Source organism: Sitophilus oryzae, unplaced genomic scaffold (genome assembly GCF_002938485.1).
Source record: "Sitophilus oryzae breed Bouriz unplaced genomic scaffold, Soryzae_2.0 scaffold_1625_pilon_pilon, whole genome shotgun sequence".
Classification (NCBI taxonomy): Eukaryota; Metazoa; Arthropoda; class Insecta; order Coleoptera; family Curculionidae; genus Sitophilus; species Sitophilus oryzae.
Window position 1 is genome coordinate 1,808,545 of NW_022146309.1, and position 288,358 is coordinate 2,096,902.

Consider the following 288,358-nt stretch of genomic DNA (forward strand, 5'->3'; position numbering starts at 1 on the left):
TAATATTATGTACTTTGATATTCTTTTCTTAATTTACTGTAATTTTTTTCCGGTAATGCCAAAATCTTGATAATATGGTGAAGGTTCATTTTTGATCTTATTATATTTATACACAGACCAACTAAAGACTTAAGTTAATTTGTGATTTATATTAGGTAAGATATTTCTTATATTTTTTAGCCGACCATGACCATACCAATAGGTATGGTAGGCTATTAAGATTGGCAAAAAAAAGTTTTTTTAATTTCACTCAAAATGAGTTATTTGGGTCATAAATGACCTAAATATACAAAATATTTTCATGGTGTTTGTCTGTCTGTCCGTCTGTAACACGATAACTCAAAAACCGCTAAACCGATTTTAACCAAATTTGGCACACAAAACATCCCCCTTTAGAACTTGGTCTGTCATGTTAAGAAATGAAAGTAAATAATAAAGCGCCTCTCGTGTTTGTTCGCACTCAAAAAATTTCAATTAATGCCTATTTATATTTTTAATATATTTTTTAAATTTACAGTTTTTTAATTGTAAAGTAATATATTACATTTAAATGGAATATATTACATAACAATTATGTCAATTACAGGATTATAAGCTTGTTTTCTAACCTTTTTTAAATAAAACGAATTATAAAATTTCAATATATGTATATTTGTCGTAGGTATGAAAAAAGTAAAATATAAAATAGACAAACGCTTACTTACATTGCAATAAAACTTCCACTTTTAGTTTTGCAATCCAAACGCAATATTTCTATTTCACAAATAAAAATATCCGACAACACTAAAATCACTAAAACTTCCGCGGCTGACAACGAAAACTGAAAAATATAACGGCACTTTTCGTTTTCGACGTGCATATCAACATTACGGTGTACTATTATGTGTTTGTTGTTGAAATAATATAAAATATCTAATTATAACTTGTAAATTTTAATATTTTAACATTTTAACTACTTTTGACAATAACTAACTTTTTGAAATGAAGATGACATTTTAGACGGCAACTGACATATATGTCATAATATTTGAATCTTAAATATGTATGTAATATAATTTAAATTACTATAATGCAACTTTATACTAAGAAAACATTTATACATTTACAAAATACAACAAAGTCTAATAATATAGTTTGAAAACAATGAATATTGAATTAAAATTGAAAAAGGTAAGCGCGACCCCTTGTGTCAAAATTAGATGATTAACTTTTCGCAATTTTTACACCATTTGATGACCGGTGGCGCCTCTAGTGTTTGTTCGGGCGGTTGGGCTTTAACTCCCGCTTATGGCCATTAAAGAAAAAGTTCTAAAGGGGGATATTTTGTGTTTTGGCACAAAAATACTGTGGCACCTGGGAATCTGGCCATTAGTTTTTGGTGGAGTTGGGGGGTTGGTAAGGGAGTAGTTAAAAACTTGGGTAAATTCCAAAATTACAGTAGCTAGCGAAACGCGGTTTTCAATTTAAGATTAGGAACGATATTTGCAACAAAATTTGTAATAACATCAAAATCAGTCAAAGTCGCAGTTTTTGAGATAAAAAAAATTGGAAAAATTCCTTTACTTTGAAACTAAAAGAACTGCTTACCAACTTTTTGTTAACATTTTTTCTTATGGGCGGCTATACGTGCCTCCCGACGCCATTTTTTTATAAAATAATTAAAAAAACAGAAAAAACACAAAAATAATTCGGATAAGGCGGGTTTTGTTGCAGTATGATGCATATTGGCTATGAAATGAAGAACGCTGTCATTTTATATGTACATTTTTATGGAAAATTAAATTTTTTAAAACATACTATAACCAGTTCTTCATAAACGTCTAACGTACCATAGCCGTGAATCAGCCTGTATTGTTCACATTTTTATTTTTGTAACTTCAGCGTTGTATGCTTACGTATGTAGCGTTGTATAGGAGCATCAATTCTATTTTCTTATTTGACAAATACCGTATGATCGAACAATAACGGCGCCCAGTTGGTTTAAAAATGACAATCGATGACATTCCCCATATAATTTTCCATATAAAATGACAGCGATCTCTTATTTTTTTATAAAATAATTAATAAACAGAAAAAACACAAAAATAATTCGGATAAGGCGGGTTTTATTGCAGTATGATGCATATTGGCTCTGAAATGAAGAACGCTGTCATTTTATATGTACATTTTTATGGAAAATGCTAAGGGAAAATGCACGAAAAATGTCATCGATCATCATTTCCTATTTTTTTTCGATCATACGGTTTTTGCATCCTAACTTGATTTATTAAATATACAAAATTAACAAAATATTTTCCAATTTTTTTTCTTAAAAACTATGCGATGTGGCGTTTTTTTACAAGAGACAAAAAGTGAAGTAAATACTAAGAGGAACATTTTAGGAAAAAATTCAGTCGCTGGTGGAGGTGGCAAATATTTTTTTTTACTACTTTACCTACTTACCGTACTTTTTCTTGATTTTTGTAAATGTCAAATGTTAGAGCCCTTAGCGAAACATAGGTCGCGTTCATCATTACAAGTTGATCAGTGAGCGATAGCGATAGTCAACCGAGAACAATAAACAAAATGCTTTGTTTTCGTTTTCCAAAACATTTTGTGACATTTGGCGTATGTGACGTTTAATCCATCATGCATCGGTAGCGTAGCGTATTTTAAATCTGATTGAAAAAATGGCGACTGATCCCAGAGCGCTCACAACTAATCGGCGCGTTCAGCAGAAAATTAGTGATCGCTGCGGTAGCGCTACGTCCTGATGAACGCGACCATAGGCACCCTCAATCTCATTCAAATCGTAGGGGAATACCTATATCGGTTCTTAAAATATCTTAAAATTTTGTCAAGGTTATTTTAATAACCTTGAAATTTTGTTTATTTTTTAAAGTTTTATGTCCTCTAACGGACAAACGAAGCACTTATTTTGTATAGAGGTAAATTATGCCCAATGAACTAGTTTTGATTCCAAAAATACGCAGTAGTTCTATGTCCAGGGAATGTTGGGACACCCTGTATATCGTTCATCAGGAAGAATCAAAACAACTTTTTTCGGGAAGCGGTTTTAAACATTTTATAATTATTAACATAATAAATAATAATAAGTACCCAAGCAGCATTTGGACGTCGGGACAACGTTGTGTCACGCGACCAAACGTCGCACAGTGCTTCGAACATATGGCTCTAGAGGACAAAATTGCAAAACTTCTCTTTTATTGTAGGCAATTTATTCAAACTAGGTTTATTTGACACAAATGATGAGTACTCTCATTGTACTAAATGATGATGTTCTTAGTCCCACGTTTATGAAAATAAAATCTTATAAATAATAAAAATGTGGGACCTGTGTTCCATCTAAGGAAATAATAATTTATAGTATGAAAACGGTGTAAGTATTGAATAAATCCCTGTGATAAAAAAGAATTGGAATAATATTAGAACATGATTCCTACAATATAAACCAATATAAGATAAAAATGTTTTTCTTTAATGAAAAAGAAACATTAATGCTATATTTAATTAAAAAAAAATTAAGATACTATAAATTTACTTTAGGACAACAAAATGCATAGATCGTAACTACTCTGATTCAGAAGAATCACTGCTGACAGAATCTTCCAAATTTATAGTATCCAAATCACAGGTAGATGAAATATCCTCACATATAAGATATTTCTGTACATCATTTTCTAATATGTTACTTTTTCGCCTTGTTACTGTCCTTTTTGTTTGTATGGGGGGTTCGGATGTTAATAGTTACCTCTTTAATAGACCATATCAATATGTTATTTTTTCGTTTTCTTGGGTATGAGGTTTTATAATGAATTGAAAGATGGAAATTTTTTTATGCGACGTTTCGCTCCAAAATAGTGGGCTTTTTCAGGCACAAATGGTTTCATTTGACAGGAAGGTTCATCAATATCTAATAAAGAACACATTTTTTGAAATACAAATAATTTTGAGTTCTTGTCCTTATGATCAAGCCAAGTATAAACCAGATCGACATTGCTTATCAATTTTACTCCATCTGAAAAGTATTATAAATTAAAGTTCGTCGCAAGCAGACGCAGGTGAATTATACAAAAATTAAAAGTGTATGAATATGACAACAAAAATATTCAATAAATACGATATGTTTTGATATGTTTTTTTTAAATGCCTTTTTGAAGTTTGAAAACGTAAAATTTTTATACCCATTTAAGAATCATCTTAAAAAATAAATAAAAACTAAACAATCACGAACTTGTTTAGAAATAAATTTAAAGTACACACCTTGTTTAACAATATCCATAGTGGCTTTTAATTAAATACGTTCTAACTCGTTTACGTTTAACTCCATATACAGAACTACTATGAATGTTATTCTTTTCATTGATATAAGATAATGATCGCAAAATTTATTTTTAGTGAAAATATTTGCTAACAAAAATGTTTATGAAAAATAATATACAGGATGGTTGAACATTGCTATAAGTATAAAATTACATATTCAGATATTAGTAAATTTTAACTTTTTTTTCGATTTTTGTCCATGGGACAAAGCACTGTGCGTCGGGGCGCAACGTCGGCACAACCTCGTGCCAACCCTAGTCTGCACTAGTTTGGAGAATAATTTTTGGGTCGAAACGACGTTGGATACCGACGTTGGCTAGAAGCCTAATTTAGTACAAATTGTAACGTTGTTTAAAATCCTAATTCACAGAAATACAAAACTAATATGGCGTCTAAGTCGCGTTTTATCCTAAATTGGGATAATTATAGTAAAAATATTATTTTTATGATTTAGTTAGAGACATATGTCAGATGGCAGTGAAAGAAAACAAAAGAAAAGTATTTAAGTGTGGAGGATGTTTGAAGATCATAATTATTGAAACACTTTAACCGACTCTGTAACTCGTTACCCAAGGCAAAAAAGTTAAACGCAAACAACTTTATTGATAAATGTATTGTTTCTACTTTGAAAAATACTAATGGGCCTTAAAATTAAAGAAGTTTTAAAAATTTTCTGGAATTTTTTTTTTAGTAAAATGAGAATAATTTATTCGCAGTCGAAAAAATTGTTTCCGCGTGTTTTTAGGGTCAAATATTTCAAGTTAATGTATTCAAAAAGCAGGAATTGCTATTTTAGGAACGAAACATTTTCTTATTTAACAACATGGCGGCTTTCACTTTGTTGTTTTGGAGATTAAGATGGAGTAGTTCGAGTAGTCGCATACTGGACTAATAAAGTCGCAGTTCGGCCTTAACAGGTAGTATACTAGTCGCAAGATTGCCTAATTTAGTCATCCTAGAGTCTAGCTTGTGCCGCCCTCTATAATCTAAATAAACGAGGGAGTGGATAAACTATCGGTAATATATGTCGATGTATATTTAAATTTAGTTTTATATGTACCTTTCTTATGTCCCATTTTAATTAAGTTTTTATAAAAACAAAAACAGCACTGAACTGTCTGACTGAACAGAACAATGAAGTGAAAATTTAAGATTTAAGGTTATGGTTCAATACAGTTGCAAAAAGGTAGTGACTCGACGTCCTACCAACGTAAGAATAAGGAAATCTAAACAACGTTGGAATTAGTAAAACAGACGACGTTTGCATAACGTTGGAATAGGTCCTGAAACTGACGTCGGAAAACTCTATATTGTCCAACGTTGTAACTACGTTGTCCGAATCACCCTAAAGATCACTTAAGCAAAAAAAGGTTACAAGACAACGTTTATTCGACGTCGCAGAAGCTTCTACTTTGCTGTAGTACTAGTCCAACGTCGGCACAACGTTATAAAAACGTTTAAATTTATTTTAATACCCAAAGTAGGGAGCTAACTATTTTTTGTAACTAATCCAACGTTGTGTTTAGTAAACATGTGGTCGCAAGTCGTGAAAATGCTACTTGGGTATTGTTACAGAAAAACGAGATATTACATACTCTGCTAAAATTATACATATTTTAAGAGAAAAATATCAAAAGTGACATTTTTGAGATGTAACCCTCTTCTTGCAGATGAAGGATATTATCAGAAACCTTACATTTTACTCTTCTCTAAGTGCTTCTCTAATGAAACTCATCTTTTTTTTCCCTAGAATACGTAAATCTATTAATATATAGGGTGTTCCATTAGAAAATAAAAGATATCTACATGTGCTCACAAAGTTTCAATTCAATACAAACTGTCGTTCTCCTTTTATATAGGGTGATTCACGGCGATGGCACCTTAGACGTTTATGGAGAACCGGTGATATTTTTGAAAATTTTGGATTTTTACATAAAGGCACCTGCTCGATCGTTCTAAAATATTTTCAGCATTAAAGTGTTACAACATCTTTTGAAAAGTGGTAACATCTTTCTTATTTTAAATGGAATACCCAGTATATTATTACATTTTTGGAAACTACTTTCATATCTCATAGTTTTTCTATTATACTAACCTTATATCACATTATCTCTAATCTTTTGAGATAAAAAACAAAACATGTGTAAAATTGACAAAAAGACATATTCGCTCTGTCTATACAGGGTGCTACAAATTCGAGGTACGAGCATTGGTATCTCGGAAACCGTAATAGATACGAAGATGCTTAAATTGGGGCAAAGTTGCTCCTTGACATGTTCAAGATGCAATCAAAAAAGTTTTAAAAATTTTAAAGATTGCTGAGTTTTTAGGAAAAAACTGACTTTTTGAAAATCAAATTTATTTTTTCCTGTCGTTACTTTTTAGAAAATCAAAAAACTAATTGCACATTCTCATAACCACTTTATTAGGGTTATATGATGGTATTTTTAGATTTTTAAGTTAGCTGATAATTTGTGAGATACAGAGGCCAACTTATTTTTTTTAATACGAACCTGCATTTTTTATTTCAGGTTTTGAAAGAACTCGCGGTCTCCTGAGTACAATGATATGCCACACTTGATACTTTTTTTGTTTTTGATACCTTAACAGTAACAAAACTATTTAACTGTTATTTAAAATAATTTGAAGTCCGACTCTAGTTTTTTAATTTATTTAATCTAGAGCTAAAATCCAAATTAAGAGCTATTTAAAAATTAATAATTCTATTATTATAGTTTCATTTTGAGAATTTCGTTACCATGATAGTTTTAGAAATTTAGCAAGTAAACTCTAATTAGAATTGATATAGTTTGAATATTTGTCATGGTAACGATTTTCTTAGATCTTAAATCTCTTAATTTCTTAAATCTTTTCTTAAACGAAACAATTATAATATAATAGTAACTTTTAAATGGTTTTACTGAAGAAAACAGAAGGTTTAGGTATAGGAACATAATAATATATCGTTGAAAAGCAATTTTATTTGGGTTTCGGTTTTTTAAATAATAAAAAACTAAAAAATAACAATAATTTGAAGGATTTTTTAACAAATGGAAATAATTATTTTTTTCTGACCCCCCCCTGTTTGATATCCAATCAGTTGATTTAGATAGATCGGATATGTCGACTTTATAAACCAAATTTCAGCTTTCAATATGCCGAATTTATGATTTAACCAATGCATATTCACGATCATGTTTTTGTTAATTTTACACACGTTTTATTTTTAATCTCAAAAACTATTCTATTAGAGATTGGCATAGGTTAGTATCATATAAAAAGTATGACATATAAAAGTAGTTTCGAAAAATGCAAGAATATACCGGGTGTTCCATTTAAAATAACAGACGAGATCGATGACATTCCCCATATAATTTTCCATATAAAATGACAGCGATCTCCATTTAATAGCCATCACTGACGCCTTTTTTTGGATCGTATGGTGTAGATGGTATGTGTATAATAAGAAAAGACATTTGAAAAAAAAGACATTTAATCACTTTAATCTTTGGAAATAACAATTTAGCAAAAAAACAGTGGCGCTATTAGATATGGCTTACTTCCTAAAATTATATTTTGCCGTTTTAACATAAAAATAGGGCAGATTGACTAAAAAAAAACAAAAAGCAATATGCTTTAAAGGTTCATCCTACGATCGCTGTTTTGTCGTGGACAGCTGTTTAAGACTGAAAGAAGATAGTCCTACTCCGAAGCTAGCTAGTAAGAAAGCCGCTGGAAAAACAAATTTATCTGCTTTCCTTCGTGTTACATGGACATTCTACAAAAGAGAAAATTATTGTTAATATTGATCTGAAATAAATAATGCGTTAATAAATGTTTATTTGTTTTTCATTCTGACGTCCAAAATCAATATTATTTAGTTTTTGAAAATTAAAAGTAATGAGATATTGAACTCTCATAATAGTAAATATTTATTTGTAGTAAAATTAATCCAGTATTGCAGTTGTTTGGCTGATTTGATAAGACATTTTTCGACTGCAAAAAAAACTATGAAATATCTATGGACCATAGACTTAAAATAAAATATAGACTACACTATTTACATCTCAACGCGGACAAACAACCTTTTTTGTACACATGTTTACTTCTGGGTACAGTCGACCGAGCCTTCCTCATCCAGCCTATGTTGTCACGTCTTTAATATTATCAATATTTTTTTTCTTGCAATACACATATATTGATGATATTAATACTAGTTGTTTAATAAAGTAGGTTTTAAAATTATTACTCTTCAGAATAGTTAAATACTACTAAATTATAAGTCGGATACTGTTTACTTACAGGTAGAAGTCATATTGACATCGAAATCAAATTTCTCATGTCAAAAAACACCTAGACATCAATTTTCATCCAACCGACTTTAGTTCAGAAATTATTTGAAAAAATCGAAATAAAAATGAAACTTCTACACCCTGTACCTCTGAAACGAAACACCTTACGACATAAATTTATACGTATTTTTATCTGCAGAATATGCTGAAGAATATACTTCCCGAATACAATTTGTACCACCCTGTATACAACTTTTTGGGGACACCATATAGAATAGGCCATAGATTTTAAATAAAGCTACGGACGTGCCCCAAAAAGATATATTCCTACAAAAATTGACGTTCTCTTTGGAGCTTTTATATTGCCGTGTCTCTATCTATAAGAAATGGAAATTCGCGAAATTTTGGCGTTAGTTGCTCTAGTCCAGTAAATAAGGACACGAAAAGACCCAAGTCTCGGCGTAAATCCTCGACCTTGACTTTTTAGGCGGATAATGTACCTTTTGGGGAGTAGTTGTAGGGGGAAAATTTGTAATACCGTGCTCGGCTAGCCTTGGCCGAAAAAATGGCCCCAAATGGTTAGTATTTCGCAAATATCTGCCAAAACATCCAATTTACAAAAAAATTCTTGAATGAAAAATGAAGCGTGGCCTATATATATCACATTTTGGAACTTCCTGGTCCAAAAATTTCGAAATTTTACAAACTTATTCATATTTTCACTAATAATTAATAATAGCTTATTTGTCAAGGTTTTTTTAACATTTGTTCTATTTAAGCAACTCTTTAAGCAAGGCTTTTTCCGCTTTTTAGGATTTCCGAAAAGTGTCGTAAACAAAAGAAAATTGCATAATAACTTTATAAATAACAAACATCAAAGAGGAGTTGTTAAATAATAAATAAATAATAGGTTAGAATGATAAAAGTTCGAAATTACCTGCAATGTCTTGCAACTCTTTCAGAGTATATTGCTCTTGTCTATTTTCCCCGAAATAATAAAGGACTACTTTCACCATTTGGTCTGAAATATCAGCCTCCAAGGTAGACCTGTTCGGTATTGATATTTGAACACCGGTGTTAGGTGTTGATGACCACCGGTGTTTCAGATGGTGTACCGGGATCAATACCGACACCGGTGTTTATCTCAACACCGGTGTTCATTTCATTATCTCAACACCGGTGTTCATTTCAGCACCAGTGTTTATCTCGACACCGGTGTTTATCTACAACACCGGTGTTTATCTCGACACCGGTGTTTATCTCAACACCGGTGTTTATCTCGACACCGGTGTTTATCTCAACACCGGTATCGCGATGAACACCCGTGTCGAGATCAACACCGGTGTCGGTGTCGCGCGATGTCAATTGTACCGTTTTTTTTGTTTTTTTCTGACGCTTCTTTATCTGGCGCTTCCACTTTATTTTAGTGATTTGTCTGGCAAAAAAATTATATTTAAATTTGAAAGCTTTAGTAGTTAAAGTCGGTGCGCTTTAATAAATGATAAAAATAAGCACCGATACGACATTGTTATTATCAGGTTTATTTTGGACTTATTAATTAACATTATTTCTTCTTTTTTTTTCACACCGGTGTCGATATCAAAACCGGTGTCGTAGCCAAAACCGGTATCGAGATGAACACCGGTGTCGGTGTCAACTCCAGTGTCGGTGCCAACACCGGTGTTGGTGTCGACACCGGAACACCGGATAGCCTATATTTGGCCACCGGTGTCAGCCCAACACCGGTGTTTGGAATAGGCCTAATCCAAGGGACGTCCTAGTCCCTTGATGGTCTAGGCTCTAGGGGCTGTGGAGCATGATTTATAAGAATGCTTCACAATGCTTGTAATATCTGGCACCCGCACAAAGAAAATCTTGACAAATAAGCTATTGTTAGTAAAAAAATGAGTAGGTTAGTAAAAATCTGAAATTTCTTGGGTCAAGGAATGGTATGGCCGGTTTTTTTATAATCATAAAACACTTTTCTTAACAAAATAGCAAAGAAAATTGAGACCAGATAGAAGTTTGACATTTGATTATATCCTTCTTTTTCTCTACTCCTATGTAATAAGAGAGACAAAATGTATTCTAGACCCTAATCTAGAAATTTGAAAATTTACAACGCCGTTATGCGTTCTATTTTTTCGGGTGTTTAGGGATTTTAAACAAATTGCCTATTATGAGATCGACAATAATTAAATATACACCTATATCCACAAAATTATAGTGGAAGAGTTTTTGATTGCATTGGTTTTAACTTTTTGTGGAAGAGGTTGAAATCTTTTTTTGAAGTTAATTCAATAATATAACAACAAAAGATTAACACCCTCTGCATGGAAGTTGTAACCAGTGCAACCAAAACTCACTCGTGCAACTATGTCGTGGGTATAAATGAAGTCAGATCTCGTTGGTAAAATAGCAGTTATGGGAAGGAGTCGTTCTTCCGGCGACTGCCTTCGTAATTCCAGATGAGGCGAAAAAACACACGCTAAATTTAGGACAGCATTGGCAACAATTGCTTTAAATGCCAGAAACATTATAAGCTTACTTCGGGTTTCTCTTGTACCTATTCTGAACCGTCCACAGAACTGTGATGTGTATGCGCAGAAGGAAATATGAAGACATTATTTCATTTTCGCATGCGCTGTAGAGTTTCCTGCTTGTAATATCTGGCACCCGCACAAAGAAAATCTTGACAAATAAGCTATTGTTAGTAAAAAAATGAGTAGGTTAGTAAAAATCTGAAATTTCTTGGGTCAAGGAATGGTATGGCCGGTTTTTTTATAATCATAAAATATGACAAAATATAAACAAGTTCCAAAATGGGATAGTTGTTGATTCTACTTTTTAAATGAACTCTGAATCATCAAAAATTATTAAATTTTAGCCAAGTTATTAAACAATTAATTTGTCCGATCAATCAATGATACGCTTATGAAATATATTTCCGGAGCGATAAGACTTGGAGAGAAAATTCGGGGATCTTCGAGGCCCCCGGAATATCTCGAAAACTATTAATTCTACGTAAAAATGATAAGGACCAGTAGATAATTACATAAGCTTCATTTTTTATTCCAAGGAAAATTTTGTAAATTGCATATTTTGGCAGATATTTACGAAAAACTGATTTTTCGGCCATTTTTTCGAGGCCGAGCATGGTGTTATAATTTTTTCCCCTAAAACTACTCCCCAAAAAGTACAATCCGCCTGAAAAGTCCAGTTTGACGAATTTTTGGCTGTGCTTTCAACCTTCATTTACTGGACTACACCATCAATTGGATTTACTAAAGTTTCGAAAACTAGAAAAATATCGCATTCTTTATAAAATTGTTATGATGTTGAGTCCAGGATAAAGCAAACAGCACATATTTTTTAAAAAAGAACATTTATTATAATACTGGAGATTTTCTATAAACCCCTAACTGGAACAACTACATATTTTAATAATTTTATAAAAATATAAAACTAAAATATTAAATATACAACTAACTGTTCCATTTATATTATTTTAGTAATGAGAAAAAACAATTAGCTATTGATTTTGAAAGTGATATTTTAAAACTAACAAACATCTAAAAATACTTTTTCAGTTAACAAAATACTAGAAAACAAAAACAACACGTCATTATATGTGTAGAGGGCAAATAGTGTTTAAAAAATGCAGGTATCTTTTGGCACTTACAAAAAATATTATCGATTACTAACTTTCTGCTTATTATTTATGGCATGGGTTAATTAAATTGGAGCTACATAAGGTGTGAAATTTTTATACATATTTCAGAGGACAATACTACCAAACATCATATATGCTAAAATTAGTAATCAGTATTTTATCCCAATAACACTATATAAACTAAATTTTTTGACTGTTACCAAATTTTACTTGTTTTAAAACAACATTCCGATATCTTTATACAAAAATTATAGAAATATTGTGTAATTATAGAAATAGTGAACAGTAATTTAAAAATCTATATAATTGATTTTATTTCTTATTTGTTATTAAAATTAGGTACAAAATCTAAAGTTTCATACAGTAGCGTTAGTCTAACTGATATGACAAATTAGTTTGATAAAACATCTGGTAATATTTAGTAGTATAAAAGAAATATTTGATGTAAATTATACATATACAGGGTGTTTCAAAACAAATACGAAAAACTTCAGGGGCTGATTCCTTGTTCAAAATAAAGGGTAGTTTGCTTCATAAACGTTGGGTCAAAAGTCAACCATTAGGGAGATATCGCGGTACAAAGATGGCGGAAAAATAATGTTCTTATTTTTTATCTTGAAAACGAAAAGATAGACTAATGAAATTTTATGGAAGCATTACTGTTATGAAAACACACTTTCTAGTAATTTTTTCACTTTTTTAAAATGAGTGGAAGGGGTTGAAATAAACTACCCCTATCATTCTTGTTAACGAAATTTAAAGAAAAATCTTATCAAGCACATGCAAAAAAATTAATTTGGATAGTTTAGTTTGTTTAGAAACTTTTTTATCTCTTGTATTTTTTTTATAAAACTCACCAATTTGAAATTAAAAAATAAAATGTAAAGCATTACATGTCAGGACTAAAAATATTTTTAGATAAAGAATCTAGTGATAATAATGATAATAATAATAATCTAGATAATAACGTATTGCAGTAGGGTAATGTCAAATAAAACAATATTAGAAACATCCTAAAAAAGTGACAGCGGCCGACTAGATTTTTTCAAAAAATTACAGCTGCCCACTAGATTCTTTATCTAAAAATGTTTTTTGTCCTGACATGTAATGCTTTACATTTTATTTTTTAATTTCAAATCGGTGAGTTTGATCAAAAAAACACAAGAGATAAAAAAGTTTCTAAATAAACTAAACTATCAAAATTAATTTTTTTTGCGTGTGTTTGATTTGGAAAAAGATTTTTCTTTGAATTTCATTAACAAGAATGATAGGGGTAGTTTATTTCAACCCCTTCCACTCATTTTAAAAAAGTGAAAAAATTACCAGAAAGTGTGTTTTCATAACAGTAATGCTTCTGTAAAATTTCATTAGTCTATCTCTTTTCGTTTTCAAGATAAAAAATAAAAACATTATTTTTCCGCCATCTTTGTACCGCGATAAAATATCTCCCTAATGGTTGACTTTTGACCCAACGTTTATAAAGCAAACTACCCTTTATTTTGAACAAGGAATCACCCCCTGAAGTTTTTCGCATTTCTTTTGAAACACCCTGTATATTTTGACTATAGCCATAATACATATAAGAAACAAAATGTTTTACTAAGTTTAACTGCCAAACCAATATCTTCTATGAATTTGAAATGTAATAAATAAAAATCAGTTAATGTTAAAAATTTTAGACGCCATGAATCTAACATAAATCAATTATTACAAATACCACACACTACCCCCCTCCCATAACACACCCCCACAAAAAGTATTAATTACACATATTTTCAAAAATTTAGCACATACAAATATTTCTTTCTCAAAATATCTTTGATGGTTGATTATAGGAATGTTTTAACAGGACCCTAAACACTACAAAAAAGTGTTTTCTTAATTTAACAGCAAATTTACTCAAAATGAGAAAAGTATATATTAATCCAGATATACAATTTTCATGAATATAAAAATATAACTAAACAATAACGAATACTCAGATCTTAGAAAATATAAGTGTGTTTTAACAAAAATATTTAATGAGTGATTATCTTGGTGGAGAATCCAACACAGAGAATGTTTGTTTAAGTTTTTTTGCTGGTGGATCATCTACTTCAGTATCATTACATTTATCAAATTTATCTTGTATATTAACATTACTATCAAGAGAATCAATTTTCTCTTTGCTTATTTGATTTTGCATTTCTGCAATTACATCTGACAGTAAATCATTGTTAACATCTTTAGCAGATTCTGTTTTTTTACTTTGAGATAAAGGGGTATTAAGTTGAGAATATTTAAAATCCTCAAATTCTATATATGGTTTTCCTACATTTTGTAGATGTGCCCTAATTTCCAAATATGTACATACAACTTTAATTTGATCATAAGTAATATCTTCTGGACAAACATCCTTTATAGGTTTAAGATAAGACCAATTTCCTCCTATGTCACTTATCGCTTGTACAATAATATTTTTAACATCATCTGACACACCCAATTGGCTCATTTTAATGGGATACCCAAGTTTCATAGCACTTATAAGATGATTAACAACAGTGCTCCTAGCTAACTTCCTGGAATCTACTATTTCATCTATTGATAAACCTTTCTTTAAATGTGAATATGAAACTTCTGCAGTACTATTGAATGTTGAGTTGCCAATTGGATGACTTTCTAAAATATCTTTTATCGGAATATCATTAGATTTACTTGATTGATTATCTGATAGAACCTTCAAGAAATGATCACCAAATTTGTTAATTTGTGTTTCAGTAAAACCTTCAATTTGTAATTCTTTCAAATGTTTTAATGTAAGGGGGTTCTTCTTAGCTATTTCCATTAAAACACTATTTGAAGCTATCATATAAGGCATGATATTTGCTGCTGATGCCAACTCTCTTCTACGATTTAAAAGTTTATTATATTTTTTAAGAATTTCAGCAACATTTTCTGGATTTGTATTTTCATCTTCTTCTGATAAATTACTATTAACATTTATATCATTTTTTATTACTTTATTTAGTGATGTACTTGGGCTTTCTGTATCTATCCATTTAGAAGCCTGTGTTTTTTTCTTTAACAATTTTACTAGATCTGGTGTTGGATAATCAACCAGTTTTCTGCAATCAGAATTTAAAAACTGATTGCCATCCTTGCCCAAACCAATAGTAAAATAACTAAATGTCCCTTTCTTGATACTGTGTTTAATCAAAAACTTTTTAATTTCCAAGTAATTTGCAATAGCTTTCCACCAATCAACCGACTTGTTGCGACCTACTCCATATTTTGGATGTTTTTTGTATTTTTCTTGAATTTTAGAACCTTGGGATCCTTTTAAGAATAATGTATATACTCCAACACCATAGGACTCATCTAAGGCCTTCACAGCAGATAAAAAATTAGTAGCATCATCAGTATAATCGTACATTCCTAGAGAATCTAATCCTTCATAAATAGTACTGTTTGATGTATCGAGTTTCTTTGAACAATTATCGCAACAATTTGCTCTTACAGGTAAATCTAAATTAGAATTATCCTCAAAATATGCTAATATATACTGCCTTCTACACTTCCAAGTTGCTAAATATTCCTTCATAGCATCTATCTTGGTTAATTTTTTACTCGGATCGCCTGATTGTTGTGATAGAAAATCGTGAGTGTGAAAGTCTTGATTGCTATAAAAAGTGACACATTTTGAGAATAACCCATCTCTTCCTGCCCTTCCAACTTCTTGGTAGTAACCTTCAATAGAATTAGAAGCTCCATAATGAATAATATTTCGAATATCAGGTTTGTCAATACCCATACCAAAGGCAATTGTTGCTACTATAACCGATACTTCATCTCTAACAAAACTTGAATGAGCTTCTTTACGTAACTTGAGTGATATTCCGGCATGATATGAAACACAATCTATTTCGTGATTTTTTAGAATCTGACTAATTTCTTCTGTATCTTTTCTTCTAATACAGTAAATAATAGTGGGCCCATTAAATATCCACTGGCCATTTTTTTGAAACATTAAACATTTTAAATCCGAAAATATATTACTGCCTTTTAAATTAACTTCAAAATATAAATTTGGTCTATCAAAGCCAGAATAAAGAATTTGTGGATTTGATAATTTTAATACTTTAATTATGTCACATTTAACTTTTGGAGTTGCAGTAGCAGTGACTGCTAAGATAGGCACATCACAAAATATATCCTTTAAAGTTCCCAATTTTCTGTAAGAAGATCGAAAATCATGACCCCATGAACTTAAACAATGAGCTTCATCTACAGCTACAAGAACAATGTTTAATTTTTTATGCATATCTTTCAGAAGATCAATTCCATAGTCACCAGTACTATATTCTGGTGATAAATATATTAACGAATATTTATGTTCAAATATTTCTCTAATAGTTTGAGTTTGATTTTGTTGAGCTGTACCAAGCAAACATGCCGGAATATTTGAAGTATTTAGAGACAAAACTTGGTCTTCCATTAATGATATTAAAGGTGAAATCACAATTGTAATCCCACCCAGATATACAGAAGGATATTGGAAGCATAAAGACTTGCCATAACCAGTAGCCATAATAGACAAATTATCTCTCTTATGTTTTATAATAGAATTAATTATTTTCCACTGCATTGGTCTAAATGATTTATGTCCAAATTTTTTAAATAAAATTTCTAAATCTTTAGAACTGGGGCTTTCGTTTTCTGCATTATTCTCCATTTCTTGAGGAAAATCAGTTTCTGAAGAACTATTTAATAAGTTTTGCTCATAATTATTAAAACACTCATTAAGTTGATCATCATCTAAAGAGTCCATCATATTTTAATTTTTGGAATAACTAATTCACTCCTAAAATAAATACACTACTTCAGAAAATGAAAATGCCTAATTTCATGTATATATTTTCAATGAAAACCGATAGTTTATAATACATATTACGGTATAATAATTCCATTCTCAGGTCTTAGCTTATAAAATTTATAACTTAAAAACTAACAAAAAGGCTAATTAGAATGTAATGTATCTACTTAGTATGTTTTTTTCGCTCATAGAATTTATGAATATACTTACTTGGGCAACTGTAGATAAACGTAAGGACAGATATCTGGCTGATGAAGGATTCATTATCCACTAATCAGAAGAACCACTAAAAGCACCAAATATTATTAATGCAAAACAGAAAAAATAAAAGAAAAAAGTTCTATATTTTTAATAACACAACAAAATAATACATTTAAATAGAAAGCTTCAAAATTTAAATGTATCATACTGTGGTATCATATTAATATTGTTACATAAATCTTTAATTTTAGTATTTTAACCTGACATAAATTCGTTCTTCAAATATATATTTATCTTCTTCTGACGTAAATATGCGTACTTTGTAATTGAACGAACAAAACAACAAACAAGAATATTATAATGTCTTACCAATTTGTCCAAGAAAACAAATTGCAATCAGTATTTTTTTAAATTCAGATAAAAATAACTTAGCACCAAAGACAAACCAACCATATGAGCCATAGATTAGAAGAAATCAGAGTTTATGAAATCATTACTGACCATAGATTCATAAACACACATTTTATTCAGAACATTGCCCAAGTCTCAGGTCATAGCCATAGCCATTATTATATTTCTCTATGGTCATCATAAATGTCATAACAATTACTATAATTATCTATGGTCATAACTTGTCAAAGTCGTATGAGATCATTGGACTTGGGTGACAAAAAGAAATAAGAAATTGTGGTTTGAATGAATTTATTATTAAAATAAGTATGTATGAAAAATTGTCCAAGCTAAGTGTTTAGATATAATATAAGATTTTTATAAACATTATGGTGATTGTGTAATATACTATTTAAGTGGTAATGCTGTGAGTAAACAATGAACCCTCAAAATCAGAGTTTTGATGACGCCTATTTGCAAAATAAAATAGATAATTTATCTCTTAATGATCCCAAATACGGTAAAATTAACAATATTTCTAAACCAGAATCATCGTCGACAGCGTATCAGCAAAAACAACATTTAAATGACTATTCTTTATATGCTAGACAAAATGTAATTGCAAGTTCAAAGTTTGCTACTCCAAAGTCTTTGGAGATTATTGCAAACGAGAATAAGAACATAGAAGAGAATAATGTCTATGTACAAGTTGCGAAACCTCAAGTTCCTCCCAATTTTACGCAGACTTCAGGAAATTTTCCTCAACATCCTGAAGATTCATTGCCAGGAAACTCTGGGCCAGTATATGAAAATATAGATTATTATCCCAACAGTTCGAGTCATCAATCTACATATTATAATAAGAAAGCTCAGCCTCAAGTACCTATGGGTATTAAAAATAGTGATAATGATATTAGTCTACCCTTGTATGAAAATGTTCAGAGATACCAGAAAACTTCTGGTGCAGAACCTGGTCCACAGGTTCCCTCAAATTATCAATATGAAGAAAATGTTTTACCGGAAAATCAACATTTAATTTATTCAGAAACAAGTCAGTCATATGGAGGAATTAAAAAATTTACCCCACAAATGATTGAGGAAATAAATGGCAGTGATTATGTTTGTATGACAGGAAATGTATCCCATACTTTAAGTACAAACCCACAATTTCAAACATCAACAGCAAAGAATTATGATAGGTAAGATTTAATTTCAAAATAATATCTATCTTTATAAATGAAAAGATACTAATATTATATGTATAATTTATTTATTTATTCATAAATAATCAATGTGTACAATTAACTATAAACATAATAAACTTATAATAGATTTATTTACAAATACTTACGCATCTTAATATAAATAAATATAATAAATTTAAGTATACAGGGTCGGTCAGAAAGTAATGGCATATCAAAGTATCATTTTTTTTTTAAATAGAACCCCTTGTATATTATTACATATTTTAATTCTTCCTTCAATTCTAAGCAAAAAATAGATATAATATAATAAATATAATACACACAATATACCTGAAACCAACAGTTTCCGAGTTATTGACTTTTGAAAATATCACTTAAACAATTTGATTTAATTAATTTCGATGTGTTTGGTTTCATTAAACAATGCCATTCTGCGGAAACTGTGATATTTAATCATATTTGACATTAGTTTTCAAATTAGTATTGTGTATAAAGTGTGTCTTCAAGTTAGCATCAAGTTAGCATAAAATGAGATTTTATCAAGTCTGGTAATTTTCGTTTAACATTTCAAAACCAAAACTCGATATCTCGGAAACGGTTCGATTTAGGTACATTATGTGTATTAACCTAATATAAATATGAAGGGATGAGAAAGCTCTGATCATATGTGTATTGACATTTAGTACTGAATGATGTTTTTCTTGTTTCTTTTTGAATAAAATAACATATCCAAAGTGCAGTTAAGAGGAAATTTGTTTTTTATCTTTTTCAATTTCTATTATTAGAATCTTATGAACTAGGATTAAAACCTTTTGATAGATAGCGTCTCTTTGTGACTTACCATCGTTAAAATTTATATCTATAAAACTGATATGATTAGACAACTAATGAACTCAGGAATTATTATTGTTTCATTTTCAAAAAATCCTTATATTTATTTCAAGTAGTTACTAACTATGAACAGAAACAAGCAATTTAAGGTTAGGAGTTTTATAATATTTAAGTATAAAATCATAAAATTTAAATTTGTGTAATTCAAAAATTATAAACTAAATAATCTAAAAAATAATTTATTTTTTAATATATTTATCAAGTTTAAAAACACTTTGAAAACGCTGCAACTCGGAAATTTCGGTCGCAAATTAGTACATTCAGGCTGAGGGTGCATCCACACTATTGTAAAAACGGCGTATCGGCGTAACGGCGTAACGACCTTGAATCGATTTCCAGTAATTCTATTGGCTGAAATTTTTGACAGATGAATTTGACAGGTAAAATTTCTGACAGATGAATTTTTCAGCCAATAGAATTACTGAAAATCTATTCAAGGTCATTACGCCGTTAGGGTGCATCCACACTATCCTAAAAACGGCGTAACGACTTTGAATCGATTTCCAGCAATTCTATTGGCTAAAAAATTCATCTGTCAAATTCATCTGTCAAAAATTTCAGCCAATAGAATTACTGGAAATCTATTCAAGGTCATTACGCCGTTACTCCGTTTTTAGGATAGTGTGGATGAACCCTGAGAGCGTCGCGTCACGTTTGCGTCGCGTCCGCCCCATTGAACTCGAACCCCGACGCTCAGCGGACGCTAGCACAACGCCAAACGCGACGCTGTCTGCCTAACGGTCTAATTTAAGTTAAGCAAATTGATTCAATTTCGACACGCGGACGCGACGCAAACGCGACGCGGCGCTCGATGCTCTCAGCCTGAATGTACCTTTTATTAAGTTTGAGGTCACGTACAGCTGGTTCCAATAAAATTGAGTACGATTTAAAACATTTTTATTTTATTTCGGGCAGTATATTCTATGATACCAGTCCCCCATTTCTCTACTCATGTCATGCGGACGTTCTGAAAAATGTATTTGCCACTTTGTCAAAAGCAAAGTTGTTTTATACAGAATGTCACAATAACCTTAGCATGTCAAAATACTTAACACATAAATATACACTTAAATATTCCAAAAACATGTGTAAAGAGTCGTATTCATTTTTTTTGGAACCAGATCTGTACATCCGTCATGCTGGTCATGAGGCGTTTTTTATTGATAGTTTTATTGGCTTATTTCAAAAATTAATTATGTATTTTTTAAATTTTATTCATGTGATTTAAATAAAAAAGTAAACTTTATTACTACTTTATAATAAATCGAAAAATAACCGTAAAAGTTATAAAAATGCATCCTCGAAAACTATAAAAAATATTTCTATAACAAATATACTCTATATCTATTCATAAAATAAAATGTTATTTGCTATTGTAACCAGAGCTGCAACAAGTCAGTTTTAAAAATACTTTAGCCACAGAATATCTAGCTACGCAACAGAAAAATACTCGAAATGAAAGAGCTAAAATTGCACAAATAGAATACTAGATGGCGCGACAATATCATAATCAGAATATAATTAGAAATTTTGAACTTTCGGTTTTGGATCGACGGCTCGTCGACTGCCTTGTAGCTGGGCTAAATATGCACAGTTGCCAGATTCAAAAAGACTTGAATTGGCATCCCTTTCTTTTTACTGTGTATAATTAATGCAGTATATGTTTCTTTCTATTCTTCTTTTCTTGTCAGATACACTTATATTAATTACTCCTTTGGCTATTAAAATAGTTTTAAGTATATTATTACAAAACATATACATTTTTAATATACACTAGCTTATAATGTTAACTAAGAAAATAAGACATAGTACCTTTAAAATTAATAATATACAGGGCGATTGATAGTGATATTTATTAATGCTGGAACGTTAGTAATGAAATATAAGTTTAATAATAATGGAAATAATTTATTAAAATGCAGTACAAAAAATGTTAACTGACTAAAAAATACTATAATAACAAATTTCTTCCGTTTGCCACGTTATTTATATAGATCTAGGTAGATTTTAAAAAGTGACACAGGTACAATTAATAATATATTAGTTCGGCATAAAAGTTGCTGTCACGACATCGAACAATAAATTAAAATTCGTAAAATAAATTAAAATTATTAATTAAAGAAATCTTTATAAAGAAACGCAAGTATACCAAATTTGGGCCCAATCGAACTCCAGGAAATTATATCATAATAGTGTACTATATTATGGTACCACTTGATATGCTTTAAGGTACCATAATATTGCAATGTCACAGAAGATCCGTAATATACCAAATTTAAGAACAATCGAACGCCATGAAATGGTATCGTAATATGGTACTATATTAAGGTACCACTTTATATATATCATAGTACAATCATATTACAATGTAACCGAAGATACGTAGTATACCAAGTTTAAGCCCAATCGAACGCCAGGAAATGGTATCGTAATATGGTGCTATATTAAGGTACCGCTTTATATGCATCATAGTACCATCATATTACAATGTCACCGAAAATACGTAGTATAATATAATAATATGAAGTTTAAGCCCAATCGAACGCCATGTACGTAATATAGTACTATATTTGGTACCAGTTGATATGCTTCATGGTACCATAATAATGCAATGTCATCAAAAATACGCAAGTATATATCAAATATGAGCTCAATCGAACGCCAGGAAATGGTATTGAAATATGGTACTATATTAAGGTACCACTTTATATGCATCATAGTACCATCAATTACAATGTAACCGAAGATACGTAGTATAACAAGTTTAAAATCGAACGCTAGGAAATGGTATCGTAATATGGTACTATATTATGGCACCTCTTATTATGCTCCATGGTACCATAATATTACAATATCACCGAAGATACGTAGTATCCCAAATTTAAGCCCAATCGAACGCCATGTACATAATATGGTACTATATTATGGTACCAGATGATATGCATCATAGTACCATCGTATTACAATGTCACCGAAAATACGTAGTATACCAAGTTTAAGCCCTATTGCCGCCATGTACCTAATATTGCTATGTCATCAAATATGGTACTATAGAAGGTACCACTTTATATGCTCCATGGTACCATGATATTACAATGTCACTGAAGATATAGTATACCAAGTTTAAGCCCAATCGAACGCTATGTATCGTAATATAGTACTATATTATGGTATCACTTGATATGCTTCTGAAAAAAAACGGCGTCCAGTTGGCTGGAAAAGGACGATCGATGACATTTCCGTAATAGCAACAATTTTGACCGTCTGCTTTTAAATAAGTAGGCTTTGAACGGCACCGGCTGTAATGCAAAAAATTCTAGCTGTGAACCTCAATTAAAACGAAAATAATATTTGCTATGAGATGCAGAATTTTATAACAATTTAAAATATATTTAACCAACATCAACACATTTAAACTATATAATAACAATAAAAATAAATAGCAACCAAGACATGAGATTTTTGCTACAGGTGTTCGGACATATCGAACTGACACATCGACCGACAATCGTCTTCTTCGTTATGGACAGACGGGGCAGTTTTTTGAAAATTTCTCGTGGAATTCATTAACTGAGATTAGATCCATGGGCTCTAAGTCAGGCGGCCTAGACGGCCAACGGCTGATCTTGGTTAGCTATCCAATTATTCTGAAATTGGCTGCAAAATTTGCTGATAACTTCAGCGTTCAGAGGTGGTGCGTCGTTTTGCTGGAAAATATAAGCTGAATTCCATTAAGGGCATATCATCAATAACCAAAATCTACTAGCTAAAAGTGGCGAAATTTATAAAAATTTGTATTTCGAAGGGGATAACAAAATATCAAGTGTGCTATATTTTTGGAAAGATAATTTTAAATTCTTTCAGTTAATTAAAATATGAGGGTGTCCCAAATAAAATCATTTTTCTGTTGATAACTCTAAATTATTAATTTAAAAAATTATACTTTAAACCATTACCCTACGTAAAAGTTGGTGCTTTGGAAATGTTTTCTCATAGAAATACAAAATTCTCCATAGCAAAAGTTACAGTGATTTGTTAAAATGCACATTTTTGAAAACACTCAACTCCGAAACGGTAACAGATATTGATGTGATGTTTTCACCATCATGTTTTTGATAAAAATTGAGCTCCAGACACCGATATTAGTTTTCGTCTATCTCCTATAGAAAAGGGTGTTTCCATTTAAAAGCGTCGAATTTGACCCACCCTGTACATAATATGGTACTATATTATGGTACCAGATGATATGCATCATAGTACCATCATATTACAATGTCACCGAAAATACGTAGTATACCAAGTTTAAGCCCTATTGCCGCCATGTACCTAATATTGCTATGTCATCAAATATGGTACTATAGAAGGTACCACTTTATATGCTCCATGGTACCATGATATTACAATGTCACTGAAGATATAGTATACCAAGTTTAAGCCCAATCGAACGCCATGTATCGTAATATAGTACTATATTATGGTATCACTTGATATGCTTCTGAAAAAAACGGCGTCCAGTTGGCTGGAAAAGGACGATCGATGACATTTCCCATTTAAATTTACATATAAAATGACAGTGATATTAATTTCATAGCTATCGCTAACGCCGTTTTTTCCCGATTATACAATATGAACTTGGGGTATGAACACAATCGAACGTCAGGAAGTGGTATCATAATGTAGAACATTTTACTATATATTAATGCCGAATTACAATGAAAATTCAGGATTCAATTATACAATCAAACGTCAGGAAGTGATTGTACTTAGTCATAAGATTTTAATTCAACTAACAGGCAAACTGAAAAACAGCTCTTATCTATTTTAATATGTTTAAATGATGTAGCAAATTTGAAGGTAGGCTTTATCAGAAGTATTACGATATGAATTACACATTGGCGCAACACTGCACAAAATTTCAATTTTGTTTGTAGAAAACTGTTTTCTTTAAATTTAATGTTCTATTATGTAGTAGCGAACTAGCACACATCAATATATGTTTGATTGGAGACAGACTTTTAAAGCCTGTCTCCTTTTGCTACCTACAATTTTATACATGTAACGAGGCTTCTGTTGCGTAGCTAAATATTCTGTGCTTTAGCCCACGGCCACGCAGAAAGCGTTTTTCGCTTGATGATGATATCAGTTGAGTATATCGTGGGATTATATAGGAGTGGCGCCACCAAAAACGAGTAGCGTTCGGCGTGTCTCCCAAAAAAACGTAAATGAAAACAAATCAGTTTGTTTTTTGTAGCGTCTTTAGCGATTTCTAAGATGAGACCTCGTCATAGACCGACGTTATATTTAATACAATAAAAATAAATTAAATAGTATGCATTTTTTTCATTTTAGGCTTCTCTTTAGGTCACAGTGGCTGTGGTAATCACTAAATTTGACGTTTAGGCTATACATATTTTTTTGACAGGTAGCTTTTTTTGTCCAAAAACTTTAAATATTTTTTTTCTCAAAAAACGGTTAATGTTAGGTATAGAGTGTTTAACATCAATATTTATAGAATTTTACAGATAATTTAAGTATGCAATAAAAAATGGGGGCACCTATTTAAAATAAGAAAGTTGCTGTCAACTTCCGGTATTTCCGGAAGTGCCGCCATATTGAAAATATTTTTAATCGGTAGATCTCTTTGTCAAACAAAAAAAAAATCAGCCTGGTTCCATCCAGTGTTGGATATAGGCCTCTTCTAGGTTTTTCCATGCTTCGCGATATCTAGCCAATCTTATCCATTGTCTTCCCGCCACTGCCCTGACGTCATCGACCCATCTCTTTTTTGGTCGGCCCACACCTCTTGTTGTTCCCCTAGGTCTCCATGGGATACTTTTTGGGGCCATCGGTCTGAATCGTCTTGCCACATGTCCTATCCATTGCCACCTCCTTAATTTTTTTTTTTTTTTTTTTTTTTTTTTTTTTTTTTTTTTTTTTTTTTTTTTTTTTTTTTTTTTTTTTTTTTTTTTTTTTTTTTTTTTTTTTTTTTTTTTTTTTTTTTTTTTTTTTAATCGACATCTATTAATTTTGTTTTTTGACGAATGTAGGTATTCCGTATTTTTTCCCTAATGGTGACTCCCAACATGATTCTTTCCATGGCTCTTTGTGCTACTCGTAGTTGTTCTGCTGTTCGGGTAATTGCCATAGTCTCTAAGCCATACGTAAGCACAGGTAGAATGCAGCTGTCGTAAGCCTTTTTCTTTAGATTCATTCTTGAAAATATCGCTCATATTTTCAAATGCTACCCATGCCAAATGGATCCTGCATTTGATCTCCGTATTTTGGTTTTCCTTGCCCAGCTTGATTTTATGACCTAAATATATATAATGGTCTACGTTTTCAATAATAACGGTAATGTTATGGATATTGTTGCTCATTATCTTGGTCTTCTTCAAGTTCATTTTAAGGCCAATTTTCTGGGATAGGTCATTTAGCTCATTTAGCATGGTGTTTAGTGCTTGAATGTCGGTGCTCAGCAAGACAATATCGTCTGCGAACCTCAGATGGCTAAGGTGTACCCCATCGATGTTTAGACCTCTATTTTCCCATTCTAATTTCTTGAAGACATTTTCCAGTGCCAGTGTAAATAACTTGGGAGAGATGGTATCTCCTTGTCTCACGCCCTTGCCGAGTGGTATTTTTTCTGTTTTGAGGTCATCATCTAATTTAACTTGGAAGGTTGCACTATTATAGATATTTTTAATAATGGATAATATCTGGAATCAATTCTCGCGTCCTTCATTGCAGCTAGAAATGACCAGGTTTCGATGCTGTCAAAGGCATTTTCGTAGTCTACAAAGGCCAAATGTAGAGGTATATTGTATTCTGTTGTTTTTTCAATGACTGTTTTAATTGTAGATGATCGATGGTACTAAAACCTTTTCGAAAGCCTGCCTGTTCTATAGGCTGATAGGAATTTAGTTTCGTAGACAGTCGGTTGTTGATAATCCTAGTGAAGAGCTTGTATAGATGCGAGAGAAGGCTTATTGGTCTATAATTCTCTATATTTGTAAAATCTCCTTTTTTGTATAATAGCACAACTTCTGCGTTTTTCCATGCGTCCGGGATTCTACCCTCCATCAGACATTTATTTAACAATACTTCCACGGCATCCACTAATGGTTTTCCGGCCAGCATTTCAGGTGTAATACGATCTTCTCCTGGGCTTTTGCCATTTTTTATTTGTTGAAGTGCGTATTTAATTTCTGTGGTTGATATTTCTGGCATATCTTCTGATCCTACATTTGTGATGTGTTTTTGTACTCTATCTTTGTTTGGTATAACAGATTGATAAAGTTGTTCGTAGAATTTGTGAATTTCATTTCTAATTTCATGTTTGTCTGTTGTTATAGTGCCATGTGTGTTTCTTATCTTTATTATATTTTTTTTTGTCAAACAATGATATGCACAAAATCTCCGATCTAGTGGTTCTCTAGAAACTTCTAATGCACGCTCAGCCTGGGACACCCTGTATAACAGTTAAAAATAACAGGTTTCTGATATTTTTTGACTTTATCCTTAAACGTCTAAAAGAGCATACGCATTGCAAAATCATCTTCATATTTATTTCTTAATAAAAAAATAATGTACTTAGAATATTTTAACTTTTAAGTTAAGTAGCTACTAAAGAATATACCAAGAAATAATTCTTTAAATATACTGAGTAATTAATGAGTGTGAGCTAGTGAGTGATATTTACTAATATCACTCACTAGTCGCTAGTCAAGTACAAACAAAACTAATAATACTAATGCTACTTAAATACTAGTTGGCGTCATTGGACTGTGTTCCTAAATTGTGTCGTTATGTACTCGAAAACAGGGATTTAATTTATATTTTGAAAGATGTAGAACGCAAATATATTTGTAGGTCGCCAGCCACTGGAATAGCTCAAACACCGACGAAGATTATTTCACCAAGCAAAGGGGTTAAAAACCTTCCACTTCCGGAGACAATGCCAAAAAGACCATCTCCAGTTCCTAGTCCTACCCCAAGTTTATCTAGTATCACTAGTGGGGGAAAATTGAAAATTAGTGGTAAAAACTTGCTTCCTTATAGTGTCACTCCACCAAAACCTCGAGGACCCACTGAAGCCCAGAAAAAAATAGAAGAAATGACCAGACAAATTGAGGAAGAAATGGAGAGACATGAAGAAGAAGGAGAATATTTTGGTAATTGATTTGTAAATGAAGACTACCTAACTAAACTATTAAATTATTTAATCAATTTTCTTTACTGGGTGACAAGGAATCATTGCACAGGCGTTCATTTTGAAACTTCAAAAAACTAATCAACGTTTATTAAAACTCACATTTTTCGTTAAAAAGCATTTGAATACCACTTGCGATTTTACTGGGAGTGAGCCCAAATAAGTTTTAAATGGTTGTAAATGTTGATGAAGTAGAGTAAGGGCTTTTTAAGGAGCCAGGAGCGTGACGTAACTGCGTCATCAGTGACGTAACTGCATCGCGACACGTTACGTTATCATTATTTGTCAAATACGCGTTTTAGGGCATGTCTGAGATCAGTTCATATTGTTTAGAAAATTTTAAGTACGTTCGGAAATTATTAATTGAGTAAGTTACGTTTTTTAGTGTTCCGTACCCAAAGGGTAAAAACGGGAACCCTATTACTAAGACTTCGCTGTCCGTCCGTCTGTCACAAAGGTCTATCTTATGAACCGTTGTAGCTAGACTCTTGAAATTTTCACAGATAATGTATCTATGTTGCCGCTATAAGAACAAATACTAAAAACAGAATTAAATAAATGTTTATAAATAAAAAAGTACTTTCACTAAACATTGTCCTTTAAGTAAGAATTTTACATAGAATCTTTCATGTCCTCGGTGGCCGCGTGGTTTAAAGCGTTAGGACTCTTCGCTGCTATGACGTTGGAGCCGTAGTAAGACAGGTTCGAATCCGAGCCAAGGCGACTTTTTTAATCGTTTCTTTTTTTTAATTTTTACATATTTATTTTTACTTTTTACCTATTTATTATTGATTAATACAATTTTTAGTTATGTGTTTCTTCATTTTTTTTTAAATTACTTATACGCGCATTCAAAAAAAAGTTAAATCGGAAAAAAAGTTTATAATAATATAGTGTCTAATGTTGTATAGATAATGAATGGTAAGGAACCCTTCGTGCGCGAGTCCGACTCGCACTTTTGTTTTCACATCAATTTTAATAAATTCATCTAGGTATGTTAGGCCTTTATTCGCTTTCGCTTTGATTGTCTTTCATTTTATGATTTTAGGCCCATATACCAGTTTTTCCAGGTAAATTCTACCTATTTTAAAAATAAACTATGAAAAAAATTGAAATTCAATACAATAAACTTTGATACTCTAGAAGTTTAAGATGCCTAAAACAATTAAATATGCTTGTACCTACTTCTTAAACTGTATAAGAAATGCCTATTTTCAAAGCATCAACAACATGATATATTATTGAAAAACGCTGTTAATCTCTGTTTACAAAAGTTACACACATTATAAGACTACACACGTTTGCATTGTAATTACTTCATATACCGCATTGACTGGTAAAAGCGTTTTAGCAGTGTCTCTTTTCTCACGTATAATAAGTAATAAACTTTGCGATGAGAACTTGTTTATTCTCGCTAAAGGTTTATTCTCACTATCTCACTATACGTTCCGTATCCGCTACTGTCCATTTCCTGTCTGTTTGCGTAAAATATTGTATCATGTAAGGAATAGGACAATGCACACTATCCGTTTCCATGGTTACGTTTAATAGTGTGAATCATAGATAAATGCATGGCTGGGAAACTTAAATGGAAATGACAGTTCATTAAAAATAGTTTTTCCTCCAAGATGCAGAGGCGCAAAATATTAAAACTGTCAATCAACAATGCAAATGTCAAAATCTGACAATAATAAAATTTGATTTTTAACTGACACGATACACTCAGAGACGCTTTTGTTCTGATTTTACGGTTTGATCATAGATAAAAGAAAATAATCTTCTATTAAGATAGATATGAAACTTAATAGTAAAATTTTGGGTCAAAGCGCCCCTCCGTGTTCTTAGTAGAGACTACGTTTAACCCAGCGCCTTCGCCTTTTCTGCTGTAAATATTTTTTATGTTTATATTTGATTTCAAAGGATTTAGTTTTAAAGCTACACTGATATATGTATTAATATATGAGAGTAACTTTAATAAAACATAAGAATATACATATTTTAGTTTATTAAATATAAATTTTGACTACAAGGTAGAAAGTAAATCACAATATTTGATAAAACTTATAAGTATACCATTTTTACAGTTAATAAATAATAAAACTATTTCTGACTATGATATTTAACATCTGGATAAATAGAATATTAAAAAACATACCGGTATTTGCAGACGCAGACCCAAATTCAATAAAAACCAAAATTTTTCCTGCGAAAATCGGGCTTTTTTCACAGAAAAGGTATTTTTTGATTTATCAACAATCATTGTCAAGTTGACAATATACAGGGTGTTTTCTAATTAGTCTAAAAAATTGTGGTGTGATTCCATCATGTGTTCTTAAAACAATTTTTATATAACCATTGGGTCTAAAGTACCTACTTCCTTTCTGATCTACAGGGTGTTAAAAATTTTAAAAAAATCGATATTTTGTTTAAAATAAATGGTACACTACTGCCTTTTTAAAGAAAATATATTTTTTTCTTGACTGGTCATCCTTTTTCAACAAAATTGATCTTTTCATCAAACGGTTGCCGAGAAAAAAATAAATATACTTATTAAGAGCCTGCCTTAAGCAGTTTTCTAACGATTTTTTATTTTTTAGATTAATTAGGAAACACCCTGTATATGCATATCACAGGCAACCAAATAAACTAGTAACCTCTAAAAATTATTTTTCCTACCACTAGCGACATACCGTGTTTTTAGTGAGTACTAAATTATTTTATCAAAATTTCATCATATAAGTTTCCAGGCAATAGGTTTGATTTCGTTTTGATTTGTCGAATTATTGTAAAACTAAATTCCTTCAGATTTTTTGGCAGTATTCTGTTTTAGACAATGTTTTTTTTAAAATGGTAGGACAATTTGTGTTTTGTATACTCTTTGTTATATATTTATCATGGAGTTTAATTGTTGTACACCGGGTTTCCAAAGGATACAATGGTAAGTAAATTAAATATATCTACTTACAGTTATAGATTGTTTAAATTAGCACTGCTAATAAATGCTACTTGCTGAGCAGTTATTTATTTTTTACGGTGCATGTAAGGAATTAAGGACGCGCGTTGCGTTATATTACCATGATCAGCAGATGATTAAATCTAATTTAATTTGTTTTTATTATTTCAGGTCTCAAACGGAAACAAACTGGGAATCTTGCCTACACCAAAATTATATAGCCGTTTCCAATTCACTTCAAAGGGAGGAAAATTATGTAAAACTGCCTGCTATTTGATGAAAACCGCCAAAGATTAAATTATAACTGTAACAACTTAATATATACTATTACGTCTTTTTAATATTTTTTTAATTAATATCGGACATATAAGAACACTTTGTATGCTTTTAATTAAGTTGATTTATCGTTTAGAACATGTTCGACCTAATTAAAAGCACACAAAGTGTTCTTACATGTATGTCTAAATTTATTTTAAATTAATTAAAACAACCCCCTTTCCCCGCACCCCTTTCTTCCCTTATTATTTCTTCCTCCGACTACCAGAGGCGCCCTTGTATAATAAAATTGAAATGTATTATAAGGTGCCTATCTATTTAATATTATAAGTCTTTTATCTATGGATAAATGCAACAAGTTTAGATTGGAAAGCCCGTAAAAATTTTAGGTCGCGAAATTATTTTGGGTCGTGACCGTTATACGCGATCTGGCGCTGCTATAGCGGTCGCTAAGAACAACGACAAACAAAAACAGAAATAATTTTCTCTTGTCAAAGTCAGAATCTTCAAAAATCATAATAATCTTTCAAAATCCAAACCGCTCTCATTAAAGAAATTCCGAAAAGTGTTTATAGCGTCCATTTTCAAAGTAATAATTGCTATCTTGTGAGTTTAATTCAAGTTTTATTTACTCTACCGGTGATAATTGTGAAAAGTGGCATTAAAAACTTAAAAAGCTGTGCTGTGAACTGTGAACTGCAAAAAGCATCGTGGATCGTGGCATAACGTCGGTTTCCAATGTTTTATAGGTATTTCATACATGCGTCCTTATATAAAATAAAGTTTCTTGTATGCAACACAATGTCTTTTATTTATAAAATTAAACTAAAATAATAATAAATTTGAATAAACAATATTTGGCGATATAATTCCGGAAAAAGCCGAACCGCTCCGAAATTTTCAAAAGTTTTGGGTCGCGACCGTTGCAAGAATGGCGCCAAATAGTGTTTACATTGTCCTTATGGGCACTTTCCAATCTAAACTTGTTTCATTTATCTATGGTGTGAATACAATCAAATTATATGGAGCGGATATGAGACGGAAACGGAATGTATAGTATAGAATATAGTATAGAATCAACCTTAAATCGGCAACGCATTTTAGTAATAAAAATGGAATTTCAAATTAAAAATCAAAAAGTCAGAATTAAACATTCTGATTTTTTGGTTTTGAAGACATTAATCGATGTCCGTCAACCGTCAATAAAATTATAACCCCAAATCAAATAATAACAATGACAATTACTAAAAATAGTGTGTATGAAGGATCAGAATTAAATTATTCTGGGTGCCGGGCTACAGCGGCATCCAAGGCAATGAAAAAGTCGATGAGATAGCTAGGCAAGGATCATCGGCATTCTATCTTGGTCCAGAGCCAGTACTGGGAATACCCAAATGTATGGCCCATGTAGAATGTAGAATGAGTGAGAGGGGGGGGGTTAATCACTGCGACCTTAAAGCTCTATTGCGCCCCCCTTCCTTGAATCATCACACAGTCTATAACCCATCATACCCCTGTTGTAGAGGGGACAGGGTATTTCCTATCCTCCTCTGACAACAGATGTTCTTCCTCCGAGGGTACACACCCTCCCACGGTTGGAGTTTAGCCCTCCGTGCCCTTCACAGTCGAGGAGCTTGCCTCCAGCTGAGGTACCCGTGAGGTGTAGGCTGGAGGATCTGTCTCCATTTTCTCCACTTCTTTAACTTGGTCTCTCTTTAGACCTGATACCGGTGTTGGCCCGTATCTATAATAGAGGATATGTCCCTCTTTCTCTATTGCCTCCTTGGATTTGAGGTCAATTCCTATTGTGAGGACCTGACCATGACCCTCCTCCCTCGAGTTAATGACTCGCCAACTCGATGTCCTTACATTTAAGTTCTGACCCTGGATAAGGTTCAGCAGGTAGGTGGTGTCTTTCCCCTTGCTCCTCGACAGAAAGACCGTGACGGCCGCCCTTTTAGGGATGTTTTCTCCCTTCACTGCAACCAGTTCCGGCCCTTGCCAATATTTATGCTTAGGTGCGATTTCCACCAACCAATTCGCCGATTCTTGAGACACACAATCTATGAGGATCATGCCCACCCGAAAGTGTATCCCCGCAAAACGTAGCTCACCCACACTTTGTAGATCGTTGTGTTGCGATCCGATCGCCACCACTTCGCCCAGTATAGTCTCTTCTAGAGACGTTTGCTGGTCGGTGGTCAGAGCAACCTCTGGGAAATCCTTTGGCAGCACCGCCATTTTCACTTGTCTAGCAATAGCGGCAAAGCTGGTGATACGTCCCTGCTTGCCTCCCAGTTTTGGAAGGCTTTCTATCCTGGCTTTTTTCTCTCCCTGCCGGAGAAGAGGCGAAAGGTTCTCGCTCCCTCTCTTGCCCTTTGATGGAGATGAGTTTTACTCTCTCCTTTTCGGAGGAGTGTTTTAGCTTTTGCTTCCTCTGGAGCATGTATGGCAGGTATGGCCCTTAGTGCACTAAAACTCTGGATCAGGGAAAAGTAAAATGTCTATTGGAGAAACAGACAGGGGCACAGACAAGAAAGCCTTTATCAGGACCTAGCTCTAAAACCACAAAGGAACTGCTAATGCTTAGCAGGAATAAAATGTGGATTACAACGGGTCTCTTGACAGGACATATGGCTGCCAAGTGTAACCTGAACAAGCTCAACCTGTATCAAGGAAGTGTTTGCTGCAGACTCTGCGATAAAGATCTTGAAACAGCGGAGCGCATAATATGTCACTGCGAGGTTCTGGATCGCAAGCGATACTTTTATTTGGGAAAGCTAAGAACCGGAGGAACTATGCGCACATCCTATCAAGGACCTGCATAAGTTGGTGCAGGATACAGTGATAGGAGAATGGGTGCAGACATAGAAAGGGGACAAACACAATAGGCCTCACAGGTCGCAGTGTTTCCGGCAGAGGACTTGTTATTGACAGCCCCTTGTTATTTAAAAAAAAACAATGTGCGCTAACCTGACCGATCAAACAGGTCACTGTTTGATCGAGCTCGAAATAACAATGTAAAAATTAAAATTTTTAAAAAATCTTTTTGTTTGTGGTTAAAAGAAAAGTAATATCGTTGGATATGTATTTTAATGTTTTATAAAGGAAATGTCCTTGTAGTCCAATGTTATACGATGCTAGTTTTTAAGGCCTTTTTGTGCAAAGGATGTTTTTTTGCTAATTGACTCAGTCAGACTGTTCTGATGATGGGAATAAAATTCTCGAAAGCACTATTAAAATTATTTAATCAATTTTCTTTATTGGGTGACAAGGAATCATTGCACAGGCGTTCATTTTGAAACTTCAAAAAACTAATCAACGTTTATTAAAACTCACATTTTTCGTTAAAAAGCATTTGAATACCACTTGCGATTTTACTGGGAGTGAGCCCAAATAAGTTTTAAATGGTTGTAAATGTTGATGAAGTAGAGTAAGGGCATTTTAAGGAGCCAGGAGCGTGACGTAACTGCGTCATCAGTGACGTAACTGCATCGCGACACGTTACGTTATCATTATTTGTCAAATATGCGTTTTAGGGCATGTCTGAGATCAGTTCATATTGTTTAGAAAATTTTAAGTGCGTTCGGAAATTATTAATTGAGTAAGTTACGTTTTTTAGTGTTCCGTACCCAAAGGGTAAAAACGGGAGCCCTATTACTAAGACTTCGCTGTCCGTCCGTCTGTCACAAAGGTCTATCTTATGAACCGTTCTAGCTATAGACTGTTCAAATTTTCACAGATAATGTATCTATGTAGCCGCTATAAGAACAAATACTAAAAACAGAATTAAATAAATGTTTATAAATAAAAAAGTACTTTCACTAAACATTGTCTTTTAAGTAAGAATTTTACATAGAATCTTTCATGTCCTCGGTGGCCGCGTGGTTTAAAGCGTTAGGACTTTTCGCTGCTATGACGTTGGAGCCGTAGTAAGACAGGTTCGAATCTTAGTCAAGGCGACTTTTTTTAATCGTTTCTTTTTTTTAATTTTTACATATTTATTTTTACTTTTTACCTATTTATTATTGATTAATACAATTTTTAGTTATGTGTTTCTTCATTTTTTTTAAATTACTTATACGCGCATTCAAAAAAAAGCTAAATCGGAAAAAAAGTTTATAATAATATAGTGTCTAATGTTGTATAGATAATGAATGGTAAGGAACCCCTCGTGCGCGAGTCCGACTCGCACTTTTTTTTTCACATCAATTTTAATAAATTCATCTAGGTATGTTAGGCCTTTATTCGCTTTCGCTTTGATTGTCTTTCATTTTATGATTTTAGGCCCATATACCAGTTTTTCCAGGTAAATTCTACCTATTTTAAAAATAAACTATGAAAAAAATTGAAATTCAATACAATAAACTTTGATACTCTAGAAGTTTAAGATGCCTAAAACAATTAAATATGCTGGTACCTACTTCTAAACTGTATAAGAAATGCCTATTTTCAAAGCATCAACAACATGATATATTATTGAAAACGCTGTTAATCTCTGTTTACAAAGTTACACACATTATAAGACTACACACGTTTGCATTGTAATTACTTCATATACCGCATTGACTGGTAAAAGCGTTTTAGCAGTGTCTCTTTTCTCACGTATAATAAGTAATAAACTTTGCGATGAGAACTTGTTTATTCTCGCTAAAGGTTTATTCTCACTATCTCACTATACGTTCCGTATCCGCTACTGTCCATTTCCTGTCTGTTTGCGTAAAATATTGTATCATGTAAGGAATAGGACAATGCACACTATCCGTTTCCATGGTTACGTTTAATCATAAAATAATAAATACAAGAAGAAGTGTCAAGTCAATGTTAAATTATGGAAACAGCGTGGCTGCCTGGGTAACTAATTTTCAGATATGGCGGCTGGGACATTTGACATGACATAGACATGACAATTTCAATTTTATGAAATTTATTTCCGTTTCCGGTTTTTAATGGCGGGCTGTTCGGGAGGTTTAAATGAGGGTTAATATACTTTTTACTCTTTCTAGTAGTAAATAATACAACAAAATTACTCAAAAATATTTATTTGGAATTTAGAACAATGTAAATATGCAAATCAACACAATTAAAGAGCTATAAACCAATAAACTACTGTATCAATATTAAATATTTAAATAATATCAGAGATGCTGTGTTAAAGCGAATTAGTAAAGTAACAGTGCATTGACTTACAGAAACTTGAAGATAAATAAATGTTTTCACAGCTTCACGGATAAATAACTGGAAGCAGGAAAAAGGCAACCGGAACCCACACAAAACCTGGAATCAAAAAAAATATGTAAAAAATATAAATATAGGTACCTACATAAGACTTTTGTGAATTAAATCAAACAGGACTTGAATGAAAATAAAATGAATAAAAAATATGATACATATACATCTAATACCTCATTTGTATTTTAAAAATAATCTACATACATAGATTTATAGCATTATTGCTATGAAAATACATAATAGGTACCTATGTGATATGTAATTACGCATTTCTGTTCATCTTGTAGAAATTTAACGTAGGCTAATAATAGTTCAATAATCATAATTTACCTTGTATAACTTGCTTTCAATTGCTCAAAATCACCGATCAGTCTTTAAAGTAGAGATACGGAAAAATCCTTGAAAGAATATCCCAAGATCCTTGGGTTTAAAGCTAAAAAAATATAAAAACAGTTAATATATTACCTATTTTTACCTATAATATGGCCCATACCTGCTACACGCCGAAACGTCGATTTCATCATTTTCTTCATGTAATTAATATCATATATACTTTATTAAAGTGTTAACAAGGAACTTTATATCAAAAAACATCTTTGTACTTATAAATTTCAGCCGAAATATCAGAAACAAACTTCCAATCAAATCTAAACGGCAAAAATTAAAATGGCGCCCGACCTTGCCAGAGGCCTCCTGGAGCTGACGCTGACACACAGACAAAAGACAAAGAACAGGACGCCGACGTGCATAAAAATGTTCCGTAGCAGAAATTGACAGAAATCATATAGAAATATTCAGATTTTTGTCTAGGACAGTCTAGAAGGCCATGCTTTCTGCCTGGGTAGAACCGCGCCACAACTGTTTCCAATTTTCCGGTTTACTGTCACCCCCCTGCGTTTAATAGTGTGAATCATAGATAAATGCAACAAGTTTAGATTGGAAAGCCCGTAAAAATTTTAGGTCGCGAAATTATTTTGGGTCGTGACCGTTATACGCGATCTGGCGCTGCTATAACGGTCGCTAAGAACAACGACAAACAAAAACAGAAATAATTTTCTCTTGTCAAAGTCAGAATCTTCAAAAATCATAATAATCTTTCAAAATCCAAACCGCTCTCATTTAAGAAATTCCGAAAAGTGTTTATAGCGTCGATTTTCAAAGTGATAATTGCTATCTTGTGAGTTTAATTCAAGTTTTATTTACTCTACCGGTGATAATTGTGAAAAGTGGCATTAAAAACTTAAAAAAGTGTGCTGTGAACTGTGAACTGCAAAAACCATCGTGGATCGTGGCATAACGTCGGTTTCCAATGTTTTATAGGTATTTCATACATGCGTCCTTATATTAAATAAAGTTTCTTGTATGCAACACAATGTCTTTTATTTATAAAATTAAACTAAAATAATAATAAATTTGAATAAACAATTATTTGGCGATATAATTCCGGAAAAAGCCGAACCGCTCCAAAATTTTCAAAAGTTTTGGGTCGCGACCGTTGCAAGAATAGCGCCAAATAGTGTTTACATTGTCCTTATGGGCACTTTCCAATCTAAACTTGTTTCATTTATCTATGGTGTGAATACAATCAAATTATATGAAGCGGATATGAGACGGAAACGGAATGTATAGTAAGAATCAACCTTAAATCGGCAACGCATTTTAGTAATAAAAATGGAATTTCAAATTAAAAATCAAAAAGTCAGAATTAAACATTCTGATTTTTTGGTTTTGAAGACATTAATCGATGTTTTGTCAAAGCAAAAATAAAATAAATTTTAAAAACAAACACAAAAAATAAAGCTACACAATACCAACAGTAAATAATGTAATAGTATATTACGTTACGAGTGTTTTGGAAAAAATAATATTACGCACGAGTGCAGTATTCCATGAGTACGTAACATGGTTTTCCAACACAAATTACGTACACTATAAAATTCAAAGCTGAAACTATTAAATGTCAACAACTTTTGATGTTTAAATGGCATCCTCGGTATTTTTTTTACGTTATTCAATAGAAAATGACACTCTGAGTAGAAAAACATATCATATGTCAACTTTTAACAGGGTTTCACATATGATTTATTTGAAAGTGTAACACGCGGTTTATAACGACAATTTGACTCGAAATACCAAGTGTGTGGCATGAAATTATTTGTAAAAAAATACTTTTTTCAAATATACTAATGAGCCACCCTCTTTCCATTTGAAAAAATTAAGATATGATAAAAAAATACCATTTTTCAATCTTTTAACCAGCCAAGACAAGACATGAAAAACATTAGACGATCAAATATATTTTTCCCAGGACTCCTTGATTAAAAATTATTGTTTTTAAGACAGCCATGACACTCAATATGGAAATTTTAAAAGATTTTTTTAAGCTAGAATGCCAAAAGTTGACATATAATATTGTTACGTTTTTCGTCGGTTCCGTGTGGATAGAAAGTCACAATTTATTTAAACACTATTTATTTAACACTAATTAACAAAAACAATAACGATAAAAGACTTATAGAACTATTTACAAACGATTTATAACTAAGAATTTATTTTGAATTTTAGCGCGTCAACTGCACTGGTATATTTATAACTGCCCTCTCTAGGCCACTGCCGCCGGCTTTTATACCGACAGGTAAAAGAAATCTAGAATAGTCCATAGATCGTTAGGCGCATAGAGAAGGTTTTCGAATGTTCTCGTATGTACTAGTCCATTCTAGTGGGTCTCGATTCTTCTCGAACGAATGAATCACTGCGGTGTCTATGCGATGTTAAGGTCATCCGAGGGCGGCCATATTGTGAGGTTAGGTCGAGTCCACACCGGCTCGCAACAATATGATATGTCATTCTATTCAAGTGTCAAAGTGTCGTTTTTTTATCTGAAAAAATAAAAAAGTTATAGGGGATGAGCCACTTTTGAGACACACCCGGTATATGATTTTTCGTGTAAAAAAATAAAGTGTTTTTGAATAATTCTAATTAGATATTTCAAATAGTTTTTTTCCAGTGGCGAAAAGCTCAATATTGTTTTATAAATTATTTATTAGTTTATTATAAAAAAAGCATAATTATTTTTATTTTTAGAAAAATTAAAAATAATTATGCTTTTTTTTATAATTAACTAAGGCTAATGTGATCAGTAACATTTTGCAATGAAAATTAAATTATCACTTGAAAAATAATTGCGTATGCATGCGAGACCACTCTGTAATAACGCCAAAATCAGAGTAATACGCCGAACGTGAGCCGCCGTGTATGCTGGGTCCAAAGTCCACACACCAGTAATACACTGGGAAACACGTGCGTGAAGCGGCTTTTGATACCTGCCGCCGGCACAAGTGACGGAACTTATATTTTATTCTGTAAACTTTGACCAAACTAACAAACATGAGATATTTTTATTCTAACGCTATAAAATAATATTTGGAATTATTTTGCGCGGCACTGTCTTTACGCTTCGTCCAATGTGGGCGACAACAGCGGGCGATGAGCTCGATGCGCGCGACCTATTTGAATCGCCTTCGATGCCGCTTCAGTCGTGCGTTTGTCCTACCTAGGACAGCTTCGTAAGAAAACGTTGTTTGATAAATACGCGTCGCTCGCACCGCCCGAATCGCGCGCTTTTGTCTCCCACGTATGACGAAGCGTAACCCCGAGGAGACTTTCACCAGCAAAAAGTTGATGACGCTCCTGGCTCCTTCTTAAAATGCGCTCGCTCTATGTATTGTACGAGGCATGTTTTTTAAGTAAGTACCGTTTTGGAATTAAAAAAAAAACGTGCAAAGATATCGCAATAATTTTATTTTTACATGAAAGCCTGTACCTTAATCTACTTTTCTACATAATTTCCGTGAATATTGAGGCACTTGTCTCAATATTCGCGGAAATTGTCTCACGTGGCACCAGTTTTTCCAAACCAAACCAAACCAGTTTTTCAATACCCTCCTCATAAAATTCTGCCGCCTGACTGGTTAACCACTGTATCACAACTGTTTTGACTTCGTTATCGTCTTGAAGACGCTGACCACCCAGGTTTTTCTTCAAGTGCAGGAATAAATGGTAGTCACTGGGCGCCAGATCAGGGCTGTATGGAGGATGATCTAGAGTTTCCCATTTAAAAGATTTGATGAGATCTTTGGTCCGATTAGCCACATGTGGACGGGCATTGTCATGCAGCAAAACAATACCTTTACTCAACTTGCCACGTCTTTTGTTTTGGATTGCACGGCGCAGATTGTTCAATGTCTCACAATAAGATGCTGCATTGATTGTCTCATTACGAGGCAGAAACTCCACTAGCAATACGCCTTTTCTGTCCCAAAAAACTGTGCACATGATTTTCCGAGCAGAAATTGTTTGCTTGAACTTCACTGTTTTGGGTATTGATGAATGTCGCCATTCCATGGACTGTTGTTTCGATTCTGGTGTGACGTAGGCCACCCATGTTTCGTCACCAGTAACAATTTTGTCTAAAAAATCTTCACCTTCATTGTGGTACTGCTCAAGGAAAGTCAATGCACTGCCTAAACGTTGGGTTTTGTGCAAATCCGTCAACATTTTCGGAACCCAACGTGAACACAATTTCCGGTAATTCAAGTTCTCGGTCACAATGCGATACAAAACACTACGAGAACATTGAGGAAAGTAGTCGCACAATGATGAAATTGTAAAGCGTCTGTTTTCTTTCACCTTTTCGTCCACTTTCTGCACCAAATCTTCATTAACGACCGAAGGACGCCCACTCCGTTCTTCATCATGCATATTTGTGCGGCCATCTTTAAATGCTTTCACCCATTTCCTTACCATTCCATCACTCATAATGTTTTGTCCGTAAACTTCACAGATCTCACGATGAATATCGATCGGTTACGCCTTTCACTAAGAAATCGTATGACAGCCCGTACTTCACAATCGGCGGGGCTCACGATTGTCGGAGGCATCTTAAACACTCAATAAACGACGTATACAATGAAGAATCAGACTGTACTGGCGTCTGTGCATAGACAAGAGATGTAGGTAACCAGCGCGCATGCGCGGAACGCCGACCGTAGCGCTGCGGCGGCGGAATCGCAAAACGGTACTTACTTAAAAAACATGCCTCGTACTAAGTTCCAAATTCGATAAAAATAATAAAATTGTGGTCTGTGCAATAATTCCGTTGTCAGCCAGTGAATCAAATTTTATGAAGAATAATTCGCATATTGTTAGATTGAATTGTCCGAAACGGATGCATGTATAAAACTGTTAAGAAAAAACGGTGTTGCAGGAATTTGTCACACTTGCGGAGAGAAAGTAACTGGTGCAGGTCAAGCTTGCCAGGCAATGGGTAATCTTTACCATACAAATTGTTTTATTTGCTGCTCCTGTGGAAGGGCTCTACGAGGAAAAGCTTTTTATAATGTTCATGGACGGGTCTATTGTGAAGAAGATTACCTAGTAAGCCCAAATGACAATGAAGTACACAGTTTTTTATGTTTTACTTTTCTTTTTATCGCGGACATCAACAAAATTTCATATATCAAATGGTTATAATTAAATTAAGAGACATGAATTCAAATATTTAAGATAATTACTTTAGAAAGATTTTATTTATGAGTTGATCATATTTTTAGTTCTATCTGAAATACTCTCCCAAAGATTTTTTGAACGTTCTACACTTGATTTAGTTTGGCTAGGCCTTCACCTTATATATCCATCTGTTTTTATCTGGGATTTTCCAAATCCTACTTTTTACTAAATTTGCAAAGACTATATTAGGCAAATATCTTGTTTCCGCGATACGTCAGGCTTTAAATGTATTGTTTCCGTTTTCTTCTTACGAGAACTATTTAATCTGACGGCATATCCGTCAATGTTTGCAACCCTAGATAAACTACTGTGTTGCTATAATTAACCATGTTGCAACCTGTTTTATTTGTACCATGCGTTGATGTCTTGATGCGTGATGAGTTGTCTTGTAAATCAAAATTGCTATAATTTTATATGTAAAATTTGTAAAATCATTGATAATCGTGATTTCAAAGCCAATTTGGGCTCATTTTTTTCGATCGTGTATTTGAAGGCGGTAGAATTTTTAACGAGTTCAGTTTAATTTGCTAGTCATGGTCCAACCGTCCTTCAGTAGTCATTTTACCTGATATTACATAGGGACATAGGATAGAATGACCTTTATTGCTAATATGCAGATTATATACCGATTTGGTCATCGAAACTGTGCGGTCTGGATTTTAACATGTAAGACAGTGATGTACACAGCTCAATGGAAAACCAAATATATTAAAAAGAGATAAAAATTTGGTCGACACATTTCTTTTTGTAGGTCTTCCTCTTTTCCTTCTGCTTTGGGGACGATACTCCATTGCCCTTTTTGGCCATCTTTCCCCTCCCATTCTTTTTACGTGCTCATACCATAGTAGCTGTCTCGATTCGATGTTGTCGGTGCTGGTATATATTCGCCTTGTTCTTTGCCTGATCTCCTCATTTCTAATGTGTTCCATCCTTGACATGCGACATGCTCTTCTGAGAAAGTCCATCTCCACTGACTCGACCATCTTTCTTTTGCTGTAAATTGCCAGCATTCGGCACCGTATGTTAAAATTGGATCTACGATTGCTTTGTAAATCCTTATCTTTGTTTGGATGGATGTTTTATTTGACCACAGGAGAGGGTTTAAAAGACCGATTACTTTCTTACCTTGTTGAACTCTACTATGTATATATTTCTTGGAGTTCCCTTCTTCAGATATAATACTTCCTAAATATTTATATTCGCTACATCTTTTAATTTCATGTATGTGTAGTTCAGGATCTTCAGTTTGTTCTTCTCCTACTTTCAGGTATTCGGTTTTTATGAGGTTGGTATTGAGTCCCCATCTGTCGTATTCTTCCTCAAGTTTCCTCAACATATAGTCGGCATCCTCCTCACAACCTGCAACAATAACTTGGTCGTCTGCAAAGAACAAGGTCGATAGACAGTGGTTGTCAATCTTTATTCCCATAGCTCTACTCTTCCTTCTCCAGTTTTTCAATGCCTCCTGGATATATATTTTAAATAAGGTAGGTGATAAACTGCACCCCTGTCTAAGTCCTTTAGATGTCAGGAAGGATTCCGATAGGAACTTCCCCTGTCTGATCATACTTTTTGGATTTTTGTACATATTCCAGATTGCATTGATATATGTTTTACTCACATTTGCTTCAACCAAGATTTCAAATAATTTCTTCAAAGGCACCGAGAAAGCCTATGACAGCTTTCTCTAAATCTATAAATACCAGATGCGTGTCCAAATTTCGAGCTCTCCTTTTTTCAATTATTTGTTGTAACACAAATATGTTGTCTGTACAAGAACGCCCAGCGCGGAAACCACCTTGTTCTTCTATTTCTTCAAAGCTCTCTTCTACTCTCTCTTAATATCCTGCCATACAACCTTCCCATTGAGCTTGTCAAACTAATGCCTCTGTAGTTGCTACATCTTTTTTTGTCTCCTTTTTTAAAGATAGAGCTGATGTACGCCAGGTTCCAGTCTTCAGGAATGTTTTCGTTTTTTATCAGGCATCTGTTGAAGATATCAGCTAGTATTTCCAATAATATATCGGGTCCCTGCTTTATTAGCTCAATGAAAATGTTTCCCGGCCCCGCAGCTTTTCCATTTTTTGAGTTCTTCAATGCTTTCTTTATCTCGTTTACACTTATTTCATTTACATCTATATCTTTTGCGTTTTTCAAATCTGGCACTTCTAGTTTGAATTCTGTCCTGTTTTCTGTCAGTAACTGTTTGTAATGGTCTTCCCACTTTTCCATTCTTATAAGTTCTAGTTTACTGTTTTGCTTTTCGTCTCTTCTAAGGTTCCTTATTGTCTTCCATGCTTCTGACACTCTTGTACCTCCCATATATCTTTCGACTCTCTCACATTTGGTTTCCCACATTTTGTTTTTGCTTTTAGCTATTTCGCGTTTAACCATTCTATTTAATCTTGCATATTCTTCTCTGTCGTGGTCGCTGTGGGTATTAAGCCATTCCTACTAGTTACTATCAAAAATTTCCTTGTTCCATCTCATGATTCCGCTAATACTAAAATCGACGCATCGTAACCTTTAAACGTAAATATATGATACTGTATCCATTAGGATAAAAAAAGTACCACTAGTAGTACCCTTTAGTCTAATGGAAAGTACCCTTTTAGGACTGTTACGGATTTTTACACTATCGCCATTGGCTTTGGCTTTAAAATGTGTGTAAGAGTACCAAATTTCAGGAAAAACGGTTTACCAATGTTCTTAAAAATTAACAAAATATGTAATTTTTATTTGGTTTGCGTTGGTATAATCGAATAACTCAAGCGTATCTGATGTTTGTGTCAACAAATAATTATTATAAGTGATCTATTTTTACTATTAATATTAGGGATATAAGTCAGAATTCAGAATCATTTGATAATATTAAATTATTTGTGACAGAATATATTTTGTTGATGCTCGTTGCTATATTCGTTTAGTGCATTGAAAATAGATTATTTTTGAATAAAATAGTCTTGTTTTTCAGTTACATTTTTGAGTTTCTTAATTTTTATTTATTGTTTTGTAGTTCTTTTTTCTTTAAAAATATTTAGAATTTTTTTATAATTCTCTTTCACCCTCAAGAACAGTTAACCTAATAGGACTGCTCATTCAGCCAAAAGTGTCCGCCAGGTGCATGCGAAAACTACTCGCTTTGTGACGTCATTGTAGCCCTTGTCATTGCTATTAGTCCTTATCCGGCAACCAATAATACACACACGTGCATTATTGGTTACCGAATGCAAAACGTTCATTATTTAGTTTATTTATTTAAACACCTTATATGTATGCAGTATAGAAAATTAACTGTATAAATCGTATTAAATACTCGGATAATGCATTTTTAAGAACAGCAGTTCCCAGCATCACCTTTTGCAAGAATTCTTTTTAGAGTACTTCCATATTTTGCTTTAAAATAATTAATAAACAAAATCGTGGGCACTTAGTATGCACTTTGTCACAATCCACAACACAAAATGAACGTATTTATACACTCTATAGCTCTAAAAACTTTAAAGACGCCTTTTCACATTTAAAATTGACAAAATAATTAACTCAAAATTTCTCAGCTGTTATTTTTATAAGTTTACCATAGGCAACTAATAATACACACTATCATGACAAGGCCACGAAGGCTTTGACAAGGGCTACAATGACGTCACAACTGTCAGCTGAAGCGCGGGAAGAGGCGAACGTACGTCTTATGAGGATGAGCAATCCTATTAGTTTACCGTTCTTGTTTCACCCTGGGGATGAGTGCCACTCCTTTTCGGGGGTGAAAAATAGATCACCCATTTTAGTTACAAAAACCAATAAAGGGATGAATTTTAAGCAAAAAAATGTTCTATAACATTTTTTCAGAAAATTAATATTTTTCGAGTTATTTAGGATTGAAAATCTTCATCTAAAAACTGCATATTTTTCTGCAATTTTTTATAAATAACTCATATAAAGCAAAAGTGAAGCTTTTGGAATAACGAATCGATTAATTTTTTGTTGTTTACCATAGATGTAGTAATAGCCGAGTTATCACTCTGTAAACTTGATTCTTTATTTTTCGAAAACTAAATTGCAACCTTTTACAGTGAAAAAATGGCGAAAGAACACATTTTTCGAAGATAATGAATATGACCGTTTTTAAAGTGCTTGATGAAAAGACCTTTTAAATGTCTTTTTTTTAAAGGTCTTTTCAAGTTCGTAGCTCAAAAACTCGCGAAGTTATGATAAAAATAAAATGGTTACCTCATTTTTTCGGAAAAAAATTAACAAAGTCTATGACTAAAATCATAAAAATAAAAACTATCAATTTGTAGGAAATTACACGAGCTAAAAATTAACCTCTATAGTTGAACAGTCTTGAACTCTTCATTTTCACGAGATTTTTGCGTTTTAAGGGCTCAAAGAAGGTTAGGTTAGGTCCTTACATGTAAGTCAAACTAAAAAAACGTAATATCTACGAAATAACGAGATTACAGAAAAATTAAAAGGGAGCAAAAATATTGCAAAAAAAGACCTTCAATTTTCCTCTGTTGCATTTTTTACGTATCTTGCTTAGTTTTTGAGATATGTCAAAAAATTTTTTTAAAAAACAAAAAAAATTTTTATTTCATTATTTTCAACTTTTTTCCAAATTTGGGCATTCTAAATCGCTCGAACTTGGAGTCAATTTCCAGTATCTAAATATAGCCAAATGTACGTGTATTACGCTTAGTTTTTGTTTTTATGATTTTAGTCATTGATTTTGTGGTTAATTTTTTTCCGAAATAATGAGGTGACCACATTATTTTTATCATAACTCCGCGAGTTTTTAAGCTACGAACTTTTTTAAGAAAGCATTTAAAAGGTCTTTTTAAACACTTTAAAAACGGTCATATTCATTTTCTTCGAAAAATGTGCTCTTTCGCCATTATTTTACGGTAAAATGTTGCAATTTAGTTTTCGAAAAATAAAAAATCAAGTTTACATAATGATAACTCGGCTATTATTACACCTATGGTAATCATCAAAAAATGGAACGTTTAGTTATTCCGAATACTTCATTTTTGCTTTATATGAGTTTTGCGATAAAACGCAAGGTTTTCGAGTTACTTATAAAAATTGGCAAAAAATATGCAGTTTTTAGATGAAAAATCAACATTTTCAATCTTAAATAACTAGGAAAATATTAATTTTCTGAAAAAATGTTATAGAACATTTTTTGCTTAGAATTCATCCCTTTATTGATTTTTGTAATTAAAATGGGTGACTTCTTTTTCACCCCCGAGAAGGGGTGGTACTCATCCCCAGGGTGAAAGCACACATCGCTACTATCTAACTTTTTTTTCTTACATATATCTCTATTGACTGTTACAATTTACGTCACTCGGTGCAGGTGTTCAGAATTCGGACCCTAAAACCACAGAATATCCTAGCTACGCAACAGAAAAATACTCGAAATGAAAGAGCTAAAATTGCACAAATAAAATACTAGATGGCGCGACAATATCATAATCAGAATATAATTGGAAATTTTCAACTTTCGGTTTTGGATCGACGTAGATCGACGGCACGTGGACGGCCTTGAAGCTCGGCAAAATATGCACAGTTGCCAGATTCAAACAGACTTTAATTGGCATCCCATTCTTTTTCTGGTGTAAATAATTTCTTTCTATTCTTCGTTTCTTGTCAGATACACTTATATTAATTATTCGTTTGGCTTTTAAAATTAGAATAAATTACCTAATAAAAATAAAAAAATAAATTAGAAAACATATGCTCTCAAAATACATTTTTAATATACACTACTTTTTTATGTTAACTAAGAAAATAACTTTAAATTACCTTTAAAATTAATAATATACAGGGCGATTGATAGTGATATTTATTAATGCTGAAACGTTAGTAATGAAATATACGTTTAATAATAATGGAAATGATTTATTAAAATGCAGTACAAAAAATGTTAATTGACTAAAAAAATACTATAATAACAATTTTTTTCTGTTTGCCATGTTATTTATATAGACCTAGGTAGATTTTAAAAAGTGACACAGGTACAATTATTAATATATTAGTTCGGCATACTAGTTGCTGTCACGACATCCTACAATAAATTAAAATTCGTAAAATAAATTAAAACTATTAATTAAACAAATCTTTATAAAGAAACACAAGTATATCAAATTTGGGTCCAATCGAACGCCAGGAAATGGTATCATAATATGGTACCACATTATGGTACCCCTTGATATGCTTCATGGTACCATAATATTGCAATGTCATCAAAAATACGCAAGTATAATCAAATATGAGCCCAATCGAACGTCAGGAAGTGGTAGCGTAATATGGTACTATATTAAGGTACCACTTTATATATGCATCATAGTAGATGCATCATAGTACCAACATATTACAATGTCACCGAAGATACTTACTATACCAAGTTAAGCCCCCAATCGAACGCCAGGAAATGGTATCGTATATGGTACTATTATGGTACCTCTTGATATGCTTCATGGTACCATAATATTGCAATGTCATCAAAAATATGTATCTTTTATATCAAATATGAGCCCAATAAATAAGCGTCAGGAAGTGGTATCATAATATGGTACTATAGAAGGTACCAATTTATATGCTCCATGGTGTCATCATATTACGATGTTACCGAAAATACGTAGTATATAAAGTTTAAGCTCAATCGAAAGCCAGAAAATGGTATCGTAATATGGTACTACATTATGGTACCCATTGATATGCTTCATGGTACCATAATATTGTAATTTCATCAAAAATACGCAAGTATAGTCAAATATGAGCCCAATCGAACGTCAGGAAGTGGTACCGTAATATGATACTATAGATATAATATATATATAAGAAGATACTTACTATACCAAGTATAAGTCCAATCGCACGCCAGGAAATGGTATCGTATATGGTACTATTATGGTACCTCTTGATATGCTTCATGGTACCATAACATTACAATGTCAATGAAGATACGTAATATACCAAGTTTAAGCCCAATCGAACGTCATGTATCGTAATATGGTACTATATTATTACGGTATCACTTGATATGCTTCATGGTACCATAATATTGCAATGTCATGAAAAATACGCAAGTATATATCAAATACCGTATGATACCAAAAAAAACGGCGTCCAGTTAGTTGGGAGAAGACGATCGATGACATTTCCCATATAAATTTACACATAAAATGGCAGCGATTTTCATTTCATAGCCATCGCTAACGCCGTTTTTTGCTGATCATACGGTATGAACACAATCGAACGTCAGGAAGTGGTGTCAAATAGTAGAACAATACTTATTATATTGTCGCCGAATTACAATCAAAATTTAGGATTCAGTTAGAATCAAAGGTCAGGAAGTGATTTTAATTCAGCTCGTAAGATTTAACTCCACTAACATGGCAAGTTAAATACTTAAACGTTTGAAAAAAGAGCTCTAATCTATTTTAATAAGTTTAAATGATGTAGCAAATTTGAACGTAGGCTTTATCAGGAAGTATTACAATATAAATTACACAATGGCAACACTGCATAAAATTCTTTTAAATTTCCTTTGTAGAAAACTGTTTTCTTTTAAATTTATCGCCCTCTGTTATGTAGTAGTGAAACTACCGCATTAAAATATCTGATTTGGAGACAGGCTTTAAAAGCTTTAAAAGCCTGTCTCCTTTTGAGACCTACGATTTTTTACATGTAACGAGGCTTCTGTTGCGTAGCTAGATATTCTGTGCTAAAACCCTCGCTTACTGGCCTGTAACTATTTTAATCATTGTTGATCGGTCTGTACGTATTACAGCTGAATACTAAATAGTGTATTAATAGAATAAAATTTAATTATTTTTTCATCAAAAATTAAGGAAACGTTACAGATAATATTAATAAATATTTTATAACTGAAAAGTTAAGCCTCATTAAATAAAGTGTTTAATTAGATATTTAATTTTTCAGTATTCAGGATTTCAACAAACCGCAGAAAAATGTGCAATTTGTGGTCATTTAATTATGGAAATGGTAATTAAATGAATTAAAGAAATACCTTCTTTAACTAATAATGTTATACTTTTAGATTTTACAAGCCATGGGTAAATCATATCATCCTGGATGTTTTCGATGTTGTATATGTAATGAATGCCTAGATGGTGTACCTTTTACAGTTGACGTTGATAATAAAATTTATTGTGTTAATGACTATCATAGAATGTTTGCTCCGAAATGCTCCTCATGTGGAAAAGGTTTGTAAATTTATTATATCTAGTGTGTATTATTATTATATCGGTTTTGTAACCGATATGTGAAATCAAATACCGGTTTTTCGATTAATCGGTTAATCAATAAACGCAGTTTTATCTGAAATATACTTTATAAATCTACTATTATTTCAGAAAATATAGACAATCTAATCTACTATTTCAGAAAATATGTATATCTACCGGGTGCGTCTTAAAAGTGGCATACCCCTATAACTTTTTTAGGATTGATTGACGTATTCAATTGCTTTTGGTCAATTCCTGTTTCACCGGAAATGACTACAACTTTTGATTTTTAAATGGCACACTCGGTATATTTCTACTTTATTCGATAGAAAATGACACTCTGAATCGAATGACATATCATATGTCAACTTTTGACTTTGTATTTTAAATTTCAATTTAGAGCGCCATGGCTGTATTAAAAACACTAATTTTTAATCAAGGGGCCTTGGAAAAATAGATTTTATCGTCTAATGTGTTAGTGTATTGTCTTGGCCGATTAAAAAATGCCGAAATCATATCTTAATCATATTTTATAAATTTTAATCATATCTCAATTTTTTCAAATGGAGCGAGCGTGTCTCATTAGCATATTCGGAAAAAACATTTTTTTACGAATAATTGATACCACACACTTGGTATTTCAAGTCAAATTATCGTTATGAACCGCATGTTACAATTTCAAATAAACCATATACGAAAATATCAAAAGTTGACATATGATATGTCATTCTATTCAGAGTGTCATTTTCTATCGAATAAAGTAAAAAAAATACCGAGGGTGCCATTTAAAAATCAAAAGTTCTAGTCATTTCCAGTGACACCGGAAGTGACCGAAAACAATTGAATATGTCAATCAGTATCTAATTTATGTCATATACTAACATACTAAATCTCGTTGTTTTATCTGAAAAAATAAAAAAGTTATAGGGGGTGAGCCACTTTGGACACGCACCCGGTATAATAACCGAGTATACAAACAGAAAAAAATTGTAAAACAACCTAAGCCCACGGCCACACAGAAAGCGTTTTTTGCTTTTTTAGCGTGAAGCGCCGTTTGCGTCTAAAACAAAATAACAGGATTATATAGGAGTGGCCCCAACAAAAGCGTTTAGGGTTCGACGTGTCTCGCAAAAAACGCAAATTAAAACAAATCAATCTCTGTAGAGTAAACGCCACGAATGTTTGGGAGTGATTCATCGCTTGATGAAGTTAGAATCGACACGCGCGCTATCATTTTTACATTAAAAAGGTTAATTTTTACCGCAGACGTAGGTTTTTAGAGGTCTAACCATCTGCCGGTCTAATCATCTGCCTGCGCTCCTCCTACTTATTCTAAAATGTTAGCGTGAGTGACAAAGACGATACTATATCGCGTTTCTTTGATTGATTCGTTTTTGTGCGTCAGTCCATTGGTGTGCTTGCAGTGCGACCAATGGGGCATTCCATTTTATTTTTATAACCAAATATATGTTTTGACAAGACTTTGACAGTTAAAACAACAAATTACAACAGATTATACAGGGTGTCTCAGATTTTAATCGGGAAATTTTAATAGACGATAGAACTTGCAAAAATAAATCAAAAAGTTCATATCAACTTGTAAGATTTAAAGCTTCCTTTTCGAGATACAGGGTGTTAAAGTTACTTAAAAAAGAAAAAAAAATTAAGATATTTGAAAAACTATTTAATCGATTTTGATATAACTTGACCCGTTTATATTACTTACTATGGGACTTAATTTGATGTAATTAGATTTAAGTTTAATGGCCAGGGGCGGCAGTGGGGCATCACTGTCAAATTATTTTAAAGGAAAAAATAGGCACGCCACTGCTTTTTTAGAAGTTTAATATTATTTTTGGATTTAGCAATTAAAAATATTATTTTTTTGTCTCCTGACTTTTTTGTCCATCTTGCTTACTTCTTGCGAAAAAAATTAAATTCTAATTGGTAATTAATATTATAATTAGTATTCTAATGGTACCCTGTATCTCGAAAAGGAAGCTTTAAATCTTACAAGTTGATATGAACTGTTTGTTTTATTTTTGCAAGTTCTATCATCTATTAAATTTTCTCGATTAAAATCTGAGACACCCTGTATATTGATTATTATATGACTTGAAAGACCACGGCACTGGAATTAAGTTTTATGTAACCTTGAACCTTTGAATAAGAAGACTAAGGAAGGAGCATATCAAAAATCTTAGGTACACCGCGATGGGCCTCAAATATGGCCGACTTAAATTCCGGTTTATCAGTGTCGTTCTAATTTTATATAAAAAATGTTAAACTATGATGTAGGGTAGACGTGGGGTAGACTCAATAATTTGTTGTTTTATTTTACGTTGTGAATAAATGTTGGTAGTTATTAAAATTGTTATAAAAATATATAATTCTAATAAAAATAGATAAGTTATAATAAGTATTTATTAACAAAAACATCCGATACGCTACTGAAGCAGGTAAGTCAAATTAACGTATCTAAATTCTTTGACATCTAATCTTTGACAAGTAATAAATAAAAGCTAAAATGCAAGAAAAATATATATAATTTAGTTAATTTAAGTGAATTTCATAAATGATCGGTTTACTACACGTATGTATATTATATAGTCACTTACTAGCGAAAAGTTGTTCCATTATTTCACTCATTTTTTTACCGAAATCTACCGCACGCTACACAACCAACTATTTTAGAGACTTTATCGATAAATCGCGATAGTGTCGCTGTTAATTTAAGTTCTGCCACAATTTCCATCTAGATTTACTACCTTTATACAACTATCAGTAGTAGAATAAATAATAAATAACATAAAATAAGCTCCGTAAAGACTGACAAATCCACAAAATTTCAAATCAAATTCAAATGTGTCAAATGAATCGTCAAACAGAACTGTCAAGGATCCCCACCCTAGAGAGCTTTTATGGTGGCTTTTCCGCCCACCATGCATGAATATATGGATAGCATTATACTCCTTCCTTAGTCTTCTTATTCAAAGCCTTGAACAGATTATTTCACATGGTAGCGACCGATGAATCACTCCCAAACATTCGTGGCGTTTACTTTAGCGTCTTTAGCGTTTTCTATGAGACCCCGTCATAGGCGGACGTAATATTTAATAATATAATAACAACAAATTAAATAGTATCCATTTTTTTTTCATTTTAGAGTATTAGGTATCTAAAAATACTTTTATAGAGAACATATACTGTTTAAGAAGATTCTATTAAATTCAAAAATTTGAAGGAGATGTTTAGAAAAGTGTAGTTTGAAATGTTGAAACAGTAATAAATTAAAGGAATATTTTTTTACGCGTAAAAAATTGTTTTTTATGCGTAAAATGGTTTTTTTACGCGTAACAAATAGTTCTTTACGCGTAACAAATAGTTTTTTACGGGTAACAAAAAATAGTTTTATACGTGTAAAAAATAGTTTTCTAGATACAAAAAATAGATTTTTATGCTTAAATTTTTGTTTACCGGTAGCGAGTAGTCTTGCGACTAAAAAAATAGTTTATGTCCTTACCTCAGCGTCACGACTAGCCTTTCTTCTGGCAAAATGACTTCTCTATAGTTTAACTTATTTTTCTGTATTCTGTCTTTAATTTTATTCAGTATTAAATCAAACGTTTCCACAGTCATTCTGCAGTATTCATAAAACTTGCGAGAGTGCTGACATAATTTGTTAAAAAGCGTTTGATATTCGCCGTTTGTTTCTCTTTCTTCATTTATTTCATGTACCTACAGTATTGGCCATAAGTGGATGAACTTTGTTAATATAATGGGTTTTTCCTAATATGTTTAAAATTAAAATTTGAGCTATATTTACTTGAAGTCTAGTGTCTTTTAAAATGTGCTTTAATAAGGTAGCAGAAAATTTAAATTGAAAAAACTATTGGACAAAAGTAGATGAACAAAATATATATTTAATAAAAAAAAATCTTATGTTAACAAAAACTGAAAAATTAACTTCTAATTTACTAGTACTTAGTGTAATAACCCTTATTCTTAATTACTTTCAGACATCGCTTAGGCATGGATCCCAGAAGATTTTCAATTATAGAAAAATCGATATTTTTCCAAGACTCTTCCAAAGTTGCAAATAATTCTTGCTTATTTTTGTAGAATTTGGTCCTAATGTGTTGATCCAAAATTTCCCATAAATTTTCTATTGGATTCAGGTCTGGGGATTGCGATGGCCATTTGAGAACAGTCACCATTTCATCTTCCAAAAACCTTTTAACCAATTGTGAGGCATGTTTCGGGTCGTTATCATGTTGGAAGTAGTGTACAACTGGCATTTTTTCTCCAAATAAGGCACTAAAAGGTTTTGTAAAAAATGTCTTTGTAGCCAAACCGATCCATTATGCCCTCAATTTTATGGAGAGGCCCCATCCCATACCCAGAAAACACCCCCATACCATGATTGAGCCCCACCATGTTTTTTACAGTGCGTGTCGGGTGTACTTTGGTAGCAATCGTGTGTTGGGAGGTCTTCTTACATGTTGAATTCCATCTGATGACACCAAATTAAACTTTGATTCATCAGTAAAACAAACTTTTTTCCATTGTGCCACAGTCCAGTTTTGATATTCCTTGGCAAATGCTAATCGGGCCTTCAAAGTTTTTTTGATAGCAGTGGTTTCTTGGCGGGTCTTCGGGAAAACAACTTCTGGTCAACTAATTTACGTCGGATCGTCCTGGTACTCACTGGTGGATAGCCCATTTCTTCAAGTTTTGCTTTTATCTTCGTTGACGGCAAAAATGGATCTTGTGAAGAAATTCGTTTTATGGCTTTTATCATATTGGGACCAACTTTTTAGGTCGTCCTGGTTTTCTTTTTATAGAGACATCATCTCTCTCATTATATCTCTTTAAATTATAATGTACCGCTGATTTTCCAAGGCGTAATTGCTTAGCGATTTCCGATTGCTTCAAACCATCCTTAAAAGCATTCACTACTCGCAACTTAAGATCTGCAGGCAAGTTAATTCCACGTGGCATGATATATGACAAGAGCTCAAATGTTTTTAAATCGCAATTGTTCGTAAAAGCAGAACAAATGAAACTAACGATTTTTAAAAATATTTGGTTCATCTACTTTTGTCCAAGACAAAAAAGCAATATTTGCCAATTCTTATCTATAAATGATAAGACTAACAGAAGAATTTATATTTGTTTGTAGTATTTTGGTGAGAATGTATTAAACTTTTAACATACAAAGGTACATAAAATAATTTTGATATTTAACACCTCAAATCTGATTTTCTTCGCAATTATTGGTATTGGTTCATCCACTTTTGGCCAATACTGTAAGGAGAATCACCCATACTGTCGTCAAATTTAAGACTAATATTTTAAGATAATAACAGTCTCTTTGCGACGTTACTAATCGACATCTTGATAGAAACTGCAGACCTTCCGCGTCTTTTGCGTGTTTTTAATGGACACAAATGACAAAAAACGCTTCAAACGGTAACATCGCAAAAAACATTTGAGACGCAAAAAACGCAAAACGGTACAAACGCTTTCTGTGTGGCCGTGGGCTAATACTTTGTATTGCCTCCCCTGGCTGCGCTAACTGCCTGTCGATCTCCGTTTATAGTGTCAATGAGGATGCAATAATGTTTGCATCGCATTTTTTTACGAATAATTTGATACCACACACTTGGCATTTCGAGTCAAATTTTCGTTACGAACCGCAAGTTATAATTTGAAATAAACCATTTTTTTAAGCTAAAATGTCAAAAGTTGACATATGATATGTCATTCTATTCAGAGTGATATTTTCTATCGAATAACGTAAAAAAATATCGAGGGTGCCGGAAACCGGAAGTGATCGAAAACATTTGAACACGTAAATCAATCCTAATTTATGTCATATACTAACATAGCAAATCTTGTTTTTTTAACTGAAAAAATAAAAAAGTTATAGGGGTGAGCCACTTATGAGACGCGCCCGGTGTCTATCTGTTGCGTATCTGAGGGACAAAATTTTACGACCTACCTCGACAATGCTTTGAAATAAACTAAATTAAGCGATCGCGATCGCGCTTGGTTTAAAAAAAACCGTAAAACCGTATTTTTAAATACGAGTGATATTTCGCTCGAGCGATCACTCGATTATTGCAATCGCTTGAAACTCGAGTACTCGATTATTGAAATTAATCGGTTTTTCCCATCACTAGTTATGTCCACGGGTCAACAGTGACGAAAATTGATTTTGACAATTTTGCTATTATAGGGTAGCCAATTTAAACTTAAAATAAAGATAGTAAATTGGTTCCAAATTGCAACATACATTCCTGTTTTACAATTTCCTGTTAAATGTTTTCTTATGATATCAGTAATATACTTTTATTTGGACTTTAAATGGTTTTGCTTTATTCTTTTTTGCATAAATAGGAACTTAATATAAATTAAACCATGTACAGGATGGACCATTTTGGTTGTTTCTATAAGGTATCTAGGAAACCGTGAGAAATATTCAAATTTTGATACTGCAGTCTCGGGTTCTTTTTTTGAAAAAATTAAATTGGCGCAAACAGATCGTGGCTATCTTGATCGGTTTCGAAGCTACAGGGGGATTCTCAAATTTTGTACTTTTTGAAGATGTTCGATAGTTTGTTTATTTCAGCAGCAATGGAAAAATGAATTATACATTCTAAAGGCACTTTTCTGTGTAAAATGCAGTGGCGTAGTCAGACTTTTTTCGAAAAAAATATTTTTTTGGGATATTAACTATACTTATGTTTTTTTAAATAGAACCCCCTGTATATTTTTAAATTTTCTTATTCAGCTTGGCATGGGATTCTTGAAAATATATAACACTCTATATTTATTTTCACTATTAATCTCAACATTTCAAATTTTTCTTAAAATATCCACTTATTGTGTGACCAACGGATCTGTAGCTACGGGGTATCGGCAGGGGAACGCAGTTGTAAACAAAACACGCCCAATTTCATTCATAAAATAGGCATGGGCGTACGGTGTTATATGAAAATAATGTGTATCATAAATATAATACTCAGATTAATAATTTTTTTCAAAAAACTTTATGCTGTTTGAATCGTTACTGTTGAGTTAGCAGATAAACACTAAAAAGCTTTTATTAAAAACTCCCTTAAATATTTTGAATCATTTTATTATTGTGTTGTTAATATAATAGAAGAAATAATTACAGCTGGGGTTGGAACCTTTGGTGTTACACAGCAAAATAAAACAGTACAATACACCAAAACACTTTTAATTTTACACTGGACGCACGTTTTGCTAACTATGTCTGCCTATCAGCAGATGATCAAGACTGAGTCTTGAGGTATATTTATTTATATATCTATACTAACTATATTTTTTTCTATAATACGTAATTTTAGATATAACTATTTCCAGCAAAAAAAAATCTTGAAAATAGTTAACTTTGGAAGCGCAAACAAAACATAATTTTACTCACCAGTAGATCCAATATTGCCTATTACACCAGATATGGTATCGCTCCGCCAGCAGTTTTTAAAGGTTAGGTCATTGTCTACCCATATGTTTGATCCAAATAGATAATACTTGGCTATATTTTCGAATTTCGCGTATATATTTATATCTCTCTCTGCAATATAATGGGCCGCTCCATCATTAACCATTATCAAATTCCTGACCACTTCGAAAAAGTCGTCGAGCTTTTCGACAGCAGTCTCACGTGGTCGTTTCTTTCCAGAGCTGGATATCATTTTATCGGGGTTAGTTTTCAGCCTTTTTTTATCTTCCGTGTGAATTTTTTTATAGCCGATACGCTAACTCCGATATAAAGAAATATCCGCTCAAGTTTACGTCTAAGCGGCAACTTAAGCGAACTCTCTGTAGCTTCTTCATCGCAAACCCTATTATGAACACAAGGAAATAAACCAAATGAGATTTCATCCACGTTATTATTAACTTACCTATATAAATTAGCTATTATTTCTCTTGTCTGACTATGTAGCGTCTTACCCTTAACAAATTTATTCGTTTTAAAACACAAATATACGATCAAACTTGATATTAATAATTAAAAACTACGAACGAAAAACATTATAATAAGATAGATAGATAGATAGATAGATAGATAGATATTTCTTTATTTATTTCCAATGTTTACAATAAAAACACATAAAATAGCCCAAACAGGCATGGAAACATTGTCAAATAAGAATATTTCACACCAAAATAATATAATTACAGTTAAGATAATACTACAATTAAACTAAGATCTTAACTAAGTAAAATAAGCAAATACATAGAAGAAATAAAAAACGATAGAATTAATATATACAAACAACAAATATTACACATTAGATATCAGACTTATAAACACAGCTTTATCGGATCTGTAAAATTCTTCTAACGAATAAAAGGCTTTCTTTGCTAGAAAAGATTTTTAATGTGGCTTTTAACTTGTTTCTTGCCAAACCTCGAACACATTCGGGAAGGAAATTGTACATTTTTATTAATGAGAAATCAACATTTTTTTGTAGGTAGCTAAAATTATATTTATCTCCGACTAAATAGGAGGATAACAAAACAATAAAACACAACTTAACTATCAAATATACGAAAAATATAGGAATAAAGTTTAGGATAACCGGTATAAAATAATGAAATAAAGTAATAATGATCAAAAAAATGACACCGCCACTGGATATTTCAATAGTATTCAATATTCCTACTCTTTTCAGAAGAGACCGTGAAGTTGGGTGGCTAAAGCAAGCGAATAGGAAAGGCGTAAAAAGCCATGGCAACCGCGTGGTAACAAATCCTGTGACGTACGCTCTCGCCAATCATGTTCGATGAATAGGCGGCCATGCGCGGCGATGCCGGTTTGCCAATGATATCGTTGAAAAATCTTCAACTTCATATAACAAGCAGATTATACAGAATGAAAGAAAATAAGTTATTAAATAAAACATATCGAACAATATGAACTACGTTAAAATTCCTTAGTAATATACGTCAGAATATATGCTAAACACATTATATATAATAAAAATATATTAAATTTATAGTTCATGTCTGGCAATTTTGCAATTTTATAGATAAACGTGGCAATATCGATTTTTTTTCTCGCATTCCTTCCGTAGCTTCAGATCCGCTGGTCAAACAGTAGTAGGTAATAGGCCGCGCCGAGTAACAAAGTAAACGGTTGTCATGGTGATCGGGACATACCTTTGATGGATGCGTGACATTTCATTTCAACAAATTGAAGTGTGTGTATTTTAAATAATAAAGAAATGAGTAAATTTGAAAATTTAGAAAACTTCCGGTATTTCCGGAAGTGCCGCCATATTGAACATATTTTTAATCGATAGATCTCGTTGTGAAACCATGATGTGCAAAAAATTTCCGATCTAGATATTGTAGTTCTCTAGAAACTTCTAATGCCCGCCCAGCCTGGGACACCCTGTATATTATTTTTACAGTTTCAATAACTAATATGATATTTTGACTTAACATAAAACACTACCCTACTTTATATTTTAACAGGTTTTAAATAAAAACTGGTAAACCGGAATTTAAGCCAGCAATATTGAACCGGAGCAATATGTAGCGTTAATTTTGTTGATTTGCACCTTCCTTAGTATTTTTATTCAATGAGTATGTATATTATACATCATATTTGACGTTGCTTACAGGGATTACTCCAGTAGAAGGTACCGAAGAGACTGTTAGAGTAGTGTCAATGGATAAAGACTTCCATGTTGATTGTTATGTGTGTGAAGAATGTGGGATGCAACTAACGGATGAACCTGATAAGCGATGCTATCCCCTTGAAGGCCGATTATTATGCCGAACCTGTCACATTCAAAGACTACAACATACACCTCGTCATATGCACCCAGTAGCTGCTACTTATCAGTATGGTGCATAAATTATCATAACAGTTTAGAGCCAAGCAATTTATTTTTATATGTTTTTATTCTGTTGCCTTTATTTTTTTCATTAGTACTTAATTCTATGTACAGTAAGCTTGAGGTAATACTATACTAGAAAATTTAGTTAATAGGAATTCATTGAATAGCCAGTTATTACATATTGTCCATAAGTTAAGTATTTTCTAATAGCTATAGAGATTACGTACCTGAGACCTAATTCTAATTTACTGCATCGTGAAAATCCGATTTTGTTGGACGTCGAAATTGTATTTTTCTATTCCAATATACAGGGGCATCTATAGTTTCAATATGATTATAGAACAAAAATCTTAGGAATTTAGTTTAAATGTTGAACTATACTGTGCACTAGGACGTCTTTCAGGAAAATATGTTCATTTGTACAGGGAGTCATAAACAGATGAGTGGACAATTTTTTTAAACGCTATACCTTGTATATTATTGCATTTTGGCGTTCATTCTTGGATATTATATTAAATTTGTTTTCAAAGTGTGTTTAATTTGAAAAAAAAAACAAGAAAAAATACTTTAATAATTTTATTATTATTTATAACTTAAATTCAATAAATTATTCAATTAAAACAATAACAACTGTATTTTAACAATTATAACATTAAATTTTGAAAATCCCTGTACAATTTACAATTACAATATTTAAAAGAGAGTAAGTACAGACCAGCTGTAGTAAAAATCTAGTATTAATTTCGAAATATTTCTTGTATTTTATTTTTGTTTAAATCTTGTTATGTAAAGAATCAGGAAGGATTATGTAAAGTGATCACGAAGAAGTAAGGAACCCAAAAATACAATAATATAACGGGTGTTTCGTTAAAAAATCACTCTTGCCCACTCATGTTGTAATGAAACATCTTATACAAGTGAAACTGTTTTCCAGAGTTAAGAACTAATAACTAATAAACCCAGTATAGGTGTGCGTTTATACAAAATCCCCAAATTATTTATTATAATTTTTTTAAGTGCTATTGTAGACTAACTTTTACCCGCTACTGGTAATTAACACTATCCAGAAATTACAATGAAAGCCGATCAATACAGCAGCTGAAGTTTTATATGGGACATTCAATTTTAGAATCAAGACATTCAAATTAATTTGGTAAACAGGATATTACGAAAAAAAGGTTGAAAGCAGATCAATTAAAACTAATTTGTGCAACTTTCTCTTATACCAGTAGCGACTAGACGTTTAAACTATTGCAGGACCTGTATTTAGATTGTAAGTGGATACAACCTGAACGACGTCTGCGATAGCTTTGAAATGAAGATCGCTGGCATTTTATATGGGAAATCTCATCGATCTTCATTTCCAAGCCAACTGGACGCCTTTGTTTTCGATCATACGGTATTATGAGAATCAGGCCTCGGAATAATAATCAATTATACTTTGAGCAATATTTTCCTTTTAATATAAAAATATAGTGAGTATAAGAATCAATGACATTTCCTCAACAAATATAGATGTTTTAAATCACTAAATTGTTTTGTTTTAACGAATTAACAACTATAGCCTGACTGGCAATGGGATTTCATCATTAAAAAATGACAGAAGGAACAATATTTTATTTGTGAATAAAATATTGTTCCGTTGTGCACTTGGAATCACTTTCAGCTCCCGATTTAAATTATCAACGTCGGCTTCGGTGATATTTAAATATTGCACCTTAATGTAATTTTTGTAGTTCGAGAAATCAACGCTGATAATTCCAATCGCGAGCTGCAAGTGCAAGGAATTCAAGTGCACATGAGCCAGCTTCGAACAACACTAGGATGTGAACCTCGTAAAGATTACCTCAAAAGGACAGTAACGACAGTGCGACCTTAAAGATCTATTGTGTCCCCCTTCCTTCCATCATACGGTCTATAGAATTTAGAATAAGTGGGAGGGGGTTAATCTCTGCGACCTTAGAGATCTATTGTGTCCCCCTTTCTTGAGTTATAACTCATCATACAGTCCCAGGACTTCCTACGATGACCCGTGTCCCTCACAGTCGAAGAGCTACGACCCAGGCCGGGTAGATGAAACGGTAGCTTGTGTCGCCTGTTGGGTTTAGAGGTAGGAGGTAGGCTCCCGACCCTTGGAGGAGGTGGTAGCTTCTATGCCACTTGCGGAGGGTGGTCTCACACAAGTGTCAGCCATCTCTCCTGTAGTTCTCTTTGGGTTTGGCCCCTTGGAACTTTCATTGTTACTGTTCCCAGTGTCGCTAGGGGGTTTCCCCACAGCTTCACCGGTGATGTTTTTTATTACTATTATTACCAGATCTCATAGTGTTCCTATGAGTCGCTAGGGACAGTCGGTCCACTTCTACAGAGCCCCGCATGTAGAAGTAAGGGGTAAAATACAAGGGGGTGCCCCCCGGTGCCCCAAGGTTGAGGTTGTCCGTAGCCCCGCCCGGAATCGTTATATGTCTTGGTGCAATTCCCTGGCCATGACACTACAGCCAGGGACAAGACGATGAGTGAGATGCTTCTTAGACTAAGCCAAGTGCTAGAGGGGATTCCCCCCAGCACCTGACCCGGAGCTTCCCCACCAACGACAAGGTCTTGCATCTCCTAGGGGAAGATACGGTCTATAACCCATCATACATGTTGTAGGGGGGGCAGGGTATTTCCCATCCTACTCTGACAACAGATGTTCCTCCTCCGAGGGTATATACCCTACCACAGTTCTTTCGATAGCGTAGATTTCTGTCTGAAGGATGCTGCGGTAGGTGCCCATTGGGGTTCAGACTGTCTATCTACTACTATCTCCTATCTCTGTCTCTGCTTTGGTTTTGGAAGCATCAGTATACACCACTTATAGTATGGTTTTTTACATGCTGAGCAAACGTTTCTCCCAATCCTTCTTATTGCTCAATACTACAGTGAGATGTTTCTTAAAGTTGTAAATTCTTGGTATGTCATCAACTGGGAGTTGGAGGAGAGGCATTTTCTTTTTAAGGGTGTTCCAAGCCCCTAACCTGAAAATTCTCCCAGTACTGAATGGTACTGATCCTGTATTATATGATCAGCCAAAACTGAAGGTTATATTTTTCTTCATTATTTCAAATGTAAATAGATTGGTGAATAGAAATAATACAGGGTCTTTTTGATCATAAACAAAATAATTTTTATCTCAAACTTTATGTTTTGTTAAGTAATTTAAGTGGCAAAAATCTATATATCTATTGATCCGCGCCCGCCACAGTTCAGGAGCTTGTCTCCGGCTGAGGTAACTGTGAGGTGGAGGCTGGAGGGTCGGTCTCCATTTTCTCCACTTTTTTAACTTGGTCTCTCCTTAGACCTGATACCGGTGTTATTCCGAACCTATAATAGATGATATATCCCTCTTTCTCTATTGCCTCCTTGGATTTGAGGTCAATTCCTATTGTGAGGATCTGACCATGACCTTCCTCCTCCGAATTGATGACTCGTCAACTGGATGTCTTTGCATTGGAGTTCTGAGCCTGGATAAAGCTCAGCAGGTACGTGGTGTCTTTCCTCTTGCTCCTCGGCAGAAAGACCATGATAGTCGCCCCCTTTTGGGATGTTTTCTCCCTTCACTGCAACAAAGTACAACCTTCAAGTTTAGGTGCCGTTTCCGCCAACGAATCCGCCGATTCTTGAAATGCATAATCTATGAGCAGCATCCCCGCAAAACGCAGCTGAACCACATGTGGACCGTTGTGTTGCAATCCACTCGCTGCCACTTCGTTCAGTATCGTCTCTTCTAGAGCCGTTTGCTGGTTGGTGGTCAGCGCAACCTCTGGGTAATCCTTTGGCAGCACCGCCATTTTCACTTGTCCAGCAACAGCGGCAAAGCTGGTGATACGGTCCTGCTTGCCTTCCGGTGTTAGACGGCTTTCCATCCTGGCTCTTTTCTCTCCTTGCCGGAGCAGAGATGAGAGGTTCTCGCTCCCTCTCTTGCCTCTCTTGGTACCTTTACTCTCACCATTTTCTAGTAGTGATTTCGCTTTTGCTTCCTCTGGAGCAAATCCTTCGTGGAGCAGCCGGAGGTATCTCCGTACTTTTGGTCCACTAAGACCTACTCTCAGCGGATCATTTAGCCCGCCTGGTCGACCTAGTCCGGATAGACGAAACGGTAGCTTGTGTCGCTTGCTGGGTCTAGAGGTAGGCTCCCGACCCTTACTAGCTTGTGTACCACTTGTGGAGAATTGTCTCGCGCAAGTGTCAGCCGCCTCCCCTGAAGTTCCCTTTGGGTTTGGTCCCTTGGAACTTTCATTGTTTGTGTTCCCAGCTTCTCCGGTGGTGTTAATAGGACTAGATCTCATAGTGTTCCCACGAGTCGCTAGGGATAGTCAGTCCACTTCTACAGACTCCCATATGTGAAGTAAAGGGTAAATACAATGGGCTGCCCCAATTTTGACACCAGTAAAGGCTAGTCTTTTATCTAGCCACGCATCCCTTTGATCTGGTTCCGCCATCGGGGTGTTTGGGATTTAGGTTTTTGGTGAGGTCGTCTCCTCTTGGTCTGTTAATGCTGCCTCATGCTGATGAAGAAATGCCACTCAGATGGTTGTTCCAGCAAGACAATGATCCCAAGCCCAAATCTCGGTTTGTTCAAAATTGGTTAAATGAACATAATGTTCCACTAATGGATTGGCCCTCACAGTCTCCGGATCTTAACCCCATAGAAAATTTATGGGACCATTTGGATAGCAAAATTCGAAGCCATTCTATTTCAAATAAAAATGAATTATGGGAAGTGCTAAAAACCGAATGGGCGGCCATTTCCAGTAAAGATTGTACGAGATTGATCGATAGAGAAGTAATTAATTCAAAGGGATATTCCACTAAATATTAGTAATTTTTATATTATCTTGAATTTTAATAAACGTTCTTCTTAAGTTTCCATACTTTTGACGCAAGAAAATATTCATCATTTTTTACATATTTTTTGATAGCTGTAATTTTTTATTTGTATTAGGTTTTGTAGGAAATTATTTGTAGGTCATGATTATATAAGTCGTTTTATTTCATATTTTAATTTCTCAGCATAAATGACAAATTAAAAAAGGTTCCATACTTTTGGCCACCACTGTATGTATACCTATTTATTATACATGTGACACATAACTTAAATTTGACAAAACTAACCAGTTACTATTTTACAAATAATACAAACACCTTTTTTGATAACAACTTTATTTTTTAAATACAGTTAATAAATATTCCTTAAGTTACTTATGTATATGCTCGGTAATATTTTCCAAGAGCGCTGCTGTAAACTTGGATTCAAAACATTATAATCTACTTTTTGTAAATTCTCTAAATAATTCAATATAGGTATAGCTGGTAACAATGCTGGACGACCATTTACTGGAACTTTGTCCATTAAACTTTTAGATTTTATTAAATGTTGATGAGCTCTACTAGCCACTTCATAAACACATTCGGATAATCTTTCACTAGGAGTACCACGAAAAACTTCCTCCTGGCTAACTTGATTTTTTATTAACACTTCTTCAGGTAGAGGTATAAAGTTTAATTTTTTGGCATATGGTATACATCTGAAATTTACTAAACTAGGAACATAATTTACATTTATGCCACAGTTACCTTAACTGTTGAACAATTCCCTGCGATTTTCCTAAGTGTGATGCTGCATGATCAGCATTAACATCTCTTACATTACAACCTTCTAAAATTAAGTACAATGCACTTGACACTGTTTGGTCTGCATACTTTTCGATATCTACTAAGCTTTTAAAGCTATGTGTATTTATATTGTCTTTTCTTGCTGTCACCAAATTCTTTAAGTACCTTTTATTTAAATCAGCTTTCGTTATTGCCTAAAACACCTATTTTAATATATTAAAATTTATATTAATCATCAAGTAACAGGAATAGTCCAACCTTAAATAATTCAATGGCAACAGGATGTTTTGGAACATCTTTAATATTTTTTAAATAACATTTATCTATAGTTTCTTCCCAAAATGTTAACTTCATTAAACCAATTGTTTCTTGAGACATTTGTTCAACAATCCTAGATATTTCAACATTAAAACTACGTACCGCTATAGCAACCGAACGAGGAACAGTTTTTAACAGAATTGTACAAATAAAATTTTCATAGTCGTATTGCCTAAAATTTTAATTTTAATTGATTTTCTGTATTACTAATTTAACTTACTTTATTTGATTAAGACAATATTCAGCAGGAGTCTGCGATTTTATAAACCTCTGCGTATTTGTATGTATAATATTTTTCCTTGAAAATAAACAAGATTTCTTAATATTGTTCATAATTATTCTATTTTTTAAAATCATCCATTGGTGTTTTAAATTTTTAACCTACGGATTTAGGGACTTTAGGGCGTTTGACATATCAGGGTGTCAAAGTGCACAACCTGAATGCCAGGGTTGGAAATTACGTATTTTAATGTCGTTTATCTACGAAGTATAAATATAGTTACTTACGTATAAAACACTACATAATTTACTACACTATTCATAGATATAGAAAACACAATCTATCTTTATTAGGAATGGGCGTGTAATAAATTAAAATGTAAAAAACTAGTTGGGTACTTATAAAAAGTATGAAGATCGTAGTTTTTACGTGGTCTTATTACGTTCTATGAAAGTCTTGAAAAACTAGAGTGAAAAACCTATTAAAACGTGAAAAACTTATCGGTATGATTTGGAGTATTTGTACAAACAGGAAAAAAAATTCCATCCTTGATTTTTTGACTTGAATTTGTCAATTTTTTTTTTGCTGTCAAACTTGTCTAATTCCCAATAGTCATCATTTGTTCACTATCTGTGGTGTTTTTGTATTTGTGATTTGGTATTTTTATTTAAAAAAAATGCCGAGCCAAGAAGTAACAACTAGTAAAGTGGTAGTACACCCCTTAGTTTTATTAAGTGTGGTGGACCATTTTAATCGGATGGGAAAAATTGGTAATCAAAAACGTGTTGTGGGTGTTTTATTAGGCTGTTGGAGAGCTAAAGGTGTTTTGGATGTATCGAATAGCTTTGCAGGTTGGTCATACGATTTTGAAAAGAATTTGTTTAATATAATTAAATATTTTTAGTTCCTTTTGATGAGGACGAAAGAGATAAATCTGTATGGTTCTTAGATCATGACTATCTAGAAAATATGTATGGAATGTTTAAAAAAGTTAATGCTAGAGAAAGAGTGGTTGGGTGGTATCATACAGGACCTAAGCTCCATCAAAATGATATTGCTATCAATGAACTTGTTAGAAGATATTGCCCTAATTCTGTTCTTGTAATAATTGATGCTAAGCCAAAGGACCTTGGGTTACCTACCGAAGCTTATCAGGCTGTGGAAGAAGTCCATGATGATGGATCACCTACTTCAAAAACTTTTGAACATGTGCCAAGTGAAATTGGCGCTGAAGAAGCTGAGGAAGTAGGAGTTGAACATTTATTGAGGGATATTAAGGATACTACAGTCGGTACTTTGTCACAACGAATTACCAATCAACTTTTGGGATTAAAAGGGTTATATTCTCAGTTAAGAGATATACGTGACTATTTAATTCAAGTTAGCGAAGAAAAACTTCCAATTAATCATCAAGTAATTTATCAGTTACAAGATATATTTAATCTCTTACCAGATATAAATCAGATGCAATTCAATAAATCTTTTTATGTAAAAAATAACGATCAAATGTTAGTCGTATACTTAGCAGCTTTAGTTCGGTCTATAGTTGCTTTACACAATCTAATAAATAATAAGTTAACAAACAGAGATGCTGAAGAAGGCAAAAAAGAGGACAAAAAAGATAAAGAAAAGGAAAAGGACAACAAAAAGGAAGAGAAGAAAAAGTAACTTATTTTAATTTTTCATTTATTAATTCATAAACTTAATATACATACTTTTTTGTAACTTAAATCTTAATAAAAGTGATTTTATTTATAAAATTGATTATTATATATAAATATAGAAGTCATAAATATTATGCTAAAAGACCCTACCTATCTGCACAATTATCCCTACTTTTGTTTAATAGTTTAAAAAATGTATTTCTATTGTTAAATATTAACTATAAAGAAAGATTTAAGGTTTTTTAATGTTACAAGTATCACTATAAGTGGTATATTTTTCATTCTAGTAACATGGTTACCACTATTTTTATATGTCCCATGTTTAGTATTGTTATAAGTAGCAAAATACCATGACATGTCATTATGTGTGAGATTATTCTTTAAAGTTGTATATTCGATAGTGTAGTTGGCTGTTTCTTCTTGAAGACTTATAAGAGGCTCATTTACTGTAGCTATAACTGGAGAATGAACTTTTGTAATTGTTGCCATTTTTTTAGGAGGTTGCTGACCTCCTGGTATTAAAAAAGCTGCTTGCGGCACAGAATTTCTTGGTGGCTTATCATTATCTGTTTTGAAAGAATTACTTGATTCTGTGTTTATGGCCAATTCTGGAATTTTTGTATTAATGACTTTTAAAACTGTTGTTTCATCTGCTGGATTTGTAGTTATTTCTTGTAAAAGTTCTGTTGTTGTTGAAACAACTAAGTTAATAGTGTTGTTATATGGATTTAGATTTAAATTATCAGTAGTATTTTGATGGGCTTTCAGTTCTTTGGTTGAAGATATCATTAATGGACTATCAGATCCTTTCTTGCTGAGAGTAGAATTTGAGTCTATTATCGAATTGGTTGTAGGTATATTTGTAGATATTTGATTATGTATTTTCTTTTCAATTCTCTTTTCAGTTGAGGTAGTGCTTAAGTTCAGCCTATTAGATTGTATAGGTGGGGGGTCTTTTAGTCTTATGCCTTCCAAATCCTGATGGCTAAAGATGTTTGTCATTGGGCTAAACCCACCTGTACCTGGTAAAATTGGTATAAAGCCACCTAAAAAATGATAATATTTCTGTAAAAAGTAACTAGTAGCAAGTATTCAGGGTCCGACAATAGCGCGTCGGGCATCTGTAGCTCCTAGAATAAAAAACTTGGAAATTTTGTTTAAGTGCTAACCTAAAGTATGTACTAGGATGTATTTCAGGAAAATATTTTAACTTCTACAGGGTGGCTCAAAAAAGTGTAAGTGGATCGGGATGATTTTTTTTTAATGGAACACCCTCTGTATATTATTGCATTTTTGGCTTCCTTTCAGTTCACTTTACATAATACTATGATATGAGTAGATATATTTCGATAGTTCCAGAGATATTAATATAAGTAAATATAAAAAATATATATTTTTCAGCCATTCTTAAAAAAAAATATTAAAAATACGAGAACTGTCCTGAAATCAAAACTATATTATGTATTTACGTAGATGATCTGTATTTATTTTGCTATAAATATCGTAATCTTAAATCATACGAGATGTTCTACGTCATTAAACTTTCTAAAATATAAAATAAATTTTCTTCGTTTTTTTAAATGGGACACACTGTATATTATTTTTTTAGTAAATGGAGAATTAAAAAAATGAACATTTTTTGTATTTAGAGTATTTCAACATTTTTAGCGGTTTCGCGGCTTTTTATTTCATATGGCATTTTCCATAGTAAACTTTTATCAAAGGACATATAGGACATATCGTCCCATTGCTGCCAAAAGTCACTAACTTACTTTTTATTACTTCCGAGAAAAATGCGTCTAAAGATGAATTGCATTGCATAAAGATGTTATAGTTATAGTAACTATTCGGTATTAAAATAAAACATAAATAGCCAGAAATCGTAGTTAATGACTTTTGCAATCGATTCTCCGCTTCAAAACATAGTTAGTGATTGAATTTGGTTGTTTGGAAAAATGTTAGTTAGTGACTTTTGGCAACAATAGGACGATATGAAATAATAATGTCGCCAGTATCTGCGAAGCCGTTAAAAATTTTGAAACACTCTAAATACAAAACATGTTCATTTTTTAATTCTCAATCTATTCAAAGAATAATATACAGAATGTTCCATTTAAAATAACGAAAAAAAAATATATTTTAGAAAGTTTGGCGTAGAATTTTGAACACCCTGTATGATGTATGTTAAGATTACGATATTTATATAGCAAAGTATGTACAGACCATCTAAATTAAACAGCTAATATAGTTTTGATTTTAGGACAGTTCTTGTATTTTTAATAATAATTATTTTAAAAAAAGTTGAAAAATTTTTTTTTATTTATTTATTCATATCTCTGAAACTATCAAAACTTATTTAAAAATATCTTAAGATTATGTAAAGTGATCAGAAAGGAAGCCAAAAATGTAATAATATACAGGGTGTTCCATATAAGAAAAATTATCTTGATCCACTCACACTTTTTGAGTCACCCTGTAGAGGTTAAATTGTTTTCCTGAAATACATCCTAACACATACTTTAGGTCTGGACTTAAACAAAATTACTAAGTTTTTGATTTTAGACAGATGCCCGCATTATTGCCGTACCTTCTGTATATGGATGTTATACCAAGAGCTACAAATAATTTTTAAGGTGGCGAGACTTCCCGTTATTACGGAAAAATATTTAACCCACCTAGGTTAAATATTTTTTAAAAAAATATTACAATGGCTGATTATACTTCTGATGGAAAATGATAATATTCTACATACAGTTGACTTGTTGACTATACAGGGTGTTTCAAAACAAATGCGAAAAACTTTAGGGGGTGATTCCTTGTTCAAAATAAAGGGTAGTTTGCTTTATAAACGTTGGGTCAAAAGTCAACCATTAGGGAGATATCGCGGTACAAAGATGGCGGAAAAATAATGTTTTTATATTTTATCTTGAAAACGAAAAGAGATAGACTAATGAAATTTTATGGAAGCATTACTGATATGAAAACACACTTTCAGGTAATTTTTTTACTTTTTTAAAATGAGTGGAAGGGGTTGAAATAAACTACCCATATCATTCTTGTTAACGAAATTTAAAGAAAAATTTTATCAAACACATGCAAATGCTTTAATTTGGATAGTTTAGTTTGTTTAGTAACTTTTTTACCTCTTGTGTTTTTTTGATAAAGCTCACCGATTAGAAATTAAAAAATAAAATGTAAAGCATTACATGTCAGGACAAAAAACATTTTTAGATTAAGAATCTAGTGATAATAACGATAATAATAATCATCTAGATAATAACGTATTGCAGTAGAGTAATGTCAAATAAAATAATATTAGGAACATCCTAAAAAGTAACAGAGGCCGACTAGATTTTTTCCTAAAAAAATTACAGCAGCCCATAGATTCTTTATCAGAAAATTTTTTTTGTCCTGACATGTAATGCTTTACATTTTATTTTTTAATTTCAAATCGGTGAGTTTTATCAAAAAAATACCAGAGATAAAAAAGTTTCTAAACAAACTAAACTATCCAAATTAATTTTTTTGCATGTGATTGATAAGATGTTTCTTTAAATTTTGTTAACAAGAATGATAGGGGTAGTTTATTTCAACCCCTTCCGCTCATTTTAAAAAAGTAAAAAAATTACCAGAAAGTGTATTTTCATAACAGTAATGCTTCCATAAAATTTTATTAGTCTATCTCTTTTCGTTTTCAAGATAAAAAATAAAAACATTATTTTTCCGCCATCTTTGTACCGCAATATCTCCCTAATGGTTGACTTTTGACCCAACGTTTATGAAGCAAACTACCCTTTATTTTGAACAAGGAATCACCCCTTGAAGTTTTTCGCATTTGTTTTGAAACACCCTGTATACAGATAAGGATATAAACATAGAAAAGTCGATATAAACACCGCTGACTTTGCCTAACTAATATTAACCGCTGAAAATTTTGCTCAGAGGCTGACCATGACTGTGCATAGTAGTGATGGGCATTACGATTCTTTTTAGTGAACCGAATCACACGATTCAATTTCTCATATTGAATCGACTCCTACGATTCGTTCATTTGCACGAACACAGTTGCACATGCACAATTTGCGTTTCATAAAAACAGTCGTAACTGGCACTACCGGCGATAATTTCATCGGAATATTACTTAAGGGGCCAGGAAAAGAAATATACAGTTCTTTCATTTGTTTTTCAAAATATTGCAAATGTAATAGATAATGCATGTAACAAAATGATGTTGCTTGTGATTTAATTGGGCTTCGAGTTTACAAATTTATTTAATAATATGGAAAAAACGGTGTACGCACATGCCCAAAAATTATGAAAGTAAAAATAAATAAATAAAAAGACAGACGTGTGTAAGTATACAGGGTTGTTCACCACATACGGCACGGAATATTGTAGCTAAACGATTAGATTTTTACAAATTGTAAGTTTTGGGTTCGTTGAAGGACTATTAGAGCTACAATTTAAAAATATTTTTACAAGATACAGAGTGTCCCAAATAAATAAAAAATATCAAAGTTGCATTTTTTTAAATGGAACACCCTGTATATTATTGCATTTTTAGTTTCTATGATTAAAATAAAGGTAAATTTGATTAAGGTTTATTATACTTAAACCCTACCGTTTTTGAAATATTTTTCAATTTTGTAAAAATGCAGTATAATAAATTTAAGGCTTCATTTCTCCGAGGGTATCAAAGTTTTTAATACTAAATATTTACTGAAGTTTATTTATTGATCAGTTATTGTGTTGCAATAATAAAAATTTTACTACCTAATACAGAGTGTCTAAATATTTATTTTAAATAATTATTAGCTTTAAATGGCAATAACTTGTTTAATTTAAACGGAACACTCTGTATATTTTATGAGAATCAGATGCACAATTTAATTGTCTATCAAATTGTATTATACCATTTTTTACCTATCTCTTCAAGCTTCCGTAGAAAATGCATTTTCTTGTAATTTAGAACTCATTTATCAATATATCCATGGAATACTGACATTTTAGATTATTTTTAAAGATGTACCAAATTTTTAAAGAGAACAGATACTAATATTGTCAATAAGTTCGTTTATTTCATTAAAAAAAAAAACTGTGTAAATATTTGTTAAAGAGGACCAATTAATATGATTCCAGTATTCAAACTACATTAATTGACTGTTTGCGTTGGTTAATAATAATTGCTCCAAATACTAAAAAACTGAATCATTTATGTGTTATATTAGACAGTGTGGTAAAAAAAACTAATACCTTAAAAATGATATTTAATTTTTTGACAAATGCTTATTTATAACAGAGACGATCATTTTTATAACTTATTATTATATTGATTTCTGATTCAAATCCACATTTATTTAGAATAATTTATTAACGAACACAATTAAGTATATAATTAATTAGTATTTGGGCGGAAATACTGGTGGTATATTTAATTAATGGTATACTCTTTTATAAAGATTTAAATAGTTTTCTTTTTCATACAAATGGGCTAGTAATATCATCGTTTTACTAAAAACGATAATATTACTAGCCTGTACATTTTGTACATTTGTTGTTTTAAAAACAATCTAAAATGTCAATATTCCATGGGTATATTTATAAATGAGGTCTAAATTTTAAGAAAATGCATTTTCTACGAAAACTTGAAGAGATAGGTAAAAAGTGGAATAATACAATTTGATAGACAATTAAATTGTGCATCTAATTCTCATAAAATATACCGGGTATTCCATTTAAATTAAACAAGTTATTGCCGTTTAAAGCTAGTAATTATTTAAAATACATTTTTAGACACTCTGTATAAGGTAGTATAATTTTTGTTATTGCAACACAATAACTGATCAATAAATAAACTTCAGTAAATATTTAGTATTAAAAACTTTGATACCCTCGGAGAAATGAAGCCTTAAAATTTATACTGCAATTTTACAAAATTCAACTTTTTCAAAAACGCTAAGGTTTAAGTGTATTAAACCTTAATCAAATTTACCTTTATTTTAATCGTAGAAACTAAAAATGCAATAATATACAGGGTGTTCCATTTAAAAAAATACAACTTTGATATTTTTTATTTATTTGGGACACTCTGTATCTTGTAAAAATATTTTTAAATTGTAGCTCTTATAGTCCTTCAACGAACCCAAAACTTACAATTTGTAAAAATCTAATCATTTGGCTACAATACTCCGTGTCGTATGTGGTGAACAACCCTGTATAGTTGTTATTATTGGTATTGTGATTATTTTTTATTTTTTTTTTACATATATCCATATTTGTCAAAATATTTTGTTTATTATTAATTTACATGAGGTATAATTAGTCAAATTTCCAAATTTCTCTGGGGGGTGCCCAGCAGTACCTGGGGTGGCCTCGGCACCCAATCGTCATTAACGCCAATGGCGCTGGTAATAAGCGCTTATAACCAGCTTTCTTTGTATCCGTACTCTTCGCGTGATTTAATTTCGTCGGTGTCGACCGCTGTTCTGTGTGGTGATGCCAAATCTGATTTTCCCTTAGTTTAGAGCAAAAATAATTATATTGATTAATTATTTATTAATTACTCGTATTCTCATTTTATTATTTTGCTAATTTTTGCATGGTAAATAGCTTATTACATACGGCAAGCATACTAGCCCGCAGTGACTAGGGCACTTTGCGCAACTTTTCCTTTCGTGAATAATATGGTTTTTACAACACTTATTACGTAATATAGGTAGTATTATCCCACTATTACCTGTTTCCAAACTAGGTAAATTGGGAGGAGCCTTTTGTAATCTAGCTATTTCACTCATAATATCTTGTTGCCTGTTGACGATGCCAAGTCGATCATTTATTTTAATTGGGGGAATTGGTATTGCATTATCGTTTCTAATGTCTTGTTTAAATAATGGACCAAAATTGGGTAATGGGAGTCCGAAAAACGTAAATCCACTGCTGCTGGGAGAGTTGCTTACTTCTCTGGGAATTTCCTTTTCATTTATAATCTGCTTGGCCTTTGAAGCTTAAACAAAAAATAGGTAAATTAATCATATCTATAATAACGGATGTTTGGGAAAAGTGGCTCACCTCTATAACTTTTTTTTTGGGCATTGTTAGTCTATGGCATAAATCAGGATTGATTATCGTATTCAATTAGTTTCGCTTACCGTTATTTATTGCTCACTTTCCTATTTCACCGTAAATTATTACAATTTTTGATTTTTAATGGTAACGTATTTCTGAAATCAATTGAAAATTGAGACACTTCCACTTGTCCAGACGATGCCGATAATGGCGCCGACAAAGACAGTGCCGAAATGAAGAGCCCAAACCTATTCCAATTGACTTCAGAAAAACTATACCCTGGGTATATTTGTTAATTTCTTTGATAGAGAATGATATTCTCTTTAAAAAATAATATTTTTTTTTGTCTGAAAAATAAAAAATTGGCGCCGGGAGGCGCGTATAGCCGCCCATACTTGATATTTTTTTTATCTCAAAAACTGCGACTTTGACTGATTTTGATGTTATTACAAATTTTGTTGCAAATATTATTCCTAATCTTAAATTGAAAACCGCGTTTCGCTAGCTACTGGAATTTTGGAGTTACGATTTTTTAAAATTTTTAACCCCCTCCCATACCCCCTTACCAACCCCCCACCCCCACCAAAAACTAATGAATCTAAAAAATAGAATAATATACAGGGTGTTCTATTTAAAAAAAATACAACTATAATATTTTTTACCTATTTGGGACACTCTGTATCTTGGTTTTGATATTATCGTTAAATTACAGCTCTAATAGTCAGACAGACACCCCAAAAATTACAATTTGTAATTATAATCATTAATTTATTAAATTACTCATTTAAATAATTAAATTTTTTTTGCCGAATAGCCTCTACCATACCTGTCGGTATGGTCGGCTAAAAAGTTATAGAGGTGAGTCACTTTTGAAAAAAAATTATGGGAAGTGTGAAAACTACCTCCACCCTTACATAAATTTTACTAGAAATGTTTTCCAACTTCACCGACGACCGATTTTTTCCCCTAAAATGGTCCTCCTAGTATTTACTACATTTCTTGTCTCTTGTAAAAAAAACACCACCGCTTATCACATACAAGGCCGGATTTCCGCCTAGGCCTGCAAGGCCCGGGCCTAGGAGCCCAGCCAGCCTAGGGGCCGCATGCAATGAGTGGCGCGCAACTTTTATATATAAGCTCCAAATTGGCTATGACATGGGGGGCCGTAAATGTCAAGTGCCTAGGGGCCCTGGATATCTAAGTCCGGCACTGATCACATATGATCTTTGATAATAAGATTCATTCAATTTTAAATTAATAAACGTTAGGGTTTATTTTCGATTGATGCGCTCTAAACAAAGCACTTTTGTATAGAGGCAAATTGTATGCAATTTCTATCTTCACGGTATATTGGAACTCCCTATATATATTTTGTAAATCCTCTTTGAAAAAAAATATTCTCCAAAAATTGTTTTCTCAAAAAGTGTGTAATGTGGCGTTTTTCTACAAGAGATAAAAAATGTCATAAATAGGTACTAGAAGGATAGTTTTACGAAAAAAAAAAATCAGTTGTCGTTGGAGTTGGGAAATACTTCTCCTAAAATCTATCAAGGGGTAGGGGTAGTTTTCGCCTTTCCCGTACTTTTTTTATGGTAGTCAAATTTTAAAGCGCTTAGCAAAACATAGGCACCTAAAATCTGATTTAAATCGGAATATATCGGTTCTTTAAATATCTTAAAAATGTGTTTATTTTTTCCTAGATTTTTTTAAAGTTTCATGCATGCCCTAGACACTCAATGGTAATTTTATAGAACTCCAAATTTAGTTTCTTCCGCATTGCCAGACGGCGCAAAACACATTAAAGTACAGGTTTCTAATTTATATATGAAGATGACATGACAGTCCCTATGTTGACTATTGTCTGTGGTCTAGTTCTTGTCTTGTTGACATGTTGACAAAATGTTGGTGATCCGTCAAGTTATTTTTAAATCAATATTTTGATCATTATTTAAATAATTATTAATTCAGATATTCCTGATTTATCGGAAAGTTCGGTGATTTCAGTGATTTGTGTTTATAGTTTGTGTTTTTATTAGTTTGTGCATTCTGATATTTAGAGTCGATCATCATTTTCGTGTTAGATACTAAACTTTTTTATTAAAGTCATTTTGACATTTTAGAAATAATAATTTATAAACCAAATAAAAAAATAGTTTAATCATAAATAAGTAAGTACATAGTTGGTAATATATAGTATTTTTAGTAACAGTTAATTAGTAGTCTATAATATTTTTACTATATTATAATTTAGTTGTTAAATCAAAAAAAAATAGGCGATATGTGATCTATTGTTGGTGTTTAAAATGTATGTATTTATAATTTTAATTTTGTTGTAATTATGTTACACTTCTAATGATCTAATAAAACATAAAATGCAGTAAAAAAGTCTATATTTATTATTTTATATTTTACAAGGAATAATTTTGTGCTTGAATAACGTTACCGTTTTAATTAGCGTTAATAAGTAACGGAACGCTAAAATTATGTTATGCCAAAACTCTTCATTAGTTTCTTCCGGATCACTAGGTGGCTCTAAATGACGGACCCATATGTTTTATATCAGTGTCCAATCTATCTCTAGTACGTGACATTAGTCTATGGTTTCATGCCCTCTAACGGACAAACGAAGCGCTTTTGTATAGTGGCAAATTGTCTAATGAACTTACTTTGGTTAAAAATACGTAGATGTTCTATTTGGGCACCCTGTATAATGAATATGTACCATTGCGATAAAAAAAAGTAGTACAAGAATTAGTAGTAGTCCCAGATAGAACTCCTGGTCTATAAGGATATCGAGAAGTGGATATCGTCGAACAATACAATTATGCCACCTAACTTTTTAGGCGTTACTACTTTGAAGGAGCATATCAAAAATCTTAGGTACACCGCGATGGGCCTCAAATATGGCCGACTTAAATTCCGGTTTATCAGTGTCGTTCTAATTTTATTTAAAAAATGTTAAACTATGATGTAGGGTAGACGTGGGGTAGACTCAATAATTTGTTGTTTTATTTTACGTTGTGAATAAATGTTGGTAGTTATTAAAATTGTTATAAAAATATATAATTCTAATAAAAATAGATAAGTTATAATAAGTATTTATTAACACAAACATCCGATACGCTACTGAAGCAGGTAAGTCAAATTAACGTATCTAAAATTTTTTGACATCTAATCTTTGACAAGTAATAAATAAAAGCTAAAATGCAAGAAAAATATATAATTTAGTTAATTTAAGTGAATTTCATAAATGATCGGTTTACTACACGTATGTATATTATATAGTCACTTACTAGCGCAAAGTTGTTCCATTATTTCACTCAATTTTTGCCGAGATCTACCGCACGCTACACAACCAACTATTTTAGAGTCTTTTTCGATAAATTGCGATAGTGTCACTGTTAATTTAAGTTCTGCCACAATTTCCATCTAGATTTACTACCTTTATACAACTATCAGTAGTAGAATAAGTAATAAATAACATAAAATAAGCTCCGTAAAGACTGACAAATCCACAAAATTTCAAATCAAATTCAAATGTGTCAAATGAATCGTCAAACACAACTGTCAAGGATCCCCACCCTAGAGTGCTTTTTCCGCCCACCATGCATGAATACATGGATAGCATTATGCTCCTTCCTTAGTCTTCTTATTCAAAGCGTTACCATGAATTTGGTAATAATTGATAGGTATACGTGGCGAAATAAAAGTATACAAAATTTACCTACCTTTCAAAAATGGGCAATTTTTCAAGTTTTTTTTTTTAATTTTATTATAGACCAGCAGATTAAATCATATTTTGGTGTACTACTGTTTTTTGATAGCAATGGTACTTAAATATAGCGAAACGAAACAAACATGATCAAAGTTACAGGCAAATTTATAAAAAACAGGACTTTAAGATCATTTCCACAACAGCTAGTTTATATATAGGTTGTTAATTTGTTCATTACTCGCGGCAAGAGCTTTATGGTTGAAATATTGCAACCTCGGCCCGCTCGTCGATAGACGACGGCGACGCGACGGGACGAGTCAGCAGAAAACCCTATAAGTGCATGCGTTCTCAATAGGCAGTGTTGCCATTCTGTTCCCCTATAAGTAACTGTCCAGTTAACAACCTGTATAAGATATTGAACTTATTGTGGTGTTTAATAAGTCTCTTAACCTATCTACCAGGTGTTTATACTTACCAACATTTCTCGCCGTATTTGAGTCGACAACATTTGCACCGGTTCCATTATCAGGATAATCAACGTAGTCATCATAAAAGTATTCAGATTCTTCAGGTAATGGTGGGATATTATTTTTATTGCCTGAATTATTGTTATTTCTTAAATTCATCCATTGAGTAGAAACCTGGAATAAAAAATAGATTTGTCATGTGGAGCAATATGGTCATGTTTTTTCATTTCTTTTTTAACAATTGTAAAATCGTATTTTATTTATTGATTGATAATTTTAGAAGTCTTTTATAATACATATATTGTGAAAGAAATATATAGTAAACGCTTCGTCTATAGCGTTGCCAACTGTCAGTGTTAGCGTCCCGCCTAATGTTTAATTAATTTTTTTTTTCACAGTGCAACCTCTTCTAAGCTACATAGGTTAAAACTTTCTTTCAAGGTTCGCAGTTCCAGTGTAATAACTTGAACACATACCTGTAGTACTTTATTTCTTTTTTATATTTTTACAGGTTTTATATACAGGATTGCTGATATGTATGAGAACGATCGATTATTAAGTAAAATATACAAGGTACCGCAAAAAGTTAAACGCAAAAGTTTTTAAATGTTTAGTAGCTAGTAGTAAATTTAAGTATACAGGGTCGGTCATAAAGTTGTGGCACATCAAAATTTAGTTATTTTTTAAATGCAACCCCCCGTATATTATTGCATATTTCAATTCTTCCTCCAATTTTAAGCAATAATAAATCGTAATACACATAATATACCTAAATTCGACCATTTCCGAATTATTAAGCTTTGATTATGAAATGTTAAACGAAAATTTTGTATTTTCCAGACTTGATATAATCTCATTTTATACATCTATAAATGCTAACTTGAAAACTAATGTCAAATAATATTAAGTATCACAAATTCCGCAGAATGGCATCGTTAAATAAAACCGAACACATCGAAATTAATTAAATCTGTGGCGTCCAAGCCATTGCCGCCTCCAACGGTATCAGGCCCGGAGGTTCGACGGCGCAAACAGCTACTCCAACCTCGAGAAGTTTTCTCTTGCCGGTCATGAAGGCCAAGTCTACAGAGAAAAGAAGAACCGAGCGACAGTCCGCGCTGTCATCCGTCAACGAAGCCACTGAAGAGAGTCTCAGTCAGTTAGTCAAGATGGCCGCCGGTTAGTCCGATTGTGCTCCTTCGTTTTTGTTAAATTTCAGTCCAATTTATATTAATGTTAAATAAAAGTTGTTAGAACACGCGCCTCATTTCAATACGACCACGCCTAGTTATCTCCAAATTGGTGACCCCGCGAACCCGCGAGTGCAATGCTACCGCCACTTTATTCCTAAAGTGGTGACCCCGCAAACTCGCGAGTGCAATACTACCGCCACCTTTATTCCTAAAGTGGTGACGCCGCGACTTCGCGAGTGCAGTTTCCGCATCCAGCGAGTGCAAGATTCAGAAAAATTGGTGAGTGCACGTGCGTCGTTTTCCAAGGCCACGCTCATGTCAACAGTGTCAAATGCCAATTCTTCCTCTTTGGTAAACACCACTGGCCCTAGCTACCACAGGTACTAACTGCCATATCCCACCCCTGGCGCCAACTGCCAGAGCCATCCGAACCAAGCAACAGCTGCCACAGGCGTCTGCCGCCACAGTTGTCCGAAACGCATATCAGGCATGGAGAACTCTCCGCCAGATCCTCCGGCCGGACTCGAGGACATCCCAGCTACCACGCAGCCAGCCTCTGTCCCCGGCTCTCCTCAAGAGGTGACCGCAATAGGTCAGTGCAAATTGCCACCCTTTCTGGCGAACAAGCCCGGAACTCTGGTTCTTCCAGGTGGAAAGCCAGTTCCAGGTACACCACGTTCGGAGCGATATTACAAAATATCACCTGGTCGTAGCCACCCTAGACCACGATACTATATCAGACGTCTCTGATATAATCAGAACCCCACCACTTGTTGACAGATACACAGCCCTCAAAGGAGCAATCCTAGCTCGTCTGACTGACTCTCCCGACGCGCAACTCCACAAGCTCCTCACTGGCGTGGAGCTTGGAGACAAAAGACCATCACAACTACTCCGCCACATGCGTTCTTTGGCCGGAACCCGTGTCAGTGACGACGTGTTGAGAGTGAAATGGCTCGACCTCCTGCCACAGCCCACCCGCCGCATGTTACTCTTGATAAAAGGACAAACATTGGAGGAGCTCGCTGCAGTGGCTGACGAAGCTCACGACATGGGACCTTCCGTCATGGCCACATCCCACCGGAACAACAATCCGTCCACAACAGCACCAAGCAACACAGTGCCAGTTCAAACAGAAGACAGGATCGCCCAAGAGCTGTCTGCACTACGCTTAGCTATCAACCAGCTGACCACGCTCACCCGCAACGCTGCACAAGGCTCATCAGAGGACAACCCTCACAGGGGACGGTCCAGCAATCGCCAGCAACAGCAGCACAACAGGGAACGCTCAGCAACACCTGGTCCCAACTCCAACACAGGCCACTGTTGGTACCATACCAAGTTTGGTACTCTCGCCGTGCGGTGCAAGAAGCCTTGCACCTTCGAGGCACAACCTGCATCCGCGCAGGGAAACTGAACGCGCCGGCGTTGCACGCGGCGACAGCCGCCGGCACCATCTCGGAATGCCGCCTCTACGTGATGGACCGAAGCAGTTCCATCCGATTCCTGGTAGATTCTGGTTCTGTTCTTTCCATCATTCCAAAGAAGACCATCGCTAGACCACTTCATAGGCAAAGTTTGGTTCTCCAAGCAGCCAACGGTACGCCTATTCACACGTTCGGAACACAAAGCCTCACGCTGAACCTAGGCCTACGCCGTCCATTCCAATGGTCTTTCATCATCGCAGATGTACAAGTGGCCATCCTCGGAGCCGACGCTCTCAAGCACCACGGCTTGCTAGTCGACCTCCGCAGCCGCCGCTTACTTGACGGTCTCACCAGTCTTTCCACAGTCTGCACATTGGGTCCCACGCCCAACATCCACTCCGTCAATGTGCCCGCAACACCTGCACCATCGTATCCAGAAGGCATTCTCGGTGAAACGTACAAGAATCTCATAGAGAGTTTTTCTCAAACAACAGCTGTCCCTGGAGACATGGCTTTCGTCCCAGACCTACCTGTACACCACCAGATCATCACCAGTAGCACACCAGTCTTTTCACGGCCGCGACGCCTCATCGGGGAACGCCTCGAAGCAGCCAAGCGTGAATTTGACTCCCTGCTGGAACGACGCGTCATCCGTCCATCTTCAAGCCAATGGGCCAGCCCCTTACACATGGTTCCAAAACCTGGAGGAGGTTGGCGCGCCACCGGAGACTACAGACAGCTAAACACCTGTACACTTCCTGATCGATATCCTCTACCGATCATAGAAGACCTACTGCAGGACTCTCCAGGCCAGATTTTCTCGATCATCGACCTCCACCGAGCTTTCTACCAGATACCGGTTGCACCAGAAGACATCAAGAAGACCGCTGTTACCACGCCTTTTGGTCTTTTCGAATTCGTAGGAATGCCACTAGGTCTCAAAAACGCAGCGCAAACGATGCAACGTACCATGAACCACATCCTCAGAAAACTGGACTTCGTTCGTGTGTATCAGGACGACATACTTGTTTTCTCCGACAACCACGATCAACATCAACATCACCTCACTCAACTTCTGACCATCCTGCGTGAAGCCAGGCTTCAACCAAACTGGTCTAAATGTCAAATTGCTTTACCAGAAGTAATTTTCGCAGGCTACTTGGTGTCTAAAGAGGGTTTCCGTCCTCCAGCGCCTAAGACGCAAGCCATCCTAGATTTTCCAAAGCCCGACGACTCCACACAACTCAGAAGATTCCTTGGTATGGTAAACTACTACCGGCGTTGTATCCCGCACGCCGCTGAGTTACAATCACCTTTAACCGAGCTGTTAAAAGGTTCCACTGCCAAGAAATCGACACTCAACTGGACTCCTGAAGCCGACGCCGCTTTCGAGTCTTGCAAGAAGGGAATTGCATCAGCTACGACCTCTGCCTTCCTTTCGCAAACCAAGCCGTTAGCTCTACGCACGGACGCTTCCAGCACAGCTATCGGCGCAGCACTCGACCAACAACGTTCTGATGGATCATGGAACCCCCTAGGATTCTTCTCCAGGAAACTTTCACCAACAGAGCAGCGTTATTCAACATACGACCGCGAACTCCTGGCAGTCTTCGCGGCCATCAAACACTTCCAGCGCATCCTGGAAGGAAGACATTTCACCATCTTCACAGACCATCGTCCACTCACGTTCGCGCTAGCGCAACGATCTGACAAGGCATCACCTCGCCAATGCAGGCAGTTGGATTTTGTTGCGCAGTTCGACACCAAGTTTGAGTACACACCAGGGGACAAGAATGTTGTTGCTGATGCTCTCTCGCGCATAGAAACCATCTCTATGCCAGCCACACTGACCTCCGAGAAAATCAGCACAGAACAAACCTCTGACAGGCAGCTTCCTCATCTTTTAGCCAATCCACGGTTAAACCTACAACGCAGCAACATCGACGGTCACAGCATAGTCTATTGCAGTTCCAATAACACTATCAAACCGTACCTCCCAGTTGCCCTGCGTCAACAAGCCTTTGACAGCTTTCACCAGCTCTCACACCCAAGCGGACGAGCCACAGCCAAGCGCCTGGCGCTGAAGTACTTCTGGCCAAGTCTCCGCAAGGACGTGTATCGCTGGGCCAAGCAGTGCGTTCCTTGTCAGCAATCCAAAGTGAATCGTCACAATCGTGCCGAACTCGGAAACTTCACCACACCAGACGCTCGCTTTGACCACATACACGTGGACCTGATCAAGCTCACACTATCCGAAGGTTTCGAACACTGCCTCACAATCATCGACCGCTACACCCGTTGGCCCGTAGCAGTCCCAGTTCCAGACACCAAAGCTCCCACAATAGCTCGAGCTCTCATTGACAGATGGATAGCTACCTTCGGCACACCACTGACAATCACCTCAGACCAAGGACGTCAGTTCGAAGCTGATCTTTTCGCCCAGCTCAGCCAACTTGTTGGAGCCAAGCACATACACACAACTCCGTATCACCCACAGGCAAACGGCATGGTGGAACGCATGCACCGCACCCTAAAAGCAGCTCTCAAGTGCTCTCCAGAGACACCCTGGACTCGCGCGCTCCCCGCAGCTCTTTTAGGCCTCCGCACAACCTTCAAGGAAGACCTTCAAGCTTCGCCAGCAGAAATGGTTTTCGGATCGTCTCTCCGCATTCCCGGCGAGTTCATCGCACCTCAAAACGTTTCTCACAGCAGCCCAAGCGATTTTGTAAGCGATCTGCGTAGCTTATTCAGAGCTATCCGTCCTGTGCCAGCCGCCAGACACGCCAAACACCACCCGTTCGTTTTCAAGGACCTGAAAACATGTGACCACGTTTTCCGTCGCATAGACGCCGTCAGGAAACCTTTAGAACCTCCTTACACCGGACCTCACCGAGTCATCGAAAGAATCGACGACCGTTCCTACATCATTGACATCAATGGTTCTCCGAAGACTATCTCCACGGATCATCTCAAGCCAGCCTACCTCGCATCGGCAGATGATCACAATGCCCAGACGCAGTCTCAAGCACGCAAACCAGCACCGACTCAGTCTTCGCAATCTCAGCTTCCACCGTCTACCTCAGACGAGCCACCTCAACAAATCCCGACTAGCACGCCGCCTCCGCTGCAGCATCCACCTCAGTCACTGATATTTTCGTGATATTTTCAAAAGTCAATAACTCGGAAACGGTTGGTTTGAGGGACATTGTGCGTATTCTGATTTTTGTTTAGAATGGAAGAAAGAATTGAAACATGCATAATATACAGGGGGTTTCATTTCAAATAATTAAATTTTGATGTGTCACAACTTTCTGACCGACCCTGTGCTTACATTTATTACTCGCTAATAAACATTTAAACACCCTATAACTTTTATATTTAAATTTTTGTTCCCATACATATCAGCGACCCTGTATAAAGTAATGATGTTCTGTTTTATTTTATCTCGAAAGAGAATTTTTAAATAGAGATATTGGCTTTTCTATCGAAAGGGATTTATTTATTTTTAATTATTTCATGTCCTGAGAGATGCTTACAGAATTTTTTTATTCTTTTTAGTAAAAATAAAAGAAAATATTTTTAAACACAAGTTAATTAATAAAACGCAGAATATCAGAGAATTAATTTATTTTAAACTCCTACATTTTTCTTTTAAGTTTGATAAGATAGAATATGTTCTTTCTATTTTTATTTAAAACACAAGAGTTCACTTTTTACAAGTTTACTGAGTTCCATATAAAAATATTTTTTTTTCTACGACTGCTATGTACAACGTTAAAAAACGCACGCTAAAGTCAATCTGAAAGTGACGTTTTTCACACACCGTGCGCAAATTTTGTAGTGTGCAATCTTTGCGCACGCTTACTCTTAGTGCACACAACATGTGTCAATTTTAACATTTTTAACTTCCAATATTTAGCTGAAACGCCAAACGCAACGCAGCCGTCAGAAAAGTGTCATCATTACATCGCAAATTATTCCACAAAACTGACAAAAACTGAGTCAGTCTGCTGCTAATTTGTAGTCGTAGAAAAAATAGCGTAAAAAACTCGTTCGAAAACTTCTTTGTACACTCGTTCGACTTGTGGCTCTTGCCTGCGGCTCGAGCCAACAAACTGTCGAATTCGTGTGCAAAACGCCGTTTTCAAAACTCGTTGTTTAATATACTATTACAAATAGTAGTGGGAACTATCGAATGAATACTATCGAAACATTCGATAGTTGCAATTCATTCGAATAATTCGATAGCTAGTAAAAAAACATTCGTTGAAAACTATTCGAATAAAAATTATGAATAGATGCGTCATCTGCCTTGAAATACTGTATTCTAGTAATTCGGTAGCAAAAACCATTCATTTATAAAATTCATTCATTTATCAAATTCATTTATTCGTCAGGATCGATTATAATAAAATATTAACTGGATTTTAGTTGTCGCCCGGCGACGTAGGTTTCTTTCCGAGAAACCCGACAGCGGTCGGTGGCAATGCTATGAAAGAAGCCGGCATCTTTGATTTTTGCGGAGTCATATAAAGATAAGGACACATTATTTTTTTTTATTGAGGTGCTAGTATTTACACAGAAAATACATTATGAAGGGCGCTGTTGCCATATATTGGTATTAGTTGATATTAGCAAAGAATATTATTGTTTGGCTTTAGTTAGTTAGCGATAGTATGTATAGATATTTTGCATTTTTTTTATTAATATTCTGTTGTTAGGTTAGATAATAAAATATTTTGGATGTAGGAAAATGATTTTTAATGTTTTTAAGCAAAGATTGGTTTAATAAAAATAATAATAACAGTAATAATTTGTTATACCTATAACAACAAAATTTAAAATAATTTAATATAAACATTTTTTTACGTAGTAGCAAAATATAAACAACAAATTAGATGTCAAAATTATTTATATTAGATCCTATTTAAAAATAATATAGTCTTTAAATTTCTTGTGGCAACGTTGGTTTATTAAATAATAATAATTACAGAACTAATTTTTTATATTAACAACAAACTTTAAAATCATGAAATATAATCATTTATTAATTTTCTAAGCATGCAGTGTAATGGAAGGAAAATATATATATAAAATTAGAAATCAAAATTATTTATATTAGGTACTTTATATTACTATTTAAAAATAATATTTACTTTTACTGGCATTTACTTTAAAAAATAAATGAAATATTTCTTCGCAAAAAACTACATGTAAGAGAATTAGCATAAACAAAAAACAAACATTGTAACTTTTTTTTTAAATTGACACGTGTAAAACTTTCAATTTAATTTTCAACCATTTACTTAACCACATTACTTAAATATGATTATTAAGTTCAACTAATTCGTATTATTAAAACATCTAAAATACAAATATGTATTTTTAAAATTAATTCTAAGTTCATCTCATCTCTCTTAAAAATTGCTACTTCTCAAAATTTCCCATTAAAAAATAGACCATATATACCATATAAAATAAAATAATTGAAAGATCGGGCTACGGAAAATCACACAAATTTTCGGAAAAATTTTGACACCTGCACACGCACACAATCGTCAATTAAAAAAAACTACTATTTTAGTATTTTAAATATTTTAATAAACTCAAAAATAGCACAGTATTTATAAGGTGAAGTTATAAAAATTTGGAAGAACTAATAATGCACTGACGTACACAAAAATCAAACGAATACTAAATTTCATTTATCAAAAGCATTCGATAGTCGTGGCTCAACGATAACTATTTAGTCGCACGGCGAGGTTGTCACATATGCTTTAGTATACAAATGAATGAATGATTTTATTCGAATAAAACCATTCGATAGTTGAAATCATTCATTCAGTAACCATTCGATAGTCTAATTCATTCGATAGTTTCCATCGCTAATTACAAACGTTCAAACCTGTCAATACTGTCATGGAATTTTTACTTTTCACTCACTAGTTTTATTATTTACTAGAGAAACTAACTTTTTAACTGTTTAATTATAACTCTTTTCTATCGGGAAAAGCATGCGGTTTTATATCCCAAAATCCCATAAATTTTAGCTACTAATGGTTCGCGCAAAACTCTGCGAATTTTCAATGCAATTTCCTTATAAGGTAATAAGGTTCTATTTGTTATGTTTTCCTTTAAAAACATAACTAAGAGAACTTTATTACCTTCTAAGGAAATAGCATTAAAAATTCGCAGAGTTCTTTGATACCGATCACTTACTCCATCCAATTTATGCGACATCTGAAAGGTGAGATGTCGCGTAAATTAGAGTACGTGACCGGTGTCCATATCTAAAGATTATACACACATCACATGCCATTTAAACATCCATATGTGGTAAACTTAACGAATTGTCTTTTTGAAAACCTGATTCCATTATACGTATATTAGTTTTTTTATATATTTGGCTAAAAAATATATATCCAAAAAAATCCTTTATGGGTTTTTCGCCACTGCACTGCAAGAAAAATCTACAAAATAAAATAGTTATTTTTGGTAAACACTTCTGGCGTTAAACCTGAACGGACGCTGCTTGTCAGAAGTTGTGTTTACAGTTATAAAAATTTGCCTAACAAAGGAAAAATGCTTAACGTTTCGGAAAGTTTTCTCTTTCCGTCGTCGGAAGCAAAAAAATACAAAGAATAAAGATAAAAACTATTTAAAATATTTTTTTTGTTGGCTTTTTGGTTTTACCTTATTAAGTAATTGTTATCAGGTAGTAATTGTTAATATTGAAGTTTAACTTAATATAATGTCATTTTAACAGAACGTCAACGATTTCTTGTAGACGTATCTGTTTTAAAAAGTAAAGTGTTCTCGAATAGTTCAATTTAAATATTTTAAATAGTTTCTTTCTTGATTCTTTATATTTTTTTGCTTCCGACGACGGAAAGAACTTTCCGAAACGTTAAGCATTTTTTTCTTTGTTAGGCAATATTTTATAACTGTAAACACAACTTCTGACAAGCAGCGTCCGTTCAGGTTTAACGCAGAAGTGTTTACCAAAAATAACAATTTTATTTTGTAGATTTTTCTTGCAGTGCAGTGGCGAAAAACCCATAAAGGATTTTTTTGGATAGATGAATCCGCCACATAGGTATAGACATTTTTTACAAAATACATATTTTACAATTTTTGCAATCTTCCTATTAAACTACTCAAAACAATTAATTATCGCATACTTTCTAAAAAAAATATTAATTTGAAAAACAAGATACTTTGAATTCCCAGACTTATGGTTTTAAATAATATGGATACTGTGAAGGGAAATTTGATAGAATATGCCTACGCGCTGATCTGTAATTTTTAGTCGGCCGACTGTTTAGTTGCAAAAATAAAAACAGTACATACTGATGAAGTCGATCGGCCGACTATTTGATTGCATGTGAGCGCGGCTCCATAAGGAAAAATGTATTTATTTTTTCCATAAGGAAAAATTCCGCTGCAAAATAAAACTTAATCACCACAATACACCAAAACACTTTTACTTTTACACTGGACGCGCGTTCGTTAGCATCATCAGCAGATGATTAAAACTAAACTACAAATTGTAGTTGTTCTAAATTGTAGATTGTTTGCGTTTATAAACTTGCTCACAGTAGGCACCGAGTGGGCGTGGCAAGATCTGGCCAACCGAGTCAGAGCCCACCGAACGTAACAGTTAGATTTCCGCCACTGGAGTAGTAGGAACAAAGAACTTGAAGGAATTGGACCGTTGTCTCTCTTCATACTATCTTTACTTTTATTAATTCTGATGCTTTCATATGCATCTAATTGCCTGTAATTTGAGACTTGTTTAATTAATTTTAAATTATTAAGATCTATACAATGTTCTTTATCAACAATATGTTCAGCAACGCAATATTTATCCGGTCTACCAAAGGGTCTACCATATCTTATCTGAGCTAAATGTTCTTTAAATCTAGTTAATATTGATCTTCAAGTTTGTTCAACATATTTCTGATTACAATCTTTACAAGAAATTTCAAAAAAAGCTAAGCTAACCTACCATTGTTCAAATATTTTGTAAGAAAGACTGAAATGAATATCTCAATAGGAAACGTGATAATTAGTTTCTTTTTTGTGAACCTTAGCTAACTTTGCATTTTAATATAGTATAGTCTATTTACCTGAGATATTCCATATAAACCTGGGGCGGAAAGCAATTCTGATTCGCAGCCAGGTGCTACCAGTTCCACATTCCTTTCTTCTTCTGAACATTCTTCTCTTGGTATATCAAGTTCTCTGAGAAGTGGACCGTCGCCACATTTAGGTCCTACCGATCCTGTTTCACGAAGCCATGCTTGTAGCCATAATGTATTACAAGCACATGCTAACGGGTTACCTACAAGATTTTTTTTATTTTTGAATTTATGTTAATTTAATTACTATAATATTAACTACCAATTTGGGAATACCGGGTGCGTCTCAAAAGTGGCTCACTCCTATAACTTTTTTATTTTTTCAGATAAAAAACCGAGATTTAGTATGTTAGTATATGACATAAATTAGGATTGATTTACGTATTCAATTGTTTTTGGTCACTTCCTGTTTAACCGGAAATGACTACAACTTTTGATTTTTAAATGACACCCTCGGTATTTTTTTTTGCTTTATTCGATAGAAAATGACACTCTGAATAGAATGACATATCATATGTCAACTTTTGACATTTTTGCATATGGTTTGTTTGAAATTGTACCATGCGGTTCCTAACGACAATTTGACTCGAAATACCGAGTGTGTGGTACCAAATTGTTCGTAAAAAATGCCTTTTTCAAATATGCTAATGAGCGATCCTTGTTTTTTGCGTATCAAAAAATTATTATTTATTGCGTATTGAAAAAATTGATATATGATTAAAAATGCGATTTGGGCATCTTTTAACTGCCCAGGATAAGACACGAAAAACATTAAACAATCAAAACTATTTTTCCAAGGCTCTTTGATGAAAATTTACTGTTTTTAACACAGCCACTCTAGATTGAAATTTAAAATACTGTTGCGGACCGGTGTGAACTCGACCTAACCTAACAATATGGCCCGCCCTCGGATGACCTTAACATCGCATAGACACCGTAATGATTCATTCGAAGATTCGAGAAGTATCGAGTTCTACTGGAATAGAGTAGTACATACGAGAACAATCGAAACCTTCTCTATGCACCTAACGATCTATGGACTATTCTAGAGTTCTTTACCTGTCGGTATAAAAGCCGGCGGCTGTGGCCTACAGAGGGCAGTTATAAATAGACTAGTGCAGTTGACGCGCTAAAATTCAAAATAAATTCTTAGTTATAAATCGTTTGTAAATAGTTCTATAAGTATTTTATCGTTATTGTTTTTTTTTAATTAGTGTTAAATAAATGGTGTTTAATTAAATTGTGACTTTCTATCCACACGGAACCGACGAAAAACGTAACAATACGATTTATTTTTAAGCGAAAATTTCAAAAGATAGATATGTCATTCTATTCAGAATGTCATTTTCTATCGAATAAAGTAGAAATATACCGAGGGTGCCATTTAAAAATCAAAAGTTGTGGTCATTTCCCGTGAAACAGGAAGTGACCAAAAACAATTGAATACGTCAATCAATTCTAATTTATGTCATATACTAACCTACCAAATCTCGTTTTTTTTATCTGAAAAAATTAAAAAAGTTATAGGGGTGAGCCACTTGTGAGTCACACCTCTATAACATTTTTATTTTTTCGCGCAAAAAAAACGAGCTTTGGTATGTTATTGTAAGAAATAAATCCGGAACGATTGACATATTCAAATATTTTCGGTCCTTCCTGTTTCACCTGAAATGACTACAACTTTGAATTTTTAAATTGTACCGTTGGTATTTTTTACTTTATTTTTATAAAATGATACTTTGAATAGAATGATATAATCATATGTCAGATTTTGAAATGTCTTTAAAACGACAATTTGACCCGAAATACCAAGAATGTGGTATCAAATTAATCGTAAAAATATGCTTTTTTCAAATATTCTAATGAGGCCACCCTGATGTTATTTTACTATTTTTATAAAATGATACTTTGAATAGAATGATATAATCATATGTCAGATTTTGAAATGTCTTTAAAAACGACAATTTGACCCGAAATACCAAGAATGTGGTATCAAATTAATCCGTAAAAATATGCTTTTTCAAATATTCTAATGAGCCACCCTCTTTCAATTTGAAACAAAATTGAGTTATGATTAAATATACGATTTAGGCACCTTTTAACAGGCAAGGAATAGTCAAGAAAAACATATTTTTCAAAGGTTATCTTTGATTATAAATTACTGGTTTTACACAGTCATGGCACTCTAGATTGAAATTTAAAATACTATTTTTCTAAGTGCAACTGTCAAAAGTTGACATGATATGACATTCTACTCAGAATTTTCTATCAAATAAAGTAAAAAAATACTTGGGAAATCTTTTAAAAATCAAAAGTTTAGTCGTTTCCGGTGTAAAAAGAAACGACAGGAACATATTGTGTCAAAATGTCAACATACAAAATGTCGTTTTTTATATGAAAAAATAAAAAAGTTAAGAGGTGAGCCATTTTTGAAAAACACCCGGTATTGATGAATACGAAATTCGAATGGCTGACAATAGAACTGTGAAGAAACGTATAACGTTTAATAGTACAATTACCGTCTATATCCAATACAGCAATGTTACCACGTATTCTTTCAATCACACGTTCAGGAAAAGACATTAGCTGATTATTTTTTAAACTTAGGACTCTTAATCTTGGCATATTATTAAATGGAGAACCGTTGACGCCGCATATTTTGTTATTATCCAATCTAAGTTCCACCTATAAAAAGAAGATATATACATTAATGCATATCATAATATCGTAATATATACAGGGTGTTTCAAAAAAAATGCGAAAAACTTTAGGGGGTGATTCCTTGTTCAAAATAAAGGATAGTTTGCTTTATAAACGTTGGGTCAAAAGTCAACCATTAGGGAGATATCGCGGTACAAAGATGGCGGAAAAATAATGTTTTTATTTTTTATCTTGAAAACGAAAAGAGATAGACTAATGAAATTTTATGGAAGCATTACTGTTATGAAAACACACTTTCAGGTAATTTTTTTACTTTTTTAAAATGAGTGGAAGGGGTTGAAATAAACTACCCCTATCATTCTTGTTACCGAAATTTAAAGAAAAATCTTATCAAACACATGCAAATGCTTTAATTTGGATAGTTTAGTTGGTTTAGAAACTTTTTTACCTCTTGTGTTTTTTCGATAAAACTCACCGATTGGAAATTAAAAAATAAAATGTAAAGCATTACATGTCAGGACAAAAAACATTTTCTGATAAAGAATCTAGTGATAATAACGATAAGAATAATCATCTAGATAATAACGTATTGCAGTAGAGTAATGTCAAATAAAATAATATTAGGAACATCCTAAAAAGTAACAGCGGCCGATTAGATTTTTTCCTAAAAAAATTACAGCAGCCCACTAGATTCTTTATCAGAAAATGTTTTTTGTCCTGACATGTAATGCTTCACATTTTTTTTTAATTTCAAATCGGTGAGTTTTTTCAAAAAAATACAAGAGATAAAAAAGTTTCTAAACAAACTAAACTATCCAAATTAATTTTTTTGCATGTGTTTGATAAGATTTTTCTTTAAATTTCGTTAACAAGAATGATAAGTAGTTTATTTCAACCCCTTCCACTCATTTTAAAAAAGTGAAAAAATTACCAGAAAGTGTGTTTTCATAACAGTAATGCTTCCATAAAATTTTATTAGTCTATCTCTTTTCGTTTTCAAGATAAAAAATAAAAACATTATTTTTCCGCCATCTTTGTACCGCAATATCTCCCTAATGGTTGACTTTTGACCCAACGTTTATGACGCAAACTACCCTTTATTTTGAACAAGGAATCACCCCCTGAAGTTTTTCTCATTTGTTTTGAAACACCCTGTATAACGTTAAACGGATTATGTTGAAATAATAATGTTGAGACTATTCACCATATCTTGAATAATATTTTTAAGGTTTTATGCAAAGTATGCAAAAAAGTGGTTAATGGAATGTGCTAATAATATATGACACAATGCGCTAAATTTGTATAACGTTATTGTCGTACTTGGGATGGGAAATGGGAAGATCATCCTAAGATCAGGACTATCCAAATTCAGATACAAGACTATTCAAACTTTAAACCAGAATAAATAACAGCATTTTATTCCACAACATTTGTTACTATCAATAGAAATATTTTTTAGAACGATTCAAGTTTTATTTACTTCTAAATAGCCCACAAATTTCCCACAATACCGGGAGCGTCTCAAAAGTGGCTCACCTCTATAACTGTTTTATTTTTTTCATATAAAAAATAAAGATTTAGTATGTTAGTATACGACATAAATTAGGATTGATTGGTTTGGTTGCGTATTCAATTGTTTTCGGTCACTTCCCGTTTCACCGAAAATGACTACAACTTTTGGTTTTTAAATGGCACTCTCGGTATTTTGATACTTTATTCGATAAAAAATTAACACTCTGAATAGAATGACATATCATATGTCAACTTTTGATATTTTCGGATATGGTTAATTTGAAATTGCAACATGCGATTCATAACGAAAATTTAACTCGAAATACCGAGTGTGTGGTACCAAATTATTCGTAAAAAAATGCTTTTCCCAAACATGCTAATGAGCCACCCTCGTCCTATTTGAAAAAATTGGCGCCGGGAGGCACGTATAGCCGCCCATACTAAAATATGTTAATAAAAAGTTGGTAGGCAGTTCTTTTAGTTTCAAAGTAAAGGAATTTTTCCAATTTTTTTTACCTCAAAAACTGCGACTTTGACTGATCTTGATGTTATTACAAATTTTGTTTCAAATATTATTCCTAATCTTAAATTGAAAACCGCGTTTCGCTAGCTACTGTAATTTTGGAGTTACGATTATTTTAAATTTTTAACCCCCTCTCATACCCCCTTACCAACCCCCCCACCCTCACCAAAAACTAATGGCCAGATTCTCGGGTGCCACAGTATTTTTGTGCCACATTTGGTTAAAATCGGTTTAGCGGTTTTTGAGTTATCGTGTTACAGACAGACACCATGAAAATATTTTGTATTTAGGTCATTTATGACCCAAATAACTCATTTTGAGTGAAATTAAAAAAACTTTTTTTGCCGATCTTAATAGCCTACCATACCTATTGGTATGGTAGGCTAAAAATTGAAATATGATTAAAAATACGATTTGGGCATTTTTTATCCGGCCTGGACAATACACTAAAAGCATTAGACGATCAAATCTATTTTTCCAAGGCTTCTTGATTAAAAATTAGTGTTTTTAACACAGTCATGGCACTTTAGATTGAAATTTAAAGCACAATTTTGTTTCAAGCGAAAATGTCAAAAGTTGACATATGATATGTCATTCTATTCAGGGTGTCATTTTCTGTCGAATCAAGTAAAAATATACAGAGGGTGCCATTTAAAAACCAAAAGTTGTAGTCATTTCTAGCGAAACAGGAAGTGATCGAAAAGAATTGAATACAACAATCAATTTTAATTTATGTCATATACTAACATAACAAATCTCGTTTTTATATCTGAAAAAATAAAAAAAGTTATAGGATTGAGCCACTTTTGAGACGTACCCGGTATATCCCTAATATATTAATGTGTGCCATATAGTAATAGTGGACTGATGCCAATAACTGCCAGCGACTGCCAAGAGAATTTACATGTAATTCCAACCAATTCCAGCAGTGAGACACTCCTCGGATGAGACATAATTTATATATTTATGAGACACACTTCTTTCTCTTAGTCGTTCTAATTATACGTAAGTGTAATTTTTTGTTTTTTATTCAATTTTTGTCTGTTGTAATCGATTATAAATCGTATAATATTTGTTATAACTAGTTAGTACTGTTAAACCGAGAATATTTCTACATAATTAATATATTTATGATATCCACTTCATTGCTTAACTTTTTAAATATCTGTTCTTCAAAATGTTTATATTTCCGTAATTGCATTCATAATATTCTCTTAGTTCTATTAAGCCGCGTATAAATATGCCGAGGCAAGTACGAGACAAACCCGAAACGAGTATGAAACGAGGCTATAGCAAATTCTTTCCAAAAGGCGTACTAATATGCCGAGACGAGGACGAGACGAGTCAAGCCTCAAGCGGAATTTCGTCATATTATAGCCTCGAGCCGAGCGATTTAGCCTCGAGTAGAGTCCCTGCCCAGTCGAACGGCGTTGTCTCGCGGCTATCCATTTTCAGTGGAGCCTTTGGCGAACCCACAAAATTCTTCATAGGGCTATGCGATACTGAGGCAGTATCGATATTTTGGTATCGGTTGTATTGAATATAAACTATCGATACTTTAAAATATTGATAAATATATTAAAGTATTATTCGATACCATTCAATATTTAAAAAAATTAATTAATAAATTTAAGTATACTGTGTTTTTTAATTGGATTAGGATCGAAAAAAATCAACAGAAGTCCTTTGTTTTAAATTTGTCGACGTTTTTGTCGACGTTAAATTCTTATTCGCATTTAACGAAAAAAGTCGACGATGGTGGCACTGTTTTATACAAAAAAATTCCAGGATCAGAACTAAATCAGTCATCAAACGATCTCAAATTACTAAAAGCACTTGGAAGAAAATGATAAAACACTTAAACTAGGGTTGGCAACTTTGAAAATAAAAAATAGGGGCAAGAGGATAAAAAGGGGCACAGGCGAAACATTTTTGAAACTTCGCTCAAATGTCGAGAGTTTACCAAAAAGTTATATAAACGGTATGCGATAAATATATAAAACAAACAAAAATATTTATACTCAAAACTTATTAAAATAAAGCAAACCATTGTCAACAAAACTTTTTTTCAAGACATAAACTAACAGTAAGTAAACATAAAATTACATAAAAGACACAGATTAACAATTCTTTAAAGCATTGTGGCGATAAACGAATATTTTTTAGATTTTGAAGTTGGTATGCAACAAAGTTTTCAATACGTGAGAAAAGAGGACAATCAGATCAAAAAGAGGACTGTTTCTGGAATAGAGGACGGTTAAGAACCTTATTTTAACACCCTGTAGCTACGAATCAAAAGCAAGAATTGATTGGTTGATATAAAAAATAAATCTTATTTTTTACGTGAGGAACTTCCCCACGAGAGATGGAACATGTTTTTTGAAACACCCTGTATATGTTTGTTTAATTTCAAAATAGGTAAAAAAAAAAAGCTAGATGGAATTCATGATAAATTTAAATTATATTCGGACTGTTTACATTAAAAAAAAACTGGAGAACGCCGACTGAGATACCTGGAGATAACGGCACGGCAGCGGCGGCGGCGGAGCCTTTTGCCAGTGCCGTTTTTTTTGAGTCTTTGATTATTTTATTCAATAATATATTTTGTATGTGGTTTGTATATCTATAAAATGTTTAAATAGAGTAACAGCGCTTTCAGATGGAGCGGACCGTACGCGCAGAGCGTCCGCACAGATGTTTTTTCAAGATAGCTCATCCGGACGGAGCATACGCGACCCAGGTGAAATTGTTCATATAAGCTCATGGTACTTGCTCGAAGTCGCGGACGGTCCGTCGCGGACGCTCCGTTCCATTTGAAAGCGCTGTAAGATAAGACCTAATACGACTTTATTTATTTAAAAAATTTGAAATTTAAGTAATTAAGATTTAAATGCCAATAACTAACCTGGAACATATATTGTAAATAATATATCTGCATTTCTTCATTTCTAAAGTTGTATATTTTTTGAAGGTATTTAATTCGCCACATTATTATTCTATGGCTTTCCATCATTGCAGCACGCTTATTAATTATTTTTAAATTATTAATGTGTATATAATTTTAAATCTAATTCCCAGTTTTTTAAACCTTCGCCGTAATGTGCTTTCTGAACAGGGTTTTTTTAAGCTCGGAGAGTTTTTTTTAATTATTTCTATGGCGGGAACTTTATTATTTTCATATTTGCCATAAATTAAGTTTCTTAGTAGGCTGGATAGTTCAAATTTCTGGATTTTTCTATATCGGATCGTTCCTTTCTTTGTCGATTTCCTTTACTTATGAGAGTACCGTATGGAACTTTTAATAGCATGGCCACCTTTTTCAACAAACTCGATTTGCCTCTCTTATCTTCTATGTATCCTATATGTAAAGAAGCTTGTTTTACATCTTTAATTCCGTTCAGCAGAAATAGCGCATAATCTACGTTTGAGCCGTTAATAACTCGACGAAAAGTTCATTACGTTTATTCATTTTTCATAAAATTTTCATGTTTTTATAAAAGAAATCACTAATAAATCTTTGTATATGAGATTTACCTACTTTGGCTAACTTACCTATACTATTTTAGAGAAGACAAAATTGCATCTTTCTAGTTAGGATGCATTATTAACATTATTACAAATAAAGGAAAGAATATTTATATTTTAAAAATGGGATGTGGAATCCGAGCCCCTTGAGACTAGAGGCACCTGTTCCGCGGAGCCGCGGTGTATACGCCACTGGTTAAATAGACGCCCCAATCCTTTTGATGGTTCGCCAAAGGCTCCCGAAAAAACGGAGACAGCGCCGTCCGGCTGGGCATAGGCTCGGCTCGAAGCTCAGACCATAGGCTCAGACCCCGTCCAAATATGACGAGTCAACCTCAAATCCGCTTGAGGTTGACTCGTCTCGGGTGTCTCTCGCACTCGTCTCGACATATTTATACGCAGCTTTACATGTTCGATTAATTGTATAGAATGTAAATTTTTATTGACTTTAAAACAAAAAATAATAATTCATTCATTCCAATGACTTCCACTCGCGGGTAACTTCAACATTCATCGGTTTTATCAAAATCATAATTCACTAACTCACAACTAGGGATGGGCGATAATGGATTTTACCTATCGATCAGTTATCGCAATTCACGTATCGATATGTCGATAACTATATAGTATATAGATAGGTGTATATAAATCGATAGGAAACGATAAATCAATAGGTAGCGATATATCGATAATTTTGAAGTCAACTATTGGTATTCGATATATCGATAGTTATCGATATATCGGAAATAAATCCCATCCCTATTTACGACTAGGGATGGACGATAATGGATTTTACCTATCGATAAGTTATTGCAATTCACGTATCAATATATTTTAGTTATCGATATGTCGATAACTCCATATACCGGGTGCACCTCAAAAGTGGTTCACCCCTATAACTTTTTAATATTTTCAGATAAAAAAACGAGATTTGGTATGTTAGTATATGACATAAATTAGGATTGATTGACGGTATTCAATTGTTTTTGGTCGCTTCCTGTTTCACCGGAAATGACTACAATTTGATTTTTAAATGCAACTCTCAGTATTTTTTTTCTTTATTCCATAGAAAATATCACTCTGAATAGAATGACATATCATATGCCAACTTTTGATATTTTCACATATGGTTTATTTGAAATTATAACACTCGAAATACCAAGGTGTGGTATCAAATTATTCGTAAAAAATGCTTTTTCCAAACATGCTAATGAGCTGCCCTCGTATAATTTGAAAAAATTAAGATATGAGTAAAAATACGATTTGAGCATTTTCTAACTGGTCAGGACAAGACACTAAAAACATTAGACAATCAAATCTATTTTTTCAAGGCTCCTTGATTAAGAAATAGTGTTTTTAACATAGTCATGGCACTCTAGATTGAATAGTAAAATACGATTTTTTATTAAGCGCAAATGTCAAAAGTTGACATATGATATGTCATTCTATTCAGAGTGTCATTTTCTATCGAATAAAGTAAAAAAATACCGAGGGTGCCATTTAAAAATCAAAACTTGTAGTCATTTCCGGTGAAACAGGAAGTGACCAAAAACAATTGAATACGTAAATCAATCCTAATTTATGTCATATCCTATATACCAAATCTCGTTTTTTATATGAAAAAATAAAAAAGTTATGGGGGTGAGCCACTTTTGAGACGCACCCGGTATATATAACTATCAATAACTTGATATATTGATACGTATCCATAACTTGATATATAAATAACTCAAAAGATCAATAACTATCAAATTACCGATAGCTACCGGTTTATCAATAAATATCGATAGATATCGATATAGCGATAACTTTAAAATCACTTATTCTTATGGTTGCGAACTATCGAGAACTATCGATGATCATAAATGAATCGAAAATATATCCCTAATCGTAAGTATCCAATATAAAAAGCTGTCTTATCGACATATCTATAACTATCTATATATCAGTATACTCGATAGTTATCAGTAACCGATACTTTATAGTATCCTTGTATATGAATTTTTAAAAGAGTAGCTCAACCTAAGACGTTTATGGATGTAAAGCACCAGATGGCGGGGCGTATTTCACGGTCTTTTACTGCAGAAAACATTTTTTGTTACTCTGAAATTTGAGAGCGATAGTAAGAAACGGAGAAAATAAAATCGATAACTTTCGGACTGTTCCAATTGGTTACTAATAAACTAGATCTGAACAAAACCAATTGTAGTAAATGAACAGGATGAATAAACAGTTTTGGTTTATACTAATATACCAAATCTCGTTTTTTTATCTGAAAAAATAAAAAAGTTATGGGGGTGAGCCACTTTTGAGACGCACCCGGTACATATAACTATCAATAACTTGATATATTGATACGTATACATAACTTGATATATCGATAACTCAAAAGATCAATAACTATCAAATTACCGATAGCTACCGGTTTATCAATAAATATCGATAGATATCGATATAGCGATAACTTTAAAATCACTTATTCTTATGGTTGCGAACTAATGAGAACTATCGATAGTCATAAATAGATCGAAAAAAATATCCCTAATCGTAACTATCCAATATAAAAAGCTGTCTTATCGACATATCTATAACTATCTATATATCAGTATATCGATCAATATTATTATCAATAACCGATACTTATATAAATTATATCCTTGTATATGAATTTTTAAAGTAGCTCAACCTAAGACGTTTATGGATGTAAAGCACCAGATAGGCGTATTAGTATTTCACGGTCTTTTACTACAGAAAAACATTTTTTGTTACTCTGAATTTTGAAGCGACCAATAAAAACAGAGAAAATAAAAATCGATAATTTTCGGACTCTGCCAATTGGTTACTAATCGCCCAGATACTTTTTGTCTATTAGATATGGTATAAAACCTGGTAATTATACAATTCGACCATTGTAAATATCCGACAAATTCCGCAAGGCCGACGAGGCCGATGCTTTTCACTGATAAGAAAAAAAATGTTTGTTTAGATAATTTTCGAGATATTTTTTCTTTCTGAATGGCACATTTTTAAAATATTTTATATTCTTTGTCCGCTTGATCTATTATATTGGTCGCACGTATCGAAGTTCTGTTTCTTCTAGTTTTAAAAAATGTTCTTATTTCTTTGTAGTTGTAGTGGTTGTAGTGTAAAATTAGATTAATTTTATTAAGTATAATTATAATGTTTAGTGTAGAATACCAGAAATAGTTTAGTAGTGTTTTTAAAGTTTATTATTTTGTAGTTATAAGTAGTAGGTGAAGGGATAATTTGGTTATTTTTTCTTTTTGTTTGATTAATTAGTAAGTTTGATAATTTTTTCAGTGTAGAATACAAGAAGTAGTTGTGTAGTTTTTTTATAAGAGATTATATTAGTTTATTTTGTAGATGAGTAGTAGGTGAAGGTATTTGGGTATTTTTTCTTTTTGTTTTTCTTCTAATTGTAGTAATTCTATTAAGTATTGTGATAGATACACTATATCTTCCTTCAACTTCGTTGAAAAGTGCGTTATCATATAATTTTGGTTTTCTGGTAGTAGAATCGAAAAAAAATCTGATCAAATTTATTTTAAATTAAATTAATCAAGTCTTATTAATCAAATTAATCTAGTCAAATAATAATAGTTAGTTTCTAAATACTATACAGTGTGAGTTTCCTACGATGTTCTCTGTGGGTATCTCGGAAACTACTGGAGATAGAGAGTCGGTTAAATGGGGAAAGAATTGCAGTTTTATGGGGTCATAAATATTTATGAGCATATGTGCCTTTCGGATTTTTCGGAGAAGTTCAAGGCTTATTAGATATTTCACAAATTTTGGCTATTTTAAAACTTGTCTCTAATTCCATTATAGTCTGCCGTATGATCGAATAAAAACGGCGTCAACGATGGCTATGAAATGAAGATCGTTGTCATTTTATATGTAAAATTATATGGGAAATATCATCGATCGTCATTTCATAGCCATCGCTGACGCCGTTTTTATTCGATCATACGGTATTTCAGACAAAAAGTTTTCAGATAAAAGTTGTAGATAATCACATACCTAATGAGTTTGTGTTTCCTGTTTTTTTTTCTAAAGCCTGTCATTTTTGACATATGACACAAACATTATGTTTTTTTAAACGGTTGTTGATTATATATAGTTGGCCATGACTTCATAAAAAGCGCCATTTTTTTACGCTTTTCAGCGATATAGGTATAATATGTTTTTTTCGAAAAATTACAAGTTATAGCCAATTCTTTTCTTTCTTGACTAATTTCCATACCAATAATACCATGCCAATTAGTTGGCATCAAAAATGTAAAAAGTTTTATGTTTTCAAAAAAAATATCGTAAAATTCGTAAAATACTCAATTTAGAATAAAATAATCTAAGAATGAAATGATTCTTTTATAAACCTGCATTAAATCAAATTAAAATAGGTATGCAACTTTTTTTTAAATATTAGTCAACAGCAATTAGCATTATCATAAATTATTATAAATAATGTACCAACATATCGAAATAATAATTTCTTTGTTAATACGGTTTAGAATTCTAAACCGTATTAAATAACAGGCAAAAATAATTTACAATTTACAATAAAATAAAAGTTTCGTTTAAATTTCTTAATCATCTGATCACTATTAAAGTTTGCAGAAACCCGAGCTATATTATTACATTACTCTGAGGAAAATAACGAAAATAATCGATATTTTTGACTCCGCCCCGAAAGGTTCACGATTTGTCCTCCAGTTGGCAGCACATTTTGTCTAGTCGGTTGAACAACTTTAAGAATATATAAACAAGGATTATATCAATACATTGATAGGTGACGATATATCCGTAGGTATCGATATATCGACAGGATATCGATGATTTTGAAGTCAACTATTGTTATTCGATAAATCGATAACCATCGATAGTTATCAATATCGGAAATAAATCCTATCTCTACTTACGATCACTAGGCATCATTATTTCAAATAAAGTTAATATTTTAATTATAGACGCAAATTTTTACTTACCAACCATTCCATCTTTTCGAGATTCGGACTTACAACTGCTTTAATTCCATTATGACTCAAGTCAAGCATTTCCAAAGATTTTGCACCTTTTAAACCCGCTGCTTCAATGTTTTCTATCTGATTATGGCTAAGATTTAACATTAACAAATGTTGTATACTAACAAAAGCGTTCGGTGCTATTGATTTAATTTGATTTTCTTGTAACTCCAGGATTTGAAGTGATGGAAGATTAACAAAAGCCATTTCTGGTATATTCTAAAAATAAAAATGAAATAGCAAAACAAAACAAAATGTTATCAGCAGGGGCGGATACAGAAATTTATTTTAGGGGGGGCCCAAATAAAAAATAATGCAAAATATGCCTTTTAGGGCGCCATTTTTAACCCAAAAGCCTAATATTTAACCCAATTTACAGATTTTAGAGGGGGCCCGGGCCCCATGGGCCCCCCCTCTGTATCCGCCACTGGTTATGAGCAGATGGTTAAAATCTGTTTCTTTTTACCGGCACAACAAAACATGTATCCAAAAGTATATAAAGTATGTCCAACGAGAGACAGTAATTGATATTGACTGCCATTCCAATTCGCAGGTAAATTGTATTTTCTGTCATTTTTCTACGTTGTCTGTCGAAATCTTTCATGACTCGTTGGACATACTTTATGACTGTTTATTAATGGTTTGGTAAAAGTTTGAATTTTTTAGAACCAATCCATGTTTCAGACATAAAAATTTGGTCACTGTAGAAGCGTGGTCTGGATTTTAACGTACAAGACAGTGATGAAGACAGTTTAATGAAAAATCAAATGTTGTAACATTCTTCTAATGTGGTATTGTGGCCCAAGTAGACGCGTACGAAAAATCTACATACAGGGTTGTTCACCACATACGACACGGAGTATTGTAGCTAAACGATTATATTTTTACAAATTTCAAATTTTGGGTTTGATGAAGGACTATTAGAGGTACAATTTAAAAATAATTTACAAGATACAGAGTGTCCCAAATAAGTAAAAAATATCGAAGTTGTATTTTTTTAAATGGAACACCCTGTATATTATTACATTTTTAGTTTCTACGATTAAAATAAAGGTAAATTTGATTAAGGTTTATTACACTTAAACCTTACCGTTTTTGAAATATTTTCAATTTTGTGAAATTGCAGTAAAAATTTTAAGGCTTCATTTCTCCAAGGGTATCAAAGTTTTTAATACTAAATATTTACTGAAGTTTATTTATTGATCAGTTATTGTGTTGGAAAAATAAAAATAATACTACCTTATACAGAGCGTCTAAAAATTTATTTTAAATAATTTATAGCTTTAAACGCCAATAACTTGTTTAATTTAAATGGAACGCCCTGTATATTTTAGGAGAATCAGATGCACAATTTAACTGTCTATCAAATTGTATTATACCATTTTTACCTATCCCTTCAAGTTTTCGTAGAAAATGCATTTTCTTATAATTTAGACCTCATTCATCAATATACCCATGGAATATTGACATTTTATTACTGACACCCATAGAATATTGACATCATATATTGACATTCTAGTAATATTATCGTTTTGCTAAAAACAATAATGTTGTATGCAAAAAGAAAACTATTTAAATCTTTATAAAAGAGTATACCATTAATTAAATATAGCACCATTATTTCCGCCCATATACTAATTAATTACATACTTAATTGTATTCGTTAATAAATTATTCTAAATAAATGTGGATTTGAGTCAGAAATCAATATAATAATAAGTTATCAAAATTAAAGTCTCTATTGTTATAAATAAGTAATGTTATAATATAATTTCGATCTGTTCGGTTTGATTTAATGACGCCATTCTGCCGAAACTGTGATACTGTTGTAATGGGGTTTTAAATTCCTATTAGCTACTAGTAATTTAAGTATACAGGATCGGTTATAAAGTTGTGTCACATGAAGCTTTATTTTTTTTTAAATGAAACCCCCTGTATATTATTGCATATTTCAATTTCTTCCTTCAATTTTAAGCAACTAAGCAATACACAATGTATAAATTGAAGAATTGAAATGTTAAATGAAAATTTGGTAATTTCCAGACTTGATATACTGTCATTTTATACAGGGTGATTGATAAATAAATTCTAAATTACAAGAAAATGCATATTCTACGAAAATTTAAAGGGATAGGTAAAAAATTAAATTATGCATCTGGTTCTCGTAAAATATACAGGGTGTTCCATTTAAATTAAACAAGTTATTGCCGTTTGAAGCTAATAATTATTTAAAATAAATTTTTAGACACTCTGTATAAGGTAGTATTATTTTTATTGTTGCAATACAATAACTGATCAATAAATAAACTTCAGTAAATATTTAATATTAAAAACTTTGGTACCCTTGGAGGAATGAAGCCTTAAAATTTTTACTGCAATTTCACAAAATTGAAAATATTTCAAAAACGGTAAGGTTTAAGTAAAATAAACCTTAATCAAATTTACCATTATTTTAATCGTAGAAACCAAAAATGTAATAATACACAGGGTCTTTCATTTAAAAAAATGCAACTTTGATATTTTTTATTTATTTGGGACACTCTGTATCTTGTAAAATTATTTTTAAATTGTACCTCTAATAGTCCTTCATCGAACCCAAGACTTACAATTTGTAAAAATCTCATCGTTTAGCTACAATACTCCGTGTCGTATGTGGTGAACAACCCTGTATATAAAATGCTAATGTTTATCTGTGTCGTCTTTACTGAATTAACGACTTGCTCTAGAAAGTTGCTTCGTCGTCGCCGGAAACTGTCGTCGCCGGATTATTTTGTTTTTCATTTAATTTAAAAAAATTTTTTTTTACTTATGTCGTGGCGGATGCGCCAAGCTTCAACTAGTCTCGGGATAAACGCCTATAATCCCGGGATCCCGGAATTGACACTCAGAATGAGAAATCTAACGAAATACTTTATAAAAATGGAGCTGCATATATCAAAAAGAAAATGAGAAAAGAGTTTTATTAGAATATATAAAACTAAGTAACATACATACAGGGTCGGGTTTATGTATGGAATGGTCGATTATTAGGTAAAATATAGGAGATACCGCAAAAAGTTAAATACAAAAGTTATAGGGTTTTTAAATATCTATTAGCGAGTAATAAATTTAAGTATACAGGGTCGGTCATAAAGTCGTGGCACATCAAAGTTTAATTTTTTTAAATAGAACCCCCTGTATATTATTACATATTTCAATTCTTCCTTCAATTCTAAGCAAAAATCGAAATACACACAATGTATATACTTCAAACCAATCGTTTCCGAGTTATTGACTTTTGAAAATATCACTTAAACAATTCAATTTAACTAATTTCGATGTGTTCGGTTTGATTTAATGACGCCATTCTGCCGAAACTGTGATACTGTTGTAATGGGGTTTTAAATTCCTATTAGCTACTAGTAATTTAAGTATACAGGATCGGTCATAAAGTTGTGTCACATGAAGCTTTATTTTTTTTTAAATGAAACCCCCTGTATATTATTGCATATTTCAATTTCTTCCTTCAATTTTAAGCAATAAGCAATACACAATGTACATAAATTGAAGAATTGAAATGTTAAATGAAAATTTTGTAATTTCCAGACTTGATATACTTTCATTTTATACAGGGTGAGTCTTAAATAAGTGCAAATATTTTCAGGGCTGGTAGATATCGACAAAAGAAACATATTTTCTCTTTACAATTTTTCAGATAAGTCCAAAACAACCGAGCTATTTAAGTTTGAAAATTAAAAAAAAATTGATTTTGTTTTAAAAAAAATTGAGAGCCACCGGATTTTTTCTGTAATTGCATCCCTTTTAGTGCCGTAAGCATAGAGTAAAGCCGTAACTAGGGTAATATAGTCTATAAAATGAATAACTTTGAATTTTGACCGTTATTTTTTACCAACATGGCAAATATAAAATCCCTCTGTCAAAAAAGTTACTAATTTTATTTAAAAAATGTAAAACTATGATGTAGGGTAGACGGGGTAGACTCAATAATTTGTTGTTTTATTTTATGTTGTGAATAAATGTTGGTAGTTATTAAAATTTTTATAAAAATATATAATTCTAATAAAAATAGATAAGTTATAATAAGTATTTATTAACACAAACATCCGATACGCTACTGAAGCAGGTAAGTCAAATTAACGTATCTAAATTCTTTGACATCTAATCTTTGACAAGTAATAAATAAAAGCTAAAATGCAAGAAAAATATATAATTTAGTTAATTTAAGTGAATTTCATAAATGATCGGTTTACTACACGTATGTATATTATATAGACACTTACTAGCGAAAAGTTGTTGCATTATTTCACTCAATTTTTGCCGAGATCTACCGCACGCTACACAATCAACTATTTTAGAGTCTTTTTCGATAAATCGCGATAGTTTCACTGTTAATTTAAGTTCTGCCACAATTTCCATCTAGATTTACTACCTTTATACAACTATCAGTAGTAGAATAAATAATAAATAACATAAAATAAGCTCTGTAAAGACTGACAAATCCACAAAATTTCAAATCAAATTCAAATGTGTCAAATGAATCGTCAAACCGAACTGTCAAGGATCCCCACCCTAGAGTGCTTTTATGGTGCTTTTTCCGCCCACCATGCATGAATACATGGATAGCATCCTGCTCCTTCCTTAGTCTTCTTATTCAAAGGCATAGAGTAAAGCCGTAACTACGGTAATATAGTCTATAAAATGAATAACTTTGAATTTTGACCGTTATTTTTTACCAACATGGCAAATATAAAATCCCTCTGTCAAAAAAGTTACTGATATTCTTTAAATTGAGTGCCTGAACGAATCAGATAGGTAACTCTTTTTACTTTCGTGAAATAGAAAAGAAAAATAATAAAACAAGTGACAGTTCTTCCTCTTCTTGCAAAAATCAACACGAAAACAACAAAAAAAAAATTGACAAAAGTAAAATGTCATCAGCTTTTGACATTTCTAAATATTAGACCAATGCCGTCTGTAATACAACAGCCACGGAGCGAGATTTATGACGTCACGCTAGTTAGATACTACGGATTAATAAATATGTTATAGAATACATGGAAAACATAATTATTCCGCGTATTTTTGGTTTGTATTTTAAAAATGATATTGTTTACATGAAATATACATAATATACAGTTAATAAATACAATATAATATATACATATTTATAGTAATAAATACTTTGGCAAATAAACTATGAACCATACAAATGCAGCAAATGTTTTACAATATACAAATAATGAATAGGTGGTACATAAGATAATGGGTAAAATGTAAATTATATTTTACATTCTGGGGTTTGAAAATCGATCTAATTTAACAAAAAACATTCAATATCGATAGTGATGTATAATTTTTTTTATATATTATAATGTTTACTGCAATTAATAAACTAATATAAACTTGTCAAAAGATGACCACATATTTTTTTAAATTATTATTCTTAACACAAAAACTATCTACATTGACTATGGAGTACGATTTCAGCCATATTGTAAAACATTTGTTGCATTTGTATGGTTTATAGTTTATCTGCCTAAGTATTTATTACTATAAATAGGTATTGTATATGTATTATATATATTGTATTTATTAACTGTATATTATGTATATTTCATGTAAACTACATCATTTTTAAAACACAAACCAAAAATACGAGGAATAATTATGTTTTCCATGTACTCTACAACATATTTATTAATCCGTAGTATCTAATTAGCGTGACGTCATAAATCTCGCTCTGAGGCTGTTCTATTAGAGACGACATTGCGTTAGCATGGCCGCAAGTTGATAACCTAATAAAATTAACACTAGAAAAACCCGCGGGAACTGTCAAGTTCGAGTTATTCGGTTTACAGACTATATCACAGATTAAGAAATTATACCGTGGGAAAATTTGCGGTGAACAGGCAGTTCTAAAAAGTTTTCGAAAAATATACAGGATAATTTAAAAGAAAATGCACGATTTTCACCATCTTTTTTTGCGAAAAAAACCTCATAGACGTATTCCTGGGGTCGAAATATACCAGCTCTGAAAATATTTGCATTTATTAAAGACTCACCCTGTATATGCCAACTATGTGAACTATAAATGCTAATTTGAGAACTAATGTCAAATATTATTAAGTATAGTCTGTGAAACGAATAACTTTGAATTTGACAGTTCCCACGGGCTTTTCTAGTGTTAATTTTATTAGGTTAGCAACTTGCGACCATGCTGACGCAATGCCGTCTCTAATAGAACAGCCTCGGAGCGAGATTTATGACGTCACGCTAACATAATTATTCCTTATATGTGACTATGGCTGAAATCGTACTCCATAGTCAATGTAGATAGTTTTAGTGTTAAGAATAATAATTTTAAAAAATATGTGGTCATCTTTTGACAAGTTTATATTAGTTTATTAATTGCAGTAAACATTATGTGGTTTGGTTTGGTGTGAATATTTTATATGCAATTTTTGGATTATATTCGACACTATATTTTTATATGACACAACACTGATGAAGGCTATAATGTTAGCCGAAACGTTTTTTTAAAACCATTATACATATAAAATGACAGCGATCTTTATTTCATAGCTATCCCTGACGCCTTTTTTTCTATGATATTGTATTATTTGCAAATATAATTTGTCGAACATTGATACTTGCAAAATATACATATAAATTTTGTGAAAGCAAATAATAATACATCACTATTAGTAGATATTCAACGTTTTTTGTTAAATTAGATCTATTTTCAAACCCCAAAATTTAAAATATATTTTACATTTTACCCATTATCTTATGTACCTATTCATTATTTGTATATTGTAAAACATTTGCTGCATTTGTATGGTTCATAGTTTATTTGCCAAAGTATTTATTACTATAAATAGGTATATATTATATTTATTAACTGTATATTATGTATATTTCATGTAAACTATATCATTTTTAAAATACAAACCAAAAATACGAGGAATAATTATGTTTTCCATGTATTCTACAACATATTTATTAATCCGTATCTAATTAGCGTGACGTCATAAATCTCGCTCCGAGGCTGTTCTATTACAGACGGAATTGGTCTGATATTTAGAAATGTCAAAAGCTGATGACATTTTACTTTTGACAATTATGCCATTTCGTGTTGATTTTTGCAAGAAGAGGAAGAACTGTCACTTGTTTTATTATTTTCCTTTTCTATTTCACGTAAGTAAAAAGAGTTACCTATCTGATTCGTTCAGGCACTCAATTTAAAGAATACTTAAAGAATATCAGTAACTTTTTTGATAGAGGGATTTTATATTTGCCATGTTGGTAAAAAATAACGGTCAAAATTCAAAGTTATTCATTTTATAGACTATATCACACTTTCGGCAGAATGGCATCGTTAAATGATACTGAAAATATCGAAATTAATTAAATGAAATTGCTCAACTGATATTTTTGAAAGTCAATAACTGGTCAATAACTCGGAAACGGTTGGTTTGAGGTACATTGTGTGTTTCGATTTATGCTTAGAATTGAAGGAAGAACCAAAATATGCAATAATATACAGGGTTCCATTTAAAAAAATTAAACTTTGATGTGCCACGACTTTATGACCGACCCTGTATACTTAAATTTATTACCCGCTAACAGATATTTTATGAACCCTATAGCTTTTGTATTTAACTTGGTACCTCCTATATTTATACTATATAATAATCGACTGTTTCCATACATAACAGCGACCCTGTATTTCGTAAATAAAAAAAAAACAATTCTTGTTGGAAACAAAAAAAAATACAGCAAACACGGAAATACAGTCCGAACTGTATTCCGGAAACTTCGGTAGCATATTCTGCAGATAAAAATAAGTAAAAAAGTTCGTATAAATGTATGTCCTAAAATGTTTAGTTTCGGAGATACAGGGTGTAGAAGTTTCATTTTTATTTCCGTTTTTTCCAAATCATTTCTGAAGTAACGTCAATATTTGGATGAAAATGGGTAATCTGGAAGTTTTTTGACATGCGAAATTTGATTTTAATTTCAATATGACTCCTACTTGTAGAGGGCACCACCTACATATTTTTTATCTGGTTTGAAGAATAATAACTTTTCGTCCGTACCTGTATAAAACTACTGAGGGCTCAAGTTGCGTTTAATCGAAATCAGTTACATAGGGTATCGGTTTATAGGATGATTCTATACAAGAAAACTAGCACTACATAATTTGATTTTTGACGCGGAAATTCTTTGTTTTTGAGAAAACTCGAATTTTTAATTTTTCTATTATTAACTAAAATTTAAAATTTTATGGTGTTTTTAATAGTTTTTTCATTATTAGAATGACGTAAAAACGTTTAATATAACGATGTAAACTAATTTTTATTCGAAAATATATTTTTATCACAATAATTTTCATTGATTTTCCGGGTTTAGAAGTGCCGAAATGTGATAGGAAAATAAAAACTACATATTTTTTTTGATTAATAATTTGCTGTAACTTTTCTATATTACTTTTTCCGCGGAAATTTATCATAAGGGCGGTGTAATGGAAAATCTTGAATATTTCGAAGTATTCCATAGTATTCTCAACTTTTTTACATACTTTCGGCTTGGTTTTAGTTGGTTTAGTTGTTTTTATTGGGTTTGGTTGTAGTTGGTTTGATTATAGTGGGTTTGGTTATAGTTGGTTTGATTATAGTGGGTTTAGTAGGTTTGGTTTGGTTGTTTTTTAGGGTTCGGTTTGGTTTAGTTGTCGTTTTTATGCTTTATTGACAATTTTTTTTTAAATTTTCGCATTTATTGACCATAGCGATATTAAGTTGATAAGAATAGATATTATTCATTGATCTGTGTCAAAGGTCGGGAAGAAGATCACTGCATCGTGGTGTAACAACGCATTTTCGCGGATTTTCATTTTTGTATCGGTGCTTAAAAATAAGTCTAGAATGTAAAATAATATTAATTTTTTATATATCTCATTTCGTTACTTCTAAACCGTATTCAAAAAATGGCAACAGCGCATTTCCGCGGAATTTCATTTTCGTATTAGTAGTTACAAAGACGTCTAAAATATGAAATAACATTATTTTTTCATGTATGTCATTTCGTTACTTTCAAACTGCATTCATAAAATGGTGAAAATAATTAATAAAAATAAAATTTTTTCAGTAATATACTCCTTGAGGTGCCAAAATGACAAAAAAATTTTTTTTTTTCATTTTTATCAGATTTCGGCTAAATGAAACTTGACCCCTACTGAGTAAAAAAATATACATTTACGACATTTTTTTACGTAAGAAAGGTATCTTGGTAAAAATCGCTACGAGCAACCGTTCTCAAGATATTTAGATTGAAAGTAGTCAATATTTGTCATTATTGACAAAAAATAAACATATGTTGAGTAGATCGTTTTTTGACTGAAATGATTAATTTGGGAACTTTCTATTTTTTGAATTACTTAATCATAAACTTTTCTTCGAAAAATGATGATAAAACAGTTTCTGTTGAACTTTTGGCACAAAAACATTTTAAATTTATCATTTCGGTCTAGTAACTATTTAGTCAACATGTTTAATTTATCTCAATGATGACAGGTATTGATAATTTAGATTCCAAATATCTCGGGAACCATTACTAGTAGCGATTTTTACCAGGAGACTTTTTTATATGTAGGTGGCGCCCTCTACAAGTAGGAGTCATATTGACATCAAAATCAAATTTCTCATGTTAAAAAACTTCCAGGCACCAATTGTCATCCAAATATTGAATTTAATTCATAAATTATTTGGACGGAAACAAAAATGAAACTTCTACACTCTGTATCTCCGAAACTAAGCATTTTAGGACATATTTTATTCCATATTTATACAGGGTGTTTCAAAACAAATGCGAAAAACTTCAGGGGGTGATTCCTTGTTCAAAATAAAGGGTAGTTTGCTTCATAAACGTTGGGTCAAAAGTCAACCATTAGGGAGATATCGCGGTACAAAGATGGCGGAAAAATAATGTTTTTATTTTTTATCTTGAAAACGAAAAGAGATAGACAATGAAATTTTATGGAAGCATTACTGTTATGAAAACACCCTTTCCGGTAATTTTTTCATTTTTTTAAAATGAGTGGAAGGGGTTGAAATAAACTACCCCTATCATTCTTGTTAACGAAATTTAAAGAAAAATCTTATCAAACACATGCAAAAAAGTTAATTTGGATAGTTTAGTTTGTTTAGAAACTTTTTTATTTCTTGTATTTTTTTCATAAAACTCACCGATTTGAAATTAAAAAATAAAACGTAAAGCATTACATGTCAGGGCAAAAAACATTTTCTGATAAAGAATCTAGTGGGCTGCTGTAATTTTTTTAGGAAAAAATCTAGTCGGCCGCTGTTACTTTTTAGGATGTTTCTAATATTATTTTATTTGGCATTACTCGACCGCAATACGTTATTATCTAGATGATTATTATTATCGTTATTTTCTTTCTAAGATTGTTAATCTAAAAATGTGTTTTGTCCTGACATGTAAAGATTTACATTTTATTTTTTAATTTCAAATCGGTGAGTTTTATCAAAAAAACACAAGAGATAAAAAAGTTTCTAAACAAACTAAACTATCCAAATTAATTTTTTTGCATGTGTTTGATAAGATTTTTCTTTAAATTTCGTTAACAAGAATGATAGGGGTTTGGTTTGGTTGTGATTTTTAAATTTTAAATTTCGTTAACAAGTATAATAGGGGTAGTTTATTTCAACCCCTTCCACTCATTTTAAAAAAGTGAAAAAATTACCAGAAAGTGTGTTTTCATAACAGTAATGCTTCCATAAAATTTCATTAGTCTATCTCTTTTCGTTTTCAAGATAAAAAATAAAAACATTATTTTTCCACCATCTTTGTACCGCGATATCTCCCTAATGATTGACTTTTGACCCAACGTTTATAAAGCAAACTCCCCTTTATTTTGAACAAGGAATCACCCCCTGAAGTTTTTCGCATTTGTTTTGAAACACCCTATATATTATAAAAGAGATATTTTATTCCAAGTTGTCAAGCAACATTGTTAATTAACATTATAAAATAACAGAGATATTATCTTCATTTATTATGTTATTTCACTTATGAACCGCCGCTTTTTATTCTGTCTCTCTGTTTGTTTACTGGTTGTATACTATATTTATCAATTTGTATTGACTAAGAGTGGGTCCCAGGTGGAACACTCCACTGCGGCCGCGAGGGCCTATTGCGGCTATATATTTATCTATGTCGGATGCATTAAAAGACAGACCACGGAAATAAAGTGACCAGTATGGTATGTTATATCCAAGAAAATAGGCCTTTAAATACGAAGTTTCCGTAAAATCTTGAATTTTTGATATAAGGTACTTTGAAAGATCTAAAGAGAAGGGGTGAAATAAATAAAATTATTTTTTCGAAATTTTGGACAAACGGTAAGAACTAGAGAAAAAAGTTTAAACAAAAGTTGTGGAGCGTTAAATTTTACATAGAAATGATCTCTATACTTTTTTTGCTCAGATCAAAATTAACCGAGATAGTGTGGCTAGAAGCTAGGGGATGATAGTACAAATTTAAAAAAAATTACAAGTCGCTGAAAAATTCAAATATTTAACATTTTTCTTCAATTTGTTTGGAAAATTATAAATTTCAATTAAGATCTTTTTAAATTTATCCCGATAAGGGTTCGCCCCCAAATATAACTAAAGTGTTTTTTTTTCTCCAAATTTCAGAGAAACGGTAAGGAAACAAATGTTTTAAAAAAAGCTGTCCTCTAGCTTCTAGCATAGTTTAAGGAAAATAGTAGTTGTACTCTCGCAAATATTTTCTGCCAGTTTTTGCAATCTGTCGAATATCGGCAGATTGCAAAGCGTGTTAGTTGAATTCCATCCGTCGAGCTGCGAGGCTCGAGCGTTGCGTCCCAGCACAGAGACGGAGTGACAAAAAATGAGTGCCTTACTGTGTGCTGCTATTAATTGTAGTAATAATCCAAAAAATTGTTCTTTGAGTTTTTTTTAGATTTCCATCGGATGTAAATCGGCAAGCTGATAGTAATTATCAATAAACATTTAATTATATTTGTTTATTTTAGAAGCTAATATATTATGTAATTAATTAAATGCTATTTTTTAGCATGTGGGCAGATTTTAAAAATAGATTTTTAGATATACAGGTTGTCTCAAATATGCGCGTGAAAATATTTTTTGGTCAGGGGATTTGCCATAAAATTTTCATTGCAATAATAATTTACGAGATAATTTATATAGATTGGTTTTTGAAACAATTTTAGAGTAAATATTTTGTACATCTAAAGTCTCCGCAAATTATTCATATTTTTTAATTGAAAGAATAATTTTATAATAGCATAATCTCTTATAAATTTAGTGGACTGCATTTTTTTATGTTTTTTTTTTATTTTAATTATTTTTTATTATATGTGGTCGTTAATATAACAATATTCAAAATATTATAGACAAAATATTGAGTTTATATTTGAGGGAAGAAAAGTGCCATACCTAGCTTTAAACCACCGTAAATATACAGGGTGGCCCATTAGTGCAAGAAAGTCCAATATTGTCGCCGCTGTCGAAGATGTGAAAAAAGTTTTATTCATATGTTTGAAGGTTTATAAAGGAGCGTATCCTAAAATATTTTGTTATATACACTGTGTCACAAAAAAGTTATGGTAAAGTTAGTTTTTTTTAACTGCCTAACCAACTGTACCCCCCCTCCATTTTTCTCTAGATAATCGGATTTGGCATAAAATTCTGCAAATAGTACACTATTTTTATTTGAATCATTCTCCAGTGACATTATATCCGAAAAGTTGTAAAAAAACTAGAGTGAATATAACTTTATTAACACTTGGCTTTATTATAGCCAAGTGTTAATAAAGAAAATAGAAAATATAGCCAAGTGTTAGGCTATATTTTCCTAAACATGGATAACAAATCCGCGTAGAAAAAATTTCATTATTCTATATAGGGTATTTTTTATGGCGTCACCAAAATCGGAATATTTAAATTTCTGTATATTATTTTTCTGTCAGATGCAGAATTAAAAAGTGAACATTTTTTTATTTAAAGTGTTTCTAAATGTTTAACGGTTTCGCAGATATTCGCAGTATTATATTACATATAGCTCTTTCAACAGTAAATGTTTATCAAAGCCACCTAATATGATCTTTGTCTGATATTTTATCGTTGAAAATCCCATATGTAATGAAATACAGAAAATATTTGCAAAACGGCTAAAAATTTAAGAACACTTTAAACTTTAAATACAAAAAGTGTTTACCTTTTAATTCTACATCTGAAAGAAAAATAATATACAAGGTGTTGCATTTAAAAAAAATGAGATACAACATTTTAAATATTACGATTTTGGTGACGCCATAAAAAATACCCTGTATATGATAAAGTAAATTTTTCTACACGAATTTATTCTGGTATCCTTCATGTTTAAGAAAACATAGCTAAGTATTAATAAAGTTATATTCACTCTAGTTTTTTACCACTTTTCGTATATAATGTTTTTAACGAAAATTTTACTAAATAAGAAATAGAATGGTAACAGAAAGTTATCTACAGAAAATTAAACTTGTTTTAAATCAAAAAAAGTTCTGGAAAATCTCTGAAATATATAATATTATAAAAATATGTCATATATATTTTTTCCGCATTTCTTCCCATCAGAAGATTTTCAGATACAGAAGAATTGTTACTTACACGAAATGTGAAAATATTCTGTTTTCAGCCAAGTTTTTACTCGATGATCATTTTTTTTATTTTATTTGATTGTGAACTCATATTTTCCTAAATACATATCTGTTAAACTATGGCGAGTGCCACGACTATACTTTGCCTAGTTAATAGACGACGACTATACAGCTACGTCAGTGGTCACGGGAGGCGAGAACAAGGTCATATAAAGTGGTAGAAAAAGAACAAAGGATTTGACAAGGAGTAAAGCTACTAATGCATCTAGTCTCCTATCCCGGTTAATTTTGATTTAAGCAAAAAAATTATAGAGACCATTTTTATGTAAAATTGGACGCTTTACAAGTCTTATTTAATTTTTTTTTAGTCTTATGGTTTCTATAATTTTATTTATTTATTTCACCCCTTCTGGAGGGTGAATTTAAAAAAAAAATACAATTCGTTTTTAGATCTTTTAAAGTAACTAATATCAAAAATTCAAGTTTTTACCAAAACTTCGTATTTGAGGGCATATTTCTTGGACTATCAGGATTCTTGCTAAAAAATAAGTAATTTTACCTTAATTTTATTCTTACACAACTTTATTTGTTTCAGAACTGGAAGATTCTTAACAAAATTAGATTCGATATATTCCAATTCATTTTCTTCTAAATCGATATTGGAGAGATGCTGTAATTTATGGAAAACGTGTTCCTTAAGTTCTTTTATAAAGTTATGGGCCAACTTCAAGGCCCTTAACGATGGCAAACTTCCTAAAATTTCCGGATCGATCGAGTTCAGCCTGTTATAATTTATATTTAATATTCTCAGGTTCTTTAACCCCATGAAAGCCGAAGGTAATCTTACAAGCTTGTTAGATGATACATCGATCATTTGTAGTTCATTGTTTTTATCCATTGTTCCGGGTAAAATTTCATTGATAAGATTTTGTGTTAAATTTAATCTTTTTAAATGTGTTATGGAATGAAACAGTTCAGGATTTATTAGCTCTAATCTGTTATTTCCTAAATTTAAATCTCTTAGGTCACTAGTGTCCCTAAAGACATACGTTCCTAAATGAATTAGTCCATTTTCCATTAAGTCCAATGCCTCTAATTTACTTAATCCTCTCAGTGTACCATCCTCTAATTTCTTTAAGAAATTTTTACCCAGATATAGCTTTCGCAGTTGAGGCAACCTTGTAAACAATCCTTTAGGTATAAATTCTATTCTATTTTTGGTTAAATCTAGGATCTTTAAAGCTGGCAAATCCAGATTGAGTGGCATTACGATAATTTTATTTTTTTGAAGATGAAGATACTCTATAGCGTGTGGTAGGCCAGGAATAAACTCGGTTATGGCATTATTCGAAATATCTAATTCATACAGATTCATGAGATGCTTGAATGTTGAAGGATGTATATTCGCTAAAGCATTGTTTGATATGTTGACAAATTCCAAAGCAGGTGTAGCCGCAAAAGATGCAGGATCTATAAATGTTAATTCGTTTCTACTGAAGTCCAGTTTTCTTAAAGATGGCAAGTCTGATAAAAAGTTGTGTTCAAGACGTCTACAATCAAAATATAATCTATAGATTGACTAAAATCATTATGTATCTACTGAATTTAATATTTAGATAACTTTTAATATAATATAAAGGGTGTCCCAATATTCCGTAGATATAGAACTATGTAGTGTATTATGATTCCTTTTGCAATCATATTCATTGCAAGTTCATTGGACACAACAATGACTAAAGAATACAAGGACATGTAACGCCCATATACGGACTGCAGCAGGCAGCAGAATTTGTGACCTTAGACGCCATTTTTTTGGATATAACGAATGAGTCATCAGCTGGCCATCAGCCAGTGGCGTAGCAACTGCTGTATCAGCTGTAGATATGCCCACTAACCTGAGGGGCCCACCGAGCAGTAAAAAAAAATATGATATTAGTATCAACATTTTTCGTAATTATGCAAACTTTGCTCATATTTTAATGAAACCCCGTATCAACTACAGCCAGAGCACGCGGCCATCACGCATTCGCCTGTCCTCGTATACATCAAACGGTTGCCAAAAATAAAAAGTAAAATTGTTATATACCTAATAATTATTGTTACCCTTCTTGATTTTAGTTTCATAATATTTTCTTGATTTTATTTTTATGTTTGTTTGTTGTTGGTTGTTGGAACGAATATTTATTGTATTTCTGTAGGTATAATTTTACCAAAGACCATGCGTTCCTTGTTTTGATATTTATGTTTATTGTTGGAAAGAATGTTTATTTTATTCCTGTAAGTAAAAGTTATTAATAAATAATAAGCTATTCTGATCAAACGGTAAGTTTTTTATTTTATTTAACCCCCCCCCTCCCACGGTTGTGTCTCAGAAGCCCTCTGCGAAATTCGTGATACAGGGCCCTTTCAATGCTCGCTACGCCACATCAGCAACAATTTTAGCGATTTTTAATAGTTGGTTGTGTGTAGTGAACTTTGTATAAACTGTATTACAATGGTAATTTGTTCAGTTTTCAAGTGTAAAAGGCGCAATGATAAGAAAGAGCCAGCCCAAGTAACATTCTTCGGAGCCTAAAGTTTCATTAAAAGGTAACGGATATTTATAAGAGGTCTATAAGGAACCTTAACATTTATAAGAGTGTTTAAAGTCTTATAAGAACACTATTGGTGTTAAAAGTTTTGTAACATCTCGAAAAAATACCAAAATACTTGAAGTTTTATAATATTGCATCCAAAATGTTTTCGTTACCTGATTTATAAAACCTTTGGTATTGGTTACTTAAGGTTTTTTAAAAGGGTTTTATAGCGTTCTTAAGAACCTTATTATAAAACTTTTACTCTTGGAGTTTTATAGCTTACTTCGTAAAACCCTTATAAATCCTAAGGCACCTAATAAACATTCTACAGCTACTACAAAACCTAAAGAATTTTATAAAACTTATAGGCTCAGTAGCAACTCCTTTCATGTGTAGAATAGGGGGCGCTATATTTTTAGGGTTAGGTTATGTTTTATGTTCCTGTTTTGCTTTTGTAAATCAAAGATGGAAGTAGAAAGAAAAATTGTAAAAAATTAAATACATTAGCAGTTTTTATAGAAAGTGCGTTAAAACCCGCGAAAATATTTTGGGAAGCACACCACCCACAACTACTAAAAATTACCAAAACTTAGACATTTCTCAAGAAGATATATTGCCAAATACTTCGACTGAATCGACTGCCACCGATGAAGGAAGGGGCAAAGGACCTTTGGAAGAATGTATAGATATCAGGGAAATTTGGTTAAAGACGGTGTTGATTTTCCATCTTCTGTGGTTTGGACAATTTTGAAGTGTATTGAAAGGCTTTGTTTTAATTATTTTGATTAAAAAATTGTTTTGCAAAAGCCAAAGCGCCCGAAACAAAAAGTGGGGTTATAGTCAATGGTCAAGTTTCTATAGAAATATTTTTGGTAGCTTATAAAACTATTAAGTATCACAAAAGCACCTCAGGTTTTATTGGAAGAGCAAAATTCCCATGACACCTAGGGAAGTGTTATAAGAGTTTTTAAAGTGTTGATGATTATTTAAAGGCCCATATAAAACTAGAGGTTTTTAAAAGGCGAAATGGCGAACATGGCGTCCTTTTATAAGGCAGCCATTTTATGTTTGTGTTGTACTTACACAAAAAAGGAGAATATTGCATTTTAAGCAATATTACCGAAGCTTTAAGACGTATTTTTTTCAAAAGCATGGGGTTAAGAAATGTTGCGCAGTTTATTTGCAAAAAAAAACAAATCATGAGACTTAAATTTAATTTTTGGTTTTTACAAAATAAATTATATTTGAGTTCTAAACGGGGGCGCTTTAGTTTTAAGAAGGGTAAAATGTTAATATTACTCGATAAATTTTCCGTGCCAATAAAATTTAGTCCTCATAGAATTCTTACAGAGTATTTAAGTTGTTATGATAATTATTATAACACGCCATTTTCATCAAAGTGAAAATCCGAGTAACGTTTTATAGGGAAATAAACAGTCCACTACACCTTTTTAGCGTTTTTTATCGAATTGGATGAACGGAATCGAACAACCGGGGGCTCGTTTAATAGAGAGTTTCTTATTCTATATTACAGCGTATAAACAATAATAATAAGTTTTTGCATGTAGACGCTAGGGGACGCTGTCTTACAATTTAACAAACATTGCGCGTTTTTCCAAAAAAATTAAATGCCATAGTATATGTAATTTTATCTGATAGTAAAGAGTAATAAAAACTTAAAATGCCAGCAAAAACCGCATCTTGATATCTTTTTTCAAACCAAAGTTATTAGCAAAATTATAATAAATACGAAAAAATAAGTCCTTAATTATCTTATTTTTCTAACACGGTATTACTAGCGCTCTTGATTATGAAAATTCTGACAAAAAATAAGATGGAAATGATTAGATTATTCTAAAATCGACAATATACCAGAATACCATAATACCAGATCTATGAATATCTAATAATAAAGATATCAATTTCAGTTACTAAGAAACGACGCCTCAGTGAAGTCCTGGAAGGCTTTGGAAAAAAGTTGCTTTTGACATAATAGTATAAGCGTCAAAGTGTTATTAGATCAACATTTGATTTGGTTTGATAGTCTTAGCAGCGTTTTTTCTCTATTGAAGAAAGGTATTTTTAGAAAAGCAATCAAAAGATAAAAAACGCTGCTGAGACTATCAAAATGTTGATATAATAATATTTTGATGTTTAAACTATCCCTCAGAAGCAACTTTTTTCCAAAGCTTACCATGAATTCACTGAGGCGTCGTTTCTTGTTCACTGTCATTGACATCTTAATTATTAGATATTAAGACACCTAGTATTCTGGTTCATTGACGATTTTTTGAATAAAACAATCTTTTTTATCTTTTTTTTAGAATGGTCATAATCAAGAGGGCTAGTGATACCGTGTTAGAAAAATAAGGTAATTCAGGGCCTATATATTTTAGTATTTATTATAATTTCGCTAATAACTTTGGTTTGAAAAAAAATATCAAGATGCGGCTTTAGCAGATTTATTAAGCTTTTATTACTCTTTAGTATCAGCTAAAATTACATATTCTATCGCATTTAATTTTTTTGAAAAAAACGCGTAATGTTTGTTAAGTTGTAAAAGAGCGCCCCCTAGCGTCTGCGTTCAAAAGGTTATTTTATTGTTTATGCAGTATAATACAGAGTAAGAAACGCTCTTTTAAACGAGATCTCATCTGTTGGATTCCGATCATCCAGTCCGGAGTTATTAACATTTAAATAAAAACAGATCTAACCTTCCCCCACCACTGTATTTTAGTAGATAGGGGAAAATGGTTCTAACAAAAAAGATCCAAAATTTACTGAAGATTATGAAGCTAGTATTTATAGTATATGTATTTATAGTATACCAAACCAAACCAAACCAAACCAAACCAAACCACCCCTCGCGACGGCCCTTGGTCCGTTATAGCATACTACGTTTAGATTACGGTGTGTTTGAAGTCCGAATCAAGTCCGAAGTGAGCTTTTCAGTAGTTTTTGATTTTGTTTAACATACTTTTGAATCTGCGAATTTTCAATATGGTAGGACAGTGTTAAATGTGTGGAAAAATAAGCTCAAATTACCCGAATTTGTCTTTTCACAGGTAGGTATTGTTTCCGCCGTAATCGTACATAGGCGTCCCACAAGGGAGCCTCTCACAATTAAAATAATTTCTAATTATATTTGTTGAATTTTGATCTATTAAAACAAGAACATAGTAGCCGGTAATTGAATTATAATTCGTCTCAATTACTACCTAACTGTTGTAGATCATAACAAATTTGAATATAAACGTTGCATATATTTGAAACTTTATTATATGCCAGAAAGTGACATTATTTTTTTTAAATTGCGTCATATTTTGGTCATTATATACGATATTCTAAAGGATTTTGCTCAACAAATAAACAAAGGTGTTTATCCGTCCTTTTTTACATTTTATTGCTTTATTATATCTTATATCTGCCCCTTCGGTCTTGTTTAGACAAGTTTTTACCACCGTACAATACAAATACCTCTTCCTTATTTGTACGGTGTGTTTACCTTTTTTAGAATGGGACGAACTGTAAATAATTCTTAGGCTACTAGTTTTATACATACCTATATACAGAGTAACCCAGGCCTTCAAAAAAGCTTTTTACCTATTACGTTTTTGGTTTGTGATTTTTATTTCAATCTTTACATAAGATCGGGGCCTTTGTAACGCACATTTTCAAAATATTTTTGTCCACATACAGGGTGATTCAAACCGCAATACATATGCTTAATGCAGTTCATGAAGATTGGGACGTTTAACTAAAATTCGATTGTCTGATTAAGCTACCTAAGTAATGGATTTGTAAATAAACGTAATATTCATTATTATGCGATAGAAATCCCATACTGTAGCACACAGATTTGATACTAAAACCTAAACTATCATTTGAGATTAAATGGGAAGTTCTAAATAATGTTGCCTATTCTAAACAAGAAAATTTTATTTATAAGTTTTATAACACCTCTAATTAAATTTGGACGAAAAGAATATTTCTGTTTGCTGTAGGTAATTTTCTCAGAGATTAAACGGGAAGTTCTAAGTTCTCTTCTTCTCCCAGGGAAAATACGTAAATAAAAATTACTTTTTAAGTCAAAAAATGTCAAAAGGACAAGTTATTCCAAAAAAGGACTGTCCTTTTCAAAAAAGGACAGGTGGCAACCCTAGGTATCTCTGGAATAGAAATTTAATGGCAAATCTACAACTTTAGTTTGAAAATATGTTTCGGCCACCTATGATTACAAAAATGTCTAAAATGTGCTTTACCATTGCCTCCATATTCTAAAAAAATTGAAAGAAAAGTCACCAACCACAAACCTAATATAGAACTGTTTCGGAAGCCTGAGTCACCCTGTAAATATTCAAAAGTAACTGAAAGTTTATATAGAAGTAACTGAAAGTTTAAATTGAATATCGACGTTGGATCGATTTTCGAAAACTACCTACTAACGTTTCAACATAAGTATATGTGGGATATTAATTATATTATTAATTATATTATTATATTAGACCTTATAACAAAACTCATCTAACGAAAAAGTGTTAATGTAGTGTATTAATATGGAGTAAAAATTTTACTAATTACTTTACTTTTACTTTACTAATTAAATTCGTTCTAAAAAACGATACGCTACTGGCCATTAGAACAATCCAAATGCGCCTAGTTGCCGGCTCGGTTGCCGGGGTCGGAAATTTTAGACTTCTCTGTCTCTTCTGTCTTTGTTTGACACATTGGAATGTTTGATACACTACCAACGAGTATTTATGAATGAGATGTTCGGTCTATCTTTATAATGTCTTTGGTCTCTTTAGTTATAAATATTTTTTTCCACAAGCTCTATGACTAATACTTTCCGAGATACAGCCGAGAGCTATTCTTAGTGGGACACCCTGTACTTGATATGTGCTATACGTCGATCTAGTTATGTACTTTTTGTTAACATTTTAATACGTTTTTTTCGTAATTAATTAGTATGATACCACCAGCTACACCATAGGCGTAGTGAAAACATTGATCAAAAATATAAATCTCGCTTCAAGCGGCTATGTTAAGAAAAATATGTGCCACGGCACTGTTTGGGTAAATGGTCACAGTTTGGTCTCGGGTGCTAATTGTCCTTGTATTCTTTATTCATTGGGACACAATTTACCTCTATAGAAAAGTCTCGAGAATAGTATATCCGTTAGAGGGCATCAAACTTTGGAAAAATAAACACATATTTTAAGAACCGTTATTCCGATTTGAATGAGGTTTGGGGTGCCTATGGTCAAATGTTAAACGCTTTAACATCCCAAGTAGCAGACGTTATCTAACGTCGGGTATACGTCGCGTTCAATAAACCCGACGTCGGGTACCAACGTCGGTTCGACCGCCTGACGACCCTTATTTGCACCTAAATGGGGAATACAGATTCGGGAATACATAAAAATCTAACCAAACTACCTAATTACAAATGGATTCATAATCACTCCTCGAATATAACTATAAGTGCCTATCTAATTTCATATTATAATAATTCTGAATCATTAATCCAGACATCAGTTTTGTCAACGGAAGTCACTTTTTTGATATACCTGATTAAAATACTCCGGAAAACAACGAGCGCCTTCAAAATTAGGTAGATTTATGTAATAAAAATATCTATAAAAAAGTTACTCGCAAAATATTTTTTTAATTTTCTAGCTGGTTTAATCATAAAACTGTACTGTGGTTCCCCCCAAACTCAACCTTATCAATATTATTCTACTAGAAATCGAAATGAGAATATAAATTTTAAAAACAAAAAACGATTTTAATATGGCTGACAATCGGATACGTGTTAAGAATGGCGGATTTCTGTGTCCGACTTAATATGAACTACCAATATGCCAATTCCGGCCGGGTCTCCAACATTAAGGATGATTCACGGTACACCGGACCGTACCCGAGCCGGGCACGTTTCGTGAAGTAGACACCGAGCCACGTCCGGTCCTTCTGTTTATGCTACACCGAGTTGATAACGGGGCTCGTATTAGTTCTGAGTATATTATAAAACACAGCCCCATAGACACACGAAGATTTAATACGAACAATGCCAAAGTTCTCGCAAGTGGAATTGGTGCCAATTACAGTTGATGAAAAAAGAACAACACCTGCTCAAAGGGCAAGATGAAGGACCTATCTTTTTCATTACATCCTTTCATTGTCCAGTTTTATGCATTCCCTCTCATTAAATACTGCTGTAAGATTCACTACCTACTACAGACATGATAAAAAGTGTACTTTGTTTATACCATAACTGCAGATTGCAGTCAGGGGCACCAGGAAAAGTACATTCATGCTTTCCGCAACGTGGCGGGAACGGAGCGGATCCGAGAAAAAAATGTACGCCGACATTTCTGGGACGGGGCACGGACGAGTTCCGGCGAAGCTCGGATCGTGCTCGGCCTGGCATGAATGTATATGTGTAAAGAACACTTGACAATGTTTGGCCGTGTCTTCACCGACGCACGGCTCGGACCCGTTACGGTGTAGCGTGAAGCATCCTTTAGTCGTCTCACACGACCGAAGTCATCAAACCGGACGACCGGCAATCGTATTATGACGTATATAATTATTATAATTCCAACGTACGCCACGTAACCTCACTTTGCGTATCAGTGATTTGTGGATTTGTGCAACTATATTTTAGTTTTTGTTTTCTCCTTAAAAAAATGGGCAGCCACTTTTTTAAGCCTAACCTCACATGTGGGAGGAGGATGGGGTCTGCTGGTTTCCTAAGCTAAAAAATAAAATTAAGATGCACCAGTGTAATGCAGCATCTCTTCCGGGTAAAAATCATTTATGGGTGGAGGCAAGACGTCACTACAACTATTATTATTTTGCAAAAGCCTCGACCTCTTTCTGTAAAATGTAGATGAATGTCTAAATGCCTTTTTAGTGTTTTTTTAGGCATAAGTTTACAAAATTTTACAAAAACTTTTTATTAGGTTATGTTCATGATGTTCATTAGGTCGCAAATGCTACTTAATGGGTTGTATTTACGGACGTAAATAGAGATACGTAAATTAGGTTATAAATATGAACATAAAATACAACAAAATATAATTGGACGTTACTTTAGAGATTATCAGTGAGACGTATCCTATTCGGACAACGGGTAGACGTCGGGCTAGTTCAAGTATATATACGTCGTGCAATCCAACGTGGGAACGACGTTGGGAAATTAATAAAAATGGTACGTTGTTATTTTGTACGTCGACAGATCGTTGGATTTACCGACTGAGATCCAACGACGTCGCTTTTAATAGGAAAGCGACGTCACAGGTCGTATCACCAGCACCCGACCTAAATTTGCACAAAATCTGACGTCGCTTCAGGTCAGATTTAGTTCGAAGTCAGATAGATGCTACTTGGGATTTGAGTTTCACCAAAATCAAGAAATAGTACGGGGAGGGTGTAAACTACCCTTACATAAATTTTAATAGAAATATTTTCCGACGACCGATTTTTCCACCGACGCGCGACGATCGATTTTTTTTCCTAAAATAATCCTTATAGTATACAGGGTGGTGACAATTTCGATGCTCAACATTAGCATCTCAGAAACTACGAGAGATACGAATTCGGTTATATGGGACAAAAGTTGTGTAATTAGAAGTTTGAAAAACACCTATGAAGAAAACCCCGGTATCTTGATTAGTTTCGGATTTATGTCAAAAAATTGAAAATAATCCGTTTATTTTAAATGACAATATCTTCAGAACTGTTGTATCTATATGGTGGTATCCTCTGGTGGTATCTAATCAAATTCACTAAAAAAATAGATTTTTTCAAAATTTGCCGAAGATCAAGTCTGCCTTGGAAATGCAATTGGCACTTTACCTGTTAGCAAGTTAATTTTGTTTTATTCTGTTAAGTGTCAAATTTGGATGCACAAAAATTGTGTAGAAGAGTTCAATACAGGTCAATACAGAACCGAAAATTTTATTGTCAAGAATGCCAGCGCAGACGTTCAAAGAATATCTTATTTGTGGTTGTGGTCTGGTTTCTCTAATTAAATGAGGATTTTTTTTTGCATAATAATGTGAATTTTTTTCTGTTAAATGTACCAGAATTCGTAAATAAAGATTCATCCGTCCATAATATTTTTGTAGAAAAAAGGGGACTTTCTTGAACACTTTCCCGAACCCATTTGCAAAATTGTAATCTTCTCTCGTGATCACCAGCATGTAAAAAATGTAAATTTGGTACACATTTAAATTTAAAGTTGTGATATTTATGCTTTTTGATAATTTTCCTTATTTGATTATTATACAACACTCGCGACTTATTTTACTATATTATTATATTATATAGATTATTTTTTGCTTTATCTAATAGTATAAAAATTCAAAATGGCGGCCATAAGAAAACAAAACTTGACTGTCACGGCCTTAAATTTTTACCCCATTGCGCCTAAAGAAGTTTCACTTTAAAAAAATGCGTTTCGGAAGCTGAATTACAAAAAATTATTCTTGTAATATCAAGATACGTAGGCGCATAAAATCTAGTATGCGTTAATGATCTAGTTCGCGGAAATATGGAATTTTATGTTAAAGTTCGTTTTGTTTTTCATTGACTGCCCTCTAACGGACAAACGAAGCACTTTTGTATAGAGGTACATTGTGTGTAATTAACTTATATTGAAGCAAAAATACGCAGTTCTATGTCCACGGAATAATAGAATTCCCTGTATATTTTGTAGGTCTGCTTCTTATTTTTTAAAATTTGATACACTCTAACATATTTCTCACATTAGCATTCTTTAGTATAGAGGTAGTGTCCAATGAACTTATTTTCATTCCAAAAATATGTAGTAGTTCTATGTCCACGGTATATTGGGAGACCCTGTATAATACACACACCGGAAAGGTCTAGGGATATTACAATTTTATCCAGCCATCGTCAGTAATTTTATTATTTGCATTTCTGATATAATAAAATTAAAATAAAAAAATAGTTTACAGGACGTATTGGAAATAAAAATGCGAAATTTACCGAATTTTTCAAATTTACCTTGATTTTTATTGAACTCAAAAAAATACACACATTTTTTTTTATTCTAAACTGTGAATTAAAAAAAAGATAAAACCATTTTTACTTAATAAAGGATATGGCCTCCTCTACTGTTCATTACAGCCCTACATCGTCTCTCCATGCTCCTGATCAGGTTGTCGATCTCTTCTTGAGGTACAGCCTGCCACGCTGCATTCACGGCCCGAACCAGATCCCTACGAGTTTCATGAGGCATACCTATTCTCAAAATTCTTCTTTGGACCGCGTCCCATACGTGCTCGATGGAGTTGAGGTCAGGAGATTGTGCCGGCCAGGGTAAGATGTTTAATTGATGAGCATTGATAAACACATTTACCACTCTGGCTGTATGAGGCCGTGCATTGTCATGCATGAGAATGAAGTTTCTCCCAAAATCATTGGCATATGGTAACACGACAGGCTCTAGAATTAAATCACGATATGTGGTTCCTGTTAGAAACCTTTCAAGAAAAACGAGATCGGTTTTTCGGCCTAACTGGACTCCTCCCCAGACCATAACTGTTCCACCTTGATAAGGTTGTACTTCCTGAACATGATCCAACCGAATAAGATTTCCCGGTTCTCTCCATACCCTAAGCCTTCTCGAATCCGGATGAATTCCAAAGCGTGACTCATCCGTGAAGAGAACATTGGCCCATTGTTCATTCGACCACTGAACATGATCTTGAGCCCACAAATATCGTACCTCTCGATTTCCTCTCGTTAAGGTTGAGCTCTCCAGGGGCGCCTGCTTCTTAAGTTGACCTCTCTTAATCTATTGCGAACAGTGTCAGGACTAACGGTTACATTATGTATTTCCTGGAGAATTAAACTAAGCTCTGGTGCTGTAAGAGTCGGTCGGCGTCGAGCATTTAATTGTAAAAAATTATCTTGCTGAGGGGTAGTAATGCGATGTCGCCCTGTGTGCCTTTCAGCAACATCACCACTTTCACGGTAGCGTGCACTTAACCGCGATATTACACTTTGGGTTGTATTTAATGCTCTAGCTACGTCGATTTGGCGCATTCCAGCTTCGAGCATACCCATGGCCCTTAGCATTTCGTCTCTGTTAAGATGTCTACGCTCCATAATGTTTAATACTAAACAGAGTTATTTGAATGAATTCTGGCCAGTTATCATAAAAACATAACCAGTACAGGTTAAATTCGAACAATTGATGCTAGGAGCTTTTTATACATTTGACAAAAAATGCACAAACACTTCTGCAAATATCCCAAATTTAGAAATAACTAGTGTGACTACTTCGTTTCAATCGAAGTAGAAAGAATCGGCCTACAAATATGTGGTTGTTTATTCAAAACATTTATTTTTAACTTTAATAAAATGATATCCCTAGATTTTTCCGGTGTGTGTAGATACTTCTTAATTAATGTCAATTTCGCTACACTGGTTTAGTATGACGTTAAATGAGTCAATGCTGTTAAATCTAAATATTATATACCTAAATGCATTTCCTGACAAATCTAAACCCTTTAATTGAGGTAAATTCCATAGAGGCGATATGAGTGTATTTGATAGTGAGTTATTCTTGAGCCTCAACTCTCTCAAAGCCGGCATAGCTACAAATGCTTCTCTGTCGATGAGGTGGATGTTATTATAATCTAAATTAAGATGTTCTAGTGTTTGATGACCTCTAAGGGAGCCAAATGGAATTGCTTCGAGGTTATTGTAACTCATATCTAGAAATACCAATCTAAAAAAAAATAATTTTATTAGAGGGTATCGTATGTAGATTATAATATACCGGGTGTTTTTCAAAAGTGGCTCACACCTATAACTTTTTTATTTTTAATAAAATGAAATTTGGTATGTTAGTATACAGGGTGGCGCCTCTCATACGACGCGGAGGCTCCAAGGAGAACGACAGTTTATATTGAAGTGAAATTTTGTGAGCATATGTAGGCATTTCCTAAAAATACAGAGAGTTCTACAGGATGTCCCCAAAAAAAGTTACACATCAAAGTTTGTTTTCTTGTAATGGAACACCCTGTATATTCACCACGAAGAACAATGTTAAAATTTCCATAAAAGCTTGGAAATTGGAATTTATCCGGTATAGCCTAATAAGTAGTTAAAATAACTATTGTACTTTAAATCAAATTAAAACCTGGTTCAAAAAGTTATACAGGGTGAGACAAAATTAATATTGAACATTAGTCACATTTAAAAGCAAATTTCTCTTATTTTAAATTAACCCAGTATAACATTAATTCAATTAGAAAATGTGAAATATGTCAAAAACGTTACATTTTAGTCATATACTTCTTTAATTAAACTCACCTTTATTTTTTTCCTAGAATCCGAAAATCAATTAATATAGAGGGTGTTCCATTGCAAAAAACCAACTTTGATGCGTAACTTTTTTTGGGGACACCCTGTAGAACTCTATATATTTTTACAAAATGCTTTCAATTAACCTACATACGCTCTCAAAATTTCATTTCGATAAAAACTCCCGCGTCGTATGAGAGGTGCCACCCTGTATTATGACATAAAGCGGGATTGGTTGATGTATTCAATTAGTTTCTGTCACTTCCTGTTTCACCGGAAATGACTACAACTATTGATTTTTAAACGGTATACTCGGTATTTTTTTACTTTATTTGATAGAAAATGACTAAATGCAGAGCAAGATGAGACTTATACATTTCTATAAATTCTGTCAAGACTTCTTGGCGGCGCATGGGGTGATAAATATCGGCTATGCCAAAAATCTAAATACCAACTAATTAAGAAAAATATGTGCTACCAAAACTAAACTTTAAGAAAAATTAATGAATTGATTTAACATTTTCTTGTTTTTTATCCGCCCTGTATGATATAGGGTGGCCCATTAGTGCGAGGAAGTTGAATATCGTCATTGTTGTCAAATATTAATATAGATGTTGCATGGTTTAAAAAGGTGCATGTCCCAAAATATTTTGTTAAATACAGGGTATCCCAAAAAAAGTAACGATAAAGTTTTTTTTAACCCTGCAGACGGGGCGCCCTTGTGTAGCTCATGAGCCGGGGCGCCGGGTCTCTGAGACCCATCGTCAAATATCGCGTTTTTTGGAAAAAAAATTAAAACACTATATTTTAATTGAAAAAATATACCTTAGTTTATTCAAATATTATAATAGGAACATGATTTAAATATACATAGACAAATTTTATCTTGTTCTAAAATTTGTTGTCAAAAAATATACCATTTTCTAAAAACTAGGAAACAACTGGTAAATAGGTAAACAAAATAAGATTTTCTAGTGAATCATTATAAAAATATTATAGAACAATAGTTTTTATTGATTTATGGCAATTTCTGAGCACTCAGGACACCAAGCTTCCATGTGAGAGAGACAAACAATTTTTTTACATTTTTTGCAAAAATATTTGGTTTTTGAATCCTTTTTGCAAAAAAGCATCTTCTTCTGGTACCTGGTTGGATTTCTTCATTTTTCATATTTTCTTGTGTTCCAGCGACTTCTTGTCTCCTTTCTTTCACCGACCTTGGCACATTTGTTTCATAGTGCGGGCGTTCCTCTTCTCTCTCTCTCGCATAATTTTTCGCTAATCCAGAAATATAGTGACTTGTGTTCTCCCCTATAATGTTGAGCATTTCAGTAGTAAAAAATAACGACCAACATTCATCGGGTGTTTTGGCGTTTTTCCCACAGTTTCTGACGCCTGGTAATCGCACAATAATATTTTCCCTTCTCGTTCTTACTGTTTTGTTTGGGCAATGTTTATGCCACGGCTTTGTGCCATCTTTTCCAATGAAAGTTGGAATTCTTGCTAATTTTGCAAGGGGTACATCGTCGTCACTGCTATCAGAACACTCTTGTTCGGATTCGCTATCAGTGTTTCGAGCTTCAACATGATTTTCCTGAAACACCAATTCCTCTTCTTCATCATACGGCTCTTCCTTTGATGCAACTTCCTCCCATAAACGACAAAGTTTTTCTTGCTTTTCTTCATAATAATTAGACATTGCTGCTAAATAAAACAAATCCTATTTATAAAATTTATACAATATAAGTGATATTTACCCTAACTTACCAAAGAAAAATATATCCAGCCAGTTGTAGAAAAAATACACTGAGCCGGGGCGCCGGGTCTCACAGACCAAAATCAAAGTAATTCAGAAACTAAAATACTTGCTCATTCACGAATTACTGTGCACGTACTGAGTCTAAGCATAAACAGATAGATAGATCGCCAGGCAATTACGACGATTTTCCGAAAATTGCGGATAGGTTTTCGGAGCGCCGGGTCTCAGAGACTAGGCGCCCCGGCCGGAAGGTTAAATTGCAACCCACACTTTTCTGTACAGAATTTGATTCAAAATAAAATTCTGCTATCTATAGAAATAGCATGGCAACACCGCATATAGCTTTAAATAAACGTAATATCTATATTATGTTTATTTAAAGCTATATGCGGTGTTGCCATGCTATTTCTTAGTTACTACCTAAACTTTGGTTAAAAACAGCATATCTGAAAAGTGGTAAAAACGCGAGCTATTATTATTATTATGATATACAGGGTCCGGCAATAGCGCGTCAGGTTTAAAAATGGGTTAAAATATTTTAACTTCTATAGGGTGGCTCAAAAAAGTGTGAGTGGATCGGGATAATTTTTTTTAAATGGAACACTCTGTATATTATTGCATTTTTGGCTTCCTTTCAGACTACTTTACATAATCCTATGATATGAGTAAATATATTTCGATAGTTTCAGAGATATTAATAAATAAATAAGATATATATTTTTTTCAGCCTTTCTTAAAAAAATATTAAAATTACAAGAACTGTCCTAAAATCAAAACTAAATTAGGTATTTAGTTTAGATCGTCTGTACTTACTTTGTTATAAATGTGGTAATTGTAAATCATACAGGATGTTTAAAATACTACACCAAATTTTCTTAAATATAAAATAATTTTTCTTTTTTTTAATAGAACCTCGTATATAATTTTTTTAATAGTTGGAGAATTAAGAAATAAACATTTTTTGTATTTACAGTATTTCAAAATTTTTAATGGTTTCGCAGATATTTGTGGTTTTATATTTCATATGGCATTTTCCATACCAAATTTTTATCAAAGTCACCCAATAATTTTTCTCTCGTATTTTAACGTTGAGAGAGCCATATGAAATAATACTGCGTGAATCTGCAAAACCATTAAAAATTTTGAAATACTTGAAATACAAAAATGTTCATTTTTTAATTCTTCAACTATTAAAAAAATAATATACAGGGCTTTCCATTAAAAAAAAAGACTAAGAAAAAATATTTTATATACAGGGTGTTTCAAAACAAATGCGAAAAACTTCAGGGGGTGATTCGTTGTTCAAAATAAAGGGTAGTTTGCTTCATAAACGTTGGGTCAAAAGTCAACCATTAGGGAGATATCGCGGTACAAAGATGGCAGAAAAATAATGTTTTAATTTTTTATCTTGAAAACGAAAAGAGATAGACTAATGAAATTTTATGGAAGCATTACTGTTATGAAAACACACTTTCTGGTAATTTTCTCACTTTTTTAAAATGAGTGGAAGGGGTTGAAATAAACTACCCCTATTATACTTGTTAACGAAATTTAAATTTTAAAAATCTTATCAAACACATGCAAAAAAAATAATTTGGATAGTTTAGTTTGTTTAGAAACTTTTTTATCTCTTGTGTTTTTTTGATAAAACTCACCGATTTGAAATTAAAAAATAAAATGTAAAGGATTACCCCATGTCAGGACAAAAAACATTTTTATTTTTTAATATGTACTTTTTTTATTATTTTGTACTTTCATGAATTAAAATACAGAATTAAAAATTGTCTCGGTAAATAATTTTTAAGAGGTTATCGTTCAGAAGAAAATGTAACGATATTATTACGAAATAAAACTGTTTGACAGCAGCCTACTAGATTCTTTATCCAAAAATGTTTTTTGTCCTGACATGTAATGCTTTACATTTTATTTTTTAATTTCAAATCGGTGAGTTTTACTAAAAAAACACAAGAGATAAAAAAGTGTCTAAACAAACTAAACTATCCAATTTTTTTTTGCATGTGTTTGGTAAGATTTTTCTTTAAATTTCGTTAACTAGAATGATAAGGGTAGTTTATTTCAACCCCTTCCACACATTTTAAAAAAGTGAAAAAATTACCAAAAAGTGTGTTTTCATAACAGTAATGCTTCCATAAAATTTCATTAGTCTATCTCTTTTCGTTTTCAAGATAAAAAATAAACACATTATTTTTCCGCCATCTTTGTACCGCGATATCTCCGTAATGGTTGACTTTTGACCCAACGTTTATGAAGTAAACTACCCTTTATTTTGAACAAGGAATCAGCCCCTGAAGTTTTTCGCATTTGATTTGAAACACCCTGTATGAACTATGCATCATTTATATTATAATTTTTTTTCATGTCTTTGTTAACAACGACGAAATTGGACCTTCTCGCACTAATGAGCCACAAGGTATAAGAAAATTAAAAAAAAAATACATCAATTTCTAAAAGTATTTTCTCGAATAATTGAAAAAGTATGAATATTACAAATATACCTACCGAGGCAAAGCATCCAATATAATTCTTAAGTCGGCAACATGGCTAATCTTGTTATCGACTAGTAATAATTCCTCCAATTTATTTCCAGAGTCTGGTAGAAAACTGTCTGGATGTATTCTTCGTAAAACATTTCCACTCAAATTTAAATTTCGTAACCTGGGTACTCTATCGAATGCACCTTGCTGCAATTCTCTTATTCGATTATTTGACAAATGCAGTGATGTTAACATTGGAAGGTCTACGAACGCCCCATCTTCTAGTACATCTAAAACAGTATACAGGATGCTACAAATTCAGGGTACGAGCATTGACATCCCGGTAACAGTAATAAATACGAACATGGATAAATTGGGGCAAAGTTGCGTTTTGGGATGTTCACCAAGATGCCAAAAAAATCAAAAAAGTTTTAAAAACTTCAAGGATTGCTGAGTTTTTTGGAAAAAACGGATTTTTTGAAAGTCAATTTTATTTTTTCCTGTCGTTACTTTTTAGAAAATCAAAAAATTAATTACACATTCTCATAGCCACTTTATTAGGGCTATCTGACAGTATTTTTATATTTTCAAATTTGCTAATAATTTGTGACAAACAGAGGCCAACTTATTTTTTTTTAAATAGGGACCTGCATTTTTTATTTTAGGTTTTAAAAGAACTCGGTCTCTTGAGTACAGGGTGGGTCAAATTCGACGCTTTTAAATGGAAACATCCTTTTCTATAGGAAATAGACAAAAACTAATATCGGTGTCTGGAGCTCAATTTTTGCCAAAAACATGATGGTGAAAACCGCATATCGATATCTGTTACCGTTTCGGAGTTACGGGGTGTTTTTCAAAAATATGCATTTTTAACAAATCGCTGCAAACGATATATAGCAAAACTTTTTTGCTATGGAAAATTTTGTATTTTTATGAAAACATTTCCAAAGCACTTTTTTACGTAGAATTTAATGGTTTAAGTATAATTTTTTTAAAATTAAGAATTTACGAATTATAAACAGAAAATTTTATTTTTTATATGGGACACCCTGTATATTTTTAATTTATTGAAAATAATTTAAAATTAGCTTTCCAAAAATATAACTAATAAAAAAATTCGCCCGCTTTAAATTAGTAGGCTTTGAACGGCATCGGCTGTAATGCAAAAAAATTCTAGCTGTGAGCATTAATTAAATCGAAAATAATATTTGCAATGAGAGATGCAGAATTTTATAACAATTTAAAATATATTTAACCAACATCAACACACTTAAACTATATCTAATAACAATAAAAATAAATAGCAAACCAAGATATGAGATTTTGCTACAGGTGTTCGACATATCAACCGTCTTCTGTTATGGACAGACGGGGCCGTTTTTGAACATTTCTCGCGGAATTCATTAACTCAGAATGGGTGAAAGATACCCACTCATAACAGCTAAGTATTTCTAATTCTTGTCTAGATTATACGGAGGAATAAGGAACCTTTATTCTTCCGCAAACATATCCATAGGATTAGATCCATGGGCACTAAGTCAGGCGGCCTCGACGGCCAACGGCTGGGATCTTGGTTAGCTATTCAATTATTGTTGAAAATGGCTTCAGCGTTCTGAGGCGGTGCGTCGCGTCGTCTTTCTGGAAAAATATGTTTTCGAGTTCCATTAAGGGCATATCATCAATAAGGGGTCCAAAGCCTACTAGTTAAAAGTGGCGAACTTTTAAAAATTCTGTATTTCGAAGGGGATTATAACAAAATATCAAGTGTGCTATATTTTTGGAAAGGTAATTTTAAATTCTTTTCAGTTAATTAAAAATATAGAGGGTGTCCCAAATAAAAAATAATTTTTTCTGTTGATAACTGTTAAATTATTAATTTTAAAAAAATTATACTTAAACCATTAAATTCTACGTAAAAAGGTGCTTTGGAAATATTTTCATAGAAATACAAAATTTTCCATAGCAAAAAAGTTACAGCGATTTGTTAAAAATGCACATTTTTAAAAAACACCCCGTAACTCCGAAACGGTAACAGATATTGATGTGCGGTTTTCACCATCATGTTTTTGATGAAAATTGAGCTCCAGACACCGATATTAGTTTTCGTCTATCTCCTATAGAAAAGGGTGTTTCCATTTAAAAGCGTCGAATTTGACCCACCCTGTACAATGATATGCCTCACTTAATTTTTTTTTCGGACATTTGAACACAATTTATTTACAGACACAAATACTTAAATAGTTTTGTTGTTGTTAAGGTACCCAAAACAAAAAAAAGGTATAAAATGTGACATATCATTGTACTCCGGAGACCGAGTTCTTTTAAAACCTGAAATAAAAAATGCAGATCCGTATTTAAAAAAATTAAGTTGCTGGTTCTTTAAAGATTAACTTTAAAGAACCAGAACTAGGTAACGTGTTGTGTTGTAACAAGTGACCAGTAGCGTAGCGTAGGCCCCGCAGCACCCGCAACGGCGGGGGGGCCTCGTGATTTTGGGGGCCCCGCAGGGCCTGCAGTTTTATTTACTAAATACATATATCGTCGGCTTTATGACGAAAAGGCGTATCTCGATTTTTGCTACTTTTCAGGAGAGCAATTTAAAGAAAATCACTTACTTTATTTGGCCAATAAATGTAAAGTCTTTAATTTTTTAATAGTGTTTTTGTATTAACACTTAAACGGAGACATTGAGGAAACGTTCTGAAGATAAATTGTGCGTAAATTCTAATAAATAATTTCTTTTTAGTTGTTTAATAGAGATAGGCCCTTTTGTTATAATAATAATAATAAATTTATTTCCGAACGAATAGTATACATACGTCCATAAATTTTAAAATGATGGTAAAGTGTTCTTAATAAGGAAAAAAATACAATATTCAGATTATGGAATACATACAAGAAAATACAATACATACCATACAGAAAAAAATCTGAAAATCACCAAAAAATCAGAAACAAATATTTTTAAAACTTTTATTCGCGTTGGATTAGATCAACTGAAAACAAAGACAATTTTCATTCCAGAAGCAAAGACAATAATCAATTAAAATACACTTATCTAGCTTATTTTAATAATATTGTCTTTTATACAAAAATATTTTTTTTTAACTGATATATTTTTAGTAATTATTCAGTTAATTGAGGGCATTAATACAAGGCATTTAAAGTCACGGTCCATTTAATAAAAACCAAACTAAACAAAAACAAAACATGTTTCTTCATTTGTGCCTTTTTGATACAAATCAACAGTTTCTGTTTTCCCTGTTCAATGATAACAAATTCGACTTCCATTCTACGTGTTTAGGCAGGATGATGATAGCTCATTCTAACTATGGTTTTTGGCAAAAAAACAGACTCAAAATCACACTGTAAAAGAGGGCTGCTGCCATGATAGAAGTTTTATTTTGTCCCAAGCCACCATCAGAAAATAATTAGGTAGCATTTTCATAACTTAAAACAAAAGGACCTATCTCAAATTCCATCTTTCTTGTAGTATAACAATTGTTATAACAATTGATATAACAAAGAGCCCTATCTCAACATACGTCTCTTTGTCATAACGAAGAATTGTAGTATTTGAGATGGGGCAAATTTTTAAACGAATATAAAATGAAAAAGGTACAATATTGAGATGCGCAAATTCGCTATGTTAAAATATGACCCATTGGGCATGTCATGACGTTGATATCTCAAAATCGCCAAAATTCGAGATACGCCTTTTCGTCATAAAGCCGACGATATATTATATGTGAACAGCGTCCCCTACAATTTACAAAAATAAAAGGGAAAAAATGAAAAATATTAAAAAGCTGTTAAACCCGTATATTTGTTTACGTCTCACTGTGGTCAATTTTGTCAAATTAGCCGGAAAAAAATATTAGTGAAAATTACTTAACTTTGATTAATAACTATATCCGATTTTATATGTTAGGTATTATAAAATTACATAATTAATTAATAAGAACAGGTCGTATACAGGGTGTATAATAATTAAAAACTTGGAAAAGTTTCGTTATTTTTTATTTTAAATAGATTTTGGTCGCGATCATTTGCATTTGTTAGATATTTAAAAATTATCATATTCTAAGAATAATACTATGGATCTTACAGGTTTTGCTAACAGTTGCTTTTAAAAAGTCAACAACCTCCAAGCGTTTAATCTGGGCAATACGTCCTAAAAATGGCCTGGACTTAACAGACGGGCTAGGACGGTAAATTTGTAGGTTTGGTAAAGTTGTCTAATGGTTTAACTATCAACTTAACTTTATTTAAAACTGAAACCTCATAAGACTTGTTTCTGCTAGTTCATTAAAAAAATGTATATTCTAATAATTTAAAAAAAAATCTAACCATATCAAAATTATTTACTCATATTTAATACTCAACAGAAGAACATTAATGTCAAAAAACTTACCACCAACAATTGCTCTTTCCATTTTAGATAGTATTAATGACATATAACTTTTTGCACGGAATACCCAAATTAAAAACTTGTGCAAATAACAAGATTATTTACTTTAGTTTGTCAACTATACTACATTTTCAATCAAAATAACAGTAAATTCGCAACGACCTTTGACATATTTGTTAATGAAATGTTCTTAGCAACTATTTCAAAGCCTACTTATGCAGTTTTTGACGCCCGCTTAGCCTCATCAGATTTTTTAATATTTTCCTGTTAATTTTTAAAAATTGACCACAGTGCGTCTGTTGTTTACGGTGTCTTAGCTGGTCTTAGCGCCTCTCCTATTCAACATATTCATAGCAGCGCTTTCCATTACAGTGAACACAAAACTGCAGGAAAGAGGAATGGACACGACGATGCAGATACGACGGCAGTCTGTCCAACATAAAAGACTCAAGAGGGCAAAAACACGTACAAAATTCATCACCACAGAACTTCAATACGCTGATGCTGATGACTGCGCTCTAGTTGCAAAAACGTTACAGCAACTACAAGAAATTTTGAACACATATAACTGGGCATAATCTCCCGAAAGATCACAACAATGCCAAAAAAATCGAAGAGCGGAATTCAATTACCTCGGCAGTTTGATTTCGGAAAAGGCCACTATCGACTCTGAAATTCAGCACAGGATTAGCAGCGCCTCAAGAAAATTCTGGAAATTAAAAGACAGGATTTTCTACAATCATGACTTGAGCACAAAAACAAAACTCGCAATGTATCGAGCAATAATAATGTTATACAGGGTGAGTCTTAAACAAGTGCAAATATTTTCAGGGCTGGTAGATCTCGATAAAAGAAACATATTTTCTCTTTACCATTTTTCAAATAAGTCCAAAATAACCGAGTTATTTAAGTTTGAAAATTTAAAAAAAATTGATTTTTTTTGAAAAAATTTTGAGAGTCACCGGATTTTTGCTGTATTTGCATCCCTTTTAATGCCATAACCATAGAGAAAAGCTGTAACTATGGTAATATCAGAGATTAAGAAATTATACCGTGGAAAAATTTGCGGTTTTCGAAAAATATATAGGGAAATTTAAAAGAAAATGCACGATTTTCAACATCTTTTTTTTGCGAAAAAAAAACTCATAGACGAGTTCCTGGGGTCGAAATATACCACCCCTAAAAATATTTGCACTTATTTAATACTCACCCTGTATATAAGCGAAACCTGGGTGCCGTACCGCCGATACATGAACGCATTAAACAAGTTGTAACAGAGATACCTTAGACAACTCTTAAAAATCAAATGGTTCCACCATGTTTCAAATGTATCGGTCCTTGAAAAAGATAGCTGCGAGAGCGTTGCAGTCATGATTACAAAATCCCGCTTAAGATGGGCTGGTCACGTATGCAGAATGCAAGAAAACCACCTACCAAAATCTCTTTTTAGCGGTGAGCTTGTAGACGGTAAGAGGAAACCGGGTGGACAACTCAAAAGATATAAACATATTTTCCACGAAAACTTAAGGGGAATAAACAAGTAAATGAAGTGGGAAAAAGCAGCGTACAATAGAACGCAATGGAGAAAAATTGTGAACTCAGTTAACAGCGACAACCAAAAAGTAAAGATGCAACAAAGCAATAAGATTTTTGAATGTCTGGAGTGCGGAAGAGAGATAACATCACGTATCGGGCTTTTCAGTCACAGAAAAGCTCATGAAAAAAAACGCCTTGCGTAACTATGTTCTGATGCGTGTCAAATACTCGTCAGCAAGTATTGGCAGTATTATGTAAATTGTTTACGGTATTCTCCGTTGGTAAAAGTACGACTTTTTAATAATCATTTCTGTTAAAATATTTTAATAAATTTAAGTTCTGTATTTACCTAAATAATTTTCATCCAATCTCAGCATTTGCAATTGAGGTAGTTCTCTACAAACTCGACCTACCATACCAGCATCTGATATCCTATTGCCTATTAGTATCAGTTCATCTAATATAGGTAATCTTGTTATTGCCATGGGATGAATTAAAGTTACACCACTATGAGATATATTTACTAGCCTTAAGCTGGGCAAGTCTCGCAATAGATTTGCATCCAGACGATTCAGTTTTGGACATGGTCCAATATGAAGTTTCTCCAAGGAAGGATTGTCCTTGAAATTACTTGGAGAGATTTCCATGAGCAAAGCCGACTTAATCTGAAGATATCTGTAATTTTGGGAAATAAGGTTAATAATTAATATTGTTTTTATATTACTATTAAGTAATAAAAATAAACCTATAAATTTCTCGTATATGAATAAATAATAATCAAATTCTGATTCCCTTAAACAGCCTCTACACTATCCCCGAGATGTGTTACATTTCGCAAAACATTTCTGGAAATACTTTCAGAAGTAAACTCAAATACAAGCCCATGTTATAAAAAATAGATCCCACGTTTCCTGAAAAAGATCGAGACGCACCGTGATTGGTTATTTGCTTTTTATTGTTAATCTGGGTAAACAATAAAAAAACAAACAACCAATCATGGCGCGTCTCGACCTATTTCAGGAAACGTGGGAACTAATTTTTATAACACGGGCTTATATTTTCGTACTATTTTGTGAAATAGCACGAAACAATCAACGTTGTGGTGGCTTCAGAAAAATAAGTAAACATGGAGTATGAGAGAAGTATAGACATTTTTTATAGAGTATGAATAAATATAATTAATTTGTAATGGAGTGAATTGTAATACCACTATATTAAATAACGACATGAAAAATCAAAAACAGTGCATTTAGAAAAGAGTTACCGATGGTAGATGAAATTGGCTATTCGTCTAAAGCCGCGTCCAAGCTAAGCGAACAAAACCGTTCGCGAACATATATAATTAACACTATATACATAGCAGCAGGTCGTAAACGACGTGCGACGGCACAGCCCATCGGTTCCGAGGACTGAGGGCGGGAAAGAATGCGACAACCAGTTTACTCTATAGATCTAGGATGCGTTTAGGTAGTCGCTGTTCTTTCGAGTGCCCGGCTTAATGTGATTTGAAAAAATAAATATGGATGATAACGTGAAGATTGCGGCAGCTGCTTTTATTGTATTAGCTGATGCTTGCAAAAAAAGACAAAAAAAAGAAACTCTGTAGCAAAACAAAATTGATGCAAAGCTGAGAAAACTACAGTGCAAGCATTTTATTAAATAACTTAACCGGTAAACAGTTTAAGAACTTTTGTCGATGAAGAATCAATATTTAGCATGCGGAGGGTTACAAGGATCTTTTGGTAGATTATTTGTTATAGTGTATTTTTAAGACCTGTATTCATTTTCAGCCGATTCTACCAGGTGTTTCTCAAAAGGGGCTCACCTTTTTTACTTTTTTATTTTTTCAGATATAATACAACGAAATTTGGTTTGTTAGTATATGACATAAATCGGGATTGATTGACGTATTCAATTACCTTCGGTCGCTTCCTCTTTCACTGGAAATGACTAATACTTTGGATTTTTAGACTGTATCCTCAGTACTTTTTTACTTTATTTGATAGAAAATGACATTCTGAATAGATTCAAATGGTACGAGGCTGGCTCAGCATATCTGGAAAACGCATTTTAGTACGAATAATTTGGTACCACATACTTGGTATTTGGAGTAAAATTGTCGTTACGTTAATTTATGGCCATTTTTTTATTGAAAATGTCAAAAGTTGACATATATATCATTCTATTTAGAATGTCATTTTCTATCATATACGGTAAAAAAATACCGAGGGTACCATGTAAATCAAAAGTTGTTGTCATTTCCGGTGAAATAGGTAGTGACCGAAAATAATTGAAAACGTCGATCAATCCTGATTTATGTCCTATACTAACATACCAAATCTCGTTTTTTATCTAAAAAATTAAAAAAGTTATAGAAGTAAACCACTTTTCAGAAACACCCGGTATATTTATTTCTAAAAATGTAATGGTGAAATTTTATTTCCGGTGTCAAACTTCCTATTAAGTAGTAATTTTTTAATTCTGAATCCCATAATTCCGCTTTTTAATAACCATTTAATTTAACAAAAATGAAATTATATGGACGAAGTCTAGCTACATAGCTATTCACACTCAACCCACAATAAAATTAAAATTATAAAATATTTTCTTTGTGTAAACAAATTAGTTGTAAATGTTTTTCACGATCCCAGTTAATAACTGCGTCTCCCACTGTCGAATACTCGGTAAAAAATAAAAATCACAGATGGACGCCCGAAATTAAATGAGACCCTTCCAAGTGTCCGCCACAGTGTCCGCCGAAATGCACGCCGTTTACTCCTTTTGATGTACCGACACCCGTCGGAAAAAGAACGCGCGCGCTCTAGCATACAGGCAGACGCACGCTCTGGCGTACAAGCTAGCAGAGTTGTTAAACTACACGTAGTAATTAATAAACTACAATTATTATATGCAACAAGTAGTTTTTAAATGTCGAGTAGTAAATGTGTAGTTTATGTACTAATGTAGTTTTTTAAAATAACAGTGAAAACATAACCTAAAAACTTTGTTTGTTGATCAATTTAAGAAATAAAAAATCTATATTTTGTGAATTTGTTCCTTATTATGTAATATTTTTGATATTTAGTAATTAAAAATTAGAATTTATAGTTTATTTTGTGTTTAATAGTTACTTTGTATTTCATAGAAAATACACTTTTATTGAAAAAAAAATTGTATTTTTTTCTGATGTTGTTTAACTTATACAAATATAATAGGTATAACTTCATACTTCCATGATAAGAATTTGGCTTGATTTTTGTTTAAAATCTAAATTGTTTATGTTTTAGTATATTTTTGTAGGTAGATTTGATGTAGTTTTTGAAGATAGTTTTTAAAATTTTAAAACGTAGTTAATACAAAAAACTACGCGTCGTTTTTAGCGTAGTTTTTTGATTCATAAACTACTTAACAGCCCTGCAAGCTAGCCGTTCGGCGCTCCGCGCTCCTAATAGGCCTAGGCCAGCTATACTCGTTGGCTTTATTATTTATAAATCTACCTATCTGACAATTTTCACTTATATCTTGTTAATTATATATGTTCGCGAACGTTTTGTTCGCCTAGCTTGGACGCGGCTTAAGGTTACACAAGAATATTTAGTTTTAATCATTGTCTAACATTATTAATTACAAAATAGCAGTAAAAATCTATATTTGCAACACTTAAAATCGTAAAATTGCAAAGCAATACGCAGTGACTAACTATTCTGGCGGTCCACCTTTTATAGGTTATAATCCAGGGTGTTAAACTATTTAAAAAATCGTCTAATTATTTCTTATTTTTGAATGGATTTAATAATAACATATACAATAATTTTATATTCAAATTCATTATATTCATTATAATTAAATAATAAATATATTGTAATTATTATATTCCTGCAGATTAAGTGAAAATTTTTGTTCTGAAATATCTACTATACATATTATAAACGCGTGTTCAAATATTAATCTTGTGGAATATATATCAACATAAAACGAGATGGTAATTAACGAAATATCATCGTAACAACCAGGGCCGGCGGAAGGGAAATGCTGAGACAGGTCGAGCACCCTATCTGGCGCCCCCCCCCCCTCACATAGTTATTATAACTCTCTCTTTCTTTCAGCACTATAGGTACTTTAACTACAACTAAGCATAGTTATGCTACTTTAACAATACATTTTCACTTAAAGATACTTCAAAAATCTTCTCTTCGTTCAATTTTAGTCTGCGGTTGTCGTTTTTTCTATACCGCGAGCGTCTCGAAAGTGACTTATTCCCCTATTACTTTTTTATTTTTTTAGATAAAAAATCCGAGACTTGGTATACTAGTATATGATATAAATTAGGATTGATTGACGGTATTCAATTATTTTTGGCCACTTCTTGTTTCACCGGAAATAACTAATACTTTTGATTTTTAAATGGCACCTCGGTATATTTCTTCTTTATTCGATAGAAAATGACATTCAGAGTAGAATGACATATCATATGTCGATTTTTGACATTTTTGCTCAAAAAATATATATTATAGTTTAAATTTCAATCTAGAGTACCATGACTCAATACAAAAACACTCATTTTTAAACAAGGAGCCTTGGAAAAATAGATTTGATCGTCTAATGTTTTTCGTGTCCTGTCCTGGCCGGTTAAAAGATGCCATAAACGTATTTTTAATCATATCTTAATTTTTTCAAATGGAACAAGGGTGGCGGCTCATTAGCATATTTGGAAAAAAGAATATACCATAATTTTACGAATAATTTGGTACCACACACTTAGTATTTCGAGTCAAATTGTCTTTATGAACCGCATATCGCATGTTACAATTTCAAATAAACCATATGCAAAAATATAAAAATTGACATATGTCATAAAATAGAAATATACCGAGGGTGCCATTTAAAAATCAAAAGTTGTAGTAATTTTCGATGAAACAGTGTGACCAAAAACAATAACATACCAAATCTCGTTTTTTCCTCTGAAAAAATAAAGAAGTTGTAGGGGTGACCAACTTTTGAGAAGCATCCGGTATATCGAGTTATAAGAAATAGAATTCCAACTTCGGCAGTCTCGTTCTGGTATAAGTGATCTTTGAAAACATTAGTATTTAGTTGCAAGCAGTTGCGTTATTATTCTATAAGAATTTAATAAACTTTTCTTTTCTTTTTCACAATCAATTATTTCGTGCAGAATCAGTAGATATATCATCGGATACAGTTTTGTCGGCTTCAAAATGAGGTTCAGCTACTGTTGTAGAATGTTTAGAAGGGGAGTTAATCACCGCGACCTTATAGATCTATTGTGTGTTCCCCTTTCTTGAGTTATAACGAGTTATAACTCATCATACAGTCTCAGGGCTTTAAGAAAAGCCAGTATCTGAGACGGCTCCACAGAGGCCAGCTCTCCATCCTCGACATCAGACGTGCCAAGGTTCATGGCACGAATGGTCGTCGTCTCGGCGCACTCAGTGATAAGGTGTTCTGGTGTTTCCCCATTTTCCCCACAAAATCTGCATCGCCGTTGTTTCTCAGTTTCAGCCTACTGAGGTGTTCGTTGAGGAGACAGTGTCCTGTTAGAAACCCCGTGACAATTCGAAAATTGGTTTTACTTAAATCAAGGAAAACCTGTGATTTTTCTCGGTCATAAGTTCTAAGGAACTTTTTCGAGTTTCTTAGACCGTTGGAGGACACCCATTCCAAGTTACGGATGGAGTCTTCTAGATTCTTCAGTTCCGCTTTCAGTTGGTTCCCGTTTGGAAAACAGAACGGTTCTGGTCCAGTTAGTGGAGTGTTCGCTCCTTTTCTAGCTAGATAATTGATTTTTCATTGCCTTCCATCCCTTGGTGAGCAGGCACCCAGAGTAGGAGGACTTTATTTTCTTTGCCTAATTTGTTGAGCTTCTCTAGGCATTCTTTGACCAACTTCGAATTGATGGTTACTGAGTTGATCGAGTTAAGTGCTGCTTGACTATCGGATAGGATGGCAATTTCCTGTTTTCGAGAGTTCCTATCTAAGATAAAATGTACGCATCTTTCGATAGCGCAAATTTCTGCCTGAAGGATACTGGGGTAGGTGCCCATTGGTTCGGAGTATTCAGTTTTCGGCCCAAATACTCCTATCCCTGTCCCTGCTTTGGTTTTGGAAGCATCAGTATACCACGTGATGGTATGGTCTTTTATATGCTGAGTAAGCGTTTCTTTCTTCCAATCCTTTTTATTACTCAATACTACAGTGAGGTGTTTCTCAAAGTTGTAAATTCTTGGTATGTCATCCACTGGGAGTTGGAGAAGTGGAATTTTCTTTTTGAGGGTGTTCCAAGCCCCTGACCTGAAAATTCTCCCAGTACTGTTTCCGTCAATGACCATTCTAATCATTGTCGCATTGGCATAACTACCGACGACAATATGCAGTGGTGTTAGGTCTAGAATGACCTCCATTGCTGCTGTTGGACATGTTCTCATGGCACCTGTGATGCAGATACATGCCAGTCTCTGTACTTTGCACAGGGTTTGCCTTGCTGTACGTTGCTCTAGTTTTGTATACCAAGCAACTGCTCCATAAGTAATCATGGGTCTTACTATCATGGTATACATCCAGCGCAAAATGTTAGGGGCGCAGCCCCACCTATTTCCCGCCAGTCTTCTGCATATCATGAGAGCCTTTGTGGCTTTGCTGGTAATGTTCTTAATATGCCTGTTCCAGAGAAGTTTACTATCCAGGGTTATTCCCAGATATTTCACTTCCTGTGATGGCAGTATTTCCTTTCCATCTAGATGGATTCTTTTCAAGTTTTTCAAACTTCGCTTTCTGGTGAATGGCACTACTGCGGTTTTATCTGAGTTAATACTCAGCCCGACAGTCCTGCACCATCTCTCAGCGATGCGGAATCCTCTTTGGATAATATCACACAGGGTGCCTTCATGTTTCCCCTGTGCAATGATGACTATGTCATCTGCGTACCCTATGCAGTGTATTCCCGCTAGAGTTAATTCTTCCAGTAGTTCATCCACTACCAAGCTCCACAGTAGGGGGGAGGTCACTCCACCTTGTGGAGTTCCTTGCGTTGTTTTAACAACTACAGTTTTGGTACCTATCTCAGCCTCTGCTGTTCGTGTTGAGAGCATTTCCCAAAACCAGCGAATTATCGTACTGTTCGCCCCTCTTGTTTCAAGAGATCGCTTGACCACCTTGTGAGGTATATTGTCAAACGCCCCTGCAATGTCCAAGAAGGCACAAAGTGCTGTTTCTTTGCTATCCAGGCTTGCCTGTATTAGCTCAGTTAACTGGTACAGAGCAGTTTCTGTGGATCTGCCCGCTCTATATGCATGCTGACTATCGTGCAGTGGCTTAACCTGTAGATGATTTACTCTAATATGGTTGTCCACTACTTTCTCCATCGTTTTTAATATGAACGATGTGAGACTAATATGCCTAAATGATTTGGGGTTAGCCCAGTCAGTTTTGCCTATTTTGGGTATGAAGATGACTTTAGCTCTTCTCCAGATGGTTGGTATATATCCCATCGCTAAGCTGCTTCTTGTAATGTTTAATAGATGGTGTGCAGCTATTTCCTGACCCTTTCTTTAGAAGGGCAGGAAAAATCCCATCTATTCCTGCTGTTTTATAAGGCTGAAAGGTGTCAATAGCCCATTTCAGTTTTTGTTCTGTTATTACTAGCTTGGCCGTCTCCCAGTCTTCCCTGCGAGGATTGTGGGGTTCGGTCGGAGCTACTTGCGTATCAATAGATATGCTACCTGGGAAGTGTGTATGAAGTAGGAGGTTAGCTCTCTCTTCATCTCCTTCCGTGTAGCTTCCGTCAGTTTTCTTAAGTGCCATGTTGGGGATGGGCCCCCACTTGGCTATAGCTTTCTAGCCTAGCTGCATAAGTAGTTGAAGTGATGTTTTCGCAAAAAGCATCTGAAGTCAGACCGCTTTGCCCTTCTAATCTCCTTATTATACTCAGTTAATTTCTCGGCGTAGAGCTGCCATTCGCCGCTGGGTTTGGCTCTGTTGAAGAGTCGTCGGACCTCCGATCTAAGATTGGCCAGCTTTTTGTTCCACCAGGGCTTGTTACTTTTTGTATGCCCTTACTTGTGGGGGCAACTAGATTCATATGCATCCAATATTGCACCACTGACTTCCTTTGCGTACCATTCTAGATACAGGTGGTTCCTAGCCCTACCTGCATCTATTTGGTCCAGGTTGTTTACGAGATTGGTGTGGTATAGTTCCCAATCGGTTTTTCTTGGATTCCTTCGAATTTCAGTTTGGAGTATGATTCCTCCTAATTTGAACTCGATGATTCTGTGATCTGATAGGGAAGGTTCCGTTGAAACCCTCCAATCTTTCACGTAACTAGTTACACTAGCACTCCCGATTGTTAAATTTAATACTTCCGCCCGCGTTTTTGTCACAAACGTGGGGGTGTTCCCTATATTGAGAACTTCAACATTGTATGCTAAGAGGAATTCTAGTAAACACTCACCTCTAGTGTTAGTATTAGTGCTTCCCCATACCTCATTGTGCGTATTGGAGTCACATCCCAATAGCAGAGGTAGTCGCCGTTGGCTGCAGAATCGCGCGAGCCCCTCTACCTCCGGAGGCGGTGTCTGCCCATCACCCGGAAAGTATGCAGACGCAATCACGATCTTTTTGCTACAACCCTCGATATTTATACAGGGTGTCCCAGAAATGAGTGCAGATATTTTAAGGGGTGGTAAATCTGGTCAAAATAAACATATTTTCTCTTTACCATTTTTAAAATAAATTGAAAATAACCGAGTTATTTAATTTTGAAAATTTAAAAAAATAATCGCAACATTTTGAGAACCGCCGGCAGATATTGCCAACTACATCCAATTACCCGGATCAAGCCCGGATTTCAGTTAATTCGACGCACTGTGTTGCCATATGGAGAATTATTGTCTCTTACCGCCACTTTACGAACTACTTTCAATCTAAGAAAATACATGTTTCACTCAACAATTTTAAATACGTATTTTGTTTTTTCGCTATTTTTTTCGATGTATTTCGACAATTCCGTTGACAGCCCAACCGTCGGCCAAGACAGTCGCGCATCACTGGTTGGTAACTGTTTACTGCTCCTTTGTCGCGCCGGCGCGTCGAGCTTGCGTCATGCGAGGTTGCCGTAGTTTCAACAATTTCAAATTCAAGACACTCGAAGCAATCAAATTCTTATTAAATTTTAAAAATAAAACAGAAAAACACGAAAGGAAACAAACAAAACACAAATGAATTGATTATTGATAAGGTCACAAAAAAGAAATTTCTAAAATGTTTATCGTAATTCAGAATTCCATATATCGAAAACAGTCCGACTAATAATCAATTCATTTTTGTTTTGTTTGTTTCCTTTCATGTTTCTCTGTTTTATTTTTAAAATTTAATACGAATTTGATTGCTTCGAATGTCTTGAATTTGAAATGGTTGTAACTACGGCAACGTTGCTTAACATCATCGTCTGACGCAAGCCCGCCACGACGGCGCGGCTCAAAGGACCAGTTCACACGTGGCACTCTTGGCCGACGCGCGACGGTTGGTCTGTCGAAATACATCGAAAAAATAGCGAAAAAACAAAATACGTATTTAAAATTGTTGAGTGAAACATGTTTTTTCTTAGATTGAAAGTAGCTCGTAAAGTGGCGATAAGAGACGGTATTCAAAGTAATGTGCGCTTTTCAAGGTGTCTTGTAAATCAGTGGTTTGGTTTGGTTTGTTTTTTTTTTTGAAATAAAACAGAGAAACATGAAAGAAAACAAACAAAACAGAAATTAATCGATTATTCGTTGGGCTGTTTTCGATATATTGAATTCTAAATTACGATAAACATTTTAGAAATACCTTTTTTGTGACCTGGTTGTGAATAATATGATGAATCATTTTCGTAAACGTCATAAACGTAATGTTTCGGCCTTTTAGTTAATTTTCGGTGGTTTTTGTTAAGTTTGCATTGAAAGGGTAAGTACTAAAAATAATTAATGTTTTTTTTTTCTATAATAATTATTAGTAATGAGCACTGATAAAAGATTAAATTTAACATTCCTAATTTTTGAGTAGAAATTTGTCTATGAATTTATAAATGTAGAATGTGGATAACATAGGAGGTTGCAACACTGCATGGTTTAGATACACCGTAGAGAAATCTCAGGTGAATAAACAAGTGGCACTAAAAAGTTTTTTCAAATTTCCCGGAAAATGTCAAGAAAAATTTTAAATTTTCAACATTTTTTTTTCTCAAAAAAAACCTCATAGGCGTGTTTCTGGGGTTGAACTATACTACCAGTTAAAATATTTGCACTTATTTCTGGGACACCCTGTATATATATATAGATCAGCTACTGTTTGAGATATATTCATTCCTTTATCTTGCTCCAATAAGAAAATTCTATGATTCTACTTCCATTTTCCGTGTATTACTACATATTCAATCCGGAACAATCAACACCCCCACCAAAAGATTGATATAACTTTTCCCATTACTGTTAATAAATTAATTTAATTAATGAGGCAAACTTATAAGCTTTTTTTATAATAAGAATATCAGGATCCTCTTCAGCTTCTTGCGAATTTTTGTCTCATATAATTTTAGGGCATATCAACCATTAATAACAAATAATAGGCGTGGGTAGTAGAAAAAGTGCGATTTTGAGCAGTCAGTCTAAAACTGTCAATTTTGCTGGCTCTTGACCCAAACCAATTTGTTTAGAAAAAAATTATAGCAAGAAGGGTTATTTACAAAAAGTTGATAGGCTTTTGAGTTACCTATAAGTAAAAGTATTTTTTATTTTATTTTGTTTAAGAATTAGAGGACCCAAAAAACATCTAAAATAGAAGAAATCAAAATTCTCCCAAAACTTTCGCGCTAAAGATTTTTTGAGCATAGTTTCAGTAGACTATAATAGGAAAGGTCTAGGATATAGTGTTTATAATGTTTAGTCAGATATTTTCCCTATGTTGTGTGGTAACTGCTGATATTTTAATTTGAAAATTGATAGTATCGATTAATTATTGATCTTGTGATTCGTTACTATTTGTTTAGATTACTGTTTTTAAATGTTTTAGTTGCTGTCGTGGCGCCCCTTGCATCCGGCGCCCCGGGCGGTCGCCCGGCCCTAGTAACAACAGCTATTTTAGAAACGTCTAGGTTTACTTATTTTACTGAGATTTATGAAAAAAGTCCATTGCCTCGGGTACAGATACCGCAACGTCTTGGAAATAGCTGAAAATGAAACAAAATTGAACGAGGCAACAGGAAACGCCAAAAAATCCCCCCGCGCCCTCTTCGCGAGTAGTTTTCAGGCGCTTTTAAGAATCGAAAGAAGGTCGAGACAACTGGAAATAAAATGAAATGCGACAAAGTTGAGCGACGAAATGCGATCTTGACTTGTTTCGAAGAGTTTTCCGCATAGTGTAGAGGCTGTTTTATAATTGTTTCATTTCAGACCTTCCCAATACCCACGATTTTTTTCTACATAATAATTACTGGAAACAATAACCATATTGGAATAAATAATATTATCTATTGACCTAGTAGTGTAGTCACCTTGTAGATACTAAAATATCCTTTTGGAGGAAAGTTTTGCGGTAGTTCTGATTTCTTCTGAGTACATATTGTTTTTTGGGGTGCTGAATTCGAATCAAATCAAATCAAATCAAAATAGTTTATTTACTTTTTTTTTAAACATTAATATACACAATAAACAAAGAGAAAAAATTAAGTAAATGGGACTGTGTCGCGATTATAAAAAAAACCGATACACAAAAACAAAAACAGTAAATGTTTTTGTGTCGCACAGCCCTGTAAATATTTAAAACAAATATACATGCATAAATGATACAAAGATTAATACAAAGAATTCAAAATAAAATACATAAAATATACTCAAATACAAAAAAAGAGAATGCAATCAACGGGAATGACCAGGAGGAAGGCTAGGGCACCAGGGAAAAGTTAAATTAAGTTGAAATCATCAGGTTATTATTAAAATTAAAAACTAAAAGGCGACGAAAGCAGGCAGGCAGGTTAGTCACTCGTTTAAATTTCTAACGGTTTTGTTTTTGTTGTTCTAAATATATAGACTTGACACTATTTACAAATTTTTCATATGAAAGCTCTTGAACGCATTTAGGAATCTGATGCCACAATTGAATCGCTACAAAGCTGAAAGATCTCTGAAATGCCGCAGTTCTGTGCTGGGGGACTTTGAAATTATTTACATTTCTGGTAAAATAAGAATGTTCATGAGAATTGAAAAGTGAATTTAAATAGGGTGGTTTTCCGGTTTTTAAAACTTTATAAATAAATGATAACATATGACATTTACGTCTATTGCACATTGATAATATAGAATTACTATTTAGGTATGGTGTAATGTGATGTCTATAGGGTATATTAAACGAGAATCGCATACATGAATTTTGAATTTTTTGTATAGATTTCGCTAGCCCTGCAGATAACGAGGCATCATAGACTATATCACCATAATCAAACAATGATAAAATAAGTGTATTGCATAAGTAATATTTAACAAAAGGTGGTAGAAATTTTTTATAAATATTTAGTTTTTTTAAGCGACAATATGCATTAGTAAGTTTATTTTTAATGTGTGAATTGAAAGTAAGTTTTGAATCGACATGTATTCCCAGATTTTTGGCCTCAGCAACTACAGGTAGCAAAACATTATTGATCTCAACTTTGAAATTTTTTGTAATACCCGTCACTCGAGCCTTGCTGGATTCAAAAAAAAGTACACAAGATTTCGAAGTATTTAATTTCAGATTATGATCTGTAGCAAATTTATCAATCCTATTTATATCAATATTATATTGTAAATTGGATATGATATAATTCTCGTTGGTGAAAGATAGATACAATTGTGAATCATCAGCGTATTGTTGTAACTTAGAATGCGATAATTCGTCATTCATGTCTGCTACATATAAAGAGAATAATAGCGGGCCCAATATTGATCCCTGAGGAACACCAGCGGTCATAGGAGTATAAGGAGATTTTAGCAGACTAAAGTCTTTTTTTATGCCAACACAATGCGATCTTTGAGTAAGGTAAGCACGTAAAAAGTTAACGGATTGTTCAGATAGTCCAAAATAATGCAACTTTGCTAGTAATAAGTTATGATTTAACGTGTCAAATGCTTTGCTAAAATCAAGCAGACTTAAACACGTTGTTTCTTTCATTTCCTGGGAAAGTCTTATATCATTAATAAGCTTAACAAGACATGTAGTTGTACTGAAATTTTTACGAAAACCTGATTGACAATCAGGAATAATTTTCATTAAATCGGTGTAAGTAATAACTTGATTACAGATATGTCTCTCTACTATTTTTGAAACAACCGGCAAAATACTAATAGGTCTAAAGTCTTCCTGATTTGTAGGATTCGTTTTTTTTGGAATAGGTATTATGACAGATTTTTTCCACAAATCCGGAAAAACATTCTCAAGAATACAGGTATTTATTATATTCATTAGTGGTTTCCCACAAAACGGCATGCATAGTTGTAGATCTCTTATTGACAAATTGTCTTCACCAACCGCATTTGTTTTAATTGACTGTATAATTTTATGTAATGATGTCTCATTAATTAATTTAAAGTTCAGTTCTGAAGTAATATTTTTGTGCCTATTATTATTGTAAAAAAAAATTTTTTCTATCGAGGTTGTGTCGATTATTCTATTGCAACTAGCAAAAAAATTATTAAATTTTATAGGATCCGCAATTTCAGGTGGAACTTCAGAGGTTATTCTATGAGTGAGATTTAATTTTTTTGCTGCTTTCCAGAAGTCACTACCCTTTTCACTAGATAGAGACTTAAAATAAGAAATTTTTTCACGGTTAATAGCATGTTTAGTGTAATTTCTTAGATCACGATAATATTTAAGCCGAGCATCCGTCTTATTTTTTAAATATTTCTTATGAGCATTATCCCTCAATTTAATCAAACACTTAATAGTGCCTGTAATCCAAGGTGTAAAAGGCTTAATTTTAGTTTTTTTTTGTTTTAAGGGTGCGTGTTTATTAATAAGATTTGAAATATTATTATTAAATAATTCTAATTTTGTGTTAATATTATTTGTATAATAGATGGTACCCCATGGTAATTCTTGACCGTCTTGTTGAAACTTTTCATAATCAATATTGTCATAGTTCCTGTATTGCATATATTTTTCTTTATATTCGGTAATGGGTATATTAAAATTTCCAAATATTAAACAGTGATCTGATATAGTCTCAGAAATATTAAAAGAGTGACTACTTTGGCAGTAAAGATTATTGTCGGTAATTATACAGTCAATTAGTGTAGATGCGTTCGTGTTCATATCTATCCGCGTAGGTTCCGTAATATGCTGAGTTAGATTAAAGGTATTAAGCAGTTCAATCATTTTTAATTTAGTTCTTGAGTTTTTTAATAAATCGATATTAAAATCTCCAGTTAGAATAATGTGGTTATAATACGGAACAGTAGCAGATAACATGTTTTCTAGAGTGTCAAAAAAATGCTCTAAATTCGACGAAGGAGGTCGATATAAACTCACAAATAGCAAAGTTTTCTTATTTAGGTTGATACGTACGCCAACATATTCACAACTCTCAGAGGTTATTCCAAGATCCACAATTTGACTACTAATATGTTTCCTTACATAGGCTCCCACGCCGCCACCCCTGGCCCCACGATCCTTGCGTATTAGATTATATCCCTCAAGATTAAAAGAACTTGAATCCCAGTCAGATGTTAACCAGGTTTCTGACAGTCCTAGTATGTCAAAGTTGCAATCATAAATATAATTAGCGAACTCGTCAAACCCTGTATTGAGTGATCGAACATTTAGATGAGCAGTGACAAGGCTCTTAGTTTTGACAATTTTGGAATTATGGCCTACCTGCGCAATATTATCACCTAATATCATTGAGATGTCGCAACCCAGTACCCACGCCAGTGCCTAGCTCCCATCGATCACACCCTCTCAGATTATAGCAAACATACATGCCCATCAAAAGCAGTATCAGGAATGTTTAGCCGTAAAGTACAATTTATATTATTCATTACCCAACTTATATAAGATGAAAGAAGATTTTATAGAAAAAATACAATAAGTCACAGCTATATCTCGCCGCCTACTATAATCAAATAAAACTTACATACAAAATTTCGTGTTCATTAGCTTAGTAATTGAAGCATCAATAGAGAATAAAAAATTAAAGTTCAATAATTCATAGATATATTCACCCGCATACTAGAATAGGCAGACTTGAAATGCTTATATCAAAACGAAATTAATATACACTTTCCCTCAAAAAATAGGTATTTTCAATAGAAAACAAAAGTATAAGCAATAATTCCCAACCATATCTAATACGTATAACAATTGCTAGAAAGCCAATACATTAAAATATGAAAAACAAAGTAATATTATGCAGTTTCTTTAAAAAATAGAAGCATTCAAAACAACGAATTATACAATACGCTTATTATGATAACTAGAAGAACAACTCCTTAAAGAAAAAATTAAATATAAATGTTTTTTTTTAGATATTCAAATATCTATAATATCCACACATTTTTTTAGATATTGAATTTGGTATAGTGAATTGATATATAAATTAGTTAATTGAAAGAAAATCAAAGACAGTACCTTGAGAAATTAGTCAACGAGGTATCACACTGAACTAGGCTTTTCCAATCAGCTCACTGAGTTTTTCCTGAGAAAAGACAACCACCTGCACACCTTCACACAGAACAATCACCTTCCCCGATCTTGTCCAGCAGTGATTTCGAAAGTGCCCACGGGCAACTTTAAATAGTTTTAAATTCTCGGCCGTAAGCAATTCAGTAAACAAGACATTTGAACCTTTGAGCAGTTTTTTGCTATAAAATATTTGATCTCGAAGCCATCGACAACAAAATGAAACTAAAATAGGTCTTGGTTTTTTGTCTCTCGTATTAGTGGTACCCAAACGATAACAATAATTTATATCGTTTTTTTGCACATTTATATTGATTTTGGAATGCATTAGATCGCATATGGCCTGATAGATGTCAGGTGAGTCCTCGTTCACACCGTGCACCAGAATATTATTGTTGTTTGTAGCGACCTCTATCTTTATTTGATTCATATCCTGCCTTAAAGAGTCCAATGACGTCATTACAGTTTTTTCGAATAATGAGAATTTTTCGGATAACTTCAGTAAATCGCCATTTAAGACATTGTCTTCGCTGGCACTTGTCCTTGCCATGGATTTTTCTTGTAAAACGTTCCGGAAGTCATTAAGGTCAGTCTTAAACTTGGCAGCCATTTCTTCCATGCGCTGGTTCAATATTTGAAACTCTCCCACCTGCTTTTTAGAGGAGTCCTCACTTTTGCCTCCACCTCTGGTCATCATTGCACTACTCTTGATCACGAATATGACACTTTTTCTATTTTTAATAATAATTACAGGTACTATAATTGTAAATTAATACGACTGCCGCTAGCACATAACCTACTCGGTACGCATGCTAATGACTATATCCGAATCTGATGTTTATTAACAAAGTTTTGTGACAGAACATGGAGAAAATGCAATAAAGGGGGAAAAACTTGATTTTTACGGTTTTTTGTTTATAACTTTTTTCTCTGAAAAACTGTTCCGGCTCAATAGCCAGTTGAAAATTAGCGTTTTTTGGTTGTCTCCGCAAATACCTAATTTTTTACTTCAATACTCTTAATTTATTATTAAAGTCTAATGTGTTTTTTTTAGTTTTAAGTTAAATGTCATATAGATAGTGATTTCAACAATATACACCCACCGATAATAAAAAAAAACAAATTTATATTATAATTAAAATATGTGCAAATACAAGTACAGGTATAGTTCCAGATGAAAAGATTCACTGTCACTTGTTAAAAGAGAAAAGAATAAAGCGCATTAATGAGCTGTAATTCTTAAACTATAAAATTTAAATGAAGTGAGAAAGTAAAACCTTTTGCAATAATTAAGAACTCTGTACAGGGTGGGTCAAATTCGACGCTTTTAAATGGAAACACCCTTTTCTATAGCAGATAGACGAAAACTAATATCGGTGTCTGGAGCTCAATTTTCATCAAAAACATGATGGTGAAAACCGCACATCAATATCTGTTACCGTTTCGGAGTTACGGGGTGTTTTTCAAAAATGTGCATTTTTAATAAATCGCTGTAACTTTTTTGCTATGGAAAATTTTGTATTTCTATGAAAACATTTCTAAAGCACCTTTTTACGTAGAATTTAATGGTTTAAGTATATTTTTTTTAAAATTAATAATTTAAGAGTTATCAACAGAAAAATTGATTTTTTATTTGGGACACCCTCTATATTTTTAATTAACTGAAAAGGATTTAAAATTACCTTTCCAAAAATATAGCACACTTGATATTTTATTATAATCCCCTTCGAAATACAGAATTTTTAAAAGTTCGCCACTTTTAACTAGTAGGCTTTGGACCCCTTATTGATGATATGCCCTTAATGGAACTCGAAAACATATTTTTCCAGCAAGACGACGCACCGCCTCTGAACGCTGAAGTTATCAGCAAATTTTTGCAGCCAATTTCAAGAATAATTGAATAGCAAACCAAGATCCCAGCCGTTGGCCGTCGAGGCCGCCTGACTTAGTGCTTATGGATTTAATCCTATGGATATATTTGCGGAAGAATAAAGGTTCCTTATTCTTCCGTATAATCTAGACAAGAATTAGAAATACTTAGCAGTTATGAGAGGGTATCTTTCACCCCCACTGAGTTAATGAATTCCGCGAGAAATGTTCAAAAACTGCCCGGTCTGTCCATAACAGAAGACGGTCGATATGTCGAAAACCTGTAGCAAAATCTCATGTCTTGGTTTGCTGTTTCTTTTTATTGTTATTAGATATAGTTTAAATTTGTTGATGTTGGTTAAATATATTTTAAATTGTTATAAAATTCTGCATCTCTCATAGCAAATATCATTTTCGTTTTAATTGATGCTCACAGCCAGAATTTTTTTGCATTACAGCCGGTGCCGTTCAAAGCCTACTTATTTAAAGCGGGCGAATTTTTATATACTCTAATATCTCGAAAAGGAATCGAGGAAAATATCAAGTGTGTTATATTTTTGGAAAGGTAATTTTAAATTCTTTTCAATAAATTAAAAATATACAGGGTGTCCCATAAAAAAATCAAATTTTCTGTTGATAATTCTTAAATTATTAATTTAAAAAAATATATACTTAAACCATTAAATTCTACGTAAAAAGGTGCTTTGGAAATGTTTTCATAAAAATACAAAATTTTCCATAGCAAAAAAGTTACAGCAATTTGTTAAAAATGCATATTTTTAAAAAACACCCCGTAACTCCGAAACGGTAAGAGATATCGATATGCGGTTTTCACCATCATGTTTTTGACAAAAATTGAGCTCCAGACACCGATATTAGTTTTTGTCTATCTCCTATAGAAAAGGGTGTTTCCATTTAAAAGCGTCGAATTTGACCCACCCTGTACAGATTTTTTTAAACAGAACTATAATTACAATCCAACCACACTTTTTCCATTGAATTGCCATGGGTTAATATAATTAATTATTCATTAATATAGTTATTAATGATAGAAGTTCGATACGAACATCATAATGAAACGCGTGCAACGTTAGTTACACAAGTTTCATTAAAAAGTTCGTATCGAACGTGTATCATTCAAAATTTAATCTACGACGCGACACGAGGGACGATCCAAAGAGATTTGATTTAATTTAAAATATCAGAGAATAAAAATTAAAATTCAAAATTATCAGGTGCCCATATTAGTCGACGCCGTGGTAACCGTGCTTATTGATTGTTCCCATTTTGACATTGACAACTCAATTATTGATGTTCAATTTTGTGTTAAACGTTCAGTTTTAGCAAAAAGAAAAAAATAATTTTAATATGGGTGATTCTGATTCTGAAAGTGTCCCTTCGGATATTGAAGGCATTGCGCAAAACGTTGTCGATTACCTACTTCCCGAAAAATCAAGACAAACGTACGAGCAAGCATATGTAAAACTTGAAGATTGGTGTAAAGGGAAAGGAATCAAGAATAGTAGTAACGAAAAGGTTCTCCTGGCATATTTTGAACATCTTTCAAAACATAGGAAGACTTCATCACTTTGGGTATATTATTCCAAGCTACGTTCAGTTATATCAGTGAAGAAAAATACATATATTAGTAAGTACGTCCACTTAATTGCATTTCTAAAAAGAAAATCGGAAAGGTTTCGGTCAAAAAAATCGAGAATTTTAAGAAAAGAAGACATAACTCGTTTTTTGTAGGAAGCCGATGATAAAACTTATTTCCTGACAAAAGTTTCATTGATAGTTGGACTTGCGGGAGCCTGCCGGCGTATCGAGTTGACAAATCTGCAGCTGCAAAATATTAAAGATGAAGGACAATGCATTCATGTCATTATTCCATTTACAAAAACAAAGATATCACGAGATTTTTTTATAACGAAAGGGAATGTTGAAGGAATAAATGAATCGGTCATTTCAGAAACAACATGAGTCATTTTTTTCTGAAATTGATATTCCCACAATAATCTTCTTTTTATACGCAAACGCACCATTGCGTGCAGAAACAACACTAGTCTTGGCTTAACTTAATGTACTGCAGCCTATGAAAATACCGGAACCCTTCAGAAACCACATGAGTCATGAATATCTCAAAACTGTAATTTTTGACTCATGTTGTTTCTGAAATGACCGATTCAAATATGGTGGAAATGGTTCGAAGATATATAGTTATGCGGCCAAGCAACACAGAGCATACTCGATTTTGGGAATTTTTTTGTGGGGTACAGAAATGGAAAATGTATTAAGCAACCCATTGGCATTAATACTTTAGGGAAAATGCCTTATAAAATAGCATCGTTCCTAAGTCTTCCAAATCCACGACAATACACTGGACATTGTTTCCGTAGATCGTCTGCGTTGTTGCTTGCAAATTCAGGAGTGGATTTATTAACTGTTAAAAGACATGGTGGTTGGCGCTCTAACACAGTGTCAGAGAGCTATATAGAAAATTCCAAAGAAAATAAGAAAAAAGTGTCATGTAATATTTTGGGTAACATTTCTGGCAATGATGGGTCTTCAACAAGTTCAAGCACTCAGGAAATAAATTTACTTTCTAAAATTTCAACTCACCTGTCATCGTCTGGAATTAACCAATTGTACTGATATTATAATTAATGTTTACAATAAATAAACGTATTTAGGTACCTTTTTTTGTTTGTTTCTTATTTTAAAATTTGCGTGTTATTATGAATTCATAATAGCGCTAGTGCTATTATGAAAGCCTGTTAAATGTGTCATAATGAGACATAGTCGTAGATTAAATAATTAATTTAATAGTTTCTATTACCTTTCTCTCTTATCCTTTTTGATGGCTACCCTGAGAAAAGATTGTGGAAGCACCAAGAGCATAGAAAGATCAAGTATGCAAAGAAAGCAATTTGCTGCTACATTATTTACTGATTTCACAGTACCTACTCTCTCACAGAAAATGAGGAAAAATGTATAAGCAAAAAACCATAAAAATTGAAATTTTTTTTTAAAATTTTTTGAATTTTTTTCATTGTTCCGTCACGAAATTTTAAGTAGTAAACATCGGAATCAGCACCACAAAAACATATAAAGAACAAAGTAAATCAGAACTACCCCAAAAATTTCCTCAAAAAATACAATTTGACCATACTATAGTGGAATTTAAGTAAGCAAATTCATACGGTACAAACTAAATTATTCCAAAAATATTTTATAGTACAGTCAATCTGACACTTTGGGCGGCAAAAAGTTACACATCAGTTTGATAGTTCTTTTATGCTCTTTACTTTTGAAAACTTTGCGACAGTAAAAAAAATGGTTTCACACGGAAAGTGCAAAACACTACGTTTGAGTAACTTTGGCGCCCTCTAACTTTGTCCCCGTAGGTTTTAGAGGTTTGTAACTTAGAAATGAAAATGTAGAGAATTTAATTCTCTTCATTTTTGTCCCATAAAATTTTCTGTGGGGTCTACGGTAGTGATGTAAAAATTCTAGGTAATCGTTACAAAGTAACAGTTACTTTACGAGGACTCGAAGTAACGCTTACCATTTGAATTTAGGACTCGTTACTCGTTACTAAGCTAATTCGTTACTTTTGCGCTGGCAGTAATCGTAATCCCTGGAAATGCACGAACTGAGGACTCGAAACTCGATACTGAAATATTTCTTATTTCGACCCTCTTCGACGTAGGTCTAGTTGTTATCGATATGTTTACGTTTAAAGAGTTGACTTGACGCCGGCCGGTGTTTTGGATGGCAAATGTGTGATATTTTTTATTACAATTATTCCGGCGGCCGGCGCCGGCGGTCTGTCTCTGCCGTTTGTTGTCGCTCAATTCCGCACGTTTTTTCAATTTTAGTTGTGTAAGAGTCAGTTATTTTTCAAATAATATTTTAAACAAGAATTAAATAATAATTCATTAAAAACCTAAGAACAGAATAAATTCATTCATTTAAGGTTGTCGCCCACTAGACCGCGGCGCGACGCGGCGCTGCGCCATGTGGAAATTTCTTTTGTCTGCTTGCCATGTATTTAAATGGACCAACGCACATTAGAGCGCGCAGCGCAGAAGCGCGCAGCGGGATTTCCGTCAAGAAGTCGGAAGACTTCTCTAGCAACTTTTTTCCGTCTCCCGCGTTTCGGCGCGTTGCAGTGTGCGTACTCACAAGGGAAATAATTTTGCATTCGAGTCTTTTCAGTTGGCTTTTTGACTAGGAACTAGTGATATGTATCAATGGCAGAATTGTATTTTTAAAGGTAAATTAGGCAAATCGATTTTCATAAAGGAATATGATATTTTTTTTAGTCTTCCCTCACTAGAGACAGATGGACGAAATGCCTTTCTATCAAAGATTTAATATAATTGAGGGGTGTAGAGGCAAAACTGGCAATCTCCACTTTTTAACAAAAGTGACAATCTCCAATTTTTAAATTCTAATTACCTAAATATATAAAAAAGATCAGGGTTTTTTTGACCACATAACTAATATACACATCAGAATAAATAAGAATTATCAAAAATATTAGTAATTTGTCTCTTCTGAAAAAATATGATGAGTAGATATACCCGGTGTTTTTTCTTCTAAAACCCTCAATTGAGGAGTGCGTAAAATGTTTCCTTTATATTTTGTAATACTGAAAAAAATGATTTTGTCTTTTATTAAATCTGGAAAAAGATGGTAAAATTCTCCAAACTTCTTTCTTTTTTTGTTAATCGTATGAGTCCAAACTTTTCCTCACCCCCTCTTCCTCTGTTAGAAGAGCACAAAAAATACGCTTTCGTCCGTACTTGAACTCATTGCTTTAAAAACTAAACTACAGTAAGTAAAAAACACTTCGACTATAACTAAATAGCGTTGCCGCGTTTCAAAAGCGCGCTATAGTGGGCGCAGTCCCTTCGCAGCCGGAAAAAAATCTCTTCCCAGCGCCGCGCCGAGCCGCGTTCTAGTGGGCGACAACCTTTATGCTGCCTGGTGACCGTTAAGGGTCGTTTACGGCGGGAAATTCCCAGAGCTTTATGGTACCTCGATGACTCTAACTCCTAACGGAACTGTCCTCTCTCATTTTCAAAGCAACCGTTGCCTATGCTAGTCGAAGGTGTTCTTGTGTTGAAATAAGAAGTCCAATTAATAGGGTGAGGGTTCTCACAGAGTAACCATTTTATATATTTCTTAATACAGTGAGTTGTCTCACAGAGCATACCATTTTAATCTATTTCGTAATACTATTCTACAACTGTATATTGTTTATTGTCTGGAACTATTTTATTTACCAGAGATATAAGTAAAGCATAAGGTATACGGCACTGTCGCGCGCCATTCCCTTCAGTGTTTCGGCCTTTTAGGTCTGTATAGCTATGGTATAGCTAATTATCTTGTAACAGAGACCTCGCGTGCCATTCACTTGGCCTCATTGCACGTTCCTGGTAATTAGTGGTAACTATTTGTTGACAGAGACCTCGCGCGCCATTCCCTTGGTCTCATTGCACGTTCACGATAGTTAAGGCTAGTGGTAAAAGTATTAGTACGTCGAGCGTCCATCCCTTCGTACTCGTGTGCACACATCATTATATATAAACTACACCCTAGTTATAGTATATCCATTGCCTCTGATTTAGTCTCTGCGTGTATGTATATTTGTATGTGCGTATATTTTTATATGCGTATGGATATGTATGTATTACATTGTTGTATTGTTATATTTTCTACTGTCTACGATTTATCTATTCTTGTATTGTTCTTTGGTTTCATTTATCAGAGAATGTTTGGACTAACGAACAAACCTATCTAGAAACTGAGCTAATTAACATGAATAATACCCATTAAATATTACAAGCTTTATTAATGTAAAATTGGTTGCTCAGGTATTGTTTTCTGCTTGTTTACAGAAGTAGCGTCATCCAGCCACCTCGACATCTAGGTCTCCCACACTTAATTTAGTTTAATTGTTTTTCTATTATTTGTAAGTACTTTCCTTTTATATATGTATATTTTGTTCCTTTAGTTTAATGTTTTTATTTTCTAATTTTCACGCCCTCAAACCAAAATTTGATCTACAGTTGAAATAAGTAATATAAGATATTATTTAAGGGTAGAGTGTGTTTTATTTTTTGATTTATAGTTGTTCGGTGGGCGAAGAATAGAATTGTTTATTTAGATTAATATGTCTTAGATAGTATTTAACAATGGATTTACGTTATTCAGAAAAAAATGTTAACATCTGAAAAAGCAGAGCAAATATTTTTCCTCTTTAAAAAAGAATAGATATTTCGCCTCATACACTGTAAGAAAATCTACAAAATAAAAATAGTAATTTTTAGTTAATCGGCTGCGTTAAAAATAAGGACTTTTTTGAAGAGATGAATCCGCCACAGAAGAATAGACATTTTTTAAATATTTTTACATTTTAGAAACCCCTTATAGGTTAAACCGAGCACGCAGCGAAGATCGCCGCGCGCAATAAGTAACGAAGTTCCAGTCAAGCCCAAGTCTTCCAACCTGTACACGAAACAACGATTATAAAGTAACGATACTAAGTACCAAAGTAACGAGTAACTAAAGTAACGAGTCCAAAGTAACGAGTCCTATTACCAAAAGTAACTAGTAGTTACGAGTCCATATAAGTAACTAAAGTTTACATCACTAGTCTACGGTTTAGCTAGAAAATTAAATCCAAATTTTTTTGGAGTTTCTCAAAAACGGTGGGGTGGAGGGATACGATTTTTCAAATTTAAGCTTTTCCAGTGGACCACTTACGAATGGCAAAGTATGAAAGCGGGGGTAATTTGATAGGAGTCTAGACCTTTTTTGATGCCAGATTGAGTCTGTACTATTTAATAGAATGTTTTAATGTTATGAAGGAATAAATTAGAAAAAAATATAATTAAAATGTATTCTAGTCGTCTTAACTACACCATATGTTTTTTTAGTATTATCTTGAGAGCAAAATAAAACACTAATTTACCAAATTAAGTTTTAATCATTTGCTGATGATGCTAACATGGTTAGCAAAACGCGCATCCAGTGTTTAAAAGTAAAGTGTTTTGGTGTATTGTGGTGAATTAGTGTTTTATTTTGCTGTTGTAACACCGAACGTCCCAACCCCCAGCTGTAATTATCTTGAGACTTACTTAAGTTTAGGTAATCCAGAAAACAATGGTACTCTTTTCATTAATTTGCCATCAATCGTAATTGCTTCCAAAGATATCATTGGCAATAAAGAGTCGTCTGGAATGCTACGAAGTCTCGGTTCCACAACATATAGTTCAACTAGTACAGTTTCTAAACCGCCAAGCCAATCATTTGATACGCGCTCTAGACCATTATGACGTAACATAAGACGTAAAATCTGTAACATGATGCACAATTTAAAAATAAAGTCTCTTTAGAGTACCATACGATCGAAGAAAAATGGCGTCAAAGACGTTTGGAGGATGACAGTCAATGATAATTTTGGCAAGGTCAAGCGCTAGACGTCATTTACTTCGTACTTTTACATTTACATCTTGGTCCGTAAAGGGTGTCCCATTTTAGTTGAAATAATCCGGTATCTCCGTTATTAGTAAAGATAGGAGGATGCTGTTTGCACACACCTGGTCCCACTTTTTTGTCAAACGGAAGAAGTTCTAAACAAAACTTTCATAGCCTTCTTCGTTTCTGAGCTACAGGGTCTTTTCAAAAAATTTGCAATTTGGGGCAGCCCTCGTATCTCAGTTACCGTGAAAGGTATCGAGAAAGTGAAAACTGATTCTTAGGTATAATACAGTGGGCGTAGTCTATTTTTCAAAAAGTAAAGTTATTTTTTTTAAATAGACACTCGTTGAGAGTTTCCCTGATATATGAAGAATTTATTAGTGGCTCCCAGAATAAAACAAGAGACAGCTAGCAATATACTTTTAATAATTATTTAGGTTCTTTTATTATCAATCATGGCCTACAAATAAAAATGATCTTTTAATGAAAACTTATAAATAATAATAAATAAAGCTTATGGCAAGCCGGACCATATAATTTATAAATATACAGAATGTTCCATTTAAAAAAAAAACAACTATAGTTCATATCTTCAAAAATATTCTTTTCGTAGAAAAATAGACTACGCCACTGCATTCTATATGAAAAGTTCTACAATAAACAGATTTCATCTTCTCGATACCTTTCACAATAACAGAGATACGGGTGGTGTCCTGAATTGCAAAATTTTCAAAAAGACCCTGTAGCTCAGAAACGAAGAGGGCTATGAAAATTGTGTATACAGCATCTTACGTTTGACAAGAATAAGGGGGAGATACTGTATGATTTCAACTAAAATGGGACATCCTGTACACTACTTTATTCTTTAATTGCACTTACTACTACTTGGCCTTAAGAAGATTGTAATTTATTATTATATGTAGGTATTGAGGAAAATTATTTTTAATCGTTCGTTAGTTGGAATCGTTCTACCCTTTTTTAATCTTTCTATAATTAGTGTTAATTTTTGACAAGTTTTATGTCAACTTTTAGTAAATGACGAAAATTATCATCGATTATTCCCTGCCGTCTTTGAAGCCGTTTTTTTTTCGATCATACGGTATATTATTACCTTTAAAGGAAAAAACGTCCTTCCCGGCAACGAGGGAAGATAATTATTCTCTAAAATTACTTCGTCGATTGGCTCTTGAATAAATTTTGCTGTAGCCCGTAATCCTTCTAATACACTCTGTAAATCGCTATGCGTACACCTAAAATATAGATAAAATAATTATTATTTTTAGTAAAAGTCAAAATTACGAAGTCTGAGAGTTAGATAACATTAATAATACCGTATGATCGAGAAAAAACGGCGTCAGCGATGGCTATGGAATGAAGATCGCTGTCATTTAAAATGTAAATTTATATGGGAAATGTCATTGATGTTCATTTCCCAGCCAACTGGACGCCGTTTTTTTTCGATCGGACGGTATAAACAAACATGATTTTTACATCGAATGATGCAGTAATGGGACCTCTCTTTATAATAACTTGTCCTCAAACGTTGACCCACGTTCAATATTAATTTCGTCTAAAGCTTGATTTTCATGCATCCGTTGTGAATACGTTGATACGATATTCATTTTATTGGTTGAATTTAAAGGCTTCGATTGGTTAGAAACGGTTAACCAATCGAAGCCTTTAAATTCAACCAATAAAATTAATATCGTATCAACGTATCGTCGGACAACGGATGCATGAAAATCAAGCTTAACTCTGTATACCTTTTTTACAAAGTTTTGTTATTTGTTATCGAACACCCTATATATTAATTGATTTTCGGATTCTAGGATAAAAATAAAGGTGAGTTTTATTAAAGAAGTATATGACTAAAATATAAGGTTTCGTACATATTTAACATTTTCCAAAAATGAAGAACAAATTTAAAATTTCAGTAGTAGCTACCTGAATTGAAATTTACCCTGTATAGCCTGATATTTCGTTAAAATAGCCATTGTATGTTACAAAATTAAAATTAAAGTATTTCAAAGTATGTTACAAAATTAAAATTTGACCCAAAAAAATATACAGGGTGAGACAAAATTAATATCTAATGTTCTAATGTTCAAAATGCTTCCTTTCTGTTCACTGTCAAGAGTCAAGAGGCATATTGAGGCATATGTGGAGTTCGAAAAACACCCACATTCATTTCTCTCATGTCGATAACAGTTGGTCGAGTTTTGTAAGCACTGTCTTTAACATATCCCCATAAAAAAGTCCAGACTAGATAAATCAGGAGCATTTAAGCATTCTATGAATGAGTGATGGGTGAATGCACACTCCAGACACCAATTAATAATATCATATCACTTTCTCTCTGATGTAGGGTAAGTTTAAATTTCCGGCAAATTTCTGAGAATTTGTTTTCTTTTAACTGACACAAAATGATAACTAATTGGTAAAGTTGAACTAATTTGACAGCTATGTTGAAGTAACGCCAGGCATAGCACCAGCCACCCATATTTTATCAAATAATAAAGATCTACTGACACTAAATCATGAAAATGAAAATATCTAAGAAAATCGTTGTTTGAGGGGTAGGCAACCTTAATAGTATTTTGAAGAGACATGAATTCTGTGAATTCCCCACAGAATATCGAAATAATATACTGGGTGTTCTATTTAAAATAAAAAAGTAACTTGCTATAAATGTAACAATGTTCAATATTTATTTTGTCTCACCCTGTATAACTTTTTGTAGCAAGTTTTAATTTGATTTATGAAGTACAATAATAAACTACATATTAGGCTATACCGGGTAAACTCCCATTTAGGTAGCTTTAATTGAAATTTAATATTTGTTCTTCATTTTTAGAAAATGTTAAGTATGTCAAACACCTTACGTTTTAGTCATATACTTCAGAAGTGTCTATCGGGAGACTTTCATCATTGATACTACGCATGCGCAGGTAGCAGATGTTGCCATATTTCTATAAATACTATTTATATTTATTTTATATTTTTTCTAACCTTGTTTTTTCTAATCTCTTTTTCACTGAAGTTGTATATAAAGGATAAAGGACAGTTAAATATTTATAAATGTTTAGAAAGCTGCTTTGTATCTTTTCCTACTGAAAGGTCTTTTAGCGCATCTTCAAAAGCAGCATGGAGTTATGATATCATTCTACTCGATTTTCTCCTATTTCAGGTAAATGTAGCAACAGTATCTTTGGTACAGTAACAATACAAATTCTATGATTAACTTTATATTTTAAGATTTTTAGATTTATATTGACGAATATCAAAATTCCAGTGATGTGAATTATGTGTAAAATAGAGGAAAGATACTTAATGGAGATTGTGAAGTAAGGTACCTATTATCATTGTGATCGGATCATAATATTATCATTCATATACATTAAAAACATAAATTCATAATCATTTATTGATATTCTTATTTGACGGTTTTAAATCTATGAATATTATATCTGAATTATCATGTCATTACATCCAAGCGATACTTTTTTTAAATCATGTATAAATCACATGTGTTATCTGTGGTATAATTTAAATTTTGTAAAGTTGAGTTTTATCTTATTAAATAATTACTTTTTCCTTTCAAAAGTAGCCATCTATAGTGTTTCATTTGTGTCTAATTCTATTGATAATGAAATTAGAGCTGTCTAAATCTATAATAAGATATGTTGCCATGAAATAAAAACACATCTCTCTCAAAAAAAGTTCTTTAGGCATTGGGTCAATATATTAAAATTTTAATATTTTTATTCTATCTTGTGCGTTCCATTCCATGAGCAACATTTTTCAAAATAATGTTTATTTCATAGTTGGCATGAAAAAGGTAACTTTTTTTTATATGTAAGTGAATTTCATCGTTCATCATTTCCAAGCCAACTCTGACTCCGTTTTTTATCACACGTACTTAATTCACAAGAATTTGATGATTAAATACATATATCTTAATAAAGTAATTATAAATATATTTATTCAGATATCATTTTATACCTACATATATGGTAAAAAATATTAGCTTATAATTTCTTATTTATTATTAAATTATAGTATTTTCATTTTCATCTTTACATTCAAGTATCTATTTCTGTATTTTATTCTCATTCAAACCAATAAATTTATTTTAACAGATTTTATTGTTTTTTTTTGTTTTAATTAATGGTAATAATAAAATTATATTTAAAATTTCTATTTTAATAATGACAAAGCAGAAAAAATAAAGTTTATAAAAAAAGTAGAACAAAAATAAAACTTTATAAAGAGAATTAAATTATAATTATATTAAAAAGGGAGATTTTGTGGCGTATAAAAAAGGATCTATTTATTATCTAATTTCAAAATAATACACATGCACAATTTGGCAACATTTTTCAACAACAAATTTTCTTACTGCGCATGCGTAGAACTCGGATGAAAGTCTCCCGATAGACACTTCTTATACTTCTGTAATGAAACTAACCTTTATGTTTCTTTTAGAATCATCAAATCGAATATATCGAATCGAAGTGTAGGGTGTTCCGTTACAAAAAATACAACTTTGATGTGTAACTTTTTTTGGGGATACCCTGTAGGACTCTCTATATTTTAAAAAGATCCTTTGAATTAACCTACATATGCTCCCAAAATTTCATTATGATATAAACTACCGTTCTTCTTGGAGCCACCGCGTCGTATGAGAGGCGCCACCCTGTATGTATCTAATAAATATCGCAAATATCTGAAAAACCGTTAAAAATTAAGAAACACTTTAAATATAAAAAATGTTTGATTTTTAATTCTACATCTAAAAGAAAAATAATATACAGGATCTTGCACTTAAAAAAATTGAGATATAGTATCATAAATATTGCAATCTTGGCCATGCAATAAAAAGTTTCCTAGGTGGTCATCCTTGGTGTTTAGCAAAATAAAAGTAAGTACTAACAAAGTTAAATTCACACAGGTTTTTTAACACTTTCGGATATACTGTCTTTAACCAAAGTTTTAGAGAGTAAATACTATGGAGGCTAGAAGGAGGAGGCGAATCGACAATGGAGCATCTCATTCATAAATAGCTGGAACATGCGGTCAGACACTGTCTTGTTATTGTTGTGTTATTGTTTTAGGTTATAACAGAGTGCGACACGAGCGATAGATAGGTTGTCTCTGTCGTAACGGTCGTTCCCTGACGACTCTGCCGAGAAACACAACACTGTCTTTCGTTTCTCAAGTACACCTGAACTCTCCGTATCATAGCCGGGTAATTTTTTTATTTTAATGAAGCTATAATTAAATTAAAAATATATCGTATTTAAACTTTTTTATATTTTATTAAGATTTAGGACAGGTTTTTTTAAATAAAAGTTTAGAAAAAACGTCTTAGAGTCCAAAAGGGATAAAAATAATAAAATACACGTTATAGAAGAAATTTTATAATCGAAATTACGTAATTTTTGAAATTAATAATAAATTATTAATTTTAGTCAAACATTTACAACCCCTAATATTAATGAAAACAGGATCTATTCCACAGATATAATAGAATCGGCGACAGAGAGAGAAAAAAAAATATGATTGTTGTAATTTTTTTTCTGGTTAAGTGATGTCTTATTATGTAAAATAGAGAAAACATAAATCTGTTCCATTAAAGCAAGGAAGGTGATAGGAAGGGGATAAAATGAAAACTACATTTATTTAACTCGGTACTGTCTTTATTATACCGGGTGCGTCCCAAAAGTGGCTCAACCCCATAATTTTTTTATATTTTCAAATAAAAAAACAAGATTTAGTATGTTAGTATATGACATAAATTAGGATTGATTGACGCATTCAATTGTTTTTGGTCACTTTCTGTTTCACCGGAAATGACTATAACTTTTAATTTTTAAACGGCACCCTCGGTATATTTCTACTTTATTTGATAGAAAATGACACTCTGAATAGAATGACATATCATATGTCAACTTTTGACACTTTCGCATATGGTTTAATTGTAATTGTAACACGTGGTTCATAACGACAATTTGACTCGAAATACCAAGTGTGTGGTATCAATATATTCATAAAAAAATGCTTTTTCCAAATATGCTAACGAGTCACCCTTGTTCCATTTGAAAAAATTGACATATGTATGATTAAAAATATGATTTGTACATCTTTTAATCGGCCTAGACAAGACACGAAACCCATTAGACGATCAAAACTATTTTTCCAAGGCTCCTTGATTAAAACTTAGTGTTTTTAACAACACCATGGCACCCTGGATTGAAATTTATAATACGATTTGTTTTTAAGCGACAATGTCAAAAGTTGACATATGATATGTCATTCTATTCAGAATTCTATTATCATTTTCTATCGAATAAAGTAGAAATATACCGAGGGTGCCTTTAAAAATCAAAAGATGTAATCATTTCGGTGAAACAGAAAGAGACCAAAAACAATTGAATACGTCAATAAATCCTAATTTATGTCATATACCTACTAACATACAAATCTGTTTTTTTATCTGAAAAAATAAAAAAGTTATAGCGGTGAACCACTTTTGAGACGACCCGGTATATTAAAAAATATTGTCTCATAATGTAATATCATATTAAAATTCTTGTATGTTATTTTAGATTCTGAAGATAATTTTAGAATAAACCGGAATATATTTTTAATAAAAACATTATTAATTATTAACAGGGTTATAATTATGATTTTGTTACAATGTAAGTAAGTAAATAATGTAATATAAGAGAAAAAATTCAGATTTTACATTTTACTAAAATATTATCTAAATAAGCGCCTTTCTACAACAACGCCACTGACTCCCAATGGGTAAATTAGAATTGCCTACCGGTCAAAGTCGTTTCAAGACTTAAATGGATTATTTAAGTCAAACTTCTTGCAAATTTGGCACTGGCGAACCATATTTTATAGTTCTTGAACAGAAAAAGTCAATAAAATAAACACTTAAGCACTACAAGCTAAGAAAATGCGTTAATACAGCCGGGGAGATAGCGGCAACAAAGCTTTACCGCACGTGCGACACGTACTACAAGGTAATAAATGAATGAATAGGCTCCCTCGCCTCTAATCGGTGTTGTCATATTGTAAAGAACTTATCCCTTTTAAACAGTGTCCGACTTATAATTTAGTAGTATAAGGACTATTTAATACATCTCTGGAATTTTAGCCACACACATTGTTCAATTAGAAAAAACACGTTTCTAAAAGCTAAATTTGGTAAAAATATACCCAAATATTAACTGAACTCTATAATTTATAACGAAATAGCAATTCTTGCCATAAGAAGCTGTGTATTTCTCAATCTATCGGATCACATGCGCCCCTAACGGCGATTTTCGAACTTCATTTAGATCTCAAAAACTGGGTCCATAATTTTTGCGTTCGATTCGCCTCCTCCTTCTAGCCTCCATAGTAAATACTAAATAGAATGTTAATACCGCATTGCCCTTCAAATTAAAAAGCGATACGGAATATGCACAATTTTATCCTGAATCCATTTCTGTATATACAGGGTGCTACAAATTCGAGACACGAGCATTGGTATCTCGGTAACCGTAATAGATACCAACATGGTTAAATTGGGGCAGAGTTGCGTATTGGGATGTTCACCAAGATGCCATCAAAAGAGATTTAAAAATTTCAAGGATTGCTGAGTTTTTTGGGAAAAAACTGATTTTTTTGAAAATAATTTTATTTTTTCCTGTCGTTACTTTTTAGAAAATCAAAAAACTAGTTACACATTCTCATAGCCACTTTATTAGAGCTATCTGATAGTATTTTTAGATTATCAGATTAGCTGACAATTTGTGAGATACAGAGGCCAAATCAATTTTTTTAAATACGGACCTGCATTTTTTATTTCAGGTTTTGAAAGAACTCGGTCTCCTAAATACAATAATATGCCACACTTTATACTTTTTTTTTGTTTTGAGTTTACTTTTTTTTGTTTTGGGTTACCTTAACAGCAACTAATTATTATTTAAAATAATTTCAAGTCCGACTCTGGTTTCTTAAATTATTTAATCTGATTATATTCATCGCAACAATATTGATCAGCGCTAATTAACATTGAATAAGGAAAATCGAGCCAATTGGAAGATTCAAATAATTAATATACAGGTCAGAAATTTAAAGATATTATTTTTAACTTTTTTTATTGTGAATTTGAAATCTCAGTGTACAATCTAATAATTTGTATAATATTAATCGTAGTTATTATAAATAAATCAACTTCTACAAACTAGTTTCTAATGTTCTACATGTTCGAAAGGGTTACCACCCTTCCTATCATATTGCACAAACTTATTTTTCGTTTAGTTTTATTTATAGCTCTTTGAACTTTCTTCTTATACTTCCGAATGCATTTTGTACTCTTTATTATAAATGTTGAGATGAATTGATTTCACTTTTACAAATGACGTCAAATAATGTAGCCCCTTGGCGATAGGTCCAGGAACCTCGCCGGTCATTGTACTGCTCCACCATTTCCAATCCATCTTCCGGAAAAATTATTTGATTGTTTATATTATATTATATTTATATTAATTATTTTATATTATTTTATTGCATTTGGTTTTCCGTATACAATGTTTTACCCCACATTGTTAAGTCTGAAAGCTTATGAATACTGTAACGATGAATTGAGTAAATATTTAAAAAAAAACAGAGCGGGACTTGAAATTAGTTTAAATAAATTGTGTTCAAATGACAAAACAAAAAAAAATAAGTGTTGCATATCATTGTACTCAGGAGACCGAGTTCTTTCAAAATCTGAAATAAAAAATGCAGGTCCGTATTTATAAAAATTAAGTTGACCTCTGTATCTCACAAATTGTCAGCTAATGTGATAATCTAAAAATACTATTAGATAGCCCTAATAAAGTGGCTATGAAAATGTGCAATTAGTTTTTTGATTTTCTAAAAAGTAACGACAGGAAAAAATAAAATTGATTTTCAAAAAAATCAGTTTTTCCAAAAAACTGAGCAATCCTTGAAATTTTTAATTTTTTTTTTGATGGCGTCTTGGTTAACATCCCAAAGCGCAACTTTGCCCCAATTTAACCATGTTCGTATCTATTACAGTTACCGAATGGTTACCGAGATACCAATGCTCGTACCTCGAATTTGTAGCACCCTGTATACAGGGTTGTTCACCACATACGACACGGAGTATTGTAGCTAAACGATGAGATTTTTACAAATTGTAAGTTTTGGGTTCGATGAAGGACTATTAGAGGTACAATTTTAAAATAATTTTACAAGATACAGAGTGTCCCAAATAAGTAAAAAATATCAAAGTTGTATTTTTTTAAATGGAACACCCTGTATATTATTACATTTTTAGTTTCTACGATTAAAATAAAGGTAAATTTGATTAAGATTTATTATATTTAAACCTTACCGTTTTTGAAATATTTTCAATTTTGTGAAATTGCAGTAAAAATTTTAAGGCTTCATTTCTCCAAGGGTATCAAAGTTTTTAATACTAAATATTTACTGAAGTTTATTTACTGATCAGTTATTGTGTTGCAATAATAAAAAATAATACTACCTTATACAGAGTGTCTAAAAATTTATTTTAAATAATTATTAGCTTCAAACGGCAATAACTTGTTTAATTTAAATGGAACACCCTCTATATTTTACGATAATCAGATGCACAATTTAATTGTCTATCAAATTATATTATACCATTTTTTACCTATCTCTTTAAGTTTCCGTAGAAAATGCATTTTCTTGTAATTTAGAACTTATTTATCAATATACCCATGGACTATTGACATTTCAGATTATTTTTAAAGATGTACCAAATTTTTAAAGAGTACAGATACTAATATTGTCGATATAATTCGTTTATTTCATTAAAAAATAAAAAAAACTGTTTAAATATTTGTTAAAGAGGATCAATTAATATGATTCCAGCTGTGATTCCAGTATTCAAACTACATTAACTGACTGTTTGCGTTGATTAATAATAATTGCTCCAAATACTAAAAAACTGGATTTTGTATGGGCATTAGACAGTGTGATAAAAAGTAACACCTTAAAAATGATATTTCATTTTTTAATAAATGCTTATTTATAACAACAGAGACTTTAATTTGATAAGTTATTATTATATTGATTTCTGACTCAAATCCACATTTATTTATAATAATTTATTAACGAACACAATTAAGTATGTAATTAATTAGTATATGGGCGGAAATAATGGTGTTATATTTAATTAATGGTATACTCTTTTATAAAGATTTAAATAGTTTTCTTTTTGCATACAAATGGGCTAGTAATATTATCGTTTTGCTAAAAACGATAATATTACTAGTCTGTACATTTTGTACATTTGTTGCATTAAAAACAATCTAAAATATCAATATTCCATGAATATATTGATAAATGAGGTCTAAATTATAAGAAAATGCATTTTCTACGAAAACTTGAAGGGATAGGTAAAAAATGGTATAATACAATTTGATAGACAATTTAATTTTGCATCTGATTCTCCTAAAATATACAGGGCATTCTATTTAAATTAAAGAAGTTATTGCCGTTTGAAGCTAATAATTATTTAAAATAAATTTTTAGACACTCTGTATAAGGTAGTATTATTTTTATTATTGCAACACAATAACTGATCAATAAATAAACTTCATTAAATATTTAGTATTAAAAACATTGATACCCTTGGAGAAATGAAGCTTTAAAATTTTACTGCAATTCCACAAAATTGAAAATATTTCAAAACGGTAAGGTTTAAGTATAATAAACCTTAATCAAATTTACCTTTATTTTAATCGTAGAAACTAAAAATGTAATAATATACAGGGTGTTCCATTTAAAAAAATACAACTTTGATATTTTTTATTTATTTGGGACACTCTGTATCTTGTAAAAATATTTTTAAATTGTAGCTCTAATAGTCCTTCAACGAACCCCAAACTTACAATTTGTAAAAATCTCATCGTTTAGCTACAATACTCCGTGTCGTATGTGGTAAACAACCCTGTATATAGAAAAATGGAGGTTTCAATTTGAAAAAACTTACTACTTCGTTATTCGGTACTTTTTTGGGACACTCCCGTATAACAGCAAAATATTTTTAGGATATGCACGTTTATAAACCAGGCAACGTTTATATTAAACTTTTTTATATTTTGTCTTTTTTTTCATATCTTCCTCGCACTAATGGGCCACCCTGTATTTCTAACTTATGTCATTTATCTATAAAACCTAGCTTAAAACTTCTTTTAGCTCTATATTTTTTAGAACTAAATTGTACTTTTAATACGCTTTTTGCTATAATGACACAATTTAAAATACTGTCTCAGTAGGATTTTATACTTAAACAGACCATTTATTCACTAACTAAAGCAATAATCATGCACAAATTTCTTACCATATTTGATATTCATCTCCTCTCACTAAACATCTACAAGGTAATATAACTTTAGGCGGAGGACATCCTTTTCTAGTTTCGTTTCCTGAGATTGTCCTTAGAGAGCAATATACCAAAAATATACTCCATATCCATAAATTCGTCATTTTTTTCACTATTCATACCAACTTTCTTAATTTCGACTGAACAAGGAAATGGAAATTTAACATTGTGATGAAACGTTGTCGATTAAATGTCAATGGCTTATTATCCTAAGCTGTAATGAAATGTTATTGTTAGGAAACTATCACTACATGCTTGATTTCATTTTATTGAGGATATCCGATTGCTTTTTTCATTGCATACAAAGATTTATGATCGGTTAAATGGTTACCTTTGTTATACAGAGTGTTAAATATAATCAGAAGTACATCCCTAAAACAGAATTTTTCAACAACATAAAATATTTCTCGAAATGTAGCTATTTTATACTGGAAGTTAAAATATTACTTAGATCTGATAGTTATACAAAGTAAATATACGCTGATCCTTTACAACTTCATGTATTTTATATATCTATAATGATATTCCGCTGGTGCATCCTTTCTGGGGTTAGAATCATTTTAATATGCCAGATACAAATGTGCTTCTCTGTGTTTCTTCAACATTCTACTCTAATATAAGGCAAGAAAAATCTAAAATTTGAAATCTGTGTATTTTCCACAAGTTGAATTATTGAAGGGCAGGTCATACCTAATATATCTAAACAGTAGAAGAAACTTCCGCGGGGTAATTATAATAACGGTACTGATGGTCACATGGTCACATTGGTAACAACAGAGGTAACAAGTAACAAGATGAAATTTTCCCATGAACACCCTTGATGAAGTTACAAGACTTGATGAAAGTTTTAACTAATGAAAACAGTAGTGTACACCACGAATTTGTAAGTAAAAATATAATAAAAGAGTAATCAAATTTTCAGTAATTTTACTTAAATCGCCCTAATACAAATCTCATCTAACCTATACGTTTGATAGGCGTCCTGTACAAAATATGTATTAAAATATATCTAAAAAATTTTTCTTTGGTTTTTAAAAGTGTTACCTGAATTAGAAAGTTATGTTTAAGTTATGTTTAAGTTATGTTTAAGTAAATACTTAAACATATCGTTTGTAGTATTTTATGCCTTTAGAATATTTATAATAATATTTGGAATATTAATACTACAAAGGATATGTTTAAGAATTTACTTAAACATAACTTTTCTAATTCAGGTAACAAGAAAAACTTTCTATAGGATATAGATTTTAATACATACTGTGTAAAGGACGCCGTCAGCATGTAGGATAACGAATCGACAAATTAACTTTATTGAATCTAAATCCAGAATGTATAGTGGCGGTAAAGTATCAATTTAGGCCAAACTTTATTCAGTACAGGCTAGACTGTATTCAAACACGCATCGTCGCTGTACCAAAAGAATAAAGGCTGCCTTTATCGACTAAAGATTTTAATATAGGCTCGATAGAGGTTCTATACTGTTTGGTTATACGGGTATTGAAAAACGATAAAGAGAAAATATGTTTCTTTTATCGAGATCTACCACCCCCTAAAATATTTGCACTTATTTCTGGGACACCCTGTATATCGAAAAACAATGATTATTTAGTTTTCCGAATTATAATATTTCAGGTCGGTCAAGTTTACCCCCCGTACTAGAGGAAACTCAAAAATAGATATACCACTATTTTGCACACATTTTGCACAATTTTGCACACCGTAAATGATATTTTGCACACTTACCTAAGAGAAACCAGAGCCATTTTTTAAACGGGGGCAAACTTGACCGTTCCCCCTCATCCGTTACGGCTAATTTTTAACAATTTTGCACACCTATTTTTGAAGCAAATTTGAAATTTCCCCCCCATATGTGACTAAATTGAATTTTTTTATATCAAACGAATCGAAAAATTTTGTACACCATCCTGATTAAAGTTATGAGGGTTTGAAAATTTGCAATCCCATCAGCTATGAAATTGAATTTTGTTTATATCAAACGAATCGACTAATTTTGCACAGCTCTTTTCGAATTTTGCACACTTTCCTGATAAAAGTTATAAGGGTTTGAATATTTGAAATTTGTCCCATTGTGTGTGAAATGTCCCATTTAAAAGAACATAAGTATGAGTCTGAGAGTTTTATTACGAAAATGATAAATCTCAGCGACATAAAAAACTGTACGGAACTTAAATTTCATTTTTTCGATAATTTAGAGCATGCAGAGAAGAACATTTATGACACTAAAGATTTTACACACAGATTTGTCCTAGCCCTGTTACTTCCCGAAATACCGGTCAAATTTGAAAATTTTGCATTTTTCGACATCCCTCGGTTATCCTATAACCACAGAATATCTAGCTACGCAACAGAAGCCTCGTTACATGTATAAAATTGTAGGTAGCAAAAGGAGACAGGCTTTAAAAGTCTGTCTCCAAATCAGATATTTTGATGTGGTAGTTTCGCTACTTAATAATAGAGGGCAATAAATTTAAAAGAAAACAGTTTTCTACAAACAAAATTTAAAAGAATTTTGTGCAGTGTTGCCATTATGTAATTCATATCGTAATACTTCCTGATAAAGCCTACCTTCAAATTTGCTACATCATTTAAACATATTAAAATAGATCAGAGCTGTTTTTTTCAGTTTGCCATGTTAGTTGGAATTAAAACTTATGAGCTAAATTACAATCACTTCCTGACGTTTGATTGTATAATTGAATCCTGAATTTTCATTGTAATTCGGCGACAATATAATAAGTATTGTTCTACTATTATACCACTTCCTGACGTTCGATTGTGTTCATACCAAGTTCATATTGTATAATCGGGAAAAAACGGCGTTAGCGATAGCTATGAAAATGAATATCACTGTCATTTTATATGTAAATTTATATATGGAAATGTCATCGATCGTCCTTTTCCAGCCAACTGGACGCCGTTTTTTCAGAAGCATATCAAGGTGATACCATAATATAGTACTATACTACGATACATGCCGTTCGATTGGGCTTAAACTTGGTATACTATATCTTCAGTGACATTGTAATATCGTGGTATCATGGAGCATATAAAGTGGTACCTTCTATAGTACCATATTTGATGACATAGCAATATTAGGTACATGGCGGCAATAGGGCTTAAACTTAGTATACTACGGATCTTCGGCGACATTGCAATATTATGGTACCTTAAAGTATATCGAGTGGTGCCATAATATAGTACACTATTATGATATCATTTCCTGTGGAGTTCGATTAGACCCAAATTTGGTATACTTGCGTTTCTTTATAAAGATTTGTATAATTAATAATTTTAATTTATTTTACGAATTTTAATTTATTGTTCGATGTCGTGACAGCAACTTTTATGCCGAACTAATATATTGATTAATTGTACCTGTGTCACTTTTTAAAAATCTACCTAGGTCTATATAAATAACGTGCAAACGGAAGAAATTTGTTATTATAGTATTTTTTTAGTCAGTTAACATTTTTGGTACTGCATTTTAATAAATTATTTCCATTATTATTAAACTTATATTTCATTACTAACGCTCCAGCATTAATAAATATCACTATCAATCGCCCCTGTATATTATTAATTTTAAAGGTAATTAAAAGTATTTTCTTAGTTAACATTATAAGGTAGTGTATATTAAAAATGTATATGTTTTGTAATATACTTAAACCTATTTTAATAGCCAAAGGAATAATTAATATAAGTGTATCTGACAAGAAAAGAAGAATAGAAAGAAACACATACTGCATTATACAAAATAAAAAGAATGGGATGCCAATTCAAGTCTTTTTGAATCTGGCAACTGTACATATTTAGCCGAGCTATAAGGCCGTCGACGAGCCGTCGATCCAAAACCGAAAGACCGAAAGTTCAAAATTTCTAATTATATTCTGATTATGATATTGTCGCGCCATCTAGTATTCTATTTGTGCAATTTTAGCTCTTTCATTTCGAGTATTTTTCTGTTGCGTAGCTAGATATTCTGTGCTATAACTTATCGAAAAGGTGAAGTCTGAGTTCCGTACAGTTTTTCACGTCGCTGAGATCTATCATTTTCGAAATATGACTCATACTTATGTTTTTTTTTTAAATGGGACACTTCACACACAATCGGACAAATTTCAAATATTCAAACACTTATAACTTTTGCCAGGAAAGTGTGCAAAATTCGAAAACAGCTGTGCAAAATTGTGCAGAAATAAATCAATTTCGTAATAGATGAGGGGGAACGGTCAAGTTTGCCCCCCGTTTAAAAAATGGCTCTGGTTTCCCTTAGGTAAGTGTGCAAAATATCATTTACGGTGAGCAAAATTGTGCAAAATGTGTGCAAAATAGTGGTATATCTATTTTTGAGTTTCCTCTAGTACGGGGAGCAAACTTGACGACCTTAATATTTCACTGATTATGGCTCTCGTAAAAATAATTTAAAAATAAAGAATATTTTTTGTTATATGACAATACTTTGTTGGAAAATATCTATTTTTATGTCCAAGTTTTGACCCATTTTTTTACAAAGAGTTCTTGGGTTTCGTATTATCAGGATTGGTCTAATTTCACCACATTATTCGCAGCAACTAAGCAAAACAACAAAAAGAGTCGCTATAAATTACACAAGATACGCATCGAAAATAAGGTTGCATTGTATAATGATAGAAACAAATCAAATTGTCGTAATATTTGAAAGTTCGGTTCATTGATAAGCAACGATCAGTTCTTATATTATCCTTTAAAATCTTGCTAAACTCAAAGTGAATTCAGGGCCGCGTTAAGGTAAATTCGTACCCTAGGCACTTCTTTTTGCCATCCCCTCTCAGAACACTCAAGTAAACATTTTTGAACCTACTAGGTACCATACGATCGAAAAAAAACCATCGATAAATGGCTATGAAATGAAGATCGCTGTAATTTTGTATGGAAAATTATTTGGAAATGTCATCGATCGTCATTTCCCAGCCAACTAGATGCCGTTTTTTTTTTTCGATCATACAGTACAAGCAACAATCATTGGATTAGACTTTTTTTTATTGTGTTTTCAAAAAATATGAACGATGTACTTAAACAGCCTACTAAAATGCCGTGAATAGATATTGTGACGTCGTTTATGTCGGCGGAAAGTAATGCCTAACCTTAAGCATTTTGCAAGAGCACCTGTGGGTCAGTGGCTGAGGCTATCGCTTCGTAAGTGGTCCGTGGTTCAAATCTCACGCCGACCAAGACTTTTTTTACATTTTTTTTGTTTATAGCGTGATCTTATTGCATTGGTTTCACTCTTTTTGGTTGTATTGGTTTAGTTATTTCGCGAAGAAAAAATGAAACTTCTTACTGACATCTCTTAAATTGAAGGATTTGAAGGACATGTTTCAAAGAGTGTAGTTTGAAATGTTGAAAAAGTAATAAATTAAAAATTAATATATAATTTCATTCATTTTCACAAAATTTGTATTAAAATGACCGTCTGTTCATCTTTATTCTATAGTAATTATGTATAGTCTATAGTAGCTATAATTAATAAAAATAGTTTTATACGCCTGAAATAAAATACGTCGCGTCATTACGTATTTCTAAGCCGTACGTACGCTGTGTTTTACTCCCAGGGCGTCGTTACCACTTTTCGTCTCGCGTGTCGTCTCGCTACCTCATGTGTCACGGCTTTGAATTTTTACTCCCAGCGTGCGTAAAGGAGTTTCACTTCAAAAATTTAGGTCACAAAGTCGGTTATAATTTTGTTTTCCCTTTTTTGTCCCCTGTATATTAAATGGAAGGAAGCATATAAGGATATCCGGACTCCATTCGGGTACCTCTATCCACGTGCCGAGTTTGTTTCCAATCGACTCATAATTAAAAAAAATTCTGATGATTTCGTCCATTTAGAAGCGTCGCCGTCGCCGTCGCGTCGCACAGTGCTTCGAACATATGGCTCTAGAGGACAAAAATGCAAAACTTCTCTTTTATTGTAGTCAAATAAACCTAGTTTGAATAGGTTTATTTGACACAAATGATGAGTACTCTCATTGTACTAAATGATGATGTTCTTAGTCCCACGTTTATGAAAAAATAATTTATAAATAAAAAAATGTTGGAGCTGTGTTCCATCTAAGGAAATTATAATTTATAGTATGAAAACGGTGTAAGTATTAAATAAATAACTGTGATAAAAAAGAATTGAAATAACATTAGAACATGATTCCTACAATATAAGCCTAATATAAAATAAAAATGTTTTTCTTTAATGAAAAAGAAACATTAATGATATATTTAATTAAAAAAAAACTTAAGATAAAACTTCCAAATTTATAGTATCCAAATCAAAGGTAGATGAAATATCCTCACATATAAGATATTTCTGTACATCATTTTCTAATATGTTACTTTTTCGCGTTGTTACTGTTCTTTTTGTTGGTATGAGGGGTTCGGATGTTAATAGTTACCTCTTTAATAGACCATATCCATATATTATTTTTTCCTTTTCTGGGATATGAGGTTTTATAATAAATTGAAAGTTGGAAACTTTTTTTATGCGACGTTTCGCTTCAACATAGTGGGCTTTTTCAGGCACAAGTGGTGTCTCATTTGACTGGAAGGTTCATCAATATCTAATAAAGAACACATTTTTTGAAATACAAATAATTTTGAGTTCTTGTGCTTATGATCAAGCCAAGTATTAACCAGATCGGCATTGCTTATCAATTTTACACTATCTGAAAAGTATTATAAAATAAAGTTCGTCGCAAGCAGACTCAGGTGAAGTTTGAAAACGTAATTTTTTTATACCCATTTAAGAATCATCTTAAAAAATAAATAAAAACTAAACAATCACGAACTTGTTTAGAAATAAATTTAAAGTACATACCTTGTTTAACAATATCCATAGTGGCTTTCAATTAAGTACGTACCGTTTAACTCCATATACAGAACTACTATGAATGTTATTCTTTTCACTGATTTGGTTTATGGAAGATAATATACAGGATGGTTGAACATCGCTATAAGTATAAAATTACATATTCAGATATTAGTAAATTTTAACTTTTTTTTTCGATTTTTGTCCATGGGACGAAGCACTGTGCGTCGGTTCGAAACGTAAAGGGCGTCATCCTGTAACCCATCCCCAATTATGCCGAAATCGAATCACATTTTTCTTCAGTATCAAATCTTTAGTCCCATCCTGATAAAGATGTAAATGAAACGTCGGCGTCGTATCCAACTTTGCAAGTGTGCACCGTCGCTCACATAGCAAACCCACCAAAAGTTATATTTCGAAAATGACAGCTTCCAGAGAAAAACGTTCAAGTTAACGTCTTTGGATTTTACGTCAAAAACTCTACGGAACACAGTTTTCATCTTTTTGATTAGTTATAAGACAACTGAGATACAAAGGGGGACGAAAAATGCAACAGTCATGCACAAAGGTTCATGTATTATTATTTAACATTTTTAGTTTCAAAAAAAGTGGTACAGTAATGTGAAAACCGCCATCTTTGTATCTCTACTCATAATAAAACACACGAAAATCGAACACCCTGTACATGAATCTACTACATGCAGAGATGATGCTAAAATATCCCTCATTTTTGGTAATAAAAATGCAACATTTTCAACACCTAGAGTAAATGTATAGTGTTTGGTAACAAACAGATCGTTAGTCACAGTACCCTGTTACAATACAATTCAAATAATCGGCATAGTTCTTTGTATCATAGAATTGACCAATATCCGTTCCGGTTTTAGGAAAGCGAGAAATGCTTCCTGAGCCTGTACGATTAGTTCCATTAGTAACTGGAAGAAACATTCTTTTTTATATATGTATAAGTGAGGGTATCCGTCTTATAACAGGATGCACTTTTTTACAATTAAATGTCGCGATAACAATTACGAATGTATGACCAATGCCGTCTCTAATAGAACAGCCTTGGGGCGAGATTTATGACGTCACGATAGTTAGATACTACGGATTAATAAATATGTTGTAGAATACATTGAAAACATAATTATTCCTCAGATTTTTGGTTTGTATTTTAAAAATGATATAGTTTACATGAAATATACATAATATACAGTTAATAACTACAACATATATACCTATTTATAGTAATAAATACTTTGGCAAATAAACTATGAACCATACAAATGCAGCAAATGTTTTACATATACAAATAATGTATTACATAAGGTATTGGGTAAAATGTAAATATATTTTAAATTTTGGGGTTTGAAAATCGATCTAATTTAACAAAAAACATTCAATATCTACTAATAGTGATGTATTATTTGCATTCACAAAATTTATATGTATATTTTGCAAGTATCAATGTTCGAATATTTACAAATAATACAATATCATCTAAAAAAAGGCGTCAGTGATGGCTATGAAATGAAGATTCCTGGCATTTTATGTGTAAAATTATTCTAAAATTTTTGATTTTCTTGGGATTTTTAGGTTCGGGAAAAACGCTGATTAAAGTTTTCATTTGGGTTCTCATTATTTTTATTTGGTTTAAAAAAAAAACGTTTCGGCTAACTATAGCCTTCATCAGTGTTGTGTCATATGAAAAAAATAGTGTCGAATATAATCCAAAAAATTACATATAAAATATTCACACCAAATAATGTTTACAGCAATTAATAAACTAATATAAACTTATCAAAAGATGACCACATATTTTTTAGAATTATTATTCTTAACACTAAAACTATCTACATTGACTATGGAGTACGCAGTAAACATTATGTGGTGCGTGGTGTGAATTTTATATGTAATTTTTTGGATTATATTCGACACTATTTTTTTCCTATGACACAACACTGATGAAGGCTATAATGTTAGCCAAAACATTTTTTTTAAACCAAATAAAAAGAAAAATGAAAAAATGAAAACTTAATCAGCGTTTTTTCCGAACCTAAATCCCAAGAAAATAAAAAAAATTAGAATATTTAGAAACAAGGTTCAAGAATATCAAATTTTCCAAGATTGTAAAATTCTAGTTAATTATTTTATGTGTACAATTATTTAGGGAATGTCATCGATGTTCATTTCCAAGCCAACTAGACGCCGATTTTTTTCGATGATACGGTATAATTCTTACATAAAATGTAAATAACATTCGACCAATTAAAACAAAGAAATATGAATTTCTTAGTATTTTTAGTAACACCTTTATTCTTAAAACTTAATTTTGTATTGCAAATATACCAATTTTATTGTTATTTTATTCATATTGTATTCAGCCATCACTTAAATATTTGATATTAATTTGGTATTATAAATAATCAACACTATTCAGTAAAAATTACTGAACAAATATATGTTATGCTTTACATACATTATATTATCAAACAAAAACACATTCTTCTTTTAAACTTTATCATTCTTGTCTTTACAAAAATCTTTTTTAATTTTGAACTCAAAATAATATTTTTCATGATCTTTAATATACATATTCTTTATTTTTCCCTAGATCCATAATACCTACTTACGTGTTTGAATCTATCGAAGCTGAACCAACAACACTTGGAGTGGAGATTCCACAATATGAATAAAATAAACATAATTGTCCAGTTTTCTTTAATACCATCGTGGAGAATATTATTTTAAATTTATTAAAGATATTTTCAATAAAATTGTCTTGATTTATAACTCGTACCCACTTTTCTTGCTCTTCCGGATACTTTAAGCTGCCTAGTATAACTATCCTTTCCACCAGGAACACAACAAAGATGAGGCATAGCACCAAAAACACACTCCACTTAAGCTTTATTGATGAATTGTTAGAGTCTTAAAAAAAACACACAAAAATCACGATAAATAAAAAATTTATGGGCACTTTTAGGTTAAAGCACTTAACAAAACGTGTAATATTTCGTTTTTTTTTTGAGAAATAGAGTGACCATCATAGTGACCATATATCTGGTAGTACTTTATGTCACTTAAACACCAAAATAATTAGTTTTTTGCACTACAATAACAAATAATACCAAAAATCAACCGACAAAATATGAATACAGAATCTAACCCCATATCTAAGTATGTACAGCTGATGAAGTAAACAAAAGTCCGCCCGTAGGCTGATCTTTTATAGAGGGCATTGGTATGACATTTCCTGTAAGGTCTCTATGCCGGGTTATCACCCAAAACACACTGAAACCGTTTACCTAATTTGATTGCCTTTTATAAGCTTTTATTGAAATCGCAATGTTTGTATGTCTTTGAAATCTTCAAAGACTTCTACTAAATCGATTCTTATACAAGGTGGTCCGAACTGTATTCCGGAAACTTCTGCGGCATATTCTGCACATAAAAATACGTTCAAAAAGTTCGTATAAATGTATGTTCTAAAATGCTTAGATTTGAAAATACAGGGTGTAGAAGTTTCATTTTTATTTCGATTTTTTCGAAATAATTTTTGAAATAATGTCGATATTTCGATAAAAATTGGATTTTTTTAACATGAGAAATTAGATTTCGATGTTAATATGACTCCTACTTGTATCTACATGTTTTTCACCGTTTTGAAGAGTGTTAACTTTTCGTCCATCCTTGTATTACACTATTGAGTGGAAAAACATACATTTGCGCCTTATTTTACGTAAAAAATGTTTCTTGGTAAAAATCGCTGCGAGTAACCGTTCTCAAGATATTTGGATTCTTAAGAATCAATATTTACATGCCGTCAATGACAAAAATTAAACATGTTCGCTAGATAGATTTTTGAGTAAATAATAATTTTCGTAACGTTCTGATACCATTTCCGCCGTTCAACAGAAGCTGTTTTAAAACCTAACTGTCAAGTTTTGTAATTTTCGAAAAATCGCATTTCCGTGTTAAAACTAGCTGATGCTAAAGGTTCTACCGAAACCATGTTATCATAAATTTCCTAAAATGTTTGCCATTTAAAAAATTGACATGCGTTAATTATTTTAGATCTGAACATCTCTATAATAGTTATTTGTTGTAATTTTTACCAAGACACCTCTTAGGTAAAAATCACGAGAAAAACTTATTTTTGTACTATTAAAATATATATAAAAAATATACTATTTGTACTTAAATAAATTTAATATTAACTAGAGTTTGTCTTGCCTTGTATATCTGTTGTAAATTAATGTTTTAAAATCACGAAATTTCTAGAAAACTTACAGCTAGGTTTTATAACAGCTTCATTTGAATCTACGATACTAAAATGTCTCGAAAATTATTAGTTCAGACAAATATCTTTCTAGTGAAAATCTTTAATGTTTGTCATTGATGATATGTATTGATTATTAAGAATTCAAATATCTCAAGAACGGTTGCTTGGCACTGATTTTTACTAAGAGACATTTTTACGTAGAAAACGGCACAAATGTATATTTTTTCAGTCAGTAGTGTAATACAGGGACGGACGAAAAGTTATTACTCTTCAAAGCAGTTAAAAATATGTAAGTGGCGACCCCTACAAGTAGGAGTCATACTGACATTAGTGGCGGCTCGTGACCCGTGTGACTGGGTAGGCGACAAAATTTTAGTTGTGTCTATTTGCCCCCTCCCCTCCCCAAACGACAAAACAAACAATTTGAAAGCCTCTGGAAATACATTTCCAGGATTATTCTCCTTATTTTATAATCGAAATTATCATATCTATTGTTAATACCTGCAACTTATTCATTAATTTATGTTGGTCAATAACATTTTTTGTTTGTTAAATCACTATTAAATGTTATATCAGATGTTAAACCGGTTATATCATTTTTAATAATCTCGGACAAGCTCTAAAAATGTTTCCAATTTGCTTTAAACGTTTTTTGAATTTTCATATAAAAGTTTTAAATGCTACGTATAATGAATCATATGAAATATCCCGTTAACGAAATGTGACATATCCTCTTATGAAATATCGGGAATATCCCCTTAACTTCTAAGGCCTACCGAGCCTCCACGACTTCATGCGAAGGCGACCGAAGATTTCGCCTAAGCCCCGCCTTAATACGATACAACTACGACTTACGTCGCGTCGCTACCGCACGATGAGTTAGACAGAGACAGAAGACTGCCGTACGTCGTACATCGACTCTGATCTTAGACAATGAAAGAGAGGGGACAGGTAACAGGGCAGCTGAAAGTGAGGCCACTTGTCACCACGCGAAATTCTCCAATGGCGTAGCATCATAAATTAGCTTGTCCTAGACGATAAAAAATATTTATTAAAACGTTAACTAATATATCGTTTATTTTTGAGTAATGCATATACAATTTTGTATTTTATAGTCTCACCTTTATAATATTAGAATATCTAAGCCGATAATGCAAAATTTATTTAACAGTCACAGTGAACTGATTATCAAGACAATTATTTATTTATTAACGTGTGTATAAGGTATAATTAAATGAAAAATAATGTAAATATATATGTTTTAAATGTGTATATACATGATCGAAAAAAACGGCGTCTTGTTTGTTTGGAAATGACAATTTCACAAATTAATATTAAAAATTACATTATTCATTGAATCCGTAAGCAAGTGTGAAGGGGATTGGCTAGATTCATTATTATACCGTATGATCGAAAAAAAACGACGGCCAGTTGGCTTGTAAATTACGATCAATGACATTCCCCATATAATTCTACATATAAAATGACATAAAAACTATACAAAACGACATCGAAAAAAGACGGCGTCAGCGATGGCTATGAAATGAAAATCGCTGTCATTTTATATGTAAAATTATATGGGGAATGTCGTCGATCGTCATTTACAAGCCAACGACGTCGTTTTTTTTTCGATCATACGGTATAATATAATGAATCTAGCCAATCCCCTTCACACTTGCGTACGGATTCAATGAATAATGTTATTTTTAATATTTGTTACCTTCAATCATAAGAATATTCTAATTTTCCACAAAAAAATAAACAATTCTAGAAGCTTTGTGTTATTTTATTTATTTTTAAATTTTTATTAATTACTTACTGAAACTGTTATTATACACCAAAATTAGCAAATTTTTTGAAAGAATATTTAAAAAAAATAGGAACAAGTATCCCACCACAAGTTTGTCCACCCCCAGCAAATCTTGGCAGGTAAATTTAAGTTTTATATAACAACTATACATATAGATTTTTTATCACTAGAATTTTTCATTTTTTTATAGTTTACAATTATTTTACTATTTGATAACAATACTTTATACATTTTCTTACATGTAAAATATGTAAAAAAATGTTTGTTGCAGAAATTGTATTTCTCTAATTATAATTCCCTATGCCACTGGAGAAATCCATGCTGAGTAGCATTATTTATAGTTTCAAACATTAATTATAATACAGGATATTGAAAATACTACTTGGAATTATTAAAAATAGTTTTGTTAGGATGTGGTACAAGACATATTAAAAGCATTTTACATATTTTTACTGCTATAATGAAAAAAAATGTATTTTTTATGACCACATAACAAAAGTTGTGTGTCGCTTCGGCCTTTGCATCCATACGCTGAACATTTCACCATACTAAACAACACAGTGTATAAATTTAAAACAAAACAGTATTCACAAAAAGCATAAATATTCGCTTGGTGTCACCTCGAAATCTTGTCACCAAAGTATGGCCGCCGTTCAAATTTTGGCCTCAAAAATTTTTCACTGCAGAATATGCGTGTTAGCTGTCCCCTCTCTTTCCTTGTCTAAGACTCTGATAGTAGGCAATGTAGAAATCGCCGAACACGGTCAAAATTATTTTGTTTTCTAACGCAGCGGCACAGTCAGCGTACGCCAGGCTGTAGTGAATATTTTAATATACAAGACCACAAATATTAAAATAATATTGATTATTAAAACACACTTCCGTGTATTAACAGTAATTTTATGTATTGGTAACATCAATAGTGGTAACTCAATAGTAAATAATGTAATGTAATAAACCGCTTAAATTCTGTCAAAATCTTAGGGTACTCTAAGGTTTTTGCCTAACCCGACGAGCCGCCACTGATTGACATCGCAATCAAATTTCTCATGTTAAAAAAAAACCAGATACGAAAAAATTCGAAAAAATCAAAATAATAATGAAATTTCTACACCTTGTATCTACGAAACGAAGCATTTTAGGACATAAGTTTATACGAACTTTTTTACTTATTTTTATGTGCAGAATATGGTGCCGAAGTTTCCGGAATACAATTCGGATCACCCTGTATATTCAATTATAAATTGGGAAATGGGTCTTGTGACACGTACCATTACAACAATGTGATCTTATTAATATATACGCCAAATTATGGCATTTTAAGGATATAAATACCATCTTCTGAAATTTATTTGAAGATTTATTTTGCTTATACAGGGTGTCTTAAATAAGTGCAAATATTTTCAGCACTGGTATATCTCGACAAAAGAAAGAGGGTTTCTCTTTACAGTTTTCCAGATAAGTCCCCAGTATCCCAGTTACTCAAGTTTAAAAATTAAAAAAAATATATTTCTTTTAAAAAAAATTGAGAGCCACCGGATATTTTTCTGTATTTCCATCTTTTTTAGTGCTGTAACCATGGTTGCGTGTATATCAGAGATTAAGAAATTATACCGTGGGAAAAATTGACGAGAACAGGTAGTTCTGAAAATTTTTCTAAAATATACAGGAAACTTTAAAAGAAAATGCACGATTTTCAACATATTTATTTTGCGAAAAAAAACCTTATAGGTGCGTCCCTGGTGTCGAAATATACCACCCATAAAATATTTGCACTTATTTAAGACTCACCCTGTGTACCATGATAGTACTATTTGTTTTTAGAGGCAGATTTGGCAAATCTGCCAAGAGTTACTATAAATGCGGCATGTTTTAATGCTAAAAGTATGTCGATATATTCACCAGCATATGTGTTATCACTGGAATATTTTTCTAAAAAAAATGTGCACCACTGACTTTGTTCTCTTTTTAGCAAAATTGTGAAGGCCATTTAATGCCGATTAAAAGTTGTATCTTGACATTTTGTCGGTTTCGAGCTCCTTGTTTAGATAAACGCACTTTTATTAATCATAATTCATAAACTTAAAATAAAAATAAAATTAATAAATTATTTATTTAATCTAATTTATTAATATATTTTATTAAGATGTATAAAAATGATTGAGTTTAGTGCTACTTACAGCAAATTATGATAAAAAGTAATGGAATTTAAGATAACAGAAGACCTATTTTATAAAAGTTTTAACACCCTGTAACTTTAGAACTATATATTTCCGCACCTATATTAAGAGGAACTTTTTCATGTTTTTTGATGAGGAGTCAATGAGTGATTATTTAACACTTTGGCCAGTTAATGATATTAAAAAATTGTAAAGGTTTGCTATTAGACTTATTGGATTAAGGCAAATTAATAAAATTGCGTTTATCTCATCAAGGAGAACGAAATCTACAAAATATCAAGAGATAACTGTTAATTGGCATTAAACAGTCTACACAGTTTTGTTAAGTAAAGGAAAAAAGTCAGTGGCATACATGTTTTTATAAATATTCCAGTGATAACCCATATGCACGTCCCTGGTAAATATGTCGACCTTTGAATAAGAAGACTAAGGAAGGAGCATAATGCTATCCATGTATTCATGCATGGTGGGCGGAAAAAGCACTCTAGAGTGGGGATCCTTGACAGTTCTGTTTGACGATTTATTTGACACATTTGAATTTGATTTGAAATTTTTTGGATTTGTCAGCCTTTACGGAGCTTATTTTATGTTATTTATTATTTATTCTACTACTGATAGTTGTATAAAGGTAGTAAATCTAGATGGAAGTTGTGGCAGAACTTAAATTAACAGTGACACTATCGCGATTTTTTAAAAAGTCAAGTTAGAGAAGATTTGAAACTAAATCGTTTACTTTACATGGATGATTTGAAGCTGATGGGAGCTACTAAAAACCAACTGGAGCAAATGCTGAAAATAGTAGAAGAGTTCTCTGAGGATATAGGAATGAGTTTTGGAATGAACAAATGTCGTATTCTTAATATCGTGAGAGGTAAATTGGCACATGACAAATTCGAACTTCATAATGGGGAAGCTATTAAGGCGATGAAGAATGGAGACACCTATAAGTATCTCGGAATAAAGCAGGCCCATGAAATAGAACATAGGGCAATGAAGGACGACCTTACGGCAGAATTCACCAAAAGAGTTAAACGTCTGGTAAAAACTAAGCTCGATAGTAAAAACCTATTTAAGGCGATTAACTCATATGCATGCTCCGTGCTTGGTTACTCTTTTGGAATAGTAAAATGGAGTAAAACCGATCTAGTAAACCTTGAACGTAAGATCAGAACTACACTCACAAAAGCACAAAAACATCATCCTAAAAGCGCAGTTGAACGAGTAAGTTTGCCACGATCACAAGGGGGACGAACATTAGTAGATATATGCAAACAATTGGATCAACAAATAACGAATCTTCGAGCTTACTTTCACAGAAAAGCATTAACTTCAACTTTGCATAAAGTAATATGCGCGGCAGACGACTCAACTCCCCTCCTGTTGAACCAACATGAAATTCAAACGCACCATCAAACTAACGCCCTTGCATGCAAACTAAGCCCTTGCATGGGAGGCACATCAATGATGATGATCAAGATAATGTCGATACTTTGGCGTCGAACTATTGGTTAGTATCGGGACAGTTGTTTCCTGAAACCGAGGGCTTCGTAATGGCTATTCAGGACCAGGTAATCGCAAGCAGAAACTACCTAAAGTATATTGTGAAAGATACGAAAATCGAAAATGACAAATGCCGATACGGATGCCAAACAGCGGAAACCATACAACATATCCATTGCCTGGAAACTTATATGGTGAAATTTTGATAATATAATTTAGTACTGACTAAAAACACGGTACGTCGCTAGTTGTAGGAAAAATAATTTTTAGAGGTTACTAGTTTATTTGGTTGCCTATGATATGCATATACAGGGTGTTTCCTAATTAATCTAAAAAATAAAAAATCGTTAGAAAACGGCTTAAGGCGGGCTCTTAATAAGTATATTTATTTTTTTCTCGGCAACCGTTTGATGAATAAGAAAAACTCAAAAGATCAATTTTGTTGAAAAAGGATGGCCAGTCAAGAAAAAAATATATTTTCTTTAAAAAATCAGTAGTGTACCATTTATGTTAAGCAAAATATCAATTTTTTTTTAATTTTTAACACCCTGTAGATCAGAAAGGAAGTACTTTAGACCTAATGGTTATATAAAAATTGTTTTAAGAAGACATGAGGAATCACACCACAATTTTGTAGACTAATTGGAAAAAACCCTGTATATTGTCAACTTGACAATGATTGTTGATAAATCAAAAAATACCTTTTCTGTGAAAAAAGCCCGATTTTCGCAGGAAAAATTTTGGTTTTTATTGAATTTGGACCTGCGTCTGCAAATATCGGTATGTTTTTTAATATTCTATCTATCTAAACTTTAAATATCATAGTCAGAAATAGTTTTATTATTTATTAACTGTAAAAATGATATACTTATAAGTTTTGTCAAATATTGTGATTTACTTTCTACCTTGTAGTCAAAATTTATATTTAATAAACTGTAAAATATATATATATATATATATATATATATATATATATATATATATATATATATATATATATATATATATATATATATATATATATATATATATATATATATATATATATATATATATATATATATATATATATATATATATATATATATTCTTATGTTTTATTAAAGTTACTCTGATATACTAATATATCAGTGTAACTTTAAAACTAAATCCTTTGAAATCAAATATAAACATAAAAAATATTTACAGCAGAAAAGGCGAAGGCGCTGGGTTAAACGTAGTCTCCACTAAGAACACGGAGGGGCGCTTTGACCCAAAATTTTACTATTATGTTTCATATCTATCTTAATAGAAGATTATTTTCTTTTATCTATGAACATATCATAGGCGGATGTCAGATGTTTTCTGCAACCGAATATAAAGCGAGACACGATTCTGTAACGAAAATATTACACCAGGAACTAGCTATCAAATACCAACTACAGCAAGCGGAAAAACTCCCGTATTATAAATATGTTCCAGAAACAATTTTAGAAAACAAAAACTATAAAATGTATTGGGATAGAACCATCCTTACAGATCATACAGTAAATCATAATAGACCGGACATCCTATTAATCGATAAGGCTAAGAAAAATGTAATCATCCTCGACGTGGCCATTCCTAACAACAACAATTTGGGTAGCAAGCATTGTGAAAAGATTGCCAAATACCGAGATCTCCAGGAACAAATTAAAAAACAATGGAAAATAGAGACCATAAAAACGATCCCGACAATTGTATCAACAACGGGCCTTATCCCAAAACAACTAAAGAAGAATATTAGTGAGTTGGGGCTCAACGCTCAATTTATATAAAAGTATGCAAAAAGCAACCTTGCTGGCGACCGCGCGAACAACTAGGAAGTATTTAGGTAACCCACATAAACCTCAAGAACCCAATACCATAGAAAGTGTTCCCACCGAGCTCAATCCCTCTGATATCTAATATCTGGGATGAGTGAATGTTCCCTTCAAAGGAAGTGTGAATGCCATAATGGCTAAGTAGATAATAATAATAATAATAATATGTCTTTATTTTAATAATCCTCGGCGAAGTTCAGTAAATAACTGCTTCGTTAACCGAGTACCATTACAGTATAACCTAACAAATAATATCAATTTCTACTACCTTATCTTAAATTAATATATCAAATGTATAAATATAATAACAAAAAGAACAATGAAAAATACAAAAAAAAATATAAAAGATATAAAGTATTAACAAAACTATTAGTGTAACACATAAAGCACACATAGAGATCAATTAATACTTACTAAGTACTACCCGACAAAGCATTAATGAAGCACATTAATGCACAACTTTTCCATAATTTAACCATCCTCGTATTTCCCATAGCTTTTGAGATAGCAATGGTACGGTTTTTATACTGAAGATTGAAACTTTTCAAAAGTGCATAATGTTATGCTTCGAAAAAATCACCTTTCTAAGACCCGGATTATCGTCATCTGTTCCGCTGTTAAGTAATCCTCACGAGCATGAAATATATGTCCCCGTTATGATAGTAGTATTTTTATATAATAGTTAAGATTCGAATATAATAGAAGAACTCGAGTATTATTATTGTCAAACCTCAAATAACTGAATCAATTTCTATAAATATGTAATGATATAACAATACAACAATACCTATTTCATACAAAAGTATATAGAAATCAACATTTCACATTTAAATTTTAATTAATGTTAAAATAAATATAACAGGTAGGAAATAGTCCACAAATTCACGGATTTATTTAGTGTATGTATTTATTTGCAAAAACAACGAGATCAGGAGTTAAATTGCCACATCATCAGACCAACAAATGTATTCTATAGCATATAAAAAAGAATGATCAGAAGATTAAAAAAAAACATTATAAAGTGCTGCATTTGGCTATTATTATTCTCAGACCTTATATTTTAGAATGTTAAAAGCTTGCTTGTACACATACAGACAAAAGTAGGTACAGATAAAAATAAAACAAAAAGTATCTATGAACATATCTACTAAAATGCTCCCCGAAGAAGTTACAGCCCTCGAAAGGTTAAATAAAAATAATATATTTAGTTAATTTTTAAGAACATTGGTAAACCGTGTATCTTGAAATTTGATACACATTTTAGTGCCAAAGCGAATGGCGATAGTGTAAAATTCTGTATGTAACAGCCCTGAAAGGGTACTTTCCATTAAGGTAGAGGGTACTATTGGTGATACTTCTTTTATCTTTATAGATACGATAATTTCAATAAATGAAAATTAAAGCTAGAACTTACTTCCGTAAAAAAGGTTCTCTTCGTTTAGTTCGAAACGGTGAACGGTTTTGAAGATATTTGCGTTTAAAGGTTCCGTTGCATCGATTTTAGCATTATAGTTCGGGGCACTTACGATTTTATTGGGAACAAAATAACATAAAGCTGGGACTAGTCCTTAATTGATAGTAGCGATGGGAACTATCGAATGAATTAGACTATCGAATGGTTACTGAATGAATGATTTCAACTATCGAATGGTTTTATTCGAATAAAATCATTCATTCATTTGTATACTAAAGCATATGTGACAACCTCGCCGTGCGACTAAATAGTTATCGTTGAGCCACGACTATCGAATGCTTTTGATAAATGAAATTTAGTATTCGTTTGATTTTTGTGTGCGTCAGTGCATTATTAGTTCTTCCAAATTTTTATAACTTCGCCTTATAAATACTGTGCTATTTTTGCGTTTATTAAAATATTTAAAATACTAAAATAGTAGTTTTTTTAATTGACGATTGTGTGCGTGTGCATGTGTCAACATTTTTCCGAAAATTGGTGTGATTTTCCGTAGCCCGATCTTTCAATTATTTTATTTTATATGGTATATATGGTCTATTTTTTAATGAGCAATTTTGAGAAGTAGCAATCTTTAAGAGAAATGAGATGAACTTGAAGTTTTACCCGTGCCAATTTAAAAAAAAGTTAACGATGTTTGTATTTTGTTTATGCTAATTCTCTTACATGTAGTTTTTTGCGAAGAAATATTTCATTTTTTTTTAAAGTAAATGCCAGTAAAAGTAAATATTATTTTTAAATAATAATATAAAGTACCTAATATAAATAATTTTCATTTCTAATTTTTCATTTATATTTTCCTTCCATTACACTGCATGCTTAGAAAATTAATAAATGTTTATATTTCATGATTTTAAAGTTTGTTGTTAATATAACAAATTAGTTCTGTAATTATTATTATTTAATAAACCAACGTTGCCACACACAAAAAATTTAGAGACTATATTATTTTTAAATAGGATCTAATATAAATAATTTTGACATCTAATTTGTTGTTTATATTTTGCTACTACGTAAAAAAAATGTTTATATTAAATTATTTTAAATTTTGTTGTTAATAGGTATAACAAATTATTACTGTTATTATTATTTTTATTAAACCAGTCTTTGTTTAAAAACATCAATAATCATTTTCCTACATCCAAAATATTTTATTATTTAACCTAACCTAACCTAACCTAACAACAGAATATTAATAAAAAAAAATGCAAAATACATAGACATACTATCCCTAACTAACTAAAGCCAAACAATAATATTCTTTGCTAATATCAACTAATACCAATATATGGCAACAGCGCCCTTCATAATGTATTTTCTGTGTAAATACTAGCTCCTCAATAATAAAAAAATGTGTCCTTATCTTTATATGACTCCGCAAAAAATCAAAGATGCCGGCTTCTTTCTAGCATTGCCACCGACCGCTGTCGGGTTTCTCGGAAAGAAACCTATGTCGCCGGGCGACAACTAAAATCCAGTTAATATTTTATTATAATCGATCCTGACGAATAAATGAATTTCATAAATGAATGAATTTTATAAATGAATGGTTTTTGCTGCCGAATTACTAGAATACAATATTTCAAGGCAGATGACGCATCTATTCGATAATTTTTATTCGAATAGTTTTCAACGAATGTTTTTTTACTAGCTATCGAATTATTCGAATGAATTGCAACTATCGAATGTTTCGATAGTATTCATTCGATAGATACACCATCACAACCACTACTAATTGCTAGCTTTTATAGTCCGATTGAACATACTATAAAAGTCCCCATATCTCCCACTAGGGGAACACTGTCAAAATGACGCCGCCATCTTGGATTACTGACATTTTTTTCTTAATCTGGTCTTTACTCAAAAACTACTTATTTTTAGAAAAATTATGAAGAGGTAAATTTTAATACCGATAAAAATACTATAAACAGAGATACATCTGACCTTCCTAAGTACTACCCTTATCAAGATATATGTCTTGAAGTACCATTGACATATCGATTTACTTCAAATTTAAAAAAAAATTAAACTAAAATAACTTGAATAATTTTCCGTTTTGCTCGAGAGGTAAACATTTAGTCAAAAATATATGCACCGTCCGATAGTACTTGCAGTACTATCTAGCACTGACCAAGTACCACCCAACAACTGGCGAGTACACAATATCCATATGATCTAATGTATATTACTGATGTCGAGGATAAAGAGCTGGCCTCTGTGGAGCAGTCTCAGATACTGGCATTTGTTAAAGCCCTGAGACTGTATGATGAGTTATAACTCGTTATAACCTTAGATTAACAATAAAGTTATAACTCAAGAAAGGGGAACACACAATAGATCTGTAAGGTCGCGGTGATTAACTCCCCGCCTAAACATTCTACAATTCTACAGTGTATATTATTACTCCGAAGAGTAAATAGTTATTCACAAATTATAGTTGGTCAAAAATATCTAAACTGCCTAACAATATTTGCAGTGCTGCCTAGTACTGCCCAAAATGTGGTGTATATAACTAGCGATGGGAACTATCGAATGAATTAGACTATCGAATGGTTAATTAATGAATGATTTCAACTATCGAATGGTTTTATTCGAATAAAATCATTCATTCATTTGTATACTAAAGCATATGTGACAACCTCGTCGTGCGACTAAATGGTTATCGTTGAGCCACGACTATCGAATGCTTTTGATAAATGAAATTTAGTATTCGTTTGATTTTGTATGCGTCAGTGCATTATTAGTTCTTCCAAATTTTTATAACTTCGCCGTATAAATACTGTGCTATTTTTGCGTTTATTAAAATAGTTAAAATACTAAAATAGTAGTTATTTTTTAATTTTATTTATTGACGATTTTGTGCATGTGCAGGTGGTCAAAATTTTTCCGAAAATTTGTGTGGTTTTCCGTAGTCCGATCTTTCAATTATTTAATTTTATATGGTATATGGTCTATTTTTTAATGGAAAATTTTGAGAAGTAGCAATTTTTAAGAGAGATGAGATGAACTTACAATTAATTTTAAAAATACATATTTGTATTTTAGATGTTTTAATAATATGAATTAGTTGAACTTAATCATATTTAAGTAATGTGATTAAGTAAATGATTATCGAACTCAAACTATGGGGTGAGAAAATTAAAATGAAAGTTTTACACGTGCCAATTTAAAAAAAAAAGTTAATGATGTTTGTATTTTGTTTATGCTAATTCTCTTACATGTAGTTTTTTGCGAAGAAATATTTCATTTATTTTTTAAAGTAAATGCCAGTAAAAGTAAATATAATTTTTAAATAGTAATATAAAGCACCTAATATAAATAATTTTGATTTCTATTTTTTTCCTTCCATTACACTGCATGCTTAGAAAATTAATAAATGTTTATATTTCATGATTTTAAAATTTGTTGTTAATATAACAAATTAGTTCTGTAATTATTATTATTTAATAAACCAACGTTGCCACACACAAAAAATTTAGAGACTAGATTATTTTTAAATAGGATCTAATATAAATAATTCTGACATCTAATTTGTTGTTTATATTTTGCTACTACCTACTTAAAAAAAATATTTATATTAAATGATTTTAAATTTTGTTGTTAATAGGTATAACAAATTATTACTGTTATTATTATTTATTAAACCAGTCTTTAAAACATTACTAAACTGCTTAAAAACATTACTAACTTTTCCTACATCCTAAATAACAAGTATTATTGCAGTGTAACAACAGAATATTAATTAAAAAAATGCAGAATATATAGACATACTAACCCTAACTAACTAAAGCCAAACAATAATATTCTTTGCTAATATCAACTAATACCAAAATATGGCAACAGCGCCCTTCATAATGTATTTTCTGTGTAAATACTAGCACCTCAATAAAAAAAAATAATGTGTCCTTATCTATATCTGACTCCGCAAAAAATCAAAGATGCCGGCTTCTTTCATAGCATTGCCACCGACCGCTGTCGGGCTTCTCGGAATGAAACCTACGTCGCCGGGCGACAACTAAAATTCAGTTAATATTTTATTATAATCGATCCTGACGAATAAATGAATGAATTTTATAAATGAATGGTTTTTGCTGCCGAATTACTAGAATACAATATTTCAAGGCAGATGACGGATCTATTCGATAATTTTTATTCGAATAGTTTTCAACGAATGTTTTCTTACTAACTATCGAATTATTCGAATGAATTGCAACTATCGAATGTTTCGATAGTATTCATTCGATAGTTCCCACTACTATATATAACTACTGCCTACAGTTGATCTCTCGATTTTGCATGAAAACTAATAATAAATTCGAAGCTAATTAGTTTTTGATCATACACTCGTATATAGGAACAGCGAATCTATCCCGATTGAAATAGCCGAGGAAAGAAAACGTCAAAAGCCTGGGTACTTCTGAAGAACACCAGTTAACACGTTTATTTTGTCGCTATACATACAAAAAATATAACTAAAAACTAAGGTATCTACATTTCTTCCTCAAGCTCGATATCATTCATCGGATTTAATTCGGGGACATTATCGCAAGAGTTTCCTTGGCAAAATCCGCATAAATTTGAGCAAAAAATGCTAGATTTTTTACAGCTGCATTGCTTTGTGTATGATGTTTTGCAGTCACAAAAAATCATCTTTAAAATAAATTCGGGAGCTACTTCCTGCTCCATTAAAATGGGATGAAGCTCATTATTTGCATCATTCCATCCCCACTCTAATGGATCAGGAGAGTAGCCTAACCATTCTTGTACTTGGTTATAAATTCTAAAGATATGGAATTTTGCGGCATCTGTGGTGGGAGGAACAGCAGCGAAATTGAAAAGTTTGTGCTAAGATTTTGTCTGGTGGTTATAGCCATTGTATTTTTTAAATCTTAATTCATCTAGTGAAATTATTGAAGTTTCTCTATAAAGAGATACTAAAAAGCGCTCGCCAGCTTTCAAGACATCATCCTTAGCAGCATTTGCATGGTAAAATATAGAAACAGCATTTCTTAGCTCTGGATTCTTCTCTAGAAGTTGAAGAACTTTAATTTTTGCGATATCGTATAAACCACTAACTGTGTCGCAACCACATGCAGCGTGAATAAAGAGAATGGATTTTAAGCTTTTTGAAGAGCCGGCGTCTTTTAGATTGTACCTATGTGTAGTACATTTCAGGAAGATTTTCCGAAAATGGAATATTTTGCATGCTTCATTCGAAACACGGCGTGCTAATAAATACAAATTTGCACGACACAATATAACTAGTCAAAAGTACACCGCTCGACGACACTACTTGCAGTACTGCCTTGTACCACCCAAGCACTACCTAGTACACAAATTCCGGCCCTAGTCTGCCTAAGTACCATCAAAGTCCTGCACAAGTATTGCCTAAGTAGAAAAAGGGTAGAAACTTCACAGCTATCTACTATCTAATCGACTGCTCAGAAATAATATGTAAGTCACCCGACAGTATACTTGCAGTACTGCCCAAAGTACTGACCAAAAATTTTTACAGCTACTGTCCAAAATTTTTCATCTTGTCACTAGCCTTTTTATAAAAGCAAAATATTTACTTATTTCAGGTTAAAAAGGAAAATTCGCCAAAAATTGTTATGTTGGTGCTCCTTCTTGGTACCTATCTTGGTAACGGTGGTACCTAGGAACCTTGACGGTACCTCTAATTATAGAAATTTTATCGGTCTTTCATTTATCTTCCAACATATTTTCTTTAAAAATTAAAAGTTTTTAAATAAATGGCATATTTAGGAAAAAATGCCAAAAATCCAAGATGGCAGCGCCATTTTGACAATGTTCCCCTTATGGGAGGCATGGGGACTCTTAGTATGTTCAACAGGAACCTTAAAACTATCAATTAAGACTAATCGCAGCTTTATGTTATTTTGTTCCCAATTCGCGCTATACGAAAACAAACGAAAAGTATAAGTGCCCCGCATTATTAGCGAAATCAGGAGATTAATTGATTTAAAATTTCTATACATTTTATCATTTCACTAATACCACAGAATATCTAGCTACGCAACAGAAGCCTCGTTACATGTATAAAATTGTAGGTAGCAAAAGGAGACAGGCTTTAAAAGCCTGTCTCCAAATCAGATATTTTGATGTGGTTTGGTTTGGTTTTCTACAAACAAAATTTAAAAGAATTTTGTGCAGTGTTGCCATTGTGTAATTCATATCGTAATACTTCCTGATAAAGCTTACCTTCAAATTTGCTACATCATTTAAACATATTAAAATAGATCAGAGCTGTTTTTTTCAGTTTGCCATGTTAGTTGGAATTAAATCTTATGAGCTAAATTACAATCACTTCCTGACGTTTGATTGTATAATTGAATCCTGAATTTTCATTGTAATTCGGCGACAATATAATAAGTATTGTTCTACTATTATTATAGTTCTACCACTTCCTGACGTTCGATTGTATTCATACCAAGTTCATATCGTAAAATCGGGAAAAAACGGCGTTCGCGATAGCTATGAAATGAATATCGCTGTCATTTTATATGTAAATTTATATGGGAAATGTCATCGATCGTCCTTTTCCAGCCAACTGGACGCCGTTTTTTTCAGAAGCATATCCAAGTGATACCATAATATAGTACTATATTACGATACATGGCGTTCGATTGGGCTTAAACTTGGTATACTATATCTTCAGTGACACTGTAATATTATGGTACCATGAAGCATATAAAGTGGTACCTTCTATAGTACCATATTTGATGACATAGCAATATTAGGTATATGGCGGCAATAGGGCTTAAACTTGGTATACTACGTATTTTCGGTGATATTGTAATATTATGGTACCATGGAGCATAATAAGAGGTACCATAATATAGTACCATATTATGATACCATTTCCTGGCGTTCGATGGGGCTTAAACTTTTTATACTACGTATCTTCGGTTACATTGTAATATGATGGTACTATAATGCATATAAAGTGGTACCTTAATAGAGTACCATATTTCAATACCATTTCCTGGCGTTCGATTGAGCTCATATTTGATATATACTTGCGTATTTTTTATGACATTGCATTATTATGGTACCATGAAGCATATCAACTGGTACCATAATATAGTACTATATTACGTACATGGCGTTCGATTGGGCTTAAACTTGGGATACTACGTATTTTCGGTGACATTGTAATATGATGGTACTATGATGTATATAAAGTGGTGCCTTAATATAGTACCATATTACGATACCATTTCATGGCGTTCGATTGTTCTTAAATTTTTTATACTACGGATCTTCGGTGACATTGCAATATTATGGTACCTTAAAGCATATCGAGTGATACCATAATATAGTACACTATTATGATATCATTTCCTGGAGTTCGATTGGGCCCAAATTTGGTATACTTGCGTTTCTTTATAAAGATTTGTTTAATTAATAATTTTAATTTATTTTACGAATTTTAATTTATTGTTCGATGTCGTGACAGCAACTTTTATGCCGAACTAATATATTATTAATTGTACCTGTGTCACTTTTTAAAATCTACCTAGGTCTATATAAATAACGTGGCAAACGGAAGAAATTTGTTATTATAGTATTTTTTAGTCAGTTACTGCATGACTGCATTTTAATAAATTATTTCCATTATTATTAAACTTATATTTCATTACTAACGTTCCAGCATTAATAAATATCACTATCAATCGCCCTGTATATTATTAATTTTAAAGGTAATTAAAGGTATTTTCTTAGTTAACATTATAAGGTAGTGTATATTAAAAATGTATATGTTTTGTAATAATATACTTAAAACTATTTTAATAGCCAAAGGAATAATTAATATAAGTGTATCTGACAGGAAAAGAAGAATGGAATGGGATACCAATTCAAGTCTTTTTGAATCTGGCAACTTTGCATATTTAGCAGAGCTATAAGGCCGTCGACGAGCCGTCGATCCAAAACCGAAAGTTCAAAATTTCTAATTATATTCTGATTATGATATTGTCGCGCCATCTAGTATTCTATTTGTGCAATTTTAGCTCTTTCATTTCGAGTATTTTTCTGTTGCGTAGCTAGATATTCTGTGCTAATACTAAAATCGAAAATCTTTAAACGCAGATATCTTGAAAACTGTTCACCGTTTTCGAACTTCGTTGCATTTGCCAACGGTTTATTTCAAAATATATTTTATATGAATTTGAAGTTCAAGATTATGTCTTGACTGTGCTGTAATTACCTATGATATAAGTTGAGACTAACATTTTAATATTAATAAAGAGATTAATAATAATTTTTTCTCGGTATTTAATTCAAATTTGTAATAATAATTATAAATAATAATATTATAATAAATAAAATTAACGAAAACCTCAACACAACTTGAATACATAATGAATACATAATGATTTATCAATATTTATCATAATGTTATTAAAAAAAAGTTTCCGAAACAGTTTTTTACAAGGAAAAAACTGAATAAATTTTATAAATGTATAAAAACACTTGGATATATTGTCTTTACAGTTATTAATAATAATTATATTTTAGTCTTGTATAAAATTAATTTTTACTTAATTTATTAAAATATTTACACTCAGATGCAAAAAATACCTTTAAGATTCGTAAACTCAGATTTTTATAAACATTAGTATTTTTATACAGAGTTATTCGAAGTTGTCGTTTTTTACCTTAACTTTAAAACATCTGTGCAAGAATTTCGTTAGCAACATTATTGTTAAATTTTTAGTTTTTTTGGCTCAGTAGGTACCTACGCATTGATTAATTTTTAAGATCAAAATGAACTTGCCACCAACAATTTGTAATTTTTCAATTATAATTAATTATTTTAATGATATTTTTCAATATGACGAGGTGGCTTTCGTGAGTATTATGAACTTTACAGTACTAAGAGAACTGGCTAGCATGTTCGATAGATCTGAACACTATAGAACACGTTTGGGACATGTTTGCCAGGAGGATTAGGGGTTGCGGAGTGGCACCAGCTTCATTAAATGAACTTCACTTGGTCAGTGGAGAGGAATGGAAAAACATAACACAATAATTTGTAGCGCTTGGCAGTATGAACCGACGTCTACAGGCAGTAATAATAGTCAGGGGAAGTAGTACAAAATGTATTAGCATATTTTTTACAAGTTTTTCTGTTTGTGTACTTAGTTATTACAGTTGTATTGTCTTTAAAATCGTTAGTTCTGTTATTGTTATTAATGTTGATTAAATCAATACTGTATACTGTATCGTTACGTTATGCGGCGTCAATATACGACAATAGTTACCAAAGTCACCTAAAGTTGGGGTAAAAAACGACCCTTATTACGATTATCTCTATACAGGGTTGTTCACCACATACGACACAGAGTATTGTAGCTAAACGATTATATTTTTACAAATTTCAAGTTTTGGGTTCGATGTAGGACTATTAGAGGTACAATTTAAAAATAATTTTACAAGATACAGAGTATCCCAAATAAGTAAAAAATATCAAAGTTGTATTTTTTTAAATAGAACACCCTGTATATTATTACATTTTTAGTTTCTACGATTAAAATAAAGGTAAATTTGATTAAGGGTTATTATACTTAAACCTTACCGTTTTTGAAATATTTTCAATTTTGTGAAATTGCAGTAAAAATTTTAAGGCTTCATTTCTCCAAGGGTATCAAAGTTATTAATACTAAATATTTACTGAAGTTTATTTATTGATCAGTTATTGTGTTGCAATAATAAAAATAATACTACCTTATACACAGTGTCTAAAAATTTATTTTAAATAATTTCTAGCTTTAAACGCCAATAACTTCTTTAATTTAAATGGAATGCCCTGTATATTTTAGGAGAATCAGATGCACAATTTAATTGTCTATCAAATTGTATTATACCATTCTTTACCTATCCCTACAAGTTTTCGTAGAAAATGCATTTTCTTATAATTTAGACCTCATTTATCGATATACCCATGGAATGTTGACATTGAGATTGTTTTTAAAGCAACAAATGTACAAAATGTACAGGCCAGTAATATTATCGTCTTTAGCAAAACGATAATATTACTAGCCCATTTGTATGCAAAAAGAAAACTATTTAAATCTTTATAAAAGAGTATACCATTAATTAAAAATAACACCATTATTTCCGCCCATATACTAATTAATTACATACTTAATTGTGTTCGTTAATAAATTATTCTAAATAAATGTGCATTTGAGTCAGAAATCAATATAATAATAAGTTATCACAATTAAAGTCTCTGTTGTTATAAATAAGCATTTATTAAAAAATGAAATATAATTTTTAAGGTGTTACTTTTTATCACACTGTCTAATACCCATACAAAATTTAGGTTTTTAGTATTTGGAGTAATTATTATTAATCAACGCAAACAGTCAGTTCATGTAGTTTGAATATTGGAATCATATATATTAATTGGTCCTCTTTAACAAATATTTAAACAGTTTTTTTTTAATTTTGTTAATGAAATAAACGAATTATATCGACAATATTAGTATCTGTACTCTTTAAAAATTTGGTACATCTTTAAAAACAATCTCAAATGTCAATATTCCACGGGTATATTGATATAATAAATGAGGTCTAAATTATAAGAAAATGCATTTTCTACGAAAACTTGAAGGGATAGGTAAAAAATGGTATAAAACAATTTGATAGACAATTAAATTGTGCATCTGATTCTCCTAAAATATACAGTGCGTTCTATTTAAATTAAACAAGTTATTGCCGTTTGAAGCTAATAATTATTTAAAATAAATTTTTAGACACTCTGTATAAGGTAGTATTATTTTTATTATTGCAACACAATAACTGATCAATAAATAAACTTCAGTAAATATTTAGTATTAAAAACTTTGATACCCTTGGAGAAATGAAGCCTTAAAATTTTTACTGCATTTTCACAAAATTGAAAATATTTCAAAAACGGTAAGGTTTAAGTATCATAAACCTTAATCAAATTTACCTTTATTTTAATCGTAGAAACTAAAAATGTAATAATATACAGGGTGTTCCATTTAAAAAAATACAACTTAGATATTTTTTACTTATTTGGGACATTCTGTCTCATGTAAAATTATTTTTAAATTGTACCTCTAATAGTCCTTCATCGAACCCAAAACTTACAATTTGTAAAGATCTCATCGTTTAGCTACAATACTCCGTGTCGTATGTGGTGAACAACCCTGTATAATAAGCCAAATACTAAAGTTTATAAAAAAGTTAGTATACGAATTAAGGTTGATATATTTATATACAGTATGCTAAAAATACATGAAAATGGGGCTAAAAATCAAAAAAATACACTTTAATTTTGAGGAAAATTTTTTCCATTGCGTTTTTTTTGCATCTGGGTGTATATAAACAAAAATTAATAAAAAAATAATATCAATGCAATATATTTGAAGGAATCAATCATTACATTAAGAAAAAAGTTTTCAAAACCTGATTAGATTTTATGTAAATAAATAAGGAACACTTACGTATTGTTTTTAGAATAAAACCAAATGAAAGTATAAAAAAGAAAACTACTATGTAGATCCGTGAAACGCGATACACAACAAATCACTGAAAACTGAAGAGGGAGAAGTAGAAAATTTCGAGAAGCTTCACACTCCGATAATTTTTCGTGTGTCGGATTGACGATGAAAACGTTTTCAAGAGTGGTTGAAGCAATTTAAACAATGCTTATGCATGTGTGTAAGTTTTACCAAAGATAATCCTACCACTACAATTCTTTCAGGTTTTACAATATATTGTATTTAATGTACAGTATGTCCTGCTAACAATACTTGTACAGGGTGTCCCACTTTTGTGTATTTTATGGGGTTTCTCGTTTTTATGAGAAGAGATACAAAGATGCGCTTACTCACATTTCTGTACTACTTTTTTATGAATATAAATCGCGATCCACCCTAATTTTTTTTATTTTTTAGAGAATTTTTTTTATTTTTATTTTTTTATGGTGTGGTATTGAAAAATACATACAACACACTACTAAATCACCCTTCTACCATCAACCCCTATTTTTTAATAGGGATTGTTTTTTATTTTTTGTTACCACACTCCTCCAAACCGGTTTAACCGATTTTGATAAAATTTTATATGTATACTAGCGTGTACCCGCGACTTCGTTCGCGTCGAATTAATCATTTGTAACGGTGATGATAAAGCAAAGCAAGTATTTCCATTAACATACAAACTGGATAAAATTTTCTCACATTTATGTCAGCATGAGAAAAAACAATATGGCGATATTATTATATAACTTGGTTATATTTGAGGGGTAGTTTCATCTCGTTGGCATTTGACTTTCGAAAAATCCGTTTGCCAAAAATAAGCTTTTTACGTCAAGCAGTTTAAGCAGAATCGTGGTTAATCAATTACCCAACTTTTTGGAACACCCTGTATGATTTTTTAAAAAATTTCAAAATATGTAAAAAAACAAAATAAATTATGCGTGTCCAAGCGTTTTCCTGAAAGACTAACCGCTTTTTAAATAACAAATATTGTAATATTTCAGAGGCGTTTTCACCCTCTTGAAATTTGAGATTCGAGAAACCCCTCCTTAACGAACCTCTACACCCCACAGTTAATCCGTTTGCCAAAGATCAGCTTTAAACGTCAAGCAGTTTAAGCAGAGTCGTGATTACTCAATGGTCATAGATATTGTTGCAGACCCGTGTGGACTCGACCTAACCCATAGACTTAAAATAAAATAACCTAACCTAACTATATGTCCCGCCCTCAGATGACCTTAACATCGCATTAAAGAATAGACACCGTAATGATTCATTCGTTCGAGAAGAATCGAGTCCCACTGGAATGGACTAACGATCTATGGATTATTCTATAGTTCTTTACCTGTGGGTATAAAAGCCGGCGGCTGTGGCCTACAGGGGGCAGTTATAAATAAACAGTACAGTTGACGCGCTAAAGTTCAAAATAAATTCTTAGTTATAAATCGTTTGTAAATAGTTCTATAAGTCTTTTATCGTTATTGTTTTTGTTAATTAGTGTTAAATAAATAGTGTTTAAATAAATTGTGACTTTCTATCCACACGGAACCGACGAAAAACAATAAACAATCGGTGTCAGGTGTGGGGTGTGTGATAGACCAGGAAAATAAAAAGACAGACAATGGCTCCGAAAAAATTGTTGAAAGACTTGAAAGTGTCGGAATTAAAATGTATACTGGAAGAGAGAGAGTGCGAGACAGATGGAAAGAAAAGCATTTTGCAAGCTAGACTGAGAGACGTTTTGGCGGAGGAAGGTGAGGATCCTGACACATTTTGCTTTGAGTTGGAAGGTGACCTTGACTCGTCATTAAAAAATTTGCAAGACAATTTAAACGACAATTTGAATAGTTTGAATAATAAAATTATGGAAAATTCCCAGGATTTGCAAGAAACTTTAAATGATAAAATGAATATTTTAGAAGATAAGATCGCAGAAAATTCTAAAGACATACAGGCCAGCTTCAATAATAAAATATTGAATTTAGAACAAAGTTTATACAACAAGATAACAGAAAACTCCAGGGAATTAGAAGAAAAGATAATAGATACACAAGACAAAATAGCACAGATTGAGGACGATGTTAACAGAAAAATCGAAATTTTAAAAGAAGAAATAGCGAAGTCAAATTCACCAAAATGTCAAGAAACATCGGAGACACCGAAACTAGTCGAAAATAAGTATATCTCAAAGTCAGTTATTACACAGCCTCCACAGTTTGACGGAAAAACCGCTTGGGCCAATTATTTTTGCCAGTTTGAGGCCGCTGCGAGAGCTAACGGATGGACAATCGCTGAAAAGGCTACCGCTTTGACTGTCGCACTGCGAGGAGATGCGACTGATATCCTGCAGACATTGTCACCATCGGAACAGGGAGATTATCAGCAATTGGTACGACATTTAGAAATGAGGTACGGCCAAGCTCATTTGGAATATGTCTATCATTCCCAGCTAAAAAATCGCATTCAAAAGTCAAATGAGTCTCTGCAGGAGTTTGAAGCCGACGTAGCCCGCCTCGTTCGCCTTGCGTACCCTACTACGCCAGAGAATGTTATGGAGCGGTTGGCAGTACAACGAGACAAGATAAGCATTTCTCCTAGCCCACCCAACGCACTTGGTGGATGCTTTAGCACGTGTCCTAGAATTTGAGGCCGCGAAACAAAGTTCTCGGTCTTTAGGAAGAGTACGGGCCATCGACGAATGTTCCGACAAATCCGTGGAAGGGATTGTTCGGAAGGTAATGGACCAGTACATGGGCAAGAAGGGACCGATTCGTCGAAGGGTCGAAATGAAGGGGCACACGTCGACCTGTACCCAACATGCCCCAACGAAAACTGCTCAAGTCGCCTCGCTACAACACAAATTCAACAGCATTTTTGTGGATGGTTTTGTTGATGGAGAGTTTCGGACCATGCTGTTGGATACAGGTGCGACGAAAACTATCATCAGACCGGACATTCTTAAAACATCGAAGAAGGTTAAAACAACACAATGGCGACTACGTACTGCTACGGGGGGCTCCGCTGCTGTCCATGGAGAAGTAAACCTTAATTTTGTTATTGGGAGCACCAGTTTTGAACATCCAGTGTCTGTAGCAGATATCGAAGATGAACTTATTCTCGGAATGGACATCATGACCACTAAAGGTTTTGAGCTAAACCTCAAACAAGGAATTTTGAAAATAAATGAAGAAGAAGTGGTTCTGCATCGAAAATGTGAGGAGACGCTTCGCGTGGTGGTAGCAGAAGATGTTTCGATCCCTGAGCGCTGTGAGATATTTTTGGATGGTTGCCTAGAAGGTAAAATGAATAATGGGAGTATTATTCTGTTGGAGCCAAGGAACCATGACAGCGAAATAGGACGAGGGATCGCTGTTGGAAAAGCCCTGCTACGAGCGAAGAAAACTGTACCGGTGAGAGTAATGAACACGAATTATTATTCTGTATCCTTGAAGAAGGGAACCCTCTTAGGGTACTGTTGTTCGGTCTCCTCAGTCGTTCGAAGCGTGGAAGCCTCCAAAGTTTCGACTTCAAAAATTCCGGACAAAATGGTGAAGGAGTTAGTAAACGTTAAGGGATTATCTCCCGAAAATAGTAGAAAATTGAGAAACCTGATAATCAAGTATCAAGATGTGTTTGATAAAGGAGAAGCAGGACAGAGAGGTCGTACCAATTTAGTACAACATAAAATTGATACAGGAGATGCTCGACCAATCAAACAAAATCCGAGAAGACTTCCGCTCGCCAAACGTGAAGAAGCTGATAAAATCCTTCGAGAAATGAAAGAAGAAGATGTCATCGAACCATCTAACAGCCCGTGGACATCGCCGGTAGTACTAGTAAAGAAGAAAGACGGTACCACCAGATTCTGTGTTGATTATCGGCAGCTCAATAATGTTACCAAGAAGGATAGTTATCCCCTGCCGAGGATAGACGATACTCTAGACACGCTGGCGGGGTTAACGATATTCTCTACGTTAGATCTGAAAAGTGGATATTGGCAAGTCGACATGGCGCCGAAAGATAGAGAGAAGACAGCGTTCTCGGTGGGCTCCGGACTGTGGCAATTTACCGTCATGCCTTTTGGATTGTGCAACGCGCCAGCTACCTTTGAGAGACTAATGGAGTCTGTGTTAAAGGGACTATCCTGGACTACCTGTTTAGTGTACCTGGATGACATCATAGTGGTGGGGAAATCCTTTGACCATCATCTGAAGAATTTGGAAGAAGTTTTCAAGCGACTAGGGAGTTCTGGTTTGAAACTTAGCCCCAAGAAATGTCATCTGTGTCAAGAAAAGGTACACTACTTGGGCCATGTAGTCTCCTCCCAAGGAGTTGCGGTAGATCCACAGAAGACCAAGAAGTGGAAGAGTGGCCGATACCTAAAGATAAACATGAACTACGAAGCTTTTTGGGACTATGCACATACTATCGCCGCTATGTACAGGGTTTCGCCACCATCGCAAAACCATTGACCAGACTTACCGAAGGCGAGAGGCGTTTCTCTTGGGACTCAGATTCTGAAGAGGCATTCCGAAAATTGAAGAAGGCCCTGACTAGTGCGCCCATACTTAGCTACCCTTTTGGCAACGGAAACTTTATATTGGATACCGACGCTAGCAATGTTGCGTTAGGCGCTGTTCTGTCTCAGATCCAGGATGGTCAAGAAAAAGTAATTGGTTATTTTAGTAAGACCTTGTCGAAACCGGAAAGGAACTACTGTGTAACCAGACGGGAATTACTAGCGGTAGTTAAAGCAGTGGAACACTTCTACAGGTATCTCTATGGAAGAAAGTTCTTGTTAAGAACAGACCTTGCTGCTTTGAAATGGCTGTTGCAGTTTAAGAATCCTGAAGGGCAGGTAGCTAGATGGATTGAACGATTACAAGAATTTGACTTCGACAAAGAACATCGAGCTGGGGCAATCCATCGGAATGCCGACGCACTTTCCAGAAGACCTTGCGCTAAGGACTGTAAGCATTGTTCCCGAGCAGAAGAGAAAGAAGTGAAACTCCTAAGAACAACTGTGGTTAATGATAGTTGGCAACCCGAAGATCTTGCAAATGACCAAACCAGTGAATCAGAATTAGGTTTAGTAATTAACTGGAAAAAACGCAGGCCAAAGACCAACGTGGGAAGAAGTTTGCAGATATTCGCCGAACGTAAAGTCGTACTGGGCTCAGTGGAATTCCTTGGTAATAGATAACGGACTACTTCGTCGTGTGATCGAGAGACCGGAGGGACAAGAAGAGAGAAGGCAGATCGTCATTCCAAAGAAGAGGATCCCAGAAGTCTTGGAGGAAGTTCACAATGGAACCAGCGGTGGACATCTTGGTGTTACCAAGATACTTGGCAAGCTGCGTGAACGGTTCTACTGGGTGAACTGCAAAGAAGATGCGAGGGCCTGGTGTAAGAAATGTGACATTTGCGCAGCCATCAATGGGCCACAAAAGCGTGGTAAAGCCCCTATGCGCCAGTACAATGTTGGCAGTCCCTTCGAACGAATAGCGATCGACGTGGCTGGTCCTTTCCCGGAGACGAACGATGGCAACAAATACATTGTGGTAGTAATGGATTACTTCAGCAAATGGGTCGAGGCCTACGCGTTGCCAAATCAAGAAGCGTCCACGATTGCTGATGCCCTTGTTAAAGAATGGATCTGCAGGTTTGGTGTTCCCATGGAGCTTCATTCAGATCCTGAAGTCCTGAACATCCGCAAGACCAGGACGACTGCTCTACATCCACAATCCGATGGGATGGTTGAACGCATGAACAGAACTATCAACCGTTATCTGGCCAAAGTAGTCTCTGACCACCAAAGAGACTGGGACAAATTTCTTCACCTGTTCCTGTTGGCCTACCGTTCATCCGTCCAAGAATCTACAGGGCAAACTCCAGCCAGCATCGTTATGGGACGGGAAGTGCGCCTACCCTGTGATCTGAAATTTGGTTGCCGACCGGGAGAAGAAGTCGCCGGAGAAGATTATGTCCACACACTACGTCAAAGGATGGACGACATTCATCAGAGAGTCCGCCTAAATATTCAAAGTGCTAGTGACCGAATGAAGGAACACTACGACATTCAAGCTGAGCATGGAGGATACCAACCAGGGAAGTTGGTGTGGCTATATAACCCGCAGAGACGTCGTGGGTTATCTCCGAAGCTACAATCCTCGTGGGAAGGGCCATACGAAGTCATGGATAGAATTAATGACGTCGTATACCGTATCAGAAAATTGCCAAAAGGAAAACCGAGGGTAGTCCATTTCAACCGTTTGAGCCCCTACCAAGGCGAAATAGAAGATCGTGCTGGGACCGTGAGAACCTGCAGCTTTGATCCCCCTGATTCGGAGATGTCCTTTGACGATTTCATGGCCCGATACAACAGCAGTGAGAAGGCTCGCTATGGTGTAACCAAAGAAGATCAACGAGACCTCTTTTCCGTGCCTCCTGATTATTCGCTCGCTCATTGTGTGGCTCGAGATTTGCGGATGTCCGCGGAGGAATCGCTGCGACGTTCAATGAGAAATTCGGGCGTGTTGGAGAACTACGCCGACAGGATCCAGAGGTTGGAAGCGTCTTGAGGCTAACCGACAAGGCACATGGTCAAGCAAGACACATCTTCTACCTGGTCACCAAGGAATGGTCCCCGAGTAAGCCGACTTATCTCAATCTATGGAAGACCCTGATTGAATTGAGAGAAGCCCTGCTAAACAACAACATTGCACGATTAGCCATTCCGAAGCTGGCGTGTGGACTCGATGCTATTTCTACCAGACTTCGCAATGTACCAGGGGCCAGCTTTGCAAATACCTTCATTCACCGTGTACATCTCGGGACGAGCATGTGCCTACGAAGGGGGCAGTGTTGCAGACCCGTGTGGACTCGACCTAACCCATAGACTTAAAATAAAATAACCTAACCTAACTATATGTCCCGCCCTCAGATGACCTTAACATCGCATTAAAGAATAGACACCGTAATGATTCATTCGTTCGAGAAGAATCGAGTCCCACTGGAATGGACTAGTACATACGAGAACATTCGAAAACCTTCCCTACGCACCTAACGATCTATGGACTATTCAAGAGTTCTTTACCTGTGGGTATCAAAGCCGGCGGCAGTGGCCTAGAGGGCAGTTATAAATATACAGTTGACGCGCTAAAATTCAAAATAAATTCTTAGTTATAAATCGTTTGTAAATAGTTCTATAAGTCTTTTTTATCGTTATTGTTTTTGTTAATTAGTGTTAAATAAGTAGTGTTTAAATAAATTGTGTCTTTCTATCCACACGGAACCGACGAAAAACATAACAATATTTTATGAAACACCCTGTATAAATTTTTAAAAATCTTAAAATATGTAAAACAACAAAATAAAATATACGTGTTTAAGAGTTTTTCCGAAAAACTCACCGGTTTTTAAATAAAAAATATTCTAATATTTGAGGGGTGGTTTCACCCTCTTAGAATTCGAGTTTCGAAAAATCCCTTCTTATCGAACCTCTACACCCTAAAGTCAATCCATTTTCCAAAAATCAGCTTTTTACGTCAAGCGCTTTAAGCAGGATCGTGATTAATCAATATCAATGACCATATTTTTCGAAACACTCTGTATACATTTTTAAAAAATCTTAAAATATGTAAAAAAAAATAAAATATACGTGTTTAAGCGTCGAAAAATCCCTTTTTATCGAACCTCTACACCCTAGAATCAACCTGTATGTCAAAATTGGGCTTCTTACGTTGAGTGGTTTGAGCAGGATCGTGATTAATCACTGAGTCAGTCACTTAAGGATTTTATATATTAGTATAGATTCAGTAGGTCTAAGAATAGGTTGTTATCTATTTTTTATACCCCTAAGTGATAAAGGTGGTCCACCCCATTTTTTTTATTTTTATTTTTTTATTGTTTGGCATTAAAAATACATACAACAGTAAATTTTCACTCTTCTACCATCAACCTCTATTTTTATATAGGGTTTTTTTAAATTCTTTGTTACCATACTCCTCCACAACGGCCTGACCGATTTTGTTGAAATTTTATATCTATACTAGTTGAACCCTGGCGCATCTGCCACATCAGGAAAAAAAAATTTTAATTTTTTTTAACTAAATGATGAAATAATCAACAAAAAATCCGGCGACGACAGTTTTTAGAAGAGCCAATTAGCTATCTTTTAGTAAAAAAAGCAGCTTTCTAGAGCAAGTCGTTACTTCAGTAGAGACGACACAAAAATAAACATTAAATAATAAACATTAGCATTTTATACAGGGTTGTTCACCACATACGACACGGAGTATTGTAGCTAAACGATTAGATTTTTACAAATTGTAAGTTTTGGGTTCGTTGAAGGTCTATTAGAGCTACAATTTTAAAATATTTTTACAAGATACAGAGTGTCCCAAATAAGTAAAAAATATTATAGTTGTATTTTATTAAATGGAACACCCTGTATATTATTCTATTTTTGGATTCTACGTTTGAAATAAAGGTAAATTTGATTCAGGTTTATCACACTTAAACATTACCGTTTTTGAAATATTTTCAATTTTATGAAATTGCAGTAAAAATTTTAAGGCTTTATTTCTCCCAGAGTATCAAAGTTTTTAATATTAAATATTTACTGAAGATTATTTATTGATAAGATATTGTGTTGCAATAATAAAAATTTTACTACCTTATACAGAGTGTCCAAAAATTTATATTAAATAATAACTAGCTTTAAACGGCAATAACTTGTTTCATTTAAATGGAACACCCTATATATTTTATGTGAATCAGATGCACAATGTAATTGTCTATCAAATTGTATTATACAATTATTTACCCATCTCTTCAAGTTTTCGTAGAAAATGCATTTTCTTATAATTTAGACCTCATTTATCACTATACTATAGTGATAAATAAAAAAAATATATATTAGAGCTACAATTTAAAAATATTTTTACAAGATACAGAGTGTCCCAAATGTGTAAAAAATATTATAGTTGTATTTTTTTAAATGGAACTCCCTGTATATTATTCTATTTTTAGATTCTACGATTAAAATAAAGGTAAATTTGATTAAGGTTTATCACACTTCAACCTTACCGTTTTTGAAATATTTTCAATTTTATAAAATTGCAGTAAAAATGTTAAGGCTTCATTTCTCCAAAGGTATCAAAGTTTTTAATACTAAATATTTAATGAAGATTATTTATTGATAAGATATTGTGTTGCAATAATAAAAATTTTACTACCTTATACAGAGTGTCCAAAAATTTATATTAAATAATTACTAGCTTTAAACGGCAACAATTTGTTTAATTTAAATGGAACACCCTATATATTTTACGCGAATCAGATGCACAATGTAATTGTCTATCAAATTGTATTGTTCCATTTTTTACCCATCTCCTCAAGTTTTCATAGAAAATGCATTTTCTTATAATTTAGACTTCATTTATCACTATACCCATGGAATATTGACATTTTAGCTTATTTTTAAAGATGTAACAAATTTTCAAAGGGTACAGATACTAATATTGTCGATATAGTTCGCTTATTTAATTTAAAAAAAAATTAAAAAAACTGTTTAAATATTTTTTGTTACGAGGACCAATTAATATGATCCCAGTATTTAAACTACATTAATTGACTGTTTACGTTGTAGTAATAATTGCTCCAAATACTAAAAAACTGAATTTTGTGTGTGTATTAGACAGTGTGGTAAAAAGTAACACCTTATAAATTTTATTTCATTTATTGACGAATGCTTATTTATAAAAACAGACACATTCATTTTCATAACTTATTATTATATTGATTTCTGAGCCAAATCCGCATTTATTTAGAATAATTTATTAATTAAAACAATTTAAGTTTTGGTGTTTTTGGTAGGAAATAATGGTGGTATATTTAATTGGTATACTCTTTTACAAAGATTTAAATAGTTTTTTATGCCAATGGGCTTGCAATATTTACCACCTGTACATTTTGTACATATTATGGTGCTATAAAAAAATCTGAAATGTCAATATTCCATGGGTATAGTGATAAATTAATAGTCCTTCAACGAACCCAAAACGTACAATTTGTAAAAATCTAATTGTTTAGTTACAATACTTCGTGTCGTATGTGGTGAACAACCCTGTATATGTAGATTCAGTAGGTCTGAATGTTATTCTTTTTTATTTATTGGACAACATTTTTTTTATATTTTTTTATGGTGTGGCATTAAAAAATTCATACAACCCTAAATTTTCACTCTTTCACCATCAACCCCTATTTCTTAATAGCGATATTAGAAATTCAATTATTTTGTGTAACAGTTTTAATTACCATACTCCTCTGAAAAGGCTTGACCGATTTTAATGAAATTTTATATGTATATATTCAGTAGGTCTGAGAATAGGTTGTTATCTATTTTTTATACCCTTAAGTGTTAAGGATGGTCTACCCCATTTTTTTTTTATTTTTTTGGACAAATTTTGTTATTTTTATGGTGTGCCATTAAAAAATACATACAACCCTAAATTCACCTTCCATCAAATCCTATTTTTTGCGATATTAGTAATTCAATAATTTTCAACCCCGGTCGATAACTGATTAAGTATCAGTTAGCATAGGCGTCTACCGGTGTCAGTTCTGACCCAGTCAACAGCACGGAGCAGGAATGAAATCTCTCTCACACAATGAACCGTTTCTGACTCCCTATAGTTTTCGGCCATTATGATTAAGGAAGGAATAATTTAGAACATATGTAATATGTCTTAGGAATAATTTAGAACAGATTTTACCAAATTTTTATGCTAACTTTCATCCCTAAATATCTAATTTAATCTCCATACTGGTTATATTTTCAAAAACCTCTTAACTAAAACCTTAAAATGACAGCGATCTTTTTTTCCTAACCATCGCTGACGCCGTTTTTTTTTATCATATTGACTAGAGACCAACAGTATTTATTTGGAGTTGAATAAAAACACGATTTCGTCTTTTAATCCAATATTTAATGGTTTATAATCGGTGAATATCATTTTGGAACAAAAATATTGACGTGAAAATTAAGTGTATTACAGATACTCCCGTATTAAGCACAGTATAAATAAGTTTTTTTTTGTAATAACTTTCTTATCATTTGCATTTTATGCCCATGATGTTTGTTTAGAGCTTTTGTTCAAATCTAAATATTGGTGCCCGACTCTGTGATCGCATTGTGATCCGATTCAGTTCTCACGACTCTTTTTTACGGCTTATCGTTCACATTTTATGAATCCGTGCTGGCGACGGTTCAATTGAACGAACCGTATTGTAAGCAATGAATCAATTCTCTCGACTCTTTGAACTAACTAGCTCTAGAAACGAACGATCGCATTGTGATCCGATTCAATTCTCACGACTCTTTTTTATTACTCGTTCGTTTAAATTTTATGGATCCTTGGGTAGAGAATCAGACAATTCGGTGTATCTATTACTGCCTGCATTATATGTATATGTAGCATGTCGTGACAACGATAATAATCTGTAGTTGTAGTTTCTGTTTATAGTGTGTCTGCCGTTTTTCAATAAAAGTTTACTTTTGCGTTTACTCCTGGTTTATTCTCAAGCCGAGTCCCTGAAAAATAATACAACACCGTGCTGGTCACGATTCAATTGAACGGACCGTATTCTAAACGGTGAATCGAATCTCACGATTCATTTTTATACTCGTTCAAATGAACGATTCGTTCAATATTTGCCCACCTCTTGTACGAACTATGTGAACTTTCTAATTTTTGGTATTGTCTTAGAATGGAAAACTTAAATTATTCAGACTAAAAGTAAAGACCAATCCCAAGGATGTTATTGTTTAATGGTTGTGGCAATAAAGAAACTACAGAGATGAAAAAAAACAATTAAATTTTTAGGATATATTTATTCAAAGAATTTTAATATATTTAGGTAGAAATTTACACTGCCCGACAAACTTTTCCTTAAAAAAATAAAATATGTAATTATTTATTTGATAAAGATATTTCGCACCTAATTATTTACAAAATTTATTACCCTCTTTGTACGTACCTACCACATGTCATCAAGGTAGTGTCAATTTTGAGAGAAAAATATTCAAATTGAAATGTATCTCCTCATTTAATCAATTTAATTAAGGTTATGTAAAAATCGAAAAAATTTGATCATAATATATAAAACAATTTTCTTGATATTATTTTTATTAATTTAAAAACTACTGATGGGACTTCAAATGTACGATTTAGGACTTAGGACAACGTTTAGACGCAGAAAAAAATATTAAATGTTTATAGCTGTTGCTTAAACAGTCTAAAACTGTAAGATATTTATACTTTTAGGAGAGAATGTATGATAAGAACTCTTGAAATAACTTTATAAGCACTAATCCCAATTGTGTAAATAGTGACTTTGTCCTACAACTAAAAGATAAATGACGGAAATAGCAAATATTATGCCTATATATTTTCCGTTTATTGGAAAATTGAATAATTTGGCGTTGATTTTTAAACTAGACGTGTAAATCAAAATAGAATTCAATTCTGCAACCGGTGTATCTTGATAGACGAATGTTCTGGTTCTTACTTCTTGACCTGCCGTTTTTATTTCTTCACATGCCATAGTCAATCTGGCTGCCTAAAAATGACAATTGTTATTAAAATAAATAAATATTTTAAATTGTTCCTAGAGGGAAAAAGATAATAAATAGTTTCCCAGGTATAGCCATTTGCACATCCTAGGAGCAGCAAGTAGCAAGGTATAGTTTTCTTTTACTAGAACTGTCAGTTTACTAGGAAGCCTAGATATTTTAATGTGGCTAGTGAAGAGCAAGTGCAAGACCAAGACCAAGACTCTGGTCTTAATCTAATAATTTCTTCCTTTAAAGTCTTACATTCGATTACTTAAAATGGTATTTATTTAAAGATGTATAGAAAAAGTCTCTAGCAGTGGCGGCTCGTGGGTATTTTTGGCGCATTCACCATTTTGTCAACATTTGTTTTAATATTATTTGAAAAATTTTTGCTGCATTCACCATTTTGTCAACATTATTTATACACTAATATCCTTGTATATGAATTTTTAAAGTAGCTCAACCTAAGACGTTTATGGATGTAAAGCACCAGATGGCGGGGCGTATTTCACAGTCATTTACTACAGAAAAATATTTTTTGTTACTCTGAATTTTGAAGCGACCAATAAAAACAGAGAAAATAAAAATCGATAATTTTCGGACTGTGCCAATTGGTTACTAATCGACCAGATACTTTTTGTCTATTAGATATGCTATAAAAGCTGATAATTATACAATTCGACCATTGTAAATACCCGACAGATTCCGCAAGGCCGACGAGGCCTTTGACGAGGCCGATGCTTTTCACTGATAAGAAAACATCAATGTTTCTTTAGATAATTTTCGAGATAATTTTTCTTTCTGAATGCACATTTTTAAAGTATTTTATATTCTTTGTCCGCTTGATCTATTATACTGGTCGCACGAATCGAAGTTCTGTTTCTTCTAGTTTTAAACAATGTTCTTATTTCTTTGTAGTTGTAGTGGTTGTAGTGTAAAATTAGATTAATTTTATTAAGATTAATTATAATGTTTAGTATAGAATACCAGAAATAGTTTAGTAGTGTTTTTATAATTTATTATTTTGTAGTTAAGTAGTAGGTACAGGGATAATTTGGTTATTTTTTCTGTGTGTTTGATTAATTAGTAAGTTTGATAATTTTTTCAGTGTAAAATATAAGAAGTAGTTGTGTAATGTTTTGATAAGAGATTATATTCGTTTATTTTGTAGAAATTAAATCACTTGAACGACGAGTGTTGTTTTTAAAAAATTTTTATTTAGTAAAATACAACGTGCACTTGGCAGAGACACATAGCAAAAGGCGGTGCTCTTACGAGACCTTACAGTTTTATATGAATGAAAGCGTTTATTAAGCGTTCTCCGTATTTCTGGACTTAAGCAGCTGTTTTCTTGCATATAACTCCTCCCTCCTTAAGACGAGAAAATCAGGGAGTGATTTTCGGGAATGGGCTTCAATTCTTCGATCTTGGCTTCTTTCTTCTTTTGACAAAATGAATTCAGCTTCTTGATCGATCTTGATTTCTTCATTAGGAAGTAGATGATAATACAACTGATGAATATAATGATAATAATATCGATTATATTCGAAGTATTGATTGGTTCTTCATTATCTTCGATTGGCGATAATTGATTGACCATATCTTTTAATTTATAGATGTCTTCGAAGTTTATTTTGGTTAAATTTGGCGTGCTGTACATCTTCAAGCTCGGTATATTTTCGAATGAAACCTCTGGTAGTATTAAAGGTTTCCCTCTTTGAATTCGGATGTCGTTGAAAAACGTTTTTGAATTGACTTTGACTTTACAATTCTGGGGAATCTTGACCAATGTTGGATTGTCGATCTTCATGTATTGATCGGTTTGGCATTGCGAAAATATCGTTTCTTCTTTGATTGGTAATATTAAAATTTCTTCCTTGGTGATCTGTTCGATGATCGATTCTTCCATCTGGATCTTGATGACAGTGCAGTTGTCGAAATGTCCTGAGAGTAATTGGACTGTACAGGGGTCTTGCGAAAAGAAGTTTTCTTCACAGTAGTAGGCGTCTTCCAGAAAAGGACAGGTGTCTTCATTGAACTGGTGATGGTTGTTTTCTTGTGCCAGGTAGGGATATTTTGGGATAAAAGTTTGCTTGTTTAGGATTATTGGATAAATATGGTAAAAAGAGAGTATTTCAGATCTAATTATAGGTACGTGAACAGCAAATATTAATCTTGTATCAGAAAATACTACTTGTGTACCTAAAAATTGATAGTAAGTCAATATATTTTTAAAATTTGGAATTTCTTTTTCTTGATATATCGTTTTTAAGTAATTGATATTTTCTTCGAGTTCATTGCTCGCTATTACGGCATTATGCAACGTATTTAATCTAGCAAACGTAATACCGTCCTCTATATTATCAAGGAACGTGATTAAGTTCTGGCAGTTTAAGTTAATGTGTGATATAATACCTTGAAGACTGATGTAATCTTGCAGTTCTGTTATTCTCTTATCAACTGTTTCTTTAAAAACGCGTAACCCTTGCTCTAGCTTTTGCTGGTTTGAATTTAAAGTGAAAATTGTTTCGTTATAATTTTTAATTATATTTTTCGACAACGATATTTGTAAATTCAATTCATTGATAGCTGATTTTTGCTTATTCTCTAATTGAATAATAGCCTTGTTATATCTATCTCCATCTTCAGAGTCTAGAGAGCCAAAAAGCCATTTATTTACTTTCCCTATAATATTAATTAATCCTCTTTTATTTCTAAAGTGCGGATTTAAATTTCTAAGTTTTTGTTGAGTTATATCGATTAGAAATTGTGTTTGGATAATAGCATTTTGAGATATTCCATGATATGAAATATGATTAGTAATATTTTCGTGAGTTATATGACTTTTTAAGTCGTTAAAATATTTTTCTATGTTAAGTAGCTGCTTAAAAATAGGTTTTAATTCTATATAATGGAGAAAAGTATGCTTGCTATATATAAGTTTAGCGTTTCCTAATTTCATAGGTAAAATAGGATTCTTAATTCTACTTAAAGATATTTCTTCTGTATTATATACAGGGAGTACTAGAAGTACTAGGATTGGGATCTTTGTCAGGAGGATCTTTGTCATTTTTTCCCTGAAATTTTAAATTTTGTTTAGTTTTAGGTTTTCTAAACAGATTTTTGTGGTAAGTCCCTTTGTCGGTTATTAGTTTTATGTCGGTTTCGTCTTTAATTTCCGTCTTTTTATAACGCGGTTGGTCTTTACTACGAGCTTTCGTTTTGACGTAGGCTGTACCGGTGTTATATTTCTGAGGCTCTGACCTTTTATCGTTTCGCTTAGTTATTATTTTTTCTTTTGTTTCCGCGTTTACTCTTTGTATATTATGATATAATTCTTTAACATTTTCTTTGTGTTTACTAACGTAATTTGACACAATTAATTGATCGTTTAGATCGAATGGATCAATACTATCGATATGACCTTTTATTATCTCAAATGGAGTGTGTTTAGTTACACTATGAATAGAATTGTTGTAACCTAAAATCGCTCTTTTTATTAACTGGTCTGGGGTAAATTGGGTGTTTGATTCCTTCAGACAACGGTAATGTTCGATTAGCGTGGAGTGGAATCGCTCTACTGGTGAATTTGAGTTACTGTTTTTGCTTGTGGTGTAATGTAGTTCGATTTTATGAATCTTACAAAAATCTTCCACTTCTTTGTTTTTAAACTCAGTACCGCAATCAGTTGTTATTTTATTAGGTATACCGTGATGAGTAATAAAGCTAAAAATGTTTTCTAGGACAGCTGGTCCTGTAAGATATTTTAAGGGGTACGCTTGACCGTATCGAGAAAATGTATCAATTATAGTTAGGTAATTTTCGTTAGATATTTTAAAGGTGTCGATATGTATGTGTTCGAATGGTTTAGATGTGGTTGGGGTCAGGTTGAATTTTATAACAGGTGGATTCCTATCATATTTATTTTTCTGACAGACTTCGCAATTATTAATGTAATGTTCGATATGTTCTGACATTTTCGGCCAGTAATATTTAGATGTTAGAGATTGCTTCATTTCGTTAATTCCGCGGTGGCATGTTTTGGTGGTATGATAGAGATTTAATTTTTCTTTTTGGTCGTTTAAAGTTTCTACGTCAGTGAGAAATTTGGAACATTGTATAAATTTGTAAGAAGAATTTTTAAATAGTTCTTGGAGAGTAATTGTGAAATTACGTGCTAAAATTGGATCTCTAAAATATAGCGCATATGTTTGTTTTATGTCTATAAATTCTTTTAACAATTTTATGATGTTTTCTTTTGAATTTCTTTTTGAAATCGTAACGTATACTCGCGTGTTGTCAAATACTTTTTCGAATTTACATTGAAGATTTTCGATATCGCCACTTGTCATAATTATTTGATGTTTATAGGTATTTAACGATCGTTCGGATATTGGTATTCCAAATATCGGATCTTCTTCCGCTGTGTGGACAGTTTCTAGATCTTCTGAATCTTTTTGTTTTGGTTTATCTGCTGGTCGTATTAAAATATTTGATATTATATTAATTTTGGGTTTAGGTTTTAGAAAGTCTTCTATCTCTAGTTCACTTATGTCTGGTAGATTTTCTTCGTGTCTTATCAGTTCTTCGATAGTTTCGTCTATATCGCCTGGATTGTTGCATATCGATGAGGTTTCTAAAGCATTCAGATCAGTACTCGGAGGAATTCGTGAGAGTGCGTCTGCTGCTTGATTATATTTTCCTTTCTTGTATTGGATCTTATAGTCAAACTCTTCTAATTTTAGTCTCCACCTTACCAAACGTGAATTTGGTTCTTTCAATGACATTAACCACTGTAACGGTCGATGGTCGGTGAATATGATGAACTTATGTCCGAATAGATATGGTCTAAAATATTTCGCAGCCCAGACTATAGCTAATAGCTCTTTCTCTATAGTCGAATAATTTATTTCGGCTGGGTTGAGTGTTCTAGAGGCGTAACTTATTGGATGATTGTTCTGAGATAAGATAGCACCTATCGCGTACTTTGAGGCATCGGTAGTGAGCTCAAATTGTTTAGTAAAATCCGGGTAGGCTAGGACAGGTTCGGATGTCAATAAGTTTTTGCATTCATTAAAGCAATTTACATATTCTTCTGTCATGGTTACCTTTTCATTCTTTTTTAAGCATTTGGTTAATGGCTTGGTGATCTTCGCAAAGTTATTAATAAATTTTCGGTAATAACCTAGCAATCCGAGGAATGACTTAATTTCTTTCTGGGTCTTTGGAATTGGAAATTTTTGAATTGCAGCGATTTTGTTGCTGTTCGGTTTTATGCCGGATGCTGTAACTACGTGTCCTAAAAATTCCACTTCTTTCCTAAGGAATTCGCTTTTGTCTAGTTGGATCTTCAGGTTAGCAGTTTTTAATTTTGAAAATACCAGTCTCAAATTTTGGATGTGTTCTTGAAGGCTTGAACTGAATATTATGATGTCGTCCATATACACCATACATATTTTGTTCTGTAGTTCTTTCAATACTTCGTCCATCACCCTTTGGAATGTTGAGGGCGCGTTTTTCAAGCCAAATGGCATTCGCAAATACTCATAGTGTCCGTTATTCACTGTAAATGCTGTTTTTTCTACGGAGTCTGCGTGCATTTCAATTTGGTGAAAGCCACTTGCTAAATCAATAGTGGAAAAGTATTGTGAACGTCCTAATTTGTCGAGAATGTCCGTGATATTGGGTATTGGGTATCGGTCATCAATCGTCTTTTCGTTTATCTTACGATAATCGACGACTACTCGCCATTTCTGTTGACCCGATGCATCCATTTTTTTCGGTACTACCCAAATCGGGGATGACCAAGGGCTGGCGGATGATCTAATGATTCCTTTTTCCAACATGTCATTGACCTGTCTTTGGACTTCGTCTTTATGTACATATGGATATCTGTAGGATTTTGAATAGATTGGTACATCGTCCGTGGTCTTGATATGATGTTTCACTTTTGACGTGAAGGAAAGCTTGTCTCCGGGTTTGTAGAAAATCTCTGGAAATTCCTTGCAGAGTTCAATAATCTGTTGTTTTTCTTCGGAGTTCATGTGTGATGTTCTTATCAAATCCTTAATATACGCGTTGTTTTTATTGGGATAGTTTGGGTGGTTTTGGGTTAATCTAGTCAGCTGGGATTTAAAATTTTCGACAGTATATGTTTCGTAAAGATTTGCTTGAAACGAGTTCACTGGTATGGGTTCATTTAAAGTGACACAAATTGTTTTATTCGTTAAATTTTGGATCTCGATTGGGGCAAATCCCTCTTTAGCATATGATAAAATTTGGGGTATATATAAATCATTTATCGTGCCTGAAATTGTTATTATATCGCCGTTAAATACGCTTACCGGAATCTTTTTATATAATTTTTTCGTGTGAGTTTACAGAAAATGAAAAACTTGTCTCTTTAGGTTCCCTATATTTAAATGGAATTTCGATGTTTTGTCCAATTAATTTTTTTATTTTTTAAATCGATGTTTAGATTCATTTTTATCAGATCTGACAGTCCTAAAACACCGTCATAATAGTCATGAAAATCAAAAAAGAATGAATTTAATTTCGTGATTATTTTTAAAATCTGAAAAAATTTATATCGGCTTGATATTGAGCTGCTTGGCTACCTACAGCTGTTTTTATGATGTTAGTTGTCTGATATATACAATCTGGAAAAAATTCTTCAGCTATACACGGTCTTAAAATTGATCGAGAGCTTCCAGTATCTATTAACAGTTTTAATTTAGGGTTTTTAATTTCTACGTAAGGTAATGCGTTATTTCTCGCAATATTAGTATTAATTTCTATCATGTCGTTGTCTTTTGGAGGCTCGGCTCCGTAAAATTTTCTTTGGTAGTAGAAAGAGTCATTATTTGTTTGATTTTCCTCGAAATTTTCGGTTTCGAAATATTCGTTATTTTGATCGTATTGATTTTCATCAGAATAATATTGATTATAGTCTTGAGAACAATATTGATTATAATCAGAATCGTTATAATTATCGTAATTGTTTTCGTCAGAATATACCTCTTGGAACATAAAATTTTGGTTTGGATTTTGTTGGTAATTTGGCCTAAAATTTTGTATGTGAGAATTTCTTTTACTATACATCGTAGAAGGAACGTGTGATGTAGTCGACATTGGTTCAGGTTTAGTCTGTTCGTGTGGAGGTATGGGTCTAGGTTTAAAGACATTTGTATTTTGCATACTACCGTATAATCTTTCGAAATTTTCAAACTCATCAACAAAAGCTATCGCATCTTCTAGTGACTCTGGTTTTTTAATATACATGTTGTTTCGTAATTGACCACTACACCCTGCTATAAAAGTATTTAAAGCGGTTTTATCGTAGTGACTAATTTGACAAATCTTTTGCTCTGCTGAAAGGCTGGTGTCATTGCTCACCCTTTGAATTACACTACTTTTTGTAAGTTGAATTCTATTGCCAAAACTTGTCAAATGTTCACCCTTAAATGGTCTCATCCTGGTCAGTTCTTGTATAAGACAGTCTAAATCTCTTTTATCCGAAAAACACTGAATAAGAGCAGCTTTTACGGCCTCCCAACTACTAAGTTCGGTTTTGTTGCCGACCATTAGTTCTGCCTTACCGACTAACTTAGAATGGATACATTCAAAAATGTGTTGTCTAAATTCATCGTCTTCAATGTTGTTATATCTTATCATTAAATTTTCACATTTAAAAATGAATTTATTTAACGTATTACTATTGCCATCATACGTCTTAATGTTGTCTAGCTTAGATTTAAAAATGTCCCAATTTATTTTGGGTTGTTGGTTACTGGAACCTTGCATTTTTGTATTTAAATTATTTTCTCTTAAACTTAAATTATTAATTTGTTCAACAATCGTTTCTAGATTGTTCTTGTTCATATATTTTTTTTATTTTATTTATTTCGTTTTATTTTATTGATTGATTTTTTCTTTGTCTTAAAATTAATGCTTTCAATAAGCTGCGACCTATAATTATCTCTAGACTGACTCCTTATACAGAGGGTTCAGGAGAGGCGAAAAGGAAATGGCACCTACCTTGATAAGCTTCTTCCCTTTTCCGGACTTCTGCTATCTGTTCACCTTGTGGTGGTTCGTCTATTTCTGTTGGGGTTGATCCTCTTACTCTCACAGGTTTCACTGCACTGCCTCGAATGTAGCTCGCTCAGCACAGTTCTGCTGGGTAGTGATCGCCACAGAAAGTTCACAGTAATTTTGTTCGTAAAAATCACGTTTTAGGGGTTGAAAACCGCGAATTTCACAGATCTACCGCACGATGCGAGACTCGAAACTGGGAAACAACGTGGTCCTACCGACTGCGCCAATTAAATCACTTGAACGACGAGTGTTGTTTTTAAAAAAATTTTATTTAGTAAAATACAACGTGCACTTGGCAGAGACACATAGCAAAAGACGGTGCTCTTACGAGACCTTACAGTTTTATATGAATGAAAGCGTTTATTAAGCGTTCTCCGTATTTCTGGACTTAAGCAGCTGTTTTCTTGCATATAACTTAGACGTCTAATTGTAGTAATTCTATTATGTATTGTGATAGATACACTATATCTTCCTTCAAGTTCGTTGAAAAGTGCGTTATCATATAATTTTGGTTTTCTGCTAGTAGAATATACGAAACAAAAATCTGATCAAATTTATTTTAAATTAAATTAATCGAGTCTTATTAATAAAATTAATCTAGTGAAATAATAATAATAGTTAGTTTCTAAATACTATACAGGGTGAGTTTCCTACGATGTTCTCTATGGGTATCTCGGAAACTACTGGAGATAGAGAGTCGGTTAAATGGGGAAAGAATTGCAGTTTTGTGGGGTCATAAATATACGCCTTTCGGATTTTTCGGAGAATTTCAAGGCTTACTAGATATTTCGAAAAAAAAACAAATTTTGGCTATTTTAAAACTTGTCTCTAATTCCATTATAATCTACTGTATGATCGAATAAAAACGGCGTCAATGATGGCTATGAAATGAAGATCGTTGTCATTTTATATGTAAAATTATACGTGAAATATCATCGATCGTCATTTCATAGCCATCGCTGACGCCGTTTTTATTCGATCATACGGTATTTTATACAAAAAGTTTTCAGATAAAAGTTGTAGATAATCACATACCTAATGAGTTTGTGTTTTCTGTTTTTTTTCCAAAGCCTGTCATTTTTGACATATGACACAAACATTATGTTTTTTTTAAATGGAAACCCTAGTTGGCCATGACTTCATAAAAACCGCCATTCTTTAAGCGATATAGGTATAATATGTTTTTTTCGAAAAATTACAAGTTATAGCCAATTCTTTTCTTTCTTGGCTAATTCCCATACCAATAATACCAAGCCAATTAGTTGGCATCAAAAATATAAAAAGTGTTATATTTTTAAAAAAAATATCGTAAAATTCGTAAAGCACTCAATTTAGAATAAAATAATCTAAGAATGAAATGATTCTTTTATAAACCTGCATTAAATCAAATTAAAATAGGTATGTAACTTTTTTTTTAAATATTAATTAACAGCAATTAGCATTATCATAAATTATAAATAATGTACCAACATATCGAAATAATAATTTCTTTGTTAATACGGTTTAGAATTCCTAAAATAACAGGCAAAAATAATCCACAATTTACAATAAAATAAAAGTTTCGTTTAAATTTCTTAATCAGCTGATCAGTATTAAAATTCGCAGAAACCCGGGGCTATATTATTACATTACTCTGAGGAAAATAACGAAAATAATCGATATTTTTGACTCCGCCCCGAAAGGTTCACGATTTGTCCTCCAGTTGGCAGCACATTTTGTCTAGTCGGTTGAACAACTTTAAGAATATATAAACAAGGCTAATATCTATAATATTTTCGTTTTAGTTTGGGCTAAAACACATTAAGTAAAAAGAGATACAACCAGTTTTCGATAAACACATTATTTTGCATTCCAGTGAAAATATAATTAAATTTAAATTAAATATAATAAACATTGTATACAGTGCCTCCCATAAAGTTGGATCCATATGGACGTTTTTTTTATATTACTGTTTTAAAAAATCTTTTTGTGGCAATGACTTCTGCCTTGAAAACAACTTAAAATGCACCAAGTCAAAGTTGACAGCTATCATCTGGGAGCTGTCAAATACAAAATATTTAAAAGAAATTTTTAAAAATTGGTTAAATTATTATTATTTTAAAAAAAGGTGACTAACAAAATTATGTTTCACCTTTGACTTGGTGCATTTTAAGTTGTTTTTAAAGCAGCATCGATTGCCACAAAAAGTTTTTTTTAAACTCTAATACCAAAAAAACCGCCCCTTTTTTTAAAATAGAGAATTCAGTGAAATAAGGTTGTAATTTTCATAGGTATAACGTTTTTTCCTCGGTTTTTTCACTGAAATTTCGATATTGAAAAAATTGTTGGTTACAACCGAGGAGCCATTCAATGAGGAAGATGTATATATTTTATTTTTCGCCAGAAACTGTTCAATTTATTAGAATAAGTATGTGTAAATGCAAAAAAAACTTTTTTCTTGAAAGCAATACCACAATTTTATAAAACGGGCCATTAAAATACTATGGATAACGCAAACGACGCCTCGCGAATTGAAACGATATTCTATTGGTCTGACGTCACCCGCTGTTCTCGTCGACGCGCGATGGCCAGCAGCAGCCAGACGTGTTCCCTTTATGTACGTATTTAGGTGGCGTACTAAGACATTTTTTTTGCTTTTAGCGTTGATTGAAGGTGCTTTTTATGCTTTTTTGTGCAGTTATTATTTGTATGTGTTGTGTGTTCTGAAAATTTTTTAAGTAATGGCAGATTCCGGGTTTGTAAAAGCACAATCAGATAACTTTCAAAAGTCGATGCTTTTATGTTGGCTGCTTTTATAAATACAAATTCCCAATTTATTGGTGCTGAATTACGAGGAAAAAAACAGAGAGGTATTAAAAAAAACAGAGAGGTAACATTTATTCTTTGTAGTACTGAGGCATATTTAAGTATAAGTAGGTACCTACTGTTACGAACTATTATATAGTTATGAATTAATGTTATAAACTTATTTTTCAGATCAGGTAGGGAGACGTATGGAGATAATGCTGTAGGTTATGTAGAAGTGAAAAGAGACAAAAATATTTGTTTAGTACGTGGAAAAATAACTCCAGAGCATATATATATAATAAAAAGAAAGTTTTTTATATATATATTAATTGACACCCCCTTACCCCTGTTATTTTTAAAGATTGTTTTTTTACGAAATTATAGGAAATAAATTGTTTATCAGTAATGAAAATATTATACAAGGTGTCCCATAAGCAAACGCCAAAATTAAGATACTTTTTTAAGTGAAACACCCTATATATTTTTGGATTCTTCGGAAATTTCTAGATATTCTAGATATATTTCATGTATAATTCCTATACCTATCTTCAAATGTTTACAAAATATTGACAGTTGAAAAGCGAAAAATACCTACAATTTTCTGGACCACCTTTTTTGAGACACCCTGTATAACTAGAATTAATTTTAAAAGAGAGTATATGAAAAACCATACAACTTTTTTATTTAATGGTTTCTTCTAAAACTTGCAGTTAAGGTGTATGTGGGTGTCAAAATATAATGAATAACCCTGTACATTCAAATTTCATATACCTATGTAAGACAATATACATAAATATATGAACTTACATCAAAATGATCTTCACAACAACAAATCGTAAAAATAGAGGATAATTTAACGTTTTTCTTTTCATCTCTTCTAATGGCCTTGGACCATTTTTTCTGTTTTCGCTCATCCATTACTATTTATAAATATCACTAATTACTAATTGTGTATTAATTAACACAAATAACTAAAATTTTGACTCGGATTCAACAGCGTTTAAAAGCAAACTTTGTAAAATAAACACGCGTCTGGCTCCACTCAACCAGAAGAACGGCGGGTGACGTCACAGCGGCAAGACGCGGTAGAGAGCGTTTGCCCGGCCATTTAAATTAACAATATTTAATTATTTTATATTAGAGGCATTTCTTAACCGATATCAACGATTTTTCTTTTGTTCAATTTGTAATTATATGAACTATTTTTTAAAATCATTATTTAAAAACGTGCATTTTCCTCATTATTATTCAATTATTACATTAATGTTTACTAAGCAATATTAACCCAAATAAATTTGACTTATTTATATTACTAACCTTACTAATTTTTGTAAATCAGCTCAATTTTTCATGTTTCAAATTGCACACCAAGTCATTGATTGGGTTCATTTTTTAACACATACACACAAAACAGTTTTAAAACACAACAACAAAACAAACAGCAAAAATTAACAAGTTAAATCAACAAAAATCATTAACAAACAACAATAAATAATCAACAACAACTTTACAGTCTTTACACGGTTAATTACTCGCCGAAGTAGCCGAATATTAGCATAAAGGAAGACGAAGGGAACTGCCCAAAAACTCATTCTTATCGGTCGCCGATAAAAAATTTCTGGGCGGGGAATTTACATGCTGCCGCTAGGCTGACGTCACGTTACCATGGAAACCGTGCAGCCGCTCGGCTCACAAATATTTTCACTTCACTTGTGGCTTCGGGGAAACGTAGGAGCGTGCGGGCCAACAATGCTACTTTTTCGGCCGGAATTAACGATGCGGTGGACCTATTATGCAGAGGTCCGCCCGGAAAAAAATAATTTATAAAAAATTACCATTTTATTATTTAGATACATGTAAATATATTAAACTAAATTAATATTTTAAGCAGTAAAGTTTTTTCTTTAATTTGAGTATTTTTTCGGTGATGTGCTCCTTCACCTACTGCACCTGACGAGCCGCCACTGGTCTCTAGTAAAAATCTTCTGTTAAACAAATGCAAGATGCCAAGAAGGTGTTGCTGCAAGATTAAGACCAATACTGAATCCTGCAAGACCAAGACCAAGACTACTTATTAACTGCAAGACCAAGAGTCCCCTGGTCTTAGTCTTAGTCTCAATTGGTTCAGACTCTTGCAAGTCTTGTATTTTTTAACAGATTTTTACTAGAGGCTCTCTACTTAGAAAATCTTTAAATAAATAGTATTTTAGTAATTGAATGCAAATAAAACTTTAAAGGGAATTATTAGAATATTTCTTCTGACGATTTTTGTTTATTTTTCAATACATTATATTATGTTAAAACGACATTTTTTTAACTTTATGCAGTGGTCTGGAAAACACTATTTGCAATAAATTAAAGCAATAATTTTGAACAAATAATTAATTTCTTATATCATATAAATGTGAAAAAAATGCAAGACCGCAAGACTCTTGCATGTTTAGTCTCTGTCTTGTTTTTTGTGCAAGACCAACGAAGTGTCATTGCCAATGCTTGTTAGCAGTGGCGGATACAGAGGGGGGCCCATGGGGCCCGGGCCCCCTCTAAAATCTGTAAATTGGGTTAAATATTAGTTTTTTGGGTTAAAAATTACACTCTGAAAAGCATATTCTACATTACTTTCTTATTTGGACCCCCCCCCTAAAATAAATTCCTGTATCCACCCCTGCTTGTAAGGTAGACTATTCGGAAAATGGCAATATTTTAAGAGAGTTTTAAGTCACATCAGTCAAAACATTCGATAAAAGTAACATTTTATTACTTTTATACCATCAATAATTGATTATTTAATGGAAGCAAATAAACTAACCTGAATAAAAGGTGCCACGGCAATAATCCACCATAGGGTAACATTTAATATGTTGACTGAGGTTGATATGTATAGAATATTGTCTGTAATATCTGGTTGACGCCTCTCTAATATCCAAAGGGTACCAGAGATAGCATAAGTCCAATTTATCAACGTGAAAATACACACAGGAGGCATTATTTTGTCATTTAAATACGCAAGCAGCTTTTTAAATTCTTCTACTTCCTACAATAGCAACAAAACACTAAAAATATCCCAATGAAAAAGTAAAAAAAGCAGTATTCGTTAACGGATATTTTTCGAACAATTTTTAACGAAGTTTTTAGTTCAATATTTTCTAAAACATGCGGGCAATACTAGTGTTTATTTAAAAAATATTTTTTAAGATATACAGGGCGATTCGAATATATTTTACCACTAAACTTGAAGTTTTTAAAATGAAATGTTGTTTATTTATTTAGCGTATGGCATATTAAGACACAAAGTACGTACATGACAAAAAGAAAAAAGTGTCACAATAGGTCTTTAAGATCGCGGTGATTAACCCTCCCCCCTCTCATTCTACACATTCTACCACTATTTTCTGACCGTTAAAAATTACGTGTTACTTGCTGAAACCCACTCTCATACCAACGTATGAATTAGTGAAATTCGGCTTGAACTAGGATTTCGAAAAGTGTGACCTATCCATCCCCATTTTCTTTTGCGAATCTCCGTGCCTACTTGTTGATTTGGAATAATTATACAGGGTTGTTCACCACATACGGCACGGAGTATTGTAGCTAAACGATTAGATTTTTGCAAATTGTAAGTTTTGGGTTCATTGAAGGACTATTAGAGCTACAATTTAAAAATATTTTTACAAGATACAGAGTGTCCCAAATAAGTAAAAAATATCATAGTTGTATTTTTTTAAATGGAACACCCCGTATATTATTCTATTTTTGGATTCTACGAATGAAATAAAGGTAAATTTGATTAAGGTTTATCACACTTAAACCTTACCGTTTTTGAAATATTTTCAATTGCAGTAAAAAGAAAGTTGCAAGAAATTGCAGTAAAAATTTTAATGCTTCATTTCTCCAAGGGTATCAAAGTTTTTAATACTAAATATTTATTGAAGATTATTTATTGATCAGATATTGTGATGCAATAATAAAAATTTTACTACCTTATACAGAGTGTCCAAAAATTTATATTAAATAATTACTAGCTTTAAACGGCAATAACGTGTTTAAGTTAAATGGAACACCCTGTATATTTTACGTGAATCATATGCACAATTTAATTGTCTATCAAATTTTATTATACCATTTTTTACCTATCTCTGCAACTTTTCGTAGAAAATGCATTTTATAATTTAGACCTCATTTATCACTATACCCATGGAATATTGACATTCAGATTTTTTTTAAGCAACATATATGCAGAAAATGTACAAGTGGTAAATATTGCAAGCCTATTGGTATACCAAAAAAACTATTTAAATCTTTATAAAAGAGTATACGAATTAAATATACCACCATTATTTCCGACCAAAAATTAGTTAATTATATACTTTTAAATTGTTTTAATTAATAAAGTATTCTAAATAAATGTGGATTTGGCCCAGAAATCAATATAATAATAAATTATGAAAATAAACGTCTCTGTTTTTATAAATCAACATTCGTCAAAAAATGAAATAAAATTTATAAGGCGTTACTTTTTACCACACTGTCTAATAAACACACAAAATTCAGTTTTTTAGTATTTGGAGCAATTATTATTAATCAACATAAACAGTCAATTAATGTAGTCTGAATACTGGGATCATATTAATTGATCCTTTTTAACAAAAATATTTAAACAGTTTTTTTATTTTTTTTTTGAAATAAGCGAGCTATATCGACAATATTAGTGTCTGTACTCTTGGAAAATTTGTTACATCTTTAAAAATAATCTAAAATGTCAATATTCCATGGGTATAGTGATAAATGAGGTCTAAATTATAAGAAAATGCATTTTCTACGAAAACTTGAAGAGATAGGTAAAAAATTGTATAATACAATTTGATAGACAATTACATTGTGCATCTGATTCACGCAAAATATATAGGGTATTCCATTTAAATTAAACACGCTATTGTCGTTTAAAGCTAGTAATTATTTAATATACATTTTGGACACTCTGTATAAGGTAGTAAATTTTTTATTATTGCAACACAATATCTGGTCAATAAATAATCTTCAGTAAATATTTAGTATTAAAAACTTTGATACCCTTGGAGAAAATGAAACCTTAAAATTTTACTGCAATTTCGAGTAAAATTGAAAATATTTCAAAAACGGTAAGGTTTAAGTATGATGAACCTTAATCAAATTTTTATTTTAATCGTTTAATCGTAGGGTAGAATAATATAGGGAGTTCCATTTAAAAATACAACTATAATATTTTTACTTAGTTGGGACACTCTGTATCTTGTAAAAATAGTTTTAAATTGTAGCTCTAATAATCCTTCAACGAACCCAAAACTTACAATTTGTAAAAATCTAATCGTTTAGCTACAATACCCCGTGTCGTATGTGGTGAACAACCCTGTATAATTATATTATAGATAATAACTTTTCGACCGTACCTACATATATAAAACAACCCAGTAAAAAAATATACATTCACGACGTTTTTTACGTAAAAAAGATCTCTTTTTAAAAATCGCTACGAGTAATGGTTCTCGAGATATTTCGAACCGAAATTATCAATACCTGTCATCATTGACATAAATTAAACATGTTGACTAAATATTTACTAGACTGAAATCATAAATTTGAAATGATTTTGTGTCAAAAGTTCAACAGAAACTTTTTTATCATCATTTTTTCGAAGATAAATTTTATGATTAATTTAAAAAAATTAAAAGTTCCCAAATTTATCACTTCAGTCAAATAACTATCTACTTAACGTTTTTATTTTTTGCCAATAATGACATATATTGACTACTTTCATTCTAAATATCTTGAGAAGGATTGCTCGTAGCGAGTTTTATCAAGAACCTTTTAAATAAAAAATGGCGAAAATGTATATTTTGTATACAGGGTTGTTCACCACATACGACACGGAGTATTGTAGCTAAACGATTATATTTTTACAAATTGTAAGTTTTGGGTTCGATGAAGGACTATTAGAGGTACAATTTAAAAATAATTTTACAAGATACAGTGTCCCAAATAAGTAAAAAATATCAAAGTTGTATTTTTTTAAATGGAACACCCTGTGTATTATTACATTTTTAGTTTCTACGATTAAAACAAAGGTAAATTTGATTAAGATTTATTATACTTAAACCTTACCGTTTTTGAAATATTTTCAATTTTGTGAAATTGCAGTAAAAATTTTAAGGCTTCATTTCTCCAAAGGGTATCAAAGTTTTAATACTAAATATTTACTGAAGTTTATTTACTGATCAGTTATTGTGTTGCAATAATAAAAATAATACTACCTTATACAGAGTGTCTAAAAATTTATTTTAAATAATTATTAGCTTCAAATGGCATTAACTTGTTTAATTCAAAATGGAACACCCTGTATATTTTACGAGAATCAGATGCACAATTTAATTGTCTATCAGTTATATTATACCATTTTTACCTATCTCTTTAAGTTTCAATGAAAATGCATTTTCTTTGTAATTTAGAACTTATTTATCAATATACCCGTGGATTATTGACATTTTAGATTATTTTAAAAGATGTACCAAATTTTTAAAGAGTACAGATACTAATATTGTCGATATAATTCGTTTATTTCATTAAAAAATAAAAAAAAACTGTTTAAATATTTGTTAAAAGGACCAATTAATATGATTCCAGTATTCAAACTACATTAACTGACTGTTTGCGTTGATTATTAATAATTGCTCCAAATACTAAAAACTGAATTTTGTATAGGCATTAGACAGTGTGATAAAAAGTAAACACCTTTAAAATGATATTTCATTTTTTTAATAAATGTCATTTATAACAACAAAGACTTTAATTTGATAACTTATTATTATATTGATTTCGGACTCAAAAATCCACATTTATTTATAATAATTTTATTAACGAACACAATTAAGTATGCCATTAATTAGTATATGGGCGGAAATAATGGTGTTATATTTAATTAATGGTATACTCTTTTATAAAGATTTAAATAGTTTTCTTTTTGCATACAAATGGGCTAGTAATATTATCGTTTTGCTAAAAACGATAATATTACTAGTCTGTACATTTTGTACATTTGTTGCTTTAAAAACAATCTAAAATGTCAATATTCCATAGATATATTGATAAATGAGGTCTAAATTATAAGAAAATGTTTAAAATGAAAAAAAAATTTTCTACGAAAACTTGAAGGGATAGATAAAAAATGGTATAATACAATTTGATAGACAATTTAATTGTGCATCTGATTCTCCTAAAATATACAGGGCATTCCATTTAAATTAAAGAAGTTATTGCCGTTTGAAGCTAATAATTATTTAAAATAAATTTTTAGAGACTCTGTATAAGGTAGTATTATTTTTATTATTGCAACACAATAACTGATCAATAAATAAACTTCATTAAATATTTAGTATTAAAAACATTGATACCCTTGGAGAAATGAAGCTTTAAATGTTTACTGCAATTTCTGAAAGTGAAAATATTTCAAAAACAGTAAGGTTTAAGTATAATAAATCTTAATCAAATTTACCTTTATTTTAATCGTAGAAACTAAAAATGTAATAATATACAGGGTGTTCCATTTAAAAAATACAACTTTGATGTTTTTTATTTATTTGGGACACTTTGTATCTTGTAAAAATACTTTTAAATTGTAGCTCTAATAGTCCTTCAACGAACCCCAAACTTACAATTTGTAAAAATCTCATCGTTTAGCTACAATACTCCGTGTCGTATGTGGTGAACAACCCTGTATACTTTCACCCAGTAGTTTTATACAGGTACGGACGAGAGAGAGAGAAAAGTTATTACTCTTCAAAACAGTTAAAACACGTGTGGCGCCCCCTGCAAATAGGAGTCATAATGACATTAAAATCAAATTTCTCATGTCAAAAAACCAGATTCTAATTTGCATCCAAATATTGACGATACATCAGAAATTATTTGGAAAAACCCGAAATAAATTTCTACACCCTGTATCTCCGAAACGAAGCATTTTACCAAATACATTTACGAACTTTTTGACTTATTTTTATTTACATAATGTGCTGCCGAAGTTTCCGGAATACAGTTTGGACCACCCTGTATATTACTTTTCTTCCCGTATAAATTACTTTTCTTTTGTTATATAATGTAAAAAATAGCACATTTTTTAAATTAGAACCTTACACCTATATCAAACTATTTTTCTTATTTATGAAAGCCTTTAGTTTGAACTCCTACCCTTATCCAGTCTAAAGATCTCAGATTTTGTTGTAGTAGTTTTTCCTTTAGTGAACGGACATATGATTTCAGTAGTTGTGCTTCTAAGCAATAATTAGAAATAACACTTGCTTGAATAATATCATGCCAAATAACGCATATGACCAGAAGGATCTTCAAAGCAGTTTGAATCCATGAGCTAAAAATATTAGCAAAAACATAAACCAAATTAGACCTGTTAGACTGTGAATTTAAGATTTTTATTTGATATTATTATAATTATGATAGAGTATAATATGATAATTATTATAACATATGAAGAGATATTAGGAATATGATTGTTTTTTTTTGAAAATTTGTTATTTTGAATTCAAGCCTATGTATATTATTTAAAAAATAACGACTTATCATGTCGTCACCCTAGAATTAGGTTGTTCTATATCCACTTTTGGGGTAAAATGAGTTACATACACCATTTTTTTTATGCAGAATTAGCTTGTTCTATTTCCACAAAAACAATATAGCTAAAATCACAAATAAAGAAAAAAATTCTAATATTTTGTACTATATCCATATTAATTTGAAAGTCGCGAAACCATATAATGACCTACATCCAAAAATCACTATTTAAGGCTACATCCTACAGTTTGTAATAAAAAAAAATAGAATTATTGTGTTCTTTATCCTAAGAAGTGGATATGGAACGGAAATACCAGATCAAAAAATATGTTACTATGCATACAAATTAGATTGTTCTATATCCATTTATTCTCGATCTCTTTCTCTCTAACATACAATGGATGTATCTGTTTTTATTTAAATTTAAGGCTTTTGTTTTAAGCGGGTGAAATTGCACCACTAAACGTTCGTTTGTCAAATAGGCGGTAAATCGGTTCGTTTGAAAAGCACTGATTGCCTGATTTGTTAGCAAATTCGAATGTTTCACACTTTGGAATCTCGTAAAGCTGTTTCAACTCAGTTGACTGCTCAATCGTTCCTTGAAAAGCACTGATTGCCTGATTTGTTAGCAAATTCGAATTTTTCACATTTTGCAATTTCGTGAAACCAGCTGATTCAACTCAATTGACTGCTCAATCGTTCGTTTGAAAAGCACTGATTGCCTGATTTGTTAGCAAATTCGAATTTTTCACATTTTGCAATTTCGTGAAACCAGCTGATTCAACTCAATTGACTGCTCAATCGTTCGTTTGAAAAGCACTGATTGCCTGATTTGTTAGCAAATTCGAATGTTTCACACTTTGGAATTTCGTAAAGCTGTTTCAACTCAATTGACTGCTCAATCGTTCTTTGAAAAGCACTGATTGCCTGATTTGTTAGCAAATTCAAATTTTTCACATTTTGCAATTTCGTGAAACCAGCTGATTCAACTCAATTGACTGCTCAATCGTTCGTTTGAAAAGCACTGATTGCCTGATTTGTTAGCAAATTCGAATGTTTCACACTTTGAAATTTCGTGAAACCAGTTGCTTCAACTCAATTGACTGCTCAATCGTTCGTTTGAAAAGCACTGATTGCCTGATTTGTTAGCAAATTCGAATGTTTCACACTTTGTAATTTCGTAAAGCTGTTTCAACTCAGCTGACTGCTCAATCGTTCTTTGAAAAGCACTGATTGCCTGATTTGTTAGCAAATTCGAATTTTTCACATTTTGCAATTTCGTGAAACCAGCTGATTCAACTCAATTGACTGCTCAATCGTTCGTTTGAAAAGCACTGATTGCCTGATTTGTTAGCAAATTCGAATGTTTCACACTTTGCAATTTCGTGAAACCAGCTGCTTCAACTCAATTGACTGCTCAATCGTTCGTTTGAAAAGCACTGATTGCCTGATTTGTTAGCAAATTCGAATGTTTCACACTTTGCAATTTCGTGAAACCAGCTGCTTCAACTCAATTGACTGCTCAATCGTTCGTTTTAAAAACACAGATTGCCTGATTTGTTAGCAAATTCGAATGTTTCACACTTTGGAATTTCGTAAAGCTGTTTTAACTCAGCTGACTGCTCAATCGTTCTTTGAAAAGCACTGATTGCCTGATTTGTTAGCAAATTCGAATTTTTCACATTTTGCAATTTCGTGAAACCAGCTGATTCAACTCAATTGACTGCTCAATCGTTCGTTTGAAAAGCACTGATTGCCTGATTTGTTAGCAAATTCGAATGTTTCACACTTTGGAATTTCGTGAAGCTGCTTCAACTCAATTGACTACTCAATCGTTCGTTTGAAAAGCAGTGATTGCCTGATTTGTTAGCAAATTCGAATGTTTCACACTTTGGAATTTCGCGAAACCAACTGCTTCAACTCAATTGACTACTCAATCGTTCGTTTGAAAAGCACTGATTGCCTGATTTGTTAGCAAATTCGAATGTTTCACACTTTGGAATTTCGTGAAACCAACTGCTTCAACTCAATTGACTGCTTAATCGTTCGTTTGAAAAGCACTGATTGCCTGATTTGTTAGCAAATTCGAATGTTTCACACTTTGGAATTTCGCGAAACCAACTGATTCAACGCAATTGACTGCTTAATCGTTCTCTAATACTATCAATACTAGAAATAGCTGCTGAAAAAACATTTAAATAATCCAATGAAAGTTAAAAATCAGATTTAAAATCTGAATAACTTATTCTAACACTATACATGCCAAACAAATAGGCGGAAAAATTATAGTTTTTAATAAACAATGCAAACGAATAATTACTACTATTGTATTTTAGGTTATTATTTTTTTATGTTGTTTTTAGTTAATGTCTTAATGATATTTTGTGTTGAAATAATATTTTGAAATATACAAATAAATCAGCTTAAAATGAGTATTATATTATTCTATATCCCCTTATTTTGTTCTATATCCATAAAATCGGCTCAATGCACAGCTAATAGACACATTTGTTCTATATCCAAATTTAAAATTACTAATATCTTTTAAATAAAGCCTCTAAAAGTAAAATAAATACATATGTTTGATAGGTTTTTATATTATCTTTAATTATTTATTAAAATAAAAATATATTTAAAAATATAGAACCATTTTGGTATATAGTGTTCACGGATATCCAGTTTAAACTTTAAACCTTGTTTTCTCAGTTTCATCGAAATTGTCTATAGAACAATCTTATTCTAGGGTGACGATGTTCCTATACCTAACAAAATCAAATTCAAGTCAAATTTAAAGGGTTATACAGGGTCCGGCAGTAGTGCGTCGGGCATCTGTAGCTCCTAGAATAAAACACTTGAGAATTTTGTTTAAGTGCAAAAATTCTTTCAGGAAAAAATCTTCTATATGGTGGCTCAAAAAAGTGTGAATGGATCGAGATAATTTTTTTCAAATGAAACACCCTGTATATTGTTGCATTTTTGGCTTTCTTTCAGATCACTTTACATAATCCTAAGATATGAGTAATTATATTTCAGATAATTTCAGAGTTAGGCTTTCCGGAACCGGAGCCGTTTGTCGGAACCGGGAATTTCGGTACCACGATGCCTCTAAGGAACCGTTTTTTCGGTACTGGCTAATTTTCTGTTCAATGATGGCACATTTCGTCAATCAGCAAGCAAGGGATGGGTTTCAAAAATAAAATCGATAGAAATATGTGTTTTTTAATGAAAATAATTATTAAATAATCAGTCAAAAAAATGCAAATTCCTATAAAAAAACAACATAAAATATAACTAATATATTGAGCAACATTATACTTATAATAATAAAATAACATATCTAAACTTCAATAATTGTTAATAAACATTATAGGAACTTCAAAAGAACTTCAGAAGTAAGAACAATAAGAGATAACATCATTATTTATTTAGAAGAGTTTGATTTCGACCGCTAGAAAGTATCAATGAACTTTCGCAGGTAACAAAAAATAATTTTTAATTGCATTTTATTAACGAGCAAAAAAAAGTCGGTACCAAAAGTACCGAAAGAACCGGGAATTTTTATTTCAAGTCCCGGTTCTTTAATGTATTAAAAGAACCGGGAATTCCCAGTATTTTCGGTACCGGGATTTTCCGGTTCTGAACCCTATTTCAGAGATATTAATAAATAAATAAAAAAATATATTTCTCAGCCTTTCTTAAAAAAATTATTACAAATACAAGAACTGTCCTGAAATCAAAACTATATTAGGCATTTACTTTAGATGGTCTATCCTACTTACTTTGCTATAAATATCGTAATCTTAAATCATACAGGGTGTTCAAAATTCTGGACCAAACCACAGGCCAAACTATCTAAAATATAAAATAATTTTTCTTTGTTTTTTTTTTAAAAGGAACACCCTGTATATTATTTTTTTATTAGATGGGGAATTAAAAAATGAACATTTTTTGTATTTAAAGTATTTCAAAAATTTTAATGGTTCGCAGATACACGCAGTAATATTTCTTATGGCTCTTTCAACGGTAAAATAGGAGGGGAAAATCATTGGGTGGCTTTGATAAAAATTTACTGTGGATGCCACATGAAATATAAAACCGCGAATATCTTCGAAACCGTTAAAAATCTTGAAATACTCTAAATACAAAAACTGTTCGTTTTTTAATTCTCAACATACAGAAAAAATAATATACAAGGTGTTCCGTTTAAAAAAAACGGAGAAAAATTATTTTATATTTAAGAAAATTTAGCGTAGAATTTTGAACATCCTGTATGATTTATGATTACCATATTTATAACAAATTAAGTACAGATCATTTAAAGTAACCTAATATATAACTATATAATATAACTAACCTAATATAGTTTTGATTTCAAGACTGTTCTTCTATTTTTAATATTTTTTTTAAAGGCTGAAAATATATATTTTTTATTAATATATCAGAAACTATCGAAATATATTTACTCATATCTAAGGATTTTGCAAAGTGATCTGAAAGGAAGCCAAAAATGCAATAATATACAGAATGTTCCGTTTAAAAAAATCATCCCAATCCACTCACACTTTTTTGAGCCACCCTGTAGAAGTTAAAATATTTTCCTGAAATACATCCTAGTACATACTTTAGGTCTGTACTTAAACAAAATTCCCAAGTTTTTTATTCTAGGAGCTACAGATGCCCGACGCACTACTGCCGGACCCTGTACAGGGTGGGTCAAATTCGACGCTTTTAAATGGAAACACCCTTTTCTATAGGAGATAGACGAAAACTAATATCGGTGTCTGGAGCTCAATTTTTATCAAAATCATGATGGTGAAAACTGCATATCGATATCTGTTACCGTTTCGGAGTTACGGGGTGTTTTTCAAAAATATGCATTTTTAACAAATCGTTGTAACTTTTTGCTATGGAAAATTTTGTATTTTTTATGAAAACATTTCCAAAGCACCTTTTACGGTAGAATTTAATGGTTTAAAGTATAATTTTTTTAAAATTAATATTTTAAGAATTATCAACAGAAAATTTGATTTTTTATATGGGACACCCTGTATATTTGTAATTTATTGAAAAGAAATTAAAATTACCTTTCCAAAAATATAACACACTTGATATTTTGCTCGAATCCTCTTCGAGATATAGAGTATATAAAAATTCGCCGGCTTTAAATAAGTAGGCTTTGAACGGCACCGGCTGTAATGCAAAAAAATTCTAGCTGTGAGCATCAATTAAAACGAAAATAATATTTGCTATGAGAGATGCAGAATTTAATAACAATTTAAAATATATTTAACCAACATCAACACATTTAAACTATATCTAATAACAATAAAACTAAATAGCAAACCAAGACATGAGATTTTGCTACAGGTGTTCAACATATCAACCGTCTTCTGTTATGGACAGACGGGGCAGTTTTTGAACATTTCTCGCAGAATTCATTAACTCAGTGGGGGTGAAAGATACCCTCTCATAACTGCTAAGTATTTCTAATTCTTGTCTAGATTACGGAAGAATAAGGAACCTTTATTCTTCCACAAATATATCCATAGGATTAGATCCATGGGCACTAAGTTAGGCGGTCTCGACGGCCAACGGCTGGGATCTTGGTAAGCTATTCAATTATTCTTAAATTTGACTGCAAAAATTTGCTGATAACTTCAGCGTTCAGAGGCGGTGCGTCGTCTTGCTGGAAAAATATGTTTTCGAGTTCCATTAAGGGCATATCTTCAATAAGGGGTCCAAACCTGGGTCCAAAGCCTACTAGTTTAAAGTGGCGAACTTTTAAAAATTCTGTATTTCGAAGGGGATTATAATAAAATATCAAGTGTGCTATATTTTTGGAAAGGTAATTTTAAAATCTTTTCGGTTAATTAAAAATATAGAGGGTGTCTCAAATAAAAAATTAATTTTTCTGTTGATAACTCTTAAATTATTAATTTTAAAAAAATTATACTTAAACCATTAAATTCTACGTAAAAAGGTGCTTTGGAAATGTTTTCATAGAAATACAAAATTTTCAATAGCAAAAAAGTTACTGCGATTTGTTAAAAATGCACATTTTTGAAAAACACCCCGTATCTCCGAAACGGTAACAGATATTGATGTGCGGTTTTCACCATCATGTTTTTGATGAAAATTGAGCTCCAGACGCCGATATTAGTTTTCGTCTATCTCCTATAGAAAAGGGTGTTTTCATTTAAATGCGTCGAATTTGACCCACCCTGTACAATATTTTTTTTATTTTTAGCCCTATTTCATGATTTTTTTATCAAACTATACAGGGTATCCCAGAAATAAGTGTAAGTATTTTAAGGGGTGGTAGATCTCGATAAAAGAAACATATATTTTCCCTTTATCGTTTTTCAAATAAGTCAAAAATAACGGAGATATTTTACTTTGAAAATTCCACACCTGTAATTTTTAACCAATCAAAACGTGTTTTTTTGATAAATCACCATGGCAACGGATAAATTTTAGTGAAAATTTTTTCCTTGTGGGCACCCAACAGCGAATTATACTGGAAATTTTTTGACGTTTATAATGACAGAATATATTTTTGAGAGTCTGGTTTTTATTTGTTTACATGATAATTTTGATACATTTCAATTACAAAGCTGAGATGAAAGTTTGTAAACTGCTTCCATACGCTTGACTTCGATTTCCTAGTATTCGCGGGTGTCAACTGCTTAATCTCCTGGCGAATATTTTCTTTGCTTTCATGACCGAAGCGAAACATTTTTTTTAAGCCGTGCCGCTTGACAGCTTCAAAACTGAAATAGTTTTTAAGTTTGGGTGTCTCTTAGTTGTCATAGTAACTAAATAATCAATTCGACCAAAAAGCGAAAAACACATTTTAATTATTTGATTTTCAAACACAATTTGGTGTGGAATTTTCTTACCGAATACACACACGAGGTCAAATTAAATCGGACATTTTTTCTCGCTCATGAATATTTTTAGAAAATTATCCCTCGTCTTCGACTCGGGATAATTTTCAAAATATTCATGGGCTCGAAAAAATTTCCGGAAATAATTTGACCTCTAGTGGTATTACTAGTGAAAATTTCCAAAAAAAAAAAGATTTGTTGCTAAAATTTTGAGTAATTTTTGAAGAGTTCTTTCTTGGAAATTTAATCTACTACCTATGTTGCCATATTATCAAGAAATTATTTTTTTTTAAATAAAAATTAAAAAAAAATTCCAAAAAAAAATTCAAAAAATTCCGAATTTTCAATTTTTTTTTCGCAAAAAAACCTCATAGACGTGTTTCTGGGGTTGAACTATACAGGGTTGTTCGCCACATACGACGCGGAGTATTGTAGCTAAACTCTTAGATTTTGCAAATTGTAAGTTTTGGGTTCGTTGAAGGACTATTAGAGCTACAATTTAAAAATATTTTTACAAGATACAGAGTGTCCCAAATAAATAAAAAATATCAAAGTTGTATTTTTTTAAATGGAACACCCTGTATATTATTACATTTTTAGTTTCTACGATTAAAATAAAGGTAAATTTGATACAGTTTATTACACTTAAACCTTACCGTTTTTGAAATATTTTCAATTTTGTGAAATTGCAGTTAAAATTTTAAGGCTTCATTTCTCCAAGGGTATCAAAGTTTTTAATATTAAATATTTACTGAAGTTTATTTATTAATCGGTTATTGTGTTGCAATAATAAAAATTATAATACCTTATACAGAGTGTCTAAAATTTTATTTTAAATAATTACTAGCTTTAAACGGCAATAACTTGTTTAATTTAAATGGAACACCCTGTATATTTTATGAGAATCAGATGCACAATTTAATTGTCTATCAAATTGCTATATTATTTTTTACCTATAGCTTCAAGTTTCCGTAGAAAATGCATTTTCTTGTAATTTTAAATTCATTTATCAATATACCCATGGAATACTGACATTTTAGATTATTTTTAAAGATGTACCAAATTTTTAAAGAGTACAGATACTAATATTGTCGATATAGTTTATTTATTTTATTAAAAAATAAAAAAACTGTTTAAATATTTGTTAAAGAGGACCAATTGATATGATTCCAGTATTCAAACTACATTAATTTACTGTTTGCGTTGATTAATAATAATTGCTCCAAAAACTAAAAAACTGAATTTTTTATGTGTATTATACAGTGTGGTAAAAAGTAACACCTTAAAAATGATATTTCATTTTTTGACAAATGCTTATTTATAACAACAGGGACATTCATTTTTAAAACTTATTATTATATTGATTTCTGATTCAAATCCACATTTATTTAGAATAATTTATTCACGAACATAATTAAGTATGTAATTAATTAGTATTTGGGTGGAAATAATAATAGTGGTATATTTAATTAATGGTATACTCTTTTATGAAGATTTAAATAGTTTTCTTTTTGCATACAAATGGGCTAGTAATATTATCATTTTGTTAAAAACGATGATATTACTAGCCTGTATATTTTGTACATTTGTTGCCTTAAAAACAATCTAAAATGTCAATATTCCATGGGTATATTGATAAATGAGGTCTAAATTATAAGAAAATGCATTTTCTACGAAAACTTGAAAGGATAGGTAAAAAGTGGTATAATACAATTTGATAGACAATTAAATTATGCATCCGATTCTCCTAAAATATATAGGGTGTTCCATTTAAATTAAACAAGTTATTGCCGTTTAAAGCTGGTAATTATTTAAAATAAAATTTTAGACACTCTGTATAAGGTAGTATAATTTTTATTATTGCAACATAATAACTGATCAATAAATAAACTCCAGTAAATATTTAGTATTAAAAACTTCGATACTCTTGAAGAAATGCAGCCTTAAAATTTTTACTGCAATTTCACAAAATTGAAAATATTTCAAAAACGGTAAGGTTTAAGTGTGATAAACCAATAAAATTTACCTTTATTTCAATGGTAGAATCTAAAAATAGAATAATATACAGGGTGTTCCATTTAAAAAAATACAACTATAGCATTTTTTACTTATTTGGGACACTTTGTATCTTGTAAAATTATTTCTAAATTGTAGCTCTAATAGTCCTTCAACGAACCCAAAACTTAAAATTTGTAAAAATCTAATCGTTTAGCTACAATACTCTCGTATGTGGTGAACAACCCTGTATACTACCAGTTAAAATACTTGCACTTATTTCTGGGACACCCTGTATATACATATATCAACTTTAATTCGTAAACTCAGTTTTTTTATAACTTTTAGTATTTGGCTTACTATACAGGGTTATTAATAATATAATAATTATAATATATTTGTAAAAGCAGGTTCAAAACGCTACTCACAGTAACACTAAAATCAAACTTAGACCATTGTTTTTACCAAAAACTTGCTGGATAATGCCGACGACCCCTACTCTGCTTCTTTACCAAATTACCTTTCTTTTTAGTTTCAAGTCATTGCAGTTGGGGTTTGGAACCTTTGGTGTTACAACAGCAAAATAAAACACTAAATCACCACAATACACCAAAACACTTTTACTATTACACTGGACGCGCGTTTTGCTAAATGGGGTAAATGTTTCTTAAAACAGTCTTAATCATCTGCTGATGATGCTAACGTAGTTAGCAAAACGCGCGTCCAGTGTAAAAGTAAAAGTGTTTTGGTGTATTGTGGTGATTTAGTGTTTCATTTTGATACTTCCAAGTCACATCAAAAGGCTCGATGTTAGACCACAGATTTTGCAAATAATTTAAAAAGTCTTAACGGAAGACTCTCGAAATTGATAGATAGCAAGGTTTGGTTTGGTAGCAAGGTTTGGTTAGATAGCAAGGTTTTTTAATTCAGTATTTTTTAACAAGCAATCAGCTCCTGATATTTTTCCCACTTATTCATTCAAACCCTGTAAGTATATATCAAAAACTTACCTATGCTCTATCCATTTAAAAACAATACCACCCTCTGTCATCATGTAACTAACAACTGCAATAGAACTAATCATCCAAATAAAACTTCCTATAATAAAAAACCAAAGTGTTCTAACTATATGTTTTTGATTGAGCTGCATATTAGAGACATGACTTGATAGTAAAAACACCTAAAATATTTATTAAAAATAGTCTGGAGCATTTGCGCATTTGCATTTGCACAAAAACATTAATTTAAATTTATCATCTCGATGAGGGGTGTGTCAACTATGGGCTATGGGGTAAATTTTTCTTAACAGCGCTTTTAGATGGAGCGGACCGTCTGCGACTTCGAGCAAGTACCATGACTTTATATGAACAATTTCACATGGGTCGGGTATGCTCCTGAGCATACGCTGACGCTCCGTCCGGTTGATTTCGTCCGACGGCTATCTTGAAAACACGCGGACGCTCCGCTCCATCTGAAAGCGCTTTTACGAATAATACATGAATATAGAATTTTTCACGAATATGGTGTTTTGGGTTAAACTTTTCCTTTTCCTTCTGGATCTCGAAATTTTCCACGAATCGGGAAATTTCCGAGTTGGCATCACTGATTCTACATTCTACGTATTTATTTATGATTTAGATTTATATAAATATTTACCCTTTCGATTAAAATCAGTAATTGATCATCATCGCCTTTTCGGAACACCACCATCGCATAAATATAGCCAATGAAGTGCAAAGCATTCGGAATAATGAAGGTAAATGGTAAAGTATCATTGCAAGTCTCGTCATAAATCGTTTTCAGCTCGGACTTGGAGAATAGAAACGTATTGGGCAATCTTCCAAAACCTCTGTCTCTCCGAAAACAAGAGCTGTATTGAAGAAAATATCCAATCATTAGAAAAGATATTACCTAAAATTAAAATCATAGTATAAGAAAACCAGTAGCTTTACTCCTCGTCAAATCCTTTGTTCTTTTTCTGTCACATTCTGTGACCTTGTTTTATTACCGGTTACCGGTGCCGCTACAGAGGATGTAAATCTTACTGAATATACAGGGTGGTCCGAACTGTATTCCGGAAACTTCGGCAGCATATTCTGCAGATAAAAATAAGTAAAAAAGTTCGTATAAATGTATGTCCTAAAATGCTTAGTTTCGGAGATAGAGGGTGTAGAAGTTTCATTTTTATTTCGATTTTTTCCAAATAATTTCTGAAGGACCGTCAATATTTGGATGAAAATTGGTGTCTGGGAGTTTTTGACATGAGAAATTTGATTTTGATGCTAATATGATTCCTATTTGTAGGGGGCCACCTACATATGTTTTAACTGTTATGAAGAGTAATAACTTTTCTCTCTCTCTCGTCCGTACCTGTATAGAACTACCGAGTGAAAAAATATTCATATCCGTGATTTTTTACGTAAAAAATGCCTCTTGGTAAAAATCGCTATGAGCAACCGTTCTCAAGATATTTAGAATGCAAATAATCAATACATGTCATTATTAATTATTAGCAAAAAATAAAGTTAACATGTTGAGTACTTACCTAGATAGTTATTTGACTAAAATGATAAATTTGGGAACTTTTTATTTTTTTAAATTAATCATAAATGATGATAAAACAGTTTCTGTTGAACTTGTGGCACAAAAACATTTTAAATTTATGATTTTAGTCTAATAACTATTTAGTCAACATGTTTAATTTCTGTCAATGATGACAGGTATTGATAATTTCGATTCCAAATATCTCGAGAACCATTACTCGTGGCGATTTTTACCAAGAGACATTTTTTACGTAAAAAACGTCGCAAATGTATATTTTGTTTACTTAATTGTTTTATACAGGTACGCACGAAAAGTTATTACTTTGCAAACCAGTTAAAACATATGTAGGTGGCGCCCTCTACAAGTAGGAGCCATATTCTCATGTCAAAAAAATTGCCAGACACCTTTCCAGACACCAATTTTCGTCCAAATATTGAGGTTACTTCAGAAATTATTTGGAAAAAATGGAACTTCTACACCCTGTATCTCTGAAATTAAGCATTTTAGGACATACATTCATACGAACTTTTTTACTTATTTTATGTACAGAATATGCTGCCGAAGTTTCCGAAATACAGTTCGGACCACCTTGTATATCTACCCATAGTTCTGTGGGCTGCATTGCTGACAGCCAACCGGCCACATCGTCAGATAACAAGGTGGTAAAAGCCCAATTACCGTCACTGTCCTAATTATCGTCATATTTCCATATTTTTTAAAAAATTAAGAAACTCAGGGAAAAGATTCCATAATAAATTAATTTAAATAGTTGTTTTATACAGGGTGTTTCAAAACAAATGCGAAAAACTTTAGGGGGTGATTCCTTGTTCAAAATAAAGGGTAGTTTGCTTTATAAACGTTGGGTCAAAAGTCAACCATTAGGGAGATATCGCGATACAAAGATGGCGGAAAAATAATGTTTTTATTTTTTATCTAGAAAACGAAAAGAGATAGACTAATAAAATTTTATGGAAGCATTACTATTATGAAAATACACTTTCAGGTAATTTTTTTACTTTTTTAAAATGAGTGGAAGGGGTTGAAATAAACTACCCCTATCATTCTTGTTAACGAAATTTAAAGAAAAATCTTATCAAACACATGCAAATGCTTTAATTTGGATAGTTTAGTTTGTTTAGAAACTTTTTTACCTCTTGTGTTTTTTGATAAAACTCCTCGATTTGAAATTAAAAATAAATGTAAAAAGCATTACATGTCAGGACAAAAAAACATTTTCTGATGATAAAGAATCTAGTGGGCTGCTGTAATTTTTTAGGAAAAATCTAGTCGACCACTGTTACTTTAGGATGTTCTAATATTATTTTATTTGACATTACTCTACTGCAATACGTTATTATCTAGATGATTATTATTATCGTTATTATCCACTAGATTCTTAATCTAAAAATGTTTTTGTCTGACAATGCTTTACATTTTATTTTAATTTTCAATCGGTGAGTTTTATGAAAAAAATACAAGAGATAAAAAAGTTTCTAAACAAACTAAACTATCCAAATTAATTTTTTTGCATGTGTTTGATAAGATTTTTCTTTAAATTTCGTTAACAAGAATGATAGGGGTAGTTTATTTCAACCCCTTCCACTCATTTTAAAAAAGTGAAAAAATTACCAGAAAGTGTGTTTTCATAATGTAATGCTTTCATAAAATTTTATTAGTCTATCTCTTTTCGTTTTCAAGATAAAAAATAAAAACATTATTTTTCCGCCATCTTTGTACCGCAATATCTCCCTAATGGTTGACTTTTGACCCAACGTTTATGAAACAAACTACCCTTTATTTTGAACAAGGAATCACCCCCTGAAGTTTTTCGCATTTGTTTTGAAACACCCTGTATATCTGGAAACGGCTGCAATACATCTTTTTTTAAATGGCGCACTTCATTTACGTGGAATAACGACTATTCTAGTTGGAAGTTAGACAATGACGAGAAACCACACATTCTTATAAGCTAAGCAGAGCAACAGTCTTCTTGATATTCTTTCACAGTAATGTAATTTGGTATACTAAAGTCCAAATATAATTAATTACCAGTGTAAGAGGTTTTCTATTATATGTATTTATATAAAAATATGTTTTTTTTTCTATAATATTAATAAATAAATGGGTGACAGTTTTTGGGATATGTCGAAACGGAGCGTGCCGTATCATCGTCACCATAGACAAAGATTGGGTACTATAGAAGAGTTATTTTATTCAGTATAAAATTCATTTTTCTGTAATTTAAATATTTTTTTCTTTTATAAATGGCAGTATGAGACGGGCTATATGATGAGCCCAATTTTCGTCACCCACTTTTATCATTAATTCCACCTTAAATTATCAATTAAAAATGGATAACAAGAACTGGATATCTGCGATGGAATTTAGGCCATTAGGCTTCCTGTAAAATAATTATGATTTTAAAAATGCGAAATATCAGAGTTCTGAAAATATTTTGGACTGTATTAAAAGTGATATTGTTACAAAAATTTAAAAAAAAGGTTCGAACGAAGGGTTCCGTACCATTATTATCTATACAACATTAGACCCTATATTATTATAAACTTTTTTTCCGATTTAGCTGAAATTTTGAATGCGCGTGTAAGTGATTTAAAAAAAAATGAAGAAACTCATTACTAAAAATTGTGTTAATCAATAATAAATATGTAAAAAGTAAAAATAAATATGTAAAAATGAAAAAAAAACGATTAAAAAAAAGTCGCCTTGACTAGGATTCGAACCTGCCTTACTACGGCTCCAACGTCATAGCAGCGTAAAGTCTTAACGCTTTAACCACGCGGCCACCGAGGACTTGAAAGATTCTATGTAAAATTCTTACTTAAAAGATAAAATGTTTAGTGAAAGTACTTTTTTATTTATAAACATTTATTTAATTCTGTTTTTAGTATTTGTTCTTATAGCGCCAACATAGATACATTATCTGTAAAAATTTAAACTGTCTAGCTATAACGGTTCATAAGATAGAGCTTTGTGACGGACTGACGGACGGACGGACGGACAGCGAAGTCTTTTATATAAAATTGCCGTACCTATAGTCGGTACTTGAGTCGACCTCAGGCTTGAGCACGGTCTTAGATGAAAAATGCCTAGGTACTATAGAGGAGACTTGATCAAGAAAGCGGCAAACCGGGCAAACTGCGCATGCGTAGAGACGGAATCTCGAGTCTTGAGTATGGCTTGGCTAAGTTCGACCAGGGCCATGTAAGTGAAATATTCAAAATGGTTCCAGCAAAAGTTTCCTAATTATGACGGGTGATGGCGCTGATCGTCAAGATTTTTGGACAGCGATTTTGCTTACCGACAATACGACGTGAGCTACGACCGGACCAGGATCCATCAGAATGATCAGTCCAGGGCCATGTAAGTGAAATATTAAAAATGGTTCCAGCAAAAGTTTCCCAATTATGACGGATGATGGCGCTGATCGTCAAAATTTTTGGACAGGGATTTTGCTTACCGACAATACGACGTGAGCTACGACCGGACCAGGACCAATCAGAATGATCAGTCTTTCTTGGACATTTGCCGCGGAAGTGTGTGTTAATTTCTGTTGTGATAAGTGTGGTTGTGTTTGCAGTTTGATTTTTCGGTTTTGATATTATGTTAAAATTAATTTTGAAGTATTGTATCACCTGCAGGGCCATGTAAGTGAAATATTCAAAATGGTTCCAGCAAAAGTTTCCCAATTATAACGGGTGATGGCGCTAATCGTCAAGATTTTTGGACAGGGATTTTGCTTACCGACAATACGACGTGAGCTACGACCGGACCAGGACCAATCAGAATGATCAGTCTTTCTTGGACATTTGCCGCGGAAGTGTGTGTTAATTTCTGTTGTGATAAGTGTGGTTGTGTTTGCAGTTTGATTTTCGGTTTTGATATTATGTTAAAATTAATTTTGAAGTATTGTATCACCTGCAGGGCCATGTAAGTGAAATATTCAAAATGGTTCCAGCAAAAAGTTTCCCAATTATAACGGGTGATGGCGCTGATCGTCAAGATTTTGGACAGGGATTTTGCTTACCGACAATACGACGTGAGCTACGACCGGACCAGGACCAATCAGAATGATCAGTCTTTCTTGGACATTTGCCGCGGAAGTGTGTGTTAATTTCTGTTGTGATAAGTGTGGTTGTGTTTGCAATTTGATTTTTCGGTTTTGATATTATGTTAAAATTAATTTTGAAGTATTGTATCACCTGTTTTTATGTAATAGTACTTTTTTTAGTTCTATGATCTGATATGTTATGATATGTTAATGTTTGTTTAACAATGTTATACCAAAGAGGTTATACTTAATATACAGAGATATGGAAGTGGGAGAATGAGCTTCGACGAGTGCGCATCCAAATTTGTGTCGACGGCAAGATGGCAGACATCTTCCAGGTCTCGCTGTCACTTCCCCTCTTTAATTGACATCTGTTTTTTTTTTTTTCGTTCGTGTTGTTATCTAGTTAAAATTTATTATTATCTCAATCAGAGTCTCAATTATTCTAAACACTAATTCAAAAAGGCTTATTGTATATTGTCATAGTCATTCTAAGAAAGCTAATACGCCGGGAAAAATGATTAGTTTTCATGTGTAAGTTTATACAACATAATCGTGTTTACAGATGATTCAAAACTGTTTATTTTTAGTTTTCCGTAGTAAAGGCGATTTGTAAAAATCGTGATTGTAATTGGGATTGGTCAAAAATAAGTGTATGATGTGGCCATTTAAAGAGGATGTTTTTATTACGTGTGGAGGAAGAAGATACTTGGAATCAATGTTCATGTTTCTGTAAAACAGTGCACTCTTATAGTGTCCATGAAAGCACAAGTTCAAGTGTACCAGAAATATGTCAAATAAGATTGGTCCTTACTTGACAAGAAGATTATTTGGAGGAAAAGAAAACATAAGATAGGGTATTTTAATCGAACAGCGAAAATTTAACATTTTTATTGTAAAGTTTGTTGTAGGTAGTTGTAGTTTTGTGCTAAATATTTCTATCATTAGCAGCAGCAGTGTTCAGAGTGTCAAGAGGAGGAGAATTCAGTTAATTAGATTTATGCACAGTTAAAGGTATGAAGGCTTTTTCAAACATAGTATCCAGTTCTATAGTCAACATTTTTAGTATTCCTACAACTGTAAAAACAAGGAACATTGGACTGAAAAAATGGCAAGATTTATATAGGAAGAAAGGGTATTATGCCAATAAGAAAATTAAATCTGTAGGCAGAAGTTTCTTATTTAAAAACTGTTATGGGGCATATATTAATTTGTATCTGTGCCACAAATCACTGAGAAAAATCATATAATATTCATAATTGTTAACGAGATGATATTTAAAGAGTATTAAAAATGAGACTATTAGTCATGAAGCTTACAATGTTACTTTGTTTCAATATTACACTTTTATTCTTGTAAAATCTATGATGAAGTTCAAAAGCATTTTGCAATGGCCTTAAATTGTGAGCCAGGATTTATAGCAAAGGTACCGTATGATCGAAACAAAATGGCGTCCAGTTGGCTAGGAAATGACGATCGATGACATTTCCCATATAAATTTACATATAAAATGACAGCGATCTTCATTTCCCAGCCAACTGGACGCCGTTTTTTCTCGATCATACGGTATTTGATGTAATGAAACTTAATCGGTACCTTCCAGTATGTATTTTAGTAAGAGGATTGTCAATCCCATGTTTTTAAATAGATAAAATACAGGCCAAAGTTGACAATATTACAGTTGAGAAGAAACTATTTTATCTTAAAAAAAATTTCTTAAAATTCTGAGATCATATAATCTAATTTTCTTAATAATAAATTAGATATATGTATGTTGTACATACAGAATTTTGTTATGGACAAATAAGGATCGACAAGATTCTTTTGTGCAAAAAATAAATGATTTTTTCTAGTATTACGACAAACCATAATGTGTTTTACAAACTTACCGGTAACAGTTTTTTTTATAATAAAATATTTAGGAATAATTTGGGTTGTTTATCAATATATTAATGACTTGAATTTTGACAAATTGAATTTGTATCAAAATAATTTTACGAAATATAAAATTGATGTTCTATTACAAGATTGAGTTTTTATTGTCGACAAAAACCGGGATAAATACTAATAATAATACCCTTAATAAAATCAATGATGTTTATGTATTATGAAAATATTTGTCAGAGGACATATTATGTAACAGTTTTTGAAACACAATTTGAAGGGACGAATAAAAAAAATAAAAAAAAACATATTTTTCTAGGTTTATATTAAAAATACAAGGTAGGTAATCATCAAAAATAATTATGAACCAATTGTTTTTTATGAATATACAACTTGAACAAAAAGGTGTTTAGAACAATTTTTACCAAATTTGCAAAAATTTTAAATTGAAACGCGTAATTCAGTACAAGTAAACATGAAATATTGTAAATACTTATTTAATATAATTTCGAGTGTTTAACGACGAAAAGGTCATCTGTCCGTAGCGTCTTTTGTCAGAATATTCGTATATTTAGTGTATTATATACCAATATTGTACGCAGTTTTGAAACTGATAATTAAATAAATCATATTAATGTTAACTAACCATAATAAATGATAGAACTTCACTAAATTTAAATTGCCCCCCGTATGGTTGAAAACAGCAAATTGATATTTGATTACTTATAGATTACCACCTATATACAAAATGACAGGAAGACCTGGAATATGGCGCCCAACTTGATTAGACCTTCTGCGCATGTTGACGCTCATTCTCTATCCCTTCTATTTCTCTGTTAATATATCAATTTGCATAGCCTAACTTTTTTATCAATAAACTTTGTAGATTTTCAGATTATTTAATTCCTTTTGTTTCCGTTTGTAATTTTATTTTTAAGACATATTATGTGATTGTTTCAGATAATATGTTTTAAAAATAAAATTGCAAATAGCGAATAAAAATAATTAAAATAAAAAAGTGTATTTTACAATTCCCCCGGCCCCGCACCCCTTTGGCTAACCAGTAAATGTCAGCTTTGTCGAGAGATGGCGTTACGAATATGAAACCGATTTATTACAAGGAACTTGGGCTTCTTTTTCGTTAGTATTGGTTAGTATATTCTGTGAGTTCGACTCAAGTCTGAGATTGAGATATAGGACTATTAGTAATAGGGTTGCCGTTTTTACCCTTTGGGTACGGTACGGAACCCTAAAAACGGTTCGATCATCGGGTGAAAAATTACACGAAAAAAGGAATATTTTTACCTATCACGTAAGCAATAGCACTACAATTTTAATATTAAGTAATAATGTTTTTAAAGTGAAACTTCTTTATGCGCGATGGGAATAAAAATTCAAGGCCGTGACACACGAGACGCATCAGGAAAAGTGGTAACGATCGGAGGTTAAGACGGAGCGTCGTAACTCGGGCCTTATGTGAGCTAGGGGGCTAAAACTCGGAATGTAAATGAGGCTCGAAGAGTCCCCTCTTTACATGATATTTTCACGACGTTTCGTGCGCTACGAAACCCCATCATCAATGAATCAAATCAAAAAATCGTCCGATTTGAATAGAATTTGGTATGTCGATAGATTGGACCAAGGCCAACTTGACCGTGTACGCAGCCCCGGATCTAAGGGGGGGCAAACCGGAGCACAAAATATAAGTTTGCTTTTCCTTCTACATACATTTAATGTTATACTTTCCTTTTGTATTTTTGAATAAGAAATATAAAATAATGTTTATACTGTACCTATATATTTTGTATTATTTCAGACATTCAACTTTAAGATTTTTTTTAGAAATTCGATTCGGAGGTCAGAGTTGAGTAATTCCTTATTTAATGAGCAGCCGAAAAGATCAGTAAGTTCTCAGTACTTGACAGTATTTTTGATATTTTTGAAACAAGTAAGTGATAAATTTCTAATTTTTATTTGTTTTTTTCCAATTTGTTTGACAAATTCGACTTTCTTGGTAGGGATATATTTATCGAGCATTTTTAATTTTTCTAAGTCAATGGATATAGAGATATACCTACATATTTTTATCAATATCGTTTATGTTTTTCGTCAATACAATATTAGTAAAAGTATATTATACCTATCTGAAAGTCTACAATTTAATACCCATTAATGTTTCTGTTGATTATAACCTATTACTGATGTATTATTGTTAAAATAAAATTGCATAAAATTGCTAATGTTTGCAAGAAAAAACTGTTTCATTAATTGATAAGTAAATATTAAAAAAAAATTATATTTTCCCTCTGATGAATGAAATGGTTTTTTAATGCAAACATTATCTATTTTTTGCTATATTATTTTAGCAATAAGTCAGTTAATTATAATTAATAATATAATTTTACCAAAATTGTATTGATGTAAAATTAACAATATTGCTAATACATCCCAAATTAGTACTTTCTTGAACGTTATATTAGCAACGTTTCAATAATATTGTGAAATGCAACCTTGCACTGCAATGTTATTTGGCGGAAGATTAAGCTACCCTGAAACCTTGCATAAACCTCCCTACAATGAAAAAAGCAATGTTACACCTTGCTTTGCGAAGTTTTGGCAATGTTCTAGCAATAAATTTTGCTTGTTGGGTATGCTTTCTCTATGGATACAACAGACTACCGCTAGCTGTTGCTAGGATATTTTATTAATTTTAATTGCGATTTTTAGACATTGTGAATGATCGTAAACTAAAAAGTATAAAGTGTAATTGAAACCAGTAATTTATTCCACTAATTGCGATGGTCTGAATGAAGCTTGAAAATGACTACCACTAATTTAGACGTACCTACTGAATGCTTACAATGAAATTAAAGGAACAAACTTCTACGTTAATTGAAACCATTAATTTATTCCACTAATTCGGAGGTTCTGAATGAAGCTTAAGGCTCATTCTGTCCCGTTTGCGAAAAATGCCTACCTATATCTAGATATTTGTAAGTTTTTTTTAATTAATTTATTGCAAACGCTGGAGAGAGGGGACGCTACAATCGATTTTTTGCCCCGGTTCAAAAAAAGTGTAGATCCGGGGCTGCGTGTACGACACGTGTCACTGTAATTAGTTTTGGCGTAAGAAACGTCAAAAGTTGATGTCGTCCGATCCCAATGAGGTTATATACAGGGAGACGCTATGAGCATTTAAAGTGCTTGCGAAAAATGGTAACACTAGGCGTGGCTTAAGCCAGCACCAATATGGCGGCATTAGCAGGGCCGAATTCGAGGCCGGATTACAGAAACTTCTTTGGAAAATTTTATTTTACACAATATAACGACCTCAACTTTTTTAAATAAAAAATTAATTAATCAAAATAACTACAAAACCTACAATTTTTTCAAAAATATAAATTACAAGATTAATTTTAATGACTATATACTATGTATATTTAAGGAGGAAACACAAAAAATAATACACATTAAATAAATTAAATTTTATTGCTCACTAAATAACACTGTTTTTTTGCTAGTATGTCTTAAACTAATTGCCTTGTTTTTATTGATGTATCTAACAATAATAACCTTAACATTTAAAAAAAAAATAGAAAAAAAGCGGAAAATAATTAAACATGATTACTGATTTACCATAATTAACATTTTGATAATCATTAAAATTTAGAAATCTTAGGAAATAATTATTTATTTGAGATATTTTATTGAGATGTTCTGTCAAAACAGCTATCAGAAAAATGTTTCGAGCATAGAACACTACCTGATGTAGCTTGCCAGTTTCTCCTGTTCAGAAACTTCACCTAAGCTTCTCGACGGATGGGATTTATGAAACCTAAAAATCAGATTTAATATAATATTTATTTGATAAAAATTTTCTAAAGAGAGCAAAATTTATATACTACGTACTAAATTTAAAATGTTCTGATATAAAATTTTATTAGAATAATAAATGTTTATCAATAAATATAAGTCGTTAAGACTTTATCTGCAAAAAGTAAATTTACTTTGTTGATTTTATAATATTTATCTAAAAATTAAAGCTATACTATATAAAGTTTGTACATAGTATATGCTAGCGATGCTAAAAGGAATGTAAATAAATGTTTAAGTACAAAATCTTAGTGTAAAAATAGAAAAATAAACCGTAGTTAAAACAAAACTTTTAAATTTGGCCTAGCAAAATACTCTTTCCTGTCAAAAAAAGTATATGTAGTAAAAATAACAGATATTGTTAAGAATTTTTTACAAGAATAGAAGTCGAGGCATGTTTTAATTACTTAATTGCCTCTAACAAAGTATTAAATAACTAAACACTTTGTCAATATAGAAACACTTAATATTTAATTAATAAACGCATAACTAGTTAAATGGAAAATACGAAAATAATTTAATCAGGTCCTGTATTATGTTTACACTTACCTGTGAAATGCAATTTCAGTGGATTTCTTCCTCTCTACACGTTGTCGACTGCAACAACTACTTACAGCACACGAAGACATGTTCGGAAAGTCCAAATATTCAAATAAAAACACAAAAATAGTCTTGGAAAATTAAAAAAACACTCGCAGCAACGCACTTAACCTGACTTAACCTAAAAAACTGAACTGTCAGAATTGCCAGTACCAATATGGCGTAACTGGGTACATTTCTCGATAGCTTATGTCGCCTCCCCCCCTTACAACCTCATTGTCCGATCCCGACCAAATTTGGTGGGTAGGCTATAAGAGCGTCGATGCATACGGTCCCACCCTGCAAAGTTTGATAAGACGTTTCGTTTACTATGGCCCTGTTCTCAGAAGAATCCCTGACTAGTCAGCGCGTTTCTTATTGGTTGAAATGTGTAGAAACCAGACTAACAATCAGGTTTCTACGCATTTTAACCAATGAGAAACGTGCTGACTAGTCAGGGATTCTTCTGAGAACAGACCTTATAGAGACTATAGAGATCTTCATCAGGGTGAGACCAACGATTTGATGTTGAAGAAAAATGTGTGTCGATTTTGTCATAATTGGGGACGGGTTACAAGATGATGCCCTCGACGTTTCGAACCGATGCCGATGTTTCTAAATGGACGAAATCTTCAGGCTTTTTCTTAATTATGGGTCGATTGGAACCAAACTCGGCACGTGGATAGAGGTACCCGAATGGACCCTCAGACGGGCAGTTGGACAGACAGACTTCAAAGGAAGTAAAATTATTTTATCGTTAACTTACTTGTAGTGTATATCCATAATTGATAAACCTGGCAACTGGACGTTCGATATACTCTCCTAAAAGTGGTCGCAATCCCATTAAACTTAGGAATCTCATATAAGGTTTTAATATCCTCTTTTTACAAGCATTGAGGATTCCTGTGATACTATTAGGATCGAATGACTCTTCGACTATAATTATGTTATTTATGTCTGCCTGAAAACAACTAATTATGGTAGGTGCTATCATGCTATTAAATCTGTCCTATAAAAAGATACCTAACAGTGGCAGTTGTCTCTGATATTAATTCACAGATAAATTGATTTTTTTAGTTTAAAGGTTATATTAGTGTTTTATTTTGTTAGTTATTATTAGTAGGTATTTTAAAGTTTTATATATTATGTTCTAGGATTTTTGTTAAGCAATTTGTAGCTAAAGAATTATTTTCTCATCAGGTGTATCTTTTCTCGATAAGTTGTTTTTTATTCATCTCAATAGCTTTATTTTTTTTGGAGATATCCGCTTTTGAAGAAAACACTAACATTTTTTCGTATTTTTAATATTAAAACAATGCCTATGTTTTTAGTCCTAGTCAACAGACCTATAAAACAGTATTTATAATAATTTATGTAATGTCACTGTCTTTGAAAAAGCATATTATTGTCTGTTGGGCAGTTACTCTAGCATATAAGTCCAAAAGTTGATCTCTACCATGATCAATTACAGCAGCGATAGTCGATACTTAAAACAATCTGTACTAGAGCAAACGTCAATAAACAATAATAATATGACATTTCAATGACAGTGGCATTACAAAAACCACAAAAACATTAAACACTATTTTATAAGTGTGTTAATTCTCTTATTCAAAAGCGAATATCTCCAAAAAGACGTACCTATAGATGATAATATCAATAGCTTGCTTTGTTAACATAAACTTAGACTTTAGCAAAACTAAAATAAAGCGTTTTCCTGCGAATTTAACATATTCCACAGGGTGTTTCAAACTTTCACCAAAATATCAACATTTTTTTTTCCCTCGTATAATTGACAGATGGAAACTTTCATTTTTAATTGTACCTGAAGAAAATTGTACCTGTTTGATTTCCTAGCGACGCGACGGACGGACGGTAACCTCTGGCGTCCGCGTCTCGCCTCACACTGGTTCGTTTTTATACTTGTGTCTAGCCCCAGCAAGCAACTATTAAGCCCGACCAATCACGTTAGAGTTTTTGACAAAAACCAATGAATTAACACACTCCAAATAACCACGCTAACCAACCTGATTGGTCGGTCTATTCTATTTTTATGAACGTATGTGGTTAAAACCTTGTTAAAACCTATATTTATTCGTTCAACTCGTAAATAACGAATACATACAAATACAGGGGTTTAAATGGCGAGTAAACGAAAAAATTATGTTAGAAAGTGTAATTTGTGGAAATTCAACTTATTAAATACGGTTTTTTTATTAGAAATGTCACATTTTTGCTACTGGTATCAAGCTGACCTGAGGTCTGTTCTCAGAAGAATCCCTGACTAGTCAGCGCGTTTCTTCTTGGTTGAAATGTGTAGCAACCAGACTAACAATCAGGTTTCTACGCATTTTAACCAATGAGAAACGTGCTGACTAGTCAGGGATTCTTCTGAGAACAGACCTCTGAACAGTTTTCAGATAACGCCACTTAATTACTTATTTTATTAAAATTGATAAAAGCTGTTGCCTTTTCTATAATGGACGTTCGAAAAGAAGGTAAAAAGAACTGTTTTTTCTTTTTTGCACTTAATTAAACCTAAGTAATATTAGTTTGGCAATTTATTTGAAGGCAACAAAAATAGTATTTTTACATTTTTGCTTGTCACTCTTTAAGACTTTTAACACAGATTAGGTATCCTATAAGTATACATATAAAAATCTTGTCCCTAATTCGTGGTACGAAAATTGTTTTTTATGACGATGTGCAAACGAGTCAAATTTCCTGTGCGCAAAAATAAACTCGCGTAAAATAACAATACACAGCGTAATTTTTTCTCTTTGAAGTCAACTTATTTCCTGGACACTGTATATCAATTGACAATAAAATTGTACTATAAATGAAATTGTCTCTTTACCTTTTTTTCAACATTTAACATAAATTTGACCTCTTCAATATGAAAACATGTACATATGTGCTAACATAATCTGTATACCTGTCCGAATAGTTGGGCCCAATTTTTTTAATACATATTACATTAATGTTTATATTATATTAATTAACATATTTATCACGGAATATTGTAGCTAAACGACATTTTACAAATTGTAAGTAGATCTTCGTTGTGCGACTATTAGAGCTACAATTTAAAAATATTTTACAAGATACAGAGTGTCCCAAATAAATAAAAAATATCAAAGTTGTATTTTTTAAATGGAATACCCTGTATATTATTACATTTTAGTTTATACGATTAAAATAAAGGTAGAATTTGATTAAGGTTTATTACACCTAAACCTTACCGATTTTGAAATATTTTCAATTTTGCGAAATTGCAGTATAAATTTTAAGGCTTCATTTCTCCGAGGATATCAAAGTTTTTAATACTAAATATTTACTGAAGTTTATTTATTGATCAGTTATTGTGTTATTCAGTTGTTATATTATTGTGCAATAATAAAAATTATACTACCTTATGCAGAGTGTCTAAAAATTTATTTTAAATAATTACTAGCTTTAAACGGCAATAACTTATTTAATTTAAATAGAACACCCTGTATATTTTATGAGAATCAGATGCACAATTTAATTCTCTATCAAATTGCATTATACCACTTCTTACCTATTCCTTCAAGTTTTCGTAGAAAATGCATTTTCTTATAATTTAGACCTCATTTATAAATATACCCATGGAATATTGATATTTTAGATTGTTTTTAAAACAACAAATGTACAAAATGTACAGGCTAGTAATACTATCGTTTTTAGTAAAACGATAATATTACTAGCCCATTTGTATGCAAAAAGAAAACTATTTAAATCTTTATAAAAGAGTATACCATTAATTAAATATTCCACCAGTATTTCCGTCCAAATATAATTAACTACATACTTAATTGTGTTCGTTAATAAATTATTCTAAATAAATGTGGATTTGAATCAGAAATCAATATATCAATAAGTTATGAAATGAACGTCTCTGCTGTTATAAATAAGCATTTGTCAAAAAATTAAATATCATTTTTAAGGTGTTACTTTTTACCACACTGTCTAATACACATACATAATTCAGTTTTTTAGTATTTGGAGCAATTATTATTAATCAACGCAAACAGTTAATTAATGTAGTTTGAATACTGGAATCATATTAACTGGTCCTCTTTAACAAATATTTTTATTTTTTAATGAAATAAACGAACTATATCGACAATATTAGTATCTGTACTCTTTAAAAATTTGGTACATCTTTAAAAATAATCTAAAATGTCAGTATTCCATGGGTATGATGATAAATGAGTTCTAAATTACAAGAAAATGCATTTTCTACGGAAACTTGAAGAGATAGGTAAAAAATGGTATAATACAATTTGATAGACAATTAAATTGTGCATCTGATTCTCATAAAATATACAGGGTGTTCCATTTAAATTAAACAAGTTATTGCCGTTTAAAGCTAGTAATTATTTAAAATAAATTTTTAGACACACTTGTATAAGGTAGTAAAGTTTTTATTATTGCAACACAATAACTGATCAATAAATAAACTTCAGTAAATATTTAGTATTAAAACTTTGATACCCTCGGAGAAATGAAGCCTTAAAATTTATACTGCAATTTCACAAAATTGAAAATATTTCAAAAACGGCAGGTTTAAGTGTAATAAACCTTAATCAAATTTACCTTTTATTTTAATCGTAGAAACTAAAAATGTAATAATATACAGGGTGTTCCATTTAAAAAAATATAACTTTGATATTTTTTATTTATTTGGGACACTCTGTATCTTGTAAAAATATTTTTAAATTGTAGCTCTAATAATCCTTCAACGAACCCAAAACTTACAATTTGGAAAAATCTAGTCGTTTAGCTACAATACTCCGTGTCGTATGTGGTGAACAACCCTGTATACATTTATTTAGCATTTGTTATCAATTTCTATTAAAAAAGGCGCAGTCAAGCTATATCTAGATATCTAACAGTTATGACCGCGCAACTAATTAATGGGAACCACTGTGCGGCGGCAAAGGCGGCGGCGTGAACTATGTATTGATATTTTCTGATTTCTGCCATAGAGTGCGCTGCGGTCGGAATTTATTGAAATTAACTGAAATGCACCAAGCCTATATCAATGAAAAGTAATGTATCACTTCGGGAAATCATTTTTTATCTCAGGTAGGAAATGAATCAGACGGTGTGCCGCGGACACCAGCAGATGGACGTCCCACACCTTTACTTAGACTTTACTTTAGCAAAACTAAAATATCGCAATTTCCTGCGAATTTAACATATTCCACAGGGTGTTCCCAGCAAAAAACTACGGGACAAATACTATGGATGGGTTTAAATATAAATTCATCATGCGTCGTCACTTGTTGTTTTTTAACCAGTTTTATTGGTTTATTTCCGACAATGTCAGATCGTATTTCAATGCGCTGCGGTTTGACGGAACGATCCCAAGCTCACCTGATGATGGATGCGTATGAACTCGCCTTTAGATTTTTTGATCCGCATTATGTCAAAGTCTTGCGTAAATTATAATTTAATTTTAGTGACAACTTTGACAAGAACCCTTTTATAATTTTGATTATACGTGTTTTGTGTCTTTTTCAAAACAAATGCGAAAAACTTCAGTGAAAATTAACTGTAAAATCCAGAGCACAGTTTATGGTTCATAAACGCTGCCCAGGCAGAAAGTCTTATAGGGAGATATCACCAATAAAGTTGGCTTCATCAATAAAGTTCGTATACCATATCGTTGTAGATAAGTGCATCTCGAATATGGTAGAAGACCATACTAAAAACACACTTAGCTGTAAAATATCGACATCACTAGGTAAATAATGGATTTTTTACTGCAAAAAAATAGTCGGCCGCTGTTACTGGTTTAGGATGTTAAGAATATTATTTTATTTCAACATGTGAGGTGCAATACGTTATTATCTAGATGATTAGTGTTATTATTAATATCACTAGATTGTTTTATCTAAAATGTTTTTTTATTCCTGACATGTAATGCTTTACATTTTATTTTGTAATTTCAAATGGGTGAGTTTTATCAATAAATACAATCAGAGATGCGGGAAGCTTCTTCAAAGAAACTAAATAGTTCTTTTTATATTTTTTGGCATGTGTGTCTTCTTTTTGTTTTTTCTATTAACATTACCTTAACAAGAATGATATAAGTAGATTACATTTTTTTCAACCCCTTCCACTCATTTTACAAAACTGAAAAAATTACAAGAAAGTTGTGTTTTAAATAATAGTAATTGCCTGCTATGCGTTCAGTTGTACCAACTTATTTCGTTTGTAAAATAAAAAATAAAAACATTATTTTCCGCCATCTTTGTACCGCGATATCTCAATTAATGGTTGACTTTTTACCATCCTTTTTACTATCGATAGTTGCGCTTCGGTGGTACGAAAGTACTACCATTGCAGGCAGGCCGCTATCTCCCGTTCGGGACTTAAAATCTAACCGATATTTTCCGACAAGTCGGAATTAACTATCTCTGCGCTGTGGTTGTCATTTTGTGGATCTCCCAAGCTCACCTGATGATGGAGTAGGGCTCCGAAACCGGTAGTGAGAGCCATAAAATAATTAACTAGAAAGAAGTGCCAACTCTGTGTTAAATCGAGGAAACACGATACGCCACCGAAAGCCTTCGTTGTCGTCTGGAGAACTAATTTTCACTTCGTTGACATCATTCGGGTATCACCGTTTCCGGAAATGAATCAATGGCGGTGTGCCGGAGACACCAGAGTTTAAATGTAAATCACACTCTTTACTTATCATAAATAAAACAAAACTAAAATATCGCAATTTCAAACATATTTAACATTTGACAATATGAGACAACAAAAAACTACGGGATTTATACTATGGGACTCAGTTTGAACCTTTTCGACAGCAGTTATAAGATATGCAATTTTAACGTAAATTAGTCAAAAGGTACAACATTTTGACTTACAGTGTATTTGTAAACCAACGGGACTTAGAACATTTTGTGTAGCCTTAGTTTCATAAAAAAGTAGCAACGTGATATGAAAACCGCATCTTTATATATCTTCTCTTAAACGAGAAACTCACTAAAACACACGAAAATGGGACACCTTGTATATTGTAGGAACATTAAAATAATTCCCAAAGAGACCTGGTTTATAAATCAAAAGAAGCAAAAGAGACTTTTAGTCGGATAACAATTTTTTGATCAGTTTGCATTATTGCATTATTCGTATTATTTGAGATAACTAATGTTGGCTATAGTTAAAAATGATCTTACGGCGTCAGTAAATTGCTGAAATGATTTTCGCTGTCATATCGCCGATCATAAATATAACAAAATTTCTTGCAGTAAAAATACAGAAATAGTATTTATTTACTACCTATTTTTAATATACATTGGACATACCTAGTACTGCAGAAACGTCTTTTTTCTCCAGGATTTTCATGTAATATATATTTTATATGCTTTATCATCCTTTTATATTTATAAATTTCTGCCGAAATATCAAATTGAATTTACAAAACAAAACTAAACGAGAATTAAAATGGCGTCGAAATTAAGTCTAGAACGGGAGATAGCGTTGTCTGCGTGAAATGGCCGTTCAATTCTAATATCTAATCGATAGTTAGACAAGTTAGAGAGAATTATTGCTGTCTATGCACTAGGCGGTTGTACTTGTCGTCAGGAGATGACAGGAATGACACTAATGACTGGAGTCCTATTTCACTGTCACCGGTAGTGAGAGCAGGTTGATCCGCATTATGACAAACACAGGGTAGAATTAAATTTCTATATTAACAGTTAAGTGGCAAGAAGAAATTATAAAGATAGACCGAACATCTCATTCATAAATACTCGTTGGTAGTGTGTATCAAACATTCCAATGTGTCAAACAAAGACAGAAGAGACAGAGAAGTCTAAAATTTCCGACCCCGGCAACCGAGCCGGCAACTAGGCGCATTTGGATTGTTCTAATGGCCAGTGGCGTATCGTTTTTGGAACGAATTTAATTAGTAAAGTCAAAAGTAAAGTAATTAGTAAAATTTTTACTCCATATTAATATACTACGTTAACACTTTTTCGTTAGATGAGTTTTGTTATAAGGTCTAATATAATAATATAATTAATATCCCACATATACTTATGTTGAAACGTTAGTAGGTAGTTTTCGAAAATCGCTCCAACGTCGATATTCAATTTAAACTTTCAGTTACTTCTATATAAACTTTCAGTTACTTTTGAATATTTACAGGGTGACTCATTCTTCGAAACAGTTCTATATTAGGTTTGTGGTTGGTGACTTTTCTTTCAATTTGTTTTAGAGAGTATGGAGTTTGTTTAGTAAACTTTTTATTTTAGACATTTTTGTAATCATAGGTGGCCGGAACATATTTTCAAATAAAGTTGCAGATTACATGCCATTAAATTTCATTTTTCTGAGAAAGAATCTAGTGGCCACTGTAGTCCTTTTTTAGGAAAAATCTAGTCGGCCGCTGTTACTTTTAAAAATGTTTTTATTATTATTTTTCCTTTGACAGAACTCTACTGCAATACGTTAATCTCTGAGAAAATTACCTACAGCAAACAGAAATATTCTTTTCGGGGTCCTAATAAATAAATTTTTGTTTAGAATAGGCAACATTATTTAGAACTTTTTAATCTCAAATAATACTTTATCTAGATGATTATTATTATCGTTATTATCACTAGATTCTTAATCTAAAAATGCTTTTTGTCCTGACATGTAATGCTTTACATTTTATTTTTTAATTTCAAATCGGTGAGTTTTATCAAAAAAAACACAAGAGATGAAAAAGCTTCTAAAGAAAACTAAACTATCCAAATTAATTTTTTTGCATGTGCTTGATTGGATTTTCTTTTTAAATTTCCTAACAAGAATGATAGGGGCAGTTTATTTCAACCCTTCCACTATTCCCGAAAACTGAGAAAAATTACAAGAAAGTGTGTTTAGAAACAGTAATGTTTCATGAAATTTCGTCAGTCTATTTCTTTTCGTTTTCAAGATAAAAATAAAAAACATTATTTTTCCGCTATCTTTATGCCGCGATACTTGTCGTCAGGAGATGACAGGAATGACACTAATGACTGTTTCCAATTTTCCTATTTCACTGTCACCCCCCAGGTGAGAGCAGGTTGATCCGCATTATGACAAACACAGGGTAGAATTAAATTTCTATATTAACAGTTAAGTGGCAAGAACCAAAGACATTATAAAGATAGACCGAACATCTCATTCATAAATACTCGTTGGTAGTGTATCAAACATTCCAATGTGTCAAACAAAGACAGAAGAGACAGAGAAGTCTAAAATTTCCGACCCCGGCAACCGAGCCGGCAACTAGGCGCATTTGGATTGTTCTAATGGCCAGTGGCGTATCGTTTTTGGAACGAATTTAATTAGTAGTAAAGTAAAGTAGTGGTAAAATTTTACTCCATGATATACTACGTTAACACTTTTCGTTAGATGAGTTTTGTTATAAGGTCTAATATAATAATATAATTAATAATACTTATGTTGAAACGTTAGTAGGTAGTTTTCGAAAATCGCTCCAACGTCGATATTTAATTTGTGTTTTCCTGGGAGAAGAAGAGAACTTAGAACTTCCCGTTTAATCTCTGAGAAAATTACCTACAGCAAACAGAAATATTCTTTTCGTCCAAATAAATAAATTTTTCTTGTTTAGAATAGGCAACATTATTTAGAACTTCCCTTTTAATCTCAAATAATACTTTAGGTTTTAGTTTTACCTTTTTTTATCTTAAAAAGAACTTTTCAAAATTAGTAATTAGTAACGATTTAGTTAGTTCGCATTCGATAGCTTCCTGTGAAGTACTGTGTAATAGTTGTTTAATCTTGTATTATTAATAACTTCCTATACCTAAAATCAATATTTATTTTAATGAGAAAATTGTGTTTTTTTGAAAATATAAGACAAGATTTGACTTTCGGTCTTCTTCTTGTATTATGATGGCTCTGATACGAGGCAATTACCTTTTAGTCTCTCAATAGAGGGCATTTATCATTAAAAGTATCAAATCTGTGTGCTACAGTATGGGATTTCTGTCGCATAATAATGAATATTACGTTTACAAATCCATTACTTAGGTAGCTTAATCAGACAATCAAATTTTAGTTAAACGTCCCAATCTTCATGAACTGTATTAAGCATATGTATTGCGGTTTGAATCACCCTGTATGTTGACAAAAATATTTTGAAAATGTGCGTTACAATGGCCCCGATCTTATGTAAAGATTGAAATAAAAATCACAAACCAAAAACGTAATAGGTAAAAAGCTTTTTTGGAGGCCTGGGTCACTCTGTATATAGCTATGTACAAAACTAGTAGCCTAAGAATTATTTACAGTTCGTCCCATTCTAAAAAAAAGGTAAACACACCGTAAAAATAACTCTAGGAAGAGGTATTTGTATTGTACGGTGGTAAAAACTTGTCTAAACAAGACCGAAGGGGCAGATATAAGATATAATAAAGCAATAAAATGTAAAAAAGGACGGGTAAACACCTTTGTTTATTTGTTGAGCAAAATCCTTTAAAATATCGTATATAATGACCAAAATATGACGCAATTTAAAAAAAATGTCACTTTCTGGCATATAATAAAGTTTCAAATATATGCAACGTTTATATTCAAATTTGTTATGATATACAACAGTTAGGTAGTAATTGAGACGAATTATAATTCAATTACCGGCTACTACGTTCTTGTTTTAATAGATCAAAATTCAACAAATATAATTAGAAATTATTTTAATTGTGAGAGGCTCCCTAATGGGACGCCTCATGTACGGCGGAAACAATACCTACCTGTGAAAAAGACAAATTGGGGTAATTTGAGCTTATTTTCCACACATTTGACACTGTCCTACCATATTGAAAATTCGCAGATTCAAAAGTACACGTTAAACAAAAAGCAAAAAACTACTGAAAAACACTGAAAAGTTCACTTCGGACTTGATTCCGACTTCAAACACACCGTAAGCTAAACGTAGTACGCTATAACGGACCAAGAAGGGCCGTCACGAGGGGTAGTGGGACGGACGCTCATTTCATTCTGGAAGACTAGCAGCGATGTTGCCAATAGTTCTAGACGTTTCAGCCCATTAAACAGTAAACATGTCCTTTAATAAAAAAGCCATATATCCTCTGGTTAATAACCATATTATTACGCATGCTTCTTTAAAATAAACTATTAATTTAATTAAGAAATTGAGATTTATTGATATCCGGTGAAAGGTTTTAAAGTCACCTTTTCGCAAATCAAACTAAGTAGATAGGCGCAAATTTGAGATGTGGCAATGTCGCCTTCTCTATCTCAGTTAGTTTTTACAATACGTAGTCAACCTCCGATTGTTTGATCGGGTTAAAATGCACAATGTGATATCTGTTCTTACTAAATCTATGGGCAAGAACCCTTATATAATTTTATTATATATAAATTTATATGGGAAATGTAATCGATCGTCATTTCCCACGGACGATTTGGACGCCGTTTTTTTTTCGATCATACGGTATATATGTTATGCTTAAAGTCCGATGTCCGGTTAATGTCGACATTAACAGGTTAATGTTTGGGTTTGGTTTTGTTTTTGGTTGTTTTGTTGTGTGTTATTCTCGAGATTAATATACACATTAAATTCCAAAGAGTCCGGCAATAGTGCGCGGGCATCTGTAACTCCTGTAATAAAAAACTTACAAATTTTGTATGTGCAAATCTAAAGTTATATGCCGTGCCTAAAGTATGTATTAGGGTGTATTTGAGGAAAATATTTTAATTTCTACAGGGTGGCTCAAAAACGTGTGATTCGATCGGGATGATTTTTTTAAATGGAACACCCTGTATATCATTGCATTTGGCTTCCTTTCTGATCACTTTACACAACCTTAAAATATTATTAAATATGTTTTGATAATTTCAGAAATATTAATAAAAAAGAGAAAATAAATTAAGAAAATAAATTATTTTTTCAGCCTTTTTTAAAAATATTAAAAATTCGAGAAATGTCCTAAAATCAAAACTATATTAAATATTTCCTATAGATGGTCGGTACTTACTTTGCTGTAAATATCGTAATCTTAAAACATACAGGGTATTCAAAATTCTGTGCTAAACTTTCTAAAATATAAAATATTTTTTCGTTTTTTTTTTAAATGGAACATCCTCTATATTATGTCTTTGTTAGACGGAGAATTAAAAAGTGAACATTTTTTGTATTTAAAGTATTTTACAACTATTAGCGGTTTCGCAAATGTCCGCCTTTTTATTATTCTTTCAACGGTAAAATAGCAGAAAAAAATCATTGGGTGGTTTTCATACAAAATTACTACCTATGTATGTTAAAAAACCCATATTATGTAATATAATATTATGAATATCCGCAAAACCGTTAAAAATTTTGATATACTTTAAATTAGTAGTGGGAACTATCGAATGAATACTATCGAAACATTCGATAGTTGCAATTCATTCGAATAATTCGATAGCTAATAAGAAAACATTCGTCGAAAACTATTCGAATATAAATATCGAATAGATGCGTCATCTGCCTTGAAATATATTAATTCGGCAGCAAAAACCATTCATTTATAAAATTCATTCATTTGTAAAATTCATTTATTCGTCAGGATCGATTATAATAAAATATAAACTGGGTTTTAGTTGTCGCCCGGCGACGTAGGTTTCTTTCCTAAAAACCCGACAGCGGTCGGTGGCAATGGTATGAAAAAAGCCGGCATCTTTGATTTTGAGTCAGATAAAGATAAGGACACATTATTTTTTTTATTGAGGTGCAAGTATTTACACAGAAAATACATTATGAACGGCGCTGTTGCCGTATATTCGTATTAGTTGGTATTAGCAAAGAATATTATTCTTTGGTATTATAGTTAGTTAGGGATAGTATGACCTGTGGTATGACTATATATTTTGCATTTTTTTTATTAATATTCTGTTGTTACACTGCAATAATACTTTTTATTTTGGATGTAGGAAAATGATTTTTAATGTTTTTAGGCAAAACTGGTTAATAAATAATAATAACAGTAATAATTTGTTATACCTATTAACACCAAAATTGAAAATCATTTAATATAAACATTTTTTTAAGCAGTAGCAAAATGTAAACAACAAATTAGAAGTCAAAATTATTTATATTAGATCTATTACCTATTTAAAAATAATATAGTCTCTAAATTTTTTGGCAACGTTGGTTTATTAAATAATAATAATTACAGAACTAATTTGTTATATTAACAACAAATTTTAACATCATGAAATATAAACATTTATTAATTTTCTAAGCATGCAGTGTAATAAAAGAAAAATATAAATAAAAAATTAGAAATCAAAATTATATACGTTTATTACTTTTTATTACTTTGTATTAGTATTTAAAAATAATATTTGGTTTTACTGGCATTTACTTTAAAAAATAAATGAAATATTTCTTCGCAAAAATCTACATGTAAGAGAATTAGCATAAACAAAATACAAATATCGTTAACTTTTTTTTTAAATTGGCAAGTGTAAAACTTTAGTCAATCAATTTAATTTTCTCATCCCAAAATTTGAGTTCGATAACCATTTACTTAACCACATTACCACATCTAAAACATCTAAAATACAAATACATATGTATTTTTAAAATTAATTGTAAGTTCACCTCATCTCTCTTAAAAATTGTTACTTCTCAAAATTTCCCATTAAAAAAATAGACCATATACCGTATAAAATTAAATAATTGAAAGACCGGAAAATCACACAAATTTTCGGAAAAATTTTGACCACCTGCACACGTACACAATCGTCAATTTAAAAAAAACACTACTACTTTAGTATTTTAAATATTTTAATAAACGCAAAAATAGCACAGTATTTAGAAGGCAAGTTATAAAAATTTGGAAGAACTAATAATGCACCGACGCAGACAAAAATCAAACGAATACTAAATTTCATTTATCTAAAGCATCGATAGTCGTGGCTTAACGATAACCATTTAGTCGCACGGCGAGGTTGTCACATATGCTTTAGTATACAAATGAATGAATGATTTTATTCGAATGAAACCATTCGATAGTTGAAATCATTCATTCAGTAACCATTCGATAGTCTAATTCATTCGATAGTTCCCATCGCTACTTTAAATACAAAAAATGTTCATTTTTTAATTCTCCATCTAACAGTGGAATAATATACAAAAATCGAAGAAAAACTATTTTATATTATATAAAATTTTGAACAGGCATGACCTCGGATAATCGCGACTTCACTGTATTTTGTTTCTTTAGAAATTATGTTTTATAAGGCTTTATTTTATTATGCCTTACTAATCATACTGTTAATAATGATATTGTTAATTATGACTATTAAATGCAATAACTCAATACATATGCAATAACAGAAACTACAGTTTTGAATGTTAAAGATTTATGTTAATTATTATGATAATGCAAATAATCATCGGTCTAAAAATACTCTAAAAATGTAACGTTCTTTTGTTTATACAAGGTGAATCTGAAATAAGTGCAAAGATTCCTAGGGGTGGTATTTTTCGACTGCAGAAACACACCTATGAAGTTTTCTTCGCAAAAAAATTGAAAATTTAGAATTTTTTGAGAAAATTTTGGATTTTTTATAAATTTTTAGTTAAAAAAACATAATATCTTAATAATATGACAGCATAGGTAGTAGATACAAGGAAAAACCAAGAAAAAAATTATATTTTTTTTTAATTTTTAAAATAAAATAACTCTCGGTTATTTTGAACGGCTCTGAAAATATTTGCACTGATTTAAGACCCACCCTGTATATGATCTAAATTAAATATGTTGGTCGATAAATTTGATAATAACACTCACCGTATTAGTTGAAGATACAAAATTTTCGTCGATATTTTCATCCTGATTATCCATATGTCTTGGCGAATTTATTTTTGTAATTAAATTTGTAACCGAACTTGAACTTTCAAAATCCATATTGTAAATATTATAGAACACCTGTTAACTTCCAAAACACCAACTCATCACGCAAATATCCAAAAAAACATTTTAAATAAATACATTGCACTTTTTTACAATATTCATACACGTTTTTGTAAAAGAATGATATTTGTATTAAGATTCAACTGGAATATATTTATTGATAACCTTTGGCGATAAGTTGTGTATAAAAATGTGTATTAATTAATATACTGCGCTTTTCACATCGTAAAAAGGAATATTTTTTGAAATTGTTACCTAATAATCAATATAAACATATTATTATATTATTGGTATAATTGAAAGATTAAATTTAAAAAAAATGAGCTAAAAATAAATAGGGTAGAGGTATATATATATATATATATATATATATAACACAATACAGAGGTGTACAATAACATATTGCCGAGTGCTATGGGGCGATATTAAGAATATTTACTATTGTGGCCGGCAAATAAATGGTCAACAATGAACATATTTTGACAATACCCGTAACGTCGCCGCACAGTGGTCTAAATGTAAAAATTACGGGGACATTAGGTGACAAGTTTGCCTTCATTGAAGATTGATAGTATGTATAATTTTATAAACAGAATAAAGTCTCATCTTACTTGCATATGAGAGTTTTTTATTTGGTGGATCGGAATGCGATAAAATTGACGACAAAGTAAACAAAAAAATAATGTCATTTATATAGAATTTGTTCTCGAGTATCTTGCAGTTCGTTTTGGTAGTTGTCATGGGCGCCGGACAGGGGGGGCAAGAGGGGGCATTTGCCCCCCCCCCCTGGATCACTGAAACAATAAAAATAAAAGCTATCTTCTTACATCCATCTGTAAAAAAATAATCATTATTATGAAATTTTTAGGTGTTACCTGTAAAATAATAATAAATGTGGTAATTATTGGGAAAACTGGAAATCGTCCGATTTTTACCAAAATTGGTATACACACTATTTTGAGGTCGTAGATTAGGAATCTACTTTTTTCTTGGTGGTCTCTTACCGTTTTTCAGAAAAACGGAAAATTATTACAACATTGAATTTTTCTTTATTTTGGCCCTATAAAGTAATAATTTCACTATATTTTCATTATATTGTAGTTTATCTAAAAGCCACACTGATTGGGGATACAAAAATGTCCAACATTTTCCTGAAAAACACTTTTCTTAACAAAATAACAAAGAAAATTGAGACCAGATGGAAGTTTGACATTTGATATATCCTTCTTTCTCTCTCCTATGCAATGAGAGAGACAAATATATTCTAGACCTAATGTAGAAATTTGAAAATTTACAACGTTGCCATATCTTCTATTTTTTCGGGTGATTAGGGATTTTAAATAAATTACCTATTATGAGATCGACAATAATTAAATATACACCTATATCCACAAAGTTACGCGGAAGAGTTTTGATTGCATTGGTTTTAACTTCTTTTCGGGGGGGGGGGTTAATCTTTTTTTGATATAATATAACAACAAAAGATTAACACCCTCCGCATGGAAGTTGTAACCAATGCAATCAAAACTCTTTCGTGCAACTTCGTGGTTATAAATAGTCAGATCTCGTTGGTAAAATAGCAGTTATGGGAAGGAGCCGTAATTCCAGAATGAGCGAACAAAACACGCTAAATTTAGGTTTAGAATTGGCAACGTTGCTTTAAATGCCAGAAACACATAAGCTTACTTTGGGTTTCTCTTATTACCGATTCTGAACCGTTCTAGAACTGTGATGCGAATGCGCAGTAGGAAATATGAAGACATTATTTCATTTGCGCATGCGCTGCAGAGTTCTAGGACGGTTCAGAATCGGTAATAACAAGAATCCGAACAAAGCTATAACCTAACATTTTCAAATTGTTTAAAAATTTATTTTAGCAAATTTTCCTCTATTATGCATAGAATTGGTTAAAAAAGTAACAGAAAATAGCCAAACCAAACCAAACCAAAAACATCATTGATTATTGAATACCTAACAAAATATGTGCTAGAAAACCTTAAAGATATGAGAAATTACGAAAAATTCGATATTGAAATTATTTTCCGTTTTTCTGAAAAACGGTAAGAGACCGCCAAGAAAAAAGTTCAGATTCGTAATCTACGACTTCAAAATAGGGTGTATACCAATTTTGGTGAAGATCGGACGATTTCCAGTTTTCCCAATAATTACCAAAAATGTGTTTCAATTTTTTATTCATTTTTACCTTGCCCCGCCCCCCCTAAATTTCATTCTTCCGGCGCCCATGGTAGTTGTGTTGAGATTAGAATATCGTGGTTTGTTTTTTAATTCAGACATGTCTGCTCATTTGTTAGGTAAGTTTAGTTACTTATTTCGAAACACGAATTTTGATATAATTAGTTGTCAAAGAAGTATTTACAATTTTATTAAAGTTTAAAGAATGGAAGGCTCAGAAAAAAAAACGACACTTTTCTTCACCGTCAAACTCAATTTATTTTAAAGCTAGTTTATCTGCCTATCGTGTAACAATATACTGAGCTGCTGATAGGTGCAGTCTTGTGAAATTTTTTTTTTTTTTTTCTCTTTAGGTACTGTTTCGGGCGTAAGTCGAAAACAGTTATTTGAGCTTTTGAATGAAAATGGCTGGATGGGAAGTGCCACTTCTTTAGATGTGAGAAAAAAGATGGCTGACTTTGTCAAACAACGCATCCCTACTGCTGACGACTTCTGACGATGATGACCTAACCAACCACAGTAACCAACAAAATATCATGGTTTTCAACTCAAATTGCTTTACGTTGGAAAAGGTGCTACCGAAATAAGAAAGACTTTTTAAAGAAACATGTAATTTGGCTTAACGAATATGTTTATAAATCTAAGTGCCAAAGCACCTATCAGCAACATGCAAAAATGCTTTTGAGAAAGAACAAGAGAATTTAGTGCTCTTAGTACAGTTTGTCTGTCCGTTCTATAGCTACGGGGTATCCGTGAGAGGGGAAACGATATTCTCTCGATGTTTTTCGTAAAAAATTAGACGACGCGTCTCATCAATAAAAATTCGACAAATTTGCAAGTAGCCAATAAAATGAGTGGGCGGAGCGATTTGCGGTGACGTACTCGTCAAGTCGACGAATAAAATATATTGTTGTTTATTTAAATGTTTTTTGTCCGCATTCCTTTCATAGACACAGATCCAGCAGACGTACTGTACTAGAACTAAGAGAAGACGTACTCAAGAATTGGTTTCTCAATATAGTCCTGCTGAACTTGCGTTTGCTACTCAGACTGGATATACAAAAAAAGGAAAGAGAAATGTTGCTTTCGCAATCAAAAAAGCTACGATTTCTAGTCCAGAAGAGTTGGCAAAAATAAAAAATTTAGAAACGTTAAACAACGAGATGTGACCATTTTCTCCAGAGGAAGCCTTGGCTTTAATTGTCGATGTAAAATTGACCAAATCGCAGTATATCAAGTTACGAGAAAGCTTAAAAAATCGAGGTTGTTATCTGTTTCCTGCTTATGGTCAAATTCTTAATGCAAAAATAGAACGCTATCCATCAGACATAAAGGTGACAGATACAATGGCTGAAATAAAATTGCAGAGTCTACTTGATCACACTGCTAAACGTCTATGCTTGGTGCAACAAAGTGTGATAGATCAAGTTTTGGAAAATCAAACTTTAAAAACTAACTTTGAAATTATTTATAAATGGGGGTTTGATGGGAGTTCGAATCACTCAACATACAATCAAATTTTTGAAAGTGATGACACTCAAAGTGACTCTGATTTATTGCTGACATCAATTGATCCGTTACGAATGGTTTTGCAGACTGACTCTAATGAAATAATAATTTGGCAAAATCCACGTTCCTCTTCCACTCGGTTCTGTATACCAATAAAGTTTCAGTTTGTGAAGGAAACTCGAGACATCACAAAACACGAAAACGAACGTATTGAACAGCAAATTTCGTCTTTGGTTCCAACATCTTATCAGCTTAAAGATATCGCAATAAGTCATAAGCTATTAAAGACAATGTTAGACGGCAAAGTAGCCAACACTATAAATGATAATCCATCGAGTCAAACTTGCTATATCTGTAAAGCAACACCTAAAGACATGAATAAATTAAATATTGTTACAAGAAAACTTTGCAACAATACTACCTTTCAATATGGTTTATCAGTACTACACGCAAACATTAGATTGTTTGAGTGTCTGTTGCATATATCTTACCGGCTGGAAACAAAAAAATGGCGTGTTCAAGGACCCGAAAACAAGCAAATGTTGGAAGAAACAAAAAAAACATAATTACTAAATTTCGTCAACAAACTGGATTAGTTGCGGACACTGTTAAGCAAGGCAGTGGAAACAACAATGACGGAAATACAGCCAGAAGTTTTTTCAAAAACCCAAAACAGGCTTCTGAAATAACAGGTGTTAACCAAGACAAACAACAAACAAACAAACAACGCTTTATTGTGCAAAAAGCCAAAACAGCTTCATCGACAAAGCACTTACAAACAACAAAATCACAAAAAAATACAAACAACAAAAAATACACAATACAAATAATACAATTCAAAAAAATTTAAGTCTTTAAAATTACAAAAAGAATATACATGGTCATTTATATAGAATTTGTTCTCGAGTATCTTGCAGTTCGTTTTGGTAGTTGTCATGGGCGCCGGACAGGGGGGGCAAGAGGGGGCATTTGCCCCCCCCCCCTGGATCACTGAAACAATAAAAATAAAAGCTATCTTCTTACATCCATCTGTAAAAAAATAATCATTATTATGAAATTTAGGGCTCTCTCCAGTAGGTATGATTTTAGAGCCTTGCGAAATGCGGGAAAGAATGAAAGCGATTTGATATTCAAAGGCAGATGATTGTACATTTTTTTGGCATTGTACAGTATTGAACCCTTAACTAGTTCTGAGCTCGCGGTTGGCAGATAAAGATCGTGCTCTGCATTCCTAAGTGGATAGTTATGAGATGGCCTTTCGGGAATAGCAGATATGTGCTTGCGGATTAAGCAAACGGATTCAAAAATGAATAAAGAAGGAAGAGTCAGTATTTTCAAATTTTTAAAGAAATTCTGGCAGTGAGTTCTACTGTTCAGTCCCAATAAATATCGAACTGCTCTCTTTTGAAGTATGAAAACACGATCAAATTTTGTTGCGCAGCAAGTACCCCAGAATGGAAGGGCATAACAAAGATGTGACTCAAAAAGGGCATAATAGGCTATTCTAGAGGTTGAGAAGTTAAGTTCCTTAAAAACTGATCTTAGCGCAAAACAGGCAGCGCTTAGTTTCTTTGATAGAGCTTCAATGTGAGAGTCCCATTTTAACGAGTTGTCTACAAGAAGTCCTAAGAATTTCACAGAGTCCACGACGTCAATAGTAGTGTTATTAAGTACAAAAGGTTGTATAGTACTTTTATATGACAAAACTTTAGTTTTTGATAGGTTGAGGCATAGGAGATTAGAATCGCACCAAGACTTAATGGTGCGTAAGTCATTGGATATAGTATCATATAGCGCCGCAACATCTGGGCCGCTCCAAGTGAAACTAGTATCGTCCGCAAAGAGGCAGATTTTACCGCTAATGTCTAGATTTGCAATGTCGTTGATAAACACCAGAAACAAAATAGGGCCAAGTACTGAACCCTGAAGGACACCACATTCTATAGGCTTACAAGAAGACATAGACGTATCAATCCTCACAAGCTGCCTTCTGTTGCCAAGATATGACTTAAGCCATTCGAGCGGCACTCCCTGAAACCATAGTATTGCAATTTGTTAATTAAGATATTATGATTTACACAATCGAAAGCCTTAGAGAAATCACAGAAAATTGTAGCTGTAGAGTGATGGTTATTCAGGCTAGAGTATACATTATTAAAAAAGTCGAACATAGCATCATTTGTGCAACTGTTACTTAGAAATCCAAATTGATGGGTAGTAAGTATTTTATATTTAAGGAGAAAAGATAGAAACCTTTTTTTAACCAATCTTTCAATGATCTTAGATAATGTGGGCAGGAGTGCAATTGGGCGATAGTTCAAAGCTTCATTTTTATCACCTCCTTTATACAGAGGAATAATTATTGCTGTCTTAAGACAGTTTGGAAAAACTCCTTTTTGGAATGACTCGTTAATTAAAGTAGGTAGTAAGATGGTTTAATGTGCATTCAGGAAGTTCAGAGAACATTTTGAGAGTAAGCCTTTCAGTCCCAGATGAGGATTTGTTTTTAATACTATTAATTGTACTACGGAGCTCATCTAATACTACGGGCGTGAGGAAGAAACTGTGTAAATTCTCATTTGCTTTAGGGAGATATGAAAGTGAATCATGGGAAGGAGTTATGGTGTTCACTAAATTTTTAGCCACATTAACAAAGTAAGTGTTTAAATCTTCAGGTGAATTAAAGACTGTGCCAGACGAAGAAGTCTTATTCCTTAAGTCATTTACAATAGCCCAAGTCTCCTTAGCGACATTACCGGCTTTGGCTAGCCTCGCATTATAATAAATGTCCTTGGCAGCTTTCATAGTCTTACGATAAACCTTTCTATAAAGTTTCACGTAATTATGAAAGAAGACGCTGTCCGTGAATTTCTTAAGGTGAGATAATGAGCGCATGTTCTTTGCAGATATACGCAAGCCTGTAGTAGACCAGGGTATACCTTGTTTACTTTTGATAGGCCTAAGAGGAAATGCCTTGTACGCCAGATTAGACAAGGTATCCATAAATCTAGAAAATTCGGAATCGACGTCAGCCGAGAGGACAACCCACTCTGTTGTTAGACATAGGTGGTGAAAATTTAGAAGATTTTCATCCGAAAAAATACGGCCCAATTTGCGCGAGGTTTTTTTGCATTTGGATTTTAGCAAAAACTTTGTCAATACTGCCTCATGATCAGAGAAACCCGAGTGAAGGACTCTACAGTCAACGAATTCCGGGTCAAAAGACGACACGACATAGTCTATAGTACTAGAGCCAGTTTTAGTTATTCTAGTTGGTGAGTCAACATGCATGAGTATACCAAAAGAATGAAAAATGGACTGGAGAGACTCCTTAGCTGCACACACACTGGAAAAGTCAATATTCAGATCGCCACACAAAATTAATTTACTTTTTATAGGTAGGGATTCAAGCAAGCTTAGCAATTTTTGACTGAAAATATGTACGTCAGCGTCAGGTGTTCTGTAAATACAAATAATATAGAGGTCAAAAGCATTATGATAAACGACGGAAAATTCAAAAAAATTTTCGGATATCAGAGTATCGAACTTAGTTACTGCCGAAAAGTCGTTGTTAGTAGACATTATCATAGTACCTCCATGAGATGAGTTACTCATTTACCGCTTCTCCGTTGTTTTGCAAGCAATTTCTTGTGGTTATAGCGTCAACACGGAAAAATTTAGGAAATATGCATTTGAAACAGCAGAGTTGTTCGTCAAATTATATGAATGGTACAATATGCCTGCATCCGTGCATAAGATCTGATCCACGGAGCGGATGTTATGGAATAATTACTTCTTCCAATTGGTTTGTTAAGTGAAGAAGCTCTGGAAGCTCGACACAAGGAGTGTCGATATTTTCTCCAGCATAACGCTAGAAAGACTAACAGAAAAAATAATTTGGAAGATCTATTACACGCCCTTTTATTAATCTCAGATATGGTTATTTCAAGTAAAAGACCTTTGCCGAAAAAAAAATTATGCAACGTAATAAAAGACGTTCAGGATCTATTAAATGTGCCGGAAGTTCAAAAGTCATCAAATTCAACAATTCCAGATGAGGTAAAGAGTGACGGTGACTCTGATTACGAAAACAGTGATTTAGATTTTTAATTTTAAAGGTACTTTGCCCACTAAGCATAAAAATATTGGTCAACAATGATTATGCCACACGAACTCTAGTATGTATATAATCGTATTTTGTATACCTCCTCTCCCTCATTGCAAAAATGCACTCAGTTTATTCTAGTCACCCGAAGTTATTTTGTGATCAAGTCAAGTTAATTTTTGCTATTATACCGATATAAATGGCCATGCTTGTTTACTTAATTGCTCTCTTTATTATTGTAACCCTTAGCAGTTAATATATTAACGACTGTGATGCCATGGTAGGTATATTACGCCTCGCGTCTCCTATCCTGTGCCTGATGTACAGACATAGTGACCAATTCAATATTTTGAAATCACTTTTTTGTTAATTCCTTTTTATTTTTTATATATTTTTTTATTTTTGGTTTAATACATTATGTATAATGTATAATAGGTATGTAAATATATTCTGTACATATACATATAATATAAAAAAGTACCAGGAATTAAAATCTTAAAAAATATATAGGGTGTTTTATTTAAAAAAACTGAAGTTTACACCCCATATATTTAAAAATATTTTAACAAGAAGCAATTCATTATTACTTATAACTTTTGTATTAGCATTATTTTAAAATTTTTAATAGCAAACGAGATATTGGACTTTATCGCACTAATTGAACACCCTGTATATAAAATAGGAAGGTAAAAATGTAAAAAATATTTTTGATGAGTATAATTTTAAAAAATATACAGGGTTGTTCACCACATACGACACGGAGTATTGTAGCTAAACGATTATATTTTTACAAATTTCAAGTTTTGGGTTCGATGAAGGACTATTAGAGGTAAAATTTAAAAATAATTTTACAAAATACAGAGTGTCCCAAATAAGTAAAAAATATCAAAGTTGTATTTTTTTAAATGGAACACCCTGTATATCATTATATTTTTAGTTTCTACGATTAAAATAAAGGTAAATTTGATTAAGGTTTATTATACTTAAACCTTACCGTTTTTGAAATATTTTAAATTTTGTGAAATTGCAGTAAAAATTTTAAGGCTTCATTTCTCCAAGGGTATCAAAGTTTTTAATACTAAATATTTACTGAAGTTTATTTATTGATCAGTTATTGTGTTGCAATAATAAAAATAATACTACCTTATACAGAGTGTCTAAAAATTTATTTTAAATAATTTCTAGCTTTAAACGCCAATAACTTCTTTAATTTAAATGAAACGCCCTGTATATTTTAGAAGAATCAGATGCACAATTTAATTGTATCCCTTGAAGTTTTCGTAGAAAATGCATTTTCTTATAATTTAGACCTCATTTTTCAATATACCTATGGAATATTGACATTTTATTATTGAAACCTATGGAATATTGACATCATATATTGACATTCTAGTAATATTATCGTTTTGCTAAAAACGATAATGTTGTATGCAAAAAGAAAACTATTTAAATCTTTATAAAAAAGTATACCATTAATTAAATATAACACCATTATTTCCGCCCATATACTAATTAATTACATACTTAATTGTATTCGTTAATAAATTATTCTAAATAAATGTGGATTTGAGTCAGAAATCAATATAATAATAAGTTATCAAAATTAAAGTCTCTGTTGTTATAAATAAGCATTTATTAAAAAATGAAATATCATTTTTAAGGTGTTACTTTTTATCACACTGTCTAATACCCATACAAAATTCAGTTTTTTAGTATTTGGAGCAATTATTATTAATGAACGCAGTCAGTTAATGTAGTTTGAATACTGGAATCATATTAATTGGTCCTCTTTAACAAATATTTAAACAATTCTTTTATTTTTTAATGAAATAAACGAATTATATCCACAATATTAATATCTGTACTCTTTAAAAATTTGCTACATCTTTAAAAATAAAAATGTCAATATTCCATAGGTATATTGATAAATAAGTTCTAAATTACAAGAAAATGGATTTTCTACGGAAACTTAAAGAGATAGGTAAAAAATGGTATAATATAATTTGATAGACACTTAAATTGTGCATCTGATTCTCGTAAAATATACAAGGTGTTCCATTCAAATTAAACAAGTTATTGCCGTTTGAAACTAATAATTATTTAAAATAAATTTTTAAACACTCTGTATCGTTTTTACGTATCTCTCCAAGTTTTCGTAGAAAATACATTTTCTTATAATTTAGACCTCAATTAGCAATCCATGGAATATTGACGTTTTAGATTTTTTTAAAGCAACAAATTTCCAAAATGTACAGGTGCTAGAAACGATAATATTGCACGCCCATTTGTTTACAAAACTAAAACTATTTAATCTTTGTAAATGAGTATTATCAATTAAATATACCACCGTTATTTCCACCCAAAAATTAGTTAATTACGTACCGGGTGTCCCACTAAGAATAGCTCTCGGCTGTATCTCGGAAAGTATTAGCCGTAGGGTTTACGGAAAAAAATATTTATAACTAAAGGGGCTATGAGAAATTGCTGGAAATTATTTTTAAGTTTGTAAAACGGCCGCTA

The 288,358-nt window shown here is 32.3% G+C and overlaps 5 protein-coding genes across 14 annotated transcripts; 2 read left to right on the forward strand and 3 right to left on the reverse strand.

Moving 5' to 3' along the window:
* Window positions 1-7,798: 7,798 nt before the first annotated feature.
* LOC115880496 (Werner syndrome ATP-dependent helicase-like) lies at window positions 7,799-17,818 on the reverse strand. Of its 4 annotated transcripts, none has more exons than XR_004049884.1 (3): window positions 17,711-17,818; window positions 17,351-17,426; window positions 7,799-8,101 (listed from the first exon to the last, which is right to left on the reverse strand). XR_004049884.1 is itself a non-coding variant. In XM_030897706.1 (3 exons), the coding sequence occupies exon 3, from the start codon at window positions 17,096-17,098 to the stop codon at window positions 14,318-14,320; it is 2,781 nt and encodes a 926-aa protein (XP_030753566.1). In that variant the 5' UTR covers window positions 17,099-17,128; window positions 17,351-17,426; window positions 17,711-17,818; the 3' UTR covers window positions 13,793-14,317. The 4 variants fall into 4 exon arrangements, 2 of the variants coding, with proteins under 2 accessions (XP_030753566.1, XP_030753568.1); XR_004049885.1 differs by lacking the exon at window positions 17,711-17,818 and adding an exon at window positions 17,602-17,704; XM_030897706.1 differs by lacking the exon at window positions 7,799-8,101 and adding an exon at window positions 13,793-17,128.
* A 155-nt stretch (window positions 17,819-17,973) lies between these two features.
* On the forward strand, window positions 17,974-61,726 carry LOC115880487 (LIM domain-containing protein jub). 2 transcript variants are annotated; one of them, XM_030897693.1, is made up of 6 exons: window positions 17,974-18,930; window positions 27,697-27,998; window positions 41,764-41,954; window positions 50,016-50,078; window positions 50,134-50,299; window positions 59,983-61,726. In XM_030897693.1, exons 1-6 carry the CDS (start codon window positions 18,170-18,172, stop codon window positions 60,216-60,218), a joined length of 1,719 nt encoding a protein of 572 aa, XP_030753553.1. In that variant the 5' UTR covers window positions 17,974-18,169; the 3' UTR covers window positions 60,219-61,726. The 2 variants fall into 2 exon arrangements, with proteins under 2 accessions (XP_030753553.1, XP_030753554.1); XM_030897694.1 differs by having other exon boundaries at window positions 41,764-41,933.
* A 3,588-nt stretch (window positions 61,727-65,314) lies between these two features.
* LOC115880501 (NADH dehydrogenase (ubiquinone) complex I, assembly factor 6) lies at window positions 65,315-66,593 on the reverse strand. 2 transcript variants are annotated; one of them, XM_030897716.1, is made up of 4 exons: window positions 66,392-66,593; window positions 66,112-66,343; window positions 65,815-66,047; window positions 65,315-65,765 (listed from the first exon to the last, which is right to left on the reverse strand). In XM_030897716.1, exons 1-4 carry the CDS (start codon window positions 66,526-66,528, stop codon window positions 65,417-65,419), a joined length of 951 nt encoding a protein of 316 aa, XP_030753576.1. In that variant the 5' UTR covers window positions 66,529-66,593; the 3' UTR covers window positions 65,315-65,416. The 2 variants fall into 2 exon arrangements, 1 of the variants encoding a protein (XP_030753576.1); XR_004049889.1 differs by lacking the exon at window positions 65,315-65,765 and having other exon boundaries at window positions 65,861-66,056; window positions 66,392-66,591.
* Window positions 66,594-66,982: 389 nt separating this feature from the next.
* Window positions 66,983-68,151, forward strand: LOC115880509 (26S proteasome non-ATPase regulatory subunit 7). The gene is made up of 2 exons (XM_030897728.1): window positions 66,983-67,242; window positions 67,296-68,151. The coding sequence occupies exons 1-2, from the start codon at window positions 67,068-67,070 to the stop codon at window positions 68,057-68,059; spliced, it is 939 nt and encodes a 312-aa protein (XP_030753588.1). The 5' UTR covers window positions 66,983-67,067; the 3' UTR covers window positions 68,060-68,151.
* Window positions 68,152-68,233: 82 nt separating this feature from the next.
* LOC115880507 (protein artichoke) lies at window positions 68,234-209,188 on the reverse strand. 5 transcript variants are annotated; one of them, XM_030897723.1, is made up of 14 exons: window positions 209,104-209,188; window positions 177,615-177,870; window positions 167,328-167,466; window positions 165,874-166,091; window positions 141,498-141,823; window positions 135,227-135,491; window positions 130,118-130,369; window positions 117,588-118,578; window positions 103,291-103,545; window positions 92,583-92,748; window positions 90,052-90,266; window positions 79,311-79,476; window positions 74,792-75,058; window positions 68,234-69,101 (listed from the first exon to the last, which is right to left on the reverse strand). In XM_030897723.1, the coding sequence occupies exons 2-14, from the start codon at window positions 177,758-177,760 to the stop codon at window positions 68,263-68,265; spliced, it is 4,245 nt and encodes a 1,414-aa protein (XP_030753583.1). In that variant the 5' UTR covers window positions 177,761-177,870; window positions 209,104-209,188; the 3' UTR covers window positions 68,234-68,262. The 5 variants fall into 5 exon arrangements, with proteins under 5 accessions (XP_030753583.1, XP_030753584.1, XP_030753585.1 ...); XM_030897724.1 differs by lacking the exon at window positions 74,792-75,058; XM_030897725.1 differs by lacking the exons at window positions 165,874-166,091; window positions 167,328-167,466; window positions 177,615-177,870; window positions 209,104-209,188 and adding an exon at window positions 156,803-157,646.
* Window positions 209,189-288,358: the final 79,170 nt, after the last annotated feature.

Coding starts and splice junctions, on each gene's coding strand:
- LOC115880496 (XM_030897706.1), bottom strand. CDS start 17,098: ATGATGGACTCTTTAGATGATGATCAACTTAATGAGTGTTTTAATAAT.
- LOC115880487 (XM_030897693.1), top strand. CDS start 18,170: ATGAACCCTCAAAATCAGAGTTTTGATGACGCCTATTTGCAAAATAAA. Junction 27,999..41,763: donor AGAAGAAGGAGAATATTTTG/GTAATTGATTTG, acceptor ACGGTGTTGCAG/GAATTTGTCACACTTGCGGA. Junction 41,955..50,015: donor TAAGCCCAAATGACAATGAA/GTACACAGTTTT, acceptor TTAATTTTTCAG/TATTCAGGATTTCAACAAAC.
- LOC115880501 (XM_030897716.1), bottom strand. CDS start 66,528: ATGATTTTAAAAAATAGAATAATTATGAACAATATTAAGAAATCTTGT. Junction 66,048..66,111: donor TTGCCATTGAATTATTTAAG/GTTGGACTATTC, acceptor TAGGTGTTTTAG/GCAATAACGAAAGCTGATTT. Junction 65,766..65,814: donor GGAATTGTTCAACAGTTAAG/GTAACTGTGGCA, acceptor AGTAAATTTCAG/ATGTATACCATATGCCAAAA.
- LOC115880509 (XM_030897728.1), top strand. CDS start 67,068: ATGCCGAGCCAAGAAGTAACAACTAGTAAAGTGGTAGTACACCCCTTA. Junction 67,243..67,295: donor TGTATCGAATAGCTTTGCAG/GTTGGTCATACG, acceptor AAATATTTTTAG/TTCCTTTTGATGAGGACGAA.
- LOC115880507 (XM_030897723.1), bottom strand. CDS start 177,760: ATGACGAATTTATGGATATGGAGTATATTTTTGGTATATTGCTCTCTA. Junction 130,370..135,226: donor ATATTGGATGCTTTGCCTCG/GTAGGTATATTT, acceptor ATTTTTTTTTAG/ATTGGTATTTCTAGATATGA. Junction 103,546..117,587: donor TGTGTAAGAATAAAATTAAG/GTAAAATTACTT, acceptor TTTTATTTTTAG/AATATACCAGAAATGGCTTT.